Source organism: Symphalangus syndactylus, chromosome 1 (genome assembly GCF_028878055.3).
Source record: "Symphalangus syndactylus isolate Jambi chromosome 1, NHGRI_mSymSyn1-v2.1_pri, whole genome shotgun sequence".
NCBI lineage: Eukaryota > Metazoa > Chordata > Mammalia > Primates > Hylobatidae > Symphalangus > Symphalangus syndactylus.
The window spans coordinates 128,557,704-128,819,199 of NC_072423.2; the positions used below are offsets into that span (position 1 = coordinate 128,557,704).

The following is a 261,496-nucleotide window of genomic DNA, read 5'->3' on the forward strand; positions in this document are numbered from 1 at the left end:
CGCTGACTCTTTTCGGACTCAGCCTGCCTGCACCCAGGTGATTAAAAGCTTTATTGCTCACACAAAGCCTGTTTGGTGGTCTCTTCACCCGGACGCTCATGAAAGTTTCCACTTTTTTTTTTTAGCAGAGAAATCCCCCTTTTCAATCTAAATTATGCATGAAACTCCACTATGTCAAATGGGAAATATGGTATGAATATCAATGACTAATTTATATTGATAACATTTACTTATTATCAGTGCATAGGAACAATGGGATTAATTTGGAAAGCCCACAATTTGGATAAGTAAGGAGATAACTGCAGCTGCAGCTTCACGGTCAGATTCGTTCCACTGCTGCGTCTGGGTTGCGCAGGATGGAGGAGCCCAGGCTTGCCCAGTGAGGTGGTGGCGGGGTTTTTAGCAGCTTGCTTCACGCTCTGAGTGACCTTGCACTGATGGCAGCTGCACGAGGTGAGTTACCCTGGGCAGACGGCATGGAGGCCGAGGGCTCCCAGTGTCCATGTTTGCTATTGAAGGCTGGAGAGTGTTTTAAGTGTTTGCATATATTTTACTCATAAAATCGGGTATCTGTGAGTCTGAAGCACCTCTGAGAGTTCACAGGATGCAGTTCAGAAACTGCCACAAAGGAGGGAAGTGGTGGTTGCTGAGGGGGGCCCTAAAGACCTGCTGTGTTTCCATGGCAACGGAAGTTTGCTTTTCATGCTAGTGAAGAGGCCTGCAGGTGGGTGGCCCAGAGAATGGGCCAGCTCTGGGTCTGTCTTCCCCTACCTGGGGCCTCTTCAGTGGCCTGGCTGGAAGCCAGGCTGAGCTCAGCACAGGGCTGTGGCACAGGGGGCGCCTCAGGCCAGGGTTAAGGGGGTTAAGGGGGCCCCCTTCAGGAACACACTTGTTCCTCCTCTGGGTCTGCCTGCATACATCCAGCTCTGGCCCTGCCCTGTCATCCCAGCAGCCCGCAGTGGGGTGGTCCCAGGCCACGCCCAGAAGACAGCCAGGCCTGGGTTCACACCGGGCTTCATCACTAACCTCCCTTCCACTTGGCTTTCTCCTTGGGTCTCCATGCTACACTGTCCTCAAAGATTGGGGGTTCTATTGCCACAGGCTTCCCTATTACAGAAAACCCCACAGATGCCGTAGTCTTCCAGAGCCTCGCTGAGCAACAGTTTTCTGCCACTCTTGTGGGTAATGAGAAAACTGGCAGAGGTTTGCCCAAGGGATGGCACCCCCCTCAGCCTTCCTCCCTCCCTCCCCAAGAGCAAGGCCAGGGAACTGGCTGCTTGTGGTGGGGGATGTGAGGAGACGGCCGTCAGCCTCATCTCCCAGGCCGATGGCTGTCTGCTCACATCCCCCAGTGCCCCTTGTGGCCACGGGTGCCAACACCCTTTCCTGGGGCCTCAGGTTGCCATGATGGCTCCCCAGGCTCCCTGCCCCTCCCCCATGGGTGCATCCTTCCCTCCTCTCACATCTTTGCTTGGACCCGCCTGGCTGTAACTGCTCTGGGAGCAGGGGTGGTGGGTACACACAGTTTGGGTTCCACAAGGCCCCTGGGTTGAACAGCTCCCAAAGAGCCTGTATTAGAGAAGACAAATGCACCCTACAGCTGTGTTCTCCAGGACCCGTAATGCTTAGCTGTTAGAACATGGGGTGGCCACTGTTGGGCTGTGGGTTGCCATTTTTGGTTGGTGTAATTTTTGCTCTTTCAGCTACTGAGGTGCCTAGACATAGGTCCTGAATTGGCTTTTTCTTTCTTTTTTCTTTTTTTTTTTTAGACAGAATCTTGCCCTGTTGCCCAGGCTGGAGTGTGGTGGTGTGATCTTGTCTTCCTGCAACCTCCACCTCCCAGGGTCAAGGAATTCTCGTGCCTCAGCCTCCTGAGTAGCTGGGACTACAGGCGTGTGCCACCATGCCCAGCCAATTTTTGTGTTTTTAGTACAGATGGGGTTTCACCATGTTGGCCATGCTGGTCTTGAACTCCTGACCTCAGGTGATCTGCCTGCCTCAGCCCCCCAAAGTGCTGAGATTATAGGCGTGAGCTGCTGAACCTGGCCCTGAATTGCTTTTTAAAAAATTATGGTGGCCGGGCGTGGTGGCTCACGTCTGTAATCCCAGCACTTTGGGAGGCCGAGGCGAGTGGATCATGAGGTCAGGAGATCGAGACCATCCTGGCTAACACGGTGAAACCCCATCTCTACTAAAAATACAAAAAAAATTAGTTGGGCGTGGTGGCGGGTGCCTGTAGTCCCAGCTACTCAGGAGGCTGAGGCAGGAGGATGGCTCGAACCTGGGAGGCGGAGGTTGCAGTGAGCCTAGATCGCACCACTGCACTCCAGGCTGGGCAACAGAGCAAGACTCCGTCTCAAGAAAAAACAAATTATGAGGCCGGGCGCGGTGGCTCATGCTTGTAATCCCAGCACTTTGGGAGGCCGAGGCGGGCAGATCACGAGGTCAGGAGATCGAGACCACGGTGAAACCCCGTCTCTACTAAAAATACAAAAAATTAGCTGGGCGTGGTGGCGGGCGCCTATAGTCCTAGCTACTCGGAGAGGCTGAGGCAGGAGATTGGCGTGAACCCGGGAGGCGGAGCTTGCAGTGAGCTGAGATCGCGCCACTGCACTCCAGCCTGGGTGACAGGGTGACAGAGCGAGACTCCGTCTCAAAAAAAAAAAAAAAAAATTATGGTAAAATAAATAAAATTGACCATCTTAATCATTTTTAGATGTACAGTTCAGTAGCATTAAGTGCATTCATTCATACTGTTGTGGAACCACCATGACCATCCATCTCCAGAATTTTTCATCTTCCCAAACTGAAACTGTACCCATTAAATAATAACTCCCATTCCCCCTTCCCCTGGCCCCTGGCAACCACCCTTCTAGATTTTGTCTCCGTGATTTTCACGACCCTAGGTACCTCCTATAAGTGGAATCATGCAGCATCTGTCTGTCCATGTCTGGCTTATTTCACTTGGCATAATGTCCTCGGGTTTCATCTGTATCGTAGCATGTGACAGAACTTCCTTCCTCTTTAAGGCTGTCTGTATTGCTTTTGAGTAGTGCTTTATGTATTGTACAAACAGTACAAAATACGGAAATCTCGAGATCAGTATCTTCTTCAAACTCTACTCTTCTTACCTCCAGCGGGGCACAGAAACTCAGGGGTTCCCCCAGGTAGCATGAAGCAGCCCCTTCATTTCCGCAGCTGCTCCTCCCTGGGGCAGCAGGAGTACAGTCACCCTCCTTCCAGTGAGCTCCCCCTTCCTAGTTCACAAAGCTCTGCGATATCTGGCCTCAGTGGGAGGGGAGTGGAGCACGTTATTTTCTCACCTGTCCCCTGGGGCTAGAGTGTGGCTGTATGTGCCTCACCCCAGGCCCCAGAGCTCTGGCCAGCCTTCCTTGAAAGCTCCCAGGATCCAGGGACTATGCTGCTCCCCACACCCTCTGCTCTGTCTCTGGGTCCCCACAGTGCCCAGAGGGGCAAGGGTCTCTGAGGGCTGAAGCCAGAATATATGAAGGGTCAGGAATTCGAAAATGCCAAGACAGGAGGCAGTGGAGGTGCTTTTTTTATCTTTTTAATCAACTTTTATTTTAAGTTTCAGGGTACATGTGAAGGATGTACATAGGTAAACATGTGTTACCTAGGTAAACGTGTGCCATGGTGGTTTGCTGCACAGATCAACTCATCACCTAGGTATTAAGCCCAGCATCCATTAGCTACTTCTTTTTTTTTTCCTGAGACGGAGTTTTGCTCTTGTTGCCCAGGCTGGAGTGCAATGGCGCCGCAATCTTGGCTCACTGCAACCTTTGCCTCCCAGGTTCAAGTGATTCTTCTGCCTCAGCCTCCCAAGTAGCTGAGATTACAGGCATACGCCACCATGCCCAGCTAATTTTTTGTATTTAGTAGAGACAAGGTTTCACCATGTTGGCCAGGCTGGTCTGGAACTCCTGACCTCAGGTGATCCACCCACGTAGGCCTCGCAAAGTGCTAGGATTACGGGCATGAGCCACCGCGCCCGGCCCATTAACTACCTCTTAAAAGGAATCTTTCTCCCAATGCAGCTGTGGATCCAGTGCGAAGTAGGGTTTACTTCAGACACCCGCCAACCGACACCATTTCTCATCTCCTTCTCCCTTTGGTGAAATCAGCCTCAGAGTTGCACCCACCCTAGAGCATCTTTGATTCCAACAGTGTCTCACAAATATTGCAATGCACACACACCACTGGGACTCGGTTATGATGCAGATGATTCTATTTTAGTTGGTCTTTGTGGGGCCTGGGATCCTGCAATTCTAACCAGCTTCCAGGTGATATCCACTTTGTGGACAAGGCTTAGGAATTCCTGGCTCCCATTTCAGACCTATTGCATCTCAATTTCTTAGAGGAAGGCTGGTCGGCTTCCCCAGGCCACGCTGCACTGTGATGAGTTAATGCCTGGGTTTAGAGGCTGGTCCTCCATGGGACAGCTGAATGGCACTGCCCCCCTGGCTTAGATATTCACTCCCTAGGGTTGAAGCCGTGTCCAGGAGGAGTGAGTCAGCATAGGGAAACCAGAGGGTCTCCTTCTCCTTACTGTCAACAGCATCCTCAACTGCCAATGGACAGCCAGCTGTGTGCAGAGGTTGCCAAGAGGACAGGGGCTCAAAGGTGCTGGCCCTGCTTCTAGAACATCCCTGAGTGGCTAGGGCGTCAACCAGGGCTAAAAGAGCTGGAGGAGCAGAGGATCTGAAGGTCATTGTCATACTTCAAAAGTGAAAAGCCAGTGTCCCCTTCGCCAGGTTAGACGAGGTTAGTGGGCCTCTGGCAGGGAGGACCCCCACGACTCAGCTCAGAGCCGGCTGCCGGGGATGTGTTCACCCACCCAGTTCTCTACAGGTGTCTCATCATGCCCTCTGTCCACCACGGGTCCCAGTGCCCGGCTGAAAACTGCCCTCAGCTTCCAATCTTGACTTTAACAAAATTTAAGGTCCAGGAAACTAAAAGTAAATTATGTTCTCCAGCTCCCTTGCACCCAGGTGAGTCAATCACTTTTGCAACATTAACCTGCTCATTTCCTGTCATTCTGGTACCTCTCTGGGGATTAAGATTAGAAAGATAACGATAAGGTAAGCACGCTGCTATGTTACTGAATTCCAAGAAGGTCACAGACAGGCCAGGATGGGCTTATTCTCTCCGTTATACAAAGGGGGAGCTAAGGTTCAGCAAGATGACCTGTGCCAAGTCGGGGGTTAGTCAATGGCAGAGCTGGGCTCAACCCCACGTCCGCGGCTCTCAGCCTGACTTTCTTTCCACCACCCTTAGCTCTTTGCTTAAACATTTACTCCCTGGTGCTGGAGATGTGGCCATTTAGAAGGGATGGTTTTACCAGACAGTTTTTGGGAGGTCACGGAAACCTCAGTTTCTAAAAAGGCCCTGTGGTCTCAGACAGCCACCCCTCAGCCAAGCCACTGGCTGCATGGTCCGCTGCTCGCTGTCTGTGGGGGCCTCACTTGGCTCTGCGTTTTGCTTTCCTTCCTCACTGAGCAGACTCTGGCTCCTGCTACTATTCCTCCAACTGTCCTCCACCCACCTTTGCCCTCCTAGGGGGAGGCTCAAATGGTCAAACCCGGATCCTCGTTGCTTGGCGAGGCCTGCATTGTCACTACACAGGCGGGGGCTCCCAGACCAACTGCCTCACCTGGACCGCGCCCTCCTCAGCTGAGCCTCCTCCATCCCGTTGCCCTGGAGGAGCCGACTGTGCCAGGGTCAGCTCAGCCGTGTTCCTGCTCCGGCCCAGCTGGTACACAGGATCCCCTCCCATCAGCAGCACTAGGCTCCCGACACATCACGGGTGCTGCTTCCTTAGATCATCCCAGACGGAACCCGTTGCCCTGAGCTGGCCGGCAGCCACAAAAGTAGCCCCAGAGCTCCAGCTCAAAGCCCACAGGGGCTGCTTCCATTTCCGGCAACACTCAGCAGAGGCAAGGATGGGGCTGGGAGTCAGGCAGACCTAGATCCTGAGCCCAGCTCCTCACTGTCTTGCCCTGTGCCTTGGGATGGAGCCCCAATTTCATTTCTAAAAATGTGGTCCTATAACCTGTCTCCTTGCAGTCACTACCATCACTGTTAGGTGTGGTTGTGAATGTAGGTCCTTGCACACAGGGTTGCTCAAACATTGTTCCATCCCTCCTTTTTCTAGCCAAATGAGCAGCTCAAGATCAGGGAAACAGCGCATTTAGGCCAAGATCATTAATCATCATAGTGTAAACACAACCCTTAGCTTGTTCTAAAGCTCTTTCCAAAACGAGAAGATTGGTGTTGCAGGAGGAGGACGTGAATATAAATGAGAACCTGCACATGTTTACCTAAAACTCTGCCCTGCTATACTATCCCCCAAGATGGAGAGAAAACCTGAAGTCCAGCAGTTCAGCAAGGGGCACACACAGAGCACGGGTGGAGGGCCACGGGCCAGACACGAGCTCGAATGGAAACTGTTTCAGGCCAGGTTTTACAGCCTTCATCTGGTTCAATAAGAAATCCTTGTGCAACTGGCCGAGTCAATATTTTATTAAAAAACACACAAACACATGCACAATGGTAACAAAGGCAGAGATGGAGAGGAGATGCAAGATCTCCTTGGGGACAGGCTGACCACATGGTGTTTCTACAGGCACGCCTCACTTCAAGAAAGAGGTTATCTCTAAGACCGGACTGACAAGCTAGATAAATTAGGAGGGGGCTTTGTTTCTTAAGGCGCTTCGCTCCCCTGAGGAGTGAAGTAGAAGGGATTTAGGCAAGAGTATTCACAAACCCCTTCAGCTGTGCTAAGTGGGGTTCATCAGTACCTGAGGTGATTCTAGAAGCAGGAAGGCAGAAAACAGATTTCCCTGGAGGCTGCTTTCCTTTCCCAGAAGGGGAGGAATGTTCTCCCCGGAAGGCTGGAGGAAGAGTTTCCGGCTGGCTCAGGAGCTCGGGGAGCTGGCGTCTTGGGAGAGCAGGAAGAGGGTGCAGGCCTTTCCTGGTGCCCACCAGCCTGACAGGACTTTGGCACAGGAACACAGGTCCAGAGGCCTCGCCTGGAGTACACGTCCTCCTCTCTGCAAATCTCCTGAGGGGCCTAGGGGTTGTGGCCTCATCAGACGGCTGCATCTTGGGAAGGAAATGGCAGTCAGGACAGCTTGCCAGGGATGTGGTCCACCCACAAGCCACACTCCACAGGTTTGACTCCAAGTTCTGCTCGGGGGGGCACCTGTGTCCTCCACCCTCCACCCAGTGCCGATGCCGACTTTCACTGAGATTATTCCATTTTTAAAAAATACATTTCCAAACAAGAAAAAAACTTCGGTAGTGTAGAGGTGACTCCCATATGCACTCCCCCCACCTCAGTCTTACTCCTCAGCAGCAACCTCCCTAAGCCCTTTAGCTGTTTCTTTTGGTGATTCTTCCATAATTTAAACAACCGATTTATACCAATATTTATAGATTTATCCTGTTAGACATCACCTATTAACTTCTCTTTCCCCCTATATTCTCTACTTTTAAAAATCATTCTTTTTTCTCTTAAACAGCTTTACTGGGATATTTTAATAATTCACATACCATACAATTCTCCCATCTAAAGTGTTTTTCAGTATATTCACAGGACTGTGCAACCACAATTTTAGAGCCTTTTCATCACCTCAGAAAGAAGCCTCATCCTTATTAGCAGTCACACCTGAGTCCTCTCCTCCCCCAGCCCCAGGCCGCCATGGGTCTACCTTGTGTCTCTATGAATCTGCCTGTTCTAGACGATTCTTATTAGTGGAATCCTCCACTACATGGGCTCAGTGTAGGATTCCATGAGTCATGCCCTCAAATAGGAGGCAAATTAAATAAACTGCAGAGTCATGCGATGGACTTAATGCTGCAACCCACGGAGTCGCTAAGAATTCCTAATGATGTTGGGAAAATGTTTGATCGGTGGCTAAGTAGGAGAAAAAACAGATTATGAAACAGCACATGAAGTTTGATCCTTTTAATAAAAGCAACAGATATATATATTTGCAGAGAGAAATTATCGCAAGGATAGATATTCAGTGCTACTTCTGGGTAGTGTGATGACAGATGGCTTTTTCTTAATTTTTTTTTGTTTTTAAGAGACGAAGTCTGACTATGTTGCTCAGGTTGGTCTCAAACTCCTGGGCTCAGGTGATCCTCTTGCCTCAGCCACCTGAGTAGCTGGTACTATGGGTACACACCACTGTCCCTGGCTCAGACGGTTTCTATTAAACATATTTTTTTATCTGTATTTTCTAAAAACCTACATTATATTTTTGTCATTAGGAAACTTAAGAAAAAGCTGGCTGGGTGCGGTGGTTCATGTCTATAATCCCAGCACTTTCAGAGGCTGAGGTGGGAGGACTGCTTGAGTCCAGGAGTTTGAGACCAGCCTGGGCAACACGGTGAGACTCCATCTCTAAAAAAAAAAAAAAAAAAAAAAAAAAAAATGAAATTAGGCATGGTGGTGCACACCTGTAGTCCCAGGTACTCAGGAGGCTGAGGTTGGAGGATCACTTGAGCCTGGGAGGTGGAGGCTGCAGTGAGCTCTGATCGTACCACTGCACCAGCCTGGACAACAGGGCAAAACCCAATCTCAAAAAAAAAAAAAAAGAAAAGTAAAGAAAAAGAAAGAAAGAAAGAAAAAAGCTTGGCCACCTGAGGCTGAAATGTTAGGGCATCTGTGGATGTGTGGAGATGGGAATGTGAGGGGAGATTCTGGGGTCACATCTTCCCCTTCGCTGGCCCCTGTACTCTAATACTACTTCTAAAGTCCCCTTGGGACACAGCCTTCTCAACAGCAGGGTTCGTCCCTATGGCTGAAGTCAAGAACAAGCCGTCCCCCTGTTCCGGAGAGATCCTCTGTGCACAGATAACCAGAACTCACCTGTGGACTGGGTTACACACGAGATCTTATAGGACAGCCATATGCTTGCCATGCAGAGGAAGGTAGCCATGAAACCAAAGATCTGCAGTGGAGAGAGGGGAGAGGAAGTTCACGGGCCATAGGGCCAATTACTTGGGCAATCCTGTCTGCTTCTCATCTCTGGGCTTGTTTCCTTCGTGTCTCTGGCCAAAAAGGAGCTTGGAGAGTCATCTAACCCAACCACCTTGTCCTGGATCAGGTGCAGAGAGGAAGCCGTGAGAGGCCCAGCCACTGGCCCCAGTCCCCCAGGTTGGGCCAGGTCAGGGCTGGCAGCCAGGCCTCTCGGTCTTCACTCTTCGCAGCTTCAGTGCCCGGTCTGGGTTTACATTTACAAGCAAGCTGGGGCTAAGCCAGCGGACTTTGATAATCCTGGACCAATGGAGAAGAAAAGGATGAAATTTTAATTTCGGTTAAAAAAATCTGAACGTTCCCATGATTTGTGGTGTAGTGGCGTTGTTTGCATTTCATTTGTAATGACTTTCTGTTCCATTCTGGCTTTTTTTTTTTCGAGACAGAGTCTTTCTCTGTCCCCCAGGCTGGAGTGCAGTGGCGCGATCTCGGCTCACTGCAAGCTCTGCCTCCCGGGTTCACGCCATTCTCCTGCCTCAGCCTCCCGAGTAGCTGGGACTACAGGCGCCCGCCAACGCGCCCGGCTAATTTTTTTGTATTTTTAGTAGAGACGGGGTTTCATCATGTTAGCCAGGATGGTCTCGATCTCCTGACCTCGTGATCCGCCCGCCTCGGCCTCCCAATAGTGCTGGGATTACAGGCTTGAGCCACCGCGCCCGGCCCCATTCTGGATTTATAGCCGTATAAGAGCCAGAAGCCGAGGCCTTTACGTCTAGGTTTACGTTTGTACATATTAAACAATATTAGACTAAACTAAGTCAAGGCAGCACCCTTTCCCTTTCTCAGGGTCAGCCGGCGCTCAAGTGTGAGGAAGGCTGACCTACCCCAGCCCCCTCACTTGTAGATGAGATTCGGGTGCTGGGAGAGGAAGAGCGCCTGTGGGAGGCTCATCAAATGGTCGAGGGAGAGGCAGTAGCTTCTGGAATCTCTGGGCTTTGAAGCCTGCAGCCATTTTCCTTGCTTGTGAACAACACTGGCAGCTGCAGTGGTGAAAACGTAGTGACCACTTTACTACATCCCTACCAGGGTGCAAGGAAGGCCCTTTGGGTGTATTGATTCCTTTAACCCTCACAACTCAGCGCTGGGTGGGCACTAGGATTACCCACTCCTGCTCCTCCATTTCACAGCTAAAGAAACAGAGGTACAGGCGGTCAACTGTTTTGCCAAAGGCCACAGAGCCAGCAAGGGCCAGATATGGGATGGGAGCCCAGGGAGCCTGGCTCCAGAGTCTGCACTCTGCAGTACCGGGTGCCTAGGTGTTCTCAGACCCACACAAAGGCCTCCACTTCACTACACCGCCACTGGTGTCCGGTGAGAATGGCGCAGGGGCAGCTAAAGGGTAGGATTTCCAACAAGGTTTGGTTTTCTTTTCAAGCCCAGATGCTGCTTTACATAAACAGCTGCCCCCACCAGCCCACACCCACTTCTTCCCCGGGTTTCTTTTCCTGGGCTCCTTTTGTACCAATTGTCTGCAGCACATAATTAGCCTATTAGAGCCTGTCCTGGCCTCTTATTGTCTGTTCTGCACAATTAGCACGTTATATACCATCCCGGTCCCCAACTGTCTGCACTGCATAATTGAACAGTTTATTATATCACTACAGAATGCTATTCTAGACTACAATGCCTTGTTTGCTAATTGTTTCATGTGTCTTGTCTCCTAAGCTAGAATGACCACTTTCTTATAAGCAGGGACCATATTTTAAAAATTTCTTCTAACTTCCTCATAGCCCAGGTTTGGTCCTAGGCACACAGACAGCATATGATGAATGTTAGCTATAGAGATTCCAGGGCTAAACAGTTATGTGCAACCTGAATTACCAAACACAGTGGGAATCTCCTCAAGTGGGCCCGGAAACACAGTGGGCACAGGTCTCCTGTGTGCCTCTTCCAGCACCCTGCACTGTAGCTGGGCAGGTGTTAAGCTTCAGGGGGCAACCATCCCTCTCTTCAGAGACAGCAGAGAGAGGGGGCAGAGGGGTGTGATGGTGGGCTGTTGGAGGGCCACGTGGAGCATCAGTGTTGGGAGGTTTGGCCACCCTCTACAGTGACCTTCTGCCCCCACGCTGACCTTCAGAGGAGAGACTCCATCCCTCAGTGGAATTCCAGGAGCCAACCCACTCCCAGGCCAAAGTCTGGAAAATTTTGGTAATATGTGTAAGTGAAAGACAATGAATGTCACATACAGAGAGAGCTTTTTTTTTCTCTTTTTCTTTTTTTTTTTGAGACGGAGTCTCGCTCTGTCACCCAGGCTGGAGTTCAGTGGCGCGATCTCGGCTCACTGCAAGCTCTGCCTCCTGGGTTCACGCCATTCTCCTGCCTCAACCTCCCGAGTAGCTGGGACTACAGGCGCCCGCCACCACGCCCGGCTAATTTTTTGTATTTTTAGTAGAGACGGGGTTTCGCCGTGTTAGCCAGGATGTTCTCGATCTCCTGACCTCGTGATCCGCCCGTCTCGGCCTCCCAAAGTGCTGGGATTACAGGCGTGAGCCACCGCGCCTGGCCCTCTTTTTCTTTTTTTAAGACACAGGGTCTCAGTATGTTGCCCAGGCCAGACCGAACTCCTGGGCACGAGCATTCCTGCCGAGTGCCTGGGACTACAGGTGCGTGCTAGCTACCACATCTGGCTTGAGAGAGCTTTTCTTAAAACTCATTTTTAAAATCTTGTCTGCTCATCACTGAAGCACATCAGTGTTGTCCCAAAGGCCACTGAACTACAAATAGTTAGCTAAATCAGACATCAGATGACAGGAATCTATGAATCTTTAAAAAATAGTATATACATCTGTAAGTATATACATATATATGTATGTATATATCTCACAGGACTGTATTTTTGTATATTTCCATCTACTTCTATTTATGGCTATCAGATGGATCAATTTTTGCCTCTGAAAGATACAGGAGTATTATTTCCTGGCCTGAATACTGTTAAAAATCAGGAATGGCAAAGCTCAGGCTCATGGCATATATCTCTAATTGATCACAGTACATTTCCCACTGGGCCCAAAAGAGGCCCCAGAATCTGTCTCTGCATAGTGCTGAGGCAGCCAACGAGCAAACGATGAGAGTGTGTGTGTGAATTAAAACTCGCCTGGCCCCTTGATTTCAGTAGTGGCTGTAAGAGAGGCCTGGGCTGCTGGGGCTCTGTGAATTTGCTGGCAGCCCTGACAATCCACCTTCTGGGACTGTACGCCTCCGCTTAAGGCTCTTTGGAGAGAGCTGATGGCTGGATCAAGGTAGGTATTGATTTTATGAAAGGAATGCCCCAGAAACCAAACCCTTCTCTTCCCCCATCAGGAAGAAAATGAGCATTTTAAATAAGAATTCATTCCTAAAGGCTCCCCAAAACATCCTCACCGCTCCGGCTACCAGTCCGCTCTGGTTGTAACTCTTGGAAGCTGCCACAATGGAGGCGATGAGGAGGAGCAGGGTACCAATTAAATAGTGCAGAAGTTCCTGGGGGCAGAAACAAAGCAAATAAGTGGGTAGGTCGGTCCATTTCTGGTCCGGGAAGAGCAACTGGGCATCAGAAGAGATGAAAAGAAAGGGAGAGAGTGATGCTTCCTCTTCTCCCTTGCAACACACAGATGGGATGAGCAGTGCCGCTCGCAGGCAGCCAACATGGGGGCTGACCAGGAAGCGGCCACGCAAGACAGAAGTGATGCCGGGCAGGCAGGAAGGGAAGAGGACAGAGAGAAAGGAAGCTTCTGGTGTGAGCAGAGATAGCCACTAAGGACTCCCCTACGCCTGAGAGCAATCTGTGGACAGTGCCTTAACCTCTGGCTAAAGCTACTAAAAAGCAAACGAGCTTCTTGCAACTTCCGGGTTGGAGAGTTTAAACAAAGCTCCAGCTTGGAGAAGCAAAGTGATAGCAAAGTTAAAGAGTTACTTGACTTTCTCTTCTGCTTCAGAGAAAGTTCTGGGCTAACAATGTGCTGGTCTTGTGTGACTGACTGGAGTGTCTGCCCACTCTGTGAATGGCCCCAAATGTGGACTTGAGAGGTATTCATTCCCAGGGGCCCATCAGACTCAGACTCTACAATGAGGTCAGTGGCACTTCTGTGAAGTGCCTGAGGATGTGTGGTGGCAGCTGGCTTTTTCACTCCTGAGCTTCCTGCCTTTTTTTTTTTCCTGTCATTCCCTCTTCTCTTTTCTCCAGAAGAGTGCCCTCCTGGCCAAGCTCTGCCAATGAATCCACTGGCAGGACTGGTTCCACCTTTGCTTCTCACCTTGGCCCATGGGCCGTGCATTTCCACCCCACTCACTCATCATGATTAATCAGCAACCTTGCAGGCCCTGGATGAGACGGGCCTTTCAGTGGCGAGGGAAAGCTTCCATCTCACCCTTTCTCTTCTCCATTAAACATCAGATCAGAGAAGAACTGAGGCTGGGGGCCACTTCCAGTGCTTGCTCTGAATCCAGGGTGCATCCATTTTCAGTTGTCTTCAATGAGAATTTAGAAATCATTCCTTGATGAAGTTCTGTCCCTTAGGGCAGGCAGCTATTAAATTTTGGAAAAGCATTCCAATTTAAAGCTGTAGCTCCTCTCAAAGCTATGTAAAATCAAAGACCCTGGTTTCTCCCTTAGTGGCTAGAAAGGAATATCACAAGATAGATCACAGAGATTTTAACTAAAGAGCAGATGAGTAACTGCAAGTTCCCCACCTCCACCATTCTCAACTATTAAGACAGAGGAGGATGACATGGGGCAGAGAAAAACAACTTGAGAGAATCCTAACCAGAAGTACCTAAATAGTATCTCAGCCGAAAATGTGTGGCTGAGTCTGGCCTTCCAACTTTCACTCCCCATGCAGCCCACTCTTGTGCTTGTCCCTGAGCTTTTGTTCTCTCCTTTGCTTGTTCAGTATCTGCATCAGGTAAGCCCCAGAGGAATTTGTTCTCAAAAGAAGCAGAAAAAATGCCATAACTTTGAAAGGGGCCTTAGAACTTAGAAACACAAAAGAAATTTCTCTCAAAATAACAGTGGGTAATAATGTTAAGTGTGAACAATTAAACAATCTAATCAAGATGCAGAGGTGGTCAGATTGGATTAAAAAACCAAAGCAAAACAAGAAATAGCTACAGTATGTGCTGTCTATGGGAGACAGACTTTATATTCAAAGATAAGGATATGGCATGCAAACAACAACCAAAAGAAAGCCAGGGTGTCTACACTGCATCAGACAAAATAGAATCGAACACAAAAAAAAGTTACTAGAAATAAAGAAGGACATTTTATAACAATGAAAAGCTGAATCCATAAGATATAACAATTATAAACATATATGCACCTAATAAAAGACCCAAAATGCATGCAGTGATGAAATGAAAAAAATGAAGGAGAAAAACAGACAATTCAAAAATAATAGTTGGAGAATTCAATATCCCTATTTTCAGCAATGTATAGAACAACCAGGTAGAAGGTCAACAAGGAAATAGAAGATTCAAACAACACCATAAAATGATTAGACCTAAAAATCCTCTATAAGAACTCCATCCAACAAAAGTATAATATACAAATATACAATGTATAAAAGTACATTCTTCTCAGATGTACACAGAACATTGTCCAGGATAGGCCATATATCAGACCATAAAACAAACTTCAATAAAGGTAGAAGGACTACAAAGTATGTTCTCTGAACACAATGGAATCAAATTAGAAATCAAGCAGAGGGAAATCAGGGAAATATATAGAGATTAAACAACATATTCCTAAATAATGAATGGATCAAAGAAAAAAAATCATAACATAAATTAGAAAATACCTGGAGATGAATGAAAATGAAGACACAATATACCAAAATTATGGAATACATGTAAAACAGTTATTGGGGGAGATTTATAGCTGTAAATGCCAATATTAAAGGAGAAGGAAGGTCTCAAATTAGATGACGGCCTTCCACATCATCTTAGTCTGTTTTGCATTGTTTTAATAAAGGAATACCCAAGGCTGGGCAATAAATAAAGAAAAGAGGTTTATTTGCCTCATAGTTCTGTAGGCTGTACAAGAAACATGGCACCTGTATCTGCTTCTGGTGAGGGCTTCAGGGAGCTTCTACTTCCTAAAGCAAAGGTGAAGGTGAGCAGGCATCATACAGCAGGAGGAAGGAAGCAAGACAGAGCGGGGGAAGGTGCCAGCCTCTCTTTAATAATCAGTTCTCATGGGAACTAACAGAGTAAGAACTCACTTATTACCACTAGAACAGCACCAAGTCATTCATAAGAGATCTGCCCCCATGATCCAAACACCTCTCACTAGGTCCCACCTCCAACACTGGGCATCAAATTTTAACATGAGATTTGGAGAGGACAGATATCCAAACTATATTATACATTAAGACACTAGGAAAAGAAGATCAAACTAAACCTAAGGCAAGCAGAGGAAAGAAAATAATAAAGATTAAAGCAAAATTTATTAAGATAATAGGAAAACAATAAAAAAATCAATGAAACCAAAAACTGGTTCTTGAAAAGATCAACAAGATTGACAAATCTTCAGCTAGATTGATCAAAGAGAGAGAGAGAGAGAGAAGATGCAAATGAAAGAGGAAACATTACTACTGCACTTACAGAAATAAAAAGGATGTAAGAAATACAATAAACAATTGCATGCCAATAAATTCAATGACTTAGATGAAATGGACAAATTCCTAGACATATATACTAATAAAATTGACTCCAGAATAAATGACACAATCTAAAAAGATGGTAAAATTAGAGTTTGAATTAACAATAAAAAAAAATTACCCACAAGAAAAGCCCAGACCCAGATGGCGTCACTGCTAAATTCTACTAAATAGTTAAGGAATAATTAATACCAATTCTGCACAAACTCTGTCAAAAGATAAAAAAGGAGGGAATATTTCCTAAATTATTCTGTGAGGCCAGTATTACCTTGATACCAGAACTAGATGGACATCGGAAAAAAAGAGAACTACAGACCAATATCTCTTTTAAATACAGATGCAAAAAGTCCTCAACAAAATATTAGCAAACTGAATATACCAGCATATAAAATGGGTTATACATTATGGCCAAATCGAATTTACCCCAGGAATGCAAGGTTGGTCCAACATATACAAACAAACCAGGCCAGGTGTGGGGGCTCATGCCTGTAATCGCCACACTTTTGGAGGCCGAGGAAGGAGGATCTCTTGAGCCCAAGAGTTCAAGGCCAGCCTAAGCAATATAGGGAGACCTTATCTCTACCAAAAACAAACAAACAAAAATTAGCCAGGCATGGTGGTGCACACTTGTGGTCCCAGCTACTCAGGAGGCTGAGGTGGGAGGATCGCTTGAGCCTGAGAAATAAAGGCTGCAATGAGCCATAATTATACCACTGCACTCCAGCCTGGATGACAGACCAAGATCCTGTCTAAAAAAACAAAACAAAAAACAATGTAAGACACCATACTAACAATGGGAGAAAAACTCATCACCTTAGTAGATATGGAAAAAGCATTTGACAAAATCTAATACTCTTTTATGATAAAAACACTCAACAAAGTAGTGCTAGAAGGGAACTTCTTCAACTTGATAAAGGGCTTCTACAAAACACTCACACCCAATGTTATATTTAATGATGAAAGAAGGAATGCTTTCCTCCTAACATCAGGAAAAAGATAATGATGGCTGCTCTGCCATTTCTATTCAATATTTGTCTAATTTAGTCAACTAATTTCTTGCAATAAGGCAAGACAATGAAATAAATGGCATCCAGATTATAAAGAAAGAAGTAAAAATATCTCTATTTGCAGATCTTGTTTATAGAATATCCTATGGAATCCACTAAAAATATTATTTAGAAAAATATATTAGAACTACTAAGTAGTTCAGCACAGTTGAGGACACAAATCAATATACAAAAAGTAATTGGATTCCTATGTACTTGCAATGAACAATCTGGAAATAAAATTAAGGAAAAAATCGATTTAAAATAGCATCAAAAAGAATAAAATGCTCAGACACAAATTTAATTTAAAAAGTTCAGGCCAGGCACAGTGGGCTCATGCCAGTAGTCCCAGCATTTTGGGAGGCTGAGGCAAGAGGATTGCTTGAGCCCAGGAGTTTGAGGATGCAGGGAGCTATGATCTTGCCACTGCACTCCAGCCTGGGTAACAGAGCAAGAGCCTGTTTCAAACAAAACAACAAACAAAAAACACTTTTACTCTGAAAACTACAAAACATTGAAAGAAATAAAAGATTATCTAAAAAAATGGAAAAACTTCCCATGTTCATGGAGCATAAGACTTAATATTATTAGGATAGAAATATTCTCCAAATTGATCTATGGATTCAACATAATTCCTATTGTAATCCCAGCTGATTTTTGTAGAAATTGAAAACTCGATTCTAAAATTCATATGGAATTGTAACGATCCAAATCAATCCTAAAAAAGAAGAATAATTGGGAGGCTGCATATTTGCTAGTTTTATAACTTACTACAAGGCTACAGTAATCAAAATAGTGTGATAATGACATAAAGATAGACACATAGATCAATGGAATAGAACTGAGAGTCCAGAACTAAATCCATGCATTTAATGGTCAACTGATTTCAACAAAGGTGCCAATACCATTCAATGGGGGAAAGAATAGTCTTTTCAACATACGATGCTGGGATAATTGGATATCTACATGCAATAGAATGAAATTGAACCCTTACCTCACACCCTATGCAAAAAAGATTAACTCAAAATGGATCACATACCTAAATGTATGAACTAAAACTATAAAACTCTTAGAAGAAAACATAGAAGTAAATTTTCACAATCTGAATTTGGCAATGGCTTCTTATATATAAGAAAAGCATGAGCTAAAAAAGAAAAAAAATAAACTAAATTTATCAAAATTAAAAACTTGTGCTTTAAAGGACACCATCAAAAAAGTGAAAAACAACAGAATGGGAGAAAATATTTTCAAGTCATATAGCTGATAAGGGACTTTTATCTATAGAAAGAATTCTCACAACTCAATAATGAAAAGACAAATAACCTAATTAAAAAATAGGCAAAGGACTCGAATAGACATTTCTTCAAAGAAAATATACAAATGGCCAAAAGCACATGAAAAGATGATTAACATCATTAGTCACTGGAGAAATGAAAATCAAAACCACAGGAAATAACACTTTACACTCACTAGAATGGCTGGAATCAGAAAGTCAGATAGTAAGTGTTGGCAAAGATGTTGTGAAACTGGAACCTTCATACACTCCTGGTGGGAATGTAAAATAGTGAGCCACTTTGGCATACAGTCTGGCAGTTCCTCAAACAATTAAACACAAAGTGACCATATGACTCAGTAATTCCCCTCCTAGATATATACCAGAGAAAAATGAAAATATGTCCACACGAAAAACTTGTATATGAATGCTCATAGCAGCATTATTCATAATAGCCAAAAGGTAAAAACAACCCAAAGGTCCACTGAAGATGAATGAAAAACAAAATGCAGTCTGGTCTATCCATACAATGGAATAATATTTGGTTATAAAAAGGCTGGCATGGTAGGCCGGGCGCGGTGGCTCACGCTTGTAATCCCAGCACTTTGGGAGGCCGAGGCGGGCGGATCACGAGGTCAGGAGACTGAGACCACGGTGAAACCCCGTCTCTACTAAAAATACAAAAAAAAAAAAAAAAAAAAATTAGCCGGGCGTAGTGGTGGGCGCCTGCAGTCCCAGCTACTTGGAGAGGCTGAGGCAGGAGAATGGCGTGAACCCGGGAGGCGGAGCTTGCAGTGAGCCAAGATTGCGCCACTGCACTCCAGCCTGGATGACAGAGCGAGACCCCATCACAAAAAAAAAAAAAAAAATGCTGGCATGTTGGGTAATGCCTGTAATCCCAGCACTTTGGGAGGCCAAGGTGGGAGGATTGCTTAAGGCCAGGAGTTTGAGACCAGCCTGGGCAACACAGTGAAACCTCATCTCTGTAAAAAAACACAAAAATTAACCAGGTGTGGTGGCATGCACCTGTAGTCCCAGCTACTCGGGAGGCTGAGGTGGGAAGATCACCTGAACCTGGGAGGTTGAGGCCATGTGAGTTGCGATCACGTCACTGCACTCTAGCCTGGGTGACAGAGTGAGACCCTGTCTCTAAAAAGAAAAAAAGGAATGAAATACTGATACATGCTACAACATGGATGAACCATGAAAACATTCAGCTAAGTAAAAGATGCCAGTTACAAAAGACCACATATACAATTCCATTTACATGAAATGTTCAGAGTAGAAAAATTTTAGAGACAGAAGATTAGTGATTGCTTAGGACTGGATGGATGAGTGGTAGGGAGGTGACAGCTAAAAGGTATGGAATTTCTTTCTGAAATGATGAAAATGTTCTCAAGTTGACTGTAGTAATGGTTGGACAACTCTAGAAATACACTAAACTCCATTGAATTGTACCCTTGAATTGAGTGAACGATATGGCATATGAACTGCATCTCAATGAAGCTTTAAAAAATAATACAGTGGGAAGAAAAAGTCTGACAACTTCTGACTGTCTCCTCAGCCCCCACTAGTCCCTTTTAGCCAGAAAATCCTATCATTCAATCCTCACAACAGTATCAATACCCATCATCTTCACCTACAATTTTCTTCTGTGTTCCTTTTCCCAACTCATACACACGCAGCCATTCTCTGTTGCTTGAGAAAATAAGCATGGGGCAATAGCCACAGCCTTCTTGTAGCTGGAAAGTGAGTTTTAAAAACCAGCAGGACATCAAGCAGAGATGTCCACCAAATAATAGGAAATTCAGGGCAGAGGCAGCAAAGAATGGTTAAAGAGGTGAGATGGGCAGACGGGAAAAACTCTGTCAGGTCTCAGTACTCCAGCTAACATCCCGACTTGTGCATGCGGAGGACAGGGCCAAGCCACTCTCTTACCGATAGGGGCCAGCTGATACAGGTGAGCACGCGGTAGAAGCGGAAGAGGTGGACCAGGTAAAAGGCGAGGATCATTATCAAGTCGCAAATGGTGACCACTTCAAAGTAGCTGTAGGCGCTGTAGTCGGTCCACAGGGAGCTCCGCACGCAGATGAAGGCAATCAGCAGGGTAACCTGCCACATAAACAGAGACATCAGAGAAATGCTTGCCCAAGACAGGCACCCAGGGAACAAACAACGGAAAACAACCAAGCATCCCCCAGCAGGCCCACATTGAAGAACTGCTATTAATGCAATTCAGGTTATTTCCATACACACTGGCTGGAAGGTTGGAAGACTGCAACTTCATGTGGTACACACTTTGAAACTACTGTCTGTGAACACTGATGACAGCAGAGACTGACTTTGTCCTCTCTGAAGTTTGTTAGATTGTGCCGGCAGGAAGCCCCCTCAGAAGAAGCAGGAAAACAAGAAAATAACAAAGCAGAACCATCCCTTTCATCTGCTGGATATCCACAGAGCAAAGAAGACAGCGTGATGGTGACCTGGGGTTTATATATTAGGCCCAATTGTATGAAGTTGCCAATAAATATTTGATGGTTTTTGACCTACAAGATGGCAATTCATACCTTACAGCTATCAACTGACAGATAACAAGTTACCATTTACTGATGTCTGACATACGTGATCTCGCTAAGGCCAGGCAGAACCCTGCCAAGTAGACAAAATCATCCCCATGTTCATAAGGGGAAACTGAGGCATGCAGGTTCAATCATCAGCCCAAGGCTATCTGGCTTGTAAGTAGGAGAAGTGGGATTTGAATCCAGGTCTGTCTGACTCTAAGGACCATGTTCCTCCATGTCAGATGCAGTTCTACCTCCCAAAAGTGTAAGCTCTGATCATAACAAGCCAAGAAAGGTGGATGGGTTCTCAACTGTGCGGGAATCCTGTTTAAGAGGTGAGGCTGCTCACCATCAGGGCATGTGGTGAGAACTCACTAAGAAATATCACAGCACGGCCGGGTGCGGTGGCTTACGCTTGTAATCCCAGCACTTTGGGAGGACGAGGCGGGTGGATCACGAGGTCAGGAGATCGAGACTACGGTGAAACCCCGTCTCTACTAAAAATACAAAAAAAATTAGCCGGGCGTGGTGGCGGGCGCCTGTAGTCCCAGCTACTCGGAGAGGCTGAGGCAGGAGAATGGCGTGAACCCGGGAGGCGGAGCTTGCAGTGAGCTGAGATCGCGCCACTGCACTCCAGCCTGGGCGACAGAGCGAGACTCCGTCTCAAAAAAAAAAAAAAAAAAGAAATATCACAGCACGAGTGAACATGCTTAACGGCCTGCTACTGAATTAATAACCAGATGAATATTATTAGCAATGCATGAGTACAAGAGAGTAGAATGAGTAACAGTCTGAGCTTCTGTGAAGGCCAAAGAGAAAACCTGTCTACTCCATATAGGGAACAAACCAGTAACACACGGGGTTCAAAGTGTGTAAAATCTTAGAATCTATTTATTTAGTTATTTAGTTTTTGTTTTTTGAGATAGAGTCTGGCTCTGTCCCCCCGGCTGGAGTGCAATGAACCATCTCGGCTCACTGCGACCTCTGCCTCCTGGGCTCAAGCCATCCTCCCACCTTAGCTTCTCAAGTAGCTAGGATTACAGGTGTGTGCCATCATGCCTGGCTAATTTTCGTATTTGTAGTAGAGACGGGGTTCTGCCATGTGGCCCAGGCTGGTCTCAAACTCCTGAGCTCAAGCAATCCCCCCGCCTTGGCCTCCCAAAGTGCTGGGATTATGGACGTAAGCCATTGTTTCCAGCCAGGAATCTATTTAAAATGCACAACCAATTTAGGAAAAAGATTATTTTATACACTGCCTCTTTCCTATGGAGGAGTGATTCCTTTTTTTTTTTTTTTTTGAGATGCAGTCTCGCTCTGTTGCCCAGGCTGGAGTGCAGTAGCATGATCTTGGCTTACTGCAACCTCTGCCTACGAGGTTCAAGGGATTCTCTTGCCTCAGCCTCCAGCTGGGACTACAGGTATGCACCACCATGCCCAGCTAATTTTTGCATTTTTAGTAGAGACGGGGTTCCACCATGTTGGCAAGACTGGTCTTAAACTCCTGAACTCAAGTGATCTGCCTGCCCCAGCTCCCCAAAGTGCTGTGATTACAGGTGTGAGCCACCATGCCTGGCTAGAGCAGTGATTCTTAAAGTGTGTGTGTGTGTGTTTGGGGGCGGGGTGTTAGTGTCTGGATGTGCGATTTTGTGTCCCATGGGACATTTGGCAATGTGTGGATGTATTTTTGGTTTACACAATTTGTGGGGATGGGGGTTGCTACTGGCATTTAGTGGGTAGAGGCCCAGGGTGCTGCTAAACACCCTGCAATAAATAGGAGAGCTCCCATAGTAAAGAATTACCCATCTCCAGCCCCAAATGTGGCCCCTCAACTACAGTACTACTGTTGAAAAATTCTGCTATAGAAAATGTCAGTCTACAATGAGGATTAAATCACAAAATGGGGCCTGGTGCACGCCTGCAATCCCAGCACTTTGGGAGGCCGAGGCAGGTGGATCACCTGAAGCCAGGAGTTTGAGACCAGCCTGGGCAATAAGCAAGACCCTGTCTCTACAAAACATACAAAAACTAGCTGGGCGTGGTGGCATACACCTGTGGTCTCAGCTACTTGGGAGGCTGAGGTGGGAGGATCAATTGAGTCTAGGAGGTCGAGGTGAGCTATTATCACGTCGCTGCACTCCAGCCTGCAAGACAGAGTGAGAGTCTGTCTCTAAAAAAATAAAAATCAAATCAAATCACAAAATGGATCTAACTCCAGTTAAAACAGTTGATGCTGAAATGCTCTTATTTTCTAAAGCCCCTTGTTGCTAGCCCACTATCAAGATCCTCAGCAATAGGTACAACAGCTAAAAGAGAACTCTCAGCTGGAAGCTTGAAGCGGGTATGGAGAGAGCTCTGCTTACCAGATCGAAACAGAAGAGTGTGGCTGTGACACGAAGAGTCCCTCAACATTTGTGTATTTCCCTTTGCTAATGAGCAACGCAAGTGTTTTCATTTTTTTGGTTCCTCTGAAGCTAGCCAGCCATGGTGATATAACGATTCACACCTCTGCCTTACTCAGGAGTGTGCATGGTCGCCAGGGCTTTGCTGCTACATTAGTCTTACTTCCAGGCCACATCTACACGGGGAAGTCTAGGGGTCTTCCCAGCCCCACACTGACCTCCTCATGAACTCAAGTATCATTATTCAAGGCATGACTGAAAATGCAGATAATGTGGGATTATGCAGCGTGATTCCTAGGTAGAGAGGCAATTTTGCATCTAGTTTAATGCAGAGATTAAAATAGTTTTCCAACTCTTCGTTGAAGACAAAGTTAGCTCTTTTTCATGGTGACACAGGCATGTGGAAGTTTCCCAGCCAACAAAAGGGGCCAGTGCAGGTCTTCCTGCTCTGAGCTTCCGGGGCTGAGTACTGTGTAGTAGGAAGTGCATTCCTGCTCTGTCAGAAACATCTCAAACCTTTCTGGGAAACTTGCTCATGAAATAACACTTTCTGAATTCGGTTCACTTGGCCTATGGCCGTCTACCATATGACTTTCTTTAGGAAAGCCCAATTTTAGAAAATCTAATTTAGACAAGTATGGTGTGTGCTTATGCGTGCTCCTAAAAGCTTCCTTTTTGCCCAGGGATTCATTCATTCCAACTTTAAATAGCCAGCATCTTAGCCAGCACATTAAGTTAAAAAAAAAAAAAAAGATTTGACTGACATCAAACTATTCAGAAATTCTTCTAAAGCCAGTAGGTAACTTCTGCAAATGCTGGGGCCCCCTGAATTATTTAGAAGCTTAATTCCTGGGTGACAAAATAATCTGTACAACAACCCCCTCCCATGACACGAGTTTACCATATAAGAAACCTACACACGTACCCCTGAACTTAATATACAAGTTAAAAAAAAAAGCAAAGGTGAAGTAGAAGAAAGAACAAGACAATAGTGGGGAAAAGGCGCTGGGGTGTTTATCCCTGCCCTCCTCCCACCAGCTCCAACCCTCTCAGGTGTCTTCGTGTTCCCAGTTAGAAAAGCAAATGAACAAACACGCCTGAATTCAGAGAGGACTGGAGGTAGGGGTTCTGACTTCAGGACAGTGTGAAGCAGCTGGGAGGTTCCCGGAAGACAGATGTTTCTGTGTAGAGTAACTTCAAAGTGATGCTGTCCAAAGGGTTCACTTGCCTCTGAAGGTGCCTTCTAGCTCCTCTCATAACGGTTTGTTCTTTTATATTGAACTGCCATAAAAATAAAATATCTAACATAAACGTCCAGGGGTTTATTTTATTTATTTTATTTTTTTGAGATGGAGTCTCACTCTGTCGCTAGGCAGGAGTGCAGTGGTAACATCTCGGCTCACTGCAACCTCCAACTCCCTGGTTCAAGGGATTCTCCTACCTCAGCCTCACGAGTAGCTGGGATTACATGCATGCGCCACCATGCCCAGCTAATTTTTGTATTTTTAGTAGAGACAGGGTTTCACCGTGTTGGCCAGGAGGGTCTCGATCTCCTGACCTTGTGATCTGCATGCCTTGGCCTCCCAAAGTGTCGAGAGTACAGGCGTAAGCCACCGCGCCCGGCCTATTTTTTTCTTTTGAGACAGAGTCTCGCTCTATCACCCAGGCTGGAGTGCAGTGGCGCTATCTCCACTTACTGCAACCTCTGCCTCCCGGGTTCAAGCGATTCTCCTGCCTCAGCTTCCTGAGTAGCTGGGACTACAGGTATTCACCACCACGGCCGGCTAATTTTTGTATTTTTAGTAGAGACAGGGTTTCACCATATTGGTCAGGCTGGTCTCGAACTCCTGACCTCAAGTCAGCCTCCCAAAGTGCTGGGATTACAGGTGTGAGCCATGGTGCCCAGCCATGTCCAGGGGTTTAAAAGTAACACTGCAAGAGCCCTCAACTCAAAGCAAGGGTCCCACAGACCAGCCATGATACCACAGAGTCACTGGAATTAGAATTCCAGATAAGAAACATCATTCCCTGGAACGTGTGTCCTTTCTGACTCCATTCTGTCAGAATTCTTACTAGAAAGAAGACATGATTTTTTGGAAGGAGCAGAGGGTTTAAATTTCACAAGAGATGAAGGAAGCTGACATGATCTGAGAAAAGTGATGGTCCCCTGAGGACTCTGGAACCAAACTAGTCTGGTTGCAGCTTGAGTGTACACCCGCAGCCAGCCAGGTGCCAGAAAGTTTGCCCAGGTTCTCAGCCTGGCTGAGCATCCTTCCAGAAAGAAATAAGATTTTGAGGTCTACGATGAAAAATCTCTAGAGAAAACTCGAGGCGGTTTTCAAGAGACACCTGCTTCTGAGTTGGGCTGGGGAGGTGTCTGGTGGTCTCAGGACCCTGTCTCCTGCCACCCATGCTTGGGAACATTTCCTCAGCAGACTTGAGCCCTCGTGCCTCTGCCAGGTCTGGTCCACTGAGTGTGCCTGTGTCTGGCTAAAGATGGCACCAGACACCTTTCATTTTGGAAGCCCTGGGCTGGATGCTGGTAGGTCACCCAACCCCACTGTCCCTGCATCTGACCTTGGAATGATACTTCAGTGAGAGGAGGCAGGAGGAGGAGAAGTAACTGATGAAAGCTAACATCAAAAGTCTCAGACCCAACTCTAAGAGGCTTTCCAGGAAATCCCCAGGAGATGAAAGCCAGGCTTGTTCAGAAAGTCAGAGATGCAGATGAGGATGCAGTGCCTGGAACCCGCATTTGTAAATGCTAGCGGGCCCATAAATGACTGCTTGGCAGTGGCAGACAGGAAGAGGAATGTGGTATGCTCCCAACTTTGGCTGAATTTTGCACTGAGTGTAAGGAGATTCACCCGTGCCTCCCTGTTAAAGTCATCATCATCTAATAGCCTTTGTGCAGTCTCATTGACACCCACTGGCTGAGAAACCTGCCCCTCGGATTCCTCTAGGTTGTGTCTCACTCGCCAACATCAGAATCTTGCTCCAGAGTCTGGTCCGTGCTCCTATTCCCCCCAGCACATAGTTTTGTTTTGTATCTACAAATGAAAATGCCATAGAAACCCAAGGGATGGAGAATAATCTAGGAAATATGTCTGGGGTCCTGAGCTCCAGGCCTTGGGCAGCTCAATGATGCACCACTGGTTTCTGAATGTAACCGCACAGCAGAGTCACCTGTTTGCAGCATACCGAAAACCAGATTCTATGTTTGTCCATGTTGGGGATAATTCTGGAAGGACACATAAGAAGCTGGTAACAGCACTTGCCTCTGGGGAGGGGAAGTGATATTTAGTAGTTTTAAAATCCACTTGTTTTGTTTTCTCACATTGTAAGAATCACATATTAAGTTTCAAAAAAGCAGTTTTAAAATGATACATCTTAGAGATCTTTAATGTCATACAAATACAATTTTACCTTTTTCTTTTCATTGGCTATATAGTATTCCCCAGTATGGCAGTGGCTTTATTTAACCCAGGGTTCCTCAACCTTGGCATTACTGACATTCGGGGCTGGATAATTCTTTGTTGTAGGTGGCTGTCCTATAGTGGTCTTATCACAGCATCCTGGCCTTTACCTACGAGATGCCAGCCTTTACCCACTGCCCACTTGCAACAACCAAAAATGTCTCCAGCCATTGCTGTAGGTCCCCTGGGGGGCAAAATTGCCTCTGGTTGAGAATGACCTACTTAATTTTTTATTGGTGGGCATTTAGCATATCTCCAGTTTTTCATTAATACAAACAACCCTGCAAAGAATTAGACATACTTCTTTGTATCTGTATGAATATTTCTTTTTTTCTTTTTTCTTTTGAGATGGAGTCTCTCTCAGTCGCCCAGGCTGGAGTGCAGTGTCACAAGCTCCGCTCACTGCAAGCTCTGCCTGCCGGGTTCACACCATTCTCCTGCCTCAGCCTCCCATGTAGCTGGGACTACAGGCATGCACCACCACGCCCGGCTAATTTTTTTTGTATTTGTAGTAGAGATGGGGTTTCACCGTGTTGGCCAGGATGGTCTCGATCTCCTGACCTCGTGATCCGCCCGCCTCGGCCACCCAAAGTGTTGGGATTACAGGTGTGAGCCACTGTGTCTGGTCTCTGTACGAATATTTTGGATAGATTCCTAGAAGTGAAATTACTGAGTGAAAGCACATGCACATTTAAGATTTTGTTGTTTGTTACCAAAATGTTATCCAAAAGAGATACCTGTCTCCCTCCACAGGGAATCCTGCCAACACAGATTAACAGTATTTAAAAAGAATGGAAATAATATCTTATTGTTTGAATTTTCATTTCCTTAATTACTAGTGGATTGGATATGTTTTCATGTGTTTATTGGCCACTGCCTTTTCACATTCTTGGCCTAATTTTCTATTGCTTCTATTTTTATTATGGATTCAAAGAACTCTTTATATTCTAAATACTAACTTACTTAGTCTCTTATAGATATTGCAAATATATTCTCTCCATCTCTCATTTGCCTTTATTTTTAGTCTTTTGTTTGACTAAAGTTAAAAGTTTTCATACAGTCAAATCTATGCATCATTTTTTATAGTTTCTGGATTTTGTGTCTTGTTCTCTATCTCAAAATTATTTTTAAAAAAAAGAGGCTTGCTGCAATAGGTGTAATCTCAGTGCTTTGGGAGGCCAAGACAGGCAGGAGGATTACTTGAAGCCAAGAGTTCGAGACCAGCCTGGGCAACACAGTGAGACCCGCATCTCTACAAAAAAATCTTAAGAATTGGCCAGGCGTGGTGGTATGCACCTGTAGTCCCAGCTACTCAGGAGGCCGAGGCAGGAGGATCACTTGAGCCTAGGAGTTAGGGGCTGCAGTAAGCTATGATTGGGCCACTGCACTCCAGCCTGGGTGACAAAGTGAGAACCTAACTCATAAATAAGTAAAATAGTCTCCTACATTAAAAATAAATATTTGCTTCCTTTAAAAATATACATAAAAATTTTAGCTCTTTAGTCATCTGGGATTTTATTATTATTATTATTTTTTTTTTTTTTGAGACGGAGCGTCACTCTTGCTGCCCAGGCTGGAGTTTAAGGGTTCGTGATCTTGGCTCGCTGCAACATCCGCCTCCCGGGTTCAAGCAATTCTCCCACCTCAGCCTCCCAAGTAGGTCGGATTACAGGCACCCACCACCAGGCCCAGCTATTTTTTTTGTATTTTAGTAGAGACAGGATTTCACCATGTTGGCCAGGCTGATCTCAAACTCCTGACCTCAGGTGATTCACCCGCCTCGGCCTCCCAAAGTGCTGGAATTACAGGTGTGAGACTGCGCCCAGCCTGGGATTTATTTTTGTAGATGGCATGAACTAGGGCATACAGTAGGGTTCTGATTGTATCCAATCAGTCAATCGATTGTATTAACCTATCTTCTGGACAGCTCACTCTTTCCCCATTGGTTGAAATGCCACCTTTAATAAAAACTTCTATCAGCTCACTTCCAATCCACTGTCCACACGGCAATCATCATCAACTTTAAAACACCTTGAAGTCTTAACGTAAAACCCTTCGATAGTCCCATGCTCTTGAGTCAGTTCAGCATCCTCTAACGAGGCCCAGTGGAGCTGCAGGTTCTGATCCCAGCTATCTCTGCTTCTCTAAACACAGGGGTTCCTAGAGTTCCTCACGCCCTGCCCCTCAGGAAGGTCCCGAATATTCTCTTAGGGTACCTTTGCAACCTGTACTATATCTATGTTTGTTGGTTAACTTGTTTACTGCTAACCTCCCCACCTAGAATGCAAGCTCCACGAGTGCAGGGACCCTGTTGGTTTCACTTGTATCCTTTATGTGCCCTACACATAGTAGGTGCTCAATTCAACACTAGGTGACTGAATGGTTCCTGGGCTCATCCTGCCATCCTCTGTGACAGCTCCATGACACTCTCTTGCATTTAAAAAACCCATCTCCCTCCTTCACTGGTCTGTAGGCCTTTAGGAGAGAACTGTGCTGTGTTTTTGCCAAACATCAATTAGGGACCCAGCACAAGGTCCCTTGTGACTAGGAGAAGAGGTGACTTTTGGAGGCTGCCCTCAGAACATCTTTACACTTGGTAGAATGTATTCATCAAATGCCCCCGGAGGGTGCCGTTCAGGCTCTCCAGGCAGACTACCAGGCTACGGCTGTGATGTCGGGATTCAGGTTCCAGATTCTTGGCTCCTGACGGGGCCAGAACATTCTCTGCTTGTTATTCAAGCCAGGCCATGTTCTCTTTGTCCCTAACCGATTTCTCACAACAGGTGCAGCCCAGACAGATGGTCTGTACCACAATCACATCACTGAGTCACCACCGTACTTCACTGGCAAAGATCATCAGGATCACATTTAGAAAGATCGGGCTAGAAAGCTCAACTTGTCAAAAACGTCACTGCATCCAAAAGGGCAAGAAGCACCACTGACACTTATTGTGTAGCAAACCTGACTGAAATCACAAATTTTGGTTTGCAACAAGCAACGGTTTTTCTCTAGCTTGTTTCTCTTTCAGTGTCTGACACAATTTCCTAGTTTCTTTTGGGGCTGACTAAATTTCAAGACAGCAAAAAGCATTTTCTGCTGCTCACTCTTGTCATCACTACAGGAGGACATACTTCTTTAGATAGGCATGGGAGTGAAAGGACGAGGCTGTGGACAGTCATCTCCACAAGAAAATCCCTGGAGGAGTAGGTCATCAGAGGGGACCAAGGGCAGCTGACACAATGTGGGGATGGCACAGGGCATTGAGGGTTGAACCCCAAAGAGAAGGGTATCTGCTGTGGCTATCAGCATGAATCCTAGGATGACAAGAAGAGCAAAGTAATCACTAACCCTGATGGTACGCTCACCATGCACCAAGCTCTATGTGCCTTACATCTGTGTGCCCATCTTATCCTCACAAGCCTACCAGGTAGGCACTATTACTATCCTCACTGTACAAAAAGGAAGGTGAGACACAGAGACATTGAGTAATTTGAGCTGATCATACAACTAGTGCATCTGGAGCCAGAGCTGGGACGCAGGCAGCCCAGCTCAGCAGGCACCCTCTTCAGGGCTGCTGCCTCTTGTTGCCATAGCAATGATGTCCCTCGTCATAGAGGCTGTGGCTCCAAAGGGTACCCCAGCCTCACCACTGGTTATTGACATGTGGTCACCAAAAGTGAACAGCATAGAGAGGAATGGGCAGGGAAGATGTCTGGGGGTCAGGGCCATGGGAACCCCCAGGGGCAAAGGAGGCGCTAGCTGAGGCAGGGCAGAAGGTATGGAAGACCAGGGAGTGATTTGGGAAGCCTGTGGTGGGAGGAGGCAAGTGGAGCGGCAACCATCTACTGAATACCTGCTAGGTACCAGGCAGTGCAATGCTGGTACATTTAATCCTCACAACTGTGGCCAGGTGGCACTCTGCCCTATTCACAGATCTAAAGAAAGTGAGGATCAAGGGCAGGTCACTTGCCCAAGGAAGATCACCTAGATGGCAAATGGTGGAACCAAGAAGCAAATCCAGGTCTATCTGAATCCAAGGCTCAGAATAGGGAGCATATCCCAGAGGGAGGCCTCAAGAAGCGAGCATGGGCTAAAACGACTCAGTGGTTTGAGCTTGTACCCACCCCCAGGGTAGGAGGTGACTCCTCTGAAGTCAGCAATGTTGACTGGGCTGGTCTTGAACTCCTGGCCTCAAGTTATCTGCTCACCTCAGCCTCCCAAAGTGTTGGGATTACAAGCATGAGCCACTGTGCCCAGCCTGAAATTTTTAACTAAGTTCATCACAACAGTCCTAGGAGGTAAGTACTACTATCATCTTTTTATGTGGAAAGTGAGGCACAGAAGGTCAAGTAACTTGCTCAAAGTCACACAGCCAGGTTAAGGAGCCAGGCCTGGGACCCTGGCCTGCAGCTGCAGAGTCCTTGTTCCTAACCACTATGCTGCTCCATTGCAGGCTGCACTTGCTTGTACACAGAGCCCCCTGTCCCAGCTTCTGGCCTCTGTTTTCAGTCAAGGGCCTAAATTCTGTCTGGTCCCACCTGGGAGTGAGCACTGAGAGCTGGGTGACAGAAAGCAAGTCCATAGTTTAACACTACCTCAGATTCCCTCACACTGGCCAGCAAGGCTCTGGGACTCCAACTCACAAGACCCAACCCATTAGATATGTTGCTCATGTCAAGTCTCTTGCTTAAAAAAAAAAAAGTGTTACTCTAATTATAGGATCAATACTTGCTCATTATAGAAATTAATTCAGGCAGGTGTCTATTTAAGAAAACAAAAATTACCCATAATGCTACTCCTCAGAGATAACCACCTCCCCTGGCATTTGGAGGCATTTCTTTCCATGTATGTGTGTTTCAAGCACATATATATTATTTCCTCTTTTCAAAAACAGGATCATACTGTACATACAGTTTTATCCTCTGCCTCTTAAAAAGATACTTTCTCATTTGTAGATGCCACTCAATTCAATCATTCTGCTTCAAAGCCCTTATCACTGCCCAGGAAGTTGTATATTTTACCTGTCTGCTTACTGTCTGTCACCCCTGAACGTAAGTCCCATGATGATCTGTTGTGTTCACTGTTGTTTTCCCAGTGCCAGAAACCTTGAATGGTATATTGGTTCTCTATAGATATTTGCTGAGTAAGTGAATGAATGAACAAATACAATTTTATACCCTTTTATGGCCCAGGCATTGTGCTAGGCCATGTTCTTACTCCCTCTCCACGTACTGTCTAGAGGAGAGGTGAGTAAAGAAACACAAAACCATCACCCTGGTGCGAAGTCTTATCTCCAACACGTGGGATGAGAGCAGCACGTTCACTCTCTCCTGTCCATCCTGAAGCAAGTAGGGGCTTTACACTCAGAAGTAAAGGGTCATCAGGAGAGCTGTGTCACACACACACACAAACACACACACACACATTCAGATGTAAATCAGGCCAGAATGATGCTTCAGTTGGAGACAAGCAGCCTACTAAGCACACATCCCATCGAGGCTGCCTCTGACCACTGCATCATCAACTGTGTGTACAGTCTGACCTTACGTGCACACAGCAGAGACTACATGGATTCACTGTTGTGTCCTTAGTGCCCAGCACATAGTAGGCTATCAATAAGTCATGTAGAACTGAATCTGGGGTTGAATCGAATTCTCAACAGTAAAAATGGCCAGGAGGCTCAGTGCAGGCTCTCTGGGGTTTGTAATAGGGAGCAGCCCTGAATACATGTGATTTTATAAAGGCATGAGCAGAATGGGGACTGCCTGAGCAGGCACCGCCATGACAAGCAGACATGCTGGCCAGCAATTTAGACACATACTGTAATGATTGCAGATGAGATGAAACAGCGCAGGATCTGCTTCACAAGAATATGGGAGCAAACGAGTATGAGGGATCTTTTGGGGGGGTGACAGAAATGTCAAAAATTGGATTACAGTGATGGCTGCACAGCTCTGTCAGTTTACTAAAAATCACTGAATTGCACACACTTAAAAAGAATGACTCTTTTGATATTAAGTTGTATCTCAATAAAGCTGTTAAACAATAATATGGCAGTGGAACCACAGCTCCACAAGGACTGACCATGAGTTGGTGATTGTTGCAGTCGGGTGACAGGTACACAGTGTTCACTGTGCTATTCTCTCTACTTTTGTGCATAGCTGAAATTTTCCATAAAACATTTTTTAAAAAATACACTGCTCGGCCGGGCGCAGTGGCTCACGCCTGTAATGCCAGCACTTTGGGAGGCCGAGGCAGGTGGATCACTTGAGGTCAAGAGTTTGAGACCAGCCTAGTCAACATGGTGAAACCCCATCTCTACCAAAACATAAAAATTAGCTAGGTATGGTGACACACGCCTGTAGTCCCAGCTACTCGGGAGGCTGAGGTGGGAGATCACATGAACCCAGGAGGTGGAGGTTTCAGTGAGCCGAGATCGTGCCACTGCACTCCAACCTGGGTGACACAGTGAAACCCTATCTCAAAAAAACAAAAAAAATACACTGCTCAATAAGCTTAGAGAAAGAATTAACAGTCATTAAGACAAAAGAGGGAAGAGGGAAGAAAGGATTCAGATTTGCAGTCATCACTCTTCCCATAAAGGTGTGAGAGGAAGTTGTGAAATTATTCTTTTTATTTTTAAAACTATAAAATAATAATTCTGTTTAATAAGCAATTCGAGCAGTGTGATACACAATGGGGCTTCACCCAAGAGTAGACAACGATTTTTGGTTCCTTTCGATAAACTGAATGAAAGTGCAATAGTTCACATTCTGACCACAGCCAGACCAAACAATGAGGCTCTACATTCACAAAAGTCACCAGTGCAAATACCAGCGCAGAGCCTCGGTGGGAGCAGGTCTGGTGCAGCCAAGCAAACCTTGGCTGGTGTCTGAGTGAGGCCAGGTGGGCCACAGGTGGGCAGCTGTTGTCTGCGGCTTTCCACGACCCTCAGGTGCAAGGTGGGCTGAACACAGCTCATCTAAGTCTCTGTGAAGAATAGAAGAAACCTTCTGGAGCAATGACGACCAGAATTGGCTGGAAAAACAACCAAGTTGCTTGGATCAACTTGGCAGAGAAAAGAGCCTGAGGTGTCTGGAAATATGTCTGGCATGGTATAATTTTACAAGCCAAACAAAGATGTTATGTAAGCAGAAAAAGGAGCAAAAGGGCTCACACTAAGATGAGACTGACTCCTTACAGCCAAAGCCCAGGCCGGCTTAGCCCCCGGCAGGGAAGCCGCCCCACAACACCTCAGCTTCGCTCGTTTCTAAACCTCTCACCTGCCTGAATCTCACAGACACCCTTGACTTCCTGCTCTCTAGAGGCTCAGCAGACACTTAAACCCCTTCCTAGCTGACAGTTCATTGAAACTCCTGTTTATTTTACATTTCTCCTCCGTGAGGTATCCCGATCTGGTTAGTATTGAGATGAGGAAATGAAGGGAAAATTCAAGGTCAGGCAGGTGGCTCCAGGAGTCGGACTCTGAGGCTGCAGGGAGGACTGAGGCTGCACTCTGGCCACCTCTGGCAACGGGGTTTGTTGCAAAGGGCCTGGGGAGCCATCTCAGCACCTCTCAGGCAGGCTTTGGAGAGAGCTGGCGGGCCTTCCTCACTGCTCAGGGTATAGCCACAAGTGGGCATCCTTCTCTCCTGCTCCTGTGTGTCCCTGCCATGTATTCTGGGACCAAGCGCCTCTCACAGCACACTCTCCACAGGAAGGACCGTATTTACCCATCACTTCATGGTCCTCAGGCCTTCCTTGTGTCCAGACTACAGATAATGCAGTCTCTGCCCTAGCCAGTTTGGCCCAGGGTTACATGATGCCACATACTGGCATAGCTTCCTCAGAAGAGGCTATGGGCATGATAGACACTTAAGAGTTTGACCTAATGAGACTTCCTATTCTAAACACTACAGAGGTCTAATACAAAGTCCACACAAAATGAAGCTCACAGATCACGCCAAGGAATAGCCCCAAACTCCCTTTCCAACGTCTGCTTCTACTTTCCCATGCGTGACCACTGTCCAAATTAAAGTAGACTACAGGTCATTCTCCACCCTTTAATCTGCCCCTGCCAAATTCCTGCTTCTAGATCAGATTTCCAATAGAACTTTCTGTGATGATGGAAATGTTCTCTACCTGTGCTGTCCAATATGGCTGCCCATGGCCTCCTGGGACTACGAAGCCTTTATAATGGGGCCAGTGTGACCAAAGAACTGAATTCTTAATTTGATTTTCATTAATCTAAATCGCCCTCCTGTAGCTAGTGGCTATGGTATTATACAGTCCTAGACTGTCTAAGAAGCACTCTCTGCCCTCCTGGTCCCCATACCAAGGGCACCTCTCCCGCCCACCCTTTCTCTAGCATCTGCCACAGCTCCTTCCAGTCTCATTCTCATGCCCTTCATGAGAAGAAACTTCCTTCAGATCCAGGCAGGGTTTGGGTTTCTTTGGATCTCACAAGGCAGCCACTCAATAAAAGAACTCATTACGTGTTTGTCCTACTCAGTGGGACCAGACCTTTGTCCCTCCTTAGATTAAGTATTGGGCTTCTAGGAATGGCTACTCAGCTAGTCTGGAGAAGTCAGTAACCTTTCATAGATAGCAGCCAGCAAGTGGTCCCTCCAGCCATGCCTGAGTTCATTTCTATGTAAACCCAGTTGTATTTCCACTCAGTTCAATGGCTGGTGCCATTTTCTAGTGGTGTGGCCTTAACTTTATCATGTCTCAATTTCTTCACCTATATAATAGAAGTGATCATATACTCTATTTGGAAGTTATGAGGGTAAAATCAGTCAATACATATAAAGCACTGTGCTTGACACAAAGTAAGTATATAATATAGCACATTATAAAGTATATAATAAGTAGTAAAATAACTACTAACGTTTAAGGGTTGATGGTTGAGCTTGGGTCTAAAGGCACCTCTGGACTTAGCATTAAATTATCAAATAATCTAAAAAAAATGCATATCCTTTGACCCAATAACTTCACCTCTAATAATTTTAAAACACTCATGCATACTGGCCAAGATTTATTTACAAGAATAGTCATGACAGTGTTATAAAAGTGGAAAAATTACAAAACCTGTAGATATCAAATGGTACTTGTTAATTAGATAAATTATAGTTTAGCCTTATGACAAAATGCTATGTAGCCATTAACAAAAATGTTCACCTAGCAAAGAAAAAAAAAAAACCAGGCATAGAAGTTGTAACTCCACCCCTTCCACCACCCTAATAAAACCACAGATAATATATCTAAAGAAAAATACTACAGACAAAATGTCAACTGTGACTCTTTGGGGGTCATGGCATTATGGGTGATTATTTCCCCTTCACACTTTTTCTGTTTTTTAAACTTCTGTATTAAAAATATTACTACTTTTGTAATTATGAAAAATGTAGCTTTAAATAATCTTGCTTTCATAACATGGGAAAATATTCATGACATAAATATTAAAAAGGTTAAGAAAGGCTCATGGTGTGAAAATATAACCACTGAGAGAAGAAAATGGCAGGCGAGTGCCTGGTGTGTTAACTGTGGTTAGCTCTAGTTTTAACTCAGGGTTTTAGGTTAGCGGAGCAGATATTCCAGTTTGCTCAGGCAAATCCCAGTTTTTATTTTGTTTTGTTTTGTTTTTTGAGACGGAGTTTCACTCTTGTTGCCCAGGCTGGAGTGCCATGGTGCGATCTTGGCTCACCGCAAACTCTGCCTCCCAGGTTCAAGCGATTCTCCTGCCTCAGCCTCCCGAGTAGCTGGGATTATAGGCGTGCGCCACCATGCCTGGCTAATTTCATATTTTTAGTAGAGACGGGGTTTCTCCATGTTGGTCAGGCTGGTCTCAAACTCCCAACTTCAGGTGATCCGCCCACCTCGGCCTCCCAAACTGCTAGGATTACAGGCATGAGCCACCGCACCCAGCCAAATCCCAGTTTTATGCTAGTGACCAGGTGCTGACCGCTGTCCTTTCCTGCTCAAAAATATCCTGCTAAAATTACACATCCAACCTAATTATAAGGAGTTCTAAGGTGTTTTTCTAGACTTCTAAATTCTAGTGAACTCAATATGTTTCCTTAATTCCAATTTGTACCTTTCTACATTTTAATGTTGAGATTGGAATGTACTATACAACAGATTGGCACTCTTCCCCCACCAACCTAACAAGTTATAAAAATCAATGGTCTTAAGATTGGTGGGAGCTTAGAATTGAGGAAACAGAGCATGTTAATTTACAAATGGGAAAAATTTAGAAAATACATTAGATGCTCTTTTTTTTTTCCTGGAAAGTCAAGATTCTAAGACCTGGGTAACTAGATAAAATCAGACAGATGAAATCCCTATACACAGCTAGGGTCTTACTGGGATGAGGAGCCCATGTTTCCCACAGGCTCCCTGATGAGGTCAATAACAAAATAAAAGGGTGTGACTGCCAAGAAATCTTCTCCAGGACTGGCAGGAGTGGGGCAGGATCTACAGCCCTTGCTGAGACATAAGCTTTTTTTATAAGGAGCCGAAATAATACCAATAATGATAATTATTTTCATAAATGGCTAATACTCATTAGGCACTTATGTGCCAGGCATAGGGCTGTCAAATTATTATGACAACCCTATTATGCCCCTCATTCTACAGATGAGGACACCAAGGCACAGAGAGGCACCTGCTCTAGGCCACAGAGCTGTCTGCACAGAGCTGGGATTCAGTCCTTTCCATCTGGCTCCAAGGTCTGCTTCTCAACCAGTGACACTGCTTCCTGCCTCTTCTATGTTTTTTCTACGTTTTTTTGCCTCTGGCCTCTGTTTTCAGCAAAGCTCTAACCATAAAGGTTTCCCAGGACAGTGGCTCATGCCTATAATCCCCGCACTTTGGGAGGCCAAGTTGGGCAGATCTTTTGAGCTCAGGAGTTCGAGACCAGCCTGGGCAACACGGCAAAACCCTGTCTCTACAAAAAATTGAAAAGTTAGCTGGGTGCAGTGGCACACACCTGTGGTCCAGCTACTTGGAAGGCTGAAGCTGGGAGGATTGCTGGAGGCCTGGGAGGTTGAGACTGCAATGAGCCATGATCATGCCACTGCACTCCAGCCTGGGCGACAGAGTGAGACCATGTATCCCCCCTACCGCAAAAACAAAAACAAAAACAAACAACGTATCTCCAAGGGCTCAGCGGTCTGGGAGAGGGGGCAAGAGGCGTAAACAAGCTCCCTGCAACCAGGTATTCTGAATCCTTCAGCCTTGGTAATGGGGTATGAAAGAACACCCAACACTGCGTTCATGTACTGTGGCTGTGTTTTCCAAAAATGGCCACAGCGATACTTTCAGTCTCATATGCTCTTGCAGAACCTTGCCACTCCCCATCAAGAAGTAGAATCTGTTTCCTCTCCCCTTGAAGCTGGGCAGGGCTTGGTGGCCGCCTGTAATGTGATGGAAGTGACACGATGTGATCTGCAAGGCAAGGTCGCAGCCTACGATACCAGTTCTTCCTGGTCCGCACTCTCAGGCTGCTCGCCCTAGGAGCCCTGGCACCATGTTATGAGAGGCTTAGAGCACTGGAGAGGCCATGTGTAGGTGTTACGGCCCATAAGGCCCCCAGCCAGCATCAACTGCAATGTGAGACAGTAAGCCTTCAGATGACTCTGTCCCCAGCTTTCAAGTCTTCCCAGCCAAGGCCTCAGGCATTGTGGAGTAGAGATAAGCCTTCTCCACTGTGCCCTGTCTGGATTCCCGACCTGCAGAATTTGTAAGAATAAGTGGTTGTTTTACACCATTAAATTTTTGAGTAATCCATTATGGAACAAGCACTTAAAGAGAAAAAGGTCCTATCTGGCCTCTATTGAAAGTAACATATGCACTGTTCTGGGTTTCATGTTTTGATTCTTTGCACAGGGAAGCTGAAATCTATCCAGAGGTCAGTGACGGGCACAGGTGAGAAAGACACCATCTGTGACCTGCACCTGGGGGTCTGGCTTAAAAATGCATCCTCAGCAGATACTCTTAGGATGGCTCAGCTAAAAGGCAGCTGTCACCTCTGAGAAGCTTGTTACTGAATATTATAGAATGAAACCACCCTGGTGGCCAAACCTTGAGAATAACTTGATAAACCCCCACCTCCATACTACATCACTGCAGTTCTGCTCATTCTGAATCCTCTGCAGGCTAGAGGCTCTGACGGGCTAACTGCTGGGCCTGGGGGCTCCACGCTCTGCTTCAGGTCAATGAAGAATGTCAGTGACAGAGACACTTTTGAAAGCTCTTGGTTTTGGCTTCCCAGTAGCCACAGAAACCGAGAAGGAGCAGTAGGAAGACACAGAACTTCTGCCTCCACCCTCCTCTCAGCCCCTACCCCTAAGCAGCTTATAAGAATCATTTACTCATGTTCTCTGTAAGATTCCATTTGAAAGGAGAGTTCTACCAGCAAATACATTCTACATACTGATTTTTCTTAAAATGAAATGTGGCCACTCTTCAGTGTCACAGCAGAGGTAGGTCCTTTTGAGTTTGGTGTGCTCATACCACCCAATGTGTGCTTTGTGACAATGCAATTATCTGACCACTTTTCCCTACTCGACCTACTAGCCTGCTGGCCTCAGAAGGATGAGAGGCACGTGGACAGTGCTGTCACTGCAGTTTCCCCAGCTGAAGCCAGCCCAGATCAGATGACAGCAGCCAACCCCCAGCCACAGAAGCAAGCCTAATTTATAATGAGCAGAGCCAATCCCCAGCTGATCTCAGTCATGTGAGCAATGAACTTTTACTGGTGTACGCCACTGAGTTTTGTGCCTACAGTTATGATGGCTGGACTTACGATAGTTCAACTTATGATTTTTCAACTTTACAATGGTATGGAAGTAATATACATTCAGTAGAACATCAATAAATTACTTGGGTTATTCAACACTTTATTACCAAATAGGCTTTGTATTAAATGATTTTGCCCAACTGTAGGCTACTGTAAGTGTTCTGGGCATATTTCAGGTGGGCCAGGCTAAGCTATAATGTTTGGTAGGTTGAGGGTATTAAATGCATTTTTGACTTAACAGTACTTTCAACTTGCAATGGATTTCTCAGGAGTAACCTCACCATAAGTTGAGAAGTGTCTGTATTTGTTATCCAGCAAAAGCTAACTGATACATCTGTTTTCAGAATTTTTCTGGTTTCCCAGTCAGGCAACCCTAGCTTTTAAAAAGGAAAGGAGAATGAAGTTATTCATTCGAGGATTATTTATTGATGGCCAAACACATGTCCAGCTCTGTGCTTGGCATTAGGGCTACGAGACGACACTGGTTGCCATTTTGCCAAAGATAATCCTAAGGAACCTTGACACCGAAGAAATAGTTCTGCTGCTGAGTACTTTGGCCACTATCCTGGGGAAATAAATATTTGGAGAAGCTGTGGGGCCAGTCCCAGCAGGAGGCCTGGCACCCAGCCCTGGGCCCGTGCCAGAAGTGAGTGCCTGTTGAGTTTCACAATGTGGGTGTAGGCCGCCCTGATTAAAACCCCAGGCAGCACAATGCCAAATAAGTGCCAGCCTGGGGAAGAAGAAATTAGTCTGGGATAAAAAACGACAAAGCAAGAATACAAAAGCCATTAAGGGATTTGTAAGCACGTGTCACGGATGAAAAATCACTATTGTTGAGAACGCGTGATCATCGCGTCGTGCCCTGTGGGGCCTGGGGAAGGAGGTCTGAGTGTTAGCCAAAGGCTGGCCTTCCATCAGAGGAAGGAAGGCCGAACAGGAGCAATAAAGCATGTCTAGGAACCCCCACAGGTCAAACAGTCATTCAACACAGCCAGTAGGGGCTAGCTCACCCCGTTGGGCCTCAGTTTCCTGCAGGGATAATAATCAAATATACTACAAAGAGTTAATGAGTTAATACAAGGATTAAATGAACTAATTCAGGCAAAATATTTAGAACAGCCTGGTACTGCTCCAGTAAATGCTCAACAAATGTTAGGTATTAAAACTCCTTTCAGAAGTTTCTTGGGAGGAACAAATGAGATGTTTGAGGTCTTCGCACAAAGTACCATAAAAATGATGATTCCCCTAAGTGCTGTGTGTTGTCACCAGGAGATGAGCAAGATATGAGGACAGCTTAGACACGGACCCTGTCCTAAAGGATGAGGAGCTTAAGATCCAGACACAAGTAATGGCAACAAAACAGGGTATAAATACCACCAGAGAGCTACAATTTGTGAGGAATAGAGGAAGGAGAAGGTCAGGCATGTTCCCTATGAAGAGCAGACGTGGCCCTGATGTGGACTCCACCAAAGCATTCCAACACACAGAGAAGGGGAATCAGAGGCTTCTGGCAGTGGGAACACAGCCACAGAAGGCATAGGGGTGGGAAAGCATAAGAGTATATTTGGGAACAAGAGGGTTGTTGTCCATGTTAGGCAAACTGCACAGGTATGTGAAGAGGTGTGATGGGAAGCAAAGCCGGCGGGATGGGGTGGGGATCAGATTCCAGGCTGAGGAAGTAGACATGCTAGGTGGGCAATGGGGAGCCAGTGAAGGTTGTTGAGCAGAGAAGAGCCACAGCAGAATTGTTCTTCAGGAAAATGAATTTAGTAGCAGGTGGACTGGAGATGAGAGAGAAAAGACACAGAAGTCAGTTTGTAGGAGGCTGTGTCAGTTCGAGCAAGGTAATGGGGACTGAAATCAGAATAGTGGCCAGAAGAAAAGGAGAGGAGCTGGGTGGGAGAGGAGCTGGGTGGCAGAGGAGGGCAGCAGGTGGCAGGAATGTCCCAGGGAGCCTCCAGGGACCCAGGCTGCATGGTGAGGCGGGGAGCAGGGTCGCCTCCAGTGGGAGGGTCCAGACAGCTGGTGAGACCAACAAAAAAAACTTCCCCGGCTGGCTTGGCTGCCTCAGATTGTTGACAATATGCTCAAGCGATTCCGTCTGTGAAAACTCTTCCACAGACTAAACTGCTGAGTCAAGCAAGCAGGCAGCAGGCCTTGCTACTACTGCAGGCCATTAGCTGGCCCCCTCTCCTGCCCCCAGACCCAGTTCTGAGGAACAACTCCCCAGAGAGGGCCTCTCCCACCTGCTCTCTGGCCGCTGCATTTTTTAGGGAACAAAAAGCCAGCTGTGGTAAACCACCCTTCAGTCAGGCAGCCAGTGGGACTATGGCGTGGACACCTTGCCCCTTTCTTCCTCTTCCAGCCTTTTCAACCGTGTCCCCAGTTCAAAGTCATGACCACTGTGACCTGCAGGCCCAGGTACAGCTGAAGTCATTTCATAAGGCTGGCATAGAGTCAGCCCTCCCCTGCTGCCTGCATTCTCCTTTGCTCTCTCACTTTTGAGTCATCTGAGTGCCAAGTGAAAACAAAGACCTCCCTTCAGAAAGTTCCCCACCTCGTTGGGCTTCACTTTTTAAAAACAACCTGTTAGGCTGGAACCTGGCCACTCCCTACATTTCCCCTCGCCCGGCCTGCAGGGTCATTCTCAGGCCTCCTTGCCACTGCAAAAGCCTCCTGGTGGAGAGACAAAGAAGGCCTTTCAGTCCCCATGAAGCAGGCTTGCCTCTGTCCTGATCTGGATGCCTCTGGAGGAAACCGGGAGGCCACAAAGAGACATGGACAAAAGGTTCATCCTCAACAATACCTCCTCTCACGTGCCTGCTAATGGAGAACTAGACTGCTCAGATAAACACAAATAAACTGTTCTTCTAAGGTGACAACAGGGACCCAGCACTTGGTAGGACCTCAATAATGTGAGGCAAATCAATTTGAATCTAGCTACTGGACTCAAATACTTCTTCCTACATCCTGTTCCTGAATTGAGTTGCATTACTTCATGTTTTTCTAACATGTAGGCAAAAAGGAGAAACAGATAAACCCAAAAGAACACCAACCACACAGAGAGGAAAGAGAGACCAGGATTCAGAATAACCCACACTACACTATGAATACATGAATATCTCAAAAGGAAGGATGCAAAGTGGGTTGAGTCATTAACAAGCTTACAGAGAAACTCCAGGCTATCAAAAACCCTCCATAAAATATTAGCATATCATATCCAACATATATAAGAAATATAAATGTACCACAGCTAAGGTTTATCACAGGAGTGCATGAGTGGTTCAGTACTCCCAAATGTTTCAAATGTATATGCCTTATGAACAGACAAAACAAGAAAAGCCATGTATTCATATCGACTGAGACAGAAAAAGCGGCATTTGACAAAATTCAATATCCAGTCATGATTAAACAAAACAAAACTTTCAGCAAGCAAGGATAGGAGGGAACTTCCTTAACTGAGAAACGGCATCTACGAACCAACCCACAGCTAACACGATACTTCGTGAGATACTGCATGCTCTCCCCCAGCACAGGGAACAAGGAAAAGATGTCTTTTCTCACATTCTTATACTGCTGGAAGTTGCAATAAGGTAAGAAAAAGAAATAGAGGCATATGGATTGAAAAGGAAGAAACAGAACTACTTCATTGGTAGACAACATAATGATCTATGTAGAAAATCCCAAAGAATCTACTAAAAACCTCCTTAGAACTAATAAATAACTTCAGTAATGTCATGAGATACAAAATCAATTTACAAAAATCAACTGCATTTCAATATCTTAGCAATGAACAACTGAAGTTAAAAATTAAAAACAAAGGAGAGGACTATTTACAATAGCAGCAAAAAGGGAAATATTTATTAGGTATAAGTCTAACGTCACAATATGGTGAAAACGATAGAACACTGGTGAAAGATATCAAAGACCTAAATAATTGGAAGGGCTCACCGTGTTCATAGATTGAACAACATGATATTGTTAATGAGCCAATTCTCCCCAAAGGGATATGCAGGTTCAACACAATTTCAATCAAATCCCAGTGATAGGCTTTATTATTGTTATTTTTGTAATATTGGAAAACTGATTCTAAAATTCATATGAAAAGGGCAAGGAATGAGAATAACCAAAAACAATTTTGCAAAAGAGCATTATCCAATTTCAAGATTTACTATTAAGTTACAGTAATCAAGACAGTGTGGCTGGTGAAAGCTTAGACAACTAGATCAATGCAGCAAAACAGAGTCCAGAAATAGACCCATTATATGAATATAATCAGCTGGTCTTTTGAGAGAAGTGTAAAGTAATTCAGTGGAGAAAGGATATCCTTGTCAACAAGTAGTGCTAGAAAAACTCGATATCCATATATAAAACAATGACCCTTGGCCCATACTTAACTCCTTATGCAAAAATTAATTCAAAACGGATCACAGACCTAAAATATAAAACTGTAAAACCCCTGGAAGAAAACAAAGGAGAAAATCTTTGTGACTTGGATTAGGAAAAGAGTTTTTAGATAAGATACTGAAAACACAATCCATAAGGAAAAAAAACTGATAAATTAGACTTTACCAAAGTTTACTTTTGCCCTGCTCTTTCGAGAGACTAAGAGAAAGAAAAGGCAAGATATAGAGCAGTGGAAACATTTTGTAAATCACATTTCTGACAAAGAACTTTATCCAGAATATACAAAGAATACTCAAAACCTAAAAATAAAAAACCAACAAGCCTATTTTTTAAAATGGGCAAAAAATGTGAATAGATACTTCACCAAAGAGGCTATGTGGATGGCAAACAAGCACATGAAATGATGTTCAACATTATAGTCTTTAGGGAAATGGAAATTAAAACCACAATCGGGACAGGTGCGGTGGCTCACAACTGTAATCCCAGCACTTTGGGAGGCTGAGGCAGGTGGATCTCTTAAGCCCAGGAGTTTGAGACCAGCCTTAGCAACATAGGGAAACCTGGTCTCTACAAAAAAATACAAAAATTAGCTAGGTGTGGTGTTACACGCCTATAGTCCCAACTACTCAGGAGGCTGAGATGGGAGGATTGCTTGAACCCAGAAGGTGGAGGTTGCAGTGAGCTGAGATCGTGCCACTGCACTTCAGCCTGGGCAACAGAGTGAGAACCTGTCTAAAATAAATAAACAAATAAAAAGCCAAAAGCAAACCACAGTAAGATATCATTACATACCTATTTGGATAGCTAAAATTAAACAAAACCCAAACTAGAAAATATTGATAATATCAAATGCTGGCAAGTGTGGTAAACAACTAGAACTCTCATACATTGCTGTGGGAATGCAAAATGGTACAGCCACTGTAAAAAACAACTTTGCAGTTTCTCATACATTTGAATATATACTTAACATATGACCCAACAAAACTACAGATAGGTATTTACTTAAGATAAATGGAAACTTACATTTATACATGCAAGAAAAACCTGTAAGTGAATGTTTATAGCAACTTTATTCATAATTGCCAAAATCTGGAAACAGATGTCCTTCAACTGGTGAACAGACACATATCCATATAATGGAACACTACTCAGTAATAGAAAGAATATTTTTATTATCCATGTGATAACATGGATTAATTTAAACCCCTTTTCCTAAGTGAAAGAAGCCAGTCCCAAAGCTACATATTATAGGATTCCATTTATATGACATTCTGGAAACAGCAAAACTATAGGGATGGGAAACGGATCAATGGTTGCCAGGAGTTACAAGGTGGGGAAAGGGTTGACTACGAAGGGGCAGCATGAGGGAACTTTAGGGTGATGGAACTGTTCTGTACACACTGTGGTGATGGATCTATAATTCTATGCATTTGTCAAAACCCACACAACTGTTCTAAGTGTTCTGAAATTGATTGTGGTGATGACGGTACACACTCTGTGAATAGACTAAAAACTTCTGAATTGTCACTTTGAATAGATGATTTCTATAGTATGTGAATTCTATCTCAATAAAGCTCTTATTTAAAAAACTTAAAAGAAAAAGACATCTGCTGAGAAACAGCACAATGACACTGCTGTGGAATGACAGATGGTGAAGAAGAGATGAAATTCAGAGGTCCCGGCCCTTAGTACACTTTGTAAAAAGTTCACTTCATTTCCATAGAGGTTTTTCAGAACTCTGACTTTCTCTGCCCTGGAATTTCTTAATACCAAAAGAAAAACCTTCCAGCAATGCCACAGCCCCCAACACTCACAGTTCATCTACACCAGAGCCCAGGCTTTTTTGAGCTTGCCCAGCAATTCATTCCTAACAAGTACATGTGGTTGGGCGTGGTGGCTCACGCCTGTAATCCCAGCACTTTGGGAGGCCGAGGCAGGCGGATCATGAGGTCAGGAGTTCAAGACCAGCCTGGCCAACATGGTGAAACCCCGTCTCTACTAAAAGTACAAAAAAATTAGCCCGGATGGTGGTGCACGTCTGTAATCCCAGCTACTCGGGAGGCTGAGACAGAATTACTTGAACCTGGGAGGTGGAGGCTGCAGTGAGTCGAGATCGCACCATTGCACTCCACTCTGGGTTACAAGAGCAAGACTCTGTCTCAAAAACAAAACAAAACAAAACATAAAAAAGTACTTATGTGCACATATATATCATAATCAGAACAATGCTAATCTCAAAAACTTTCCCCCTACTTCACAAGAGAAAACTGAGACCAAGAGAAGGGACGTGATTTACCCAGGATTACCTACCCATGTAGTGGGCAGCAGAGCCAAGAGCCAACCCAATACTCTTTCTTCATCAGCTTGATGTCTATGCTAAGTCAAAAACACAAGCCTGGCATGTATGACATGCTCTACAGATGACAGCTAAATGCAAAATGAAACATCTGAAATACCTTGAACAAAGACCGAGTGGGCTCTCTCCTCATGCAGACACAGACCTGTGCTAATCTAATATTCTTATCAAAGGGACTAGCATAGATTTGCAGAGGCGAGTTGGAGATGTGCAAAGGGAAAAAGGAAATGAAGACCTTGTAGAAAATATGAATATGGAATAGCAAGAACAGACCCAGCTAATTTCTGGAGAAAAGATTAAAGATCTCACTAGACTACTGAAAGGAGGTAATAAAAAAAATAACTAACATTCACTCAGAGCTTAAATACTTCAGAGAAGATCTCCACAGTAACCCTGAGCAGGTAATATTATCACCCCCATCTCACGGAAGAGGGAACTGAGGCATAGAGAAGGCAAGTTATGTACCCAAGATTTCACTGAGGAGTAGGAATCCAGCAGTTCCACTGCCTCAGTTTCCCTCCCTTATCAGGAGATGAAGAGTAGCATGAAAGAAAGTACTTAATCCCAACAGGAGGGCCTACTGAAAAGGCAGCATGACACTGGAAGATGACCTGCAGGTGTCACAAAGGTGCTGATGGTCTCAGGTCCTTGCTGGTTTGCTTGACACAAGGCAAGGGAAGTTATGAAGGTGGCCTGTGATCTGTATGGCAGTGAGAAAGTCACTACCTGACATTCTCATCCTTCAGAGAGTGTATCCACAAGGGGATGTGTTAAAATGCAGGTCCCTGGGCCCCTCAGCCAGAGTTTTTATTATTATTATTGTTATTATTTTGAGACAGAGTCTTGCTCTGCCACCCAGGCTGGAGTGCAGTGGCGTGATCTCGTCAGCCAGAGTAGTTTTTAATCCAGTGGGTCTGAGCTGGGGCCCAGGAATCTGCATTTTGAACAGGTTTACTTCCATCCCCAGCGAAAGTACTTTGGCTGGTCCCTGGGCTAGACTGTGGACAACCTTGGCCTCTACAGAAGAGAGGCAAGACAATACAGATTAAGAGCTTGGCTTTGGAGTCAAACAGTTCTGGGGTCAAATTCCCATTACCTCTTAGCTATGTAAACTGGAAAGGCTATGTAACCTCCCAGGGCCCGTTTTCCACCTGGAAAGTTGGGGTGACAAATAGTACCCCAATTAGAGAGTTAGCTCTTCTAATACCTGAAAAGCACTATGCACAGTTCCTGGCATGCATCACATGCTCTGCCCACAAGAGCTAAATGCAAACGTAAAACTCTCACTGGGTCCCTGCAGCACTTCTGTTGTCGTAAACAATTGGCAGGCTCCATATCATAACTTCTTGGGTTATCATTTCCTCTTCCTTAGCTGAACTTTCTGGAAGGAATCTCTTCCTGTGTATGAATCAGAAACTCAAGAGAAGCCACACTTCCCCAGCATCCCTTTTCCTCCCATGAAGCTTCAATGGTAAAGTTTCTTCACCTCTCCCCTTGCCCCAGGGATGGAGATTGACATTGACTTAGACTGGACATCTGTTCAGGGGCAGATGGTCTGTGCAATTTGAATATTTATTATCTTGGTAATTTGCACTTCACCTCTTCCTAAAGTAATGAGGCAATAAAAGGAGCCTTAGTAAGAAATGTCAAAGATGAGGGGAAGAGCAGAGACTTGCACCAAACAGAAGCTGTGAACGCAGTGCTGAAATACAGCGGTAAAGAAGGTGCAAGCTTTCAAAGTCAATGGAAAGTGAAGAATGAAAACTGAACCAAGAAAATGCAGCTTGGTCATTTGGGCATGGCGTGGTGGAATTCCCTGGAAATAGACTCTGAGAAAGAGATTTGCATGCAAAAAGTTAGCTGGGGAGTGCTCTCCAGGAGATAACAGTGGGAGAGTAAGCAAGACAGGACCAGGTGGAGGGAGGATTTGAGCAGTCATAACAAAGGCCTTGGCTGATACTCCAAGGAGCGCTGAAGCTAGGACCGCTCTTCAGAGTTTTCTCTGTTGAAGCAAGGAGACCAGGCCTTCCTGCCTGACTCTCCAATGACCACTGGATACAGGCTGCCCCCAGGGAGAAGTTAGGCATCATCTTGGGTGAGGCGAGTCCCTTTGGTGGACATCAATTTGTGGGGAGGGACTCAGCAGGCCACCTTCTTGGAACTTGCGGGGGATGAATGCCTCAGCAATAAAGGGGATATTTGGGCACACACCAGTATGTCCACTGCAACTGTTTAAGTGGGCTCTTTCCCCAAAAAAGTAGTTTAAAAAGAATAGAAAAATCTTGGCCCAAACTTGAATAGCCATATAGGAAAAAAGCTGCCCACTGACCACGAACCCGCATGCTGGGGTTCCTAAATGGGGGAGGGAGAAAGCTATTGTGTCAAACCAGTAACATTTGAGAGTTATTTGTTACAGCAGCTAGTGTTGCACTAATAAAAAAATTTAAAACTATGAGAAACACTGTGAATGAAAAGAACTGGGTGCTATTAGAGGAGTTATAATGGAGATGAAGATTAGTTACCTCTGAGTACAAATGAAATGGATCAAAGGTGTGTTAATAATATCTTCTAGGCCGGGCGCGGTGGCTCACGCTTGTAATCCCAGCACTTTGGGAGGCCGAGGCGGGCGGATCACGAGGTCAGGAGATCGAGACCACGGTGAAACCCGTCTCTACTAAAAATACAAAAAATTAGCCGGGCATGGTGGCGGGCGCCTGTAGTCCCAGCTACTTGGAGAGGCTGAGGCAGGAGAATGGCGTGAACCCGGGAGGCGGAGCTTGCAGTGAGCCGAGATTGCGCCACTGCACTCCAGCCTGGGCGACAGAGTGAGCCGTCTCAAGAAAAAAAAAAAAAAAAAATCTTCTAATCACTCTAATCTTATAACAGTTAATAAATGAACGTATCAATGAATCAGCTAATTCATTTGTTCTGATATGTCACTGTCTTTAAGGTCATAATCATGTTACAAATAGAGGTTATTTTGAAATCAAAACCTCTAAGTTATATATCCTGTGAATAAATATCCATCTCTCAGAATTTATCTTAAGGAAAATAATCTAAGTCAAAAGAAAACTCTACTGCATACCGTAAAACAGGGATTGGCCATTTCTTTTTGGTAAATGACCAAATAGGACCTGTTTTAGGCTTTGTGGGCCACACAATCTTTATTGCAACTCCACTCTGCAGTGCTAGTGTGAAAGTGACCATATGTAATACATGAATGAATGGGTTCGGCTGTGTTCCAATACAACTTTATTTACAAAAACAGGTGGCAGGTCAGATTTGGTCTGTGGGCTGTAGTTTGCCAACCCCTGAAAATGTTCAATATAATATCATTTATAGTAGCTAAAAGCTCAAAAGCAAACCTACATGTTTAAAAGTGAGTGGTCACATAAATTTAAAAATATCCACTTAGATGATTGTATATATTATGTGCAATTATGAAGCTTTTATAGCAACAGGGACATTACCAAATATTAAATTTTGTAATAGAAAAATAAGTAACAAAACAGAATCTATTATTGTCAGTAGAGTAAGAGCCCTGCAAACTTCACACATATTCTTAAACAAGGGCCAAAATATAACACTGTAGAAACTGTGGAATGGTGGGCCCATGGGTAAATTTAGTTGTTTCAAATAACTTTCAGATTTAATTATATTAATATTTCCCTATTCATATTTGTGTAGTAACATAAACATCTCAAAAACTTAAAAAAAAATGCTAGGTCTATAAAATCCCTTCAACTTAAGACCCAGATGAAAAAAAAAACTGCTGGAGGAATTAATGATGCAGTGTGTGTGTGTGTGTGTGTGTGTGTGTGTGTGTGTGTGTGTCACTCTCAATCTGTTGCCCAGGCTGGAGCGCAGTGGCATGATCTCAGCTCGCTGCAACCTCTGCCTCCTGGGTTCAAGCAATTCTCCTGCCTCAGCCTCCCGAGTAGCTGGGACTAGAGGCGCGTGCCACCATACCTGGCTAATATTTTTGCATTTTTGGTAGAGATGGGGTTTCACCATGTTGGCCGGGATGGTCTCAAACTCCTGACCTCAGGTGATCCGTCTGCCTCGGCCTCCCAAAGTGCTGGGATTATAGGTGTGAGCCACCACACCCAGGCTGCAATGAATATTTTAATTTAGGTATATTAACATTCCCACCACATCATTAATTCCTCCAGCAGCTTCTAGGAGACAGTTAGCTATGGTGGGGATGTTGGCAAAGCCCAATGGAACCACTAACATTTTTGTGGCTAACAGATCTTCCATACTTCACCACTAGCAAAAAGCCTACTTTATGAACTGACCAAGAAGATTGCAAACCCTGTACTTTCTCTCCCAACTCTGGGACTTTGCAGAGACTGTTCTCTTCTCCAGGATGCCCTTCTACCTTTTCCTCCTGCCTTGCCCCTTCCCGTGCATTAGGTCTCAGCCTGGAGCTTCGTTGGAACTCCTGACCTCAAATGATCTGCCTGCCTCGGCCTCCCAAAGTGTTGGGATTACAGGCGTAAGCCACTGCACCTGGCCAAGTTGGGGTGTTTCGATGGCCACTGGAAAAACAGTTGTGTAGTTATCACTGCCTATGCATGTGGCAAGGTCAGACACACCAGCATCAGAACGTGTGGCATAGGTGCCAGCAGGAGGAAGAAAATCTCAGAGACAAGAGTAGAGCACCTTGACCCCTAGGGTGTGGGACTGATGGTGGGGACAATGACTTAGGGGTCACTTAGCATCATTCCCAAAGTGCGAGTCAAAAGCCAGTGCACAAGCCCAGCACTGATGGCTTTTAGTTTTTGTATGGATTCTTCTGAGAAATGCTGCATGGCTCACACTCTTGATAGCACAGAGGACAATAGCTTGTGTAGAAATATTCTAAAAATAAAAAGATTTAGAAGAGGAAGGCTCTGACTGTAAAAAAAGTTTTAGGGATATCTTAACCAATTTATTTTTCTTCACCTGTTTTCCTTTTTATATATTCACAAAAATATATAAAATCTATATTTAATTAAATCTAAAAGAGTTCTTTCAATAAGCATAAGACAAAAATCCTAAATGATAAGAGAGATTTGTGTTACCACATAATTAATATTTTTCTTTGTTTCTTAGGGAGTGCCTGAAACAATGGTGCCTTCGATGTGATGAAATACCATCCTTGTTTAGGGTCTTGATTTTCAGCGACAGGGAAGCCGGCTCTGCCTCATTCGCAGCTGTATCCCCTGCGGCTGACACAGAGCTGGGACAGAGCAGCCATTCAGTAAACATCTGATGAAGTGACTTAAGGTAGTGCCTCTGCCAGGCAAAGGGCCACACCAAATGGCTAACACTCGAGTGAGGAATGGTATCACAAACTGAGCTTGCCACTTCTGGCATTTGATTCTTTTAGCCTTTAATCCAATATAGTAATGCCACTATTCAGTGTTTCCTGGTGTTGCTTTAAATTAGAAACCCTGCCCTGAGAGCTTGATGAGCTGACAGACACTTCTGTCATCCCTCTGCTTGTCTCTGTTTGCTTCTGTTGTTTTGATTGTGAGTCTGCCGAAACATGTCAACTCAACTAAAGAAAAAAGAAAGGTGCTATCACAACAGGCTAACAGCTGCTACGGAAACTGCATCTCTATTGCAAACTGTGGGGGTTTGGGGGTGGGCTGCTCCAGGACAGGCATCCTAGCCTCTCTTTGCTGGGGTACCCACCCGTGCCTTCTCCCAGCTTCTTGGCCCACAGGCTTGAAGATATGTGCCCCAGGCCCCATGGCCTGTTCTAGGCCTGGCAGAAGGGCTCTTTCCACTGCTGGGCCCACACCCCAGCCCCTCCCTCAGCAGGTGTCTGACACAGCATTATTTCCTCTTCTGGAGAAGACCCAAGTCTCTCAAGCACTTCATCCATGCTGACTCTTTGGAAAGGAGTGCCATTACCAAAGGCTCTGTCAAAGAAAATATGCATGTGTTCATTTGAAAAAAGATTGAGTATTTCCTGTGTTCCAGGCACCACCTTAGGAACTGGACACCCCGTGGTGACCAGAACAGAAAGGTGGCTGCCCCTCTGCAGCTCAGGTCTTGGTAGAGAAGATCTACCATAAACAGGTAATTAAGTGAACAAAGGGATTCTGGCTGGCAAAGTGCTGTAATGAAATCAGAACCGGGAAACAGGATAGAGTGATGGTAGCAGGGTGGTGCAGGGGACTACTTTAGCTGAGGGGCTGAAGAAGGCCCTCCTGAGGCAGAAGAGGGGGCAGTCCAGAGGGGAAGCAGAGCACCCTAGACCTGGGTTTGTTTTTGTTTCCTTGCTACAAAATATGCAAAATAAGAGTACCTAAATGATAGGGCTATTGTGAGGATTAAATGAGGTGATTAACATCAAATTCGTACAATAAGACTTGGTAGTTAGCCACTGTCCCAAGGAGGTGACATCTGAGCTAAGGCTTTTTAAAAGAACAGGACATCCAGCAAAGCTCAACTTGAACTATTAACTATTAACTTCAGAAAAGACATTTGGAAAAGGGACTTTTGTGAAAACAAAAGCATACAAATTGAGACAAGCTATGCCAAACATGATTTCTTTTCTTTCTTTGTCTTCTGCCTCCAGTGTAGCTACAAAATGCTGAGAATCAGGGTCCCACCAAACCGACTTTAATATCCAATGAAGGGACTGCTCTGTCCTGGACTCTCCACAAATGTTGAGGTCATGAAGAACAAGAAAGACTGAAATTTCCAGATTGAAGGAAATTAGAGATGTGACAACTGAATACACCTTATGATCTGGGATGGGATCCTAGACCCAAGGACATTAGTGGGTCAATGGCAAAATCTGAGTAAGGCTTGTAGATAAGTTAATAGCATTTGTGTCATTAATTTCTTGACTTAAGTAACTGTACTGCAGTTATGTAAGAAAGGGTCTTTCTTCTTACAAAATGCATGCTGAAGTACTCATGGACAAAACAGCATGATGTCTGCAACTCACTCTCAAATGGTTCTGAGAAAAAAATAATAGCATGCATACAAATGGAAAACGATCAAACAAATGTAAAATGGTAACAAATGGAGAACCTGGGGGAAGGGGATATGGGGAGTTCTTTGTCCTGTTCTTCAAAAGTTTTTGTAAACCTGGGATTATTTATAAATAAAAAGTTACGGCCCGGGCGCAGTGGCTCATGCCTGTAATCCCAGCACTTTGGGAGGCCCAGGCGGGCGTATCATGAGGGCAAGAGATGGAGACCATCCTGGCCAACATGGAGAAACCCTGACTCTACTAAAAATACAAAAAATTAGCTGGGCATGGTGGCGCGTGCCTGTAGTCCCAGCTACTTGGGAGGTGAGGCAAGAGAATTGCTTGAACCCGGGAGGTGGAAGTTGCAGTGAGCCGAGATTGCACCACTGCACTCCAGCCTGGTGATAGAGCGAGACTCTTGTCTCAAAAAAAAGAAAAAAGTTACAAAAATATATAAGAGACTTAAATCATCTGATACTTCTACAAACACTAAAAAGACAGCAACCAATTCACAAGTAGTAGATTAAGCAATGCTAATTTGAACACTTTACTACATATGTTTTTGGGCTGCAGTAGCTCATCTTTAAAGATTCTACTAGGATGCAGTAAGATTTATTTGGCATTCTGATGGTTTGGGGGAATCTGGATACTTTATTCATCATCTGTGGAAGGCTAGAAGCAGTGCTTCTTTGGAACGTCCTTTCCATCTTTTGCCCCCACCCTGCCATCTGAGAACAACTCTCTGATGTTTTCTTCTGTCTTTATTGTTCCGTTTTTCTCAGCAGAAATTCAAGGACTGCTTCTCTCATTAAATAAGCTATCAAGGGAAAAGATGTACTCAAAGTGGATGAGAAGTCATTGCCATTCCGAGAGGCAGACAGTGTGGCCATCGCCTCTCCGAAAGTTAATTCCTAGAAATGAGCAAAGCACCTCTAAAAGGAGAAAATATTAAACGTCTAGAGTCTACAATGTTGAAGATTTTTAGAATCTGATTGTAGTGGAAAATATTTAATTGGTTGTATTCATTTCTTGTGGCTACTGTAGCAAGCTCACAGATTTGGTGGCTTAGAACGACAGAAATCTATTCTCTCACAGTTCTCAAGACCAGAAGTCTGAAATCGCTATCACTGGGCTGAAGTCAACGCATCAGCAGGACAGTGCTCCCTTCGGAGACTCTAGGAGAGACTTCCTTGCCGCGTCGCCACTCTCTGCCTGGCCTTCACATCACCATCACCTTCTCTATGTGTCTCTTACAAGGGCACTTGTCATTGGATTTAGGGTCCACCCATATAATCCAGGGTGATCCCCTTATTTCAAGATCCTTAACTTAATTACATGTAAGAAGACTGTTTTTCCAAGTAAGGGAACATTCTCAGGTTCTGAGGAAGTAAGATACATATTTTGAGGGGCCATCACTCAACCCACTACATCTGGAAAATAATCTTTTATCCTTAAACTACAGTAAGGCAACTATAAGTTACAGTAGTGATCACATCCATCAATTCAGGATATACATCATCACAAACCTAGTAGACTTCCCGTCAGCATGCAGACCCCCATCAGGCCCAGGGGATGCATGTTATGCTACAGAGTTCTTTCCTCTGCTCAACATGGTAGCCAGAAAACAAGACGCACTGCTTGATAACGGGGACACTGAGCAACCCTTGAAAAACCAATGTCACATTATGAACACAAGGGTCTGTGTTGCCTCTTTCACCTTTCCCAGGTGAAAACAGTATGTGTCACAAAGGCCCCCACTCCAGAAATCAAATATCTGATCTGCAGGAAACTTTTTCTGTGGTTGTGGCCTTAGGGCTTTCCAAGGAGTTACAAAAGATGTGGTCGAGTTATTTGTGTTACTGTGATATTTCTTGTAACTCTCTTGTAAAAGGCTGCAGAAATAATTTTGCTTCCTATTAACTTTTATTTTCTGTTCAGTAAACATTTTTTTCCCTTCCCTTGTTTCAAATGAGAGTTGAAAAATACAACACAACTCTTTCAGTGGACAGGAAAAAGTAACATCAAAAATCTTGTGAGATCTGTAAGGCATCTGCCTGGCATGGCAGATCCAGGGGCATGCCTGGGCAAGAAAACAAATAAGCCAGGTTTGCAAGCGGAAGGAAGGTGCAGTCAGATTTGTATGTCCCCAAAGTACATCAGCTTAAAGCCTTGGCAGACACCAGATAGATGGGAGGCAATTCTACAATTCAAATGGCTCCTATGGAAGACCAGCAGGGACTCCCTTGGTGCCCTGTTCAGATTCCCAGGTTCCCTTTCGCCAGGTCTGTGCATCCATCCCCCAGCTACTGCGGGTGCTGCTGCTAACTCGTTATGCCTGCACCCTTCTGCTAGTGATTTCTCTTGGATAACTAGAGCTGTCTGATTCAGAGATCCCTGGGAGTTTATGTACCCTCCTTTCTGGTCTGTAGGCAACGAAAGGTGTACAAAAGCCCAGCTCCCTTGCCTCAAAACAGGGCAATCTTTGTGGTGCAGTTCACTCTCCAGTGTTCCCCATAGAATCAGGCTGAGGCTGGGCTTCTGAAACTCGTCTTTGTCCTGCTCTTTCTACCCTTGCTTACTTTCCTCACTCAATAAACCGGTTGCACAAGAATCCCCATATCTACTAGTTCTGCTTTTAGGGAAGCTGACTTGAACGCACCCTGTAACGAACCTTGGGAAACACTTAAGAAAAACGCTAGTCAAGCAGGTCTTCTTGTTCCCTACTTAGACTCCGCTGGTTCCTAATATGCTAAAGAAATTGGAGTGGGATATGAGAGCAGTGGAACTCTGACCACTGTCTCAACACTAAGTAGAGTCCTTCTCCATGACAGCAGACATGGAAGACTCCAAAAGCCCGCTGGGAGAAGATCACAAGTTGATGTTTGAGAAGCTGAGTTTCAGAACACATGAAAAAATGTTCAAAAGCATGCAACATTTGGTGCAGGCCCTCTACTTCCAGGAGTTGCTCCTTCTCATATGCTTGTACATACACAAGACTATGATCTGTACAAGAGTAACCATTACAGCACAGCTAGATAACAAAAGGGAGAAATACCCTAAATGGCTGTCAGTAGGGGACTAGTTAAATAAATATAGTAAATCCATTCTCTGGAATACAATGCAGCTATAAAAAAGGAGGAGAATGAGGACACTTTCTGAATGGATATGGAATTACCTCCAAGTCAGAAAGTTAGGTAATAAAAGTACAGAGCAGTGGGCGTAGGTATACTCTTATCTGGCACAGGAGGAGAGGTACACACAGAAGTGTGAAATAACTCCTAAAGGTTACACAAGAAACTGGTATCACCAGTAGCCTCCTGTATATTTCCAGAGAGGAAAATTGGGGACTTTTGGTACATTCTGAATCTTGATGGTGTAAACGTTATCTATTCAAAAAAGTAAATACAACTTAACAATGTACAACCATAGTTACTGTTTGCATCAGGATTTTGCTTTGGACTTGCTCCAAGAAAACACCATGGAGAAGAGGCTGACAGCTTGGAGATGGAGTCAGTTTGTATAACTTACAAGATATTTATTTGTTTATTTAATTTTTCGAGAAATGGGTTCTTGCTCTGTCACCCAGGCTGAAGTGCAGTGGCATAGATCATAGGTCACTGCAGCCTTGAACTCCTGGGCTCAAGCAATCTTCATGCCTCAGCCTCTTGAGTAGATAGGCCCACAGGCGCGCCACCATCATACTTGGCTCAGACAAGATATTTAAACTCCCTGCCTCAGTTTCCTCATCTGTAAAGTAGGAATACTAACATCTCATAGGGATATTGTAATGATGAATGAGCTCTTGCATGTAAAACAGGCCACAGGATGCCAAGAGCAATAACTTAACACATGGATTTACTCCACAGGAATCTAATGATATGTGACCACAGCCCAGGGATAAACATGGCCACTGCGCCTGCTGCCCCCTGCACTGCTATTGCTCCATCTTCCCTTGCTGAGGAGCAGCCATCAGAGCTCCAGCTTTGATGCAGGATAAAAAGGCTTTTGTGAGTACATTAGTTATCTACTGCTGCACAACCAATTACCACAAACTTGGCACCTTAACACAACATTCATTTATCATCTCACAGTTTCCACAGAGCAGGAGTCTGGGCAGAAGTCCACTGTTCAGGGTCTCACAAGACTGCAATAAGAGGTTGGTCAGGCTTGGGGTCCTCTTCTGAGCTCACACGGCTGTTAGTGGCTTTCAGTTTCTTGTAACCATAGGTCTGAAGGCCCGTTTTCTTGCTGGCTGTCAGCTGAGGGCTGCTCTGGCTTCTAGGCATGACCCTTGGATGCTTGTGACGTGGCCCCTCACAGGCCCTCTCTCAACAATGCAGTTTACTTCTTCGGAGCCAGCAGGAGACTCTCTCCCTTTGGGAAGGACCCAGTACTTCTTTTAAGGCTTTTACCTGATGAGGGCAGGCCCACCTGGGGAAAATCTTTTAACTCAGAATCAACTCCTTTGGGACTCTAATTGCATCTGCAACATCCTTTCACCTTGGCATATGACATCCTGCCACCTGTGCCATATTCCATTTGTTAGAAGCAAGTCAGAGATTCCACTCACACTCAAGAGGATGGACTTACACAGGATGTGACTGACTGGGAATCACCCTCAGGTGTGCGTACTATGGTGGGCTAGTGTGGGAGACTGCTTTCCATACATGGAGACACAGCACACCACGGTGGAAAAAGAAGACTTGCTGGACCTGGGTTCAAATGCTGGCTCCACAACTTAACAGATGTATTCAACTTTGGACAGCTATGTATTTAACTTTTAACCTCTCAGCTTCTGTTCAATCAAAAGGACGAAAAACTGAATACTCCACAGAGTCATTAGAAGAGTTAAACAGGCTGGGCGCAGTGGCTCACACCTGTAATCCCAGCACTTTGGGAGGCCAAGGAGGGGGGATTACTTGAGGTCAGGAGTTTGAGCCCAGCCTGGCCAACAAGGTGAAACCCTGTATCTACAAAATTACAAAAATTAGCAGGGCATGGTGGCGTGCAACTGTAATCCCAGCTACTCAGGAGGCTGAAGCAAGATAATTGCTTGAACCTGGGAGGTGGAGGTTGCAGTGGGCCGAGATCGAGCCACTGCACTCCAGTCTAGGCAACAGAGTGAGACTCTGTCTCCAAAAAAAAAAAAACAAAAAAAAAAAAAAAAAAGAAAAAGAGAGAAAAAAAGAAAAGGTTAAACAAAGGGAAATTGCATGTAAAATCAGCAGACATAATAGAGCAGGAATTGAAACTTTAGATCCCCTCTCTCTTCCCAGTCCTTCCTAGAGGAACTTAGAACTTAAAAATGAAGATAATAATAATGTTGGGTAATGTGAAAATGCTTCCTAAAATATGGCATATACTTAGTCCGTTCAATACCCCAGTGAGGAGTTTTCCCCACTCCAGCTGAATTTATCTCTGGCAAAGGATGAAGTCATCACTAGCACCTGCTGTTACGTCTCATAGCACCTCCTTCTAGATCTGCCACAGCCTGCCCATCAAGGAAGAGCCAAATGAACAAATTATACAGTATGACCAAATAATGGACTGAATGCAGTGATCACAACACCATTTTCAAACAGTGTTTAATGGCACAGGAAAATATACACAACATAATGATCATGAAAAAAAGACTCCAAATTGTCCTTTTAAGAGCTCAAGTGGCGGACCTGGACCACCTGGCCCCAAATCCACCTTCAGTATTTATGACTCTGTGCCTCAGTTTCCTCAGTGAGTTGGGGATAATGATACGACCCACCTCATAATATTGTTGTGAGGATTAAACAAGGTAACACATATAAAAAACACCTGGCCCGGCCGGCACCATGGCTCATGCCTGTAATCCCAGCACTTTGGGAGGCCGAGGAGAGCTGATTGCTTGAGCCTAGGAGTTCAAGACTAGCCTTAGCAACACGGCAAAACCCTGTCTCTACAAAAAATTAGACAGGCGTGGTGGCCTGCACCTGTAGCCCCAATTGTTAATACTTGGGAGGCTGAGCCGGGAAGATCTCTTGAGCCCAGGAAGTCAAAGCTGCAGTGAGCAGAGATAGCACCACTGCACTCCAGCCTGGGTGGCAAAGTGAGACCTGTCTCAAAAAAAACAAAAAAAAAACAAAAAGAACAACAAAAAGCAAAACAAAACAAAACAAAAACCATCTAGCCCAGTGGCTGTCACCTAAGGCGGTCAAAGTGCTATTATTTAGTTAAGTACCACTCTCATAACTTAAGAGGAAACGTTTAAAGAGTAGATTTTTTCACAAACAATGTTGAGAGCTGACGCTGGCTTCCCAGGGAATAAGGAAATCTGAAGAGGAAGAAGAGACTGAAAGTATTCAGAAGTCACAATACAGCAATTCTCTCTGTTTTCCAGAAGGCTCCACTTCACTCTGTACCCAAAAGCATTTAATTAACTTCTCCTTTTCCCCTTCCCATTTATTTCAGAAGGATCTTCATTTTTCTCTTTAAAAAAATGAGTGGCCGGGCGTAGTGGCTCACGCCTGTAATCCCAACACTTTGGGAGGCCAAAGTGGGCAAAACACAAGGTCAGGAGTTCGATACCAGCCTGGCCACATAGTAAAACCTGTCTCTAGTAAAAATACAAAAGTTAGCCCGGCACAGTGGCGGGAGCCTGTAATCCCAGCTACTTGGGACGCTGAGGCAGGAGAATTAATTGCTTGAACCCAGGAGGCGAAGGTTACAGTGAGCCGAGATCATGCCACTGCACTCCAGCCTGGGCGACAAAGCGAGACTCTGTCTCGAAAAATAAAATAAATAAAATAAATGAGCATGACACGCCTTTTTTCTGAAACTTCAGGGCAACCCTTTGGGAGTAGTAAGTGGAAACTGCAGGTTACCGCCTCTCTGGTTATCAATCGGTCTTTCTAACTACCTAAAGTAAACTGGCCGGGCGCGGTGGCTCGTGCCTGTAATCCCAGCACTTTGGGAGGTCAAGGCGGGTGGATCGCTTGAGGTCAGGAGTTCGAGATCACCTTGGCCAACATGGAGAAACCCCGTCTCTACTAAAAATATAAAAATTAGCTGGGCGTGGTGGCGCGCACCTGTAGGCCCAGCTACGTGGGAGGCTGAGGCAGGAGAATCATTTTAACCCGGGAGGAGGAGGCTGCAGTGAGCTAAGATTGCACCACTGCACTCCAGTCTGGGCCACAGACTGAAGACTTTTTAGACTCCGTCTCAGAAAAACCAAAACCAAACAAACAAATAAACAAACAAAACCGTTGCTTAAAGTAAACTAACGAGAGCAGGCTCAGCAGAGGGAGGAGAGTGACTGCCCCAGGAAAAGGAAGAGCCGCGTCACTGCCCTTGCTGATTTAAACACAAGCCAGGTGAGGCGCGTTTTCTGCAGGAGGCTGAGAAGGGCTCTGCTCGCGATTTCCGCCCAGGAGCGCGGGGTGGCTGGAGCAGTGACCGCGTCCCAGCCCCCTTTCCCCTCTGCAGCCCCCGGGCTGCTGCCAGCGCTGGGCTCGAAGCCAGGCCCCTGCCGATCCCAGGAGTCGCCGCGGACGCCGCGAGCCTTGCCAGGGAATGAGCAGCGAGCCCAGGAAACCACTGAGCCAAAGTAGTAACAAAGAAGGCCAGCGTGCGCGGGCGGCGGCCGAGCCAAGCTTCCAGGGCCGCACGCTGGGCCGGGCGCGAGGCAGATGGCAGAGGGGAGGAAACAGATGGCTGTCCAGTGGCGCTGCACAGGAAGCGCCAGGGCTGGCAGGAAGACAGAAGGGCGGCCTTCGATGCAACGGGAATTTAAATAAATACACCGGCCCACATAGGGAATCCCCTAGGATTCCAGGGTCTTGGCGTGCTGGCGGGGGCGGGGGTCTCTAGGGCCCCTGCAGTGCCAGAAAACCTATGGGGCTCACACCGACCCCGAACCCCTCCTCTATCCGCTTATGCCCTGGCTGCCTGCAGCCTGGAGGACTTTGGGCTGGTGTTTCCATCCCTATCGCCTCACTCCGGCCAGTGATTCCCAGTCGGGCTGTAAGTGGTTATTTGAGGTGTCCTGGATGGGAATTCTTGCCGGTGATTACAAAAGCCTTAAGCTCTGCAGCCTGAATAGATAAGGTCTTCCACAAGAGTGGAACTTCCATTCTTCAAATGTATGCAGATACTGTGGCCAATACTTAAATACAAGAGCATTTAAAAGCATTTTTGAATTTTCTAGTCTGTCACTGTTCCTTTTCTAAATCATCAGACACCAAAAATATCATTACAGCTTAAATACTATTACTATCACACTTGACTCTTTGAAACTCTTGGATGATAAAGGGGCACTCATTAATTTCTAGATGTTAAAAAGTCTAGAGAATTGTTTTATGCCAGCCACCTGAGAAGGGCAAGAGGCACTTCATTTCTCTCTCTGCAAAAGGTCAGTGCCATTTATCCTGAAGAAGTATTTACAGATTTGTACACCAGGATTCTCTACAAGGAGGTTCATCACAGCCTCCTTTGTATGCAGGTAGAACTGGAAGCTCCCTGAGCCACAGTGTACCATGGTACACACAACCACGGTGCCTCCATGACTGGCTACGACAGCACTGTTAGAAACTAAACTGCAGAGGAACAAAATGCACCACATATTAAACAAACAGCAAGAAAAGCATTTACAACCAGGCGTGGTGGGTCACGCCTGAAATCCCAGCACTTTGGGAGGCCGAGGCAGGCGGAACACGAAGTCAGGAGATTGAGACCATCCTGGCTAACACGGTGAAACCCTGTCTCTACTAAAATACAATAATTAGCTGGGCATGGTGGTGCGTTATCTGCAGTCCCAGCTACTCGGGAGGCTGAGGCAGGAAAATCGCTTGAACCCGGGAGGTGGAGGTTGCAGTGAGCCTGCGCCATTGCACTCCAGCCTGGGCAACAGAGCGAGACTCCATCTCAAAAAAAAAAAAAAAGAAAAGAAAAGAAAGAAAAGCATTTACAAAATATGTATAGAATCATCCTAGTTTTGTTTAAAGAAAAACACCACCAGCCGGGCACGGTGGCTCACGCCTGTAATCCTAGCACTTTGGGAGGCCAAGGCGGGTGGATCACCTGAGGTCAGGGGTTCAAAACCAGCCTGGCCAACATGGAGAAACCCCATCTCTACTAAAAATACAAAAATTAGCCAGGTGTGGTGGCACATGCCTGTAATCCCAGCTACTTGGGAGGCTAAGGCAGGAAAATTGCTTGATCCTGGGAGGCGGAGGTTGCAGTGAGCTGAAACCGCACCACTGCACTCCAACCTGGGCAACAGTGAGACTCTGTCTCAATTAAAAAAGAAAAAAAGGCCGGGCGCGGTGGCTCACGCTTGTAATCCCAGCACTTTGGGAGGCCGAGGCGGGCGGATCACGAGGTCAGGAGATCGAGACCACGGTGAAACCCCGTCTCTACTAAAAATACAAAAAATTAGCCGGGCGTGGTGGCGGGCGTCTGTAGTCCCAGCTACTCGGAGAGGCTGAGGCAGGAGAATGGCGTGAACCCGGGAGGCGGAGCTTGCAGTGAGCCGAGATCGCGCCACTGCACTCCAGCCTGGGCGACAGAGCAAGACTCCGTCTCAAAAAAAAAAAAAAAAAAAAAGAAAAAAAAAAACCACCACCAAAATTATGTGTATCTACTATAAAATACTTTAGTTTTACTTTTTAATCTTGGGGAAGAGGGAGTGGGTGAGTCTATTTTCTTCTTGTGCTCCCCAAAGTTTCCACAATGAACAAGTAAAGCCAATAACTTATTTTATTATATTTTATTTTTGCATTTGTTTGGTCACTTGTTAGGAATGGGCTGAGGTCAAATAATCTTGGCATAGAGGTTCTTTGCTGCTTTTTACTCTCCAACTTCCAAGAAGCAGGATATGGGTGTGCAGACTGCACTTGGGAACCAAACTAGACCCCTTCCTCACCCCCCGCCATACAGGTCTAAAGCAGAACATAAAGGGGTGGGCCCTTCTGGATGATGCTGGGCTATTCTGTGCTAACAGGTCTATTCACAGCTAGACCAGAGGCTGACATCCCCCATAGCTGAATTCCACTTGGCACCTAAGCTGTGAATTCCCAAAGTGAAGCCTGGAATTGCCCAGGCCTCTTAGAGGGTCTCTAGGACCCACTCTCCTGCCAAGAAACCTTAGTGTACTCCCCCTAGCACCCAGTCTGAGAAGGCTCCTTCAATCTTATTTCAGACAAAACATCCTTTTAGGATATAAAGTATTTTGCACTGTCAAGATTGCACTGTCAAAATTCCAGTTTGCATTACTATTCTGAAATGAATAAGATGTATATGTAATATAACCCTAATCCCTGTGACAACCAAAAAAAAAAAAGGTTCCATAAAATTCCAAAATAACCCCCTAGGGGGCGGTACAGCCCCTAGTTAAGAGTCACCTCATGAATGGTGAGTTGATATGATGCTTTGCTGATTTTTCTTAGACTGAGGACTATATATATTCACCAAGATTTGGCAGACCCTGGGGTCTGGTCCCTGCATACCTCCAGTCTCATCCCCAATACTCCCACCCTGTTCTCTCCCCTCCAGCCCTAGAGATACTCCTCCCTCCACTAAGAGCCAGGGTCCATGCTCTTTCTTTTCTTTTTTGGGGGGATGGGAGAACAGGGTCTCGTTCTGTCACCTAGGCTGTATGGAGTGCCGTGGCGATCACCACTCACTGCAGCCTAGACCTCCGAAGCGATCCTCCCATCTCAACCTCCCGAGTAGCTGGGACTACAGGCATGTGCTACCACACCCATCTAATTTTTGTATTTTTTTTGTAGAGACCAGGTTTCACCATGTTGCCCAGGATGGTCTCAAACTCCTGGGCTCAAGCCATCCGCCTGCCTCGGCCTCCCAAAGTGCTGGGATTACAGGCATGAGCCACTGCGCCGGCCAATGCTCTTTTTTCTGCTTGTGATGCAATTTCCTCATGCTCACATCAGATGTCCCTTCCTCAGAAACGCCCTTCCTAATCCCCAAAAGGTCACACCCCCTAGTATATGCTCTATACCACTGAGTACTTCTTCATAATTTCGAACCGGTTTGTAATTACATATTCATAATCATTTTGATTAATGCTTATTTTCTTATTTGAGTATAAAGAGGCAGGGGCTCATCTGTCTTCTTTCCACAGTTCCCTAGCACACAGTTGTGATCACCTACTAGTTAGATGATCACAGTAGGTGATCAACAAATATTTGCCAAATAAATAAATGAACCTCCCAGAAGACATTTAGATTTCCATCATTGCCGCTTGGGTAATACATTCTGATTCTCTGTCCATGTTATGGTTATGTAAATGTCACAGTCTGTTTTTCTGCACAGGCAAAAAGAGTCTATCTTGTTAATAGCTGTATTTCACATAGTGTAAGATTAACAGCATAGCAGATGCTCAGTGGATAAGATAGCACCCATTTCTAAATGTCTGGGGTGGGAAGATTAAGATAATTACCCCAATTCTGGCTCATTTCTTGCTACATCTTTTTCCTTCCTAACCCTAACATATCACTTGTCTCTAACTAAAACATATACTGAATAAAGGCACTAAAGGGGTAAATGAGCCACTCCCAATCTGAAAACTTACACTCATCTGTCAAGATGCAATTTAAATATCACCTTTGCCCTCTGATCCTCTTCCATAAGGTGGGCAACTATCAGAACTTTTACCTTCCTGAGCAGCCAATTTTGGTACTTGTTTATCCCCTCAGCTTGTCAGAGGCATCCTAACCAGAGTGACTCCATCTTGAATAAAGGCCGAGAGAAAGCCAAATCTGCTGGGTTACATTCCCAGGGGGCTGGGCACTCTTGGTCACAAGATGTTTGTGGTTGAGGGAATGAGTTAATAATTTTTTTTTTTTTTTTTGAGACAAGTCTCACTTTGTTGCCAGGCTGCAGTGCAATGCCGTGATCTCGGCTCACCGCAACCTCTGCCTCCCTGGTTCAAGTGATTCCCCCGCCCCAGCCTCCCGAGTAGCTGGGACTACAGGCATGTGCCATCACGCCTGGCTAATATTTTGTATTTTTAGTAGAGACGGGGTTTCACCATGTTAGCCAGGATGGTCTCGATCTCCTGACCTCGTGATCCGCCCACCTCGGCCTTCCAAAGTGCTGGGATTACAGGCGTGAGCCACCACACCCGGCCCGAGTTAATAATATTAACTAACTAACTAAAGACCCAGAACTTATGGAAATGTCCCAGTTCTTCAAGAAGAAAAAGTATTCTTGGTTTAAGAATAGGTTCTGCTTTTAAAATAATGGTACACTCATAAGTTCTTGCTAAAATCAATAATCACATAGGAAAGTAACAATATTAATAGCCTGTCACAAGCTGACCACAAGCTTTTGTAATAAAGTACACTATTTTTAATAACCTATATAAGCAAGCATTGTATTTGCAATGGGTGCGTTCCTCCTCTTGCTTTCTGAAGACTCTCTACTCTGTAATTGAGTAGTGTCTAGTAAACTACCTCGACTTCACTGTACTCTACAACTTGCCCTGAAGTTTTTTCTGCACGAGATCCAAGAACTGGCTCTTGGGGTCTGGGACAAGACCCTCTTCCCATGACAAGCTGAACCACAGATTACTTGGGGGCAAGAACTTTGTCACAGTTTGTCACAAATGGAGATGAATGTGGCAGTTATAAATGTCTGCTGAATGAACAAATAGATAGGAAGTGTTGGTAGGGCCACAAGCCCCATCCTGGGGTCTCCTTAATCCCACAGCAAGGATATCTAGACCCCTTCAGACCCCAGGGCATCCCGTTCAGCTCAGACCCTTCAGGCACTCAGGGGATGCCCTTCAGCCCAGCTTTTGTGACTCCTGCAGGGGACATTCCTTCTTCTAGGAGTGGATGTGGTGGGAACACCACAGGGATTTCCTGAAGTGTAGCTGTGGCCTCTCCACACCCAGTGGCTGCATGCAGAGCACCTTGCCCCCTCACACTCATCCACAGGTCTATTTACATAATTACATACCATCCAGTTACTTATTTAAAGTGTAAATCTCAGTGGTTTTTAATATATTCACAGAGTTGTGCAACTATCACCATCACCAATTTTTGTTGTTGTTGTTGTTGTTGTTTTTGAGACGGAGTCTCGCTGTGTCACCCAGGTTAGAGTACAGTCACGCAATCTCAGCTCACTGCAACCTCTGCCTCCCGGATTCAAGCAATTCTCCTGCCTCAGCTTCCCCAGTAGCTGGGATTACAGGCGCCTGCCACCACATCCAGCTAATTTTTGTATTTTTTAGTAGAGACAGGGCTTCACCATATTGGCCAGGCTGGTCTCGAACTCCTGACCTCAGGTGATCCACCCACCTCGGCCTCCCAAAGTGCTGGGATTACAGGCGTGACCCACCGCACCCGGCACCATCACCAATTTTTTGAACATTTTCATCACCCCCAAAAGAAACCCCATACCCATTATAGCAGTCACATCCCATTTCCTTTCGACCCCTGCTCCCTGACCTAGGCAACCACTGATCTATTTTTTGTGTCTACGCATTTGCCTATTCTGGACATTTCATATAAATGGAATCATATAATATGTGGTCTTTTGTGGTTGGCTTTTTTTCACAGCTTAGTGTTTTCATGGTTATCTATATGGTTACATGCATCAGTACTTCATTCTCCCTTTTTATGACTGAATAATATTCAATTGTATGAATGTACTACTTAGTTTTAGTTGCTGTTTATACATTCATCATTTGATGGGCAACTGTGTTGTTTTCATTTTCTGGTTATAATGAATAATGCTATTATGAACACATATGAACGTGTAAGTCTTCATATGGACATCTGTTTTCATTTTTCTTGGGTAGAGCTGGGAGTAGAATTGCTGGGTCACGTGGTAACTTTTGAGAAACTGCACAGTTTCCCAAAGTGGCTGTACCATTTTGCATTCTCATCAGCACTGTGTCAGAGTTTCAATTTCTTCACATCCTCCACATCTTCATCACTTGTTATTTTCTATTGTTGTCATCTCCGTGGGTGTGAAGTGTTATCTCACTGTGGCTTTTATATCCCTAGAACTATTAACAAGCAACAACTCTGCCAGAGTTATGAGTTTTGGAGATCAGGCCATTAGGCCTGGATGGGTTCTACCACTACTGCTAAGAGCTGTGTGACTTTAGCGTCTCTTTAACTCTTTAGCCCGTTTCCTTACCTATCAAACATGTTACTTCACTGGATTCTTAGAAACATTTAATGAGATTATACACACATGGTATATAGTATGTAACTACTAGAACATAATCAAGAACAATAATAGGGCTAAAAAATATAGCTATTTAAAAAAAGAGTCTCATGCAGGCACAGCGGCTCACGCCTGTAATCCCAGCACTTGGGGAGGCCGAGGTGGACAGATCCCTTGAACCCCCAAGTTCAAGACCAGTCTGGAAAACATAGCAAAACCCCGTCTGTATCAAAAAATACAAAATTTAGCTGGGCATCGTGGTGGATGCCTATAGTCCCAGCTACTCGGGAGGCTGAGGTGGTACAATCGCCGAGCCCAGGAAGTCAAGGCTGCAGTGAGCCATGATAACACCACTGCCCTCCAGCCTGGGCGACAGAGCAAGACCCACTCTCTCTCTCAAAAAAAAAAAAAAAAAAGAGAGAGTCATTTAGCCAGGCGCGGCAGCTCACACCTGTAATCCCAGCGCTTTGGGAGGCAGAGGTGGGGGCGGATCATGAGGTCAAGAGATCGAGACCCTCCTGGCCAACATGGTGAAATCCCATCTCTACTAAAAATACAAAAATTAGCTGGCTGTGGTGGCACGCGCCTGTAGTCCCAGCTACTCGTGAGGCTGAGACAGGAGATCTGATTGAACTCGGGAGATGGAGGTTGCAGTGAGCCGAGATCGCGCCACTGCACTCCAGCCTGGTGACAGAGCAAGATTCCCTCTCAAGAAAGAAAGAAAAAAGAAAGTGCTTTAAAGTCAAAAGTCAAAACCTGTGACTGTGTCTTTACTCTAAAAAGGAAGACCAAAGAAACTGAATTATCATGGCCAGAGGATTATAAAAATTACACATGTATAAATGACATGTCAAGTACACACATTCACTTAGAAACTCATTTTCTAGTAATGGTGGACCCAGAAGAAGCCAAGACAAGGGAAGTCATTCTCCAGCGGAACAGCCTTTGCAATGATTTCTTAAGATAACGTGTTGGCAGATCTATTGATCAGATCATAATGAAAACATTTCATGAGAAGCTGAGGACAAAAGGGTCAACCTGTTCAGTATGCAACAGAGAAATCGATGGTCAAAATGAGACCCACAGAAAGAGAGCCCAATGGGTGGCATTAATTTAGCTGCTTCTGCCCTTCCCCCATGTTAAAACTTTGCTAAACAAGCATTTTCCAGCAAAGAAGACAAATGAACCTCAAATGCCCAAGCAGAGTCTTAGAAAAGAGGAGAAGTGGGAAAATAGGGAGGAGTTAGATAAGAGGCCCAAGTAGATAGCCCTAACTAGGACTAATATGGCCATCCTGCAAGGGCAACTTTGCTCCCGGAGGGTCTGATCAAACAAGCCTGCAGCAGTGATGGGGAATCCTCCAGGGCAGGTGTAAGACTCCTCAGCATGGTTTTAAGAGGAGCACATAGAGAATAAGCAGCCAGATAAAGAAATTCTTCAAGTCTTTGTTTTCTTTTTTGGAAAAACAGACCCCACTCTTGCCACTTGCAAATTGGCCCAAGGACCACAGGCTAGAGGCTGGCTGAGGAGCTTAAAATGAGATGGAGATTTCTCATCTCCCAGTATCTTTATTCATCAAAATCATGGACCACATGAAGGCTTCTCATCTCCATTACCTTTTCTTTGTACCTCTTTTTTTTTTTTTTTGAGACAGGCCTCCCTCTGTCATGCAGACTAGTGCAGTGGCACAGTTCACTGACCTTCTGGGATCAATCAATCCTCTCACCTCAGCCTCCCAAGTAACTGGGACTAGAGGCCCATGCCAACCACACCAGGTTTTAACATTTTTTTTGTAGAGATGGGGTCTCGCTATGTTGCCCAGGTTTCATTTCCATTATGTTTGTGTACCAAACTCATAGACCAACAAGGAGACTTTTCATCCCACAATATCTTTGTCCAGCAAACTCATGGGCCAAGGTGGAGGCTTCTGATCCCATTCTCTGTCTACCAAACTCACCCCTTCCAATGCTCAGGTAGGGTATGTCTCACCCCAGCCCATCTTGTAAGTATGGTGAGATGGGCTGGTCTCTTCCATTTGGCTGATCAAATCTCTCAGCCTGGGCCAAAAAACGCCCTGCTCATATCCAACAATGCTCAGCACCAGATTTTTTTGTACGTTGCTGAAATGCCTCTATTCCTAAGTTTTGGTCTATCTAGACACCGTTCTTAGGGAGGCAGGAACTCAGCGCCCCTTCTCTTTAGGTTTGGCCCAAGCAAGACATGAGGGCCACCTTATGCACACTCAGTGTCTGGAATGGCAGTGCTATAGATGCACAGACGTCCTGTGCCCAACCCCCTGGGGCCAGTCCACCTTAGCAGGCCCCAGCTTCTGGGTCTGTGACCTTGTCCCAGCCCCACACTCCTTTCCCCACACCTCTTTTTGAAACTTACCGCTCCCCTCCCCACCATTCCTAGTGCAAACATTACAATGGTGGAGAGTCACCAACAGCCCAACCCAGTTTCAAAACACAGCATACAAACGGAAAAGGTGTTTCAGATTACAAACTTTCAAAGAAGAAAAAAACGGGAGGGGAGAAAAGAGAAGAGTGGGGAACAAGAGAATCAGCCAGGCAACGTCTGCCCTGGTAGAAGGCCCTTGTGCTGAGTTGGTCACAATCCAAGGGAGACACTCATCCTGCCTGGCTCCACGGGTGACTCCCATTCAACAGTCTGGCTCCCCCACATGAGTACCAGCCCCTGAGAACAGGCCTTTCCCAACTGACCATCTGCCCTCCAGAGCCCCCTGAGACCCGGGCCTTCCCTCGGAACTTGAGGGCGCAGGGGACCAGGACGGCCGTCTCAACGGTCCCAGTTCTTTTTCCCCCACTATGGAACGCAAGACCCTCTGACCTCCTCCTTCGAGCGAAACTGCATACAGAGCAGGGAAGCCCTGCCGCGCTGGGTTCGGAGGAAAGAGGAGGCCGTGGACGGGGAGGAGGTCGGGTTTCGCTGCCTCAGCGCCGCCGCCTGGGCGACTCTTCCACCCCCGACTCGGGTTCGAAGCGGCGCGGCCCAGAGAAGAGGAAGAAAGACGAAAAGGAACTTTGCCCGTAGTTTCAGTCAGTAGGCGGGTCAGGCTCCGCAGGGGGGTGGCCGGAGAAACTTGCGACCCTGGCGACCTGGGTCCGCGGGAGCAAGGGCCGGGGCGGCTCTGCGGGGGACTGAGCTCCAGTGCGGGGGCTGCGGCAGCAACTTTCCCGGAGGAAGCCTGCCGCGAACTTTAGCGACGCGGTCCCCCGCCCGCTGCGCGATGCTCCCCGGGCTCCGGCCGGGTCCAGCCACCCGGCGCGTCCGCTCCCGGACCCCTGCTTTCTCGGGACGCCCTGTAGGACCTCGGCCTCGCGCCCCGAGCTCACTTACCATCTGCGCCACTTTCAGCAGGGCCGCGTGGGTGCGGGGGTAGCTAGGGTCCAGCAGCCCCTCCAAGGGGCTCGCGCTGGGCTGGGCCGCGCCGGCCCCGGGTCCGAGCGCGCTGCCGCTGCTGCACGTGGTGCGGACGAGCCCTGCTCCGTGCGACATTGCGCGGCCCCAGCTCGCTGGCCGCCTCCCGGGGCAGCTGCCCAGGGGCCAGATAGGGAGGGCGGGCCGGGGGCGGGCGGGGGCGGGCACTGGCGAGGGCGGGGCGCCCGGGTCCGCTGCTGGAGACGCGGAGCCGCCTCTGGCGGGATCCAGCCGGGGACTGGTCGGCCGGCGCCTTCCAGAAAGGTAGCGGCAGTCCCGGCCCTCGTAGATGCGCGGAAGTTGGACTGGAGCTAGAGGAAACCGGATGCCTTGGGTCATGGCCTCTCCGAAGTGGGCAAGGCCCGGACCACAGCTGGTACTGAGCCTCCTGGGATTTTGTGTGGGTGCGGCTGCGGATGTGTGCTGAGAGCACTTTACTGAAGTTTAACTTACATACAATGTGATACCCAGACCTTACGTGTTCAGCTCCACTAATTTTTATGTATGTGTACACCTGTGTAACCGTCGCCCAGATCAACAAATAGAACGTGCCCATCACCCCAGAAAGTTCCGTGGTGGGCCTTCCTGACCAACCTTCCTTCTCTGTCCCCATCCTTAAGACCCCTCCCTATCCAGCCTCAGGCAACCACTACAGTGTATTCTGCTTTCTGTCACTGCAGGTTCATTTTGCCTGTTCTTGGACTTCATAAACTTGAAGTAATACAGAATATTATCCTTCAACATAACAAATTAGAAGATCCATCCTGTTGGGAATATAAGTAGTTCATATCAGTTCCTTCCTTTTTATTTCTGAGTAGTACTCCACTGTGCAAAGATATTGTATTTTTTAAAAGTTTACCTAGTTGATGGACACCTAGCTTGCTTCCTTCCTACCTGCTTGCCTGCCTCCTTCCCTCCCTCCGTCCTTTCCCCTCGTCCCTCATTTCTTTTCTGGATATAGTGACTATTCTGGTACACGTTTTTTTGGTGGATACAAACTCTCATTTCTCTGGGATAAATATCTGCAAGTGAACGTACCGGTTACAAGGGGAGCATATGTTTGCTTCCGTTAGAAGCTGTCAGCCTGGGCAACATGGCCAGACCCCATTTCTACAAAAAACAAAAAATAAAAATAAATTAGCTGGGCCGGGCGCGGTGGCTCACGCCTGTAATTCCAGCACTTTGGAAGGCCGAGGCTGGCGGATCACGAGGTCAGGAGATCGAGACCATTCTGGCTAACACGGTGAAACCCCATCTCTACTAAAAATACAAAAAATTAGCTAGGCGTGGTGGCGGGCACCTGCAGTCACAGCTACTCGGGATGCTGAGAATGGCGTGAACCCGGGAGGCGGAGCTTGCAGTGAGCAGAGCTTGCTCCACTGCATTCTAGCCTGGGCAACAGAGCAAGACTCTGTCTCAAAAAAATAAAAAAAATAAAAATAAAAATAAAGAAATTAGCTAGGTGCAGTGGCATATGCCTGTTCAGGAGGCTGAGGCAGGAGGAGACTTGGAGCCCGGGAGGTTGAGGCTGCAGTGAGCCATGACAGCGGCATTGCACTCCAGCCTGGGCCACAGAGCAAGACCTTGTCTCAATTAAAAAAAAAAAAAGAAAAGAAAAGAAAAGAAAAAGAAAAAGCTGTCAAACAGCTATCCAAGTGACATTCTATTCTGTATCCCTTTTGGGTTGTTTTACAAATGAAGAGGCCAGGCGTGGTGGCTCACGCCTATAATCCCAGCACTTTGGGAAGTCAAGGCATGAAGATCCCTGGAGGCCAGGAGTTTGAGATTGCAGTGAGCTATGATCTTGCCACCGCACTCTTGTCTGGGTGACAGAGTGAGACCCTGTCTCTTAAAAAAAAAAAAAAGAAAAAGAAAAAGAAAAAAAATAAAAATGAAGACAGGCCCAACGGGACTACCAAAATGGGGTATGTTATCAATGTTCCTTTTGAGCAGTGTCCCTGTGGCCATACTTACATTTATTCATTTGGAGATAACATCAAAAAATCTGGCTGGGTGTGGTGGCTCATGTCTGTAATCCCAAAGTCAAGCTCACAAGCCCAAGTTTGACACCAGCAAGGGCAACATGGCGAAATCCCATCTCTACAAAAAAATACAAAAATTAACTGGGCATGGTGGAACATGCCTGTAGTCCCAGCTACTCAGGAGGCTGAGGTGGGAGGATTGCTTGAGCCCGGGAGGTTGAGGCTGCAGTGAATCATGATTACAACACTGTACTCCAGCCTGGGTGACAGAGCAAGACCCTGTCTCAAGAACAAATCAAAACAAAGCGAAACATAAAACTACCTTTGTGAGTTTATTCCCTACCAGTGCTGTCTTGTCATCAGAAGAGTCTTCGATGTGGCAAAGTCCTAACAATTCTTGTTGGTGGATGATACCCATGCAATCTCTGTTTTGGCAAGTCTTTTAGGTGATTCTGATGCACACTCAAATTTGAGAACCACTATCATTGCCAGAGTCCACTGCAGTTGAAACATTTGGGGATTTATTACACTATTTATTCCACCTTTATGTACATTTGACAATTTTCATGACCAAAAAAAATTGCCTTCCATGTGTGTCTTCTCTGTAGACAACAGTCACAGCTGCCTGGTACCTCCATTTGTTTCTCTGCAATTCAGGAATAATTGCATCTAGGGGCTGCTCTGACAATGTGATAGATATGCAGGCGTGCTGTGACATTTCTGGCTCTATACCCACAGGCATGAAGTTAGTATTGTGTATCGTTTTTTTTGTAGATGTACATTCCACTCCTGTACTTGTCCAAGGCTTCAGGACACACAATGGAGATGACAGGGCATCTTTGTTGAGATGAGGGTTTCAGGGAAGCAGAAAAACCAAGTGCTGGATCATTTCGCCTTTGAGGGGCCTTTATCCAATTCAGCAGTCTTCTAACAGTAATTTTCAATGTATAGCCCCCCGACCAGCAGCACCTGCAAACTTGTGAGAAATGCAGATTCTAGGAGCCCACTCTGACCTGCTGAATCAGAAACTCTAGGAGTAGGGCTCAGCAGTGTGTGTCATGACAAGTCTTCCCAACCCCACACTCACTCCCCACCCGCATCACCATCACCCTGTGATTCTGATGCATACTCAAGTTTGAGAACAACTATCACTTCCTGAGTCTGCTCAGAAACATTGCTGGGCTTTTCTGCCTGGTGTTGACTAATGCACCACCCGCCTTTAATCGGAAATAATCACTGTGCTGGGCACTCTGTGTTAATCACTTTATTATGATCACTTAAGAGCTTGAGCAAGATGCTTGCCAGTGCAAGGGCCATTGCTGGCCTGACTTACAAGAAGAGGCTTCAGAGGCTTGCCAAGTGCACTGAGATGTCTACACTAGCGTGTTGTCTGCTTGGTGTGAATAGCTGCCCCGTGGGAAAGCAAGGTCTTAGGCAAAGGGCTTCATAGCCCACTTTAAAGATGTCACACTCTAAGAGGGAACCAACCAGGTGGGTGACCTCTGAATACCTGGTGAGAAAACGAGATGTCCAAGTTCTCCTTTTCTCTGCACCGAGGGATTGCAGTTGGCTTATTGACAGTTTTTAGCTTCAATTCGAGTGGTACTCTGACTATAACTCTTCTTCACCAGTGTGTTTATGATGTTATAGCTGATCAGATATAATGAAAAAAGTAATAAAATTAGAGTTGACTCTGTATTAGTCACAGTGCTTTTGGTGAGAGAAACTAAAATCAAGCAAAAAGAAGAGTTCATTCAAGCTGGGAGCAGTAGTGCATGCCTGTAGTCCCAGCTACTCAGGAGACTGAGGTAGGAAGATTTCTTGAGCCCTGAAGTTCCAGGCCAGCCTGGGCAACATAGCAAGACCCTGTCTTTAAAAACAAAACACAACAAAAAACAAAATAGGCTTGGCACAGTGGCTAATGCCTATAATCCCAATATTTTGGAAGGCTGAGGCAGGAGGATCATTTGAGGCCAGGATTTTGTGACCAGCCTGGGCAACATAGTGAGACCCCTATCTCTACAAAAAATTAAAAAATTAGCCAGGTGTGTAGTCCAAGCAACTTAAGAAGCTGAGCGGGGGGAAGATCACTTGAGCCCAAGAGTTCAGTGTTACAGTGAGCCATAATCGTGCCACTACACTCCAGCCTGGGCAACAGAGTGAGATCTTGTCTCAAAAACAAACAAACAAACCAATAAAAAGCAAGACAAAATAATTCATTGGCTTGAGTAACTGTCATATGCAGAGGTATACACCCACTTCAGGCATGGCCGGATCCAGGTGCTCCTCAGGCACAGTCAGGACCTCCATCTCCTGGCTTCACTCTGCTCTGTGTTGGCTTTTCAGGCAGGCCCTCTCATGCGCTCTGACAGCTCAGGCTTACACAATAATCCCACCTTCGTTGTGTCAGCCTGTCTCTTCCACTGGCTGTGGTACTGTCTTAGGCTGCCGTAACAAAATATCACATACTGGGTGGCTTCTCAACAAGAATTCACTTCTCACAACTCTGGAGACTAGAAGTTCAAAATCCAGTTGCCATCAGGGTTGGTTTCTGGTGAGGCCTCTCTTCATGACTTTGGATGGCCACCTTCTTGCTGTGTCCACACATGGCCTTTTCTCTGTGTACACGGAGAGAGAGAGAGAGATCTCTGGTGTCTCTTCCTAAAGGGACACCAGTCCTATTGGATTCTGGCCCCACTCTTATGACCTCATTTAACCATATTATCTCCCCAAAGGGTCCATCTCCAAATACAGTCACACTGGGGGGTAGGGCTGCAACATATGTATTTGGGGCAGGGAGGACACACAATTCAGTCCATAATAGACACTATCTCTCATTGGTCCAAATATGGGTCATGGTTCCATCTTTCAACAAATTACTATGGCCAGAGGAGTGGAACATTTTTGGTGGCCAGGTCAAGTTCTACCTACCGATGAAGCTGGGAGTGGGATAGGTTCAGCCCAGTAGAACCATAGGAACTGAGTGAGGAAGGGGTGGTTCCAAAAAGGAAAATCAGGGTGCGAGTATCAGAAAGCGGAGTGAATATTAGGCAGTGTTATGGACTGAGTGTTTGTGTCCCCCCAACATTTAACAGTTGAAGCCTTAACGCCCAATGTGATGACATTTGGAGATGGGGGCTGTGGGCAATAATTAGACTTAGGTGAGATCATGAGGGTGGGGCCCTCAGGGGGGGATTTGTGCCCTTATAAAAAAGACACCAGAGAGCCTGCTGGCATTCTCTCCACCATGTGAGAATACAACAAGAAGGTAGCCTTCTGCAAGCTAGGAAGAGAGCCCTCAACAGGAACCAAATTGATCAGCACCTTGATCTTGTACTCCCCAGACTCTAGAACTATGAGAAAATAAATTTCTGGTGTTTAAGCCACCTGGCTATGGTATCTTGTTAGGAAGTCTGAGCTATGCCAGGCAGACAAAGGCATCAGGTATCCATGAAACTCTTCCAATATCAGCCTTTAAAATCCTTTTCCAGTGAATTTATTTATTTATTTATTTATTTTTGAGATGGAGTCTCGCTCTGTCACCCAGGCTGGAGTGCAGTGGCGCGATCTCAGCTCACTGCAAGCTCCGCCTCCTGGGTTCATGCCATTCTCCTGCCTCAGCCTCCGGAGTAGCTGGGACTACAGGCACCCGCCACCATGCCCGGCTAATTTTTTGAATTTTTAGTAGAGACGGGGTTTCACCATGTTAGCCAGGATGGTCTCAATCTCCTAACCTCGTGATCCACCCGCCTCGGCCTCCCAAAGTGCTGGGATTACAAGTGTGAGCCACTGCGCCTGGCCTCCAGTGGATTTTTAAAAAGTTTATTAGTTTCCGTAAACCAGTCAAACTCTCAGGTCCTTCTGAGAATCACCAGTCAGCTGCCTTATATCCACTGGAAATTTATTGCATCAGGGTGGCTCCTGAGCCAAGGGCAGCCCATCAGTGGGTTGGCCAGTAGTGTTTGGAGTGGCCTTATAAGGGAACTTTGCCTAGTAAGAGTGGGAGCTCCACTGATGATCCTCTCTCCTGCGGAGTTTGAATGTGAGCTATTGAGAGGGGTTTAGCAGTTGGGACATAGAGAGAAGGTGGAAGCCAGGAGGCTGGATGGGCCATGAGAGGAAATAAGGAGGGGCAGAGCAGAGGAGAGTGGCTGAAGCCCAGCAGAGAGAGAGCGGCATGTGCTCACCACCGCGGAGCCAGCCAGGAACTTGGTCTTTAGCGCCAGGTGGGACCCCGAAACCTTTGTCTTTGTGCTGCCTGGCTGTGTGGCTGAGAGGCAGGACTCTGGAACCAATTGCCTGGGTTTGGCCCTTAGTTCCATCACTTGCTAGATGTGCAACCTTGGGCAAGCCTCTCTGAGCCTCCATTTCCTTCTCTGCAAAGAGGAACAACAATAGAAATGACCCCTCAGGGTAACTGCGATATCTAAATGGGGTAAGATACATGGAAACTGCCTAGAGTAGTGTCTAGCTCACAGTAGGAAATGTTACCTATTTTATCATTTTTCCTAAGTCCTTATGTATCGAACAATGAGGCTTCATTATCTGAGGGCTGAGGGACTCCTGTAGATTGCCATTTCCATAACCATAAGCATCAAAGACCATCTTTAAGGGTGAAATAAAAGACTTCTTGGATTTAGGTAATCCAACGAATTTTGAGAGCTGCTGGGGAAAAGTTTTACTGAGAGAGGAAGGGAGGAGAGGAGGATTCACCTTGTTATTTGCTCACAACCCTCACTCAGCAAATGTTAAGGACAGCCCTCCACATGCCTGACTGAACACTTCCCAGAAGAGGAATTCCCTCCCCCGGGGAGTTTGTAACCATAGCAATACAGGGAAATAGAGTCAGATAACCGAGGAAGCTGTGGTCATTATCTCTGTTGGGAGGAGTCGAGGTCTGGGTTAGATGGTTCCCTGTTTGTGTCCAGTATTTAGCAGAGTGCCTGGCTCAAAGTAGTACTCAGTTTATATTTGTGGGATTAATGCAGAGCTGTAGCATCCCTGTAAGGGATGGCCCAAAGCTGGGAGTAACCAGCTTGTCTTGAACGGGGAGGAGAAAGTTTCAAAAAAGAATACGTGCTTGGAACTAGGTCTTGAAGGGCGACTAAAAATTTATGGGGTGGGCAAAAGAGGGAATGACATATGTTGAGAAAGGAGGCATGAAATTGCACCACGGATTCCAGGAATTCCCGGTCCTTTGGCCTGGCTGGAGTGTGGGGACATGGGGAAAAGGTCTGGGGACCTTGGCTGGAGAGATACCGCAGGACTGTGGATGCCCACCTTAGGATTTGTGCTTTAGGTAGACAATGAACACGGTGAGGATCAAAGGGGTTAAGATATGTCAAATGCTGAGAACTGTTGCTGACAGTAAGATGATGAGAATGATGATGATAATGAGATCTCTTTCTTATCTTTCCTTATCCCATGCTGTCATTTGCAATCACCTGTGAAACCTATGAAAACTATACCTAACCACGCTCAGCCTTGGAGATTCTGATTCAGTGTGCTCAGGCGGGGCTGGACATCCATGTTCGGGAAGAGTTGCACAGGTGATTTCGATGCATATGTGACCCTGGTTGAAAACTGCTAACCTGGCAAATGCCCGCCAGTCTCACAAAGTCCAGCCAAAATGTTACGGCCTCTGAGAAGCCTTCTTTGAGCGATGAGCAATCGCCATGGCAATATTTATTGAGCATCGACAAAGTGCCAGGACCTGTGTCAGGCACAGGGGTACATGTTCTTTGCCCAGACTGAGAAAACAGGCAATATGTATGATAAATGCTAATGACAGAATAAAAGTGGGGTACTATGGGAGCCCATGGGGAGATACCTTACCCTGTCAGGGATGTGATGGGGAAGTCAGGGAAGGCTTCCTGGAGGAGGGGCCATCTTAGCTGCATACTGAAGGATAAAGAGGTGTTAACCAGCCTTGGCTGGGTGGAGAAGAGAGTTCCAGGTTAAGTACTCGGGCATGACAGATGAGAGGGGATGAAGTTCATGCAGGCTTAAGCATGAGGTCCAAAGAAGTGGGATGTGCTACATGAGGCTAGATAGGTGGCAAGACAATATGGCAAATGTGGGTGAGTTACCTGACTCCTGTATGTGCACCCAGCCCTTTGCCCACACTGGAAGTGTGTGACATATCTCACTTTAGTTGACTCTTTTGAGACTGGAAGCTCATAGAAAGAAGTCATGTGTGGAAACTCGGCAGTGAGGGTCATGCTGCCTTGGGTTTAAATCCTAAATCTGCCACCTACCAGCTCTGTGAAGTCGGGAAATTTCTAAACCCAGATGGGACAGATGGGTCAAGCTTTCCCATCTGTCCCAATGGGAATGAAAACTCATACCTATGTTTCTTAATCCAATTATTTTCTGCTGCATATCAAAGCAACCCAAAGGTTTGTGGCTTAAAATAATCTATTGTTATCTCTCATGGTTCTGTGATTTGACTGGGCTCAGCTGGGTTGTTCTCATTTGGAGTCTCATGCTGTTGTAGTCAGAATGCAGCTGGGGATAGAGTCATCTGAAGGCTCAGCTGGGTTGGACATCCGAGATGGCTCTCACATGGCTGACAGCTGATGTTGGCAGTTGGCTGGGAGCTCAGTGAGGGCTGTCACTGGAATGCCCACATGCAGCCTCTCCACATGGCTTGGGCTTCTCAGAACATGACAGCTGGGTTCTGGGGGGAAGCATTGTAGAATAGGTATTCCAGGAAGCAAGAAGAAGCTGCCAAGACAGATAAGGACTACGCCTGGAACTGAACATCTTTACTCCCTCTGTATGCTACTAGTCAGGGCCTGCCCACATTGAAGGGATGCTGAAATAAACTCTACCACTGGATTAGGAAGGTGCATGATGATATTGTTGTGATCATCTTTGGGAAACACAATCTGCAAAGCCTTCTGTGAGGATTCAATAAATTAAGGCATGGAAAGTCCTCAGCACAGTGCCTGGCACATACTAAGTCTTCTAAAGTGTGCAGGCTCTTCTTGGCGTTCATCCTGGCATCCTCAGCACCAAACACAATGCCTGGTATGCAGTAGTGGAGCTTTATAATTTTTAAATTAGACAGGGGGAGACCTGTTTACTATTTAGTTATGCTTAATTGCTATGCAGCCCATGAATAATTGTGACTGTCATTAAACAGGGAAGATCAACTTCACTCTTCTATTAAATTAAGTCTTACTCTAAACATGAAAGCTCAGTCTGCATTATTTGTTGAGCAAGCAGAATAATTGTCTACTTAAAAGTGGGGAACAGGCCGGGTGTGGTGGCTCATGCCTGTAGTCCCAGCACTTTGGGAGGTCCAGGCAGGTGAATCACCTGAGGTCAGGAGTCCGAGACCAGCCTGGCCAACATGGTGAAACCCCACCTCTACTAAAAATAAAAAAATTAGCTAGGTGTGGTGGTGTGCACCTGTAATCCCAGGTCCTCGGGAGGCTGAGACAGGAGAATTGCTTGAACCCGGGAGGCGGAGGTTGCAGTGAGCCGAGATCGCACCACTGCACTCCAGCCTAGGTGACAGAGCAAGACTCTGCCTCAAAAAAAAAAAAAAAAAAAAAAAAAAAAAAAGTGGGGAATAAATTAGAGGAAACATCTGGAAATTCAAGAAAAAAAAGTGGAAAGAGCACTGGATTCAGATTTAGAAGACCTGGATTGGAATTTAGGGGCCTCAGAGCCATTCTGCATATCAGTTTCCACATCTGCAAAATGGGGTTCACATAGCTTACCTCATTGGGCTAAGGACTAAGTGAAATTATACTTATTCAGGTATTTGGTGCCCATTGGTGACCTCTGAAATAGGCTGGGATGAAAGTGGTTGGGCCCGGCATGTTGGGAGCATTGGCAGATAAGTGCAAGCAGCTTTGAGCCCAAATCTAGCAAAAACAAAACAAAACACCCCTCTGAGTTGCCCTTGGCTTAGTCCCACCCTCTTTTGCATAGCCCTCGTCCAGCTTACGTGCATTGTCCAATATCCCCGCAGGTTCCCAAAACAGAGCTCTGTGCACAGTCGCGGGTGGACAATAAAATTTGCTAACAATTGTTTCCTGGCTCTGGCCACTTGTACTTAGTTCCAGCCGGCAAGAGATGATTTGGTGCTGAATTGCACAGGTGGTCCCTGCATTACCCCATCTCCCACAATGTATCTCTAGAAAAACCACCATAAAGTTGACTGTCAACCAGCACTGATGTTTGTGTGCTTTGATATGATTGGCAAAAAGAGAAGGTTTGACATTGGCCAGTGAGGGCATGGTGACATTTGATGGGTCAGGCAGTGAAGCTTTAGACAGTTGACTCTCATTTTCTGATAACTTCCTGTGTGATTATTTGCCACGTCTCCCCAGGTAGATAGACTGTGGCCTCCCTGTGGACATTCTGCTGCGTGAGTGCTCTCTATTGGTTGTAACTTGCAGGTGGGTTGCTTCCTCATGCTTTTGGCTGTACCTGTAGAAAGGACGGGACAAGGCGAGGAGCCCCTAATTCCTTAAGCAGTGAGAAGGCCTGCGTTAAGGCCAGTTTTGCTTTGCTCGACCTCTGGAATAAGCAAGTGGGACTCCAGCTGCTGGTCTGCCTACAAGTGACATTGTCCGGACTTCAGTGATTGCATTTGTGAAATGTTCACCCAAAATTGGGTTTGAAATGTTGAGAAAGGCCATTGAACACCACACAAGTGTAGGGCATCATTAGTCTTTGTGCTAATGCTTTCTGCCAGAACTGGTACTTCTTTATGAAGCTACCAGCAGAGAAAGGAGAGAAAAAAGTGGAGACAGAGAGACAGGGAGACAGACAGAGACAAAGGGAAAATACACGTATCTGGGGAGAAAAAAGCATTGCCATTTGTTATGGGCTGAATAATGCCTCCCCTGGCCCTCCACCAAATTCATATGCTAAAGTCCAAACCTTCAGTACCTCAGAATATGACTGTATTTGGGGACAGGGCCTTTAAGTAGGTAATTAAGTTAGAATGGGGTTGGTAAGGTGTGCCCTAATTCATTATGACTGGTGTCTTTGTAAGAAGAGGAGATTAGGAACAGGCGACACAGTGAGAAGGTGACTAAGTGAGGACACAGTGAGACGGTGGCCATCTACAAGCCAAGGAGCGAGGCCTCCGAAGACACTCAATCTGCCGACACCATGAGCTTGGGCTTCTGGTCTCCAGAACTGTGAGAAAATAGATTTCTGTTGATTAAGCTACCCAGTCTGTGGTATTGTGTTACGGCAGCCCCAGCAAACGAATATCCCCTTTATGTTTTGCATTCAGAACCAATAAAGAATTCTTTCAGAAAACAAATCTCTTGATCATTCTCAAAATATCAAAAGCATTTTTTAAAAAATTAAAAACTGTTTTTGTCCTTAAAACTTGGGAATATCTCTTTGCCTTACTTCTGAATGTAAATATATGATAAAACTGTAAACGTTATAGTAACAATAACAAGGAAAACAAGCAAGAGAAATAAAAGCCTTTTAACTAAGGCTTAAACTTGTTTTTCCCTGTCTAGCTGAAACTTTGTGCCCTTTGACCAACATTCCTCTCTCCTCCCCTCAGCCCCTGGCAATCACCATTCTATTCTGCTTCTATGGAGTGTGACTTCTTTAGATTCGGCATATAAGTGAGACGATGCAGTATTTGTCTTTCTGGTGCCTGACATTTCACTTAGCATAATGTCATCCAGGTTCATCCTTGCTGTTGCAAATGACAGGATTTCCTTCTTTTTTAAAGCAGAACAGCATTCCATTGTATGCCCACATTTTCTTTATCCATTTGTCTGTTGATGGACATTTAGGTTGCTTCCACTTCTCAGTTATTGTGAATGATGCTGCAATGAACATGAAAGTGCAATACCTCTTTGACATGCTGAGTTATTTTCCTTTGTGTATATACCTAGAAGTGGGATTGTTGGATCATAGGGTAGTTCTATTTTTAACTTTTTGAGGAACTTCCATACTGTTCTCCATAATGGCTGGACTAATTTACATTTCCACAAGGTTCCCTTGTCTCCTTATCCTTCCCAATGCTTATCTTTTTTGAGAATGGCTGTTCTAGTAGTAAGTGAGAGGTGATACCCCATTGTGGTTTTGATTTGCATTTCCTTGATGATTAGTGATGTTGAGCATTTTTTCATATACCTGTTGGCCATTTGTATATCTTCTTTGAGAAACATCTGTTCAGATGCTTTGCCCATTTTGAAATTGTGTTGTTTTTTTCTTGAGTTCCTTATATATTTTATTATATTTACCCCCTTATTAAATTTGCACTTTGCAAATATTTTCTCTCTAAACTTAAACATTTAGTTAAGACCAAGTTTAAGTGCTCAAGCATTAAGGATAATGCCCTTAACTTGTAGGAGAGGCTGCCTTTCAGCCTGTGCCAGCTCTCATTTTATATACCATTCCAACGAGTCTAGTGAAAATTAAAAACACTTCATTAGAAGGGGTTAGGCTGCTGCAGAGGGGAGATGTACAATCATAAAAGACAGACTGTACTGTCAGTCTGGACAGTGAGGAAAGAGCCTGAAAATCTATGAAAAGTAGACACAGGAATTAAGAATGAGGCCATATGGGGTGGGACTTTGCTGGATTACAGCACTATTCACAATGATCATCATCTCTTATTTTACTTTTTAAATTTTATTTATTTTTTAGAGACAAGGTCTTGCTCTGCTGCCCAGGCTGGAGTGCAGTGGCATGGTCAGACCTCACTGCAGCCTCGAACTCCTGGGCTCAAGCAATCCTCCCATCTCAGCTTCTCAAGCAGTTGAGACTATAGGCGTGTGCTACTGCACTAGGCTCATTTTTCTGTTGTAATTATTTTTTTTTGTAGAGACAGGGTCTTGCTATGCTGCCCAGGCTGGTCTCGAATTCCTGGACTCAAGCAATCCTCTTGCCTCAGCCTCCCAAATTGCTGGGACTACAGGCACATGCCATCATGCTCAGCTATCCCTTATTTTTAAAAAGTTAAAGTCCGGTGCTATTTAAGAAATCACAGAAGACTATTACATGTTATACATTCTCTAAGTATGGTGAACGAATGTTCTGGAATTGTGTAAGACAGCAGAATAGTGTGAATGCAAGAACTTCTCTCCGTGTAAGCTAGGAATACAAATGTAAATTCTCATAGTTTTTTTTTTTCCTACTACACATAAGTATACAGATGTAAATTTTCACAATAATCTTGTTACTCAAAATTTGTAAATCAGTGATTTGCAGGCAGGCAGACTCTCTTTCTCACTCTATCCATGAAATCTTTCATAAATGAGATAAATGATGACCAAAGCTGACTATACTTTCTTCCGAAAAAAAGGCAAAGGCAACAGGTGCAGTCCTCTCAGTGGTCCTCATGCAATTGCCCAGGCTGCTTGTTTGCCTTTGCAAAGAGGCTGGAAGATTTTTAATTTTTCCACAAATAGGATACTGATTGTTTCAACCTACTAAGACTACTGCTTTATCTTGTCTTTTAGTTAAAAATATTTATTTCCAGATCATGAATGTATTTTATGCTTACTGGAGAAAATTGGGAGAAACACAGAAAAAATAAAAAATCACCTTGCGATCCTGTCACTCTTTACTGCTCAAGTTTGCTCTGCCTTTTGTAAATTCAAAGTTACACCATAAACATTTTCTACTAAAAACTCCTCGTAAACAGTTTTTAGTGCCACTGATATTTTTGTGTGCACAACTTTTCTCCATTACGTATTTTTAGAAAGACAACATGTTAACTGATCTTCGATTTAATGACCAATCTAGCAACCGAGGTTCAGCACAGCTTGAGAAATGTATCAGTTAAAAATACAAAGTGGAGTCATTAATAACGGTGTTAGCCGATTCTGATTCTGAATAATCTTGGGAGGGGATATTGTGAGTACATTAATTTCTAAAGGCTCATTGGGTAGATTTAACTACTTTGGCTTTCTCCTACTGTTAGGGTTTTAGGCTGACTCCAGTTGCTTCCCTGGATTAAAGACAGGATTAACATTTTTGTGCATGAATCTTAAACTCCTAAGAGATACATACCCAAATCAAGGGAACAAACATATATACAGCTTTTCATATATAATGCCACATAGATTTCTGGAAATGTACTACCTTATCCCCACACCTTGCAGAGTTTTCACCTGGTTCCTTTCCTCACAGTCCAGATGTTTTCAGTAAACTAGGCTGGAGGAGTTGGGACGGAGTGAGAAAATCTCAGTGCCAGCCCAAGCTATTCTAATTGTGCAAGTCATTCACCACTCAATGGAGCCTCCATTGTCCCCGTGAGATAAATGGAGCGATGGACACCTGCCTAATGTAAGGCAAAGATTTTTTTTTTTTTTGAGATGGAATCTTGCTCTGTTACCCAGGCTGGAGTGCAGTGGCATGATCTTGGCCTACTGCAACCTCCGCCTCCCAGGTTCAAGAGATTCTTCTGCCTCAGCCTCCTGAGTAGCTGGGATTACAGGCGCCCAACACCACGCCCGGCTAATTTTTTGTATTTTTAGTAGAGATGGGGTTCCACGTTGGCCAGGCTGGTCTCGAACTCCAGACCTCAGGTAATCCAATCGCCTCGGCCTCCCAAAGTGCTGGGATTTATGTGAGCCACTGCGCCCGGCCAAGGCAAAGATTTGAGGATCAACTGATATTATGTGTGAAACTCAAGTATAAAGTTGTAGGTCGAATCGTATGAAATTGCCATTTTTGTAGGACAGAGTCTAATAGTGACCATTTCACATGGCTCAACCTAGTACCGTATCATTAAATAGTTGGAGGTTATTAGGCCCCACAGCTCATAAACAGTCATTTCTATGTTCTAGAAACCTATGTACTGGTTGTGTGTTTTCCCAGGTACCCAGTTCATTAGCCACCTGGTAGCTGCTATTTATCAAGCACTGTTCTGACAATCTATTTCTGGGCAACATAGATGCATCCACAGATTCAGCTCTTCACTTCCAGGTCCCTGCTGGCCTCATCACCCAGCTGTAGCCTCCTGCATCTCCTGGCAGTCTCCCATCCCCACAGCTCTCATTTTCCACAGACCTCTCTTAAGCTTGCCCTCTCTATTGGTTGACCTCTATTGTCTTCTAACTCAATAACCCTTCACAGTATTCCAGGACTCTTAACTTCCCAGTCTTTTCACTGCAGTAGACATTTAATTGAACACATACTACATTCCAGGCACTGTGCTGAGCTCCAGAGGGAAGATGGGGACGAAACCTCACTTTCCCAACTCTCCAAAAGATCACAAACCAGACGGGATATAGGAGGTAATAAACAATTCAACAGCATGGCAGATGGGAGAAGGGCTACAGTGGACATTTTTAAATAGTCCACTTTTTTTCTTTTAAAATCAACTTTATCAAGCTATAATTTATATTGAAATACACCCATTTTACATGAATAGTTTGTGAGTTTTGACAAATGTATACACCCATGCAATCCCCACCATAATCAAGATGTAGAATATTTCTGTCACCTCAGAACATCTCCGTGTGCCTCTTTCTAAGCCAACTGCTCCATCCCTATTTCCAGGCAACCAATGATCTGCTTCCTGTCACTATAGCTTTGTTTTGCCTTTTCTAGAATTTCATATAAATAGAATCAAATTTTTTTTGGTCTGGCTTCTTTTATTCAGCATAATGTTTTGGTGATTCATCCACATTGTTGCCTATATCAGTAGTTTGTTCCCTTTTATTGCTGAGCAGTATTCCATTGTAGAGATACACAATGTATTCATTCACCATTTGATAGCCAGTTGGGTTGTTTCCAGTTTAGGGGCAACTATGAATACAGCTGCTATGCATATTCTTGCGCAGTCTTTTTGTGGATATATTTCTCATGGGTGGATATCTAGGACTGGAATTGCTGGGTTATAAGCATTGTTTAACTTTGTAAGTAATTATACCATTTTGCACTCCCACCAGCAATGTATAAAAATTCCAGATGCTGCATAACCTCGCCAACACCTGGTATTTTTTTTTTTAAAATTTACCCCTTCTAGAGGGTGTGAAGTAGTATCTCATTGTGGTTTTAATTGCACCATATGTGATATCTAAGTTCTTTTTCCTAAATGCCAAGAGTTTAGGTCTAGTCCTCATTCTCAACGTTCTTTGGGACTTAATGCTCACTTACTTAGAGAGAGAGGAGCCACCTCTCCAGTGACTATTTGCCTTTAAGACAACACGGTGGAATTCTCCTAAGTTAAAATGGCTGGAGGCCAGATGGTTCATGTTCCTCCTCCACACTCAGCTTTCCTATTGCAGTGGCCAAAGACAGGTCATGCGGTACTCCTTTGAGTACCCATCCTCCCAGCTCTTTCTTTTTCTAGGATTTTCCCACGCTATTGCCACCTTCAGCAATAATTTTAGGAAGGCCTGAGTCACTCTCAAATGGGCTTTCAGAATTCCCTTTTTCTACCCTTCTACTGCTAAATAGCATTAGTGCTAAAGTTGGCTCCTGTCATCATCACTACCATCTATACAGGCCCTTGTGGTGACTTGCTTGAAAGCTGCTTGCCAGGATGTCCTGTGTAATGGTTATGATGCATGTTGTTGCAAGTAATGGAAATTAGTTTAAGTGGGTAGAATTGCTCATGTAATTGCAAAGACAGAGCTTGGTAGCATTCAGGGCTGAATTGATTCAATTGTTCAATGATGTTATCATTGATGAAGTTTCTTTCCACCTCTTAACTCTTCGTTACTGTTATCCTATGACTGGCTCCCCCTTGTGGTCACAAAATTTTTGCAAACGACTTCCTGGCTACATATTTTCTCACCCAAGGAGAGGACTACTGCTTCTAAGAGTTCCATCAAAAGAGCTGCAGGCCAGGCGCAGTGGCTCACATCTGTAATCCTAGCACTTTGGGAGGCAGAGGCAGGTGGATCGCTTGAGCCTGAGAGGTTGAGACCAGCGCCAGCGAAACCCTGTTTCTACAGAAAATACAAAAATTAGCCAGGCGTGGTGACACATGCCTGTAGTCCCAGCTACTCGGGGAGCTGAGGTGGGAGGATCATCTGAGCCCAGGGAGGTCGAGGCTTCAAGGAGCCGTGATTCTGCCACTGCACTCCAGCCTGGGTGACAGAGTGAGACCCTGTCTCAAAGGATGAAAAAAAAAAAAAAGAGTAAGCACGGATTTAATAATTCTACAATGTATACAAAAATCAAAACGTCACATTGTGGCCACGCACAGCTCATGCCTGTAATCCCAGCACTTCGGGAGGCTGAGGCACAAAGATCGTTTAAGCTCAGGAGTTCGAGACCAGCCTGGGCAATGTAGTGACACTTCATGTCTATGAAAAAAACAAAAAATTAACCAGGTGTTGTTGGTAGTAGACGACTGTAGTCTCAGTGGTCCTGGCTAGGCTGAGGTGAGAGGATTGCTTGAGCCCTGGAGGTTGAGGCTGCAGTGAGCCATTATCGTGCCACTGTACTCTGGGTAACAGAGTGAGACCCTGTCTCAAAAAATATAAATAAATAAATAAAAAGTAACAAAACCCCCCAAAGCCACATCACATTATACGCACAAAATACATGCAATTATTTTCAATTACAACAAAACATTAAAAAAAAGGGAAATCATTTATTGAGCACCAACTGTATGCCAGGTGCTTTAAATACATAATACATTAACACCAGCAGTTAATATGCTTGCTCTCCACATTTGCTAGCTAGATGACTTTTATAATCTTATAAAATTGCTTAACCTCTTTGTACCTCAGTTTCCTCATCTGTAAAGTGAGGATAATCTAGTATCTACTGTGCAGGGTTCCCCTTCTGAGAGTTAAATGAGATAATAGATGCAAAGCCCTTTAGTACAGTGCCTGGCATAAAGGGTCAATGTATATTAGGTAACACACATGTACACAGCATGCCTCTTTCCCAGAACTCCCAAGCAAGCCCTGGGTCACATGACCATCTCTGAACCAATCACTGTGGTGGAGGGTGGTCTCATGCTGATGAGCTGAGGCAGAGCCGGAGGCTCCATGCCTAGAGTCCTAATGGAGTCGGCCTCTTATAAAACACTGGGGCTATAAGAGGGTGGTCTGGATACTGAATAAGAACTAGGGCAGTTTGAGAATACGAGGAGGAAGAAAAGATGCTGGGGAGGCAGCCACAAGGTTCCCTATGCCCTGGGTTTATTTAGCTATTCTGAATATTCTAGCAAAAACAATTCTGCCATAGATAGTAAAGTTTTGCAAAACATATCTTCCAAATGGAATATCTTTTTAATCAACACCTTTCTTCCCACTTTCCTTCCTAAGTTTCTAAAAAGTCATCACTCTGTGATGCCAAGCACTTTCTCCCAAACCCTATCTTCTTTTATATATACCAAAAACCCAAGTTTATATACCCCCCCAACTTATAACAACATGCATTATAATCTTCCCCATTATTCTAGGTCATCTTCAACACTGGAAGTTATCTTACCTTCCTTCACAGCTGTCTATTTACAATTCACATTTGGCGGCAGATGTTGCTAGCAGAACATTAATGTGCAGCCAAGTTAACAAATGCTCAGGCTGCCACCTTTCAGAGTGCGTGCGCTTGTGTGTGTGTGCGCATGTGCTTGCATGTATCATATGTCCAGATTTTTTTCTGTGAAAATTTATCTTTTCAATTAAATTTCAATAAAACCAATTTTTTTCTGTGAAAACTCATCTTTTCAATCAAAATAATAATTGTCTAGAGGACAAAAATATGGACTTTAAGTTGATTTTCTACCCAGGGCTGCATCTTCAGTTAGCATTTCTAAATGTCTACCTTCTGGCTGGGCGCGGTGGCTCACGCTTGTAATCCCAGCACTTTGGGAGGCCGAGGCGGGCGGATCACGAGGTCAGGAGATCGAGACCACGGTGAAACCCCGTCTCTACTAAAAATACAAAAAATTAGCCGGGCGCGATGGCGGGCGCCTGTAGTCCCAGCTACTCGGAGAGGCCGAGGCAGGAGAATGGCGTGAACCCGGGAGGCGGAGCTTGCAGTGAGCCGAGATTGCGCCACTGCACTCCAGCCTGGGCGACAGAGCGAGACTCCGTCTCAAAATAAATAAATAAATAAATAAATAAATAAATAAATAAATAAATAAATAAGTGTCTACCTTCTATTACAGAGATATTTTATGTATGTATAATCTTTTGTGTGCTGATGCCCTGAGGGATTTTCCTGTGAAGGGAGCAACTTAAAAATAAAAAATAAATTACTGATATCGAACATCCTCTTCTCTAGATTTTCTTGTAGTTTTCAAAGGTTGGCCAAATATTTATCTTTTGGGAGAAGTAAGTTGGAAATAGCAATAAAGAGAGATTAATTGCCCAAAGCATTTTATTGATTTGCCATGAGTGGGTAAATATATCAAGTTAAAAACTGACTCTGCTCCACCAAAGAGGACATGAAGGTTTTGGAATGGCTGAGAGGTGAATGCAGATGGCAAGCGCAGACGGCAGAGATGAATTTAAGTACCTTGTACACTATCCCCGTAATGATATTTTTCAAGCCCCCAGAAACCTATTTTTATGTTGACTGTATTGTGTGTGGCTTTGTTTTCCCTTGTTTATCAAGAGAAAAAAATTAAAGTAAACCCAATTCACAACTTACAGCTCCAATCTGAACAATGGAGAATAATTTTGTTGTCTAAAAACCTACACTTAAAGCTTATTCATGAACGAAGTCTCAGTATTCAAAAGATGAAATAATAATTTCTTTTCAGTGAAAAATAAATGCTTTTTGCTGTTATTGTCTCAGTGAACTCTCAGGGTAACATAAAGGATCATGCTTCTGAAAAACACCAATAAAGACAAGACAGCAAGTGCCCCTGCATGGACACAAACTCGGCATTGTTCTTTTGAAACAGATGCCTTTGGTGCTACCAGTTCAAGAAAGAACTAAAATTACAGTCTACTTGAAGAACATTTCAAAGTGTGGTTTATGGCACTTTTTACCCCAGAAGTTACGTTCTATAAATGTGGCTGTGATTATAGAAATGACACACACATGCTTGCGTGGAGCAGAAAAGCAGGCTTCTTTCTGTTTCCAGAAGCAGGCCTCTGTAGGTTACTGTTTTTTCTGACTTTTATGGAGTATTGTTTGCAACATAAAGTACTTGAAAAACCCACAGGGTATGTGGAAGGTGCACATGCTTTTGTGAGTGTGAGAGGGAGAGCTGGACGGAAAGGCAGAGCATGCCAGCTGTGACTAGTTATTTCAGCTTTTCTGCAAAATCAGTGATGACTGGGAATCAGCTCCCCAAAGATCACAGCACCAATTGCCTACAGGTCTGTGCTATGGAAGCTCAGCCTTCCATGGCTTGCTACATTTTGGGCACAGAGTGGCCTCGTGTGCCCCCCGACACCATCCGCTCACACATCCATACCCTACACTCACCTCTCATTTTTGGAGCTCCCCTCCCCACTACCTCTTTGGGCGGGCCTAGTCCACAACCCCAGAACATTATTCATTGGTACTTTCAAAGGTCTGGGGTGGGTATGATTAGACACTGAAGAAATCTCAACTCTCCTATGTAGGGGTAATCAGAGCTTGGATATGGAATTAGAATCAGAAAAAGAGAACTAGCACAAACAGAAAAAAACAGCACTGCTAAACAGGTGAGAGATCAAGAGGCAGAGGCCATGGGAGTCATATCAACAGAGTGCACAGCTTCAGCTTTGTTCACTCTCATCAACTACACTAACGTTTCTGTGGTTTTTTGTTTTTCAAAAGCTCATATTGAAAAATCATCCAAGATACACTGCTGTACTAGCAAGAATCGTCCTACCTAAAAACACTTCCTCTAAGTACATACTGTCTTGCTGATGTGAGCTTTTCTCTTTACCTGATACTATCTAATAATGATGTTACAATATTTTTGCACTGGAGATTTGGAATATTGAAACCTTTCGGTCCAGCAGTGTCTTATTATTAGTTTTTTTTTTTTTTGAGACAGGGCCTCACTCTGTTGCTCAGGCTGGAGTGCAGTGGCATGATCGTGGCTCACTGCAACCTCCTCCTCCCAGGTCCAAGGGATCCTCCTATCTCAGCCTTACAAGTAGCTGGGACCACAGGGGTGCACCACCATGCCTGGCTTATTTTTTGTATTTTTGATACAGATGGAGTTTTGCCATATTGTCCAAGCTGGTCTCAAACTCCTGACCTCAAGTGATCCACCCACCTCAGGCTCCCAAAGTGCTGGGATTATAGGCATGAGCCACCATGCCTGGCCTGGCCTGGCCCAGTAGTTTTCACAAAAGATAGCACACATGTTACTGTGGTCAGCAATTTTTTTTTTTGAGACGCAGTCTTGCTCTGTCACCAGGCTGGAGTGCAGTGGCGTGATCTTGGCTCAGTGCAACCTCTGCCTCCTGGGTTCAAGCGATTATCCTGCCTCAGCCTCCCAAGTAGCTGGGATTACAGGCACCTGCCACCACGCCCAGCTAATTTTTGTATTTTTAGTAGAGACGGGGTTTCACTATGTTGGCCAGGCTGGTCTCAATCTTCTGACCTCGTGATCTGCCTGCCTCGGCCTCCCAAAGTGCTGGGATTACAAAGCATGAGCCACAGTGCCCAGCCAGCAAGATAATTTTAAGATATATTCAATATATTCAGATATTTATCCTTTTAATAGTTATTTTTTTTAATAATGCATATTAGAAAAAATATCACAAGCACGTCAGTCACTGCACTTAGTAGCATAACTTCCCATGAGCTTATCACTGATGTCCAAGGCCAGGTCTGAATAGATGCTTTCTGGGGCAACCTGTTAGCATATGAAAATCATGAACACTGATCTATGATCCCCAGAATTGAGGAAATGAATCTCCTGCCTCTTTGCCCTGAGACTATGGATAAGTTCCTCCTGACAATATCATACCATGCAGCCCTGTGAAGAGGGAGACTTCCCAGCCCCCTGCCAGCCTTGAGAGCCTAGCCTCAAGCTTCAACAGTAGGTCTCCTTTCTCCAATCAAACACAACATTAGTTGGGATTTTGCAACATTTAATCAAAAAAGAATCTGGCATCTTAAAAGTTAGGTTTACAAACTTGACACATTCTCAATATTAGCAATTTATCTATTTAAACATTGTCTAAGAAAATATGATCTATGAAGACATTAATACATTAATAAGATACTTAAGAGTTCATTATAAGCTACAACACTTTGCAAATAAGTATCCAGTTTAATTGTAACAAACCACAATTTGTGAGCAAATTTAAGAATATAAAAAACATTAATTAGTTAAATACAATTCTCTGGGAATATACATTATACCTACAGCTGTTTTTACAGTAAGAGTCTTCCTTTTTTTTTCCTTTTAATTATCAAAATGGTAAATCACTGTATGGTCCTGGATCTCCATGCTATAAAACTGAAATATGTGTTTCCAGCGTAGCAGATGGTGACCAGGAAGGCAAAGAACTGGAGAAAACAAAGTATAATAGAAGTGTGGTTTAGGGCACATCCTAATTAGCAAAAGTTATCATTTCACCTCCATGGAATCATGCACTCACTACCTTCTCTTGATACCAGGCCTTGTCGTCTAAAACTACTTTATTGGTTCAATTACTATCCTTCTCAAATGATTTCTGGTTATGCTGTTTTTATTTTGGAGAACATCTGAAAGCCTGTAGTTTTGCTCAAATAACCTCAGGGAGTTCACTTAGGAGTGAATACGGCGGCAGTGCATCTGAGAAAAGTATATCATTTCTAATTTAGCACAGGCAATCTAGGTCTGGGGTACAATCTCGGATTGCTACAGTGTCAGTTCACATAAATGAGTCGAGTGGGCCAGAGTAAGCAATGAGCCCACATGGTATGTGAGGTGTGAACAGGGAGGAGGAAAATGCAGGCCCTTCTTAATTAATGGGGCAGCCTCCACCCAGTTCTAGTTCATTCTTGCTATGTGTTAACTTGAGCCCAGTCTTGACAAAGCTTGTGATTTTTAATGTCACCAGCATCCATGTGCTCTACTTTTATTTTATTTTGTTTTTTTGAGGCGGAGTTTCACTCTTGTTGCCCAAGCTGGAGTGCAATGGCGTGATCTTGGCTCACTGCAACCTCTGCCTCCTGGTTTCAAGTGAGTCTCCTGCCTCAGCATCCCAAGTAGCTGGGATTACAGGTGCCCGCCACCACCCCTGGCTCATTTTTTTGTATTTTTAGTAGAGATGGGGTTTCACCATGTTGGCCACGCTGGCCTTGAACTCCTGACCTCAGGTGATCCACCCGCCTAGGCCTCCCAAAGTGCTGGGATTACAGGCATGTGCCACTGTGCCCGACCAATCTACTTTTAAATAGAGATCTTCAAACAGAAATAAAAGTAAAGAATATGATGAACCCCCATGTACCACCAATCAGCTTTGACATAATCATTTTGGCATTTCTGTCTAACTGCCTCCCTCCTTCCCACGATAGGCTTCTTTTGGAGATGGGCTATTTTAAGGCCAATCTCAGAGAGATTCTTAATACCAGTTTTTTTTAATTAGAAAAATCATACACACTTATAGTTTAAAAATGCAAACAGAAGTATATAAATTAAAAAGTAAGGTCAGGTGCGGTGGCTCAAGCGCCTGTAATTCCAGCACTTTGGGAGGCCAAGGCAGGAAGATCACCTGAGCCCAGGAAATCCAGACCAGCCTGTGCAACATAGCGAGACTTAGTCTCTACAAAAAAAACATTAGCTGGGCATGGTGGTGCAGGATTCTAGTCCCAGCTATTCAGGAGGCTGAGGTAGGAGGATGGCTCAAGCTGAGGAGTTCCAGGTTGCAGTGAGCTATAATTATGCCACTGCACTCCAGCCTGGGTGATGGAGCAAGACCCCTTCTCTAAAAAAAAAAAAAAAAAAAAAAAATAGAAGTTCCTTGTCCCATTCGCCTCATTTCCCGATCCCAGTCTCTAGAAGGAACCTCTACCGGTATATATTTTTCTAGGCATTCTCAATGCATAAACAAATATTTTCACTTAACAAAAAAACTAAATGGAATTACATTCTGTTCATTTTCTGCAACCTTCCCCCACTTAGTAAATTATAGGCAGTAGAATTATTCTTAGCCTGCTTTAAACAGCTTTTCTCCCTTGAATATTTATCTTGTTCCAGTTATTTGGCATTCACTCAAGCAGTCTCCCAGGCTTTTCCCACTTTGGGCCAGGAGGGCCCCCTGCCCCCTGCCAGTTTTAGATATTTTCAAATCAATAAGCCAATTGCTAATTTATCACTACTGCAAGCGCTGCTTTTTCCTGCAGATGACTCTGTCTTCCCCAATCCCAAGCAAGCCTTGGAGAGGGAAGAGGAGGATCATGTGGGGATGGAGGGCTACTCACCGATGAGGCCGCCCAGCTGTTGAAGTTGTGACTGTCCCTCTCAGGGGAGACGGAAGATGCATCTACAACAGCGGCAGAGAGGTACAAGACGAAGGCACTGCCGTTAAAGCACAGGCCCTGGGGGGACACAGGGGCAGAGTGTTTAGGGAGAGGGGAGGGTCTGCACACCTCTGGACTTCAGAAGTGACGAGGGCTGTACCTCTGGTGTGGGAAGGGGCCCCCAGGTGGACACCTGTGGGAGGGTGAGGGACAAGGCTGTGGGAAGGCAGCTCTCAGGGCCTTGGGGAGGCAGCAAGTGCAAGAGGAGAGGGTTTTACGGCAGCTCATACCAGATGCTGCCCCTGCCCCCACAAGACACTGAGACTGCATGCCGCCCCTTCAGTCATTTTGCTTCTTCCGTTTGCTCCTGAGCCTCATCTCATCCAGATGTCAGCCAAGCTGACGCTGTCTGAGGATGGCAGGCAGCAGTGGCAGCCACTCAGTGGGCTCAGCCTCAGCCCCTGGCCCTCAGCCGCAGCTGTAGCCCTTGCATGTGTCCCTGACATAGAGGCGCAATAGAGTGTCCCCCAAAACAGGCCCAGCTGACTCCCTAACCCCCTGTTCCAAACAGGGAGGGATATTTAAATGAGCTCCTCTGTCCTAGCTGCAAGTTCTTAAAAAGGCGGTTATAGCCCTTTGGGAACTAATGTCACCCTTGGCTTCACCTTATTTGTTCCTATTTTTAGAGAAGATATGTAAGTCCCGGTAGGTATTTGGTTTTCAGTTATGTCTAAACTCTAAGAAACCATGTTCTGAAACATGCATAGGAAACCATGCAAAGCTGGCTCCTGCCTGAACACATGGGAGGGGCAGGAGTGAGGTGAAACCAGAGCAGAAACCAACTGGGGAGGAAGGGGGATGCCTCTCAGGAGTGGGCCCTCTGTGGTCTAACATCTTTCCCTCAGTAACTTGGAGACAGAAGAAGGGGTAGGGGAAAGGGAGGAAGCAATCTCTCTCTTCTCAGAGAAAAAAAAGCTACATAGAATTTTCCCACTGCAGGCCCTAGCATTGTGGCAGAGGTTGTATGTCCCTGTTGCCACCTCCACCTGTGCTCACACTGTCCCCAGGTCAGGGCACTTAACCTTTAAGATAAGGGCTTCACCACAGTCAGATCCAGGGTCAGGCTGCCGAAACTGTCCCCTAAGAAGCCCTGGTCTCACTAAATGACTCATTAGGAATGTTGGTTGTGTTTTTTTGTTTACTTTTTGGTCTAGAAACACATCTGTGCATTAACACACACGCCCTTACTGGTATTTTTTCTCCCATATCACCTCTTAGAATATAGAGTCACACACATTTAGTACTTGCCAAACCATTTAGTCTTGTCTTGCCACTAATACTTCATAATTTAACTTTTCCCCTACTGATGGGCGTTTCAATGTTGCTAATTTTTCCAGGATTATAAATGCTGCTGCAATGAACATCTTTGAGGATGTGTTTCAGGGCTCTCATGCGTGTCTAGTTCTTTATACAAGGAAAGAATGCGAATGAATGAAAGAGAATTCAGGGAAAGCTCAGCCTGGCCAGTACTGCCCTGACGTCCTGGGCCTTGTGCATGAGCCCACATGGACGAGGGGGCCAGAGAGGAGATGGGGAAAGAAAGACTCTCTGAGTCTAGGACCTGTGAACATGCAATGACCCCATCTCTCACTAAGTATGGCCCATTTTTCTGAACTCTAAAGAAAAAAGAAATTGCTATTTCCCTTGGAAAGAATTGGGGAAGGGGAAGAGGGTTGGTAGAGACGTGAGTAGAAGGCAGGGGCATTCTCCCGCTGTGCACCCCCCACACTGGGAGCTCTGCCAGGTTATTACAAGCCTCTCTCAGGCACTATCTCACAGTGCCTAACTTTGTGACTTCCCTAGTCTTGTTTAACACTCCCGAAAGTAAACATGTCCAGGGGAATGCCTGGGTTGGAGGAAATGTAGTGAAAATAGGTGGAGAGATGAAAGAAAAGAGAAGAGCAAAGAAACCAGGATCATGATAAAGGTTGAAAAAAGAAATCTGGGCTACAGAAATGAAGGAGGGATATGTGAAGCTTCAGAAGGTTCTAGAATGTTACTTAGCTTCATAGAAACATGAGGTCTTGTTGCTGTAGAGAAATAGGCCCTGGATCAGAGACTCTTCAAGTTGAAAAACCTGATAGCTCCTCCAACTGAAATGCCAGTTCCCTGGGCCACAGTGAAAGAGAGCTACAAGGACAATATAGTAATTTAAAAATTCTGCTGGGTGCAGTGGCTCACACCTGTAATCCCAGCACTCTGGGAGGCCGAGGCAAGTGGATCACCTGAGATGTCAGGAGTTTGAGACCATCCTGGCCAACATGGTGAAATCCCATCTCTACTAAAAATACAAAAATTAGCCGAGCGTGGTGATGGGCCCTGTAATCCCAGCTACTCGGGAGGCTGAGGCTCGAGAATCACTTGAACCTGGGAGGGGGAGGTTGCAGTGAGCCGAGATCACGCCACTGCACTCCAACCTGGGTGACAGAGTGAGACTCCATCTCAAAAACAAAAACAAACAAACAACAACAACAACAACAACACACAAAAAAACAGAAGGTTTCCAACTTCTTTTTTTAGAGGAAGGGAGGAGAGAGAAGTCCACTCTTTTCTGAAAGTCAATCCCTCCTTGGTATAAAAATGTTCTCTTTTTTTTTTCTCTCAAATACCGGCTTATTTTTACCTAGCTATGCATAGTACTTGTGGACATATTAAGATAAATCTCAGATCTCAAGATAATGGAAAGAAGCCCTGAGATAATATACAGTTAGTAAATTTGGCTGTGGGGACATGACCCAAGATGGTGGCTTAGGAAAGAGAGTTTACTCCTATCTAAGGTTTAGGCAGCCAGAGCTGGTCTGGCAGCCTCGGAGTGACAGGGACACAGGCTCCATCCACAATACTTGGCCATCTCCAGGTTCTCACCATTCTCCACATGGCCCAGGAGGTGTCTCACTACCACAGCAGAATCTCAGCTGCTAGGAAGGGGAGGAGGGGGAGGAGAAAAAAAGCAGCCCCACTTTGGGGCCATGAAGCTTCACACATCACTGCTGCAAACATCCCCTCAGCTGGAACTCAGTCCCAGGGCCCACCCAGTGGCAGAGTGGCCAAGGCTCAACTGAAACTTCTATTACTACAGAAGAAAATGGATAGTGGGGGATAATGAGCAGCTCCTGTCCCTGGTGTTACATCTATTCAGATAGCTAAGAAGGCAAGATTTTCAGGCATCTGATACTGGGCCCTCAAGAGTTGAAAGACATAGCTACCTAGGTTCACCATCTGGCATACCCAAACCACCAAAAATTTAAGTGAACAGGTGGGAAGGATGGCTCCCCTGGAACTTCACCTGCCTCTCTTTTTAGCATTTATTTAAATATCCTTCTGCTTAGTATAGTCAGCCTTGTACACATCTTTTCCATCAGAGTCCATTTCTTTTCTGTCTTTTTTTTTTTTCTTTTGAGACAGAATCTTACTCTGTCACCCAGTCTGACTGCAGTAGTGCGATCTTGGCTCACTGCAACCTCTGCCTCTCAGGTTCAAGCGATTCTCCTGCCTCAGCCTCCTGAGTAGCTGGCACTACAGGCGCATGCCACCATGCCCGGCTAATTTTTTGTATTTTTAGTAGAGATGGGGTTTCACCGGGTTAGCCAAAATGGTCTCAATCTCCTGATTTCATGATCCACCCGCCTCAGCCTCCCAAAGTGCTGGGATTACAGGCGTGAGCCACCGCGCCCGGCCTAATTTTTATTTTTAGTAGAGACAGGTCTTGCTATGTTGCCCAGGCTGGTCTTGAACTCCTGGGCTCAAGTGATCCTCCTGCCTTGGACTCCTAAAGTGCTGGGATTACAAGGCATGAGCCACTGCACCTGGCCCAGAGTCCGTTTCTTAAGGGTGGTAGGGATGTCCTCTTCACCTGTGGCTTGCCTTTCTGGCCCTCTAATCCCTATTACCACACATTGGTGGAAGAGACACTCATGCTTGGTGGAAGAGACACTCATGCTTGACAGAAGAGATTGGGTCTGGGCAAAGGCTGAGGAAAAGGTACAGGCTGATGCTGGATAAGAATCCCGTTTTCCCTCCCCACCTTGTCTACGACCAGCTAGTAAAGGAGCTCAGTGCTACTCAAAGTGCAGGAGTGGTATCAGCACTATCTGGAAATCTGTCAGAAAAGCATGTTCCCAGGCGCTACCCCAGACACACTGAATCAGGTCTGTTGGGAATCTCCATGTAGGTTTCATCTAAAAAGCTATATTTTGAATCCACAACCAAAAAAGAAAGAAGGAAGATATGATAAACAACTAGGAGAAGGGCTGCAGGATACAGGAGATGGGCCAATGCAGCGCTCACAGCTATGTGGCTTTGGGGAAATAACCTCTTTAGCTGTTTCATCTGTGGCAGAGCTGCTGGCTGTCCCCTGCTATGTTTCTCTCTTCTTATGTGGTAATGGAGTTTCCAGCTGAGCACATGGCCTCCTAAAGATTCCACCTTCCAGCCTCCTTTGGAAGATGTGGTCAGGTGACCACGTTTAGGCTAAAGAATGTGAGCAGATGTAACATATACAATGTCAACACTGTGCCTTAAAGGTAAGAAGTGTGCCCTCCATTGCCCACTTTTTACCTTCTCTCCCCCTGACTAGGAATGTAGATATGATGGCAGGTGCTGAAGCTGCCACCTTGGACCACAGGCCAACTGTTAAAGATGGCAAAGTCACAAGAAAGGAGGAACCTGGGGTACAGGTGATCTTATAGAACAGGTGACTTACCTCTGGACTATCACAGGAGAGAGAAATAAGTTTTAAACCAATGCTATTTTGGACCTCTCTTATAGGGATTAAACCTACCATCAAACTGATTGTACTCAATTTACAAAATGGGAAAAACTATACAAGTCTCACCCATCTCAAAGGAGACCATATTGTTAAAGAGTTGTGTAAACTATAAAGTATACACAGTAACTTACTTTTCTTATTCCTGTTTAATGATTCTATCAGCTAGAGGCCAGAGGCAGTCATTTAGAACTTGACTGTGCCCGTCAGGCTAAGGCATTTGCATTGACTTGTGAAGAGGAGACAGGAAGACTCAGTGGATCCTGCTTATAACATGATCCCACCAGGTGACAGCAGGGACTTAGGCCTGTAGGTTCAGGCAGGCTGGTTGGAGACAGAGCCAACAGGAAGGTCCCATTTTCTGACTCTCAGCCTCTGCTAATAAGTCATGTGCTCAGTTCCGGCACCATCATTAGAAGAAGGGTCTTTTGGAAGATTTACAATAACAAATGGGACTCTTTAGAGCTGCTATGCTGAAAAGACCGCCAAGACCCAACATCTAGGCTGGCACTTCCTGCTCAGGATGGCACAGTGGAAATGGCTACTTCCAAGGGCAAGAGAAACTGGAATATCTGTGTATACTGGGAGCCAAACAGACTCCAAGGTTCACAACTGTGGTTGGTATTAGAAGACCTGCCTCCCATTCCTGGCTCTCAAGCATCCTCTCAGTGCCCCAGTTTCTTCATCTGCAAAATGGAAATAATGCATTCTATCTTTGCAGAGTTACTGTAAGGATTAAATGAAATGATGTAAAATATAAAGGACCCAGTGTGATATCTGGCACACAGTATGTGCTTAAGAAATAGTAACTGCCGGCCAGGTGCGGTGGCTCTAGCCTGTAATCCCAGCACTTTGGGAGGCCAAGATGGGCAGATTACCTGAGGTCAGGAGTTCAAGACCAGCCTGGCTAACACGGTGAAACCCTGTCTCTACTAAAAAAATACAAAAATTAGCTGGGTGTGGTGGTGGGCGCCTGTAATCCCAGATACTCAGGAGGCTGAAGCAGGAGAATTGTTTGAACCCGAGAGGTGGAGGGTATAGTGAGCCGAGATTGCACCACTGTACTCCAGCCTGGGCAATAAAGTAAGGCTCCATCTCCAAAAAAAAAAAAGAAAAAAAATAGTAGCTGCTTTTACTGGTAAAAGGAGACAAACATCCCTGCTCTCTGGAGCTCACAAGGCTTGCAGTGAGGTCAGCAGGGATGAGCTACAGAGGACGAATCCTCAGGAAACGCATGCATGTAGACCCTAGTGCTTGGTGCTATGAAGAAGGCAAATTTTATTGCTCTGAACTTTTAGCTTAAATCAGATTTGTTGGAAAACCTATCCAAGTCTCCCTGAATAAATGGTATCATAACAGTTGTAGCCCAGGAGCTCAGAGGCGCTAGTAGGAACCAGCTGTGGTTTCTGCTGCGTATTAAAAATGGATATAGGTCACTTTCTACCTCCCCAGACACATTAAGGGAATGAGCTATTGTTAAGATAAGATTCCAATGCAAAGTTCATGCCTTATCAATGGAGGCACTACACGTGAGATTATAAAACTCTGGTTTCTGCAGTGATCTCCCAGGCAAGTTCCCAGGGGACTAAAACCAAGTCTACCAATCCCTTCTCTGCAATCTTAGATTCCCTAAATGCTCTGAAAAGCAAGAGTAAATTCAAAAGTCATTTGGTAGTAAAAGCTGACCTGAGCTGACATGGGAGCAATGTGGTCTTCATTATCCCTCTTAGCAGGAAAATCCACGTGTTCTTGCAGAAACATTAATTTGTCTCATTACAGTGCAGCCCCAGACTCAGGCGTACATATTGTCGTAAATGCACTAAATCACCTTATTACCTTTCCAAAATTTGAAAAAACAAACAAACAAACAAACAAAACAAAACAAAACAAAAACTCTTAGGCCGGGCGCCGTGGCTCACGCCTGTAATCCCAGCACTTTGGGAGACCGAGGCGGGTGGATGACCTGAGTTCGGGAGTGTGAGATCAGCCTGACCAACATGGAAAAACCCTGTCTCTACTAAAAATACAAAATTAGCTGGGCGTGGTGGCATATGCCTGTAATCCCAGCTACACAGGAGGCTGAGGCAGGAGAATCGCTTGAACCCGGGAGGTGGAGGTTGCAGTGAACCGAGATTGCGCCATTGCACTCCAGCCTGGGCAACAAGAGTGAAACTCCGTCTCAAAACAAAACAAAACAAACTGTTAATTCACATCTGACCCAAAGGTTTTGACTCAGGGATTATGGATCTATAACTATTTTTAAACCAGTGTTTCTCACACTTTAGATGCCTAAGAATTATCTGGAAATCTTGTCATAATAGAGATCCTGAAGCCCTCTACAGAATTTCTGATTCAGTCAGTACAAATCAGAATTAGAGTAGGGCCTAACATTCCGTATTCCTAATAATCTCCCAGTGATGCTGCTGGTCCAGGGACCACACTTTGAGTAGCAAGAGTTTAGGCAGTCCAATTCGGCACCAGGAGCCTGTCAGCTGCTTCAGCACAAAGTCCCAGCCTGACACTTGCTATGCTCCTGATTTGTGCTGGGACACGACAGTTGGGCTGGCATCTGAATCCCCCACAGGCTGTTCTGTAAGAGATTCTGCTGGGCACTGGAAAATATGGAAGTTTAGTCAGAGCCTTTAGTTGTTAACAGATGGAAGCTTTTTCCATTCTCCACTCTGGATATTTGGTTAACACCATGTACCCAACTCACAAATGCTTTGAGAAGTTACAAAGGTGTATTTAGTTGTAACAGTAAACATAAACCCCAACCAGAAGTCAGACATGTTTGACCTGTAGCTTCTGCCAGCAGCAAATGAATTCTAAGAATATGGCTGTAAGCATTTTAAAATTGGGAGAGTTCACACCAAAGCTCAGATTTCTAGATTGCCTTAGAAAACAAACAGAAAATTTAGCAATCCTGGGAGCACATTTCCAGCTATTTATTTGTGAAGTGAAGCATATTCTCAAGTTGTTTAAGATGGTAAGAAAGTGTGTCTGGGTGGCAAGGTTCAATACCATGCTGAGTTTACTCACTTGTACGACCTGACTGGTGCCTCACACATGTGAGTGTGCAACCCCTGACCTGGAGGCTGACAGCCTTGCTTAAGGGGGATAAATGATTAAACCCTTCTAAAGGGATTAGGAGTCCTGGTTTCCTGGTGTCTGGCTGCAGTTCCTACCTACTGGAGCAGGATGAGATCAGAAAACAAATGCAGATGGAATTCAAAAGATGTGGACCCCTACTGTATGTAAATCTGTGCAAAGTCACAAGACTCCAAACCTCAGTTTCCTTATCTATAAAATGGGGACACACCTTACAATAATAAATTCTGATAATGAAAATCAAAGCATTTTAAAACTAGGGGTGCCGGAAGTAGGCATTGTTAATATTCTTTTTTAAAAGTCCTATTAAAGGCAATATTTTAAAATTTTTAATGTAATAAATCAGTGAAGGAGTTTTAGGCTTGGAGAAGAGAAAGACTATATATGATCTAGACAAGAGGTCTGTAAACTATGGCCTGTGGGTCAAATCTGGCCCACCACTAGTTTTGTTTTGTTTTTTTGAGACAGAGTCTCACTCTGTCACCCAAGCTGGAGTGCAGTGGCGTGATCTCAGCTCATTACAACCTCCGCCTCCTGGGTTCAAGCGATTCTCCTGCCTCAGCCTCCTGAGTAGCTGGGATTACAGGCATGTGCCACTACGCCAGGCTAATTTTTGTATTTATAGTAGAGACGGGATTTCGCCACGTTGGCCAGGCTGGTCTCAAACCCCTGACCTCAGGTGTCTACCCAAAATGCTAAGATTACAGGCGTGAGCCACCGCCCTCCACCACAACCAGTTTTTGTAAATAAAGTTTTACTGGAACACAGCCATGCTCATTCATTTACAAATTGCCTATGGCTTCTCTCAATGCTGCAGGCAGAGTTGAGTGGCTGGGCCATAGGAGTATAGCCCAAGACGACTACAATACTTACTATCTGGTCCTTTACAGAGACAGAATGCCAATTGCTGATCTAGATAACATAACTAGAAATTGAGACTCAGGCAAAAAGGGAAAGAAGGGTACTGTCCATTCCTCCATCCCAACAATTTGCTCCCCTACTACACTGTCCAAGTTCCTCTTCTTCCAAGTTCACAGGCGCTTTCTTCAAGACCCACCCTAGGACACAACTTTCTCCAAAACGGCGTTCCTTAAATTCCAACCTACTTTGATTATTCCCTCATCCTGTGTTCCTATAGTTATTATTACTTCAAGGTGCTAACTTTTTTTGAATCCAGCATCTAAATGAGTCTTTCCCTCCTGATGCCCACCTGAGGCAGCAAAACACCAATTCTAACAAGGCTGCTTCCACCACCCTAGACAGTGATTAAGCACCTTGTTTGGAATTACTTTTCAAACTTGCAACGCTTTCTTGAAAACCTTAATGAAGAGTCCTTACTTTTGGATTTGGGGAAATGGTCAAGAGTCAGTCAATCTGCTCTGTGAAATAAAATCAGACTTGTTTTCCTGGGGGACTTAGCTTAGCAACACAGAAAGAACAAAGCCAGGTGCGTTTTGAACAATGATAGTGTTGTCTGAAAGTCTGCCAACTTAACTTAATCTATAACCACAAATAGACTATATTTCAAATTTGGTTCATAAGTCAGTTATTTGGAACTAAATATTTTTTCTCACATATTGGTTGAAAACAGACAAAAAAATAGTGTCACTGGAGAGCTCTGTTTTATACATAAACACATGTGGTACCATTGGGATTTTTTTTGGAAATCATTTAGCTACTTTGAATTTCCCAACCAGATTGTCAATGCTCTTAAGGCAAGTGGAACCCACTTTCCATCTCTGTGAATCCACTTAGGATGTGTGTGTTCGATCTCCAGGATGAAGCTAAATGTCACTTCTTCTCTGAAGAGTTCCCAGCCATCCTAAGCTGAGGTGGCAGCCTCCATCACTTTCTACACAGCCCCACTGCGGCGTGTGCCACAGGGTCTCGTATCTACTCATTTTCTTATTTATATCCCCTGGACCACATTCACCATCCTGCATCCAGCATGGTGCCAGAGCCAGGATGAGAATCCAGTCATTCCTGACAATTCTCTTTTTCAAATATATAAGAACACCTATGTGTTCTAATAGCAATTTTCTTTTGCATTCTAACTCTATATCCAATGTGCTCCAACATCAAAGAGCTGTGATGTACAAAGGGTTAAGGCCACAGCCCCAGGAGAGGTTTATAGGAAGCACGATCTGCAGAGGTTGGCGCCCTGACGTATTTATTTCCAGTTGACATTGTTAACAGGGAAATAATAAAATGAGAGTCTAAAGGAGAGAACCTGGCTTTTCTTGATTCAGTCTTCTGAGAACTGGTTTGCAATTCTGCCTGAAAGAAATTTCTGGACCTTCTAATGTGCCCAGTTTCACACCCAGGTGTAAGCCACTTGACAGGCAATTAGATGATGTTGAGATTATCTGCTGTGTTGGGTTCTCCATGGTATGGCCCACCTTTCTGGGCAGAGAGACAGTCTTGGATTGACTAGTAGAGGACTAATGCCATCTACCGAGTGGGCACTGGACAAGACCACCACCCACGGCTTCCTTACCACTGTTGTCCAGGGCACCTGAGGAATCCTGGTGTAGGTCATTGTTATGTAGATAATGAGGAAGAAGACGGTGAGGACCCAGTAAAATACAGCTACAAACATGACCCAGCCAAATGCGGGGACCCGGAAGTACTCAGTTCCGGCGATAAGCGTCCATACCAGCAGCCCCAGAACCTGTAAAGTGGTAGAAGCAGTGGAGAGAGGAGGGGAAAGTAGAAGATAAAGAAGGAAGGAGGGACAAAGACAAAAAATTATACAGAATGTCAATTACAACTTATTTATTTATTTATTTGAGACGGAGTCTCGCTCCCGTCGCCCAGGCTGGAGTGCTGTGGAGCAATCTCGGCTCACTGCAACCTCCACCTCCCGGGTTCAAGGGATTCTCCTTCCTTAGCCTCCCGAGTAGCTAGGATTACAAGCGTGCACCACCATGCCTGGCTAAGTCAATTACAACTTTCATGCATATACCCCCACCTTCCCCTGCCATGACTTAAAAATATTACAGGGTTTGCAAACTCATGTGCCTACAAATGCCAGGAAGGTAACCATGGCAGTCCAGGCAGGGACCAATAATATCTTATTTTAGGGGGTTCTCTTAAAATTCAGCTCTAGCTGATAGTTGTGGGCTGGTTTTGCCAGGTCTTCTCCATCCCAGGAGAACACAGAAACTCAAGCTTGTACATAATAATCTTGATTTTAAATATTAGCACTAATCAGGGGTTCTAAAATACCACTTGGTGAAAAACAACATCCATGGCTGGAATTTGCTCCCAGGCTGATACTTGTCAAGGAAACAAGACTGAAGATGCACTTGGAGGTGGTCCCTGGAGCCGATCTGCTTTCAAGGGATGAACCTCCGGGCATTCCCTGCTGTTCTCACAGATGGCCAGTAACATGTGGTCTGAGACAGCTTTCAGAAGACAGAATGAACAACGGCCCAGTCCAGATGTGGACACTCAGTATTTTACCACATGTTGTGCATTTACCCCAGCAATAGTCATCCAATTGCTGACGAGTAAGACCATACCCAAAGCCAAATTAACACCACTCATTAACTAAAGGAAGACTTCATCAAGGAAAAGGAAACTGACCTAAACTGTAGATGTCTTGAGTCCTGGACAAAGGAAGGCTACAGCAAGGTATGCACTCACATTCTAGCACCTTCCAGGTGGACTTTATTACTAAGTCACAAAAAAGTTGAGATGTGAACCACATGCCCAGGACACAGCAACAGGAGTCCAGGGTGGGCTCTAGCCCTGCAAGTCCTGGCTCGCTGTGTGACAGGACAAATAATTTCATTTCTGGTTTAGCTTTCTTTGTGGTATATGAAACAAAATACTAAAGTAACTCTAATCACCAAGATCGGGAGACAGATTTCCTTTATTTGTTTAACATAGGAGCACCTACAGTATTTGGGTTTCCTGCTATCAGGCCCCAAGGACAGTGGTATACAAATTGTACATATCTTGCTTGTAGAGAACTAAAGTCTAGTGGAGGGAAATACCTGACCAATTACAACTGTGGCAAATGTTATGAAGAAGGTAAAGGATATGATAAGGGTCTATGATGGGGGAAATGACCTTGCTGGCAGGCATAGGAAGCATCGGAGAAGTCCAGGCTGAAGAATAACCTGAAGGCTGAAAGCACTAGCAAGACAGAAGCAGGAAGGCAATATTATAGGCAGAGGACACAGCATGGGCAAAGGTCTGAAGGTGGGAAGGGCTCTGCTACCTTCTAGAACCTGTAAGAATGTATAGTAAGTTAGGATATTGGTGCAAAATGTTAGAGAGCTGGGGAAGGTCAGATGATATGAGCCCAGGAGGCCTGGGGATTTTGTGCTTTATCTGAAGGGCAGTGGGAGAGTTTTAAGAAAGAGAATGTTAAGATTAGGCTAGATTTTTTTATAAAGCCACTCTGGCTGCAGGTCGAGAATGGACTTGTGGAGGGGAAAGGGGGAGCAGTGGTGTGGAGACAAATTCAGAGAGCGTGCAATAATCCAAGTGGAAGAATATGAAGTCTTCAAGACCAATATGGTGGCAGTGAATATTGAGAAGTGAGTGAATTCAAGACAAATTTCAGCAGATGGGACTTCAATGGATTAGATATGGGGTTGGGGGAGGAGAAGGGAGAGGATACAATGGAATGATCCCCAGGTCTCTAGAAAGATTTCTGGAGTAGATCAGAGTTTGACTTGTTCTGTTGGAACAATGGAAGAGGAACGGGTTAAGGGAGTGTTGTTCATGAGTTGAATTTTCAACCTACTCAGTTTAAAGTAGTTGAGGACCTTCAAACAGGGATTAGAAGAAGTGGATGTTGAAGAGAGAAGACTTCAGGCCCTTCTTTAAGAAGACTTCCTGTGAAGATCTTGAAGCCATCAGACAGGTTTCCAAGGGACATGTTAAACTGCTTCCCGAGAGAAGCCACTTTCCTGGTACAGTTTGGGTGCCTGTGCCGGGGAGCAGCTAAGACTCTAAATGTTGCTGTTTCTGCTCTTTAGAGTTGAGCATCAATATTCTTTTATCTGCTTGATATTAGTAGATGAATTCCAGAGACAAGATGCTTAATGGAGATGTGCTTTTGTGTTTACATCTGTGGCAACAACACTTATTGAAAGTGAAGATACACAAAATGGGATATAATTCCAGAAAGTGCTCAGCCTCACACTAATGAGGTTTTTGGCCCGAATTGATTCTGACAGGTAATCTATACACATGTATTTGACATTCTGTTGGATCAGTAAGACTGGTAATAGATGTAAGCCTCTGATGGCAGCATCTGAAACATTTCAGGCTTCTTGATTGAGATAGGGTCAGAACGGCCTTTTGTGGATGATTCACATAGGAAACATAACAGTGAGTGAAGAGGCACTGTAGATGTGTTGATGGTGTCTCTCTGTGTGATCACAAGGGCTTAAGAGTTTCCATCACAAGTCTGTATCCAGCTAAACAGGCTCAACTCACAGTTCTTGGCTCTGAATGCAAAAACGTTTTTCATTATTAACAAAAGTGAAGCCTGCTGTCCAGGACTGCATTGTCTAGTTTGCTGGCTGTGGTCGTCTTTTACACAAAGGCACAATATTGTTAACTGAGCCGTCTTTCAAAGAACGGGAATACTTGACCCATGACCTCACAAGCAAACAAAGTAAAAAGAATGTCTCTGTCAAGAAAAGAATTGTTCTACCCAAGTGAATTTCCTAGGTAACTGAAATATATCAAGAAGCAAACCTTTTATCTCCACTATAACCAATACTGATAAAAACCACTCTTCAAAAATGTTACTTATCTTTTGCTTTGTGTTTAAGATAAACCTGAATCTTTATTTGCTTAGACTACAAAAATACTGTCTGTTTTCCCTGATAAGCATTTCTTTTTTAGGCTAAGACTTTCTTTTTTAATGGCAAAACTAAGACTTTTAAACCATTTCAAAGTGATAAATGCAGGTAAAAAAATTAACATAGTGAGCCGGGCATGGTGGCTTACACCTGTAAATCCCAGCACTTTGGGAGGCTGAGGTGGGTGGATCATGAGGTCAAGAGATCGAGACCATCCTGGCCAACATGATGAAACTCCGTCTCTACTAAAAATACAAAAATTAGCTGGGCATGGTGGTATGTGGCTGTAGTCCCAGCTACTCGGGGGGCTGAGGCAGGAGAATCACTTGAACCCAGGAGGCAGAGGTTGCAGTGAGCCAAGATCGCGCCACTACACTCCAACCTCGGCGACAGAGGGAGACTCCATCTCAAAAAAAAAAAAAAAAAAAGTTAACACAGAAGTATATAAAGAAATGACAACCCCCTTCCCTATCTGCCAGTTATAAAAATTCAAGAAAAACCAACATAAACAATTTTGTATTTACCCTTTCTGGCCTCTTTCCTTGCATTTATAACCACTGCCTGCACATCTTTCTCTTTCTCTCTTATAAATATGGATCACTCTGTTCACAGAGTCTATAACTTGCTTCTTTCAGTTAGTAATACCATGGAGGACAACTTTCCACACTACTACACATGCATCTCTGCCAATTTTAACAGTTGCTCAGTCTTCCATAATTCATGTAACGAATCCCCTATTGATGGAAATTTAGGTTGTCTCCTTTATGTTTGTACAAAAATGCTCAGAAACATTTTTATAACCTATGCCTCTGTATACCTGAATTCCCGGACAGATTTCTAGGAGGAAAATTTCTAGAATTTTAAGCTTTAGAGGTACTACCAAATTGTTCTGCAAAAGCTTGTAGTAATTTACTGACCAGGCATAGTGGCTCACGCCTATAATCCCAGCACTTTGGGCTGCTGAGGTGGGCGGATCACTTGAGGCCAGGAGCTTGAGACCAGCCTGGCTAACATGGCGAAACCCCATCTCTACTAAGAATACAAAAATTAGCTGGGCATGGTGGTGCATGCCTGTAATCCCAGCTACTAGGGAGGCTGAGGCAGGAGAATAGCTTGAACTGGGGAAGTGGAGGTTGCAGTGACCTGAGATTGCACCACTATATCCAGCCTGGGCGCAGAGCGAGACTCTGTCTCAAACAAACAAACAAAAAACAAAAACAAAAAACCTTAGTTTACACTGTTATCAGTATATGCATGGTTTTGCACCTTCACCAGATTAAATTTCTATGTTTTAAATGGCTAAAAACCTGATTTTAAAAAAACAGAACCCATGTTTTAACTTTCACTGCTGTGTTGAAATACAGTATAAAGAAAAGTATACAAATCCTAAGTGAACAGCTTGGGCAAGTTTCACTAACTGAACAAACCTGTGTAACCAGCATCCAAATCAAGAAAAAGAACACTGCTAGCACCTGAAAACCTTACCCCCATTTCTAGTTACTCCTCTCCTCTTAAAGAGACAATTGCCCTGATCGCTATCATCCTAGATTAGTTTCTGCTTTTGATCTTCATATAAATGAATCTTATAGTATTCAGTCTTATGTCTGACATCGCTTGCTCAATACTGTCAGAGAGTCATCTGCAATACCAAAGGTAGTTTCTTCTTTCTCCTGGCTTCTCAAATTTGACCATCAGAATCACCTGGAGGGCTTGTTGAAACAAATGGCTAGGCCTACCGCTTGCCTGTGATTCAGGTGTAGGATGGATCTGACAATCTGCACTTCTAACAAGTTCTCAGGTGATGCTGATGCTGCTGGCTCAGGGACTACACATGAAGAAGCACTGATGAATAGCATCTTGTTTCTACTTTAATTTGCATTTTTCTTCATCAGTGTCGAGGACAGTAGAGCATTTTTTTGAATGCTTATAATACTTATCAACCACTTAGAGTTCTCCTCTTATTTCTTGATAGTTTTTTTCTTTTTACTTTTTTTTTTTTTGTGAATGTGTGTGGTTTTTTTTAGACAGTCGCACTCCAACACCCAGGCTGGAGTGCAGTGGCGTGATCTTGGCTCACTGCAACCTCCGCCTCCCGGGTTCAAGGATTCTCATGCTGCAGCCTCCTGAGTAGCTGTAATTATAGGAATGCACCACCATGCCCGGCTAATTTTTTGTATTTTTAGTAGAGATGGGGGTTTCACCATGTTGGCTGGGCTGGTCTCGAATTCCTGACCTCAAGTGATCTGCTCGCCTCATCCTCCCAAAGCACTAGGATTACAGGTGTGAGCCACTGCACCTGGCCAGCCACTGTGCCTGGCCTGATAGGTTTTTAAAAGTGACTTTCTGATTTGTAGAGATCTTTACATAAGCGAGATGGTAACCAACTATATATGTGGCAAATATTTTTTCTATCCAGTTTTATTTTTCAAAGTCATAGAGTCTTTTGTCTATGGAAGTTTTAAGTTTTTACATAATTTTTTTTTTTTCTGAGACAGGGTCTCACTCTGTTGCCCAGGCTGGAGTGCAATGGTATGATCACTGCAGCCTCTACCTCCTGGGCTCAAGTGATCTTTCTATCTCAGCCTCCTGAGTAGCTGGGATTACAGGAATGCACCACATCTGGCTAACTTTTTGATTTTCATTTCTTTGTAGAGATGAGGTCTCGCTATGTTGCCCAGGCTGGTCTCGAACTTGTGGGCTCAAGTGATCCTCCTGCCGTGGTCTCCCAAAGTGCTGGGATTATAGGTGTGAACCACCATGGCTGGCTGACATAATTGGTTTTCTTTAACTCTTTTATTTTTACCTTCTTAGCAAGGTCATTCTCAACAGAAGATTATAAAAACATTCTCCTATATTTTTATAGTTTTGTATATATGCTTACATCTTTAATCCAACTAGCACTGAGTTCTATATATGGGGTAAAGAAAGGCAAATTTTATTTTTTTCTAGCAGATAGACAATTGACCCAATATCACTTATCAGTGTCTTCCCATATATTGTGGCAGTTTCTGGAATCTTTATTCCATTCCATTCACCCATGTTCATCTGCTGTGTCAGTGCCAATGACTGTAGCTTCAACATGTATTTCATGTACTCTAGCATTACTGGAAAGTATATCAGACTGAACACCTAATTTTGCTCCCTCCAAAAACCCTTCTAAAATTTTCAAGAGGATGGGTTGAATAGGAAAAGAGACAACAGCAACATTTTTAGGAGCTTAGAACAGAGCCAGGTGCGGTGGCTCACGCCTGTAATTCCAGCACTTTGGGAGGCCAAGGCGGGTGGATCACTTGAGGTCAGAAGTTCGAGACCAGCCTGGCCAACATGGTGAAACCCCACCTCTACTAAAAATACAAAAATTAGGCTTGACGTGGTGGCTCACGCCTGTAATCCCAACACTTTGGGAGGCTGAGGCGGGTGGATCACGAGGTCAGGAGTTCGAGACCAGTCTGGCCAATATGGTGAAACCCTGTCTCTACTAAAAATACAAAAATTACCCGGACATGGTGGCACGTGCCTCTATCTAGTCCCAGCTACTCGGGAGGCTGAGGCAGAAGAATCACTTGAACCTGGGAGGCAGAGGTTGTAGTGAGCCGAGATCACACCACTGCACTTCAGCCTGGGTGACAGACTGAGACTCCGTCTCAAAAAAAAAAAATTAGCCGGGCCTGGTGGCATGCACCTGTAATCCCAGCTACTCGGGAGGCTGAGGCAGAAGAATTGCTTGAACCTGGCAGGCAGAGGTTGCAGTGAGCTGAGATCACGCCGTTGCACTCCAGCCTGGGTGACAGAGCAAGACTCTGTCTCAAAAAAAAAAAAAAAAAAAGCTTAGAATACATATGAACAATGGATAACTGACTTAATGACCTTGAGAAAGCTGAGTTCTAAGGTGGTTAACAGGTAAGTCAAGAAACAAACCAACTTCACTGCAAGTCTAAAAAGACTCAGGTAGCTCTAGGACAGGAAGCGAAGGTTGGAGGTGGGAGAGGAGCAGCTAAAATAAGGAGGATTGGTGGGAAGCTGTTTGAAAGTCGCTAAGTCCTTACCCTTTGCTCTACTGCAAGCTGCTGGGTGATTGCTCCACTTTTGTCATTAGTGTGAATGTTTATTCTCTAGATTAGGATTCCTCAACCTCAGGCATATTGACATTTTGTGCCAATAAAATTCTTTTTTTTTTTGAGACAAAGTTTCGCTCTGTCGCTCAGGCTAGAGTACAGTGCCGCGACCTTGGCTCACTGCAACCTCCGCCTCCCAGGTTCAAGTGATTCTCCTGCCTCAGCCTCCTGAGTAGCTGGGATTACAAGCGTGTGCCACCACACCCAGCTAATTTTTGTATTTTTAGTAGAGATGGGGTTTCACCATGTTGGCCAGGCTGGTCTCGAACTCCTGACCTCCAGTGATCTGCCTGCCTTGGCCTCTCAAAGTGCTGGGATTACAGGTGTGAGCCACCGGGCCTGGCCTGGCCAATAAAATTATTGATCTGGAGTGCTGCACTGTACACTGTAGGATGTGTATAGCAGCTTCCCTGTCCTCTACCTATTTGATGCCAGCAGCTGCGCTCCACCTCCCTACTCTTAATGACAATCAAAAATGTCTCCGGATATTGCCAAATGTTCTCTGGGAGGCAAAATTACTTCTGATTGAGAAACACTGTAAAGAAGGTAAAACGAAATAGTCTCTGGATTGAGGGGCACAGTTGAAGGTTTGAACATTATAGTGGAAACAAGGGGCTTAAATGACTAAGTATTCAGTATGAAGACTTCCTCATCTATCCAATCCCTAACCTTTCCCTCTGCTTGGTTCTAAGAATACTGGCAGCCAGGTCTTCATTAGCATAAGAAAAAAGACAAAGATATTGACTTTGGGGATTCCCCAACACGCAGCCCAGCCAGGTCAACCTTCAATGAAGTTCAAGGGTCATAAGCCCCATCCGCATGCTCAGAGCATCCAGAGAGCTTTGCACTCTTAAAACATAGGCAGATAACCAAGATTACTGGATCTATGAAGAAAGCAAAGCCTATATAACAGGGCAGAGAGCAAAAACCAAAAAACAAACTGGAAGAAAGTAACTTTGAAGGGGTAGAAGAAAACATTTCCCACCCCAAAATCATCAGTATCTTAGAGAGAAATGATATTACAAAAGTGAAAAAGAAACAGGAGGTTGCAAGAAGGACACAAAAACAGTCCTTCAAAACAAAAATAGTTTTTTAAATTAAAAATGGAATAGTAGAAATTAAAAACTCAATAGAAATGCTGCATGATAAAATCGAGAAAACCTCCTAGAAAACATAACAACAACGAAAAGAAAAAAAACAAGTGAGGCCGGGCGCAGTGGCTCACGCTTGTAATCCCAGCACTTTGGGAGGCCAAGGCGGGCGGATCACGAGGTCAGGAGATCGAGACCACGGTGAAACCCCGTCTCTACTAAAAATACAAAAAAATTAGCCGGGCGTGGCGGCGGGCGCCTGTAGTCCCAGCTACTCGGAGAGGCTGAGGCAGGAGAATGGCGTGAACCCGGGAGGCGGAGCTTGCAGTGAGCCGAGATCGCGCCACTGCACTCCAGCCTGGGCGACAGAGCGAGACTCCGTCTCAAAAAAAAAAGAAAAAAACAGGTGAGATAAAGTAAAAAAGTTAGAGGATGGGTTCAGAAGGTCAAACATCTGATTAATAAGTTCCAGGGGCCAGGCGAGGTGGCTCATGTCTGTAATCACAGCACTTTGGGAGGCTGAGGTGGACGGACTGCTTGAGCCCAGAGTTCAAAACCAGCCTGGGTAACATGGCAAAACCCCATCTCTACCAAAAAAAATACAAAAATTAGCTGGGTGTGATGGCACGTGCATGTAGTCCTAGCTACTTGGGAGGCTGAGGTAGGAGGATTGCTTGAGCCTAGGAGGTCAAGGCTGTAGTGAGCTAAGATCAGAGTCAGATCTTGTCTCAAAAAAAAAAAAGTTCCAGGAAGAGAGAGTGAAGAAAATGGAGGGAAAGAAATCAACTACTCAAGAAAACTCAAATCAAATAACTCAAGAAAACTCAGAATTTATGGATGTGAATTTCTATATAAAAGGACTCCTCTATGTACCCAGCACAGTGGATGAAACAGACTCAAATCAAGGTACATCATGAAATTTCAGAACATCAGGTACAAAGAGAAGGTTCTCTAAACCACCAGAGAACAAACAGGTTGCCTAATAAAAGAGGCAGAAACAAGAACGGCTTTTAATCTTTTCTAAAAGTAAATAGAATGTTAGAAGACAATGACCAATGATTTCAAATTACTGAAAGAAAATTATTTTTGATCTAGAAATTACCTGGCAAAAATTATCAATGAAGGGCAAGTGGAGAATATATTTTTTTCAGATATGTAATATCTGAAAAATTTACCTTCCATGCACTCTTTCTTAGGAATCTACTGAAGTACATGACTCACCAAAAGGAGAGCATAAACTTTAAAAAAGGCAACATGGAATAAACCAACAAGAGAACTACAAAGAGAGGTGAAGGTCATCCCCAGGATGAAGGGAAATCCAAGCATGACAGATGCCTCAGACATAGAAGGTAACCAGATCGGAACAGAGTGACTCGAAAGACAGCCAAGCCACGTTAAAGTCTCTCATCACCATGCCTGATGTCATTTAACTTTCTTTTTATCGATTGAAGCTATTAGAGAACTTGCTCCATCACAATGTGGGAGGAAAGCAAGAAAGAGGACAATAAGGAAGATAAGAAAACAAGGAATTCAACCCAACAGAAAGGCAAAAGGAATTCCACAGATGACAGTGAAGGGAAGACCCCAGGAGAAATACATCCAAGATAAAAATGGGAACTCTGATTATGTGATGTGATTGGTCTTGTGGGAAACTTCACTGAGAGGCAATTGGAAAAAATGTGAGACAAAATTAGCTACAAAGCCCGGCCCTCAAGAGTACTGAGGCCCCGAGCCCCCCAGCATTTGTGTGTAAAGCCCCTGTCCCTGCCCCCTCCAAGCCCTGCCCGGCCGGACCTGACTTATTTTATTGTCACAGCTGAGTGCTGTGCCGGGAGGTGGCCAAAGTACAGCCCACAATAGGCCTGTAAATAGTCCAGCCCTGTCAGCGTGTGCTGGTCCAGCCAGCCAGCTGCAGGTGAGTTCTTTCTAGAAACAGTCTCTATAAAGACAGAATGCCAAAAAAAAAAAAAAAAAAAAAAACCTAAGCAAAAAAAAACAAAACAAAAGAAAACAAAACAAACCCACTCTATTATTAACCTTAGTAAAAACTAAAAGAAATCATTGTTCACTACAACACTCAGCTCTAAATAATATTTATGTAAGGATAATAAACACAGAATATTGACTTAAATCATAAACAAATAGGCTGAGCACAGTGGCTCATACCTTTGAATCCCAGCACTTTAGATGGCTGAGGTGGGAGGATTGCTTGAGCCCAGGAGTTCAAGACCAGCCTGGGCAACATAGGAAGACTCTGTCTCTACATTAAGTAAATAAGCAAGCAAGCAAGCCAGGCATGGTGGTGCACACCTATAGTCCCAGCTACTCAGGAGCCTGAGGTGGGAGGGTTGCTTGAGCCCGGGAGGTTGAGGCTGCAATGAGCTGTGATTGTGCCACTGCATTCTAGCTTGGATGACAGAGTGAGACCCTGTCTCAAAAAAAGAAAAAAAAAAAAAAAGAATTATAACATGGAGAAAGGAAGCTTCAATCATGTAGATGGTGCCACAGACCAAATGTGTACTCCCCAAATCCATACGTTGAACCCCTAAATCCCAGTGTGATGGTATCAGGAGGTAGGGCCTTTGGTAGGTAATAAGGTTTAGATGCAGTCTAAACCTCTCATGATGAGATTAGTGCCCTTATAAAAAGGGACACCAGAGAGCTTCCTCTCATGCTTTCTCCACTGATATGCACCAGAGAGAGGCCATGTAAAGACACAGCAAAAGGTGGTTGTCTGCAACCAAAGGAGACAGCCCTCACCAGACACCTACCCTGCTGTCACCTTAATCTTGGACTTTGTCTACAGCACTATGAGAAATAAATTCCTGTTGTTTAAGCCAACCAGTCTATGGTATTTTGTTATGGCAGCCCAAGCTAAGAGAGAAGGTAACAAGAAGTGACTAGTTAACATATAGAATTGAATCAGAAGATGGCAGCTCACATATTATTTATAACTATAGATACGACTAAAGCCAGAGTAGCTGTCTCTGAGGAGAAACATGGGGAGTTATGGGAGTGAGAACTTCTGTTTTTCACAAGCCTTTTGGGTCTACAGGTATTTGACCACCCTACTGATGTCAGTTGATTTCTAGAATTTTCTTTTCTTTCTTTTCTTTTTTTGAGACAGAGTTTACTCTTGTTGCCCAGGCTGGAGTGCGATGGCATGATCTTGGTTGACTACAACCTCCACCTCCTGGGTTCAAGCGATTCTCCTGCCTCGGCCTCCCAAGTAGGTGGGACTACAGGCATGACCCACCACGCCCAGCTAATTTTGTATTTTTAGTAGAGACGGTGTTTCACCATGTTAGTCAGGCTGGTTGCGAACTCCTGAACTCAGGTGATCGGCCCACCTTGGCCTCCCAAAGTGCTGGGATTACAGGCATGAGGCACTGTGCCTGGCTGATTTCTAGAATTTTCTGGCTAAGCCATCTGCAATAACAGCAGCTTTGGTCCTTTCCAATATTTATGTCACCTGTTTCTTTTTCCTGAATTATTACGTTGGCTTAAATCTCCAGAACCATCTTCCAGAACACAAGTGTGGTGGCAATCCTTATTTTATTCTGTTTTATTATTTTAATGTTTTACATTTTTATATGTGTTGTTGGTTTTTGATAGATGATGGATACCTTTTATGGAACTAAAAGTTTCTACTTTTTAGTGACCTAGGGTTTCTTTTCCAACCTCTCCTGTGAACAATAAGTTAATGGGCTCAATAAAATATATTTTCTGTATCTCCTTTTCAAAATAAATACAGTATTACTAACACAGCTAAACCTTTTGATGACCCAGCGTCATCACAAACATCAAATATTTCAATTGCTGCCTTGTGTTATAGAAGGAAATTGCTTGCTTCTATTTGGAATGGTACCAGATTATGTGTGTTTTTCTATGAAGAAAAAAAAAAATTGTTTTTTGAGACTGGTCTCATTTGGTCATCCAGGCTGAAGTGCAGTGGCGTGATCACTGCTCACTGCAGCCTCAACCTCCCTGGGCTCAGGTGATCCTCCTACCTTAGCCTTCTGAGTGGCTGGGACTACAAGTGTAAGTAGGTGAGACTATACCACCACACTCAGGTAATTTTTTAATTTGTAGAAATGAGGTCTTGCCTTGTTGCCCAGGCTGGTCACGAACTCTTAGGCTCAAGTGATCTGCCCACCTCGGCCTCCCAAATCCTATTACAGGATTACAGGTGTGAGCCACCATGCCCAGCCTAAAGACATTTTTTTAATTGAAAATCAACTCACCTCTTGCAGCTCTCAGTGAGCTGACTTCAACTGCTCTCTCTGTCCTTTGTGTGTACCCTCCTACCTCCACATCATCTTTATTCGAGTATTCTATGGACTAAGAAAGCAAATGTCAGGTTTTTTGTTTTTGAGACAGGGTGTTGCTCTGTCACTCAGGCTGGAGTGCAGAAGTGCAATCACAGCTCACTGCAGCCTCGACCTCCTGGGCTCAAGCGATTCCCCCACCTCGGCCTCCAAAGTGGCTGCAACTACAGGTGCGTGCCACCATGCCCAGCTAGGTTTTACATTTTTTGTAGAGCCGGGGTCTTGCTATGTTGCCCGGGCTGACTTCGAACTCCTAGACTGCCTCAGCCTTCCAAAGTGCTGGGATTACCAGTATGAGCCACTGATTCTGGCACAATTTTTAAAATCATCCAGAAAGACAATAAGTTTGTCCCTGAGGACTCCCTGTGGTGTCTATGAACTTTGTGACAGCAATTCTGCTGCTCAGAGGAATTATCTGATGGCAGTGTTAAAGAGTCTCATTTATTCAAATACCTACTGAGTATTATTGTGACACATGTTTTCTAGGCACTGTTGGTGGGGCAGGAAATGCTACATTGCTATAGGACATAAGTTGGCTGATTTATTTTTGACTTTAGCCTAGACTGGCAGGAGCACCATTATTGAAAATGTACTCTAGCCTTGAAAACAAGTAACTTTTGACAATTAACTAGGTTAACCTAGAAGCAATGTACCAGCTGTTCCCAGCTGGCTTAGCTCAGGGGATTTGCATTGTTCTGGTGAGATCTCAGCATACCTCTGAAATACCTCATTAGATTTTAAATCATTTATCATACTAATTCCTTGCAATGAAGCGGCACTGGAAATAGTGATTACAGATTTGCTATTATGTGGCCTGCCAGAAGAGAGCCAACCAATATTACCATACCTTGCTGTTCTACTTCTGGTGTACATTTAATATGGCACATATGTGGCAACACTCATTCATTCAAAAACCTGAGGTCTTGGCTGGGCGTGGTGGCTCACACCTGTAATACCAGCAATTTGGGAGGCTGCGACGGGCAGATCACTTGAGGTCAGGAGTTTAAGACCAGCGTGGCCAATGTGGTGAAACCCCATCTCTACTAAAAATACAAAAAATTAGCCGGGCGTGGTGGCACATGCTTGTAATCCCAGCTTCCTGAGAGGCTGAGGCAGGAGAATCACTTGAACCTGGGAGGCGGAGGTTGCAGTGACTTGAGATCACACCATTGCACTCTAGCCTGGGTGACAAGAGTGAGATTCCGTCTCAAAAACAAAAACAAAAACAAACCACTGAGGTCTCAATGGCAGTGCAACGGTGGGGAAAAAAGACATGGTCTCTGCCCCCAATTGATATTTAATTACAAGCTGTAATAAATCCTATGAAAAGAAACTATGGTGATACAAGAATGTAAAGCACAAGGGCCCAACCAAGTCTGGAAGGTCAGAGGAAGTCAGAGACAAATAGGTGAATGAGAGTTAGCCAGGCAAAATTTGGGTGGTGGGAGGAATGCCAAATCTCTGAGATAGACACCCCAGCTGGTGACATGGGTCTTTGCAGGTCTTGACTTGACACATGAAGACTGCAGGTGGAAATCCACTTGCGAAGGAGGCCTGGCATCAGACAGCAGTCTCCAAGGATGGCACCTTTTCTTAAAGCCAAGACTTATCCCATAGTGGTTTGAAGGCCAGAGAATGTTAGTGTTGGATTGATTAACTCATTTCACAGATGAAGAGACGCTTATAAATGAAGAGAAGTCCAGGACACATTCAGAAGCAACCAGCCTAGGGTCATGGAGCTAGTCAGGGGTCAAAGCAGAACTAGCGTTCAGCGGCATCTTCCGATCTGGTGCTACTTTTATTTATCCTACAGTCTTCATTGTTTGATTCCCTGTTCCTTCCTTTTCCTTCCTCTCTGGCTGAGGTGACACTACCACACATGGTAATAGCAGACTGAGAGGCAGAGTTTGCTTAGTGGGGAAAATCCTTAATGTGGAGTCAGTCTACCTGAATTCCATTAGCCCTCGGGCAAGTTACTAACCTGAGCTTCAGCTTCCTCAACTGTAAAATGGGGATACAGAGGCTTCCCTCCTAGGGTGTGGGAGGACAAAATGAGTTAATCAATGTATGCACAACAGTGCTTGCGAGGTGCTGTGTCAATTATTACTACTATGCTAATATTATTGCCAGGGTTTACAATGGCTCTTAGGAGGAACACCTCTCCTCTTTCTCAGGTAAAAAACCTACTTTTCTCTGTAACTGAAGCTTTTTACACTTGTGTGGAGCCAAGAAGTCTATTTCCAGCTCCCTGGATGTATGGACTGAGTTTGAGAGCTCTCTCATGAGTAATAATGCCAACACGATGTCAGGCTAAGTGAACCGTCAATGCTTAACCCTGAAGCTCTGTCTTCCCTGCCCTGTGTGGACACCTGAATGCCACACGGTCCACCTCAATGCCATGGTTAGCACGCCCCTGTTCCTGTTTAGTTACATGGTATAATCAAGGCCATCTGGCCTGGTAGGAAGAGCTGGGCTTTGAATTCTTACCACCTGTGCGACTAGGCAAATAGCTTTCATCTATGCAACCAATATTTATCGAGGACCTATGTGCCCAAGCCCCTGGTAATAGTATAATATCTACTATGGAGTAAGGAAGCGCTTCTTGTACCTTACCTCATTTGACCCACACAGCTAGCCCTCTAAAATAGGTTTTGGTTTTTTTGGTTTGTTTGAGATGGAGTCTCATTCTATTGCCTATGCTGGACTGCAGTGATGCAGTCTCGGCTCACTGCAACCTCCGCCTCCTGGGTTCAAGCGATTCTCCTGCCTCAGCCTCCCGAGTAGCTGGGATTACAGGCGCATGCCACCACGCCCAGCTAATTTTTATGTTTCTAGTAGAGACGGGGTTTCCCCATGTTGGCCAGGCTGGTCTCGAACTCCTGACCTCAGGTGATCCGCCCACCTTGGCCTCCCAAAGTGCTGGGATTACAGGCATGAGCCACCATGCCCAGCCTTAAAATAGGTTTTATCATGATGATTTTATAGACAGGAAAACCAAGGCACAGTGAGTTAAAAAACTTAGTCGAAGTTTATTTTTTTTGAGACAGAGTCTTGCTCTGTCACCCAGGCTAGAGTACAGCAGCAACCTTGGCTCACTGCAACCTCTAACCCCTGCGTTCAAGTGATTCTTCTGCTTCAGCCTCCAGAGTAGCTGGGATCAAAGGTACATGACACCACACCTGGCTGATTTTTAAATTTTTATTAGAGAGGGGGTTTCGCCATGTTGGCCAGGCTGGTCTTGAACTCTTGACCTCAGGTGATCCACCTGCCTCGGCCTCCCAAAGTGCTGGGATTACAGGTGTGAGCCACCATGCCCGGCCTCAAGTTTTTAAACTGTACTACACATCAACATCATGCCGCAAGTAATTTAACTCTTCTGTGCCTCAGTTTCTTCATCAATAAGTAGAGATAATACATATTTTCTAAAATCCACATAAGACAATATGCTCTACAAAGGATAGTTGCTATTGTGATTAATACCTTAAAAAAAAGAGCAGTTTGGCAGACCATAAGCCTGCCTTAGAAGAATAGGCTGCTGTTTGAGACAGAGAAGCGGCTCCTGCCATGTTCTTAGGGATGGGACATTACCTGGAATGCCACCAGCCAGTCCCTTCTCACGTGCAAGGTTCTGGGCATATGCAGATTCTAGTAAAGGCAGCAGAAGCCTCTATGCAAACCCACTCCCATGTCTGCAAAACAAGATGCCCGGCAGCTGCCCACCACTGTTGGGCCACTAGGGAGTGCCATCTTCAGACTGAACAGGGCTGATCATGACAAGGCCTTTTGAAGTGCTGGTCTTTCACATGGCATCTTGGTTAAGGACAAGTACATGGAAAACAGGATGGCAACTAATCCTATTTGCTCTGATGGCTTAAACATCTAAGTTAGAGAGCATGCTGCTCTTAATTCAGTGAATTCCAAGAAATCTTGCAAGAAAGGTGATATATTACAGTTTGACACAGGAGCCATATTGAGTCAGTAAACAGGCTATGGGCACCTGCCACATGCTAGGCACAATACTGAGTGCCCAGGGTATGAAGGTGAATGAGGCTTGGGTCTCTGCACAGGAGGAATTTGCCATCTAGTGCAAGAGACAAACACAATTCAGTTCTTTCTTTTTCACCAGGGGTTGGCAAACTTTGGCCCATGGCCACATGTGGCTCACTGTCTGTTTTGTATAGTCAATGAACACAGCCATGCTTATTCATGAATGTATTATCTATGGCTGTTTTCACACTACAACAACAGAATATGTGGCCTCTTGGCTACATAGCCTGAAATATTTACTATCTGGCCCTTTATAGAAAAAGTTTGCCAATTCCTGTTTACCACCACATACACTCTCTGCACTAGGAAATATACACACATGCACATACATGTGTACTTATGTTTTTGTTACCTGTTTTCCAAACCAGGTTATTAAATATATCAAGCCAGAGAAGATTATACAACGAAAGAGTATACCTCTTTCCTGGACCATCAAGGAGTTACATTATCCTCAAAGTGACCTCTCCCTACGTTTGCTTTCCAGAGTCACAGGGGCTCTTCAAGACAGTCACCTCCACTCTCATCCCAGGTTCAGAGCCCTTCTGTTTAGCAAGCATGGCGACCATCTTTACTTATCCACTAGAGGGTATCCAAACACTGCTTATGAAAGACTAAGGTGATACAACCAGACCTTGTTCAATGGAGAGAGATCAGAGTTTACCATCTGTCTGGATGAGTTCCTACACTTAAAATGCCTTGCACAGAGGCGGCAGGGCATGGAAGAATAAACTGGACTCTCACCCATTAGTACTAGACGTTGCCTGGAAACAGATCTGACAAGAAATGCAATCAGCTGGCTGAGATAAGGATGAATTAATACAAAGACTTGGAAGGGCAAATTTAATCCACAGATTCACAGCCTCCTCCTTCTACCCCTGCAAAGTTCTTTTTATTTATTTATTTATTTATTTGAGATGGAGTCTCACTCTGTAGCCCAGGCTGGAGTGCAGTGGCGTGATCTCGGCTGACTGCAAGCTCTGCCTCCCGGGTTCACGCCATTCTCCTGCCTCAGCCTCCCGAGTAGCTGGGACTACAGGCGCCAGCCACCTCACCTGGCTACTTTTTTGTATTTTTAGTAGAGACGGGGTTTCACTGTGTTAGCCAGGATGGTCTCGATCTCCTGACCTCGTGATCCGCCCGCCTCGGCCTCCCAAAGTGCTGGGATTACAGGCATGAGCCACCGAGCCTGGCCTACCCCTGCAAAGTTCTTACTGAAGTATGTTTAATACTTTATAGGGGAACTGTGTGGAGCATCAACCAGCACAACTGAAGGGCTTCAGGCCTTGCTGCTTTCTCCAACAAGGCACTTGGCCTCTGGGCTAGAAAGGTAGTTTTTAATTGGGAATGGAGAGCTGGCCCTTAGCAGAAGCATGTCTGGATTGCCTGGGAGGATTTCAAACCATGTGGTCGTCTTTCTGTTTTCAAACACAGCATGAAGATGGGCATCTCCTTCTGGTCCTCTCTGACCTTTTCTGAAGTCCAACTGTATAGGATTCCTTTGGGTACTCTACTCCAGAACAGAACAAAACTTGAGGCCTAGATGTTGCTAGTAATTTGTGAATTACCTTATTCTTGCTTAGGACTTTAGTCTCATGTTCTACGATCAACTAAAGACCGGCACTGTGACAACACCACAGGACCCTGATTTTCCCAGCAGGCAATGGAATGGAAAGCGACCTACTGGGCTGGCTTTAAGATATGCCCACAAATTCTTTGATGCTCTTCTTGAAGGTAAGTTGGGCTTACTGACTTGCTTTTGATGAACAGAATGTGGCAGAAATTATGTTATGTGACTTGGGAGGCTGTGTCATAAAAAGGAGATAGCATCCATATTGTGAGGACACTCAAGCAGCCTTGCAGGGAGGTCAACATGGAACAGAAATGAAGTTTCCCACCAATAGCCAGCACCAACTTGCCAGCCACATGAGTGAAGCTGATTCTCCAAGCTGAATCCTTGGAAGTGGATTCTCCAGCCCCAGTTAAAATTTAAATAACTGCAGCTCTGGCAGACATTTGATGGAGCCTCAGGAAAACACCTGAGCCAGAACTGCTCGGCCACGTTGATCCTGAATTCCTTATGTACAGACACTGTGAGTGGTATTAAATGTCTTCTGCTGCTTTAGGTATTACATTTAGGGATAATTTGTTACACAGAATTAAATGACCAATATACCAAGTACCATCCAATTTTGCCTTATATACAATAGGTAGTGCGTTAGGTGCAAAGCCTGGGAGACCTGGGTTTGTCACTAATTTGCTGTGTGACCACAGACATAACTATTTCTCCTGAGCCTTGGTTTGTACCTCCACAAGATGGGTACAGCACCACTTAGGTTGCTGCAGGGTCTTAAGGTGTTTTGTGATCGGCAAAGATAGAGGTAAAAGCAGTGATATCAGTCTCATGTTTTTTCTTCCAGAGAACATGATTTAATGCTTAGCAGAGTTGGTTTCTTAGCAGTAGTGGCCCTAGGGTACTCTGTCAGTGAAAGAAAGGAGTGGGAGGTGTCCCATGCCTGTAATTAGAACCACTGGGCTAAAGGTGCTGAGGAACCTCAAGAACAGAGGTTGGCATGCTTTTACTGTAAAAGGCCAGGCCAGGCACGGTGGCTTACACCTGTAATCCCAGCACTTTAGGAGGCCGAGGTGGGCAGATCACAAGGTCAAGAGATCGAGACCATCCCAACCACATGGTGAAACCCCATCTCTGCTACTAATACAAAAATTAGCTGGGCGTGGTGGTGCACACCTGTAGTCCCAGCTACTCAGGAGGCTGAGGCAGGAGAATTGCTTGAACCTGAGAGGCGGAGGTTGCAGTGAGCCAAGATTGCACTACTGCATTCCAGCCCAAGCAGTTCAAGTTTAAGAAGCCCTATTTTCTTCCCTCTTTCTCATGGGCTGCTCCACACACCAGGGATTTAAGAGGAATACTGGATGCTGATGACCCAATCCAAGATCTTCTCATGACTCACAAAGAACACAAATCTTCCCCCAGAATCAGAGAAAAACACTTCGATCATTGTCCTGGGTCACCAATAAGTAAAGTAGCAGCCAGCCCCAGCCAAACAGCTTAGAGTCTTCAAGAACACTGAACAAACTGTGTGAAAAGAAGACTCTTAGAGTGAGGGGATTGGATTTGGTGATATTCCAGGACCACCTCTGTCCGTGCAGGCCTGGATGGTGTTGTCTGTGGTCAGATGCTAACCTGGCTCCCACATTTACTTACTTCTTTAAATACTTTTCCATTTCACATGTTGGTTTGAATGTGTCCCCCAAACTTTATGTGTTGGAAACTTGGTCCTCAAATGCAGCAGTGTTGAGAGGTGGGATCTTTGGGAGGTGACTGGATCATGAGGGCTCTGCTCTCACAAATGGATTAATCCATTCATGGATTAATGAGTTATTGCAGGAGTAGGTTTGTTATCACAAGAGGGAGACTGTTTTAAAAGTCAGTCTGGCTATCTCTCGTGAGCCTCCTTGCTACGTGATGCCCTGCACCACCTCAAAACTCTGCAGAGAGTCCCCACCAGCAAGAAGGCCTTCACCAGCTGTGACCCCTTGGCCTTGGACTTCCTGCCTCCAAAACTGTAAGACACAACGGTTTTCTTAATAGATTACCCAGTCTCAGGTATTCAATCGTAGCAAGAGAAAACAGACAGTTTCCTTCTGTTTTGGTGAAGCATGGGGGAATAAAAGGCAAAAAGGAGAAGAAAAAAATGAATGCCATCTCCTAAGGAACAGAACTGAGATAAAGGCTTACAGGAAAGAGGATGAGAGAGTAGTGAGGAAGAGGCAAGAGTCCCTATAAAAACAGCTTCTTCCATTTCTGTGTGGGAGAGAGACGTTTACTGAATGACAATAAACGTCTTACCTCCAGCACCATCAGTATTTGTATAGGATATCACCAGTTACATCGCTCACATCTCATTCAGCCACACAACAGTTGTATGATGGAGATATGATTATCTTTATTTTAGAGAGGGAAACCAAGGCTCACAGCAGTGAAAGGCTATGTTGAAAACCATGTTCTGCAAAGCTGCTGGAGCCCTGGCTGAAAGCCAGGTCTAAGGACTCCTTTCTGCTACAGAGCCTCCCGGCACTGCCTCAGGTCCACAGCCCAGTTTGAGGTCAAGATAAAATCTTACATGTACAAGCCTTGATTTGTGCCGACTCCACTTTATCACAGGTCCCCTGAAGGGACTGCACAGAGCCTGAGAACCGGCTCTACTTGGGATAGCTCCACCTCTGTCCTTCTACCTTTAGGCACTAGGGAGGAAGGTGGGAGGAGGGAGGGACATCACACAAAAAGGTTCGGATGCAGTTGTACAACTGTGCATGTATCAAAAGTCACACAGCTACTCTTTAATGTCAATCTCAAAAGAAATGAAATAAAAATCAAACAAGGAGGATTATGAAATGCTTGCCTCCACCAAAGATGCCAAGCATTTGCTTCAGCGCTGGCGGGTGTGAGAATCCATGCCCTCATGCTGAGAGTCGCTGCCCTGGAGGGCCTCTCCCACTTGGTCAGGGCTGCTTTCTGAAGCCGCTCATTCCCTCGGTCCACTTGCCCTGTGGATGTTTAACTGCCTCTGAGTGCAGGAAGTAAGACTGTGCGCTTCATCTTCAAGGGAGAGTTCTGATCTCCCGCCCTGCAAGTCTCCTTGCTTTTATGAAGCTGAAAGGGCCCTGGCAGACATACATGCCCTTTAGGAATCTATATTCCTTTGTCATGTCCATTCGTAATTCGGAAATTCCCAGGTTATCAGACCTTCTTTCAAACAGAAGAAAATTTGGGAAGGCCTTAAATCATAATGATCAGTCCAGGAAACACATGAGAACAGGTGACCTTCGACACATCTGTTCTACCCAATTAACCCAATTAGCCTTTGCCCCCACGGCTGCCAGCTACACCAGGCTCAGTAGGGTCCAATGGCCAAGGTCAGTAAACTCATGGCTGCAGAGATGGAGAGAATTGACCACCTGGCCCCTGAAAACAAGTTTAGGAATGTCAAGCCCTCCGTGGAGGTGAGTCTGCCTGCACATATTTCCATGCTGCCTTTTCCCCAGGCCAGCTGGTCTGCTTCCAACCGGAGATGTACAGCTTACCAGAGAGTTCCACCACCCACCACCTAGTGCACCTGACTCCAACATGCCACAGTGGTCCTTCTTTGTCTACATCCGTCAGGAGATGAGCACAAATATGCTCAAGGTAGGGAGACTGACATGTACAGGAAGGCTTCATACTCTCTCAGCTCTCCCAGGAAAGGAGTGGGATGGAGGGCGCAGCCTGGTGTCAGCTTGGCAGACCCACTGGTGCCCCTGGAGACCAAGCCAGGTCCTTCCTTCCATCTCTGACAGAAGAGCCCCGGCAGGACAGAGTTCTCACCCCTGGCCAGGCCTCCCTACTTGGGCAGAGTATGTCAAAGGTATGCTATTACTCAGGGAACAATAGTAGGCACCGAGGCACTCAGATAGACACTGAGAGACCCAGCCCCAAAATGTGCCAGCAGCTTCTCCCTTTCCTCCCTCCCTCACCAAGACGGCCCAGGGGCTAGGGGAGCAAGAGTGCAGGAGACCCTTGGCCTCACCTTCTGGAAGGTAGGAGTTGGCCTAGGATTGCAGTTTTCAACCGAGGCAGCGGAGGGCAGGCAAGAGTGGGGGATGTCACAGGGTAGCAACAACACATCTTCCTGCAGCTTTCAATTTACACAATTTTTTTTAACTGGGGGAGGGGAGGTGAACTTTAAGTAGAAAGAAATTAAAATTGATTGTCACGTTAAGGCAAAAGAACATGGCAAATACAAATTTGAATGTATTTTTAAGAGAAAACACGAGTTGGCTTCAAAAAGTTCAAATTGTAATGAAAATGTAACAAACTACTGTTACACATAATGACATAGATGAGTGAAAGAAGCCAGACAAAAAGAATGTATACCCTATATTTCTTAATACTAGTTATTGTATTTTCTATTTTCTAAAAATATATTTTTAGTAGAGTCCAGTTATCTAATAAACATCTCCAATCTTTAAAAAAAAAAAAGTTCAAATTGTGCGAGTTGGGGAGCTTCTGGGACATGCTCCTTCACTTTTTTTTTTTTTTTGAGATGGAGTCTTGCTCTGTCGCCCAGGCTGGAGTGCAGTGGTGCGATCTCAGCTCACTGCAAGCTCTGCCTCCTGGGTTCACACCATTCTCCTGCCTCAGCCTGCCGAGTAGCTGGGACTACAGGCGCCCACCACCACACCCGGCTAATTTTTTGTATTTTTAGTAGAGACAGGGTTTCACCGTGTTAGCCAGGATGGTCTTGATCTCCTGACCTCATGATCTGCCTGCGTGGGCCTCCCAAAGTGCTGGGATTACAGGCGTGAGCCACCACGTTCGGCCAATAGACTATTTTTTAGAGCAGTTTTAGGTTTACAGAAAATTGACTGGGCCAGGCGCAGTGGCTCATGCCTGTAATCCCAGCACTTTGGGAGGCAGAGGCAGGTGGATCACGTGAGGCCAGGAGTTTGAGACCACGCTGGCCAAGATGGTGAAACCCCATCTCTACTGAAAATACAAAATTAGCTGGGTGTAGTGGTGCATGCCTGTAATCTCAGCTACTCCGGAGGCTTAGGCAGGAGAATCGCTTAGAACCTGGGAGGTGGAGGTCAGTGAGCTGAGATTGCACCACTGTACTCCAGCCTCGGTGACAGAGGGACACTCTGTCTTGAAGAAAAAAAAGAAAAGAAAAGAAAAATTGATTGGAGCATGCAGAGTTCCCACACATCCCCTTCTGTCCTCCCTGAGCTCCCCTATAATTTATATAATTGATAAGCCAATTAATGACACATTATTATTGACCAAAACCCATAGTTTACATTAGGGTTCACTCATGGTGGTAGGCATTCTACGGGTTTAGACAAAGGTATAATGACATGTATCCATCATCAGAGCCAGCACACACTATTTTCACCACCTGAAACCATCCGTGCTCTGCCTATTCATCTTTCACCTGCATCATTTCTAACCCTTGGCAACCAGTAATCTTTCCAATGTCTCTGTACCTTTTCTTTTCTTTTTTTTTTTTTTGGTGGAAAAGTGAATATGGAAACACTGTGCTGCAGTTACAAGAAATGGATTAGATCTAGCAAAATGGTTCGGTCTTTAGAAGAGTGCTAAATGAGAAAGGATAAAAAAAAATGAAATGCAGCCCAGTGCTTCCCAAACATCAGTGTGTACACAATCACCAGGGGTCTTGTTAAAATGCAGGTGCTGACCCAGCAGGTCTGGAATGAGGCCTAAGATCTGCATTTCTAACAAGTTTTCTGGTGATGCCCGTGCTGTTGGTCCACAGAACATACTGAGCAGCAAGGAGCTAGATGAGGAATCACACAATTACAACCCAGTAGCCAAATCTGGCCACAGTGTTTTTGTATGGTCCACAAGCTACAAGTGGTTTTAAACAGTTGGAAAAAAATCAAAAGAATATTTTGTGACATATAAAAATTATATGACATTCAAATTTCAGTGTCCATAAATAAAGTTTTATTAGAACATAGCCATGCTCACTCATTTGCATATGTCGTTGGCTGCTTTTGTGCTACAATGACACAGTGGAGTAGTTGCAACAGAGTCCATGTGGCCCATGAAGTCTAAAATATTTACTATTCTGGCCCTTTACAGTTTGCCAACTGCTGCTCTAGACTGCTACCATCTATGTACATTAAAAACACACACATTCCAAACCTTCCTGTTTCATAAGAATACACACAAACAGCATATACATCAAACACATATTAATAACGGTAGCCCATGGGAGAAGAGGAGGGGATAACAGTAAGAAATGAGGATAAAAGGCAACAAACCAAACAAGGGGGTCCTTTTGAGGACCAATGAGGGTACAGTGCCATGAACTGGGTAGGGAAGTTAACTCTTTTCCCAAATCCAACGAAGTTTGAGAATCACTGACCAAGGCTGTCTCACTAAGCATCTCTCTCCTCCTACAGGAGGCCCCCAGAGGCCGCATCGAGTGGTCTCTATTTTCAGAGACTGGCTGCTTTATACAGATTCAAGAAGGATCGAGGCCGCTGAGCGTGCTAAGGACGGCACTTCCCTAACCAGCCCAAATTCATGTCTCAGCAACCTTGTTTCTCAGCCCCTCCCCATGAGGCCTTTACCCTACAGGCCAGATCTCCTTTCCCATCGCCTCCTTCTGTGCCCTTCTCCAAGCTCCCCACCCCCCACCTCCTGACTCCTCTCTGCCACTCCTCAGGTATCAAAACCCACTGTGATTTTGCTTGAGATTCCATCCCAGCTAAGAAGTCCCCTCTTTCAGCTGGGTCTCACATGGCAGAGGTCACCTTCCTTATATACGCCTGAGGCTACTGGTGCTCAGAGGTAACTGTCCCCACTGCAGGTGTGCAGCAGGTGGAACTCGCAACCAGCAGCCCAGCTTTACGTCTTGTGCTGCATCCACTGCGACGGGCTGCACCTAACCCAGCCCCATATGGACAATGCCTTGCTTTTCTAATTGTACTGTGCTTCTGTAGGATTTCAACTTTTCCATCCAAAATTTACTTGAATCCTCATTTATTTTACAGTTGCCTCATAATTTAGGTGTTGCTTTTTTTTCCTTTTTATTCATGACTTACTTGTGTGTGTGTGGGGGGGGGGTCAAAAGAACATAACATTTAATACCTTAATCATTTTTAAATACACAGTAATGTTGACTGTCTGCACAGTTGTGCAGAAGATCTCTAGAACTTTTTCATCTTGTAAAAGTGAAACTGTAGATGCACTGAATAGCAACTCCCCCTTGCACCCTCTCTTTATCCCATGGCATTCTACTTTCCACTCTACTTTTTAAGAGTTTGATTACTTTAGATACCTTATATAAGTGAAAGCACGCAGTATTTGACTTTCTGTGACTGGCTTATTTCACTTAGCATGATGTCCTCAAGGATTATCCATGTGTAGCATATGACAGAATTTCCTTTTTTAGGCTGAGTAATTCTCCATTGTATGCATATCCCACATTTTCTTTACCCATTAATCTGTTGATGTGCATTCAGGTTGCTTCTAACTCTTGGTTGTTGTGAATAATGCTGCAATGAACATGAGTGTGCAAATATCTCAAGATCCTTTTTTTAGGTATGGTTTATTTGTTCATTTTTTTTTTAATCAGCTGAATTTAAGATTCAAAGATTCTGTCTTTAATTCTTTTGGATCTATACCCAGAAGTGGGATTGTTGGGTCATATAGCAAATTTTATTTTTAATTTTTTGAGGACTCCCCATACTGTTTTCCAGAGTGGCCTCATTATTTGACATTCCCACGAACAAGGCACAAAGGTCCCAGTTTCACCACATTCTTGTCAATACGTGTTATTTTCTGTTTATTTGATAGTGGCCATCCTAACAGGTGTGAGGTAATATCTCATTATGGTTTTGATTTGCATTTTCCTAACGACTAGTAATATTGCTCATATTACCATATGCTTGCTGGCATTTGCATATCTTTTTCTGAGAAATGTCTACTCAAGTCCTTTCCCCACTTTTACATTTGATTTTTATTGTTGTTGTTGAGTTGTAGGAGTTCTTTATATATTCTGGATATTAATGTCTTATCAGATATATGGCTTGCAGGTATCTTTTTCCCTTTCTGTAATGATTATTTCCTTTGCTGGGCAGATGTTTTAAGTTTGGTATAGTCCTATTTGTCTACTGTTGCTTTTGTCATCTGTGCTTTTGGTGTCATATGCAAGAAATCATTGCCAAATCCAATGTCATGAAGATTTTCTCATTTTCTTCTAGGAGTTTGAGTTTCAGGTCTTACATTTAGGTCTACAATTTATTTTAGTTAATTTTTATGCATGGTGTCAGGTAAGGATTCATCTTCATTCTTTTGCATATGGATATCCAGTTTTCCCAACCATTTGTTGAAGAGACTGTCCTTTCTTTCTCATTGTGTAGTCTTGGTATGTTTGTCCATTTTTCCACAGACCATTTGGAAAATGATCTATTGTCCATAAATGACATATACTGATCATAAATTAGGAATGTCCATAGATCATTTGACTACATACAAGAGCATATATTACTGGGCTCTCTATTCTGTTCCATTGGTCTAAATGTCTATCTTTATGCCAGTACCATACTATTTTGATAACTGTAGCTTTGTTTTATATATATATAAAACAAAAATATACATATTTTTTAAAAGGGCCTTATTATGTTGCCCAGCCTTGAGTGCAGTGGTTATTCATAGGTGAGATTATAATTCACGACAGCCCCAAACTCCTGGGCTCAAGACAGCCTCCTGCCTTAGCCTCCCAAGTAGCAAGCCGTTGTGCCCAGCTTGTATCACCTTTTAAAATCAGGAAGCGTGGGGCCTGTGGCTTTATTCTTCTTTCTTACTACTGTTTTGGCTCTCTGGGGTCCTTTGTGGTTCCATAGGAATTTTAGGATTTTTTTTTTCTATTTTTGCAAAAAAAAAAAAAAAAAAGCCACTGGGATTTTGACTGGGATTGCACTGAATCTGTAAATCATCTTTGGTAATATGAACATTTTAACAATATTACATCTTCCACTCTATGAACATAGAATGTCTTTCTATTTATGTCTCCTTTAATTTCTTTCAGCAGTGTTTTGTAGTTTTCAGTGTAAAAGTCTTTCACCTAAGTGTTTTATTCTTTTTGATTCTATCATAAATAGAATTTTCTTAACTTCCTTTTTTGATTGCTCATTGTTAGTGCAGAGAAATGCCGACTGTTTTTTTGTGTGTTGATTTTGTATCCTGCAACTGTGCTGAACTTATTAGTTGAACAGCTTTTTTTTGTAGAATCTTTAGTGTTTTCTACATACTAGGTCATGTCATTGATTAACATAGATAATCACTCTTTTTCCTTTCCTATTTGGATGTCTTCTATTTCTCTTTCTTGCCTGGATAGGACTTCTGGTCTTATGTTGAATAGAGGTAGTAAGAGTAGGCATCCTTGCCCTGCTCCTAGTCTTAGCCAAAAAGCTTTTTCGTACCACTGAATATGATGTTAGCTGTTGGCTTGTCATATGTGGTCTTTAGTATGTTGAGGTAATTTCCTTCTATTCCAAGTGTTTCTAGTGTTTTTATCATGAAACGGTGTTGAATTTTGCCAAGTACTTTTTCTGCATCAATTGAGATAATCACGTGGTTTTATCCTTCGTTCCGTTAATGTGGTATATTACATTAGTCTTCATGTTGAACCATTTTTGCATTTCAGAAATAAATCCCAGTTGAACACATATTATCCTTTTACTATGTTGAATTTGGTTTGCTAGTATTTTGTTCAGAATTTTTTAACCAGGCCAGGCGTGGTGGCTCACGCCTGTAATCCCAGCCAAGGGATTTGGGAAGCCAAGGTGGGTGGATCACTTGAGGTCAGGAGTTCAAGACCAGCCTGGTCAACATGGTGAAACTCCATCTCTACTAAAAATATAAAAATTAGCCGGGCTTGGTGGCGGGCACCTGTAATCCCAGCTACTCAGGAGGCTGAGGCAGGAGAATCACTTGAACCTGCAAAGTGGAGGTTGCAGTGATTGCGCTACTGCACTCCAGCCTAGGTGACAGAGCTAGACTCTGTTGGAAAAAAAAAAAAGAATTTTTGAATCAATATTGATTTTGGTTTGTAGTACAGTATCTTTGTCTACTTACAGTATCTTTGTCTCATTTTGGTATCAAGGTAATGATGGCCTTGTAGAATAAGTTTGAAAGCATTCTCTCTTCAATTTTTTGTAAGAGTTTTAGAAGGACTGGTGTTAATTCTTCTTTAAACATTAGGTAGAATTTTCTAGTGAAGCCTTCTGGCCTTGGGCTTTTCTTTGTTGGGAGGTTTTTTATTACCGATTCAATCTTTCTACTAGTTATGGGTCTGTTCAGATTTTTCATGATTCAGTCTTGGTAGGTTGCATGTTTCTAGAAGTTTATCTATTCTTCTAGATTATCCAATTTGTTGGCATATAATTGTTCATAGTAGTCTTTTATGATACTTTAACTTTGTTTTAGCAATGTCTTTTCTTTCATTTCTGATTTCTGTTATTTGAGTCTTTTCTCCTTTTTTCATAGTTGAGCTAAGGGTTTGTCAATTCTGTCAATCTTTTCAAAAAACCAACTAAGTGTTGCTTTTTTTTCTTTTCTTTTTTCTTTTTTGGTCCTGCTCTGTTGCCAAGGCTGGAGTGCAGTGGCACAATCAGAGCTCACTGCAGCCTTGACCTCCTGAGCTCAAGTGATTCTCCTACCTCTGCCTCCCAAGTAGCTGGCATTACTTTTTTTTTTTTTTTTTTGAAGACAGGGTCTCACTCCATAACCCAGGCTGGAGTGCAGTGCAGTGGTGTGATCTCAGCTCACTCCACCTCCTGGGTTCAAGCAATTCTCATGCCTCAGCCTCCTGAGTAGCTGGGATTACAGGTGTGCGCCACCATACCTGGCTAATTTTTTGTATTTTTAGTAGAGATGGGGTTTTACCATGTTGGCCAGGCTAGTCTTGGCCAACCTGGCCTCAAAGTGATCCACGTGCCTTGGGCTCCCAAAGTGCTGGGATTACAGGCATGGGCCACTGTGCCGTCACTTAAAAAATTTTTTTGTAGAAATGAGGCTAATTTTTAAATTTTTTGTAGAGATGAGGTTCTACTATGTTTTCTAAGCTTGTCTCGAACCCCTGAGCTCAAGCAGTCCTCCTGCCTCAGCCTCCCAAAATGTTGGGATTACAGGCACGAGCCATTGCACCCAGCCAAGTATTGCTTTCTTGATTGCAAAAATCACATACCCTTATAGCATACAAATGTATCTATGTATTCATGGGTTCTAATATTCACTGATTATAAGTTCACCTATTACTATAATTGAAAAGAATCTGCATGGATAAGGTGGCCAATCTGCCATAATGCTGAAGATGGTGCAGGCAGTTTCTCCTCTCACTATATTCTACACTTCAATCTTTTTGACCTGCCACATAAAAAATGAAATTTCTACCTACATTAAATACCAGGAGAGGCTGCAGCACAGTTTATACAATTTTGCAGATGGGAATGGAACCCTCCAGTTACCCTCTGAAAGCCCTATATGCTGAATCTGGTATTTTGCAACTGAGAAAAATCCAATTTTGCTTGGGAGTCTCAAATTCAAATTCATTCCAAGAGGAGAAGAATCAAAACCTTCAGGCAATCAAAGTAGGGCAATTCCTTAAAAGTAAAATCCTCCTTGGAGGATGATGAATTATTGAGTTGTAGGAATATGTTTTATTTTTAAATTTAACAGCCATCAATATTGCCTTTCTAATATCTTTTAAAAATGCATCAACAACCACATTTTTAAATCTAGGTGAGCCCCAACATTTTAAGGGATTTTTTCTAAAAGATGTTATCAAGTTGCTGTAAATCAAAATTTATTTTAAAAGCCTCAGAGAAGTACTATTCAGAAAAGAATGCATACAATCCTATTTGGAAGGACAATCATTTTCTAATTTAGTTTCCATGTAAACTTGAGTTTTCCTGGATTACACCTGTTTACAGCACCTTTGTGAAAAACTCCATTTTTTTTTTTTAACTCTTCTAGCAGCTGAATGAGGGTCACTAAGGTTACTGGACACCAGGACAACTAAGGAAGCCATGCACAAGGCCAGTGTATACAAGAAAGACGACATAGCCCCTTCCCTCGAAGAATGTTCAGTGTGGCCAGGAAGATAAATAGAAAACTAGCACTGCAAATGCAGCCAATGGCAAAGGTCCAGGAAGTGGAATCCCATCAAGATATGTTGAGAGATTCATTCTTGGGGTATCGGGGAGACCACTAAACGACTCCGGGTGCTCAGAGAGAACTCACTGCCTCAAGAAGGCCAGACTGACTGTGCCTGGTGGTTCATGCCTGAAATCCCAGCACTTTGGGAGGGCAAGGTGGGTGGATCACTTGAGGTCAGGAGTTTGAGAGCAGCCTGGCCAACATGGTGAAACCCTGTCTCCACTAAAAATACAAAAATTAGCCGGGCATGATGGTACGCACGTGTAGTCCCAGCTACTTGGGAGGCTGAGGCAAGAGAATCACTTGAACCTGGAAGGCAGAGGTTGCAGTGAGCCAAGATCACGCCACTGCACCCCAATCTGGGCAACAGAGCGAGACTCTGTCAAAAAAAAAAAAAAAAAAAAAGAAAGAAAAGTCAGGACCTCAGTGTAAGCAGTTGTACTCCAGGCCAGGATGAGGCTGGGATTTGGCACCTACCTGCTTTGAGGACAGGGTAAAAGGCCATAGAGTTGGCAACACTTTGGATGGTAATGTGAGATATAGAGGGAGAGGGTTGTTGGGGCCACACTGGAATGCTCAGAATGGCAGGTTAAGGAGTTCAGATTTTATTCACTGAGCAGGCAGTGATAAAACTAGAGGCATTTTCGAAAACCTATTCTGGCATCAGTGTTTCAGAGTTGGCACATCTTCAAGATCTCCTTTGCCAAAGGCTGTATGGGGAAACCCAGTCATGCGATCGAGTGTGACGAGTCAGCAGGATTTGCTTCGATGCAATGTTGCCTAGAAGCCAGCGGACGAGTGGTATAGTGGGGAGGGCCCTGCCAGTCTGGGTTCTGCACCTTTCCTGGCTGCCTTTGCCCCCTCTTGGGAGCAGACCTGCATTCCTGAGAGAAGGTTTCATGCCAGTCATCCTGAGCTGGCTGCTTCACAAGTCTCATTAATAAATGTCCCCATCCTGGTTGAAGCCACTGACGCCACTGCTCCTGGGAGAGGAATATCCCTCCCCTCGGTGGGTTTGAAAGCTCCACTGGCATTTCACAATTAGCTGCTCACCCCTTTGGGCTTCCTTTGTGACTACTGAGTGATGAGAAGGAAAACTGTGCAGCGCACAACTAATTTTGGAGATCTGCTGGACTATGGGGAATCAGTTTTATTCAAAAATTTGGGAGATAGGTAGGGAAGAAGCACTGTCACAGAGAAATAAATAAATACCTTTTCATTGAAAATCACAACCAGAAATATTGTAGGGGAGAAGACAGCTCACAGAAATTTAAAAAGTAAGACAAAACTTCAAACTAAAATTTAACCTGGGTAGTTTCAGGCCTCACCTTAAGACCCCTGAGAGAGTAAGTCCACTCTCAGAGGCGTGAGATAGTTTGGCTGAAAAGCTTAAAAGTCCAGGCTTACAGAAACAAGACTTGTTAATTTAGATGCCTACTGTGACATTTCTGTTCCATTAAGTCTTAAAAAAAGAGAAGTCCCCTCCCCTACTCTAGGAGCAAGTGATTATTCATGGCTCAGCATGGCCTTTTATCTGAACTGACAATTGTGGAGCCTTTTTAAGCATGCAAATAATAATGCATCTCTATTATTGGAACTTTCTGCCCTGTAACTGAGTTACACAGAAGCACCCCTTGGTCTATTTCACAATTTAAATAGGCATGTAATGACCCACCGGGAATGGTCATAAATCAACGCCCCCACTAAAACTGGAATAAGTGCTGCTGCCAAATGAGCTGAAATTTTAAATAGTTCACTGAAGGATGGCAGAATATGCTACCCTGAAATATGCCAGTTTGGCATAGGATTAATTTGAGCTAAAGACACTTGAAAAACAACAGGTGTAAGAGGGGTGCTCTGACCGCCCGCTTTTCTTCCTGAAAGCAGGAGATAAAAAGATGCCTTCCCTGCACCAGAAGGAAAGGGAACATTCTTATCACCAGAAGTGGGGAGCTGAGGCCAAGAGAATTCTGTGCAAACAGAACTTCTTAACATAACTCTGATCTTCCTTTGGTCTCCCCTTATGTTACTTTTCCACCATTGCCTCTTTTTGTCCAACCTAGTATATAAGCACTTGGGCTTTGCCATTTCCTTGGGTCTTTGTTTTCCTATGGGGGCTCCCACATATGTGTAAAAATCTATACACTTTGCTCCTGTTAACCTGTCTGATGTCAGTTTGATTCTCAGGCCCAGCCAGATGCAGGGGATTGGTAGGTAATCCTGCCTCCTCTACATCACTGAGCTCCTTCCTGGGTAAGATGCTGCCATAAGACCCTGCCATCTTTGTCCTTAGACAAGTTTAACAGTAATAATTCCCTAAATGAGAAAAAAAGGGACCATCTGCTACCTTTTCACCCTCTTAGAGAAGCATGGCATAGTTTTCTGTAAGGGAAGGACATACCCAAAACAAGCCAATAAACCTGAGATAATTACACTAAATCAGCAGCTTGTGCACTGTAGACAAAAAATCTTCCTCTCAAATGTTAACAGACAGGTATTGATAATATTTCTAACAAGTCTGCGTTCTCTTTTGGAAGGAAAGGCCCAGGGAACCCTTTTTCTCTGGGAATAACTTGAAAGCATTTTTGGATGGAAGCAGATTTGCTGAACTCACCAGATTCAGCTACCAGACTGGAAAAAGTTTTTTTTAATGTTATAAGCATATGACTTCACAACCAGACCTCTACTTTGTTGTTCTTAAATAAATGGGGTAATAGGTCATGTTGCAAACCACCGGTGAAATTAAAAGTGTGATAATTGTGAAAGACATGGAAATTAACGAAGGGGTTCAAATAGAAAAACAAAGCTCAGCCGACTTGACTAGCTGTAGAAACAGGAGGGCTGGCATATCAAAGTTTACCATAAATCTCCCAAATTCACTTTAACAGATTCAAAGCCATTTACTCCTTCTTCCACCCAATTTTTTACAGAGCTGTTGGCAACTAGCAGAACTGGTCAGTTTTGGCCCTGGCCTGCATCATTTTGCAGGGGAGAAAAAGAGAAACAGCTAACATTCTTCGAGTCCCTAGCATGGGCTTCCTAAGTATCACCACTAATCTCTGCAACAACTTGATAGTGTTGATTTTATCCACGTTTTCAAAGTGGAGAAACACTTTGGCAACTTGCCCAAAGCAGGCAAGTAGAGGCAGAATCTGTACCTGCTTTTCTGACTTCCAGAGGTTTTACTCATTTATAAGATCTTTGGCCATCTCTAGAGTTATGCTCAAAACGCCAAAGGAGATGCAGCAGTTCAAGGTCACAGACATCTTCTGTGTGAACCTGGGCAGGAAAGGGGCTTTGCTACAAAGCTCTGGGAATCTCATAAGCTCCAAGGAAGCTTGTGATTATTCAGTCTCTGGTCCAAGAACAACAGGTAACTATTTATATGGAAAGACTATTGGGGGTAAAAGTTACAAGGTTACCTTACAGGTAGAAGTTACAAAGTATGAGAGCCAAAATCTGGCCATGCCCACATTAACTTAAAAAAATATTTTTTATACATGGAGTAAAACAAGCTTGTTTTTGTAAACTACATAAGATAGAGATGGTGAGTTGGGGCAGAATGTGAAAACGGTTGTTTCACTGCTGCTGCTTGCTCCCAGAAATCCATGAAGGCATCTCAAGGAAGTGAACTGGGGACAGGAAGCTAGACGGATGCGTGGCTAGTAGAAAGCTGCCCAAACAGGCCCTCAATAGCTGTCCAGCTGTCCCCATCCTTCCTGCCCCCAGCCAGGCTGGCCTCAGGAGCTCAAAAGCTGCCAGATGTGCAACTGGAAGGACTCACTCCCAGTCTTGCCACCAAAGCATCTGAATATCATCTCCCCTTGGCTGCAGCATCCCTGGTCCTCCAACTGCTAGGCTGACCTCACTGCCTTCTTGCTTGTAGGAAAGGCCAGGCCTCAGGGCTAACACCTGGGCCAGGGTCTACGGTGAGAGCCTATACAGCATCCCATGAAGTCTCACCCCACCCAAGCCATAAAATGCCTACTCTGGAGAAGCAGGAACCAAGATCTTCCAAGATGTCATGGGGAATGCAAGATGTCCCCCTCTGCTTTCTCTGTCTCTGGATTACTCTGTATCCCAGCCACATGAAAGAAAAAGGCAATCCAAATTGTAAATGTTAGAGCTCCGGTCACTCAGAGACAGACTTACAGCAACTCGGTCTCAGGTCTAATTTCCCAGGGAACACTATGCCACTATTGGCCCACCTTGGGCCAGGCACCCATTTTTGGACCAACCATCTATGCCACGGCTGGGGTGGGAAGGGGTGGGAGGATATCACAGTAAGTGAACACGCCCTTCCCACTGCCACCATACATATTAGTCTGTTAGAAGGACTAACAATTCCTAGAAACACTGTGAACAAATAACTCAACAAGTATCCATTACCAGGGCAGCATGAGAAGCAGGCCAGCCAGGAAGCTACTTAGGTTATCAGTCCATGAGGAGATTACCCTCACCGGGAAACATTAAACTTGGTGTCATACAACTTCATCCTTTAGAAGCAAAATGTAAATTAGTCTCATGCCTGCTCCTCACTGACTCCAAATGCTCATGTAATTAATAAACACACCACTAAAGAATATTTGAAAGATGACCAAATAATTACCTTCTTGACTACTGCAGGGAGAAAAAAAACAAAAACAAGCCATCTAATGAATACACAGCCAATGTGCCGTGTCAGAGTAATCTGAATTGGACTGCACACTCAGTTGGGTTCTTGAACCCCTAGGCATACAGCTCTGGGACCTGTGGTTTTCCTCACACACACAGTAGACTCAGATTCCAAGTACCACCAATAAAGGCCTCTTCAGGGACTGCCATGGGAAGGGAATTCCATCATTTAGCATTGAAGTCAGCAAACTTCCTCTTAGACAGGGCCAGATAATGAATGGTTTAGGCTTCACAGGACAGACAGTGGAGCTAACCCATCTCTGCTGTTGAGGCCTGAAAGCGGCCAACATATAAACAAATGGGCATGGCTGTGTTTGAACAAAAACTTCCAAAATCAGGGGCCAGATGCCATGACTCACGCCTGTAATCCCAGCACCTTGGGAGGCCAAGGCGGGTGGATTACTTGAACCCAGGATTTTAAGACAAACCTGGGCAACATAGTGAGACTCTGTCTCTACAAAAAATAGAAAAAAATTACCAGGTGTGGTGGCATGCGCCTGTAGTCTCAGCCACTTGGGAGGCTGAGGTGGGAGGATTGCTTGTGCCTGGGAAGTAGGGCTGCAGTGAGCCATGATTGCACCACTGTACTCCAGCCTGGGGGATGGGAGTAAGACTCTGTCTTTAAAAAAAAAAAATCTAAAAACAGGCAGCAGGCATGATCTGGTCCCCAGGCTGTCACTTGCCAACTCCTGATTTAGCAGATTATGGTCGCAATTTCCCTTCACAGCAAATGGAGTTTGGGGGGGTCCTAGGGTGGGGGCTCCCACTTGGGAGGGCACACTCCTCCTCAGCACAACATGGCACTGAAAAGGTCAGGCCTGCCCTCCCTCATCCTCACAAGGCTCCACGGAGGCACCAGGGGTCTACGTGCACACCCATGCCCCCGTCGCATGTGCACACCCAGGTGAATGCGTTCCTGCCCCTCTTCCCACCACGGTTTTCTACATTCAGCAGCTTTTCAAGTGAACAAGCTGACATGTGACCCGAGCCTCATCTAGTTAGTCCCCAGTGTTGTTTAACCAGCGTCGTGTTTCTCTGGGAAACAATGCTGACCCCCTGCCGCTTCACCCTAGGAAAGCACACCGCTGACTTGGAGTTATTTTTAAACCCTGTCTGCTTGACAGGTCCTATAAATAAAAGAGCCTGTCTTTAGCTGATACCAATACTGTTTTTTGAAGACTAAAGCAATTCCTGACCCTGGAAAACTCCAGAAAAAGGAAAGTCATCGACTGTTGCCTATGAAGTACAAAGATGCTTTACATTTAGTTTGAGGGGAGTGGGTAGAGAAGGAAGGAGTTACTTTATTATCTGTTAAAGTAACTCCAAATGAAGAACTGGAAGTAAAATAAGATCGTAGGGGCAAACAAAGTCACCACTGTTTCATGGGTGATTTTTGAGGAGAGAATCTAAGTTTACACAGAGTTTTAAAGATGAAAGGACATCAGTTTTCCTGCACCCTTATGTTACCCAGCATACCCCCCACCTCGGTACTGCACCACACCCCAACTCCAAGAAAAAGATAAAAATAAATGCCATTGAAGACCTCTGGGCATATCTTGAGGCATCAGTGTAAATGAATCCTATTTGTTACATAACAGCTTTATTGAGAGATAATTCATATACCATAAATTCAACCACTTAAAGTATACAATAGATTTTAATATATTCATAGCCATCATCACAATCAACTTTAGAGCATTTTTATCACCCTGAGGAAATCTCTTCTGCATTAGCAGCTGTTCCCCATTCTCCCCCACCGCTACCACCCTCAGGCCAAGGCAACCACTCATCTGTGGTCTCTATGGGTTTGCCTATCCTGGACATTTCACATAAATGGAATCATGCGAGATGTGGCCTTTTGTGTCTGGCTTCTTTCACACAGCTTAAAGTTGTCAAGGTTCCTCCTCGTTGTGGCATGTAACAGTGCTTCGATCTTTTTAATGACTGAACAATATTCCACTGTTTGGTATACCACGTTTTGTTTATAGATTCATCAGTTGACAGGCATTTGGATGGTTTCCACATTTTGGCTATTGTAAATAATGCTGCAAAAGACACTTGTGTGCAGTTTTTGTGTGAGCATATGTTTTCATTTCTCTTAAACCAAATACGCTTTCAAATGCACAAGGGAAGCTTGCTCAGGAGCTGAGGGAGTGGCCCAGCAAGGGGTCAATTTAGATTTTTAGATCATAGAATCATCAGGTCTCTAGTCGGAAGGAACACAAGTTTTTCCCGGTGCTGCCTCTCCTACAAGCTGCATGGAGCAGAGCATACCTACATAAGAAAATACACATGGGCCTCAAATTTCAAGTTCAATTTTTGCACAGTACTGACTGCAACCCCCAAAGACTTTTATGTTAAGCATCCTGACATGAGCTGACAAACCAATACTTTCAAGGGTTGTTTCCTCAAGGGCTGTTTTGACAGTTCTGCCATGCCTGTCTTCACAGCAGCACCAGTTTGCACAAATATCTGAATATTTTGTTGCCTTTTACCTTTATTAGCCTGTTAAAGTGAGTGGAAGATGGAAAAGCGGAACTGCTGATGCTGGTGATAATATTGTTAATTACATGTTCACAGGATGAAAGTCACTAGACTGTTCAATTGAAAAGGACCACTTAACATGTAGGAAATGCTGGAAGTAATTGTCTAGAGAGCATCTAAAAAGCAAGGTGAAGTGACAGAAGTGAAGAAAACTTTAAAAGTATGCACTGAGGATTCATGTTTTAAAAAACAACCTAGCACGGCAAATTTTCAAGTATGAGAGTACTGTGATTTTGTGGGGGCATAGGGAGAGAGAGGGGAGGAGGAGGAGGAGAGAAGTTAAGCTTAAGTCAAAAATTTACATTTTAAGGCTAGATGTGGTACCTCATGCTTGTAATCCCAGCACTTTGGGAGGCCGAGGTGGATGGATCACCTGAGGTCAGGAGTTTGAGACCAGCCTGGCCAATATGGTGGAACTCCATCTTTACTAAAAATACAAAAATTAGCCAGGCATGGTGGTAGGTGCCTGTAAGCCCAGCTACTCGGGAGGCTGAGACAGGAGAGGCAGAGGTTGAACCCGGGAGGCAGAGGTTGCAGTGAGCTCAGTTTGCACCATTGCACTCCAGCCTGTGTGACAAGAGACAGACTCTGTCTCAAAAAAAAAAAATATATATATATAAATTTAATATTTTCAAAAATATTAAGGAAAATTCCTATTGTTTAGGGGTACCTATGAAAATATTTATGGATGAAATGATATGCCATCTAGAATTTCACTTAAAATCCTGCTGGAAGAAGAATAGGTAAGGACATAGATGAAACAATACTGACCATAAATTAATAATGACTAGCCGGGCGTGGTGGCTCATGCCTGTAATCCCAGCACTTTGGGAGGCTGAGGCGGGTGGATCACGAGGTCAGGAGATCAAGACCATCCTGGCTAACATGGTGAAACCCTGTCTCTACTAAAAATACAAAAAAAATTAGCCAGGTGTGGTGGCAGGCGCCTGTAGTCCCAGGTACTCGGGAGGCTGAGGCAGAAGAATGGCCTGAACCTGGGAGGCGGAGCTTGCAGTCAGCCGAGATCGCGCCACTGCGCTCCAGGCTGGGGGACAGAGTGAGACTCTGTCTCAAAAAAAAAAAAAATAATAATAATGACTAAAGCTGAGTGGTGGGCAGATGTGATTTTATTGTGTGCAGTTTCACATTTCTCACAATAAGATAAAAATAAAACCAGCCATTCCTGAGACCTAAACACAGAAGGAAGCTCCCAGGGTCTCAGCACTGCTAAACAGGGCTACAGCTTGCTGCAAACATCTTTATAAGATGAAGAAGGGTGGGTTGAATTCCTTCTAATTATTTTAATTCTTCAAATAGATAACACACTGACCTGGTTAAAAAATGGAAAAGGATAAGAGGTTAGACAGGGAGAAATCTCCTTGTCCCTGGAATCACCCTTTGGGGTCTTCCTTGCCATGGCTTTTCCTGCCTACTCTCTAGAGGTAGACAATGTTCTTAGTTTCTTGTGTATCTTTCCAAAGTTATAATTAATCCCCGCTGACATCCCACAGGTTGCTTTCCTGATTTAACACATTTGCATTTGGGAGATCTTTTCTAAGAACTTAGAATGCATTCTTTTTTTTTTTTTTTTTGAGACAGAGTTTCGCTCTTGTTGCCCAGGCTGGAGTGCAGTGGCGTGACCTGGGCTCACTGCAACCTCTGTCTTCTGGTTTCAAGCGATTCTCCTGACTCAGCCTCCCAAGTAGCTGGAATTACAGGTGCCCACAACCATGCCCGGCTAATTTTTTATATTTTTAATAGAGACGGGGTTTCACCATGTTGGCCAAGCTGGTCTTGAACTCCTGACCTCATGATCTGCCCGCCTCCACTTTCCAAAGTGCTGGGATTACAGGCGTTAGCCAACCACACCTGGCCCTTATTTCTTTTTAAACTGCTACATAGTTGGTATTCCTGAGTATGACAGTGTGTCTACTAGTTTCCTATTGGTGGGCATTTTTGGTTGTTTCCAGTCTCCTCCTATTGCAAACAGTGCTGCATACTATCACCTTTACACATGCAACTTTGTATGTGTTTAGGTTCACCTTAGGGTAAGTTTATACAGAAGTACTAGGTCAAAGGGTACCTGCATTCATTATTGTGATGGCTATTGTTAAACTGACTTTCATAAAGGTTAGGCCAATTTATTTTCCCACCAACAATGTGTGAATTCAAGTATAAAATCCAAAGTTATGACCATTTACCTCCTTCCCTTTAGCAGTAAGTCTTTCTTCCAACATTAACGTTTATTTTCCTACTAAATGTCATTTCAAGTAAGATGGACCAAGGTGAATGTGAGGAATTTACTTTAGAAAAGTAATCACAATTGTCCATACTTACTGTTTAATCTATGTTTTAAGTATTTATATAAAAAATAAACTAACATTTACTGAGAAGTCCCTGTGGTCCAGGCAGCTGTCAGCCCTTTCCATGTATTGACAAACTTAATCCTAGCCTGGCCCTGAGGTCAATCCTATGACCAACTGTGATTTCAGAGGAGGAAAGCAGCACAGATATGAGTCCCTGTCCCAGGTCCCACAGCTTGCAAGTGACAAGCAGATTTCAGATGCGCTTCATCCTTTCCTTGACTGCCTATCTGTGCAGAGCCCTCTGAAGCGTTAGAAATTTAGATCCCAAGACACTCCCAATACTCAGTTCTCTTAGAGTAATATGTAAGTCTAGTGTTCAATTTCCAAACACTGGCTTGTCTTGCATTTTTAAGAATAAATTATATGCAAAAACATCCTCCTAGCATAGGAAGATGTCTACCATATTGGCAAATTGACTTTCAAGTCTGGACTTACAGTCAGGGATTTGGTCCTCCCGTGTAATGACTGGTTTCTAAAAACTTCACTGAAAAATTTAGCTTTCAACTCAAGTCATTCAACTCACCTTCCCATCTCACTCCCAAATATTATTTCCCCTGAATAAATCTGGAGTTTCAATGAAAATTGCTGCTGTTTTAGGGGGAAAAAAAATCCCCAAACAAGCAGGATCTTTTATGTGCAGCCTTCATTTCATATTCAGGTAGCATAGAGCTCAACAATTGATTCAACATCTCCATCAGGCTCTATACATTTAGCCACAAACCTTTCAACAATAAAGGTTGCATTCTTGTCATGCCTTCTGTCAACCTTTCACTAAGCTGCTCTGAAAAAGTTGCCCATCTGTCAAGGCTCAGGATACAATGTGTAAACACCGAGGATCTGGGAAAGTTAGAACTATTCTCAGGGGAATTTCTTTTTTTTTTTTTTAAGACAATGGCCAAAACTTCATCAAATCTGCTTAACTAGTGAATGGACTGAGAAAGTAAAAAGGTGGAATAGGCCGGGTGCGGTGGCTCACGCCTGTAATCCCAGCACTTTGGGAGGCTGAGGCGGGCGGATCACGAGGTCAGGAGATCAAGACCATTCTGGCTAACACGGTGAAACCCTGTCTCTACTAAAAATACAAAAAATTAGCCGGGTGTGGTGGCAGGCGCCTGTAGTCCCAGCTACTCCGGAGGCTGAGGCAGGAGAATGGCATGAACCTGGGAGGCGGAGCTTGCAGTGAGCCGAGATTGTGCCACTGCACTCCAGTCTGGGTGACAGAGCGAGACTCCATCTCAAAAAAAAAAAAAAGGTGGAATCACAGAAAACATCAAGTAAAATTTTAGATCTTGGTAATTTTCTTTTGTAACTTTCCAGAGGATGTCTAGTTATTTCAAGGAGTACTAAGAGTTTCTCAAAATAGATCCAATCATTAAAAAGAGAGGGAATGAGAGGTATCTGGGTTTCTTAAAAGAAATAAAGTATAGGTTGTCAACTCCAGATAGTTTAGGAATTAGTATTTAATACTACACAAGCCACCAAAAAATATGCCATCTGCTCCATAAGTCACCTTTTTCAAAGCATGTTCTCAGAAATATTTTATGAAGCAAAGGTTCATGATCAAATCTGGGAAAAGCTGGACTCAGGCCATCTCTTGGCAACGTGTCATATTAAAGCAAGGAGTCACATACCACAACATTAACTGTGATTAACCTGGCCTTCCAACCTTGCTCAGCCATGGAATCTCTTTTGCTTTAACATTCCAGGGATCCCACTGTGGGTGCCTTCGCTGAGCACCTGGCCAGTGATGCCTCTATTCTAGCAACTGGTTCATCCTGCCTTGTTTTGTGGTTCAGTGTCCACATCTCTTCCTTGAACTGCAAAGTCTTTGAAAACAGGGCTGGGCATGGTAGCTCACACCCGTAATCCCAGCACTTTGGGAGGCCAAGGTGGGTGGATCACTTGAGGTGAGGAGTTCGAGACCAGCCTGGCCAACATGGTAAAACCTCGTCTCTAATAAAAATACAAAAATCAGCCGGGTGTGGTGGTGTGCGCCTGTAATCCCAGCTACTTGGGCGGCTGAGGCAGGAGAATTGCTTGAACCTGGGTGGCAGAGGTTGCAGTGAGCCGAGATCGTGCCACTGCACTCCAGCCTGGGTGACAGAGTGAGACTCCGTCTCAAAAAAAAAAAAAAAGAAGAAAACAGAGGCTGTGGCTTAGTTTACCTTTGTTTCCCCACAGCACTTAGTTCACCACTGAACTAATGACCAAAGGCTCACTGGGGCACTCAAAAGTCAGGAAGTAGGAACAAGGAAACAGGGACAACTGTGATGGGAATTTTTTTGAAACTTATTAAGTTTTCACCTATGTTCACTAGAATGCAAAAAAATAAAGATCTGTGTAAAAGGCTATCAACATCTCCATCAACAAGGCCTCAATTGGACCCCCACTACCCTGAGCCCACCCTGGAAAATTTTCCTTCCTTACCAATAATGGAAAGAAAGAAAGGCATATTAACATTTCTAGCCCTGGCGTGGAGGCCTGCAATCCAAGCACTTTGGGAGGCCAAGACAAGTGGATCCCTTGCGCCCAGGAGTTTGAGACCAGCCTGGCCCACATAGTAAAACCCTGTCTTGCCAAAAACACAAAAATTAGCTGGGTGTGGTGGCGTGTGCCTGTAATCTTAGCTACTTGGGAGGCTGAGGCACAAGAATTGATTGGATCTGGGAAGCGGAGGTCACAGTGAGCTGGGATGGTGTCACAGTGAGCTGGGATGGTGCCACTGTACTTCAGCCTGGGCAACAGAGTGAGACTCTGCTTTAAAAAAAAAACAACATCAAATTTCTGGCTTACTCTGCCTACCCACCGTCTCCCCAGTAGGACCTGCCTTCACACCCCTGGTGTCTAAAGGGCTGCCTCCTCTTGAACTAGGAACTTGCATCAAACCTCCCTCAATTTCTGCAGAGCAGCCACTGGTCAGGAGCTTCCAGCACTTATCAGCAAATTCTCTGGTACCCCAACCAGCCCCCGCAGCCCTGATACACCCAACATTGCTCTCATGTCATATAACCATAGAATAACAAGGTTGCCCTTTTCTTAACTCACACTGCTCCCCTTTCTCCAGAGGGCCCAGTGGTTGATGGAGAACAAAGTAATGATGCGTTACTTTTGTAGGATGTAGCTGCTACTGCAGCTGTACCAGCCTCCAAAATGAGAAATAGATCCTGTAGAACCGTCTCCAGGATCTAGCCTCGGCAGCTTCTCTGAGACTGAGTCATCTTCCTTTATGATGCTTAGACTACTGGCATTCAAATCTTTTTTTCTGAGACAGGGTCTCGCTCTGTCACCCAGGCTTGAGTGCAGTGGTACGATCATGGCTCACTGTAGCCTCAACCCCCCAGGCTCAAGCAATTCTCCCACCTCAGCCTCCTGTGTAGCTGGAACTACAGGCTCATGCCACTATGCCCGGCTAATTTTGGGGCATTTTTAGTAGAGAAGGGGTTATGCCATGTTGTCCAGGCTGGTCTCGAACTCCTGAGCTCAAGCAAGGTGCCCACTTTGGCCTCCCAAAGTGCTGGGATTGCAGGTTTGAGCCACCAGGCCTGGCCCAGCATCCAAATCTCTTGGAGAAATTGTTAAAAGTGCAGACATCTGGGACCCATCCCAGAACTACTGGGTCAGAATCTCTGGGGGTTTAGTGCTCTGGAATCCGTGTTTAACAAGTTACAGGTAAGTGATACACTTTGCAAAGCACTGCTTTAAAAGACCAGGTGAAGAGGGAAGAGTGGGAGGAAGAATGACTCATTGTGCTGTTATAGAAAAAAACCATGTTCTTGTCACACGACCAGGAAAGATTAGGCTCGTGGACACATAGAAGGGTGAGGAGTGGAATTTACTGGGTGAAAAGGAAAAAGGAAAAACAATTCAGCGAAGTCAGATGGAGAGCCTGCTAACAGGCTCTCCACCTCACTGACTGAATCCCAGCTCACTACACAGGAATACAAAATGCCAGGCTCCTCCCTGCTGCAAATAGCATGAACTTTCCAAGGCCTCACTCTGTCCTCCCAGTGCTCAGGAGGGCATTACTCGGAAAGAATCAGTCGGGAAAGAGTGGGCTTCATCCAGGACCAGCAGTCCGGTTTTTCAGCTTTCAGGCTGTTTTAGGCTTAAGGCGGGGTTTCACCGGGGGGCAGGAGTTGGCTGCCTCCTGTCTCCATCAGTGCTAGGCAGAATAATGACCTCCAAGAGATGTTCATGTCCTGATCCTCAGAACCCGTGAATATGTTACCTTACACGGTGTGATACTGCGATATAACAAGATATACATTTTGGTCTTCATCCACGGTTCTTGCCTTATAGCTCCTAAAACCCTTATAATTTCCTAAGTGATTAGAGCAATAGGAGTATCTTTTATAAGATTTGGTCTTTTGTCCTCGGTTCCTGGAACAGCCCTGGACCAATAAAGGTGAAAAAAAGTCTTGTTATTTAATAACAAGCCCCTTTCAACCACACCTGAATTTATGTTAATAAGGTGATTTCTGGAAAGCTACTAGATAACCACCACAGGATCGGGGGCGGTTGCTAGGGGGCCCAAGTCATGTGATTAGAGGGTTAGAACCTTCAGCCTGAGATCCTAACCTCTGGGTAGGGAAGAGGGACTAAAGATTGAATTGATCACCAATGGCCAGTGATTTAATCTAGCGTGCTTCTGTCATGCATCCTCCATAAGAACCTCAAAGGACAGAGTTTGCAGAGCTTCCAGGTTGGTGAGCAAGAACATGTTCACGTGCCAGGAGGGTGGTGACCCCCAACTCCATGGGGACACAGCTCCTGCTCCACGCCCCTGCCCACATGCCTTGCCCTGGGTACCTCTGCTTCTGGCTGTTCATCTGTATCCTTTGTAATATCCTTTACAGTAAATGTGTTTCCTGAGTTCTGTGAGCTGTTCTAGCAAGTGATTGTACCCGAGGTGGGGGTCACAGGAACTTCCAATTTGTAGCTAAGTCAGACAGAAATTGTGGGATTACCTGGGGACTGAGAAAGAAAAGAAACTTTTTATCTGAGGGATGCAGGCCCCCTTTAAATTATCAAGCCTAGGGAGGCATTGAAATGAGACATTTCATTTCAGGGGTCACATCTTACCCCTCTGCCCTTGAACTAAGTAATCATCTCCCAGTTGCTTGCTATGAGGGCTCTAGACTGACGCCACAAATAGCTATAAATTAACGTGACGATGCCATACACTGGATACAATAACCCATACCCTGTAGTTCAACAACGTATAGCCAATCGCTCATCAATGTTACTTCCATAAACCAAGGAGAATTCTTGAAAAACAGTTTTTATAATCGCCCCTCCTCTGAGTCATCCTTTTTTCTTTAAAAGCTGAAGCCTCTCTTTTGTTCTCCAGAGGACTTCCCAGTGTTTCCCGGGCTGCAGTCATCAACTTATCCCAAACCAATTCTCTACCTGTGTTAATTTGCCTCAGTTTTTTCCTTTAGGTCAACAGGACCTACTACTTGCAATTGGCGTTTGAAGTGGGTGGGGGCAGTCTGGTGGGACTGAGACTTCAACTTATGGGATCTGTGCTAACTCCAGTTAGTGTCAGAATTGAATTGATTTATAGGACATCCAGCTGGTGGAGAATTGGTTGGTGGGGGGGGGGGGGGGGGAAAGAATTACACATGTGGCCACAGAAGTGGGCTGATTATGAATACTAGATAGGAAACAGGAGTTTCACATGGCAAAGAGGACATTGCACATGTGATTAAGAATCTTAAAGTGAGGAAGTTCTCCTGGATTACCAGATGAGCCTGATATAGTCACAAGGGTCCATAAAGGTGAAAAACGAGTCGGGAGAGTCAGATTTGAAGATGACTTTGAAGATGGAACAAGGAGCCATGAGCCCAGGAAGGCAGCTGGAGAGACAAGGGAACCAATTCTCTCCGAGAGCCTCCAGAAGGAGCGAAGTCCTGCCAGATGGCAAATATTTTAAGCTTTGCAGCCATACGGTCTCTGTCACAATGACTCAACTCTGTCCTTGGAGCACAAAGGCAGCCATAGACAGTTCACAAGTGAATGGCTGTGTTCCAATAAAACTATTTGTAGACACTGAAATTTGAATTGCATATAATTTTTTACAAACTGCAAAATAGTATTCTTGTTTTAATTTTTTCCGCAACCATTAAAAAACATAAAAGTCATTCTTAGCTTGCGGATCACACAAAAACATGTCATGGGCTGGGTCTGGCCTGTAGGCTGTGGTTTGCTGACCACCCCCGAGACCGTATATACTCTTTTGTGTCTGGCTTCTGATTCAACACAATGTCTAAAATTCATCCAGGTCGTTTACATTAGTAATTTACATTGCTGTGCAGTATTGTGGGCTATGCCACAACTGTTTAATTCACCTGTTGAAAGACAGGTCCAATTGTTTACCTTGTCTTTATCATAATCATCGTTAATTATTGAAATATTAAGCATATGCTCTAAAAATGTCCAGAATGAAAAGCAAAAATTATAGTAGCATAGGTGTTTAACATTTTTTCCAACTTCGTATATTTCCAAATTTCTGTTTTCCTCCAACTTTCTACAATTCACAATTCTTTATACTTGTATAACATGAAAATGCAAACCAATCCCATAAAACAAGTCAGAGTATTTCCTAGTTTATTTAGACATTCAGAGTCGCACCTGGCACCACTCAAAAGCATGAGCCCATAGCTAACCATAAGGATAATCCTGGCAGAGAAATTCTCAGGTTCCTGGGAGGAAATGGCACACACGATGCTGTGTTGAGCCTCACAGTATGATTTCTTCCTCACGCTGCAGGAAAATAACCCTAGGAGAAAGTAGTAAATGGCTATTTTTAAGTCCAGCCTAGTTTACTTGAACTCATTTCTTCCTTTGGTACCCCTCATTGGCAAGGACAAGGCCTCCCATTAAGATGTTATTTACTGGATGGGAGATTTCTAAAGCATCTCCAGACAGTGTATCTACAGCTCAGGTATATTTTTTTCTTGGAGCAAAAACACAGCTGAACTGTAAATTTAAGCTGAAGCCTGACAGTGCCAGCAAAATCCCTTTGCTCTAGAATTCTGCCACGCTAGAATCTGATGGGACCTTCCTTTGGAGAGCCATCTCCCAAATCTGCCCCTACAGCTGAGTACCTAATTTCAAAGCCAGACTTTAGCCTTGATAAATTAGATTTACAGAAAAAAAACCACAAAATTTTAAAAATCATCCACAGCTTCACTACTCCTTTCTACACATGAGAACAGTAAAAATCAGAATGGATGGATCTCCTGTGTTCACTTAATCTCATTTTGAGATGTCCTTAATTTGCTTCCTCTTTTCTAAAAACTGAGCTGTGAAAATAAAGACTGGCTGTGAGAACCTCAAATGGTCCTGCAGAAATCAGGGCTGACCAGGCAAGGTTGAAGGTGACTGAACTCAGTCATCCGATGCCTGGGGGCAGTGAACAGACATTCCCATAGCAAGTTCAGGATGCCCGCAGTATGAGCGGGCCTCCCTGCTTAAAGCTCCCATTCCCTACTGTGACTTGGGAAATCATAAACCCCAAGAGCACAGACAGGGCTAGCACAGGGTATGAACATCTGTTCTGGACTTCTGATGGACCACAGGCTCAATTAGAATAGCCAAGTTACTGAAAGCATGACCGACTTTGAGGAAAAGTGAGACACCTAGGTTCTATAAGTCTGGAACACTACGTGGACACAAGAGTCCAGCATGGGGGCATAAGAAAAAAATTGGTTGGCTGGTTGTGGTGGGTCATGCCTGCAATCGCAGCATTTGGGAAGCCGAGGCAGGCGCATCACCTGAGGTCAGGAGATCGAGACCAGCCTGGCCAAGATGGCAAAACCCTGTCTCTACTAAAAATACAAAAATTAGCCGGGCGTGGTGGTGCACACCTGTAATCCCAGCTACTCAGGAGGCTGAGACATGAGAATCACTTGAACCCGGGAGGTGGAGTTTGCAGTGAGCTGAGATTGTACCACTGCACTCCAGCCTGGGCGACAGGGCAAGATTCTGTCTCAAAAACAAACAAATAAAAAAATTGGTAAGTTGGTTGAGAGCTCAGCCATGCTTGAGCCCTTCCAAGTTTAAACCCAAATCAGCTGGTCTTCCCACAGCACCAAGTCTAGAAAGGCCCAGGCAATGCTCTGCCCCACCCCCCACACCCCATTTCTGTGAACCAGCAGTGAGTGTGTTAAGGATGCTTGTCTGGAGATGAGCAACTTGGTACACACGCGTACATATGACCCAGACTCAGCACTTCCCAGGACACCCAGCTCTCACTAAGAAACATCCAATGACCTTTCAAACCTCCTGATTCTCCCAACCTCATAATGCCATAACCTAAAGGACGATGGGTGTCTGAAGACAGGGGCCAATCCCTTCCAGTCATGGTTGATACAGAGCTGCCACGATGACTTTCCAGCACAGAAAGGAGCATCTCTAACTGGTAGGGCTGCTGTGACCCCAAATTCTGAAAGAGTTTTGAATCTTAGGTTCCTAGAGATGTTACCACCTTATTTTCATGTAACAGTTGCACCATAGGATCTAATGGATAATATATATTAAAATTCACTAAGCGTCATTGTGTCTATCAACGCATATTAAAATATATTAAGAGCAGATTATGTCTATTTTGAGTACCTCATACATACCTTGCAGTGTTCTAAGGGCTTTCCATGTATTCTTATTTAATCCTTATCATGATTCTGAGGTAGGTACCATAATTAGTCCCATTTTACAGATGGAGAAACTGAGACACAGAGAGGTGAAGTCATGCTGAAGTCATGAACAACGACAGAGCTCCGATCTCCTCATGCCAGTGCCCTTTCCAACTCTAGTGCACTCTCCACTGTCCTATCCAAGTAGCTAAGTTCTGGAGAAGAAACTGCGGGCTGGGAATGCTCAGCTGTGTGCTCAAGAGCTCTCCTGCAAATCTGTTTTATTTTAAGCATAACCATGCAGACATGGGGGGGGGGACTTCACATAATTATTTTTCTCTATAAAGACAACTCAATATATTTTTCTGTAGCTTGACTTTTTATTTCTTCACAATATATCACTAGCATCCCTCACACTGTGGACATGAATCTGCTTCTGCGTTTTCTGATGCTGTGGAAAGGAGGACCATTTAGTCTGAATGTCTCCTCCTCCCTGTGCTACGTTAGAGACAAGGAGTCGGTAGAGTGTGAAGGAGGTGTGACTCTTTCATCCTGAAAGGATGCTTAAGTCTCTTATGATAACAATTAAATGGTAAGGAAAAATCCTCAACACCCTGTGGTGTCTTCTATTTTCTGCTCTCTTGTCCTTTTGAATTGAGCCGCTAAAAGGAATGGTCTTAACTGGGTATCTCAGTATTCTCTTGGCTTCTCAGAGCCTAAACTCTCTTAAATGCCTTTGCTGACTTATTTCCCTTTGCCCACTCCTTGAACACGGCCTGCCAGGGCCTTCTCCATTTGTACTTTCGCCCCAGACTGGCTCTCAAAGTGTGGTCCCAGACCAGCAACAGCAACATCAACATCTCCTGGAAGCTTGTTAGAATGCAAATTCTATGGCTCCACTCCAGATCTACTGAATCAGGAGCTCTGGGGGTGGGGCCTGGGGAGCTCTGATTTAACGACCTTCCAGGTGATTCTGATGCAGCTAAAGTTTGAGAACCATTGCCTTAGACAAAACCACCCTTAGCAGTCACCTCCTCCCATTGACTGGAAATTCCCACATCTTCATATTTAACCTCGACTTCTCTTCAAACTACGTACCTATACATGCAAGTATGCTCTCTGGCCATCTCTGCCTTGCCACTCCACAGTCTCCTATACTCAATGCTGCCCAAAAAGGACTTACTCGGCATCTCCCCAAGGATCGGTTCCTTCTCCCTCATTCCCAGCAACTCATGCCAATGCCATCTCCCCACCTACCCAAGACAGAAACCAGGAAGTCATCCTAGACTCCTGCTTTTCCCTCATCCAGTCAGCCACCAGGAGGGGTGGATTCTACCTCCCCTCTCTTTTTTTTTTTTTTAAGATGGGGTTTCACTCTTGTTGGCCAGGCTGGAGTGGAGTGGTAGGATCTAGCTCACTGAAAACCTCTACCTTCTGGTTTCAAGTGATTCTCTTGCCTCAGCCTCCCGAGTAGCTGGGATTACAGGCGTCCACAACCACGCCCAGCTAATTTTTGTATTTTTAGTAGAGACGGGGTTTCACCATGTTGGCCAGGCTGGTCTCGAATTCCTGACCTCGTGATCTGCCTACCTCGGCCTCCCAAAGTGTTGGGATTACAGGCATGAGATACCGTGCCTGGCCTCTTCTCTCCATTTTTATGACCTTAATTCAGGTTCTCAGCTGGCCTAAGTCAGCTTCCAATGAGGCACCCAAGGACCTAATGTAGTACCCGTCTCTTCCAACCCTCACACTATTGCCAAGATAATCCCTCTAAAACATGAGTCTAAATGCATTAACCCTACCTAAAACTCAAGGTTGCTCACTAAACCTCAGCACCAAGTCCCAACTTCTCAACAAGGAAGTCCCCAGTCTCATCTTCTGCTGTTCCTGTAGACATTCCAGATAGATGTAACCATCTGCCTCAGCAATCTTACTACTTAGAATATAGCTTCCAAATTATCAAACAGCTCCACAAGATGACATGTACAAAGATATTTATCACAGCATCCAGAGTTGGAATCAACTTCGGCTTCCATCGCTGGAAGAGTGAATAGGTAAAAGGTGGTGGATGCATACTCTGACTAATCAATGGCTCTAATTAAACTCCCTATAACCATCCCTTTGCAATGTCGCTTTTCAGCTCCTCCCATCAAGTGGTGGAGTCTATTTCCCCACACTTTGAATCTAGACTGGATTCGTGGATTGGACTCGTGTCTTGATTTAGTCAACAGAATATGGCAGAAATGACTGTGTTCAAGTTCCAAGTATAGGCCTTACGCAATTCTCCTCCCTTGGATTCCTGGCCTTACCATCAGGTGACCAAGCTCAGGCCAAACTGATGAAGGATGACAACAATGTGCCATGGCCCTCTTAAATCATGCAGTCTCCAGCAGATCACAGATGAATGAGTGACACCAGCTGAGATCAGGAGACCCAGACACAAATCAGCCAAACCACTCAACCAACCCCATAGACTCATGAAAAAGGAGTGACCATTGTTTTAAGTCACTAAGTTTGGGATGGTTTATCACAAAGCGTACTAACTGCTACACACTCCAAGGAGTACCAGGAAGCAATTCGAAGCAACAGAATAGATGGGTCCTTAGCAACATGAATTGATTTTAATAGCATAGGGTTAACTGGAAAAGAACTGAATGAGATATCTTAACACAATTCCGTTTACATAAGTTATCTATAGTTGATACACATTTTATTTTTTAAAAACATGCAAAATTAAAGATTTCTATTATGTTTAACCCATGAATATGGTTGCCAATGGCATGGAGGAAAGGAGGCACAAATGAGGAAACAATAAGAGGCCTCCATGGACCAATGATGATGCTGTATGAACTGAAGAGTGGGATTTCTCAACCCTCCACACTTACTAACGCCTACTCATCTGGTAAGTCCCAGCCCAAATGGGGCTCCTATTTATAGCCTGCTGTGCCATCTTCTCTCAGATCATTAAGGCTTGTAGACGAGTATATCTCATATACTGCAAACATTTGTCAGTAAAATAACTTTCTATCCTGTAAAGCAGTTTTTCCAACCTTGGCATTAATGACATTTTGTACCTGATGCCAATACCACCCTCCTAGTCGTGACAATCAAAAATGCCTCCAGTCACAGGAGAATGGCATGAACCTGGGAGGCTGAGCTTGCAGTGAGCAGAGATCGCGCCACTGCACTCCAGCCTGGGTGACAGAGCGAGACTCCGCCTCAAAAAAAAAAAAAAAAAAAAAAGCCTCCAGTTATTACCAAATGTTTCCTAGGGAAAAAACCCTGCACCCTGACTGAGAACCACTGCCTTAGCCGCTTGAGTCCATAAAGCCACAACTCGAAGATGGCTTTGTAGAAACATTTAACATGTTTGAAACAAAAATGTTTGAGATTAGGAATTACATCACTCTCTACCTAATACTGCCCAAGGGAGATTTAGATTGCCAAAATATTTCTGTCTTAAAGAGATGGTTCTCAGCCACTAGCTCAAAACTAATGTTTTAGTTCACTACCCTATGGGGAAAGATTAAATACAAAATTCACTTGAGCTTTCTCATCTATGCAGAAATATTCCTCCTCATAAGCTTTAGTCAAACCTTTTATTTACAAAGTTTCAATCTGTCTCCTTAGGTCAATGGTATAGGCTGCTGATTTCTGTTATACTGCAGAAGCTGTTTATCTAGCTGGGGCTGCTAAAGCAGATGTTCCTACTCTGTACTATTAACTGCAACATGAAAAAACAACCTGTAACCAAGCTGAAAGAATTCTGCCTATTTATCTTGCGTGTGCCACCAGGGCAAACAGCAGGCATTTTAATAACCTCATCTGGACCTTCGGTAATCATTGCAGGCTACTAACTCCAGACAAATATTTGCCTTGGAGGTTTCTCTATGGAGAGACAGAAGTAAACTAAGCTTCTTTTGTTCATATAGATTGAGTATCACAATCTAGAAAATACAGAGCACTCACATCATTCATTTCTTGTAACTATACAAATAAAGGAGCAATGGAATTGATTCCACAAAGATCTGCTGGAATACATTTCCTTTATACTCTTCCTTTCCCCCATGCCACCTCCAACAACAAATCAAAGTACAGCTGAGAAGAACATCAGTGGATGTTACAATCAGAGAGGCCAAGGCTGTTGGGGAAAATTTATTCTCCTTGTCTCAGAATAGGACCCCCATTTTCACCCCCCTGCCAACACCCAGACTTTTACATGAGAATAGGGTCGCTTTTATAAGACCTGGCAGATGCTACTGTAACTAAGTGACCAAACTTAGCAACACTGATTTTGGTACAACCAATTATCATGCGATCACAACCAGATACATGCCAGTACCACCTGGGCTGTATTCTTACCCAAATGATCTAACAGGCTGAGGATTTTTCTAGATTAAAGGTGACTAAAGAAACATGGCAACTAAAAGAAATCTGTCAATCCTTGACTGGATCCTCAAACAAAAGGCTGAAGTAAAGGACATTCTTGGGACAATGTAGAAAATTGGAATATGGACTGCATCACATATTAGTGAATCGATGCTAAATTCCTTGAGTGTGGTGAAGGTATTACAATTAATTTAAATAATTTAATAGTTATTTGATGATTTTTGGTAAATACATACTGAAATATCTAGGGAATAAATGTCAGGCCTGCAACTTCCCAGTGGTTTAACAACAACCACAACAAAAATAAGATCACACACATTCACACAGAGAGAGAAACCAGATGTAAAAAAATGTGAACTGGCAAATATAAGTGAGGGAGTCTACAAAATTTACACGAAGGAGTCTATATTGTTCTATTTTCCTACAGATTTGAAATTTGTCAAAATTACAGTTGGGTGGCGGGTGGGGGCGGGGGGAAGCCCGGTTGCCATCAATGTGTAAACAAGCCAGAATGTTTCAGAAATGAAACATACGGGAAAAAAGTATAAGAACCAAACAGTATTTCCTGCCTCAAATCTGAAGATAAGCGACCCAATTTACTTTTAAGTGTTTGGAGGCATAAGATAAAAACAAAAACGAAACACCTGAATCTAATCCAACATGTTTGACCCTGTCACCACATTAAGAATGAGCTGAACAGACATTTTGATGCACCAGAGTTCTCAAAAATACTAGAAATATCTCACTGATATGATAATGGCCTTGAAGATTTATGCAGATATGAAATGAATTCCAAGCACAGCATTAAAGTAATCTTCATAACTTGTTAACACAACTGCTCTCAAGAGAATGTTGAGAAATCTTGCCAGGAAAGGCCTACAGTTCCCACCAAACAGTAACTATCAGCAACTTAAGAAGACAAAGATCTTTTTTAAAAACCTTACTTATTTGCAACCTACATTTGTTGTGGATCCCAGACGCCTGCAATTTGGACATTCAATTTAGAGTTTATGTAATAGTGATCAAAAATGATTTGCTTGAAGGAAGGGAGAAAGCTGTGCAATTGGGCATGTGATTGTAAGAGCTGGGGGTCAAAGAGACAAAATTGGTTTAATAAAACAAAATGGGGCCACCGGGGCACTTAAGTGTGAGACCAGGTCTCTCTCCAAAGATAACAAAGTTCTACATCTAATGTCCCAGGGTTCCTTTGTTCAAATTCAGCCAATCTCTTCATGCCATGGGTCTTAAAAGATCCTGAAGTTACAGACAAAACTTGGTGTGTATGCGCACAGGTTTCCAAGGAGAGGGATCTTAGCTTTCTTCTTTTCTCAACAGATCCCTCACCATCTCAAATAGGTGAAAAACCCATGCCTTGTGAAATTTGTTCCAATCTCTTCTCTGGGCTTGAAAAATCCAGGGAATTCCAAGCACTCACAAGTTTACTTCTAAATTCAAAAGGGCCCATGATTCCTTCTCTTCTACTTCCATCTGTCTCACCACTGTTCCAGCTTTGTCAGGGGGCCAATCACCTTTTGGGAGCCTTGTTTCATCTTATCCTCCCTTAGGCAAGGAAATCTTTGCTCTCAGACTTAAAACTAACTTTCAACTGGAAAGTGACCTAAGATGTCAGGAACAACCATAAACTGAACAGCATACAGAGGCAGACAATTCCATTTTGTACTTTTCTATCCAATGCTGTGCTACTTGTTCCAATAAAGAATTAACTTCAAGGTAGTTATTTTGTGGGGGTATTTTGTTTTGTTTTTGAGACAAGGTCTTTGTCACCCAGGCTAGACTGCAGTGGTGCAATCATAGCTCACTGAATCTCCAATTCCTGGGCTCAAGCAGTCCTCCCACCTTAGCTCCCACCTCCAAGTAGTTATGACACGTGCCACATTCCAGCTAATTAAAAATTTTTTTTTGTAGAGACAGGAGTTGCCCATGTTGGTCTCCTGCCTTGGCCCCCCAAAGTGTTGGGATTACAGGCATGAGCCACCATGTCCAGCCTCCGCTATTCTTTAGAAAAAAAAAAAAAAGTCAGCAATCAGTGATCACTCTTAATTCCACCAAAAAGAATTTGGGTCTATTCTATTTTTGTTGCAAACATTTTAGCACCAGAAAGAATATTAATGACTATGAATTCAAGCTTTTCATTTGACATATGCAAAAACAAAAGTACTGTGATTTACCCAATGTCACATGGCTGGTTAGCCAGACTCAAAACGGAAACCTCTTGACACTCAGTCCAATGTTCTCTGACATCACCTGCCTTTTCACACCAATGCCCTCTGAAAAATACTATTTTTCTTTTTTTTTTGTTTCATATCAATGATAAGAACTGCTGGATGGAAACCAAAATCATTCGTGGAAAACTGTATGAGATTTCAGGAATCCCCAGTGCAATGTCACCGATGCCGGGAGGAGTCACACTGCAGCTTGATCAAGTCCAGGTAGGCAGAGGACCCCTCCCAAGGGCTGTGTCTCCCCATCCCTCTTCATCTACCACTCTCCCTTGACCACTTTCTGCACCACTGGTAGGAGGGAAAGATAAGGTGGAATCCTTTTGCCCATATATTGAATGATTATTTAATTGCCTTGTTTCTAGTTTTAAAAACAAAAGGATAGAAATTTATATATTGTTATTTAAAATGTCTTATGTTGCTTTATATATATATATGGCTGTTAAAGTATAATTTTTTTTTGGAAAGGTCAGCTCTTGACTCATATAGAGTATGCATATGCCAAAGATTCTGTAACTTGATGAGTTTGTCAAACAGAATGACAAAGCTGGCTCAAAGGTGGATGGCACAGAAACCTAAGTAGGGCAAAAAATCTGTGGAAAGATGAATGCTGGGATAAGGCTGGAAACTTAGAAACAAACCTGCTTAATGTCCTACCTGGCATATAGCAGTACCCCTGATGCTCCTTTTCTGCCATGAGAAATCCTTCCCATCTTAACTGGACAAAAATCATTTGCAATTTATTAATCTCAGCCATTTGTTTTTATAAGACCTGCAAGTGAAGGATGATTTTTGTATTTTTTTTTTTTTTTTTTTTTACTATAAAGACACATGCATACATAGGTTTATTGTAGCACTATTTACAATTTTTGCAACTGTTTTACAAATCATATTGAACTACATCCTTTAGTTTCTCTGAGTTGTGATGTTATGCATTCCTGCTGATAAAAACCTTGTGCCAGACTTTAATCCAAGAGCCCAACAAAACAAGTTTCGTTTTTTTTTTTTTTTTTTTTTTTTATTATACTTTAGGGTTTTAGGGTACATGCGCACAATGTGCAGGTTTGTTACATATGTATCCATGTGCCATGTTGATTTCCTGCACCCATTAACTCGTCATTTAGCATTAGGTGTATCTCCTAATGCTGTCCCTCCCCCCTTCCCCCACCCCACAACAGTCCCCGGAGTGTGATGTTCCCCTTCCTGTGTCCATGAGTTCTCATTGTTCAATTCCCACCTATGAGTGAGAACATGCGGTGTTTGGTTTTTTGTCCTTGTGATAGTTTACTGAGAATGATGTTTATTTTTAAATGGTTGAAAAAAATTAAAAGAATTTTTTTTTTGAGATGGAGTTTCACTGTTGTTGCCCAGGCTAGAATGCAATGGCAAAATCTTGGCTCACCACAACCTCCACCTCCCAGGTTCAAGCAATTCTCCTGCCTCAGCCTCCCAAGTAAATGGGATTATAGGCATGTGCCACCACGCCCAGCTAATTTTTTGTATTTTTAGTAGAGATGGGGTTTCTCCATGTTGGTCAGGCTGGTCTTGAACTCCCGACCTCAGGTGATCCACTCCCCTCAGCCTCCCAAAGTGCTGGGATTACAGGCGTGAACCACCACGCCTGGCCTAAAAGAATATTTTATAACGTAAAATGAAATATGAAAATGCTATGAAATCCAAATTTCAGTGTCTCTAAATCAAGTTTTATTGGAACAGTGTTAGGGCTCAGAAGACAATACCCTAAAGTAAGGACTCAGAAGCAGTTTTTCTCCGACCTTCTCCTGCTTGCCTCTCAGCCTCATTCCCCCTTTCCCCCAAAAAGGCAAGCACAGATATTAGAATCCCTCTTTCCCAGTGGAGATCATGGAAACCAAAACCCTTTTGCCCAAAGCCAGCCATAAAATCTAAAAATTTCCCCTACTTTTCTGCATAAGAATTGGCCACAAAGAAGTAATCTGATTGACCTTGTTTGGTTGTAGTTCATAAGACCCCCATTCCAGAAAGGGTCCTGCCCCATACCTGGCAGGAAATTCTGCTGCAGAGAGTCCAAGAAGAATCTGAACAGACAGCCCTTGCTGGGTTCCCCTGCTCAGCCTATTAGCATTAGATCACACCCTTTTGGTCCAACCACAGTTCCACACAGCTATCCATTCACCATCAAACTTAAGCATAAAAATGGATAGCTTCCCCTGTATCTTTGGTTCTTCGATCTGAAGACTCCTGTGTCACATAAAACTATGATCAAAGAAATGTGTTATGCTTTTGTCTGTTAAGCTTTTTGTTATAGAGGTGCTGGCCATGATTTTCATGATGGAGAAGAAAGGCATCATCCCTTTTCAGCACCTACAGTGGCTGTATCCATTCAGTTATGTATTACCCGTGGCTGCTTTCACACTATGATGGCAGAGTTAAGCAGCTACAGACAGTACATATTTTGGTCTACAAACCCAAAATATTTACTATCTGGCCGTCTGCAGAAAAACATTGCTACGTTTTTCCCTAGATTATCAGATGATCTTTGCTGGGTTTGTCAGACAATGCTCTAGTAGGATATTAAGAGGGCACTCAGTCATCTTCTTGAACTTTTTTCTAAGTTTCAAGTACATTTTTCTTGAAGACCATAGTCAATGATAATTTAATTATAAATTTAAAAATAAATAAGACTATAACTGAATCATTTGTAACTCAAAGGATAAATGCATGAGGGAATAGATGCCCCATTTTCCAAGATGTGATTATTACGCACTGCATGCCTGCATCAAAACATCTCGTACCCCATGTACATAAGCACCTACTATGTAGCCACCAAAATTAAAAAACAATTTTTCTTAAAAATGACCTAATACCAGTTTATATTTTCCTCTTGAATCAATGATTCCTATAAAAGGAAAGTTGATCTCTGGTGTAGAGACAGCTGAGCTAAACAGAATCTTGGCATTTCAATGGTTAAACCAAGTACTTCAACAAGTTTATAAAATACAGAGTAACTTAAGCCAGTATTTTCATTGATTCAAACCAATGGTCCCTTTTAAATTCTTCTCCAAAAGGAAGGAGTAGAAGGAAGAAAAATTAACATTTTGAAATCGTGCCTTGAAATTTTCTCACCTTACACTGTATAATAATATAGGCTCTAGGCCCATGGGCTGTTTTCTATGAAAATATGTCAGGACTCTTTGAGGTGTGATCCCAAGAGGGATTTGAAGCAGCAATCTAGGCCGGGCACAGTGGTTCGTGTCTATAATCCCAAGTCTTTGGGAGGCTGAGGTGGGAGGATCATTTGAGCCCAGAAATATGAGAGTGGCTTGGGCAACACAGCCTGGACCCCTGTCTCTAAAAAAAAAAAAATATATATATATATATATATGTGTGTGTGTGTATGTATGTATGTGTGTATATATATGTATGTGTATGTGTATATATATGTGTGTGTATATATATACACATATATACACACACACGTATACATATATATTAGCTGGGTGTGGTGGCGCATGCCCCTAGTCCCAGCTGCTTGGGAAGCTGAGGTGGGAGGATTGCTGGAGCTCAGGAGAAGGCTACAGTGAGCCGAGATTGCACCACTGCACTCCAGCCTGGGTGACAGAGTGAAATCCTGTCTCAAAAAAAATTTTTTTTTTTTTTTGACTTTCTGAAATGAAAGATTTCAGAAAGTCAAAAAAAAAAAGTGATATGTTTATAGTATCTCTGTATTTTAGATCCTCAAATATTTATATAGACTTTTTAATTAGGGGCTGGACGTGATGGCTCACACCTGTAATCCCAGCACTTAGGGAGGCCAATGTGGGTGGATTGCTTGAGATCAGGAGTTTGAGACCAGCCTGGCCAACATGGCAAAACCTGTCTCTACCAAAAATACAAAAATTAGCTGGGCATGGTGGTGGAAGCCTGTAGTCCCCGGTACTGGGGAGGCTGAGATAGGAGAATCGCTTGAACCTGGGAGGCAGAGGTTGCAGTGAGCCCAGATTGCGCCACTGCACTCCAGCCTGGGCGACAGAGCGAGACTCCAGCCACTGCCCCCTACCCCCCACCAAAAAAAAAAAAGGTTTTAGTTAGGAGATTAGAGAGCTTTTGTTGGAGTTCTGAGTAATGGCTGCTGCTAACGACCATGAAACCAGTTGAAGAACACAAGCCAGACCTCTTTACCTTGGTCCTTGAGTTTCTCATCATCTCCAATTTTTAAAATGTTATTCTTATCTAGGGTTCCCTCATAAACACTTCAAGTTCTTAAATTAATACTCAGCCCATTTTCCCAAATCCTTCCCACACACAAACCTTATTTTCCCACTCACAGACCTTTATTTTAAAATGCCAAATCCCCGAGTCCCGAGTTTAAGAACTTTACCTTTCCTTAACTTCCACAAGCTGGTAATTAACTTTCCAAATGAGGCTGGTGAACAATAGAAGAAATTGTTATCTTTCACCATCAATGTTTTGCACAAGATGCTGTGATGACACTGCTGGGATTTCAGACAGACAAAGCAGCCTGGAGTGTCTGCGCCACCCCAAATGGGGCTGCTGCTAGCCACAGCATTCTCTGTGCAAGGCTACCATTGTATTCCCCAAGGTGAGCTTTAGTCACAGATGTTGGTTCATAGGTAAGAATGGCCTCATCAAAAGTTTAGATACAGGCCAGGTGCGGTGGCTCACGCCTGTAATCCCAGCACTTCGGGAGGCAGAGGTGGGTGGATCACCTGAGGTCAGGAGTTGGAGACCAACCTGGCTAACATGGTGAAACCCCACCTCTACTAAAAATGCAAAAATTATCTGGGTGCAGTGGTGGGCGCCTGTAATCCCAGCTACTTGGCAGACTGAGGCAGGAGAATCGCTTCAACTCAGGAAGCGGAGGTTGCAGTGAGCCAAGATTGTACCACTGCACTCCAGCCTGGGCAACAAGAGTGAAACTCCATCTCAAATATAAATAAATTAAAAAAATAAAGTTTAGATATCCCCAGACTGTGTACATTCAAGGTGAGGAAATGATGTAATCTTTCTTCGAACCCAGAGGGCAATTTTTCTAAAATCATCTTTTTGCATCAACACATCCTAAGGGGATGTTTCTCTCTCTGTTCAATGGCTAGACCACAAACCTTCCAGAAAAACAACCGTCCTATGAGAGCAAATACATGGGGAGGGGGTGGAGAAGGCATCGTCAGGATCCCTTATTTACAATAACGAAAATGTGGAGGTCATGGTGGACAACTCTGCTGCCCTCTACTGGCCATGTCAAGCATCATCAGCCACAATAACAGTCTGCCGCCCTGGTTTTTCCCTTTGTGGTTTAATTAGGCACTGCTCTTCCCAAGGAAAACCTGGGTGAGAGAGGCAGGAGGCCCCCACCCATGGAACCTCAGATCTGGATGGAACATCTAATGCAACATGGGCACATTACACAACCCTAAGGGGTGCCATTCCTGTGGAGTACATCAACAGAGCCCTTGCACTTAAGCAATCCTGCAGCCCCAGGATTGCACTTAAGCAATCCTGCAGTCATTTAATAAATGCCCCAGAATGGTAAGTGATCATTCCACGGTCATCAGACCTGTGATGGACCAGAAGCAGGACCTGTTGCTTGCCTCAAGGGAATGGCAAAGGGAAACAAGATTCCTACAAAGGAAAACAGGTTCCGACTGGGCTGGCCCCATTGAGGAGAGTCAAGTCAGAACATGTATCCACTTCCTATTCTATGCTTCAACTATCCATCTGTCTAGCCATAACTCATTGTGCCAGGTACTCATTGCAGATACATACCACCAGATGGGAGAGACATGCCTACTCCAGAGGGGGCTGAACAATTAGGGAGATTCAGACGAGTAAACCAGCAATTACCCTATAACGCTGTAGAAGTCTGGGTCAGGTGTGGTGGCTCATGCCTGTAATCCCAGCACTTTGGGAGGCTGAGGTGGGAGGATCACTTGAGCTCAGGAATTCAAAACCAGCCTGGGCAACACAGTGAGACCTCATCTTTATTTTAAAAAAATAAAAAATAAAAGGCTGAAGCAAAGAAGTCCTGATTGTTACTGAGCACAGAGCTGGAGGGGCACATGACACAGACTGAGAGGTGGGAAAATCAAGGATGGTTTCCTGAAGACGGTGACATCCAAGAGAGAACAAAAGGATTTAAAGGATATATAGATATTAGCCAGGTGAGGTAGGCATGGAAACCATTACAGGCAAGTGGAATAACAGGTAGAATAAAGCAGAGATGTGACAGCATGGAGCATTCTAGGAACCGGAGGTCCAGTGGAGCGGGAATGTAGGGTGGATAGATATCCAGGCAACAAACAAAGCCAGATAGAAAGGCAGGCCCCAGACCACACAGGGCCTTGCAGTCCAGGAAAGGAGTCTGAACCATAGCCCGGAGGCCATGAGGAGCTGCTAGGGGTTTAAGCAGAGGGGAGACATTAATAGATGTGGGGTTGGGTTTCCTCCATCGTACTAGGCTCTGAAGAGGTTCCATGAAGGGCAGTCATCCTTCCTGCCCCCAAGGAACTTACAGTTCCTCAACTTAACAAAATGACATACAATAGTTGGATCTATGCTTACTACTGAATCATTTACTTCTATTCATTGGGTGTCTATCACCCCAATTGAATGCAAGCTCCACAAAGGCAGGGATTTTATCTTTCCGCTGTTTTTTTTTTTTTTTTTTGAGATGGAATCTCGCTTTATTGCCCAGGCTGGAATGCAGTGTCGCAATCTTGGCTTACCGCAACCTCCGCCTCCTGGATTCAAACAATTCTCCTGTTTCAGCCTCCCGTGTAGCTGAGACTTTAGGTGCATGACATTATGCCCAGCTAATTTTTGTATTTTTAATAGAGATGGGGTTTCACCATATTGCTCAGGCTGTTCTCGAACTCCTGACCTCAGGTGATCCACTTGCCTTGGCCTCCCAAAGTGCTGGGATTACAGGCATGAGCTACTGCGCCCAGCCTGAATCCTCAGTTTTGAGATCTATGCCTGGAACAAAATATGTGTTCAAATAATTGCTGAATAAATCACCATTCACTTCCTATAAAGTTTGTTGTTTTGTTTGTTTTGTTTTATTTTTTGAGACAGAGTCTTGCTCTGTCACCCAGGCTGGATTGCAGTGGCATGCTATCAGCTTACTGCAACCTCCGCCTCCCAAGCTCAAGAGATTCTCCTGCCTCAACCGCCCAAGTAGCTGGGATTATAGGTGTGCACCACCACACCCAGCTAATTTTTGTAGTTTTAGTAGAGATGGGGTTTCACCATGTTGGCCTGGCTGGTCTCAAATTCCTGGCCTCAAGTGATCCGCTCGCCTCGGCCTCCCAAAGTGCTGGGATTACAGATGTGACCACCACATCCAGCCACAGTTTTGTGTTTTAAAGAATAGACACAATATCTTTATTCACTGCGTGCAAGGGCACATGGAAGGCAGGGCAGAAAACAAGAAGATGGATCTGCCCTCGAGGAGGTGATGTTTATTAAATGCCTATCTGCTGCTGCATACTTTATGTGGCTTCTCCCAGAGAAGTATTGTTCTCATTTTATAGATAAGAAAACTGAGGCTCCAAGAAGAAATTTGACCAAGGATCCAGAGATAGTAAGTGGTAAGGCTGGAATTCAAAACCAGACCTGTCTGACCACAGACTCCCACCTGGCTCTGGGCAACAGCTATGTGACTGGCAGCCACACAAGGCAGCAGCACTAAGCCAGAGGGAACGTGGAGAAGGACAAAAATGCAGTGTAAAGCACCATTGGAAAACGTTTCTTGGAGAAGAAGGCATCTGGAAGCCTCACAGGATGTGAAAATGTCTAAAGTGAAACGGAAGAGCATTCCTGACAGAGGCACAGCAAGCACAAAGACCTGGACACAGATGTGCACAGGACACTTGCCACTCAGGGAAAAGCAGACTAGGCTGAGTTCACTTAGCTCCTTGTTCATGTTATGTAAGGCTGGATCAATGTTACGCAGGTTAAGAAACATGAGGCACTTCTCACCTACAGGATAGGCAAGAATTCAAACGTTTCACCATCTTGTTGGTGAAGCTGTGGAGAAATTGGCCTCTCAAGTCACTGCTGATAAGAGTACCAAAGGGCACGACTCTCACGGAGGAGAAATCTGGAGGTGGCCACCAAAATGAGATGTATTTACCCTTGATCCTGCAACCCCAGTTCTGGGATCTAACCTACAGATACACCTACACAACCAATACACCTGCACAACAGCTACACCTGCACAAAGAAGAATGACACATGAACAGGCTTACTCACAGAGCACAGTTTGTTTATTTATTGAGGCAGAGTCTCCCTCTGTCACCCAGGCTAGAGTGCAGTGGCGCAATTATCAGCTCACAGCAACCTCTACCTCCTGGTTCAAGTGATTCTTCTGCCTCAGCCTCCCGAGTAGCTGGGACTACAGGCGTGTGCCACCACACCTGGCTAATTTTTGTATTTTAGTAGAGATGGGGTTTTGCCATGTTGCCCAAGCTGGTCTTGAACTCCTGACCTCAGGTGATCCACCCGCCTGGGCCTCCCGAAGTGCTTGGATTACAGATGTGAGTCACCGCACCTGGCCTATTTATTTCTTGAGACAGAATCTCACTCACTCTGTTGCCTAGGCTGGAGTGCAGTGGCACGATCTTGGCTCACTGCAACCTCTGCCTCCCGGATTCAAACAATTCCCCCATCTCAGCCTTCCGAGTAGCTGGGATTACAAGTGGGCACCATGCCTGGCTAATTTTTGTACTTTTAGTAGAGATGGGGTTTTGCCATGTTGGCCAGGTTGGTCTCAAACTCCTGACCTCAAGTGATCTGCCCGCCTCAGCCTCCCCAAGTGTGAGGATCACAGGCATGAGCCACCAAGCCCGGCCTGAGCACAGTTTAATAGCTACAGATTGGAAACAAGTACCTAATTAACCAGAGTGGACAAGTTGGTCAATGATGGCACCTCCACGCCATGGACTGCTACACAGCCGCCAAAGTGAGGGCAGCCTCCACTGATTCAGAGATCTCTAGGATATCTATACATGTAAAAGTTAAATATATATACACACACACACACACATGCACATATATACACACATACATCATATATTATGGGACACATGTATCAGGATATGGATAGATGTCTATCAGGACATGGATATATATCTATCTATTAGGATATGGATATATGTCTATCAGGATATATGCATTCAGGAAGAGAAACTATGTAAATAGATTGCTCAAAGGGTGAAAATCAAAATGCATATTCACATTTGCCTCTATTTGCATAAAGCAGTGGTTTTCAACTACAGGTGATTTTGCCCTTCACAGAGCATTTGGCAACATCTGGAGATGTTTTTGATCGCCATGACTCAGGTCAATGGGTTGCTACTACTGGCATCTAGTATGTAGAGGTCAGGAATGCTGCTAAGCATCCCACAATGCACACAACAGTCCCCTACAGCAGAGAATTATCCAGCCCAAAATGTCAACAGTGCCCAGGTTGAGAAACCCGGGCGTAAAGGATAAACAGTATCCTTTGTTTATCCAAAGAAAGAGAAATAAGATACCTAAAGTTGTCATGTGTAAGAGGTAGGGTTAATGGCAGGAAGGCGGTGGAGAGCAAGATTTCTGTGTGCAGCTTTTCATAATTTTGAGCCATGTAGATGGATTACAGTCTATGCCTATTTGAAAATTGAGTTTAATTGAGAAAAAAACACAAAGTTGCAACATATGGGAAACAGGAGAGGCTTTAGATCAAGACTCAGCTGGGTTTCCAGAAACTTACAAAGTGTCCTTATTTCTTGGCCCCTGTCTTATCTGTGAGGCATCTATACGAGAGGAGCTCAAGGTCCCTTTGAAATCTCCAATTTCGCAATCTCCTCTGATTTCAAGCTGCCCTGCATGATGAAAGTGGGGACAATCCAAGGTGGTGTGGGTTGAATGTGGGAGGCAGACATTTCTACCACACACAAACTCAAGCTCATGAATACCTGGATTCTTCTGAACATTTTCTCCAATAATCTCTCCTTGAAACACAAAACATTCTGTTTCCAGGCCAGGTTGTTAAAACTCAAACCACAAGGTTGATCCGGATAGAAGGTAATGAGAGCTATAGATCTGTAGGAAGAGTTCAAGTAGATATAATCTCACCTAATTTATTTTTTCAACTTCCAAGAAAATATTTACATCCTATATGCAATCACCAAGTAATAAAAAACAACAGTAATACAGGCCATGAAACTAGTCACGACTAGTTATACAGAGTGGCAGGAAAGGACTCCCCTCTAATCATACATTCTAAGAACTAGGTTTAAGGAGGCAGGGCTTGGGACCCAGCCATATAGTACCTAGATCACAGGCTTAACAGACCATACACCAGGCAGGTGCTGGGTATCTCAGGTTTTCTAGTGGGAAAAGGGCAATTCAAAAATAAGGTTTCCAGATTCATTCCTTTTTCTGGATTCCCCTGTGGCCATGCCAGAGTGGCTACTACTCCTCCCTGTATTATAGCTTGGTAGAATGCAGTCTAAACTGGCAACCTACCTGCTTCACTTTCTAGCTATGTAGCTTTGGATAAGTTATTTAACATTTCTAAGGCTCAACTTCCTCATTTATATAAGGGAGAAATTATCTCATGGGGTTGTTTTGAGGGGAGTAAGTGCCTAATGACTTGTCAACAATTGACTTTCAATAAATTTTCTTCTCGGCTGGGCACGGTGGCTCATGCCTGTAATCCCAGCACTTTGGGAGGCCAAGGCGGGAGGCTCACGAGGTCAGGAGATCGAGACCATTCCGGCTAACACAGTGAAACCCCGTCTCTACTAAGAAAATTAAAAAAAAATAAAAAATTAGCCAGGCTTGGTGGCGGGTGCCTATAGTCCCAGCTACTCGGGGGGCTGAGGCAGGAGAATGGAGTGAACCTGGGAGGCTGAGCTTGCAGTGAGCCAAGATCGAGCCACTGCACTCCAGACTGGGAGAGAGAACGAGACTCTGTATCAAAAAAAAAAAAAATTTCTTCTCTACTCAAACTCACCTTTGCCTCTCATCTCCCATTTATCCTACATATTGCTAGTGGTAAAATCTTGAAAATAAAATCGGCCAGGCACAGTGATTCACGCCTGTAATCCCAGCACTGTGGGAGGCTGAGGTGGGTGGATCACTTGATCTCCAGAGTTCAAGACCAGCCTGGGCAACATGGCAAAACCCCGTGTCTAGAAAAAAATACAAGAATGAGCCAGGCTCGTAATTCTTCGACCATTTCACACTAGCTGCTACAAACCTTTGCTGGGCTGTGAGATTAGCTGGCCTACACTTGGTCTAACCAGATGCTTATGTAATGAGTCTGCCTTGTTCCTCTGTCATTAGCCCATGACTAATGATTGTAACTCAGTATAAATGTGACTGCAAACACAAACACAAGTGTCTAGCCTGAAATCACCTAGAAGCCCTTGGGCAAATTTTAAATTCCAGAATTTGCTTGTATTGTTAAAATAACAGAAAAATTTGTTTTTAATACTTGAAAATACAAACACTGGCCCTAGCCTGAGAAACAGCAGCAGGTTGGATCAGGTCTAAACTCCATGTTCTGGCACCAAAGTCCTCCAAAGCTGGCCTTGGACTACCTGTTTCACATATAACACATTTTAGAAGCAGCTTAATATACATGTACATTATCCATACTCATACAAAATTGTGATTTGAATTATAATTACATTGAATGTGTTTATTTAGGAACTGACATCTTACAGTACTGATGCTTCCCATTTATGAACATGGTACAGCTTCCCATTTATTTAGATCTTAATCTTTCGATGAAGTTTCATAGGTTTGCTCCATAAAGGTAATATATAAAGTTTTAGAAATATTTGCAAACTGTTTATTGTTTGTGTACAGAAGTGGAATTAACTTTTGTATTATGATCTTATATTGAGCAATCATGCTGAACACTATTTTGTAAATTCTCTTGGATTTTTGTTGTAGATAATACTGATTATGAATAATGACTGTTTGTTTTTCTTTTCTTTCTTTTTTGAGACAGGGTCTCACTCTGTCATCCAGGCTGCAGTACAATGGCACACTCTCAGCTCACTACAGCCTTGACCAGGCTCATGTGATCCTCCCAAGTAGCTGGGGCTACAGGTGTGCACCACCACACCTGGCTAATTTTTGTATATTTTGTAGAGATGGGGTTTCACCATGTTGCCCAGGATGACCTTGAACTTCTAAGCTCAAGCAATCTACCTGCCTCGGCCTCCTAAAGTGCTGGGATTACAGGTGTGCACCACCATGACTGGCCTCCTTTTTCCCCAATCCTTATATTTCTTATTCTTGTCTTCCTACACTGGTTAGGGCCTCCAGGGCCTACGATGAATATAAATGGTAATAGGATCCTTACGTTCCTGATTTTATAAAAGAAAGCTTCTAATGTTTCATCGCTAAGTATTGTATTTGCTGGAGGTTTTGGTGGCTGGTCCCACATTTTCTATGCATCTATTTCGGTTAGACTGGCTTTCTTGTTAATATACTAGCATAGTGGCATCACTGCTAATATTATTACCTCAGATAATATTTCGGGTGTTGTGCTCAATACTTACTGTATATTCTCTCCCCTCTCCTAGCCTGGAAGGATCTCTCCTTTCTTTTCTACTATCCATCCTTCAAGGCTCCTTTCTGATCCCACCTCTGACACCATGGCTTCTCTGACACCATGGCTCTCTGAAGCTTCCTGACTTCCTACTCATTTGGGGAAAAGCCATCAGAGTTTGTCTTAGAGGCCATAGAGTATACAGCAGAGTTCATTCTCAAACTTGAGGCCCAAAAGACAGTTTTGTTTAGCACACATAGTGTTGGTTAATTCAGTGTTTTGAGGATTTTTAAAGAGAAGGTTAATCAGGAGATTTTAAATTAAAATTCAGATTTAGGGCATCTCTGAAAAATTAGATCTGGTATCATTGGGCCAATGATAACTTTCACTTCTTTATGGGCACAATCAGCTGTAGCCAAGTAGCAGTGACCTCTTCAGATGGAAGTTTCAATCTCTGGTTCATCACAAAGCCACTGCTCCCTGTTGCCTTATAATGTGCTTTGCTCATATATTCTGCCTTCCTGGCCCCTGTATGCAGTTGATTTTGTGACTTCCGGTACAAAAGAAACTGCAAGACACAAAGTACCACATAGTGGCTTTGTCACTTACTGGTATAATCTTAGGCAAGTCACTAACTCTTTGAGCCTTTTCATGGTTTCCTCACCATGAAAATGAGCTAATGGAATGTACCTCAGCTAGTTCATAGTTATAGGAAATTCAACTGAGATAGCTCATTGGAAACCAAAAGGTGCTTTAGAAATGACAGCTGTGGCCAGACATAGTGGCTCATGCCTGTAATCCCAGCACTTTGGGAGGCCAAGCTGGTCATATCACAAGGTCAGGAGATCGAGAACATCCTGGCTAACATGGTGAAATGCCGTCTCTACTAAAAATATAAAAAATTAGCCGGGTGTGGTGGTGGGCGCCTGTAGTCCTAGCTACTTAGGAGGCTGAGGCAGGGGAGTTGCTTGAACCAGGAAGGTGGAGGGTGCAGTGAGCTGAGATTGTGCCACTGCACTCCAGCCTGGGTGATAGAGCAAGATTCCGTCTCAAAAAAAAAAAAAAAAAAAAAATGACAGCTATATAGCCTACTCAACACAGTGAAACCCCCATCTCTACAAAAAAGTTTTTAAAAAATTAGCTGGGTGTGGTGGGTGCCTGTAGTGCCAGCTACTCGGGAGGCTAAGGTGGGAGGATCACTTGAGTTCAGCAGTTCAAGGTTACAGTGGGCAATCATGTCACTGAACTCTAGCCTGAGTGACAGAGTAAGTCCCTGTCTCTAAAAAATAAAGAAACGATAGCTGTATTTTCTTCTACTTACTCTCATATACGAAAGTCAGCTCCTCAATTAAGTTGTAAGCTCCTTGAGAGCAAGGACCCATCATCTAAAATCCTGTGTTAGCAGAGTCCTGAACACACAGAAACAAAGATGTTGTCAAAAGACCATGGATTGCAAGTCAGGCCAACTGTGTTCAGATTCCAGGTCTACCTATGTGATATCTGGCAAATGACTTAATCTTCCAGAACCTTAGTTTTATGATCTGTAATAAAACATGTCAAAAAAATATAATATATCATGTGAATTAAGATTTTGTAAATACTTTTTTTTAAAGCCATAAACGGATCATCTCTCTCACCAAACTTCAAGCACAGAATACTGTCTTGTGAGGGGCAGCTGGCATATGAACATATTTCCAGATTCTTTAATGGTTTTCCTTATAATCCTATCAGTAGCCTCCAGATAATCTTCCCATCTCCTTCACTCACAACAAAAGCCTGAATCAATATCTCTTCTGCCATCTCCATGTGGTTGAGGGAATACATTAAATAATGGGGGACACATAAAATAATGTGCACTTTTATTCAAAGAATAATTTTCTAAAATATTTATTTGGATTCTCACAATCTAATCGACCACAGAAGGCATTTATGTATTCTAATAAAGCCTTATTTCCCTAACTCTCATGTTTTCATTTAACTTTACTCTGAATTGGCACTTCCTTGTAATTCCTATTATACATAAAGACAAAATATACAACTTTTCTAGATTTCACCCAACCTATATTAAAATTTATTTGAACACTACAAAAATAAATCAACTAGTAATAGTTTAATGGTATTAACAGCTGAAGGATTTCAAGATTTTAAGAGTGAGGGCAGTATCACATTGGTCCTTAACCTGTTTAGGAGCAAAATATCTGAGGGTTTTAGGTAAAACTTTGAAAACAAAATGTATGATTCTGTAACATGCTAATTCTTATGAAGACAAAAAATTGAGAAAGACTTCAAATTCAGAGAAGTAAATGGCTGTGTGTCTGAAAGAATGTAGATGATCTTACCTTATGTAGATTCAAACATTAAGAAGGTGCCCAATAAAAATGATGGGTAAGTGCCAGACACCTTAAATTGTTTCATTTTAGTCCTCAAAGCAACTTTGTAATGGATTGGGTCAGTATAACTAGTTTAGACAGAAAAAGGAATTTAACAGGTATTAGCTAACCCCAAATTAAGCAAAGCAGCCACAAATAGGACGCCACTGCACCTCACCATTCCACCTTTAAAGCAGAAGAAACCAAGTTTCAGAGGGCCTGAGAGATCTGCCCATGCTCAGAGCTGAGAGGCTATCAGGCAGGGCTGGAGCCCACATCTATCTGCCTTTGCGGCAGACAAGTGCACCTGGACAACACACTACAGCAAGCTTGTCCAACCTGCGGCCCTCGGGCTGCATACAGGCCAGGATGGCTTCGAATGCAGCCCAACACAGATTTGTAAGCTTTCTTAAAACATGAGATTTTTTTGCATCGTTTTTTTCTGCTCATCAGCTACCGTTAGTGTTAGTGTATTTTATATGTGGCCCAAGACAATTCTTCTTCTTCCAGTGTGGCCCAGGGAAGCCAAAAGATTGGACAGCCCTGCTCTACAGCAAGCTGCCTAGAGCTGAGAACATGTGTGTTACGCCTTCCTATGGGAAATGGTGCCAATCCTAGAAAGCCTCCCATGCAAAATGCAGGCTGGGTTTATTTGGGCCACAGGAGCAGCCTTCCTCCCAGCCCAGAGAGAAACTCATCGCACAGATCTGGTTTTGTGGGGAACATTAACTTTGCCACCAAATTATATAGTTTCCACAGCTTCTTCGTTTACCCCAGTGGCCAGGAGTGTGGAGAAGGAGCTTGCCAAAAGTGACAGTGCCCATCACAGTGCACAAACTGTGGACCTGAGACCACATCTAGCCCACCACCTATAAGCTAAGAGAGATTTTTATATATTGAAATGGTTGGAAAGAATTCAAATTTCAGGTTCATAAAAAATTATTTTTAATTTGCAATTTAAAAGGTTTTAAGTTGCATTTTTAAATGCACCACACTCATTCATGTACCGACTGTCTCTGGCTGCGTTTGTGCTACAGTGGCAGAGGTGGACCACTACAACAGAGACTGCATGCTCTGCAAAGCCCAAGCCACTACTATCTGACCCTTGACAGGAAAAGTCTGCCGCCTCCGGGAGTTGAGTGTTTGCTTGCAGAAGGCCCTGAGCTTTTAGCTACATTATACACATTTAATTCTCCCATTGTCCTGACAGGGAGGTATTGACCTAACTGCAGACCGCCTGAGAGAATTTAAGTCACCTGTGTCCACAATTATTCTTTCATCCAAACATCTGACTTCAAAACACAGGTGCCACACACTGTGCTAGGAGACAGAGAATTTAGCAGTGAACAAAACAGACTCAGCTTCTGCTTTCTCCTGGGGGAGAAAGGCAAAGAGCAAATAGGTAGTTAAGAATTATGTTAAATGCTAGGAGAAAAAAGTCACCTCTCAGCTGGGGTAATGGGGGATTCAACACAACTCTGTTGCCAATGCCCTGCTTTTTAATTTTGAATTATAGACTCATAAACAGTGCAGAGAGGTGTTATACATCCATCACCCAATTTATCTAATTAGTGGCACCTTATGTAACTATAGTACTTTATCACAACCAGGAAACCGAAATGAGCACAATACACTTCACACAGATTTCACCCATTTTTACATTTACTACTACTATTATTATTAATTTTATTTTATTTTTTGAGATAGAATCTCACTGTCACCCAGGCTGGAGAGTAGTGGCGTCATCTTGGCTCACCGCAACCTGCCTTCCAGGTTCAAGCAATTTTCATGTGTCAACCTTCTGAGTAGCTGAAATTACAGGTGTGTGCCAACACGCCCAGTTGATTTTTGTATTTTTAGTAGAGACGGGGTTTCACCATGTTGCCCAGGCTGGTCTCAAACTCCTGGCCTCAAGTGATCCATCCGCCTCAGCCTCCCAAAGTGCTGAGATTACAGGCATGAGCCACTGCACCCAGCTGTACTATTATTTTTTGTGGTACATTTTTGTGTATAATTCTATGCGAGGTCCCTGCTTTTTACTACTGTATTACATAATCCCAGATTGAACCACCTCTAGCATGTACCCAAAGTGGCCCTGAAAGCAGTAGCATTTAGGGACTGTTCTCTACCCTCCCTGAGGAATTTCCATTTGCTCTTGAACCAGGTCATATGACGAAAAGGTGTGTACCTTGATCACCTTCGCTGGGGCCTCTCAGACTCTGCACTAAACTGCTCATCAAAGTCAGGACTTCAATTTTCCCCTTTACAAGGAAAGCCACATGAATTCTGTGTCTGCATTTCTCCCAATTTTCTTGAGAACAAGACCCAGGACACCACTCAAAATTCCTAACATAACCGCCCACATGAGAGAACTCTCAAAATAGAACCAGGAAAAAACAAAAACAAAAACAAAAACCTTTCCCTCAAACAACTGACAGGCTTCTTCCTTTCTTGTAAGAAGAACTGTAAAGCCATTCCTTTATACAGTAAACTATTTATTGAGTTCTTCCTGGCTTCCAGGTACTGGAGTACAAAGATGAATAGACACAGTTCATGCCCTCTGTGAGCTGTGATCACAGGCCGGTGCTGGAGACAGGCACCAATCACCTAGAATGTCTACTCAAAGTCCTATGTCCACTTTTAAATGATACGATATAGTTGGCTACTCGGATTTTTCAATAGATAACCCAATGTGATGACTAAAGGGGAAAAATTATGAGATATAATGCAAAGGCTGGTAGAAGGTGAGGACAAGGTGAGGCAGCCCCACCCCGCTTCCCTGGGCACTGGGCTGGCAGAGGGCATCCAGCTGCATGTGATTCCCCTCGCAGATCCCGACTTAACTCTCAAGACTCCCTCACTGCTTCCTTCTGTTCTTTCAGGCCAGGTTTCTTGTTTTCCACTTTTGTTTTGTTAAATCTAAGTGTATTTTTCTTTTGTTATTGTTGTTTATTTTTGAGACGGAGTCTCGCTCTGTTGCCCAGGCTGGAGTGCAGTGGCACAATCTCTGCTCACTGAAACCTCTGCCTCCTGGGCTCAAGTGATTCTCATGCCTCAGCCTCCCAAGTAGCTGGGACTAGAGGCATGTGCCACCATGCCCAGCCGATTTTTTGTACTTTTAGTAGAGACAGGGTTTCACCATGTTGGCTAGGCTGGTCTCGAACTCCTGACCTCAGGTGCTTCGCCCACCTCGGCTCCCCCAAAGTGCTGGGATTACAGGCGTGAGCCACTGCACCCAGCCCTAAGTGTGTATTTGTGTGTGGGTTTATGTATACTCATAAAGCTACTTCAAATCCTTTTTGGAAAGAAGTGGGCTATAAATATTTACAAATGGAGTTTCAGAAAAGATACCACAGTCATCTGAACACACCTAGAGCACTCTTTTCTGGCCATAAAGTAAAAGCACATCTGAGTGCCTGCCTGGATTGCCTCATTTCTTGCTTATTCCTCCTCGGGGCCTTCCTGACATCTTAGTTCTCCAAGTGTGGAGGGTGGGACGGAGGGGAGGGGATGTGTGCGTGCATGTAAAAAACAAGTTGTTTTTTGTGTCAAGATAAATCCTGAAAGGCAGACACAGTAAACATCCTGCTATGTAGGAGAGACCCATATGATGGTCAACTGCCCGGCCTGAAATGCCTAGTCGTGTCCTGGGATAAATGGCACCTCAGTAAACTGTTCCCACCCTGTTCCGCAGGCTCCAGCTCATGCATGGGGAAGGAAGCTAACTCCCCTGGGACGTGCTGGTCACGTTACATGCGCCTGCAATGTGAGCTCCCCGACTGCAGCACAGAACCGAGACAGCAAGCGCTCAGTCTGAAGAGAAGCAACTCAAATGGCTTATCCCCCAATTACAGCCAACTCACAAAGTTTTGCTGTATGACATGTTATAACATGATAAAACAGACTATCCCAAGGTGGAAAAGACAGAGAAATGTAAATACAGTAACAACAGTAATAGCAGGGACAAGATGACCACATGCTTCCCAAGGCTAAAGCAGGGATTCTCAACTTTTTTCATTATCATGCTCCCCCTAAGCATTTATAAACATTTCCTCCGCCTGTATGAAAAACTATTTTTCTTTCAACATTTATTTAGTACCTGTTATGTGCAATTTAAGTACCAGGGATACAACAATGAAAAATACAGTTTCTACTCTCACATAACTCATGTTCTAGTGGAAGCATCAGACCAAAAAACAGTACATACGTCAGATGGTAACAAATGCTATCGAAAAATATTAGGCAAGCTAAGGAGATAAGGGTTAACTTATCACATAGAATGTTCAGGGAAAGGAGGTGCTGAAATAAGACCTTGAGAAAGTGGGTTCTAGGCAGGGGGAAGAGAAAATACAAACACCTAGAGCTGGAGCATGCTTGCTGTGTCACAAAAGCAGCAAGGGGGCCAGAGCAGCTCACCCAGGAGTGGAGCGTAGGATATAAGGTCAGAGAGGTAAGGGAGGAACACATGGGGTCTCGTAGACTGAAACTGAACAGACTGGCTCTCTCACTCCAAACACAGTGGGAAGTGGAATATCATGACACATCTTACCAGGATATCTCTGGCTGCTGTGCTGAGAGCAGACTGGTGTAGGGGGTCGGTTATAGGCAGGGAAATCAGCTAAGAGGCAATATAAACATAATACAAGAGACGATGTTAGTTTGGCTGAGGGTGATAATACTGCAGGTAGTAAGAACTGATAACATTCTGGGTATATTTTTTTAAATTTTTTTCTAATATCGCCAAATCACCATTCCCATAGCTAAAAATAATTAATGATAATATCCAATATCCAGTCAATATTCAAATAACACTGATCATCTCATAATTATTTTATGGTTGCTTGGATCAATATCCAAATATGGTACATATATTGCAACTGACTGACATTTATCTCTTAATCTCTTTTAATCTATAGGCATCTCCTCTATTCCTTTTTCTTTAAAATTTGTTTTTTGAAAAAACTGGGTCATTTGTCCTATACACACAATCTAGATTTTGCTGACTGTGTCCTCATGGGTTCTTTTAATATGTTTCTCTGTTCTCTGTATTAACCCAAAATTGATACTTAGCCTGAGTTGCCTACGAGACATATCAGAAGAGATGGTGAGTGGGCAGATACAAACCTGGGATCCAGGGGAGAAGTCTAGGCTGGGGCTAGAAATGAGGACCTATAGAGAGAGTTGAAAGCCGTGATTCTGAGGGAATGAGTGTAGACGGAGAAGAGGAATATTCTAAGGCCTGAGCCCTGGCACTCTTGTATTTACAGTTGGGGAGATAAGGAGGCACCAGGAAAGAAGATGAGGTACACATCCAGTGAGATAAGAAAAAAAAATTAGGACAGCGACCTTTGAAGCCAAGAAAATAAGATATTTAAAGGATTGAGGGGAGGGGTCAACTGTGTCAAGGTGGCCTTCAGGCTCACTATGATAAGCACTTAAAGTTGACCATTTGGCTTGGCAAAACAGACATCACTGGTGCCCTTGGTAAGAGCTGTTTGGGTAGACTAGTGACAAGGCTGATTGGAGAGGGTTCAGGACCAGGTGGGATGAGAGGAATTAGGAAATAAAGACAATTCATTCAAGAAGTTTTGCTGCAAGGTGGAACACAGAAAAAAGGTGACAACTGTTGAAGAATGAGACCTGGAGGGAAGATCTGTTACAGTTTTCAAGATGGCATTCATCACAGCATATTATCTCCAGGAAATTTTAACATCAGAGATAAACTGTCTATTTAGATACTACATGTATATATGTACTTTATTCATTTAAAAAAGGTAAGATTTCCCTCCCTACCTCCAAGAACCAGTTTTTGCTCCCTTGCAAGCAACACTGCCCCTTGATGAGAATGCATGTGCTAAATTAACCAAAATGTTCCAAGAGAAGAGACGAATCCAGCTGCCTGACTCTTCCAACTTTTATTAATGTAAAGAGTTCTTTTGATGGTTAAGAGAAATATTTTCAGGTACAGTGTAGCCACTAGAGAAGTGCCAGGTAAAACAGAGCTTACAGCTAAACATGTGCTCTTACACAAAATCCTGCCATGGTGGGCCTACAAGGTATCTTCATATCCTAATAGTCATACACAGGAGCACCAAACCTCAGGATTGTCCCCATGCAGAGAAGGGGGTTGGGGAGTTCCAGGATAACTCCCTTCAGAAATAGTTGGGTGCAATGAATTAACAGTCTACCATTTAGAGTCAGGAATATCTGGTGTGAATTCCACCTCTGCTGCTTCCTGGTTGTGACCTTAGGTCACTATAATCTCTCTCACCCTCAGCTGCTTTATTTATAAAATGAGACAAAGGTAGTTCCAAATATAATTGTCACTTTTTTTTTTTTTTTTTTTTTTGCCTATTTTCTCTCATGTTGGAAACCTACCTTTCCTTCAATGTAATTTGAGTAGGGTCAACTCCACCCCAGGTACCATAAGTAGACAGATGACCCAGGTATGGCCAGAGTACTCATGTTACCAGTGACAGGGCTCGACTGTGAGTCATCCAGGTTCTTGGCACTTTGAGCAAAGAATTGGACAGAACACACAAATGAAGCAATGAAAGCACAGATTTTTGAAATGAATGCACACTCCACAGTGTGGGAGTGGGCTCAGGCAAGTGGCTCAAGAGTGCTGGTTATGGAATTTTCTGGGGTTTAAATACCTTCTAGAGGTTTCTCATTGGTTACTTGGTTACAGCCTATGTAAATAAAGTAGTGGCCCATGACCAGTCTGATTGATTGCGGAAGGCGACCAATCAAAGGCTGAAGTGAAGTTACAAAGTTATACCCCTATGCAAATGAAGACTAGGCCCACGACCAGTCTGATTGGTTGCAGGACGGGACCAAACAGAGTACTTTCCATTTTCCATCTGCCACGAAGAAAAAGTGGGTGGGGGTGCAAAGGAAGTAGCCTCTGATCCTTTCGTTACTTGGGCATGGAAAGTTGGGGTTTTCCTTTTGATTCCATTCTAGGAAATCAGCGTGAATCAGCCTTAGGTTCCCTGCTTCCAGACCCTATTCTCCCCCCTCACTTATGCCTGGCCACATTGACTGGACCGAGAATGGCCATGTGACCTAAGCTAGGTCAATCAGGGACTTCCTCCTGATTGGTGGCCACTACAAAGTGCTTGGTTACCACTATGAAGAAATAGATTAATGGTTTCTTAAAAAATCACTAACTATAAGAAAAATACAGAATCGTGGGTGGCATCTTTGTCATCATGCAGATAAAGTCTTTCTAAGAATGAAGTTTATTCAGAAGAAAGCACAGCCAAGACACTGAAGAGAGAGACTGAGTCCTGCTATCTATTGAACTCCTGGTTCCAGCCATACCTGAGGCTTGACACATAGCTCAGCTTGTCAGATACACGAGCCGGTAAGTGCTCCTCCTTTTTGTTGTCATGGAAGCCAATTTAGCCAAGTTTCCATCATCTACAGCTGTACAGGCTGTGACTAATACACTATTTCACTGTTAGATATTAAAAATGCTTTTAAGTTCCAGGAAGTGTCTTTCTCTGAATGAACACTCAGTAAACGGGACTGACCCTTAGTCTGTTATGTACCCAGTGCTGTTCTGGGCATCAAGTATATAAAGGTAAGTAAACTAAAAGGTATTATGTAAAATTGGCAGCTTATGTATTAGGATATGTTAACAGAGATAACTCAATTTGGGAAGGGAAGCATGGGGCTGCGTTATCCTGAGAAGGAGTTTGCCAGGCCTGAAAGGGAGGCCAGGTAATTCTAAACAGAGGCAGCAACAAATATAAAAGCATGTGTTGAAAGATATGATCAGGGCACAGCTGAGAATGCAAACTCAAATGCCTGCAGGGACCAAGCAGGTAACATAAATGAGTGAAATGCATCAGTTATAAGGCAACAAATGACAATGACTCTTGGCCTCAATTACGGGAAGACTGGAGAGAGCTAAGGATAGTAGCAAATAGGTGACTGCAGGGCCCCTCATAGCACAGAATATAGTTTGTCCATACCATCCGCTCTCACCTTCTGCCTTTAGTAAGAAGTGGGTTTTAACTATTCACATGGCCACATAGATGAGGACCACATTTCCCCAGCTTCATCTGCAGTCAGATGTGGCCATGCTGTAATTCTGACCAACATGATGCCAGAGGAAATGATACATGTAACTTCCAGGTTGGATCTTGAAGAAAGGGATCCTCTACTTCTCCATCCTACTGAAGGCTGGAGCAGACAGGATGGTGGGAAATGAAGCAGTATCTTGGACCAGAAGATGGAACCCACTGCAGAGAACAGGGAAAAACAAGACAGAAGTAGGCGGCGTCTCCGACACCATGGAGCCATCATATCTGCCCTGGGAAATTAGTGCTTTGACTGTCATGAGAGAAAAACAAGTTTCTACTTTGTTTAAGCCACTTGTTTTGGTCTTTGTTACAACAGTCAAACATGCATCTCGACCAACACTCTTACATGCAGAGGGCAGCCACTTCTTGGCTCCAAAGGATTACTGCCATGAGCAACTGTGGGCTCAGTATTGTGCATTTGTCCAGCTTTCCAAGAGATCATAGAAATCTAGATTTTCTTATAATATCTGATACTTACATACTGGCAACTAATTCTGATTTTCAATACTGTATAGGCCAACACCACTGGTCTGGAGCACAGTATCATTTCCGGTCCACAGGCCTCTCCAAAATAAAGACTTCACTGGAACAAGTAACATAACTTAGGGTAATAGAGTCCTTCGAGTTTGGGCAACACAACACAGTTCCTGCAAACTCTCATTACCCTCAAATGCAGTCCCATTCCCTGGAGAATAAGCCAGATGTGGTGGCACACACCTGTGATCCCAGCTACTTGGGAGGTTGAGGCAGGAGGATCACCTGAGCCCAGGAGTTTGAGTCTAGCCTGGGTAACATAGTGAGACTCTGTCTCAACAAAAAAAGAAAAAAAAAAAGGAAAATAAAAAAAGAAAGACAGACAAAGGGAGAATCCTTGGAAAATGGACAGACAAAGCCTCTAAGTCAGCAGCAGCAACCACCGTGGGGCCTTACTTGCCCACAGCCTCACCACGTAGGGCCTCCGTGGACACCAGTGGCCTTTACTAGGATTAAACTCTGTTCCTTCCTCTTCTCCCTTTCTCTCCTTTTCAAGACTAAATAATTTCTCAGGGCTGGGTGTGTTGGAGTAGCTCCGGCTACGTGGGAGGCTGAGGTGGGAGGATTACTTGAGCCCAGGAGCTCAAGACCAGCTTGGGCAACATGGTGAGACCCCAATCTCTACAAAAAATTTAGTAAGTTAGCCAGGGATGGTGGGATGTGCCTGTAGTCCCAGCTTCTCGGGAGGTCGAGGCAAGAGGATTCCTTGAGCCAAGTTCAAGGATGCAGGGCACTATGATTGTGCCACTGCACTCTAGCCTGGGTGACAGAGTGAGATCCCATCTCAAAAAAAAAAAAAAATTCTCAGGAGACAGGGCTAGATATTAGAATCATGAAGCAAAAAAACAGCAGGTGAAAAAGGCATCCCTCAGTTTGATATGGAAGGTCTGGCAGCCTCACCAAACAAGTTCACCCAGACAAACAGCTTCGTGAAGAAGGAGTGGGAGGTGGCATAAAGGAAGACACAGAAGGTGCAACATCCAAAGCTCATTTTGTAGAAACCATTGACGACACGGGTTGCAAGAAAACAACCAAAATGGCATCAGCATTGCCCAGGGCCCCAGCTAATACTCCCCTCCAAAGAACAAAGATCTTCTGTGGTACAATTTCAGCTAGGCCCAGCTTTCTCCTCTGGATTCAGGTAAAGCACCCATGCAGAGGTCCATGGTTAGCCACAGGCAATTGCTCTAATTGCCAGCCAAGCAGTGCCAGCATGAAGGTATTTCTCATACAAGTTCAAACCACTTGCTATGCTCTCAAGTCAAAATAAACATCAAGGAAATATCCACGGCATTGCTGTTGCACAATGAGAATAAAAACAATCATGTTACAGGAAAAGAAGTTCCTGTTTATAAGGCCCACTGCCCTCTAGGGAGCTGCTTCCAGTTTGATGAGAAGTCTTTTTTCTGTAGCACCCTCACCGAATTAAGATACACAGGCTGGAGGTAGCAGCTGGAGAGAGTTTCCCTGCACAACAGAAGGAGAAGGATTTGGAGAGGAGGAGGATGAGTAATCCAGGAGGGAAGGGAGATAAAACAGAAGGGGGTGGAGAATGGAATAGGAGGTAGGTCTGCATTCTCTAAGAGCCTCTGTACCTGTCATTGGTCAACATCTAAAACCAACCCACCACTGGGACCAGTGAGCTTTTTACGGACACCAGAGATGGATGACAGCAAAGGATAAAGGAGGTGCGTGAGAAGGCGGAAAAGGGCAAGAGAATACAGGCTCTTTGGGAATTAACTGAAGTACATAGGAGTAGTAACTCTGCCTGTGATCCCAGACTTTGGGAGGCTGAGGCAGGCAGATCACCTGAGGCCAGGAGTTGAAGACCAGCCTGGCCAACATAGCGAAACCCCATCTCTCCTAAAAATACAAAAATTAGCCAGGTGTGGTGGTGCACACCTGTAATCCCAGTTACTCTGGAGGCTGAGGCACGAGAATTGCTTGAACCTTGGAGGCGGAGGTTGCAGTGAGCTGTGGTTGCACTATTGCACTCCAGCCTGGGTGACAGAGCAAGACTCTGTCTCCAAAAAAAAAAAAAAAAGGAAGTAGATGGGAGGCCTTTGTGCTCCTCACACAGATTTTGAGCGATTTCACCAATACCTTTGAGGGACGGAGAGGCCTCCATGCCATTTGGATACTATCATCTCCCCCAGAACAAGAGTTACGAGTTCTTTTTTTTTTTTTTTTTTTTTTTTTGAGACGGAGTCTCGCTCTGTTGCCCAGGCTAGAGTGCAATGGTGTGATCTCAGCTCACTGCAACCTCCGCTTCCCTGGTTCAAGCAATTCTCCTGCCTCAGCCTCCTGAGTAGCTGGGATTACAGGCGCCAGCCACCACGCCCAGCTAATTTTTTTTTATATTTTTAGTAGAGATGGGGTTTCACCATGTTGGTCAGGCTGGTCTTGAACCCCTGACCTCGTGATCCACCCACCTCAGCCTCCCAAAGTGCTGGGATTACAGGCGTGAGCCACCGCGCCCGGCCCGAGTTACGAGTTCTTACAATGTGCCAGTGCTAAACAATTTACATGAATTTGCATTTGATTCTTTCAATAATCTTAAGAAGTGGGTATTATTAGACATATTTTACAGATGCTTTAACATGTTAAATATTTCGCTTAAGATCACAGAGCTAATAGCAGCAAGGCCAAGACTCAAAGCCAAGTCTGTTTGGCTCCAAATTCTGTGTCATTCTGCTCAGAAAAAGATCACATTTAGCTTGCAGAAAAGCAGCACTTTGGGAGGCCAAGATGGGTAGACTGCTTGAGCTCAGGAGTTCGAGACCAGCCTGAGCAACATGGCAAAACCCTGTCTCCACAAAAAAACACCCAAGTTAGCCAGGTGTGGTGGTGCACACCTGTAGTCCCAGCTACTTGGGAGGCTGAGGTGGGAGGATTGCTTGAGCCTGGGAGGTAAAGGCAGCAGTGAGCCGTGATTGCACCACTGCACTCAAGACTGGGCAACAGAGTGACACTCTGTCTTTTAAAAAAGAAAAGTGATTATGGTTTTATTCACTAATCACAATATACACTGACATCCCAAGCCCCTTGATGTATGGTACTAAGAAGGACAAACATCACTTCAGTGGGGTTTCTGCCAAGAATACATAACCTGAATCTACTCATGAGGAAACACCACACGCACCTAATTTGCAGAGCATTCCCCAAACAGCTCACTTGGATTCTTCAAAACTGTCAAGGTCATGAAAGACAAAGACTGAGTATTCTAGACTAAAGGACACTAAAGAGACATGATGACTAAATATAATGTGTGATCTTGTGCTCTATCTTGGACAGGGAAAAAGAATATAAAGAACATTATTAGGACAATTTGGTAAAATTTGAGAATGATAGTTACACTGTGGTTATGCAGGAGAATATTTTTGTCCTTTAGAGATGCATGCTGGAATAGCTAGGGTATTTAGGGGCATGATGTCTGCAACCTACTCTCAATTGGTTCCATAAACTATGAAGCAGACAGACAGGAAGGAGGAAGGATGAAGCAGGATATTTACATTTGAGAAATTACAGTGACTGTATGAGGAAGTTCATTATACTGTCCTTACAACTTTTCTTAGCACCTTGAACTTTTTTAAAATAAAAAAATTAAAGGAATTCTGACTTCAATTTCTGGCACTGTGACAGACTGGGTATCCTCTCAAATGAAACAAGCACGGGTAAAACATGAAATTTTTTTTTTTGAGACAGGGTCTCACCCTGTCACCTAGGCTGGAGTGCAGTGGCATGATCACTACTCACTGCAGCCTTAACCTCCTGGGCTCAAACAATCCTCCCACTTCAGCTTCCCAAGTAGCTGGGACTGCAGGCATGCACCACCATGCCTGGCTAATTTTTGTAATTTTTGTAGAGACAGGGTCTCGCCATGTTGCCCAGGCTGGTCCCAAACTCCTGGGCTCAAGTGATTCGCCTATCTCAGCCTCCCAAAGTGTTGGGATTACAGATGTGAGCCACCGTGCCCAGCTAAAATATTTTTAAACATGTTGCTGAGCTGGCATGAAAAGAAAATATCCCAAGAAGCCAAAAATTAAATGAAACAAGAATCCTGGGAGTCATCAAATGCCAAAACCAGTTTCCACCCTGAGAGTTTGTTAAATCTTGAGGACTCTTGAGCTTCCATCTTTTTTTAAAACCACTTCAAGATATAATGCATACATCATAAAATTCACCTTTTAAAAGTGTAGAATTCAGTGACTTTTAGACTATTCAAAGACGTGTGTAACTACCACAACTATCTGATTTCAGAACATTTTTATCATCCCCAAAAGAAACTCCATATCTATCAGCAATAGCTCTCCATTCCTCCCTCTCCCAGCACACACTAACGCACTCATCTACTTGCTGTTTCTACGGATGTGCCTATTCTGGACATTTCCCATAAATGGAATTTGACAATACGTGGTCTTTTGTGTCTGACTTCTTTCACTTAGCATAATGTTTTCAAGGGTCATGAATACTATAGCATGTATCAATATTTTATTTCTCTTTATTGCCAAATAAGTTTCCATTGTATGGGTATTCTGTTTATCCATTCATCAGTTAGTGGACAATTGAGTTGTTTCTATTTTTTGGCTATTATGAATAATGCTGTGATGAACATTCATGACCTTGAAAAAGCATGTGTGTGTGTGTATATATATATGTGTGTGTGTGTGTGTGTATACACACACATATCTTGGGATACTTTCTTTTCATGCCAGCTCAGCAACATGTTTAAAAATGTTTCAGCTGGGCACAGTGGCTCACATCTGTAATCCCAGCACTTTGGGAGGCTGAGATGGGTGAATCACTTGAGCCCAGGAGTTTGAGACTAGCCTGGGCATGTATACACACACACACAAACACACACACACACACACACACATATTTGTTCCAATTTCTCCACATCCTTGCCAATACTTGTTACTGTCTTTTTAATTATACCCATCCTTAAAGGTGTGAAGCGGTATCTCATTATGATTTTGGATTGTATTTCTCTAAAGACTAATGATGTTTAGCATCTTTTCATGTGCTTATTGGCTGTTTGTATATCTTTGGAGAAATATCTACTCAACTCCTTTGTCAAGCTTTCATCTAGGTACAGGGTGGTGGGAGACAAAGCAAAGAGCCCATTTAAGGTGAAAGTCTAACAGGAAACCACCCATGTAAAGCTGGGATCTTAAAAGGCCATCCCTTCAATGTGAGGATGGACAAGAAATTAACTCAAGTGTCCAGAGGGAGCAGCAAATTAACTTGAGTATCTCAATCTTGGCAATGAGTGGAGGGTGAAAAGATCTCCCGTTCAACTTATAGCCGCGCTTATTCTCTCATTTGGGTTGGGTCTGAGTCTATGCAGGCCATAAAGAACAGAGTAGATCTGGAAAAGTTCAAGAATTTCTAGAAATGTAAGAGAATTGAAATTCAAAATCCAATGATAGATTAAACAGCTAAAAAAAAGAATTATTAAAATTGAAGTTATATAAATAACTAAAATGCAGCCCAGGAACGCAGAGTTGAAAATTATCAGTTTAAAAGACATGGAAGATAGAGTCTAAGGATCTAATGTATATTTAATTAGAGTTTTAGAAGTAGATGAAATAAAATGGGAAAGACAACATTCCCAATATTTTAAGACATAATGGCTGAGAATTTTCCATTATTGTTGAAAGAGTAGTAATTAGATCTAAGAATCTCAACGAAACCCAAGGATAAATAAAAAGAAAACCTTAGCTAGACATATCATAATGAAGTTGCTGTATACAAAGACAAAAAATTTTTAAAGCTAAAGTAGCTAAATTTAAAAAAAGAATGGCAATCTGCAATTTTGACTGCCAACATCAACAACCATGGTGACCAGTAAGATAGAAGAATGATACTTTCAAATGCACTGAGACAAAAATAACTGCCAACTTAGAATTCTATAACTTGTATAATTCTCTTTCAAGAATGAGGAAGAAAAAGATTTCCAGATAAAAATAGGTGTGAGGTGTAAGAAGGAACAATGAGCAAAGATATCAGGCAACTATGTGGGTTGTGAGTATAGCTAAATTGTTGACTATGTAAAACAAGTAGAATGCCTAATTTGTAGGTGGAAAAGTAGCTAACACTAAACAACAAGAAAATACTATAAATTGTGAAGAATTTTATCTGATTTAGAGTTCTGAGGTCTTTGTATTTGTTTAGGAGCAGGATAAAAATACTGTTTAATTTTAGCCTGTATAATAGACTAAGTATGCATGTTAAGACAGCTAGAGATCTACTAAAAGAATACAGCATAACTTCCAAACAAACAGAAGAAAGAGAATGAGAAACACAAAAAGGAAAATTTAATCAGTTCAAAAGATGGCAATCCAGGCCGGGTGCGGTGGCTCACGCTTGTAATCCCAGCACTGTGGGAGGCCGAGGCGGGTGGATCACGAGGTCAGGAGATCGAGACCACGGTGAAACCCCGTCTCTACTAAAAATACAAAAAATTAGCCAGGCGTGGTGGTGGGCGCCTATAGTCCCAGCTACTTGGGAGGCTGAGGCAGGAGAATGGCGTGAACCCGGGAGGCAGAGCTTGCAGTGAGCCGAGATTGCGCCACCGCACTCCAGCCTGGGTGACAGAGCGCTCAAAAAAAAAAAAAAAAAAAAAAAAAAGATGGCCAGGAGGCCATCAACCTAGAAGGGGCAAATCATGGCACAGTCATAAAATAAAATATGGTAAAACTTTAAAAGTTAAGGAACAACAGCTACCTGTGTCAATATGAAAAACACTCAATGATGAATGGAGGAAGCAAGTCAGAGAAGGAATTCCCATGTGATTCTATATTCTGTAAGGTGCAAAACGAGGCAAGGTAAACAATACTTGGAAAATTTCGAACTTTATAGAATACAGAATGCAGCCGGGCGTGGTGGCTCACGCCTATAATCCCAGCACTTTGGAAGGCCTAGGCAGGCGGATCACCCGAGGTCGATGAGACCAGCCTGACCAACACGGAGAAATCCCATCTCCACTACAAACACAAAATTAGCCAGGCGTGGTGGCGCATGCCTGTAATCCCAGCTACTCAGGAGGCTGAGGCAGGAGAATCGCCTGAACCCAGGAGGCAGAGGTTGTGGTGAGCTGAGATCATGCCATTGCACTCCAGCCTGGGCAACAAGAGCGAAACTCTGTCTCGAACAAACAAACAAACAAAAAAACAGGATAGTGGTTACCTCTGCAGAAGAGGGCAGGGCTACAAGGGGCCTCTAAAATATGGTAATGTTCTATTTCTTTTTTTTTTTCTGTATGATTTTATTTACATAAAAATAAAAATGGGCAAAATCAACCATTTTAGTAGAAGTTAGGATAGTAGTAGTGACCTTTGGGGAATTTGGAAAAATAATGTCTAAGAGAGCACTTAAGGATGGTTTCTGGGGTGTGGGTAATGTTATGTTTTCTTTTTTATTATACTTTAAGTTTTAGGGTACATGTGCACAACGTGCAGGTTTGTTATATATGTATACATGTGCCATGTTGGTGTGCTGCACCCATTAACTCGTCATTTACATTGGGTATATCTCCTAATGCTGTCCTTCCCCCCTCCCCCCACCCCACAACAGGCCCTGGGGTGTGATGTTCCCCTTCCTGTGTCCAAGTGTTCTCATTGTTCAGTTCCCACCTATGAGTGAGAAAATGCGGTGTTTGGTTTTTTGTCCTTGCAATAGTTTGCCGAGACTGATGGTTTCCAGCTTCATCCATGTCCGTACAAAGGACATGAACTCATCACTTTTTATGGCTGCATAGTATTCCATGGTGTATATGTGCCACATTTTCTTAATCCAGTCTATCATTGTTGGACATTGGGTTGGTTCCAAGTCTTTGCTATTGTGAATAGTGCTGCAATAAACATACGTGTGCATGTGTCTTTATAGCAGCATGATTTATACTCCTTTGGGTATATACCCAGTAATGGGATGGCTGGGTCAAATGGTATTTCCAGTTCTAGATCCCTGAGGAATCGCCACACTGACTTCCACAATGGTGATAATGTTATTTCTTAACCTCAGTGGCTGCATATGGTTACTTGTTCGATCATGATTTAAATTCTAGGCCAGGCACAGTGGCTTACATCTATAATCTCAGAGCATTGGGAGGCCAAGGCAGGAGGATCACTTGAGGCCCGGAGTTTGAGACCAGCCTGGGCAACATAGTGAGACCCTATCTCCACAAAAAATTTTTTTTTAATTAGCCAGGTAGCTTGGTACCGTGGCTTATGCCTGTAATCCCAACATTTTGAGAGGTGAAGGCAGGAGGATTACTTGAGTACTGGAGTTTGAGACCAGCCTGGATAACATAGTGAGACCCCCGTCTAAAAAAAAAAAAAAATTAGCCAGGCATGGTAGTGCAAGCCTGTAGTCCTAGCTACTCAGGAGGCTGAGACAAGAGGATTACTTGAGTCCAGGAGTTCAAGTTTAGAGTGAACTATGATCATGCCACTGCACTCCAGCCTGGGCAACAGAGCAAGACTCCATCTCTTAAAACAAATAAATTGCATATGGGTTTTAGTACTGTATGATATTTTACACAAAAAAGTTTTAGTGAAACAAAGAAGGAATCTTAGTTCTGGGGGCATGCAGAAGACATCTGCCCACTTCTCAGTTATGTAAATCTGCAACCTAACTCTCGTGGACTGACCTTTTTCATACCTTGGGAGACTGGAAACACAAGCGTCAGCTCCCACCTGAGCTCTTGTTCCACATGCTAGCCACTAAACCAGCCTAGGAGTAACCAGTGACCTAGTTAACTGAGCTTTGGTCTTCCACCTTTCACAAAAGCAACCTAATCACATAAAGGGAAGTTTAAAAATCCAGCATTAGCTTCCAAGGGGGTATGAACATTAGTTCATAATGTGAAATGTGAATGAAAAGGAAAACTGCTCAATATTCATGTCACAATTAAAAGGAATCTTAGTCATAATTTCCAAAGTATAAGCTAGTAGAATATTAAATATACCTGTTATAGATCTCTTCAAACATCTCTCTCCCTGAGGAAATTCCCTGAGAACAGAAGGTCAGAGCTTCAAAGCACACAGACATTTCTCTCCTCTAAAACTAAAGCTGAAGGGAGATTAGCTGACAAGTCCTCAATATTGTTTACTCCGAGACTGCTGTGAACAGTGTCAGGCAACGTAACTGCTTTCTGTCTCTAACGTGACTTATCTGAGAATATCCCTTCAAGCCTGCTCAGTGTTTAGTGCTTTAACAAAGTGGTATTTGATGCTTTTCAGTTTTTGATTGATATAGATTTCTTGTCGCATCCTTTAAAACCTAAATTTAAAGATTTCTGTCCTACCTGAAGCCCTTTCTGGAAACAACGCAGGTTATAAATACACAATAAAGATCCCTATTTTCCCCCCAGAAAGCGGCACCTGTTATAATTAGATTTTGAATAGATGAAGGAAAGGGCAAGGCAAGATAAGGAATGAGATCAGAGCTTTGCATGTTTTCCAACGCAGGTCATTGAACTCAGACTTCTGGAAAATTGACCACCCCATAGCTTTTTAGGACTTCTTTCAATAAAATCTATAGGAACATAAATCAGTGGAATCTTCCCACTCTACCTACAAAGCTGGCATCACTCATGATGGTGTCTAGATCATTCTACTAATCATTTACATAGTCTAAATGAACTCGTCATGTTCAAAGTTCAAATAAGCAGGTCTCTGGTTTTTTTTTTTTTTATACTTTAAGTTCTAGGGTACATGTGCACAACATGCAGGTTTGTTACATATGTATACATGTGCCATGTTGGTGTGCTGTACCCACTAACTCGTCATTTACATTGGGTATATCTCCTAATGCTATCCCTCCCACCTTCCCCCACCCTACAACAGGCCCCGGGGTGTGATGTTCCCCTTCCTGTGTCCACGTGTTCTCATTGTTCAGTTCCCACCTATGAGTGAGAACATGCGGTGTTTGGTTTTTTGTCCTTGCGATAGTTTGCTGAGAATGATGGTTTCCAGCTTCATCCATGTCTGTACAAAGGACATGAACTCATCATTTTTTATGGCTGCATAGTATTCCATGGTGTATATGTGCCACATTTTCCTAATCCACTCTATCGTTGTTGGACATTTGGATTGGTTCCAAGTCTTTGCTATTGTGAATAGTGCCGCAATAAACATACATGTGCATGTGTCTTTATAGCAGCATGATTTATACTCCTTTGGGTATATACCCAGTAATGGGATGGCTGGGTCAAATGGTATTTCTAGTTCGAGATCCCTGAGCAATCACCACACTGACTTCCACAATGGTTGAACTAGTTTACAGTCCCACCAACAGTGTAAAAGTGCTCCTATCTCTCCACATCCTCTCCAGCACCTGTTGTTTCCTGACTTTTTAATGATGGCCATTCTAACTAGTATGAGATGGTATCTCATTGTGGTTTTGATTTGCATTTCTCTGATGGCCAGTGATGACGAGCATTTTTTCATGTGTCTTTTGGCTGCATAAATGTCTTCTTTTGAGAAGTGTCTATTCATATCCTTCGCCCACTTTTTGATGGGGTTGTTTTTTTCTTGTAAATTTGTTTGAGTTCATTGTAGATTCTGGATATTAGCCCTTTGCCAGATGAGTAGATTGCAAAAATTTTCTCGCATTCTGTAGGTTGCCTGTTCACTCTGATGGTAGTTTCTTTTGCTGTGCAGAAGCTCTTTAGTTTAATTAGATCCCATTTGTCAATTTTGGCTTTTGTTGCCATTGCTTTTGGTGTTTTAGTCATGAAGTCCTTGCCCATGCCTGTGTCCTGAATGGTATTGCCTAGGTTTTCTTCTAGGGCTTTTATGGTTTTAGGCCTAACATTTAAGTCTTTAATCCATCTTGAATTAATTTTTGTATATGGTATAAGGAAGGGGTCCAGTTTCAGCTTTCTACATATGGCTAGCCAGTTTTCCCAGCACAATTTATTAAATAGGGAATCCTTTCCCCATTTCTTGTTTTTGTCAGATTTGTCAAAGATCAGATAGTTGTAGACATGTGGCATTATTTCTGAGGGCTCTGTTCTGTTCCATTGGTCTATATCTCTGTTTTGGTACCAGTACCATGCTGTTTTGGTTACTGTAGCCTTGTAGTATAGCTTGAAGTCAGGTAGCGTGATGCCTCCAGCTTTGTTCTTTTGGCTCAGGATTGACTTGCCAATGCGGGCTCTTTTTTGATTCCATATGAACTTTAAAGTAGTTTTTTCCAATTCTGTGAAGAAAGTCATTGGTAGCTTGATGGGGATGGCACTCAATCTATAAATTACCTTGGGCAGTATGGCCATTTTCACAATATTGATTCTTCCTATCCATGAGCATGGAATGTTCTTCCATTTGTTTGTATCCTCTTTCATTTCATTGAGCAGTGGTTTGCAGTTCTCCTTGAAGAGGTCCTTCACATCCCTAGTAAGTTGGATTCCCTGGTATTTTATTCTCTTTGAAGCAATTGTGAATGGGAGTTCACTCATGATTTGGCTCTCTGTTTGTCTGTGATTGGTGTACAAGAATGCTTGTGATTTTTGCACATTGATTTTGTATCCTGAGACTTTGCTGAAGTTGCTTATCAGCTTAAGGAGATTTTGGGCTGAGACGATGGGGTTTTCTAAATATACAATCACGTCATCTGCAAACAGGGACAATTTGACTTCCTCTTTTCCTAATTGAATACCCTTTATTTCTTTCTCCTGCCTGATTGCCCTGGCCAGAACTTCCAACACTAAGTTGAATAGGAGTAGTGAGAGAGGGCATCCCTGTCTTGTGCCAGTTTTCAAAGGGAATGCTTCCAGTTTTTGCCCATTCAGTATGATATTGGCTGTGGGTTTGTCATAAATAGCTCTTATTATTTTGAGATACGTCCCATCAATACCTAATTTATTGAGAGTTTTTAGCATGAAGGGCAGTTGAATTTTGTCAAAGGCCTTTTCTGCATCTATTGAGATAATCATGTGGTTTTTGTCTTTGGTTCTGTTTATATGCTGGATTATGTTTATTGATTTGCATATGTTGAACCAGCCTTGCATCCCAGGGATGAAGCCCACTTGATCATGGTGGATAAGCTTTTTGATGTGTTGCTGGATTCGGTTTGCCAGTGATTTTACTGAGGATTTTTGCATTGATGTTCATCAGGGATATTGGTCTAAAATTCTCTTTTTTTGTTGTGTCTCTGCTGGGCTTTGGTATCAGGATGATGCTGGCCTCATAAAATGAGTTAGGGAGGATTCCCTCTTTTTCTATTGATTGGAATAGTTTCAGAAGGAATGGTACCAGCTCCTCCTTGTACCTCTGGTAGAATTCAGCTGTGAATGTCTGGTTCTGGACTTTTTTTGGTTGGTAAGCTATTAATTATTGCCTCAATTTCAGAGCCTGTTATTGGTCTATTCAGAGATTCAACTTCTTCCTGGTTTAGTCTTGGAAGGGTGTATGTGTCCAGGAATTTATCCATTTCTTCTATATTTTCTAGTTTATTTGCGTAGAGGTGTTTATAGTATTCTCTGATGGTAGTTTGTATTTCTGTGGGATAGGTGGTGACATCCCCTTTATCATTTTTTATTGCGTCTATTTGATTCTTTTCTCTGTTCTTCTTTATTAGTCTTGCTAGCGGTCTATCAATTTTGTTGATCTTTTCAAAAAACCAGCTCCTGGTTTCATTGATTTTTTGAAGGGTTTTTTGTGTCTCTATCTCCTTCAGTTCTGCTCTGATCTTAGTTATTTCCTGCCTTCGGCTAGCTTTTGAATGTGTTTGCTCTTGCTCCTCTAGTTCTTTTAATTGTGATGTTTAGGGTGTCAATTTTAGATCTTTCCTGCTTTCTCTTGTGGGCAATTAGTGCTATAAATGTCCCTCTACACACTGCTTTAAATGTGTCCCAGAGATTCTGGTATGTTGTATCTTTGTTCTCGTTGGTTTCAAAGAACATCTTTACTTCTGCCTTCATTTCGTTATGTACCCAGTAGTCATTCAGGAGCAGGTTGTTCAGTTTCCATGTAGTTGAGTGGTTTTGAGTGAGTTTCTTAATCCTGAGTTCTAGTTTGATTGCACTGTGGTCTGAGAGACAGTTTGTTATAATTTCTATTCTTTTACATTTGCTGAGGAGTGCTTTACTTCCAACTATGTGGTCAATTTTGGAATAAGTGCAGTGTGGTGCTGAGAAGAAAGTATATTCTGTTGATTTGGGGTGGACAGTTTTGTAGACGTCTATTAGGTCCACTTGGTGCAGAGCTGAATTCAATTCCTGGATATTCTTGTTAACTTTCTGTCTCGTTGATCTGTCTAATGTTGACAGTGGGGTGTTAAAGTCTCCCATTATTATTGTGTGGGAGTCTAAGTCTCTTTGTAGGTCTCTAAGGACTGGCTTTATGAATCTGGGTGCTCCTGTATTGGGTGCATATATATTTAGGATAGTTAGCTCTTCTTGTTGAATTGATCCCTTTACCATTATGTAATGGCCTCTTTGTCTCTTTTGATCTTTGTTGGTTTAAAGTCTGTTTTATCAGAGACTAGGATTGCAACCCCTGCCTTTTTTTGTTTTCCATTTGCTTGGCAGATCTTCCTCCAACCCTTTATTCTGAGCCTATGTGTGTCACTGCACGTGAGAGGGGTTTCCTGAATACAGCACACTGATGGGTCTTGAATCTTTATCCAATTTGCCAGTCTGGGTCTTTTAATTCGAGCATTTAGCCCATTTACATTTAAGGTTAATATTGTTATGTGTGAACTTGATCCTGTCATTATGATGTTAGCTGGTTATTTTATTCATTACTTGATGCAGTTTCTTCCTAGCCTCGATGGTTGTTACAATTTGGCATGTTTTTGCAGTGGCTGTACTGGTTGTTCCTTTCCATGTTTAGTGCTTCCTTGAGGAGCTCTTGTAGGGCAGGCCTGGTGGTGACAAAATCTCTCAGCATTTGCTTGTCTGTAAAGGATTTTATTTCTCTTTCACTTATGAAGCTTAGTTTGGCGGGATATGAAATTCTGGGTTGAAAATTCTTTTCTTTAAGAATGTTGAATATGGACCCCCACTCTCTTCTGGCTTGTAGAGTTTCTGCTGAGAGATCAGCTGTTAGTCTGACGGGCTTCCCTTTGTGGGTAACCCGACCTTTCTCTCTGGCTGCACTTAGTATTTTTTCCTTCAACTTTGGTGAATCTGACAATTATGTGTCTTGGAGTTGCTCTTCTCGAGGAGTATCTTTGTGGTGTTCTCTGTATTTCCTGAATTTGGATGTTGGCCTGCCTTGCTAGATTGGGGAAGTTCTCCTGGATAATATCCTGCAGTGTTTTCCAACTTGGCTGCATTCTCCCTGTCACTTTCAGGTACACCAATCAGACATAGATTTGGTCTTTTCACTAGTCCCATATTTCTTGGACGCTTTGTTCGTTTCTTTTTATTCTTTTTTCTCTAAACTTCTCTTCTCACTTCATTTCATTCATTTGATCTTCCATCACTGATACTCTTTCTTCCAGTTGATCGAACTGGCTACTGAGGCTTGTGCATTCATCATGTAGTTCTCATGCCGTGGTTTTCAGCTCCATCAGGTCCTTTAAGGACTTCTCTGCATTGGTTATTCTAGTTAGCCATTTGTCTAATCTTTTTTCAAGGTTTTTAACTTCTTTGCCATGGATTCAAACTTCCTGCTTTAGCTTGGAGAAGTCTGATCGTCTGAAGCCTTCTTCTTTCAACTTGTCAAAGTCATTCTTCGTCCAGCTTTGTTCCACTGCTGGTGAGGAGCTGCGTTCTTTTGGAGGAGGAGAGGTGCTCTGATTTTTAGAATTTTCAGTTTTTCTGCTCTGTTTTTTCCCCATCTTTGTGGTTTTATCTACCTTTGGTTTTTGATGATGGTGACGTACAGATGGGGTTTTGGTGTGGATGTCCTTTCTGTTTGTTAGTTTTCCTTCTAACAGTCAGGACCCTCAGCTGCAGGTCTATTGGAGTTTGCCGGAGGTCTATTCCAGACCCTGTTTTCCAGGGTATCAGCAGCAGAGGCTGAAAAACAGCGAATATTGGTGAACAGCAAATGTTGCTGCCTGATCGTTCCTCTGGAAGTTTTGTCTCAGAGAGGTACCCGGCCGTCTGAGGTGTCAGTCTGCCCCTACTGGGGGGTGCCTCCCAGTTAGGCTACTCGGGGGTCAGGGACCCACTTGAGGAGACAGTCTGTCAGTTCTCAGATCTCAAGCTGCATGCTAGGAGAACCACTACTGTCTTCCAATCTCAGTTGGAAGTGCAGAAATCATCCGTCTTTTGCATCGCTCATGCTGGGAGCTGTAGACTGGAGCTGTTCCTATTCGGCCATCTTGGAACTGCCCTGCTCTGTGGTTTTTAATATAGCTTTTAAGCTTTGTTTAGTTACAGGTATGATCCTAATCCTAACCTTAGTATATACCAGAGAGGCTAAATTCTATGTTCCTGCTCATTGCTGAGAGTGTGAAAACTCACTAGAAGCTGATATGACCACTTATTCCAAATACAGCCCAGTCTAGGCAGAGTTAATCTACATTATCTAGACTGGCTGATTAAAAAAGGGAAGAAACAAGCCTAAAGTAACCCAAGAAATAAGCTAATATTTACCTCTGAGACAGAGCTTCGATGTATTTTTGCTCACTTTATCTTCTACTAACATGTGACATCGTCATTATTTTTCTCATTATTACAGATGGAAGTTCAGGAAGTATCAGGTCAGTTGTAAAGGTTACATAGCTAGAAATCAAATGTGTGTCTTAACTGAAATAGGGCAAATCCTTAGAATGTTTCAGAAGCACCACAAATCACAGGTGGCCTTCCACCTTCAATACAGTGACCCAGGTAGAATCCAATGAAGTGGATGTAGTAAATACTCCATGTGGATCCACTCCTCTGCCACATTCCCCTTGCAGTGTGCCTTACTGCTCACTAGAGGCTGGAAAGCTGGACCACAGCTCACATTCCACACAATGATGTAGCTTCAGCAGACACACCCATCCTAGACTTAGAAGGAAAAAGACAACGCCATGGCCCAAAGGACATGCTTTGGATGCCTCTTTGTTCCTGCTGGCAGACATAGCCAAGGAGGTACTTGTTTTTCTGTGGCAGTCCACAGAAAACTGAAATCCCAGAGTCCCATTCCTTGCTTCGTGGTGTTGAGAGGCAAGTCAGGGGGCAGCCATGTGATAGATATCATGACTCGCAATGGGGACAGTGGACATCCAGGACCCAGCAGACATGAGAGTAGATCCTGCTTCCTCGCCTTCCTTCTGATGGCAGGCCAGTTCCATGGTATGATTCTAGTAGGTGCTCCTGGAAGCTCAGCCTAGAGCCTGCTCCTCCAACCCTACCAAAAATTTTGGAAGCCAACTAATGATGCATAATAAATCCCTGTGGCTTCAGCCAGCTACAGTAGATTGTCATCTTCAGTTGAACTCTAAGACAATGAATACTCTACTTTCCCATGAAAGGGACATATTACTAGGCTGGTACCATGAATCTCATGGGTGTGTACAGAGGATGGACAAGCAATCAGATGGCATTTGTTTCATGCTGAACTCCACAAGGGTGTGGTTGACTCATTCATGTGTTATTTAAGAACTGTTTCCTCAAATCATGGCTCAACTAGAAATGGAAATGAAAGAAAGGAGGGATTCCCCACAACCTGGGACTGGTTTATTATCAAGTGAGATAATGAATGTGAAAACCCTTTAAATGGTAGAGTGCTCATCTAAGGAAAAGTATGGGCACCTTCCTAGAAACAGCGCAACTGATAGATCTTAGCAAAAACAAACAAACAAATGCTATTTTCCTGCCAAATTTTAGATTTAACTCTCTCTATGGGGTGAATAAAGGACCAAATGCCTACAAGGAATAAATGCCTCTTGAATTTCACCTCAGATTTGAAAACTTGAGTTTTTCCTACTATAATTTAATATCTTTTTAAGCATATTTTTCTTTACATGTCTTAATTCCTATAATTGATCATTTGTTTAAATAAACATAGAAAGGTGCTATTTACCACTATATTCTAACTAGACACAGATTCTGGCACATAGTAAATATTTCACACATTTTTATGACAATAAACAAGATACATATTATTAACTTGCATTGTAAAACTCATAGCATTTTGTTTTCTTAGTTTTCATTTATTTTTATTTTTTATTTTTTTTGAGATGGACACAGTCTCACTCTGTTGCCCAGGCAATCCTGCTGCCTCAGCCTCCCAAGTATCTGGGACTACAGCCATGCACCACCACACCTGGCTCATTTTAAAATTTTTTGTAGAGACATGATCTCGCTATGTTGCTCAGTGTGGTCTCAAACTCCTGGCCTCGAGCAATCCTCTAGCTTTGGCCTCCCAAAGTGCTGGGATTACAGGCATGAGCCACTGTATCCAACCTTCATAGCATTTTAGACTGGGAAAGACCTTGAGGAGCTTAAGAATCAATACTAAGACATAACCTGAGACAAAGAAATAGCTGAAAAGTTTCCCTCTTAGGAACTAGAGTAGTATAAAATGATTTTCCCAAAATTAATCTATGTGTTATATAAAAATCCAATATAATCTAACAAAGGAAAGGAGGCACCAGCAGTGACTGAAAAAAATTATAAAGGTCAACTTGAAGAAGAAACATATAAACGTGAAAATAGGGGGAAAAAAAAACTTTAAAAAAATCATAGCTGGGATAGATTATCCTATCAGACGTTAACATGTAATCTAGAACTACAGGTATTCAAACATGGAAACAAAGAGTAGAACAGACTAGAAAGCATACAGTTGAACCCAAGCACGTACAAGTAGTAAATGAAAAACAGAAAGCAATCCAGGTAAGGGAATGTACAATGAATTTACCAATATGAAATGTTGCGACAACTGAGTAGACATTTGAAAACAAAATTAGAGCCCAACTTTATATTTCTGCTGAAATGCATTTCAATATTAAATATTTTAAAGCACAAGAAAAATATAGGTAAAATATTAACATATAGTTCATTACATTTAGCTTTGTTAGTGAGATAATACTTTTTTTTTCCAATGACCTCTGAACTTTTTATTGGCCTCCTGATCCCCAAAGGGTACCCTGCTTCTGCTGGCTTAATGTCTCAGAACTTTGGTGTCGCTGGTCTCAGACACCACTTTGCCATCCACTATCCGGCAGGTGGTGGTCTTTTGGATGGTTTGCGTGGAGTTGCTGCTGTCCAGGGCATCACCAAGATTGAAGTCCTCGCCACCTTCCAACAGGCGGTGGTAGGTGGCAATCTCAGCCTCCAGCTTAACCTTGATGTTCAGCAGGGCCTCGTACTCCTGGGCCTGGTGCTGTCCCTCTGCCTGGATCAGTGCTAGCTCTGACTCCAGGTGCAGCAGGATCCCGTTGAGCTGCTCCATCTGCAGGGTGTAGCGGGCCTCCACCTCCCTCAGGCTGTTCTCCAGGCTGGCCTTCACATTTCTCATGGAGTCCAGGTCAATCTCCAAGGACTGGACTGTACGTCTCAGCTCCGTGAGCGGCATCTCAGCAGCTCCAACCTCGGCGGACTGTGTGGTGACCACTGTGGTGCTCTCCTCAATCTGCTGAGACCAGTACTTGTCCAGCTCCTCTCAGTTCTTCCGAGGCAGCTCATCATATTGGGCCCGGATGTCTGCCATGATCTTGGTGAGGTCCTGAGATTTGGGGGCATCTACCTCCATGGTCAACCCAGAGCTGGCAATCTGGGCTTGTAGGCCTTTTACTTCCTCTTCGTGGTTCTTCCTGAAGAGCAGCTCCTCCTTGAGAGCCTCTATCTCTGTCTCCAGCTGCAGCCGAGTGACATTGGTGTCATCAATGACCTTGCAGAGCCCATGAATGTCATTCTCCACAGACTGGCACATGGCCAGTTCTGTCTCATACTTGATTCTAAAGTCATCAGCAGCAAGATGGGCATTGTCAATCTGCAGAACAATGTGGGCACTGTCCACAGTATTTGAGAAGATCTGAGCCCTCAGGTCTTTGATGGTCTTGAAGTAACGGCTCCAGTCTCTGACCTGGGGCCCCTTTAGGGGATTTTGCTCTCCAGCCGCCGGTTCACCGTCTCCAGTCTCCTCACTCTGTCCAGGTAGGAGGCCAGGTAGTTGTTCAGGCTTTGCATGGTCTCCTTCCTGTTCTGGATGCCTCCCATTCCTGCCAGACCCCTGGCTGTCCCTGCGGCCAGGTCCCCGGACCCCATGCCACCCTGGAAGCTGGTGGAGCAGGACACGGCGATGGGGGAACCAGAGCCCCCCCAACCCCCACCCGGTGCCTGCATAGATGCCGGCTGCACTGCTGACTGGCCGGATGCCAGTAGCTGGGCCCCTGGACAGAGCACAGGGACCAGCAGTTGGAGAGAAGGTGGAGCGAGTGGTGAAGCTCACGCTGTCCAGGGGCGGTGGGGTGGGGAAGCAAGGGGACAGAACTCAGGCTTTGCCGACATGTTAGTGAGATAGTACTTTCTAAGGATGACACCCAGTGTGGGGAAAATAGTAAGACTGAGAGATTTGAAGATAAACTTTAGATTTTGTAAATAAAATCACTATGGCACTTTGTGAGGCCAAAGCAGGAGGACTGCTTGAGCCCAGGAGTTTGAGAACAGCCTGGGAAACAAACTGAGACCCCATCTCCACAAAAAATTAAAAAAATCAGCCAGGCATGGTGGCACGTACCTGTAGTCCCAGCTACTCAGGAGGCTAAAGTGAGAGGCTCACTTGAGCCTGGGAGGTCGAGGCTGCAGTGAGCTGTGATCATGCCACTGCACTCCAGCCTGGGTGACAGAGCAACACTATTGCAAAAAAAAAAAAAAAAAAAAAAAAAAAAAAGCACTGTCAATAAAACTAAGGGATAAGCTAGAAAAAATATTCACAACACAGAAAGAGGGTCAATATTCCTTATATACGTTAAAAATATCAATAAGTGAATAACAGAACTACTGAACTTCTCTGTAGCTAGGACCTCTTTATCCTTCCCAAATTCCACTGAAACGTCTCCCACTCCCAAATTAAAGAAATACATAGTAGTGCTGAAAAGCTAGAAAGCAGCCACAGCAGTCTGGAGCAGTGAGAACTTCCTGGAAGGCACCTGAGAACAAACTAATGATAAGCACGGGAGTTTCTTGTCTGCAGCTCTGGAGCGGAAAATAGAGCACCTACTGAAAAAAGTAAGCCCCCAAACAGACCCCCAGATAAACCAAAGATTAGAAGCAATAACAAAAGTTGGAGAGGGAATGAGTTAAGGGTAATCTGTGAACAAGTATATTTAAAGGCTTAGAAACTACCGAGTTAATTATCTTCCCCCTCCCTCCAGCAGCGACTTCTGGAAATAGCCCCCAGGATAAAGATTTGAGATTTCCAGATGCTTCAATAAGCTATTTGCACACATCTTAAGAAAGCCCATGCAGCTCCACTACCCCTAGTTTCCGCCCCCCAGCCCTGTCAATATTTCCCTTCCTCTGAAAAACCACCAGATGCAGAACACACGATGAAAACCCATATTCACTGCCGAGGTACAGGGATTCTCACTTAAGCTGAGCAAACAGGCTCCAGTCGTCTCATCTACTATTACAAACATGGACAACCATTAATCACCAAATGACTGAAGAAAACAACACAGGAGAAGCAACAGATTCAACAAGCAGAAGTGGTCTCTTTGTAAACAAAGAAAATACACTCAAGATCTTTAAAGTGATTCAATAAAAAAGAGATCAGACTAAAAGCAAACATTTTAGAATGACTAATTGTTGGGAATTAAAACTATCAAAGCCATAATAAAGCAATAGATGGGGTTGAAAGGCAGAGCACACTTAACTGGAAATTTGAATTTGGGCTTAAAGTGTAATTTTTCTAGAAAATTACACTCTTTGCAAAGTACAAAGAGAAATATGAAAGAAAAATTAGGAGATATTGAAGACAGTTTAATCTCTCCTGGATTGAATAAAGATTCCTTTAAAGGAGAAAACAAAGAACCAATGCAGAAAATAAGAGAAATCTCCCTATGCTGAAGCTAGATTTGAATAGTACTTACAGAGCCCAAAAAGTGGCAAGGGGGACAAATAAAGAATGCCTTTCCAGGCCAGGTGTGGTGGCTCACTCCTGTAATCCCAGCACTTTGGGAGGCTGAGGTGGGTGGATCACTTGAGGTCAAGAGTTTGAGACCAGCTGGGCCAACATGGCAAAAACCCATCTCTAATAACAATACACAAATTAGCCAGGCATAGTGGCCATGCCTGTAATCCCAGCTACTGGGACATAGAATTGCTTGAACCCAGGAAGCAGAGGTTGCAGTGATCCGAGATCATGCTTCTTCCAGACACATAGTGGTATCTAGGGAGATATCGCCATAGATCCCTAAAGATAGGGAAACAATTTCAAAAGCTTCTAGGGAGGGAAAAAGACCATTTAGTTACTTAAAAGGAAAAGAGAACCTGATTCCCACAGAGGAGTGGATTTGAAGCCCAGTGAAAGCTAGCCCTCTGACAAACATTATAGAAGGTACAGTTTACTGCAATAGATGCAAGGAATATGTTCTCAGCAGGGAACACCAGGAAATATCAGGCTAGAGCTGTCCTGAGAGAAGGACCTTTGTCTCCCTAAGTCCTCCCAGATTAGAGTGAGGGCAGGGAAAGATCCCACCAGGACTTGGGAAACTCCAAGGAAGGCCTTAACAATCTTTTATTCCAAACCACATCAACCTGAAGAAACTTCCCTATAATTATCTTACATGGTTACAAAACTGCCTTTCATAAGCCATTTCTCCTGTATATAACACTCCCATTTCACCTACAATTTATTGCTACACCACCAGTGCTACATTTGCATGGGTAGTAGTGCAAGACATCATTCACGCAAGACTCTGCTGCAACGAAGTCTGTGGGAATGCACATTCATGAATGGACAAGGTCTGGGAGGTACTGAGCCTAACAGGCCTGTTTAGATACTACCAGACCATCAAGTCTCTTATAAACAACACTGAATGCAGCCAGGTACAGTGACTCACACCTGTAATCCCAGCACTCTGGGAAGCCGAGGCAGAAGGCTTGCTTGAGCCCAGGAATTGGAGACCCACCTGGGCAACAAAGTGAGACTCCTGTCTCTACAAAAAATAAAAAAAAATTATCCAGGCGTGGTGGTACACACCTGTGGTCCCACCTACACAGGAGGCTGAGGCTGCAGTCAGCCATGTCTGAGCCACAGCATTCCAGCCTAGGCGACAGAGTGACACCCTAATAACAACAAAACAAACCAAAAAACAAAAAACACTGGCTGTTAGAAGACAATGGAACAATATCCTCAAAGAATTAATTTAAAAAAATTTTCTTGGCTGGGCATGGTGACTCATACCTGTAATCCCAGCACTTCAGGAGGCCAACACAGGCGTATCACTTGAGCCCAGGAGTTTGTGACAAGACTGAGCAACGTGGCGAAATCCTGTCTCTACAAAAAATACAAAAAATTAGCTGGGAATGGTGGCAAGTGCCTGTAGTCCCAGCTACTCGGGAGGCTGAAGTGGGAGGATCACCTGAGCCTGGGGATGTTGAGGCTGCAGTAAGCCAAGATCATGTCACTGCATTCCATCCTGGGTGGCAGGGTGAGATCCTGTCCTCACCCCTCCAAAAAGTAACTGAGTAAAAATTAATGAAAAGAAATTTTGAGATCCATAGTTTTATACTAACCAAATTATTATTCAAGTATGAAGGTAAAAGAAAGATGTTATGGATGTGCAATGATTCAAAAAGTTTACCACTTTCAAACCCTTTCTAAAAGAATTAATCAAAAAGGTACCTCCAGCAAAACGAAAAATCAAGAAAGTACGTGACACAAAAAATAACATGAAAAGTAATAGTGTGAACAAATTTAAATTTGTGGTTAAGTCTAAATAGTTGTTCAGTAATATGGGTGGGAATCTTAAGATGACTGCCACGCAATGATTCCTAAGAAATCATTTTTTAAAAAGTCGTACATGGATTGTAAAATGGCACACACACTTTGAAAAATAGTCTGGCGGTTCCTCAAAAAGTTAAATGGAGAGTTACCATATGATGATAGCAATTCCACTCTTAACAGCATGAAATATATTCAAGAGAAATAAAAATATATATCCACACAAAACCTTCTACATAAATATTCTTAACAGCATTATTAATAATAGTTAAAAGGCAGAAACAACCAGATGTTCATGAACAGATGAATAAAACGTGGTACTTCTACACAATGGACTATTAGCTGGTTAAAAAAAAAAGAAATGAAATACTGATACATGCCACAACATGGATAAATCTTGAAAATACTATGCTAAGTGAAAGAAGCCACAAAAATATGTCAAAGAAGACCACATATTATAGGACTCCCTTTATAGGAAATGTCCAAAATAGGCAACTTTATAGAGACAGACAGTAGATTAGTAACTGACTACAGCTGGTGGAGGGAGGATTTGGGAAGAAATGGAGAATATATGTTAGTGGCTATGGGGTTTCTTTTTAGGGTAATGAAAATGTTCTAAAAGTAGTTGTAGTGATGATTTTACAATGCTATGAATATTCTAAAAGCCACTTAGTTGTATACTTTGAATGGGTGAACTTTACAGTATGTAAATTATATCTCAATAAAGCTGTCTTTTTTTTTTTTAATCCAGAGAAAGTTGGCTGACACAAAGTACGTGGCCAGGAATAGGTAAGGAGGAAAGTGTTGTCCTTTGAATGGAATCATATAATTATATATCTTGATTAATTATCTGGATATTTAGAAAAATATTAGCTTAAAATCTGGGGTAAAAATTTTAAAGTAACTCCAAACTAAATAGAATTTATAACTTTCAATCACTAGAGGAAAAAATAAGGAAAACTAAGAATTCTAAATAATCACAATAAATATAAATGTGTTAAATTCCCATATTGGAAGACAAGTTCTCAGACTGGGTATACAAATAAAATCTAACTATATGATACATATAAAAGATGTACAGCCGGGCGCGGTGGCTCACGCCTGTAATCCCAGCACTTTGGGAGGCCGAGGCGGGCGGATCACGAGGTCAGGAGATCGAGACCATCCTGGCTAACACGGTGAAACCCCGTCTCTACTAAAAATACAGAAAATTAGCTGGGCGAGGTGGCAGGCGCCTGTAGTCCCAGCTACGCGGGAGGCTGAGGCAGGAGAATGGCGGAACCCCGGGGGGCGGAGCCTGCAGTGAGCCGAGATCGCGCCACTGCACTCCAGCCTGGGTGAAAGAGCGAGACTCCGTCTCTCAAAAAAAAAAAAAAAAAAAAAAAAAAGATGTACTTATAACAAGATGACAAGGAAAGGTATAAAATAAAAGGGGTGTCTCCTTTTGGAGAACATGAAGTGTTTTGGAGTTAGATAGAAGTGGAAATTGTAAAACATTGTAAATGTAGTAAATGCCACTCAATTGTTCATTTTAAACTGGTTAATTTTATGTTATACAAATCCCACTCAATTAAAAAATAAAGGGACAAGGCTGGGTGCAGTGGCTCACGCCTGTAATCCCAGCATTTTGGGAGACCGAGGCGGGTGGATTACCTGAGGTCAGGAGTTCGAGACCAGCCTGGCCAACATGGTAAAACACCATTTCTACTAAAAATACAAAAATTAGCTGGGCGTGATGGTGTGTGCCTGTGATCCCAGCTACTTGGGAGGCTGAGGCAGGAGAATCATTTGAACCTGGGAGGCAGAGGTTGCAGTGAGCTGAGATCATGCCATTGCACTCTAGCCTGGGCAACAAGCATGAAACTCCATCCTCCCCCCTGAAAAAAATAAAAACATAAAGGGACAAGCTGGGCACATTAGTGCTCACCTGCAGTCCCAGCTACTTGGAAGGCTGAGGTGGGAGGATTGTCTGAGGTCATTAGTTCAAAGCTGAAGTGTACTATGATCTCACCTGTGAACAGTCACTGCACTCCAGCTTGGGCAATATAGCAAAACCTGGTCTCTTGAAAAAGAAATTGGAGAAATGCATGGTGAAAATAAACTACCACGATTAGTTTAAAAAGATGAAGAGGCCGGGCATGGTACTTCACACCTGTAATCCCAGCACTTTGGGAGGCTGAGGCAGGTGGATGACCTGAGCTCAGGAGTTTGAGACCAGCCTGGCTAGCATAGTGAAACCCTGTCTCTACTAAAATAAAAATACAAAAATAATTAGCCGGGCGTGATGGCGGACGACTGTAATCCCAGCTACTAGGGAGGCTGAGGCAGGAGAATCACTTGAACCTTACAGGCAAAGGTTGCAGTGGGCCAAGATCGCTCCAATGGCACTCCAGCCTGGGCGATAGAGTGAGACTTTGTCCCCAGCAAAAAAAAAAAAAGATAAACGGACAAGAAAATAAATAAATGCTACAAAAAGAGCTGGTCTGACAGGATTAGAATCAGACAAAACGGAATATAGCAAAGGAAACTAAGGCTGATTTTACATATGCACATAGCCACGATATCCCTAGATGTGATATTAATAAATCAAATCCAAGAGTAAAAAACATTTAAATTCAATAGTTTATTAAAATAATGCAACTAAGTAGAGGTTATCCCAAGAGTACAAGAATAATTCAACATTAGGTTTCCTAATACAATTCACTACATTAGCCAATTGAAGTAAACAAACCTCAAATGATCACCTCAATAAAAAGCACTTCCCCACCAAATCAATCCTATCTCCCAGGTCCATTCCCATTCATACTGCTCAAATCATTCCTAATTAAAAAGGGCACACAGTTAACTTCCCTTCCTTAACTCAATAAAGAATAACAGACCCTACAGTTAATTGTACTATCATAATACTGGAAATATCCAATTAAAGTTATGAGCAAGCCAAGGATATCTACATCATCCCAATTATTTGACATTATACTGGCAATCTTAGCCTATGCAATAATGGAAAAAAGTATAAAAAGAAAATGAAAACCACCCATATTCAAAAAGCATGAGAATAACTCGAGATAGCTATACACAAGACCAAAATTTAAAAATTAACAGCTTTCTTATAAATCACAAATAATCAGAAATGAGTGAAATCCAATTCATTTTTGACAAATCCCATTTATCAAAAATTGAAAATACTTAAAACTGAGTAAGAAATGCCTAAGATTCATCTGGAAAAAACTCAGCACTTTAAGAACATAAAATAACCTGAATAAATGAAGAGATACAACATTCCCAGATGGTAAGATTTGGTATCAGAAAGTCAACTCCTCAAATTAGTTTATAAATATAATGAAATCACAATCCAAGTTGAAATGGAATTTAAGAAACATTGATTCTAAAAATCACCTTGAATGTTAGTATAAGTATACAGTGATAGCAAAGAAATTGAAAATTTTGTATGGCTTACCTTGTTGAATATTAACATACATGATAACACTATAATAATTAAAAGGGCCTGGGAATTCACACAGGAATAGAACAAAATAGAGTTAAGAAATAGTTCTGCATATAAGGAAATAAAATATGATTAATAGTGATGCAACTGGATATCCACTTGGGTAAAGAAGTAAAATTCTTATATACACAAAAAGACTTCTTAAAATTTAAGATGGTAAATTTTCTTTATCTTTTCTGAGACAGGGTCTGGCTCTCTGTTGCCCAGGCTGGAGTGCAGTGGCAGCATGATCATGGCTCACTGCAACCTCCACCTCCTAGGCTCAAGCCATCCTCCCACTTCAGCCTCCAAAGTAGCTGGGACTACAGGCACATGCCACCATGCCCAGCTAATTTTTGTGTTTTTTGTAGAGACGGGGTTTCATCATGTTGCCCAGACTAGCCTTGAACTCCTGAGCTCAAGCCATCCGCCTGCCTCAGCCTCCCAAAATGCAAGGATTACAGGTGTGAGCCACCACACCCAACCAAAAAAGTAAATATTAAAAAAAAAAATTCCCCTATATTTTCTTCAAATATTTGTGTAACCTTGGGGCTGGGGAAGCCCTGTTTAGCTAAGTAATGCCCAGAAGGCTAAAGGAAGATAACAGCTTAGATTTCATACAAATTAGAATTTCTGACAAAAAAAGTGGCATGAATAATAACAAAAAGTAACAGATGTGGCTGGGCATGGTGGCTTAGGCATGTAATCCTAGCATTTTGGGAGGCTGAGGCAGGTGGACTGCTTGAGCCCAGGAGTTCAAGACCAATCTGGGCAACATGGCGAAACCCTGTCTCCACCAAAAATACAAAAAATTAGCGGAGTGTGGTGGCATGTGCCTGTAGTCCCAGTTGCTTGGGAGGCTGAGGTGGGAGGATCACCTGAGCCCAGGAGGTTGAGGCTGCAGTACGCAATGATCACACCACTGCACTCTAGCCTGGGCAACAGAGTGAGACCCTGTCTCAAAAAAAAGAATTAATTATTAAAAATAGATGTCTAATAAGCATATTTAAAATGTTCAACTTTAATGATCACAGAAATGCAAATAAAAACAATTTGCTCTTTTTCACATGTTCAGCCTCCCCTGAATATTATTTATAGCTAGTGTTCTCTCTGACCAGTTGATGCCCATGCCAAATTGGTTTTTATTATTCCAAATATCTCCTACCCCAAACAAGTTGGCAAATATCAAAAGAAAACTTGGGTATTTGCAGAAACAAATCTTGTTATATGCTGAAACAACATTAGGATGCAAACTGGTATGAACTTTTTTGTATAACTTGGCAGCAACACCAAAAGCCTTAAAAACATATGTTGAACCACAAAATAATTATTAGAACTAGTAAGTTGGATCAACAAAGTTATAGAATACAAGAGAAAGGATACAGAACTCATTTGGAGGCTGGGCATGGTGGCTGATGGCTGTAATCCCAACAATTTGGGAGGCTGAGACAGGTGGATCATTTGAGCTCAGGGGTTCGAGACCAGCCTGGGCAACATGGTGAAACCATATAATTTTTTTTTGTATAAACTTTTTATATAAAATAAAAGAAACAAATAAAAAATAACTCGATTGGAGTTCTATAATCTGGCACTGAACAATCCAAACATGAACTTAAGAAAATATTGCCAATTGTAATAGCATCAAAAAGAATAAAATACTTAGAAATAAATTTAACAAAAGAAGGGCAAGACATGTATACTGAAAACTACAAAACATTGTTGAAAGAAATTAGAGAAGACCTAAATAGATATAAATACATCCCAAATTCATAAATTATAAGATTTGATTTTGTTATGATGGCAGTACTCACCAAATTGATCTACAGATTCAACAGAATCCAGACTGAAATCCCAGCTGCCAGGTTTCTGGTAGTTTGTTTTGGTACTATATGACAAGCTGATCCTAAAATTCATTTGGAAATGCAAGGGGCCCAGAATAGCCAAAACAACTTTGAAAAAGAACCAAGTTGGAGGACTCGCATTTTGAATTTCAAAACTTACTACAAAGTTATAGTAGTCAATACAGCATGGTACTGGCATAAGAGTAGAGATGTGCATCAATCAAATATAACTGAGGATCTAGAAATAAACCATTATATTTATGATTATTTGATCTTCAACAAGAGTACCAAGATAATTCAATGGGAGAAAAACAGTCTTTTAATAAATGGTGCTGGGACAATTGATACCCATATGTGAAAGATTGAGGTTAAACCTTTCCCTCACATCATATACAAAAATGAACTCAAAATGAATCGTAGACCTAAATATAAGACCTACAACTTTTAGAAGAAAATAGAGAGTATATCTTTGTGACCTTGGATTAGTCAAAGCCTTCTCAGAAATGACATCAAAAGCACAAATGACAAAAGAAAAACTATAAAAATTGGACTTTTTCAAAATTGTGAACCTTTGTACTTCTAAGGACATCGTCAAGAAAAGTGAAAAGATAACAGACAGAATGGGAGAAAAATACTTTCAAATCATATATCTGATAAGGGATTTATCCCAGAATGTGTAAAGAACTTGTACAACTCAACAATAAAAGACAAATTAACCCATTTTTTAAATGGGCAAAGGATTTGAATAGTCAGCTCGCTGAAGAAAATATACAAATGACCATTAAGCCCATGAAGATTGCTCAGTGTCATTAGTCATGATGAAAATGCAAACCAAAACCACAATGAGATATGATCTTACATTCACTAGGATGGCCAGAAAATAAGTCTTGACGAGGATGTGAAGAATTAGAACTCTCATGTGGCAGCAGGGATTGTAAAGCAGTACAGTACCTTTGGAAACAGTCTAGCAGTGCTTCAATTTTTTTTTTTTTTTTTTCATTTTTTGAGGTAGGATCTTACTCTGTCATCCAGGCTGGAGTGCAGTGGCACAATCTCAGGTCCCTGCAGCTTCAATTTCCCTGGCTCAAGTGATCCTCCCACTTCAGCCTCCTGAGTAGCTGGGACTACAGGCACACACCACCATGCCCAGCTAATTTTTTCTATTTTTTGTAGAAATGGGGTTTCGCCATGTTGCCTAGGCTGGTCTTGAACTCCTGGGCTCAAGCGATCTGCCTGCCTTGACCTCCCAAAGTGGTGGGATTACAAGCGTGAGCCACCACACTGAGCCACTTCAATATTAAACATAAAGATTCCACATTACCTTTGGGAGGCCAGGCCTGCAGTGCAGCCTGGGCGAAAGAGTGAGACTCCGTCTCAAAAAAAAAAAAAAAAAAAGATTCCTCATTACCCAGTAACTCCATTCCTTGCTAAATGCTCAAGAGGACTGAAAACACATGTACACATAAAAGCTCGTACAAGGGCTGGGCAGAGTGGGCCATGACTGTAATCCAGTACTGTGAGAGGCCAAGGTGGGAGGATCAGTTTAGGCCAGGAGTTCAAGACCCTGTCTCTACAAAAAATTAAACAATTAGCCAGGCATAGTGGCCCACACCTGTAGTCCTAGCTACTTGGAGGCTGAGCAGGAAGAACTGCTCACGCCCAGGAGTTTGCGGTTACAATGAGTTATGATGATGCCACTGCACTACAGGCTGGCAACAGAGTGAGATCATGTCTCCAAAAAAAAAACTTTTAATTAAAAAAAAAACAACTTTGGCCAGGTGTGGTGGCTCATGCCTGTAATCCCAGCACTTTGGGAGGCCGAGGCAGGTGGATCACCTGAAGTCAGGAGTTCAAGATCAGCCTGGCCAACGTGGTGAAACCCAGTCTCTACTAAAAAAACACAAAAATTAGCCAGGAGTGGTGGCGGGCGCCTGTAATCCCAGCTACTCAGGAGGCTGAGGCAGAAGAATCACTTAAACTGGGGAGGCAGAGGTTGCAGTGAGCCGAGATCACGCTACTGCACCCCAGCTTGGGCAACAAAGTGAGACTGTGTGTCAAAAAAAAAAAAAGAAAGCTTGTACATGAAAGTTCACAGCAGCATTATTCGTAATAGGCAATGTGAACATCCCATGTTCATAGGTTTTAAGACTTCATTTTGTTATGATGGCAGTACTCACCAAATTGATCTATAGATTCAACAGAATCCAGACTGAAATCCCAGCTGCCAGGTTTTTGTTTGGTTTAGCAGTATATGAATTTGGCATCCATTATAAGCTGCACCCTGATTCAGATATTAAAATATGAACACGAAGTACCTATTATAACTCCATCAACTGGTGAGTAAACAAAATAATGTATACATCAGTGAAATATTTGACAATTTAAAAATAATGAAGTACTGATACATACTACAACAGGGATGACCCTTAAAAATATGATGCTAAGTGAATGAAGTCAGACCAAAAGGGCCACATAGGATTCCATTTATGTGAAATGTCCAGAATAGGCAAATTCATAAAGATAGAAAGTAACCTGGTTGTTACCAAAGGTTGAGGGAAGGGAGGAATGGGGAGTGACTGCTAATAGGGATGATGTTGTTTCTGAGGGATGAAAACGTTCTTTGAATAAGGGTAGTGACAGTAGGAAGACATTTAAAAAAATTTTTAAAAGAGAAAACACTCAGCTGGGTCTGGTGGCTCACGCCTATAATCTCATCTCGGGGAGGCCTAGATGGGTGGATCACTTGAGGCCAGGAGTTCGAAACCAGTCTGGCCAACATGGTGAAACCTCATCTCTACTAAAAATACAAAAATTAGCTGGGCATGGTGATGCGCGCCTGTAATCTCAGCACTTTGGGAGGTCGAGGTGGGTGGATCACTTGAGGTCAGGAGTTTGAGACCAGCCTGGCTAACATGGTGAAACTCCATCTCTACTAAAAATTCAGAAAAAAGAAAAAATTAGCCAGGTGTGGTGGCGCACGCCTGTAATCCCAGCTATTCAGGACACTGATGCAGGTGAACTGCTTGAACCTGGGAGGCGGAAGTTGCAGTGAGCTGAGATTGTGCCACCACCCTCCAGCCTGGGCGAAAGTGTGAGACTCCATCTCAGGGGAAAAAAATTCTAAAATAAGACAGTGGTGATAATTATACAACTCTGTGAATATCCTAAAAACCCCTGAGTTGTAGACTTTAAAAAGGTCAATTTTATATGTAATTATATCTCAATAAAGCTATTTTTCAAAAACACAAATGCCAAAACTCATAGAACTCTACACTAAACAATATGGATTTACTGTATATCTTAACAAACTTATCTTTTTTTATTTTTATTTTTTGGGATGTAGTCTTACTCTGTCACGCAGGCTGGAGTGCAGTGGTGCGATCTCGGCTCACTACAACCTCTGCCTCCCAGGTTCAAGCAATTCTCCTGCCTCAGTCTCTAGAGTAGCTGGGATTACAGGTGCCTGCCACTACCCCCGGCTGATTTTTGTATTTTTAGTAGAGATGAGGTTTCGCTATGTTGGCCAGGCTGGTCTTGAACTCCTGACCTCAGGTGATCCTCCCGCCTCAGCCTCCCAAAGTGCTGGGATTACAGGCGTGAGCCACCATGCCCAGCCAATAAGCTTATCTTTAAAGAAGATTCATATACTCTCTTATCAATTCTAAGTAATCATTCAGAAAACAGTAAAGAACATCCAGAAAGATTTAGCTTAAAAGATGTTATGGAACTGGTAAAAGGAGGAAATAAACATACGTTGAACAGTAGGAGTCTGGATATTTATGGAATATTATGTGGCCATTATGAATGCCATGAGAAATTAATCATTGATGAAAACAGGTAATATATCAGGTCTCAGTAGGAAAGCAGGCACATTCAGATTGGGTAATCTGAGTAGGGTTTAATAAGGGTGTTGTTTATATAGCACGGTACAGGAAAACCACAAGCTATAGGGCAGTACTTGGCAATCAGAAGCAGGGGTGAGCGAATAGTTATCAAAGTCAGGGAAAAGAGCAGTGTGCCGAGAGCTGCTAGGTAGCCTGTCTTCTGTGGAGGGACGCAGACAACCAGCAGAGACCCAGCAGGGAGGAACCCTGGGGAATGAATGTCCAGAACCTGCTCTCCTCTCACCCGACAGCCTCATGCTGATGACACCAGTAGATGCGGCCAGTGGGACATCAGAGGGCAGGGGCGCCCTTAATAAGTCCATGTAGGAGCAGGGTGGAGAGGGAATGTGAAGGACAAATGGAAGGTATCCAGCACAGATGGTCACAGCAGGAAACAAAAAGAGTAGTTGACAGGAGACTGCTTTAAAAAACAATTACAGATAATATATAACTTAAATTCTGGAACAACTGTGAGGCCAAGGTGGGTGGATCACTTGAGGCCAGGAGTTCGAGGCCAGCCTAGCTAACTTGGTGAAACCCTGTCTCTACTACAAATACAAAAATTGGCCGGGCATGGTGGCCTGCGTACCTGTAAACCCAGTTACTCAGGAGGCTGAGGCAAGAGCATTGCTTGAACCTGAGAGTCAGAGGTTGCAGTGAGCTAAGGTTGCAGTGAGCTAAAATCATGCCACTGCACTCCAGCCTGGGGGACAGAACAAGACTCTATCTCAAAATAATAATAATAATAAATACAAGTTTTTTCTACAAATGTCGGGTATTGCTTTTATGAAATGGAAACTATGTTCACTATTTTTTAAAGGAACTCAACAGGGCAATAGAATAATTAAAATTCCAACTCTCGGTAAACCCTATTTATCCTTCCCCAACTAAGTTTGCTCAAGACAGTAAATAAATAAAAGGTGACCTAACATTATTACATGGATACTATAATTCATTTTGAAGTCATCAATAACAGGAAGGGCACAATTTACTCAGATTCTTACAAATCACTTTCATTCTTCAAGTACTTGTAGTAGTTATGAGATCACAGCATCCTACAATTCACAGGTCAAGTACTGGATTGCTTCTAGCTTGTTATAAAACTTTAAAAGGAAGGAAACTACCATGATTTGGTTTCCACATGATGTTACATTGGCACGGCCTTGAGTGTTTTAATAGGTACAGCTACTACCACTCACCCCCAAAGCCAGAGCAAGCGATTTTGACAAGTGATTTGGAAAAACACTGTTTTGTTCTCTGCATAATTTCATTTCCCCAGGTTCAGGCAGGAAATCAGGTTCTTAGTAATTCTTTGTCTCAGTATTTTGTTTTCACAAGGCAGAAAGTAGCATTTTTCTGGGGGTAGGTATATCTTAGTCTCAGGAATGGGACTGCAAAGGTTTGAAACAGACACACTCCTGTATCCCCAGATAAAGAATCAATGGGTACATATTTCATGACATCCAAGAAACCACCAATTATAAGCAGTATCCTGATTCAGATATTAAAACATTAACAAAAAGTACCCATTATAATCAATAAAACACAGTACGTTATTTAAGGTGATCCTTAACATTTGGAATTTTTTTAAAGTATTTTTAGTTTAAAAGACTCATATTACTGATGACAGCTTCAACCAGTAGAACTTTGGGGAAGATAACTTCAGACTATGTCACAAAACCCTTAGATTTATATACCCTTTAGCCCAAGAATTCTACCTCAAGGAACTTTTCCTCAAGAAAAGCACTGGACAAATGAGGAAAGACAGACAAAGAAAAAAGATATGCTACGGCACTGGTTATGCTAGTAAACCCTAGAAACACACTGGTTTTAAAATAGAAAACTGGGGAAACCAGGTATGGTACTTCTTTAAGACAGAAAACGGTAATAATTCAAAAGATCCAAGACCCTAAAAAATGTTCACGGCATAGTAAAAGCAAACAGCAGATCACAGATCAGTTAGAAAAAAATCATGAGAAAATATATGCAAAGAAAAAAGTATAAAAGGAGTTTTAGAAAGAACTGAGAAAATGGAAAGAGAAAATTCGAATTAAACAAAAATCTTCTGGCCGCAACGGCTCATGCCTGCAATCCCAGTGTTTTTGGAGGCCTAAGGAGGAGAACTGCTTGAGGCCAGGAGTTCGAGGCTAGCTTAGGCAACATAGTGAGACACCCCGTCTCTAAAAAAAAAATTAGCTGGGAATTGGCAGTGCATGTCTGTAGTCCCAGTTCCTCAGGAGACTGTGGCAGGAGGATTGTTCAAACCCAGGAGTTCCAGGTTGCAGTGAGCTATGATTGTGCCACTGCACTCTCCAGCCTGGGTGACACAGTGAGACTCTGTCTCAAAAAAACTCCTTAGGTAAGGTCTTGGTTTGTGTGCAGGGCAAGTGCAGGTGGTTCTGCAGCCAGAAACTATCAAACCTTCTAGCTCCCTGGACCTGAACTTCCACAGCTCCCTCTCCTCATGTACTTGTCTGGGGTGGGGCGGGGGGCGGCTATGTTGATCAGGAGTGAATTCAAAGTTGGTCTACCATGAACTGGAAGATGCTTGAATACTCATCCCTGCTGCTATAATATCTTGGCAGAGAAACCATTAATTCTCTGTCTGGCATTTGCTGGAGTTAAAATATACCAAAGGAAAAGGCTGGAAGCAAAACAGCAAAACTGGAAGCTGAAGAGAGGCATCAATGAGAGAAGAAGATAACTGAAGAGTAATCCAGGGTATTTTGCTAAGCATTTCACGCACAGCTGTGTTGTTTGGGGCCTGAAAACTCTATGAAATACTTTCGAATTGAAAGAGTGGCTCACACTGTACGTGGTGAAGAGCAGAACCAGAAACTGAACACAGGTCAAATGCATTCAACCATAGTGAGCTGTACTGCCTTCCTGAATTCGTAATGTAAAAGTCAGTCTGAGTGGACTGCAGCTGAGAAGAGAAGAAAATTATCCAAAAATGTGTCCGAGAATACACTCCCAACCTATACTTTTAATTTAAAAGAATGTGATTTTTTTTTTTTTTTTTGAGACAGGGTCTCACAATGTTACCCAGGTTGGAATGCAGTGGCGCAATCCCAGCTCACTGCAACCTCGACCTCCTGGGCTCAAGTGATCCTTCCGCCTCAGCCTCCTGAGTAGCTGAGACTACAGATGCCCACCACCATGCTGGGCTAATTTTTGTATTTTCAGTAGAGATGGGGTTCCACCATGTTGGCTGGGCTGGTCTGAAACTCCTGGGCTCAGGCAATCTGCCGGCCTCAGCCTCCAAAAGTGCTGGGACTACAGGTGTGAACCACCACGCCCAACCAACAATGTATAAATGTTTATTTTATAAACTTTTAAAAGAGCCATCATTTTATTTTGGTTGGGTGAGGTGGCTCACACCTGTAATCCCAGCACTTTGGGAGGCTGAGGCGGGTGGATCACTTGAGGTCAGGAATTCGAGACCAGCCCAGCCAACATGGCGAAACCCTGTCTCTATGAAAAATACAAAAATTAGGTAGGCGTGGTGGTGCACGCCTATAATCCCAGCTACTTGGGAGGCTGAGGCACCAGAATTGCTTGAACCCAGGTGGCAGAGGTTGCAGTGAGCTGGGATTGCACCATTGCAATTCCAGCCTGAGTGACATTATGAGACCCACTGCACTCCAGCCTGTGCAACTGAACCAGACTCTGTCTCAAAAAAAAAAAAAAAAATTGTATTTTGTTTACTAAAATACCTTTGTAAAAATGGGGAGGAGTCTCCTGAAACTTACCTGAATTTTCCTTATTTGAGAGAACACACCAGGTGCCCAGTACGCTGGGAGAAAACACACTCATATGAAGGCACATCATTGTGATATTTTAGATCTCTGGGAAAAAGAAGGTTCAACACATTTCCAGAAGTCGGGGGGTAGAGGGAGATAAATAATTGAAATAAAAATTTTTACAGCTGAGTGCAGTGGCCCACGCCTATAATCCCAGCACTTTGGGAGGCCGAGGTGGGCAGATCACTTGAGTTCAGGAGTTCGAGACCAGCCTGAGCAACATGGCGAAACCCTGTCTCTACGAAAAATACAAAAAAATCAGCCGCCAGGCATGGTGGCCCATGCCTGTGGTCACAGCTGCTTGGGAGGCTGAGGTGGGAGGATCACTTGAGCCCAGGAGGGGTAGGTTGCAGTGAGCTGTGATCACACCACTGCACTCCAGCCTGGTGACAGAGTAAGACACCGTCTCAAATAAAACAAAACAAAACAAAATTAAATCAGAATAGCTAAAGGACAATAAAAGAATACATTTTAAATTCTGAAGAAAAACATTTTCAATCTAACACTCTTTACCTAGTTGAACTAGGAATTGTGTATAGAATCAAGATATTCTGAAAGGTGCAAATTTCCATTTCCACATGCATGCTTTCTTAGAAAACTACAAGAGGCTGTGTGTCCCCCCAGTGGGAGCAAAGCAAGACAGAGGACACTGGACATGGGAAGCAGAGGATCCAACCCAGGAGAGAAAGGAAGAGAATCTTCAGAGTGATGGTCAGGAGAGCCCAGTCGGCCAGCTGTGTGCAGGCCACCAGGCCAGAAGCTCCCAGAGAGGCCAGTCATGAGGACGATTCTGACAGAATACCCGATATCTCTCAGCTTCTTGATAGGAGACTTAAACAACTAGGGTTAAATTAGTGACTAAATATCTGGAGAAATACGAAACAAGAAAAGGGAATTACTAACACCAGGGCAAACAAGAAATTGGGCAGGAAAGGAAAAGCATTCATAGTCTACTCAGTGGGTCAGTTGTAAGTGGTATTTACAGTGTCATAGGTCAACACTGGCTGCTGAGCTAACCCAAATCACCTGAAGACTATACAGATGCCCCTTGACTTAACAATGAGGTTACATCCTGATAAACCCATCCTAAGTGGAAAGTATCCAAAGTCAAAAATGCATTTAATACCTCTAGCCTACCAAACATCATAGCTGAGCCTAGCCTATCTTAAACGTGCTCAGAACACTTAGGTTAGCCTACAGCTGGCAGAATCACCTGGCAGCACAGCATGCTGGAGAGGATGGGTGGTTTGCGCTGGTGATGGCGTGGGTGACTGAGAGCTGACCAGCATCATGAAAAAATATCTACCGAATATCACTAGCCCGGGAAAAGACCAAAATTCAAAATTTGAAGTGTGATTTCTACTGAATGCATACTGCTTTTACAACATCTGTAAAGCTGAAAATTCCTAAGTTGAACCATCATAAGTGTTTGGACCTATACTGGGAGACAGGAAGAGGGTATGAATAATTGGAGGCAGGGAAGAGGGCATCCCAGCTAAAGCCTCATCTTTCAGAGTAGAAAGGCAATGGATAATGTCTACGACTGGGTGGATGAGGCAACACCAAAAAACAGCATTATAAACACGTTGTTTAGAGCTCAAAGAGATGAAGACAGTGGGAGAAACTTACATTTCTCCCTGTAGGACCGAATCTTTAAAATATGTGCATAAGGTGGGGCAGTGGTTCATGCCTATAATCCCAGCACCTTAGGAGGCCAAGGCAGGAGGATTGCTTGAGCCTAGGAGTTTCAGACCAGCCTGGGCAACACAGAGAGACCCTGTCCCTAGAAAAAAATTAAAAATTATCCAAGTGTGGTGGTGCATGCCTGTGGTCTCAGCTACTTGGGAGGCTGAGATGGGAAGATCGCTTGAGCCCGAGAGGTCAAGGCGGCAGTGAGCCATGATGGTGCCACTGCACCCCAGCCTGAGAGACAAAGCAAAACCCTGTCTCAAAACAAAACAAAGCAAACAAACAAAAAAGGTGCATAATTAGCTCTGTCAAAAATAAAAACTATAGTAGTAATAAGGGTCATTTTGCTTACATGTTTTCCCATCTTTTTCAAAAAACTTAATGAAATCTAAAAGGATACATGCTAACATGTCAACAGTGATTATTTCTAGTAATGGGATTGCGGGCCATTTACATTTCTTTCACTTTTGTATTTCCTGAAAAAGTGCAATACACAGAGCATATTGATCATAAATCAGAAAAAAAAACAAAGGCGTTATATTTCATGCCTGGCCCAAATCCACCCCAAGGTAGAAGGCCCGTCTCCGTCATTTTAGCTTTTGTTTGCGCTGCTGAAGCAGAGGAGCCTGCCAACTCCTTCATTTGCACAGCAAATATTTGTTGACCTCCTAAAAGCCAGGCCCTGCAAGGCGATTCCAATACCTTTGGCTTTTGAGTCTCCTGAAGTCCTCAATACCCGCTGAGGGAACCAGCTGGGAGAGGAGCTAAGCCAACACTTCTCATACCGTATGTGCACTATGACCACCAGGGGCTTCATAGAGCAGGTCCGGGTGGTATCTGAGACCGGGGGAGCAAGCAAGCTACTTGAGGTACACAGGATTTACTTCAGGTTTCTTAAAGGAGCTGCCCAGGTCTTCAGTCACTTCTGCACCATGATGGCGTGCCCATTCTCTAACTCCCACATAGGCTCGATTTCAATTCCCAAATATTTAACAAAAGTCTGTGGGAGATGACAGAAGGGCACTGCTGGGGCAGCTGGAAGCTGTCTCAACTGTTCACAGTTATGAGCAGGGCCCTGCAGAAAGGCAGGCCTGGGTTTGAATCCATGCTTCACCATCCACGGTGTGATTTACGTCCCCTCTCTAGGCCTTCACAGGGGAGGGTGGTCGTGTGGATTACACGAGGGTATGAGGACATCTAAAGGGCTTGACAAGACCCTGGTACACGAAGAAGACTCAAACAGTGACCACCTGTAGCTGCTGACAGGGCTCCAGTCCTTTCTCAGCCATGAAGGACTGGCTGGGACTTCTGGGGAGATCACGTGAGTTTTCAGCCTCTATGCCCTCCAATGGAGAGAAGAACGCCCATGCCCTGCCTCCTTCCCACGAATGTTCTGAGCCTAAACCAGGATGTGCACAGCGCCATGCAAAAGACCTCTTTGGTCCTAAAATAGGTTGTGGCACTCAGATTTTATTCAGTAAAATTTTCCTGACTCACCTCAATGTTACTACCAGGGAGATAATTAGGAAAAGAAAGAAGCCCTTTCCTCTTCCCCTGATCTTAGGAAGCTTTCTTTTCAGGGAGGAGGTCATCCACGTGGAGATCAGGTGAGAAAGGCACCAGGTGTCCCTGACACTCAACACAAACTCAATAGCCACTAAGCCAAGCATCCTGCTCCCAGGATCTGCCGCCGCCACCGAGAGGACCCAACAAGCTGAATTTCTCCCACAGCAAGACATCCTGAGGATCACAACCCTTTCTTCCCAGGAGAGCCCGAGTTTCTTGGACCTTGTTGAGAGTCTTACACTTTGGGAAGAAGGCGAGGCTGAGTAAAAACGGTTCCCTAAAGCCCGCGGGAAGATCTGAGCAGGCTCCATCCCGAGAAGCACGGCGGAAGCACGCGCTGGGGTCCAGCTGAGCCCCCCGCCACCCCCGGCCCGTCGGCACTCACGATCTCGGCCACGATGAGGAGGCCGGGCAGGGTGCGTAGGAACTCCCGGTCGTAGGCGAAGCTGCTGCTGCTGGTGGAGAAGTTCTCTGCGAAGGAGCTGGCGGTGGTGGTGACGGTGTGCGAGCGGGCGCGCTGCGACTCCTCCATAGTCGAGCCCCTGCCGGGCTGGCGCGTCCCCAGGGACCCCCGGCGGGTCTGGGGCTGGACGCGCGGCCCTGCGCCCTGGGGACACAGGCGCGGGGGAGGGGAACGCGGCCGGCGCGGGGCAGGGGGCGCGAGGGGGGCGCCCGCCGGGGGCTGTACAGGCGCGGCGCGTGCCCTCGAGTGCGCGGCGCCCCTAGCGCCTCGGTGCGCGGGCTCCTTAGCTGCGCTGGGGCCCTAGAGGAAGAGAGCGAGCGAGGGGAGGCTGCCGGGCAGCTGGGGAAGGCGGTAGAGGCCCGGAGGAGGGGAGGGGGCGTGGAGAGGGGCGGGCGGGAGGCGGGCAGGAGAGGGACCGCCCCGCGGACGCCCGCCCTCTTCACCTGTTGCCCGACTCCCAGCGGCCAAGAAGGCGCCGCGTAGCACCCAGGGTGGCTGGGTTGGCAACCTGGCGGGCGGCCCGGAGGAGAGGGCACAGGGGTCCTCCTGGCCGTCTTCCGCTCCCCCTCCCGTCCTTTGCCTCTGTCAGGCCCCGCCTGGCCCAGGTCCGCAGCCGCCACTGACCTGTTTCCTTCCACCTGGGCGGGTCGGGGGCTGCGGGCACTGTGGCCGCTTAAGGAAACCCAGGCCTCCAGGGACTCTGCCACTTCAGGACTGGCGCGGAGGGAATGACTGAGCGACGACTGAGGCAGGGGGTGATGTGGTACCTCGAATGTTGGGAAACGGCAGGAATGATGACCCGGCCGGACCTTAGACCCGAGATCGATGAGAGGCCGTCAGCACTGCCCGGGAGACGGCCCGCGCTTCTCTCCCTCCTGCTGCGGCCGCCGCCAGAGCCCGGTGTTATTTCCTGCCCCTCCTGTCGGGAACAATTTGAGGAACCAACTTAATCGCTTGGCTTTGAGGGCGCGACGCTTCCAGGCGCTCTCCGCGGCTCTGTCCCGCGGACCCGTGGAGCCTGGGTGACGGCGCCTGGGCCGGAGGAGGGGAGATGTTTGCGGTCCCTGGCCAAGATGAATCAGCGTGACCGTCCCGTCACCCTTGGGGGGAAAAAAAATGTTTCAAGCAGGCTTGAAAGGTGTGATTTGTGTAATGTTAACTTTAGGACAAATGAGCTGTGCTTTCCTGGCATGGGAAGGGGATGGGGGTCCTCATTTAGTGAGGCAGTTTGTAACAGGGTCAGGGAAGAACTGAGCTCGGGTGCTTGCGTTTATCGGCTGTATGACCCAGAGCGCGTGGCTCTACTTTTTGGACCTCAGTAATGCCGTCTCTAAAATGCAGGCTTTGACAGATGGGCCTCTGAACAAAAAGATTATCTTCCGCTTGGTCCCTCCTTCTATTTTGTGAAAGGGTAGCAAGAAACATTTTATCTGGAAGCCACCAACAGAAAAGGAAATAATCTTTGACTATAAATCGAGGGTATCTTTGATTCACAGTGAAGGCATTTCTGCTGATCTGTTCCAAGACAGGTTAAAAACGAGATCAGAAGGGACATTTTCTTCACAGTGTCTTATCAAGTGTGCTGAGAAGAAAGCAAAAACGACAATCTAATAAAATAAAACAAGGAATTAGTGTCTTTTAAGTCTAGGGCCTACCCAGGAAGACCTCTGGGAGTAAAAGTTAAGGCTTCAAAAGCATGGCAAAGATGCAGATTTGGAGAAATTCCATCCATGTGCATTTGGTAAGCACCTCGGGCTGGTGGATAAATTCTTAAAATTTAAAATATAGCACTTTTCCCTGGAGCAGTAGTTCTCAAAGTGGTCCTTGGACTAACAGCAGGTACGTTCCCTGGGAACTTATAAAAAATGCAAGTTCTCAAGCCCCACCCCCAGACCCACTGAATCAGAAACTCTGAGGGTGGAGCCAGGAAGCTGTGTTTGAACAAGCCCTCCAAAAGACACAGATGCATGCTGAAGTTAGCTGCTGCTTTAGAGAAACTGTTAATGAGTTTGGGGACATAAGAGATACATACATGAAATGGCTGGAGGAGACTCAAGCATCATGCATGACATTTAGTGAACGTAAAAGATGGAGTTTAGACAACTCTATTTCCATAATACAAAGGACAATCCTCTCTTAAAATTCTTGGAGTCAGATGAATTTCTAAATTCAGATTTTGTTTTTCAATTTAGAAAGGTAAAATGTGCATGTGCCATATATTACATAATACCTTTGGTAACATCTGGGGTGACACTCTAATATACTAATTTTCTGCAAGGAAAATCATGAATGACATAAGTGTATGTTTGGATTATCTACTGCAATGTAACTAATGTTCACAAAACATTAGTGGCTTAAAATCACCATTTTATTTGCTCAGAAATCTGTTGTGTCAGGAATTTGGGAAGGGCTTGGCTGGCAGGTTCTTCTGCTTTGCATGGTGTGATTGGAGTCATTTACTCAGCTGCTTTCAGTTGGTGACTTGGCAGGGCTAGAAAGTCCAAAAAGTCCTCATTCCCATTTGAGCATTTCAGTGTTCTTTCAACTTGCCTCTCTCTCTGTGCAACTTGGGCTTTCTGACAGTATGATAAGCTCATGGTGGTTGGACTTCTACCTGGCAGCTGGTTACTGGAAGAGACTTTCTGAGAGGGGCAAATGCAGAAGCAAATCTCTTAAGACCCAGCCCTGAAAACTACACAGACTCGTTTCCACCACATTCTATTGGTCTAAGCCAATGAATGACAAGGCCAGCCAGAGTCACGCAGAGGGGAAACAGATACCACCTGTGGATGGGAGAAGCAGTAAAGAATTGTGGTTGTCTTTTAATCTAGGTGAGATAAAGACAAAGACAATAAATAGCTTCACATCAGTTTAGATTATGTTTTTCTACCAAATATGTTTTCTGCAAACTCAGGAAAAAAATTTTGGTTTTCAGCTTTTGGGAGTTCAGAATTGCAGAGAAAAAATTATACACTGGTTGCTTGAAAACTAGCTGCCCCTTTCCAACTGCTGCCTACATTTGGGTGATTATCTTCCACCTGAAACTCTACTGATTGGTGCCCATTCTTCTAATAACACCCTTATCCAGTCCACCTTCCGTCTTCCTGCAAGAATTATTGTCCTGAAACCCCAGACTAAAGTACCACTGTGCACAGCATAAGGGCCTACATAAGATAGTTCAGCCTATCTCTTCTGATCCCTTTTCTTAACCACTCTAGAATGCATACTGTTTCAGCCCCAGATACACTTTGCATATATCTCTGTTAAGTGTGACCACTTTATGCCTATAGCCAGCTTTTCTCTTAGCCTATAAAGCCTCCTACCTTCACACAGAGCTCACAATCTGCAGTCTTCATAGCCCATTTTAAATGCCACCTTTTCTGTGATTTCTTTGGATTTCCATGAGCTTTGTTATTTTCTTTTTTGTTTTGGAATTCATTGACTTTATACACTTCTTTTTACAACTTCTCAAGAGATATGAATTACCCTTCCTTGTCTGCCCCCTGCTATAGGAAGTATTGAACAAATGCTGAGGCCTGGACTTTTTTATTTTTATTTTTTGGAGACACGGTCTTGTTCTGTCACCCAGGCTGGAGTGCAGTGGCATAATCACAGCTCACTGCAGCCTTGACCTCCTAGGCTTAAGCAATCCTCCCCACTTAGCCACCTGAGTAGCTGGGACTACAGGCAGGCGCAACTACATCCAGCTAATTCGTTTATTTTTTTGTAGAGATGAGGTCTCACTTTGTTGCCCAGGCTGGTCTCAAATTCCTAAACTCAAGTGATCTTCTCACCTCAGCCTCCCAAAGTGCTGGGATTACAGGTGTGAGCCACCATGCTGGCTCCAAGCTTCATTCTTAAGTGCAGAAAAATGTCTAAAGAAAAGCTAAGCCCTGTGCCCCCATAATGACTTAATGCAGAAGAGAGCTTCAAGCTGAGACTTGTGGGAAGTACTTGATTTGTAAAAATGGAGAAGAAAATGGAAACAGGTACAGCCCAAGTGATACCACATGTGCCAGGATGAGCAGGTCCTGTGCAAATAGGAACAGAAAAATCTAAGATCTGTTAGCATGGAGTGTAGGGTTAAGGGTTTATGCAGAGTCTAAAACATGGATGCCACAAGGCCATATTACCCAACCAGCCAAAGTTATGAGACACAGCACTCTCAAAGGTCTGTAGGGCCCAGGCCATTCAGTGGAAGCCCAGGACTCATTAATAATTGAAAGAAATAAATGGACAGCTTATGATTTCCACCTGCTCTCTGAGAAAGAGAGGACCAAGGGACATTCCCATTTTTTAGGTAATTTTCATAGGTTTATGTTTCTCTTCACTGTAATTCTAGTTTTAAATTATGGTAGTTTCATGCAAGAATCATCAACGGATGTTGAAATCAGTGGGTGAAAGTGTGATGAGAAAAAGGATATTTACATCATCTCTTAAAGAAGTAAAAAAGAAAATAACAAAAAGATATATCATTTCAAAATCTTCAGAAGATACTATACTCCCTTTGAAATTCATAACTGTACAGTGGAGAAACCTTTGGGATATCACATTGTGTACCTCCTAATATGATGTAGTGAGACGGATACAACATCACTTCTGTGATATTCTTACCAAATGCATAACCTGAATTTAATCATGAGGAGGGAGCAGACAGACTGAAATTGAGGGACAGTTTATTAAGTGTCAAGTTCATGAAAGACAAACACTGAGGAACCGTTCCATACTAAAAGAGACTAAGGAGACCTGACAGTGAAATACAATGTGAAATCCTGGATTAGAGCCTGGGCTGGAAAAAGAACAATAGTGGGACAATTGGTGAAATTAGAATAAATTGTGTAGATCAGGTAAACATTGTATCAGTGTTACATTGATACAATGACATTGTATTAATGTTAATTTCGTGATTTTGATTCTTATACTCAAGTAAGTGTTAACATTTTGAGTATCGGTTAAAGTTTATATAAAATCTTTTTACTATTTTTGCAACTTTTTTTTTTTCTTTTTTTTGAGATGGAGTCTCGCTCTGTTGTCCAGGCTGCAAACTCCACCTCCTGGGTCCAAGTAACTCTCCTGCCTCAGCCTCCCAAGTAGCTGGGACTACAGGTGCCTGCCACCACGTCTGGCTAATTTTTTGTATTTTCAGTAGAGATGGAATTTCACCGAGTTGCCCAGGCTGGTCTTGAACTCCTGAGCTCAGGCAATCTGCCCACCTTAGCCTCCCAAAGTGCTAGGATTACAGGTATGAGCCACCATGCCCAGCCTATTTTTGCAACTTTTTAAAGACTGAAATTGTTTCAAAAAGAAAAGTTAAGAAAATAAAAGTAATAACTTATGATTGATTAAAAATAGAGCTCTCTAATCCGAACAGTAGTTCACACTCTCTAGGCACATTGGATTCTGTGGTTTATCCATCTTAGAACTGCCTGCCTCCCTTCATCTTGCTGTTAATACTTGTCTTGTAGGGAAAGAAAACAGGAGCTTGGCTGAGAAGTAAGTGTTCTTCCCACTCCAGTCCCTAAAGCCACCAGTCAGCCTAGTCCATCTTCAATCTGAAAATAGGAAGAGATGGAACCTAAATCCATTCACTAATGAGCTTTTGGATCTCGGGTGGGTTTGAGTTCCAAGAGGTTCTGTCAATTTGACCAGAGGTTTTTTTTGTTTTGTTTTTGAGACAGAGTCTCGCTCTGTCGCCCAGGCTGGAGTGCAGTGGCGCGATCTCGGCTCACTGAAAGCTCCGCCTCCTGGGTTCACGCCATTCTCCTGCCTCAGTCTCCCAAGTAGCTGGGACTACAGGCGCCCGCCACCGCGCCCGGCTAATTTTTTTGTATTTTTAGTAGAGGCGGGGTTTCACCGTGCTCTCAATCTCCTGACCTCGTGATCCGCCTGCCTCAGCCTCCCAGAGTGCTGGGATTACAGGCGTGAGACACCGTGCCCGGCCTGACCAGAGGTTTTAAGCCCAAATGACAACAGGGTTAGGCATATAAAGTAAGAAAATAAGTGAATTGGGCCAGATTGTTTTCAGAATGGCCTTTTGAATTGTATTCTGAACCAGATACATTTGGGCTTACATATTAACTTTGTATCAAATTCTTCACTTACACAAAGGGTACATTCACTTTCCTCCTGGGTCTCACTCTCATTTTTCTCTTTAGTTTGAGACACAGGAACAAGAAATATTTCACTTTCCTCTTCCTATGAGGAAAATAACACTTGGAGAAACTGTGAATGTCATGAAATCAGCCCCAACATTTGAACTCAGTTGGGGCAGAATAGGGAGTTGGGGCGGGCGCAGGGGGGTCTGTGGCGAACAGGAGCATGAATGCTCGAAAGGGGCCATCTCGGTTTCTGCCCCACCTGATTATTGTCTTGTAAGAATTTGGGCTTAGTGTTGACAGAAATCCCAATTTTTATTAATAAATATTGGCAGCTAGTATCCTTTATTTTAAAACACAGTATGTCGCCTTTGTGGGCCAAACATATCTGAGAACCATCAGCTGATGCCTTCTGATTCAGGCAAAGCAAGAAGACTTTCTTTTCTCTCTCCAGCTGCCTCAGACCCCCACCTCCCTGCAAGGCCCTCCAGAGGCCTCAGAGGACACAAAATTTGGGTCAAGAGGGTGACAGTTAAGACCAGAGTAGCTGGAGGAAATATTTAGGAGAGTGGTGAATAAAACATGAAACAAATGGGATGCTGCTAATGGCAGAAGAGGGCTTTCTAAGCCAGGGAAGTTTCAGACTGGGAGACTGTGGAGGGATGTTAAGAATTAACTTATTTAGAAGTAGGCATTCTTAGAAGTGGTAATAATAATTAATTTATTGTTGGCCTATTTTGTGCCAAGCACTATCTTAACTCTTTGAATAATTTTATTAGGTCACTGATTTAAAAAAAAAAAATTCTGCGTTGGGGCAGTGGCTCATGCCTGTAATGCCAGCACTTTGGGAAGCCGAGGTGGGCGGATTGCTTGAACCCAGGAGTTCAAGACCAGCCTAGGCAACATGGTGAAACCCTGTCTCTACAGAAAATACAAAAATTAGCTGGATGTGGTGGTGCATACCTGTAGTCCCAGCTACTCACTTGGGAGGCTGAGGTGGGAGGATCGCTTGAGGCCAGGAGGTTAAGGCTGCAGTGAGCCATGATTGTGGCATTGCACTCCAGCCTGGGAAACAGAGCAAGACCCTGTCTCTTTAAAAAAAAATTCTTAGGAGTCTCAACCTTAATGAGAAAGATGGATTTCTCAAAGTTCTTAGCTGCATCCATTGGCTCAACATTTATTTATCTAATATGCCACTCACTATTAAAATACACAACTCAATTAGACACTATCCCTTCCCTTAATGAATAGGTCATCAAGTGAATGAGAGGGACCAGTACATCAGTGATGGGTGGGACCCCTGCCAGGCCACAGGTGGGCCCAGGGCCACCCTCATGTAAGGGGAGGATGGTGAGGTCAGCCTGGGGCTCAGGCAGTTTCCTCAAGGAGCAGCCATTTAGACTATTTTCAAGGGCCATTCAAAGTTAGCTAAGGAAAGAACAAGGGGACAGAGGAGGAAATTCTAGAAGGAGGGACACAACCTGTCCCAACAAGATGCATTATGACCAGTGTGTTTGCTGAGAAATGCAGCTAGAGGGAGTTTCAACCCTCTACCCCCGCAGCATAGGAGACAATGGGCCATCCCTGTTCCCTCTCCATTCCTTCAATAAATGTTCACTAAATTGTATTTGGCAAAGGGCAAGATGTGGAGAAATTCCATCAATGAGCACTTATGAAGCTTGAGGTCAAACCATACATCCTGTTCCAGATAGGGAAAGGGCACAGGGTATGTGTGTATATATATAAATATATATATGTGTGTGTGTGTGTGTGTGTGTATAATCTTATAATCTTAGAAGAGTGAAACACTTGAGTCTTTTCCCGGTCTTCAGACTTTTTACTTTTTTTAGCAATTACTTTGACAAATCAGTAGAAAATTTAAATTTATATATATATTTAAATGCATACGCAGATATATTTTTCCACAAAAATCAATAAGAGAACTGGAGGATGGGGTGGGGGTGGGTGGATACACACAGTTAACTTTGTCCTTTGTAGGGTAGCTTAGTTAACCCCAATCAGGTTGCAGAGCAGAAAATAACTGAGGTTTATTGAAGAAAGGGCAAGTTTACCTGAAACATGTCTTGAAGGGGCCCATTCAAAGAAGGAAACAGCATAAATGACAAGCAGATGGAAACCCATGAATGACTGTGTTTGAGGATGAAGCCCAAGTGAGATGGACATTGGTTTTAGAGAAAAGATCATCTGAGTTTGGAGGAGCTGCTCTAGGAGTTCCGTGGAATGATGGGAAATCACAAGGCAGTGGCTGCTAAAAATACCTTGTGCATGTTAATAGCACCTTGTCGAAAATCCATGGGCCAAAACCTACAGGCTTTATTTGTATTTTACTCACAAAAATTCTAGGCCCCCTTGAAAGTTCTTGGAAAAGGTCAATATGAAGGTCCTAATGCCAATGCCTTTTTCTGCCCAAGGAGGAACAGGAACCTGTCCATCCAAAGCTGACAGCCTCTAAAGAAGTGCCACGATAGTTGCAAAGTGAAATCAGAAGCACATCAAAAAACTGGACAGCAGACCAGGCATGGCAGCTCATGCCTATACTCTCAGCACTTTAGGAGGCTGAGGTGGGCTGATTGCTTCAGCTCAGGAGTTTGAGACCAGCTTGGACAACATGGTAAAACCCCCCATCTTTACAAAAACAAACAAACAAACAAAAACAAAAATTAGCCAGACATGGTGGTGCATACCTGTAGTTCCAGCTACTCAGGAGGCTGAGGCAGGAGAATCGCTTGAGCCTGGGAGGTTGAGGCTGCCGTGAGCCACAGTTTCACTACTGCACTCCCTGGTGACAGAGGGAGACCCTGTCTCAAAAAAACAAACAAACAAACAAACAAAAAAAACAGAGTAGTTACACCCATAACATGCCTCACCAGAAGACTCTCTGAAAGGAACACATTAGGCAAGCAATTTATGGAGTGGTTATTTGCTTACCAGGTTCTTTTGCTTTAGAAAGAATTAATTGGAGGGCTCTTCTGAGCCAAAGGAGCCAACAAACATTTAAGTGTTTGTTTATGGACAATAAACTATTTGAAGAGACAAGATGGAGCTGAGAAATTTAAAGGTGGCTAGGGTCTTTATCTAAAGAGTCACCACCAAGCAACATCAATAAAACATCAACTTTGTACAAAAGATATATTTAAGTATGCATTCTTGAAGAGTTACTGGCAAATAAAAGGTAAAATGTATTACAGGGTTTTTCTGGAAATTCTATTGCCTATCTTTTATAATGCCAAGAATCACGCCTTTGTTTTTTAATTTCCATGTTCAAATCCACCTTGCTGGAAGGTAAGTAACTGGTCCTTCGGGCCCAGCCTGTGGTTGCTTTGGGAGTTGGGGGAGAGGCTTTAGGCCGAGGTAGCAAGGCCTCTATTACACAAGCTGAAGTAATGTTAGCATTAGGCGTATGACTGCATGACAAACTGTTCCTCCCTTCCCTTGACCTGGTGAATCTGTAACCAGAAGAGCCAGTTAGATTTCCTGACGCATTTGGAGGGTGGAGGCTGGTGGGGAAGGAGCAGGGGATGCCTTCATGGGAGCTGCGCTATCACAGTGGTGAGTCCTGATGCCTTGCCTGTGAGGGCCTTCACAAACTTCAGAGCATGATGGCACTGACAGAGAGAAGAGAATTCACCATGGACACCTAGCCTAGTATCTGGCAGATGGTAAGCATTCAACAAGATCTGGAGAGAGAATGGGGTTAAAAAACGTGGTACTTTTCTTAAAGTCAGAATATTATGAGGCCTCCAAACATGGCTTTGTGGACAGATGAGATCCAGCTGGGCACTGAGCCTCACATATTGTTATTATTTTTGTTCTCTCAGTCTCTAGGAATGGTGCACATTCGCTTTATCACACAAGGAGGAGTTTTATGTAGGGTTTTTTTGTTTGTTTTGTTTTTTTTGAGACAGAGTTTCACTCTTGTTGCCCAGGCTGGGGGGCAATGGCGGAATCTCGGCTCACTGCAACCTCTGCTTCCCGGGTTCAAGTGATTCTCCTGCCTCAGCCTCCCAAGTAGCTGGGATTACAGGCATGCACCACCAAGCCTGGCTAATTTTTGTATATTTAGTGGAGACAGGGTTTCACCACATTGGTCAGGCTGTTTTCAGACTCCTGACCTCAGGTGATCCACCCTCCTCAGCCTCCGAAAGTGCTGGGATTACAAGTGTGAGCCACTGCGCCTGGCTGTGTTTTGTTTTTGTTTGAGACAGAGTCTCACTTTGTTGCTCAGGCCAGAGTGCAGTGGTGCAATCATAGCTCACTGTAGCCTCGACCTACTGGGCTTAAGCAATCCTTCCACATCAGCCTCTCAAGTAGCTAGGACCACAGGCATACACCACCATGCCCAGCTAATTAAAATTCTTTTTTGTTTGTTTTTTGTAGAGACAGGGTCTTACTATGTCACCAGGCTGGTCTCAAATTACTGGCCTCAAGTGCTCCTCCTGCCTCAGCCTCCCAAAGCACTGGGATTACTGGCATGAGCCACCATGCCTGGCCTTATGTAGGCTTTTTGTTTTTGTTTGTTTGTTTTGAGATGGACTTTCGCTCTTGTCACCCAGGCTGGAGTGGAATGGTGCAAGCTTAGCTCGCTGCAACTTCCGCCTCCCAGGTTCAAGTGATTCTTATGCCTCAGCCTTCCGAGTAGCTGGGATTACAGGCACCTGCCGCCACCACGCCCGGCTAATTTTTTGTATTTTTAGTAGAGATGGGGTTTCGCCATGTTGGCCAGGCTGGTCTTGAACTCCTGACCTCAGGTGATCCACCTGCCTCAGCCTCCCAAAGTGCTGGGATAACAGGCGTGAGCCACCACGCCTAGCCTATGTAGGCTTTTTAAGACCCAAATTAGAGATTACAATCACGTCCCTTCTGTAGTCTTTTCACTTGTTTTAACTACCGAGATATGGCAGAAACTCTGGTTGTTTGCTAGTGTCCACTATTCCCTCCTTCAAATATAGAATTCTAAAATTTTAGCTGGACAGACAGCCACCTGATTAAAGATATTTCCCAGTGTCCCTCACAATTAGGTGTGGCCAAGTAGCTACACAAATAAAAATAATAATAGTTTATACTCTTATATGTGCTGAGTAATTATCCTAAATGCTTTAGATATACTAACCCATGTGCTTTTCACAATAGCTTCATGAAATGTTTAAAAACAGGAGCACAAATGTGTTAAGTGACTTGGCCAAGGCCACACAGATAGTAAATGGTAGAACTGGGATTTCATCTCAAAAATGGAGCTGCTGCATTTGCAATTCGCTTACATTTAGCCCAATGGATGAGAGCAGAACTTCTAGGCCATGCCCTCAAAGAGGAGAGCATTGCTGTCCATTGCCCCTTCTCTCTTTCCTCCTAGCTAAAAATCACCATCTTAAACTACAAGACGGATGTTCCATACTGAAGTTGACAGGACTGCACGATGGAAAGTGCCTGGGTGCAGCGGGGTGTGGTGGTCTGTAATCCCAGTGCTTTGGGAAGCTGAGGCAGGAGGATCACTTGAGGCCAAGACCAGCCTGGGCAATATGGGGAGACCCCATCTCTACAAAAAACAAACAAAAAATTAGTCAGGTGTGATGGCGTGACCATGTAGTCCTAGCTACTTGGAAGGCTGATGCAGGAGGATTGCTTGAGCCTCAGAATTCAAGGCTGCTGTGAGCCATGATCATGTGATTGCACTGCAGCCTGAGTGACGGCATGAGACCCTGTCTCTTAAAGAAAAAAAAAAGCCTAGGGTTCCCAAAGCCACAGAACTATCCATCAACCTGGATTCCCAATGTTCAGATTGTTATATGAGACAGAAATAAATGTTTAGCTGATTTTAGCCATTGTTATTTGGAGAGGAAAGGTAGTCTTTTATCATAGCCATACTGTAACAAGGGGTATATCCTAACTGATCTAGGTCACAGAGAGAAGAGAAACATATCTTTGAACACCTACTGTATATCTGGTGTCTTCATACATTATCTCATTCAATTCCTACAAAAGTTCTGCAAAATAGGCATTGTTATTCAGTATCTGCAGTGAGAAATCTGAGGCCCAGGGTGGTAATTCGTCTAAGATCACATAATTGGATAGTTGAATAGGCTGGGATTTCAATAAATCTTCACCAAAGGCCTCTTTTTCACTGTTCTACAGCAATGCCTCCTGGAGATGGTGACTCATTCATAAGAGACATTTCCATGTCTGTATCATGATTCATAACCCTTTTATTATTCTTCAAAGCAATTTGATCAGATTGGTACTCTTAGTTCCAGTTCATAGATGAGAAAACAGGCAAGACATGCAATTATACCCCCAAAGTCAACAGAGAGCCTAGATTTAGAAGTTGCAGCTGCAGAAATTAAAGACTGATGATTCCTTTACAAATAGAACCAGTTTGAGACCCCAAAAGCCCTTATTCTTGAAGCTTGCAAAATATCCGCTCATTTTTTTATAAATTTTAAAGGAGGTGGATGTTGCTATGACACAGAAATGCTGTGTGTAAGCTGACTTTTAGGGATCTTTCCTAAAAGGTTTGACTATTCCAGGTTTGTGGGTCACATTAGACCTTCTAAGCTGCAGGGACAGTTGCATGAAGCCCCTCAGCCTGGAAACTGGCCCTCTTCCAGAGACAAAGGTGGTAGTTACTGAGATTCTCTCATACTCTGCCATGTATAACCACAAGGTGGGAGACCTGGAAACCTCCCCACCACCCAGCTCCGAGTCCCAAGTCCCACTGTTTTTTTTCTTTGGATTCCTGTGGGAGAGCAGCTTTCTCTGTTACCAGTCTACTTGGGGGAAATGGTGACCAACTGCTCCCCACTACATATTTCCTGGGTTAACAGGATGATATGGTTTGGCTGTGTCCCCACTCACATCTCATCTTGAATTGTAACTCCTACAATTACCACGTGTCATAGGAGGAACCCAGTGGGAGCTGATTGAATTATGGGGGTGGGTCTTTCCTGCACTATTCTTGTGATAGTGAATGAGTCTCATGAGATCCGATGGTTTTAAAAATGGGAGGTTCCCTGCAAAAGCTCTCTTGACCTGCTGCCATCCATGTAAGATGTGACTTGCTCCTCCTTGCCTTCCACCATGATTGTGAGGCCTCCCCAGCCATGTGGAAGTGTAAGTCCCATTAAATCTCTTTCTTTTGTAAATTTACAGTCTCGGGTATGTCTTTATCAGCAGTGTGAAAACAGACTAATACACAGGAATAGCCAGATCAAGCTGGGTCTCACACCTAATTTCCCAGGGAAGGGGCACAATGTTGTAGCTTAAGCCCACTGCCTGCCCTTCATCCAATCAACAATGCCCAGTGAGAATATAGGCATGGGGATTTGGGAAAAGGGCTGTTCTGATAGAAACTGCAGGAGCCAGTGACTTAGGACATTGTCACAGGGACTTAGGACAGGGTTCTCAACCCTGGCTGCACATCAGCATCACCTGGGGAATCTTAAAACTCCACCAAGTCCAAGCCCTACCCCAGAGACTATGATTTTTTGGTGCTTTGTCAAAAGTTGCCCAGGTGATGATTTGTAGGCCATAGTAAGATGTTTGCAATGTATCTTAGCAGTACAGAGAAATCCTCTCAGAAATGTTTTAAGTGGGGAGCTGTGTGTTCTGAAAAGTGGTTTGCTTTGTTCTGTGACTTGTTAGTGGCTCCATTCCTTTCAGGTGTTAAAGAAACATCCGAAGATCAGCTAATTGAAGGTGGTCCACAGACCAGTGACATCATCATCACCCAGGAGCCTATTAGAAATGCAGAATCTCAGGCCCCACCCCTGACCCGCTGAACTAGAATATGCATTTTAACAAAATCCCCAGGTGCTTTGTGTGCATGTTAGATTTGAGAAATGCTACCTTGAGACCCTCATTCTCAAACTTGGTTGCACATTGGAGTCATTTGGGGAGTTTTTTAAAACACTGAAGCCAGATCCCACCTCCAGGGATTCCAATTCAATTGATCTGAAGTGTAGTCTGGGAATTGAGATTTTTTTTTTCTTTTTCTCTTTTTTTGAGATGGAGTCTCACTCTGTCACCCAGGTTGGAGTGCAGTGGCATGATCTTGGCTCACTGCAACCTCCGCCTGCAGGGTTCAAGTGGTTCAAGCAATTCTCCTGCCTCAGCCTCCCAAGTAGCTGGGATTACAGGCACCCACCACCATGCCTGGCTAATTTTTTTGTATTTTTAGTAGAGATGGAGTTTCACCATGTTGGCCAGGCTGGTTTCGAAGTCCTGACCTCAAGTGATCTGCCCACCTCGGCATTCCAAAGTGCTAGGATTACAAGCATGAGCCACTGCGCCTGGCTGGAATTGAGCATTTTAAGAGCTTCCTGGGTGACTGTAAAGGCAGCAAAATTTGAGAACCATGGCCTTAAGGGTCTTCCCTTCCCACACTCTCCACTCCACTTCTCTCCCTGCCCCCAAATTAACTAAAGAGTCAGTCCTCAGAATCTCCTTTCTGTTAGGACAGTGAATTCCAAGAAAGCAGTTATCCTAGTTATCTATCCTATTGCGCTATTTGATTTAGGTTTAAGGTAAATAGCTCCAGGCAAAAATACAGCCCTAAAGATTCTATTTGAATCTTTTCAAGAATTGATTGAAAAATTTTATGCCTGTCTATTTCTGAACCCCTTCTGTCTCCAGAACCACACCCCTAGGCGTCAGCCTGGACTTTTCTCTCTCTTCCAAGCCACTTTTTGAAGGCAGGGAAAGGAAAAAATAAATATTAGGCTTCCTGATGCTCACCTTGGTGTCCACAGCACAGAATGCTATTTGTTATTGATTCGATGTCTCAACCTGGGGAAGTTTTCCATTTTGCTTAAGGTCTCAGCCTTCTGGGCTGCTCAATTTATGCTTTGCCCCTGCTGTGAGCAGCTAAACTAAAAAGCTCTCCAGAATCCGTCAAAGCCAGTTCAGGTTTTCTTTAGCTAGATAGCATCAGAGGGAAATAATTGAAAGCTACTGCAGAACAATTGTCCTTTTATGTCAAGGCAGCTTTCACGGAGGGAGGGGACCCCTTTGCTTTATTATTCTCAAAATTAGCCTCACAGGAAAGGGTCTGTGCTCTCTCCCCGAATGTCAATCATCACCCCAGCCCAGGGCTTTTCAGTGTCACCTCTCAATCTCCCCCACTCCTTTCTTTTTCTTTTCTTGAGTAATAAGAATCACGTTTCCTAAAATTGATCGAGGGAGATGTTGAAACTCAAAACCAGAGAACTTAAAATCTGTGGGAGGTAGGAAGCTTTTCAGCAAGCAGTGACTGGTGAAATATGGCAGAGTCAGATATAGAAGACTGAACCAACCAGGACCTTGGTCATCTCCCCAAATCTAGGGAGCCACCAAATCAAACAAGCAGCCACCTGGAACTATGAACACACGCCACAGTTCCTCAGAGCCTCCTAAACCGCATCTTGAAGTTGAAAGATGAGTTCATGTAGGAAAAGAGGGATTTGATAGCCATTGAGATTTCTTTCCCAACATCTATCAACCCCTCCACCATGGGGGCCATCATGGAAGAAAGAGTTTGATCCCACCCCCAGCTCCATGGCTGGACCATGATTGGTTCAGGGCAATTGGGGGTTATTCCACTTCCCTTTGCCATCGTGATGGTATGGAGAAAGCTGGTCTGAGGATCAAGCCAATATGTTGGAGAAAGATAGAAAAATGGAGATGGCAGCCCTCAACAATAACTCTCAGTGCTCAGGAGTCAGTGTCTACATACCCTAGCTTCATTATCTTAGAGTAAGATAATTCTGAGCCACGTGTTGTACATCATTTCCCAGAGCTTCCCTGGGGGTTAACCTCCAGGTGCCCAGTGTCTGTAAGTAATTTAGCAATGCCCCCTCTATTGGCTGCCTTCTCTACTCCTCATTACTTCACAGTTCTCTTCCCATATTCCCTTCAGATCCCCAAATAAATGACTTATGCTCAAATCCTTGATGTAGGTCTGCTTCTAGGGGAAGTCTAAACTAAGACAGTTTTGTTGAAGTTGAATTTTTAGACTAAATGTGTGGCTTTCTCTTTGTGGATTCCAGGATGTTTGCTGGCCCTTTGCCTGTCTCACCTTTTCTCCCTGGTGTCTGCTAGACAAACTCCTACTCATGCTTCAAGACCCAATTCAAGCCTGTCCTTCTCTGTGGGTTCCTCCTAGGTCACCTAAGAAAAGTTAGTCATGGCATCCCTTAGGTCTTCATTGAATGATGCACAACACTCCAGTTTTGAGGTGATCTTCTTAGAGTTAGGTGTTTACCTGGTGATGTTTCTTCTGATCTAAGGGACTTAAGAACAGATACCTCTGTTCCCCTAGCACATGGACTTAGCACAGAGCTTACCACACAATTGACACTGAACAAATGTTGGTTGAGTGGATAAAAGAATAATCTAAATAACTAGAGACCTGACTCAAGTCTAATTAGAGATTGACATCCAACTCTCTAGAATTCAGAGGTTAGAATTTCTGCGTTTTGAAACTGGCACTCTAAAGCAGAGGCTCTTAACTTGCATGGATATAGGAAATCTGGGGACTCCCAGAAATTGTCTGCAAAACAAGGCCTGTCCAAGTATTGATCTGAGCAGAAGGTCTCTGCTGTCATCAGATTTTTAAGGAAGTCTGTGATTCAATTCATTCAATGACATTTGATAACTATTATAGGCCTATTACACACTAAATATTGTGCTAGGTGCTGAGGATAAAGCAGTGGGAAAAAAAACAAACAAAATCCCTTCCATACAAAGGGGGAGACAGAAAATAAATCATAAATGAAGATAAGTGCCACGTAGAAAGACACAACTCAATAAGGAGGAAAGGTTAAAGGAGGCCTGTGCTGTTTATCTGGGATGGCCAGGAAAGGCCTCTCGGCAGTGGCAGCAGGCAAGGGGGCAGGAAGCAGGGAGACCAGTGAGGAGGTGACTGCAGTAATTTAGACAATCAGTGATGGTAGCTTGATCCTGGTGGTCACAGAGGAGGAAATAAGAAGTGGTTACACTCTGGATATATTTTCAAGATAGAGTCAACAGGATTTGCTGATGGATTGGATGGGGATATGAAAGAAAGGATTGGCAATGGCTCCAAAGTATTTGGTCTGAACATCAGGATGAATGGAATTACCATTAACTGAGATGGGAAGTCAGTCTGTAGGCAGGCAGTAAAGAGCACTTTAATCACTGTCCCAGAGAGACTTCACAACTGGTGACAAACATCTCTCTTTCCCCAGCTGCTTCCTGTCTTTTGTGAACCCCAGAGAGATACAACCAACAAATAGTTTTTTCCAAGACCTTTCTGATGCTGAGGCTTCAGAAGGTAGGCCACATGTAGGTACCCCACTCAACTGTCCCAGTAGAGCCCAGGCTTCCAGCCATTTCCACCAAGGTGCCAGGCATGCGTGACACCATCTTGGATTCTCGCAGCCAATCCATCCGCCAGCTGTGCAACCTCAACTGACACCACAAGGATCACATAAATGATCCAGCCAGGTCCTGCTCAAGTCCAGCTTCTGGTGGTGGCTGTTGGAGTCTAGCTCTATAGCCTGTGGGAGAGGTATTTGTTTTCATAATTAATTATCTTGGGACCAGCCTGACCCAGACAAAAGCATGAGAGAGACATTGCTTCTCCTGAGCATTCTGCAGACTTTTCATCCAGGTTCTCTCTCGCCCGTCAAAAGGAACCTGTGTCAGTCAAAGCAGCAGAGATTGCCTGCTCAAAAAGATCCAGGCTATAGCCCTAACGATCAGCTGGCCAGTGCTAAGCAAGTTATTTAATTTCTTTTCCCCTGGTTTCCTAATCTGGAAATAATAACGATTGTCATAAAGATTACAGGAAATGAAGGCGTGTGTTCCATTACACTTGCTGCATGACAAACTACCCCAACAGGTAATGACTTAAGACAACCACCATTTTATTATATCTCACAGAGCCTGTGGGTCAGGAATTTGAGCAGGACTTGGCTGGATAATTTATGTGATATTTGTGGTGTCAGTTGAGGTTGCACAGCCGGTGGATGGATTGGCTGCGAGAATCCAAGATGGTGTCACACATGCCTGACACCTTCGTGGAGATGGCTGGAAGCCTGGGCTCTACTGGGACAGTTGAGTGGGGTACCTACATGTGGCCTATCTGGAATGACAATCTTAGTTGACTTTTTTTTTTTGAGATGGAGTTTCACTCTTGTTGCCCAGGCTGGAGTGCAATGGCGCAATCTCGGCTCACTGCAACCTCCGCCTCCTGGGTTCAAGCGATTCTCCTGCCTCAGCCTCCCAAGTAGCTAGGATTACAGGCATGCACCACCACGCCCAGCTAATTTTGCATTTTTAGTAGTGACAGTGTTTCTCCATGTTGGTCAGGCTGGTCTCGAACTCCCAACCTCAGGTGATCCACCCACCTCTGGCTCCCAAAGTGCTGGGATTATAGGCGTGAGCCACTGCACCCAGCCCTTAGTTGACTTCTTATGTGGCAGCTGGGTTATCCCAGAGCAAGCATCCCAAGAGAACCAGGTAGAAGTTGTACGGCCTTTTCTGACCTACCGTGGGGAGTCAGATGGCATCATTTTCTTCACATCCTTTTAGTTGCAAGTGAGTTGTAAAGCCAGCCCAGACTACAGAGTATGGGAATTAGACCCCAGGTCTCATTGGAAGAGTGACAATATCACATTGTATAAGAGCATATGGGATGGGAGATAATGTTGTCGTACCTTTAGAAGTGTTAAATGAAATGAGGGAAATAAAGCACCTGGCATAGCCGCAGGCTCATAGTATGTCTTTCAGTGGTGGCATTTCCTCTCCCTTGACCTTTTTGTCCTTGCCACTTAAGCCCCTTCTGCTTCCCAGCAGGGTTTTGCCTTACGTCATGCCCTATGGAGGAGAGACAAGTAATTGTTCATACTCACCTTATGCTATTTGCACACTGCCAAAAGCAGTGATTCCTTCCAAACCCACAGGAATCAAACTTTGTTAGAAGAGATGTTTTTAAAAAGTGGTTTAACTGGAGCCTCTGAATCACAGCCCAAGCTACTTGCTATAGTCAAGACCAGTGTTTACAGGACAGAGCCCTAGACTTGGGGTCAGGAGGTCAGAATTACCAGCTACTTGGCTTTAGGCAAGTTACTTAAGTCTCAGAGCTGCTTTAGTTTCCTTAACTGTACAACAGGGATAGAAATACCAGCATAAGTTTCACAGATCAAGCAACTGATTTGTAAAGTGTAAAAGACTCTACAAATCTCAGGTGCTGGATTATATTTTTTAGGTCATTCCCAATGAAATGGTGGCTAAACTGAGGCATTGACTAGGGTCAAATTTGTGTTTCACTCTGATGGTTTTTAAACACGGCTGCAAATTATTTGACCCTCCCCCCATCAAGATGTGAAGTCTATGTCCTGTCATGTATATCGTACCCTTGAATGTGGGCGGAAGTGATACTCTGTGACTTCAGCTAGATCATAAACGGAGATGCGGTTTTTACCTTATTTACTGGAATAGTTACTCCTGAAGCCCTGCGCTACCACATGGGAAGTCTAACTACTCTGAGGGCCTCCATGCTGTGAGGAAGCCCAAGCTACATGAAGAGGTCATATGCAGACACTCTGGTTGGCTCTCCTAGTGAAGCCCAGATGGTCAAGTCATCTCAGCCCAGTGCCAAACATATGAATAAGAATGCCTTCAGATATTATTCTAGCCACCAGCTACCCAAGTCTTCCCCCAGCTGATAGCCAGACGTTATAGAGCAAACTAGCCAGTTCTGTGGAGCCCTGGTCTGAATTCCTGACCATTAAAATTCCTGAGCACAATAAATAGTGGTTGTTTTACACGAGCAAGTTTTGGAGTTGTTTACTACACAGCAGCAGATAACCAGAACAGCCACTATTAGCATTTTTTACCTTGTGCATGCTACTTACACACTCAAATCCCTTGTCTGAAAAATGGGGATGTAATAATAGTACTCACTGTCTAACTGGGTTTTTGTGAGCATTGGATAAGTTAAGAGACTTGTGTCTGGCACAGTAAATGCCCAAGGAATACTTTTACTGTTATTCTTACTGACATTCAGACACTTAAGGCTGTGATCTTGCAGAGCTGTTTGAGAATGAACACTGTCGGTTTTCAGGTGGGATCATTTTAAGCAGCTTCATACTAACATTAATGCTTCTCCTGGAGGCCCTGCTCCTCACCTGTCACAGGTGTGTTACATCTGCTGGCTTGAGGACTCAGTGATGGTCCCCTTGGGAAGTTTAGGCTTTGCGGGGAGGGGCTTGTGGCAGATGTGCAACCCACTCCTTTTCCCTCTCCCTACTGAAAGCCCAGCTGGCTCACTTTAACTATCAGTAGAGAAAACAATTTTCCAAATTTCTTTCTCCTTAATTCCCACAACATCCTAGTTATTAAGATATCTGTATCAGTCAGGGACCCTTCCAGAAACTGATGGTACCCTCATATTGGGTGATTTGAGAAGGGTTTAATAAAAGAACTACTTGGGAAGTTATGGAAAGGGTGGAAAACCACAAGGGGCGGGGGGCGTGCAGTGGCCCAGGGTTTTTGCTCCTAGGTCTGGAGGGGAGAGGACACAGAGAGGCTGTGTGGTGGCAACGCTAAGAGATACTGTCTTACAAAAGCTGAAGCAGCCATGCTTATAAGAAGGAAGTTGGAAGAATAAACTCCCTGACCTCCAATTTCCTGCTGAGGCCCCCACTGGCCAAAGAGGGCTGTCTGGTACCCAGAGCAGGATGGGAAAGCACAGAGAGGAGATCTGCAGGAGCAAAGAGAGCTCAGCCAGCCCAAAGTCATCATCCTGGTTTAATTTACAGAGGAAAACCCATGAAGGTTCAAATAGGTTAAGTACCTTTCCCAAGGATATAAGGAAATGGATGCCACTTCTTGGAGGGATGGCCCAGTCATTTTCCTTATGAGTAGGTATTTGAACCCAAGTTCCCTGATATTATTGCAAGATGTGGGTGGTGATGGTGGTGGTGGTGGTGGTGGTGGTGGTGGTGGTGGTGGTGGTGGTGGTGGTGGTGGAGGAAGTGGAATATGACCAAAATACATTTGAATTTGAATCTTTTAAAATTATTTATGTCAAGTGGCTTCACTGAGAGAAAGATTCTCTCACTAGGCTGGGCTAATGGCCGCAGGCTGTGAGGACAGCGAGTGATAAAGGTAACTCCTTCTGAACCCTAGGAATCATCATCTTGAATGGAAAGACATCTAATGTTTTTTTCCTTTTTTCCACTGGGTTTTCAATGTGGCCTAAACTCAGTTCTTCCTTTTTTCTTATGTTTCAGCGAAGTCTGGGTTCTAATGAAGACTGAGCTGAGAAGTATTTGCTTCCCATGCTAGTAAGCAGGCAATATTTGTGTTATCTAAGAAGTGCATACCAGCCGAGCGCGGTGGCTCATGCCTGTAATCCCAGAGGAGGGTGGATCACTTGGGGCCAGGAGTTCAAGACCAGCCAGGGCAACACGGCAAAACCCCGTTTCTTCTAAAAACATATTTAGCTGGGTGTGGTGGCGTGTGCCTGTAATCCCAGCTACTTGGGTGGCTGAGGCATGAGAATCAGTTGAACCCTGGAGGCGGAGGTTGGTGAGCTGAGATTGTACCACTGCACTCCACCCTGGGTGACAGAGCAAGACTCTGCCTAAAAAAAAAACCAGAAAACAAACAAACAAAAAAACTGTGTAACATAGGCTAATGCAAAAGAGATTTGGGCTGATTTCAGGCTTGAACAAAGACGACTTTTCACTGAATCTCTCTGAGCCTTATCTAGGAGGCTGGAGTGTGGCCAGAAGCACAGATTCTGAAGCCAGACTATCTGGCTTTGAATACCAGCTCTGCCATTTCTAGCTATGTGACCATCAGCAATGGACTTAACCTCTCTGTGCCTTGGATTCCTTATCAGGAAACCAGAAATTGTAATAAGAGCGCCTGCCTTCTAGTGCTCTTGTCAGAATTATACTGCTAAATATTGTAAAACACCAAGAGCAGCCACTGCTTGCCACCAAGTAGCAATAACTATTAGCAATTTTGATCTCATGGCATAGTTGTGAGTATCCAATGAGTTTATAACATGTGAAGTACTCAGCATAGTTCATGAGACATAGAAATGTTAGGGTTTGTTTTTACTTTTCATTCATTTATGCAACGAGTATTTATTGAACACATAGTAAGAAGCAGACTTACTCTGAAACTAATGATGCTTAATCTATAAGCCCCTCAATAGCACAGGCCCTTCCAAAGGCCCTAGGAGGACCCGTAAGAATGTCTTTATATTTTTTTGCCTAATTGTGTATTCTCTTTCAAAACTGCAAAACTTTCTGACCCCATAAAACCTGGGTCTGCCTTCTTAAAGTTTATTATTAGGAGTAGTAATTATTATTTGGATGAAAATCATAATTATTTGTTGGAAAATTAGGTGTTGTTATAGGTGACTTACGAGGTCTTATTTTATTACCCTGAATCTTTATGCATTTAAATATCCCAAAGAAAGCCAGCCGTGGTAGACTCACAGGCCAGCAGCAGAGCCCTGTGTATTCAAATAGGGATGACAGCATTTCCTCCTTTGTCACCTCCTGCTTCCCTTTTGGCACATTGTCATCATGGTTGTCCCATCTTGTTAAGCCTGAAAGCTTATATGAAACAAAAATGGTTTGCATCAGCTGCTCCCTATGATGCATTATCTCAAGGCTATGGACTGGGCTAGGATTCTTTTGGTAGGGAGGAGGCTTAGAGAGCGTGGAAACCCAGACCTTCAATTCACAGATACAAGAACAACCTGGATAGATGAATGCTCAAAGTTAGGACCTAAGCCCAGCACTCCTTTCCCTACAGACAAGCAACGATCCATATTTGTCCAAATACCACGTAATGGGTGTCCAGATGTTTTTGCACAATGTACCGACTGTTCAGGTATCTGCTGCACACATGCAAATGTCATTTCCAGCCTGCCCTGGTGGAATGGCCTGTTTGGATGGCAAACAAGACTTTGCTCCCTCTGAAAGCCTCTGTACACAGAATGTGTGCAGCCCACCTGACCCTAGGCAGCTGACTTGGGAAAACAAACAAATTTGTCAACAGGGACAGACATTAAAGACACACATAGAAGATTTATTTTACATGGTTATAAGTCCCTCTAGAAAAACCTGTGCTTTTGTGGACTAGAAATACTTACGTGAGTAAGCTAAAAATAATTAGACATTTTAAACCATAGCAAGGTATCATTTCATATATATCTAGCGCTATTTATTGCCATTCTGGGGGAAAAAAGTATAAAATAGAATTGCCCATCATATAGGTCATTGTGGGGAATTACATGCAAAATTAATTTATTCCTTATGCCAGACAAGCACATATAATTATCTGCAGTGGCTCAGATTGAAGTTTTAAACAGTGCTAGAAATGGCAATGGGTAAAAAAAGGAAAGCTTTGGATGGGAGCTTTCAAATAAATACTCCATTAGTACCGGTTTATTAACTTTTGATATTAAATGAATATATCTATGACAGACTTGTTCTGGGAATAAATTATCTTTAACCTTCTCCGTGTACCCAAATGTCCATACAACTTCCAAAAATTACACTGGGCAACCTTGCTTTTAATAGTGCCTTTTATACACGGCCATTTGAATAAAGGTTCTCCACAAGTTAAAGAATTTAATTGTACATTATTTTTAAAAGCCTAGCTTTAAAAGTACTAGGGGATTGAAATGCATGGTGATTTTTATTTCAGTTGTTTTTTCATCCAGCTCCTTCCTTTTTGTTCCTATATTATATAAACTTTCATTAGAGCCAGTGACAACCTGAGTGTACATGTTTTTTCCAGCTGTCGTATCCATAGTTTCTCCTCTGACTCTTAAAACTGTCCCACCTTGGGGACAGTTGCTAGGTTGTTCTAATTATAGCACAGGTCACACTGAGTTGTGGCATCTCCCTACTGAGATTGTGGGTTCCCTGAGGAAGGGAGCCCTTTATTTTCTTTTTATCTTTGTTTCCTCGGTGCCAAGAACAGAATCCGAGACATGGTAGATACCCTGGAAATGTTTACTGAGGGACTAACAGCCAGTCACCAAAGGATTGATATTTCCCACTGAGATTTTTTGATTAAGCCCAGTCTTAATTATTTCATTCTAGTTACTGTATTGTGCTTGAGCCTACTCGCTAATCACAACTGGCCACTAGTAATGACTGAAAAAGAAAAAATGAACTGACTTGAAATCCCTTTGATTGAGTGATGGAGTTATAAGAAGACACGAGGCAGAGGAAAACAAAGGAGGAGGCAAATACCACCCAAGGCCTGGGAGTGTTCCACAAATAGCAATGATTTCAAAATTTTCTTACGGAACAGGATCTGCTACTCAAAAACCAAAGTTTGAAAATGAAATCTCCCTTGCAGTCAACAAGTATTAAGATCTTTCAATATTTATAGTGATATCACATGCTAAAAAGAAAATTATTTATAGTGCCTGACTTGCGTGTGGCTGTAGAATAATATGTTTTAATCTTGAAAACATAAAAATGATAGTTTATAGAATTATAATAACTAATCCTTTCTGAAAAGGTCTAGAATCCTTAGGGAAATGCATGTTAAGATTCAGTTTTAATATCACGTAGTTCACTTTTATTTAGTAGAGTAGAAGAAATAGTAGTTTTGATTCATTAATTTATTCCTCTGCTGAAGTTATTCCCAAAACATAAATATCAGAACCAATGAAAAGGGAATAAGATTTCCCTCTGATAACAAAGGATGTTTAGGAAAACTGTCACTGGATAATTTGAGTCTTACAGCTGTTTAAGGGAATGTCTACCGTGAGCACTTTTTACCACCGAATTTTGAAAGCAGTAAGAACTCATTGTCTAACAATAAAGAAATCCAAGAAATGAAAATTGCTTCTTTTCTATTCTTCTCTCCAGAAGTAACAATAATTTTGTTTATTTATTTATTTATTTATTTATTTATTTTTTGAGACGGAGTCTTGCTGACTCTCCAAGCTGGAGTGCAGTGATATGATCTCGGCTTACCGCAACCTCCACCTCCCAGGTTCAAGCGATTATCCTGTCTCAGCCTCCCAAGTAGGTGGGATTGCAGGCACCTGCCACCATGCCCAGATAATTTTTGTATTTTTGGTAGAGACGGGGTTTCACCATGTTGGCCAGGCTGGTCTTGAACTCCTGACCTCAGGTGATCCACCTGCCTCAGCCTCCCAAAGTGCTGGGATTACAGGCATGAGCCACTGCTCCTGGGCAATAATTTTACTTTTTAATTTAAGCAAGATTAAAAAAGGTTTTTGGCCAGGCGTAGTGGCTCATGCCTTTATTCCCACCACTTTGGGACGCCAAGGAGGCTTGAGGTCAGGAGTTTGAGACCAGCCTGGGCAACATAGTGAGACCCATTTCTACAAAAAATAAAAAATTAGCTGGGCATGGTAATGTGTTCCTGTAATCCTAGATACTTGGAAGGCTGAGGTAGGAGCATCACCTGAGCCCAGGAGACTACAGTCAGCCATGATTGAACCACTGCACTCCAGCTTGGGTGACGAAGTGAGACACTGTCTAAAAAACAACAAAACAAAACAAAAGAAAAAAAAAAACCCAAAACGATCCAGGCATGGTGGCTTATGCCTGTAATCCCAGCACTTTGGGAGGCCAAGATAGGTGGATGGCTTGAGCCTAGGAGTTTGAGGGCAGCCCTGGGCAATATGGCAAAACTGTATCTCTATCAAAAATAAAAATAAAATTAGCTGGATGTGGTGGCACGTACCTGTAATCCCAACTACTTGGAAAGCTGAGGTAGGAGGATCGCTTGAGCCTGGAAGGTCGAGGCTGCAGTGACTCTAGCTGGGGTGATAGAGAGAGACCCTGTCTCAAAAAATTTTTTTAAAAAATATTTAAGTAAGTATGCTTTGTACACACACACACACACACACACATACACACAAACACATGCATACATCAATGCAAAGATACTTTTTCTAAAGGTCAATGTCACTCTACTTGTTAATGGAGTATAAATCAGTTACCAGTTATAATCCTAAAATCCAATGATCAAAAAGAGCCTTTCTTTATTTTTAATTTTAAAGAAAAGAAGTTGCAAACACAGTACAAAGAGGTCCTTGGAACCCTGAAGCCAGCTTCCCCCGATGGTTACATCTGGTATAACCATAGTATACTATCCAAGCCAGGAAAGGGTATTTTTTTTCTCACTTCTTTTTGAAATATCAAGTCATCATTTTGGGAAAATCCTGCTGTAAATATGACAAGAGGCCCTTTGAATTCTTTATACCCACATAAAATTTTTCTACAAGGTTTCTATATAGTAGAAAGACCTATTAACAACTTTAATTAGTGAAATAACAAGATACCAGGTCACAGGCCTGGGTAGATGTCAACAACATAACATGTAATGGGCTTTGATGGACAATATTGTTTTAAATTCCACACCCTCCTAGTTTGAATAAACTGAATTGAGAGTAACAAATGGTATTGATGGCCCAAACACATTTATACTTAGTGGTAATGAGGTTGAAAATAAATTTTTCTTAAAGTACTAGGTACTTCATAGTACATCATATATACTTTGGAGCATTGCTCCAAACAGCAATCAGCAGCATCTGTAACAATCATCAGAACGACGGCACCAGTATATTTTAGTTGAAACTTAAAAACTTGCCTTCAAGGCCACACCCACATTAGTTCCTCAAAAGCTGTGTGTTTTATTTTGGCACCTTCATTTGGTACCTCATTCCCTTCACTCTTGAGGTTGCATTTAGCAAAATCAAAGAATGCAAATAACACAGTAATAAGAGTATTCCCAAAATGCAGTTTCATCATTATTAAGCAGGTGGTTTGGGGCTTGGCAAACATAATGACAGTGTATTTCATAAGCTAGAACTACGAAGCAGAGCACAATAGCAAGTCAAAAGAATCTGTAAGATAAAAAATTAATTTATTTAATTAAGAAATACTTACTGAAGGTCACCTGGTGGGCAGGCACAGTCCTGGGCACTGGGTATACAATGCTAGATTAGACATTTTCCCCTGACAGTTTGACATCTCAAAAGTAGAGAGGTAGCTAATGGTGTTTTAAAAGCACTATTGGGCCAGGTGGCTTACACCTGTAATCCCAGCACTTTGGGGGGCCGAGGTGGGTGGATCCCAAGGTCAGGAGTTTGAGACCAGCCTGGCCAAAATGGTGAAATCCCGTCTCTACTAAAAATACAAAAATTTAACTGGGCGTGGTGGCACATGCCTATAATCACAACTACTCGGGAGGCTGAGGCAGGAGAATCACTTGAACCTGGGAGGCAGAGGTCGCAATGAGCTGAGACCACACCACTGCACTCTACCCTGGGGCACAGAGTGAGACTCCATCTCAAAAAAAAAAAAAAAATTTAAAGCACTATTGTCCAGATAGTAGTTGTCACTGCCTACATGTTTGTGAATTTAGTTATAATTCCTTTAATGTTTTGGTCAGTCTTAGTCCATTTTGTACACTATAACAGAATACATAAGACTGGGTAATTTATAATGAACAGACGTTTAGGCCCAGCACGGTGGCTCATCCCTATAATCCCAGCACTTTGGGAGGCCGAGGCAGGTGGATCACTTGAGGTTAGGAAATTGAGACCAGCCTGGACAACATGGCAAAACCCCGTCTCTACTAAAAATATAAAAATTAGCTCAGCATGGTGGCGGGTACCTGTAATCCCAGCTACTCAGGAAGCTGAGGCAGGAGAATCACTTCAACCTGGGAGGCGGAGGCTGCAGTGAGCTAAGATCATGCCACTACACTCCAGCCTGGGCAATAGAGGGAGACTCCATTTCAAAAACTAAATAAAATGAAAAATAAAAAGTTTATCATTTCTTGGTTCTGGAGGCTGGGAAGTTCAAAATCAAGGGGCCAGCATCTAGTGAGGGCCTTCTTGCTGCATCATCTCATGGTGGAAAGGCTGGAGGGAGAGCAGCTGGTATAGTATGAGAAGAAATCTAAAAGCATAGAAAAAAAAGTCACCCATGGAGGCATCATTTGAGTCTTGGATCACATTGATTCTGAAGCCAGCACTGCCTTTGGATATTGTGGTTATGTAAGCCAATGTAGTCCATTTCTTGTTCAAGCAATTTGAGGTTTTTTAGGGAGCCTGGTTTTGTTTTGATTTTGGCCACATTAAACACACACACATCCTTAACTAATCCGTTCTATTTCTTATGTGATTTGGATTTATCCATTTTCAGACTAATGACTTAAAGGATGACTACAGGCTACAGCAGATCATTTTAAAAGTAACTATTTGTTGTTAAAAGCACTTAAGGTCAGGCGCGGTGGCTGATGCCTGTAATCCCAGCACTTTGGGAGGCCAAGGTGGGAGGATTGCTTGAGCCCAGGAATTCGAGAGCAGCCTGGGCAACATAGGCAGACCTCATCTCTCCAAAAAATTAAAAAATTAGCTGGGCGTGTTGGCACATACCTGTAGTTCCAGCTACTCAGGAGGCTGAGGTGGGGGAGGTCAAGGTTGCAGTGAGCCATGATTGTGCCACTGCGCTCTAGCCTGGGTAACAAATGAGATCCTGTGTCAAAAAAACAAAAAACAAACAAAAAGCAGGGGGTGTGGGGGAGGCACTTCAGCACTTAACACAAATTGCTGATGTGAGTGCCTCATATTATTTGAAATTTACAATTACTTTTTTTTTTTTTTGCTCTTAAGCAGAAATGATTACCCTGACTACTCATTCTTGATGTTTTGCTTTGGATAAATGAACTGTAGTATCATGCGTTTCACAGTATGGGTCCATTCAGGAGAAAGAACCACACCATAGGTGAAGTAGAGGAGGCTGTATATAAAGAAGTATTAACTATGCTAAAAGAGTAACAATAAGATACAAGAAAATGCTATATGGTACCCTAGGCTGAGGGAAAGTACTAAAGGAAGCACAAATTTGGAAGAGGTTCACATCTCACTGGAGAAGGTGTGGTTCAGCCCACCAGGCAGCAGAGTGGTTTCCAATTCTGCTGGGCCAAAGCTGGCCTGCAGCTGCTGGAAAGCAAAAGGCCACCTTCCAGAGTGCAGCCTGGGAGCTGGGCTTGGGTGAGCATGGGAGTCTGCATGGGGACAGGAACCCCTCAGGGCACATGGGCTGCACTGGAGCTTTGGTTTCCATGACAAGAGGGCCATGGAAAGGCTGTCGCCAGGCCGAGGCTGTAATGTCACAGAGGGACTGTGTCCTGGGCTGGGGCAGGCTCTACTGGATGTCCCGGGACCCATTTCCACTCGGGAAATGACAGGAGAGTCTCTTCCTCCTGCAGTTTCCTCCAGCGCTCTGTACAGAGAAGTTTAATTAACATCATGCCCTACTTCAAGAAGAAATGCTTAAAAGAATTCTAGGCTGATCCCAGAGCATATACTGAAGATTGCGTTTGGAGCTGAGAAGCAATAAATTGTGTTTTTCCAAGAATACAGCTCTGTCCAATTCATTAGGGATTGTTTGGGGGGAAAGAATGACAGAAGTTGCCTAATCTTACATACTCAAATTCCAAGTTGGGTTAATGGTTTCCTTAAAGGGTGAACTTAGTCTAGGCACGTGTCCACTAGAGTGTTCTATGTACTAGTATGAAGCAGAAAAAAAATGGAGATATGCTGCACTGAACAAAGTGATAAGACTGACTTACTGTTGGACACTCCAGAGCTTTAATATGCTAATGTATAATAACTTCTCTCCAAATTATTCGAACTGATAACCCTTTTCCCTTCAGGGTTATGTACAAGTTGCCTATAGCAGATTGTTTTTTTTTTTTTCTCAAAATTCCCATGTCTTCCCACATTCTCTTCTTACAATGTGATATTAAAACTCTTCCCACTGAGAATTTTGATCTGTTTTTCTTCCTCTGAAATTTGCGTGAGCATATGACTATGTTGGAAGTGATACTACATGGCTTCCAAGGTTAGATTATAAAAGACAAAACAGCTTCTGCTTGGTTCTCTTGGGACAATTGTTCTTGGAACCTAGCCACCATGCTTTCAGGAAGCCTAAGCAGCCACGTGCAGGTTTTATGTCCAAAAGGCCCAGCTGTAGTCCCAACCAACAGCCAGAATCAGTCACCATACATGTGAGTGCGAGACTGTTCAGTTGATTCCAGCTCCCAGCCATTGAGTCACTCCCAACTTCAGGTCTTCCCAGTCAAGGCCTCCGACATTGTGCAGCCGAGGCCAGCCAGCCATAGGAAGTCCTTCCCAATTCCTGGACCTGTAGGATCCATGAGCGTAATACAATTGTTGTCGTTTGAAGCTACGAAGTTTAGCCTGGTTTGTTACACAGTAATAATTACTGGAGCACACCCTGTAGGAAAGACTTTCTTGCAAATCCCAGCTGTGCTGCAGTTTTGTCCCATTATTCAATCCTTCTTTTCACTAATATCAGGCTGTCTACTGGCTAGACCAGATATCCACTGCTCTACCAAAATGATTGCCAGTGTGCTGCGACTCTGTGAGCAAATTCTTCTTCTCTGTATGACCCATACTGACCTGGGCACTTTCCAGATTCTTTCTCCATAGTGCAAGATATGTTCTCCTTAGGTCTGGAGAGGAGAGGATGCTTGACTTAGCCCAGGTTGTTTAACCTTAGGCTTGTGTGTTGGTCACAAAGTGTAAAGAAGCGAGTCTGAGCATAGCCAGTTCTGTTTCTTCCCTTTCAGAGTGACTGCCCACTGGAGTATTAGCCCTCCCCAGGAGAACTCCTCCTCCTTCTTCCCCCTCCTCCTCTGCCCTTTCCCCCTTTGTTTTCCTCTCTCCTTCCCCTTCCTCTTCTCCTCCTCCTATTCCTCTTCCTCATTCCCTCCTGCTTCTTAAGCAGTTACCAGAAGCCAGGCACAGCAACATAACGAGCTGTGAGCAGTGCTGTCATCCTCTGGTTGGTGCTGTTCATGTTCCTAATCCCTGTGGATCCCTTTACCATTTCCCTGCACACAGGCTTCCCAGCCAGCACCTGAGTCTCTGGTTTCTTTGTCCTAGAATGGTTCTTGGGCTGCCTAGTTGCAAATGCCTGGCAGTTTACACACCTCCTTCCCCCAGTAGCCCTTAACCCTTGTGGAACTAAACCAAAACGTTCCTCTATGGGATCTGACTTGATACAGCACTTTAGCTTGGCCCTCTTCCCTTCCCTGTCTCCTGGGAATATTTCCTGAGTGTCCCTTTTGCATGAATCCTAGTCTCAGGGTCTCTTTCTGAGAAATTCGGCTTAAGACATTTCTATTTAATAATCAGGGAAACTGAGAAGTAAATTGCACAATCTCTGTAAAAAAATAAGTGATTGACATTGAGATTTTAACCTGGCTTTCTTTGGATCTCAAATCTACATACCTGCTCATTACTCAATACTGCTTCCAAAATAAGGCAGCCAGTTAACACCTAGGTCTCTCCTCAGGACAGCTCTAGGCAAAGCACTGCTAGGCGGAGCCACCCATGCCAAGTCAGCTGCCTGTTTATCTACCATCCCACAGTTCTTTAAAAGTAATCCTTTGAGAGCAGATCATGCTATATTGAAGTTTGCAGCCCCACAACATTATTATGCTCATGAATCTGCAATTTGGACAGGGTTTGGTGGGGAAAGGCTCGTCTCCGTTCCATGTGGTGTCAGCTGCAGGCCTCAACGGGGGACAATCTGCTTCTAAGATGGCTCAGTCAGGCTTTCAATTTGGTGCTGTCAACTAGACGATCAGCCAGGGCTGAGGCTGGAGGGGTCTCTCTAGGTGGGTCTCTCCATGTGGCTTCTCATAGCAACAGAGTTAGGCTCCAAGGGCAAGCCATCCCCAAAGAGAGCCAGGAGGAAGCTGGGTTGCTTCTGTGGGCTGGGCTCAGAAATCAGATAGTATCACTTCTGCCCTTCTCTACTGATGGAGGCAGTCACAAAGGCCCACCCAGTTTTTTCAAGGGATGGGGACAGCCATAGACTCCACCTCTTGTTCGGGAGTGGCCAGGTTCTGGAAAACATGTGTGATGGGAAATATTACTGTGGCCATTTTTTGGAAGCACAATCTGCCACACAGGTATTATGTTCATTCTCTTGAGTTAGCTTCTGCCAGGCATGGAAGACACTGGCATCAATAACTCTCAGGTTCCCGGCTTCTGCTCCGTCATCTGAGAGGGATGCCCTTCTTGCCTTTGGCCCAGTTTGGGTTGCATCTTTGTTCCAATTGCTGTGGTACGAGATTGGATAGTGTTATTGGTTTATTTGGGGTTGGGGCCCTACCTCTGCCAATCCCTGTGGCTTAGGGTATGAGATCTGAAAGCAGATGGCTCTAAACAAGAGGATAAGGATGAGGGTAAGGAGTAGAGCCAGAAGAGGGGAGGGGTGCTATCCTGAGCAGACATATTAATAGCTGTTCACCACAGGCAAGAGACCCTGACCTTAAGACATGCTGTCTTGGAGGCATTGCTCATAAAGACTGTCTTCCCTCCCCTCCACTGGGCGACAAAGAATGTGGCTGCTTGGATAAATGGGCTCCTGGCCTGCCATCCCAAGGGAGGACTTGCATTACTTTACAGACCCAATTCTGCCAACATAGCTAGAGGTTTAGGTGGAAGTTGTGGAGATTTATGATTGAAGAAACAAACCCAGCAGGTTTAGCAATAAATGGGATCCATTTCTTCTTGGAAGTTTCTGCTCTGAGAGGTGTAGAGTTGTAAGTTTTATGATCCTTGATGGTGGCAGTCAACTCACATATGTTTCTCAGAACAATTTCTTTGAACACTTCAGATTTTTGTTTTATTTTGTTTGAAATTATTGTTTATTTAAATGGACAGGTATCATTGTATGTTTTTTTATCATGTACAACATGATGTTTTGAAGTGCGTATCTATTGCAGAATGGTGAATCTAGCTAATTAACAAAGGAGCCCTTCAGATTTTGAATGCCAGCATTGGCCCTAAAAAATAAGAACTGCTTGAGACCACCTGAATAAAACTTAGATTTTGGGAGGCCAAATGTTCAAGACCTTTTGTAATCTGGATCCAGCTAAAAAATGATAGCCTTTATTTTCACTACTGATTTAAGCTTCAACAAGTAAAATTTAACATAAGGTTTTAAAAGCCAGGCACAGTGGCACATGCTACTCAGGAGGCTGAAGTGTGGGGAATCCCTTGAGCCTAGGAGTTCAAGGCCAGACAAGGCAACAAGTGACATCCCATCTCCAAAAAACAAATAAATAAAAATAGTATAATGTCTTAAATATCCCTTTTCTTTTCTTTTCTTCTTTTCTTTCTTTTCTTTTTTTTTTTTTTTGAGACAGAGTCTCACTCTATCACCCAGGCTGGAGTGCAGTGGCACGATCTCGGCTCCACCTCCTGTGTTCAAGCAATTATCCTGCCTCAGCCTCCTGAGTAGCTGGGATTACAGACATGCGCCACCACGCCTGGCTAATTTTTGTATTTGTAGTAGAGATGGGGTTTCACCATGTTGGCTAGGCTGGTCTCGAACTCCTGACCTCAAGTGATCTGCTTGCCTCAGTCTCCCAAAGTGCTGGGATTATAGGCATGAGCCACTGCCCCCAGCCTAAATATTTCTTAATACTTTTATTTTCACCTTTGGTGGTTTCCTCGGAAATGGATTGTAGATCATTTTTTTTGCTTTCTTCCTATTTTTTAATATAATTGAGGAAACCCAAGAAACATAATTCTGGGGGACATAAAATTCCTCACTCAACAGGATCCCCTCAAAGTCATCAGGTGCTGCTGGAACATGTCTGTGGGAGAGAAGACACTGCTGTAAGAGGCTGTCCATCTTCCACCGCCAGACAGTGCTCATTGTGAGAAGGGTATTACATTAAAGCCAATCCTGCCTGTCTCTCATCCAGCAGTGCATTTCTGGGCTCTGGACCAAGAAGCACAATTCTACTTCTTCCCATGACTGCCCTCTGGATATTTTAAGATGTTATCAGGTTCATTACACATGTTCAGCCCAAACTTTCTGTTGCCTAAGTTAGTTGTACCCAGAATCTAAACCCCACACCATTCTGACTGTCCTCCTCAAGATGGATCTTCATTTTAAATGCTCCCTCTGAAAGGGGAGTGCTGTACTGAATATGGTATTTCTTCATTCTTTCATCAACTAGGCATTGAGCACCTATGTGGGGGGCAGGCACTGCTTGTCATCCAGGGATCTAGAAGGGCACAGGACAGATGCACTCCCTGCCTCACGAAGTGTGTCATATCCCGAAGGAGCTGGGCATGCAGAGTGTCAGGTGTTGGGGAGCTGGGCATGCAGAGTGCCAGGTGCTGCTTTGATTTTTCCTGACCACCACTCTTTTGTCCTATTCATGCTGCCTAAAACTGTATTATCTTATTTGATTTCCACAACAAACCATGTGTCATACAAACTGGGACAACGCCAGGCACCTGTCATCCCGTACCTGTGCAGCTGTATTTATTTTATGCATAAATACAGCTGTCATTTCTCTTTTATCTTGTGGCTACATCTCAGGATTCTGATCTATTGAAATCATTTAAATATTGATTATGCAATCTCTTTTATTTGCCATTTCTCCTAGTTTGGGATCATCTGCAAAGTTGATAAGCATGAATTTTAAGGTTTTTGCTTTTAAATTAATAGTTGATTTTTTTCAAAATGTGAAGGACAGAGCAATAAACAGTACCCTATAGAATATCATTCTAGTTCAAAAAGTCTCAATAAAATACTTGAATGAACAGCTAGATATGAAGAATAAGTTCTAATGTTCTATACCAGTATAGGATGACTACAGTTAAAAATAATATATTATACAGGCCAGGCGAGGTGGCGCATGCCTAAAATCCCAGCACTTTGGGAGGCCAAGGCAGGCGGATCACTTGAGGTCAAGACCAGCCTGGCCAACATGGTGAAACCACGTCTCTACTAAAAATAGAAAAATTAGCCAGGTGTGGTGGTGCGTGACCGTAATCCCAGCTACTCAGGAGGCTGAGACACGAGAATCTCTTGAACCTGGGAGATGGAGGCTGCAGTGACCCAACATCATGCCATCGCACTTCAGCCTGGGCAACAGAGTGAGACTCTGTCTCAGAAGAAAAAAAAGAAATAAAGAAAGAAAGAAAGAAAAGAAAACAAACAAAAACCCCCCACAAAACCCAATAATATTTTATACAAACAAAAACCCCCCACAAAACCCAATAATATTTTATACTGTTTCAAATGGCTAGATAGCTAGAAGGAGGATATCGAATGATCCCAACACAAAGGAATAATAACTCTTTGAGCTGATAGATATGCTAATTACCCTGATCTGACAATTGCACATTGAATGTATTGAAACATCTCTATGTACCCCATGAATATGTACAGTTTTTGTCAATTAAAAAAATAAAATAAATACTTGAATGAATGAATATGTACTTTTCTCTGAAATTTTTAAAATCTGCTTTTCTAAAGTCACATTTACTATTCTCCAAATCAATTGATCACTTTTTTCCAAAGGGTTCCTGGCATTTCAATGTAACCATGCTGGTTGTAGTTACCTGTTGTTTGGAGGATTGTACAAATTACCATATGCCCACTAATCCTCCCCTTATCCCTCTAGAAAGGAAAACTGGGTTATTTGAATGCAATGTTCAATTTACCTTTGGTTGTGCCAAAAAGGATAGCCCTTAAAAAATGATCTGAGATCAAAAAAGACATCTGCTGCACCCTTTTGTTGGTAATTTTAAAACCCTGGGCTAGTCAGGAAGATTCTATTTTTATGCTCATTGTTGAGAGAATCAGGTAACAACAGGAAAACAACCCTATGGAGTGAAATCAGATAATCCCAGACAATGGGTTGTCTGGCCACTGCCACAAAGCTTCTGGTCCAGCCTGCAGGGAGTTAACGGTCTTCTAGCAACCCCGGAGCAAGTTCCGCTTCCAGAGGCTTCACAGAGCAGAAGTTGGAGCCATATCAAGTAGGCCTCTGATTTATGAGGGTAAATAAGACAGGAAAATAAACATGGCTCCTGACTGTGCTGAGCCAGGCTGTGTCATGGGGCTGAGTGTGTGTGCCTCTGTGTGTGTGGGCATTCCTCATAAGCACAGACCTGGCTGCCCAGGATTTTTGCAGCATGTAGTGTTGGTGAGGTAAAATTCTGAAACCAAATATTGTTTATAATCTTGGTGTTACAGGGACTGACAGATTTATTTTATTATCAAAATTAAAACTCCTTTATGTCTCCCAGGAAGTTTATGGACCCCTCATGCACCATGGTGTGTGGGAGTGGGTTTGGTTTTGTTGGCCTGGAGAACAAGCAGTCTGGAAATACTTAGAGAAATTAGATGTGCAAATATGTACCTGACAGCCCAGTATTCTCCTCTCCTGGATATATGTCCCAGAAAATCTCATTCCTAGGTACATGAGGACACATGAAAAACAACATTCATTGCAGCGTCCTACGTGATAGTGGAGTTGGAAGCAACCTAGGGTGTCCTCACTAGGGGAGTAGAAAAGTACACTGTTGAAGAGAGGCAGACACTTGGACCAGAAGGAAGCAATGAACCAAGGTACATAAATAATATAGACAGACTTTGAAAACATGATGTTGAATGATAATAATTTTTTTTTTTTTTTTGAGACGGAGTCTTGCTCTGTCGCCCAGGCTGGAGTGCAGTGGCGCGATCTTGGCTCACTGCAAGCTCCGCCTCCCGGGTTCACGCCATTCTCCTGCCTCAGCCTCTCCGAGTAGCTGGGACTACAGGCGCCCGCCACCATGCCTGGCTAATTTTTTTTTGTATTTTTAGTAGAGACGGGGTTTCACCGTGGTCTCGATCTCCTGACCTCGTGATCCGCCCGCCTCGGCCTCCCAAAGTGCTGGGATTACAAGCGTGAGCCACCGCGCCCGGCCTGATAATAATTTTTATCATTATCATGTTTATTTTATTTTTTATTTATTTTATAATCAAGGGAGATCTAGAATTGTGCAGCTTGATGTGTGGTCCACTGTCCACAGCCTCAGAATCCCCAGGCAACCTGTTACAAATGTTAACTCTCAAGCCCCATGCAGACCTGCTGAATCAGTCTCTGGTCCAGGAATCTGTGTTTTCTCCAGATCATCCTGATGCAGCTAAAGTTGGATTACCATTTATATGCACTTAAAATGCATACATATACTAAGTTGTGCTCTGTATTTTTCAAAGGTAGGGTCATAGCTAAGGAAATACTACACATTATAATGAGTGCTGATGGGGAGAAGGGTGGAACAGAAATGCAGAACACAGACCGGGCGTGGTGGCTCACACCTGTAATCCCAGCACTTTGGGAGGCTGAGGTGGGCTGATCACCTGAGGCCAGGAGTTCAAGACCAGTGTGACCAACATGGTGAAAATTTGCCTCTACTAAAAGTACAAAAATTAGCCAGGCATGGTGGTGTGCACCTGTAATCCCAGGTACTTGGGAAGCCGGGAGGCAGAGGTTGCAGTGAGCCAAGATCGCATCACTGCACTCCAGCCTGAGCGACAGAGTGA

The 261,496-nt window shown here is 44.0% G+C and overlaps 2 protein-coding genes and 1 pseudogene across 6 annotated transcripts; all 3 read right to left on the reverse strand.

Moving 5' to 3' along the window:
• Positions 1–6,519: 6,519 nt before the first annotated feature.
• Positions 6,520–70,930, reverse strand: CMTM7 (CKLF like MARVEL transmembrane domain containing 7). Of its 4 annotated transcripts, XM_055284723.2 has the most exons (5): positions 70,522–70,910; positions 19,954–20,127; positions 12,425–12,523; positions 8,897–8,978; positions 6,520–7,122 (listed from the first exon to the last, which is right to left on the reverse strand). In XM_055284723.2, exons 1-5 carry the CDS (start codon positions 70,678–70,680, stop codon positions 7,109–7,111), a joined length of 528 nt encoding a protein of 175 aa, XP_055140698.1. In that variant the 5' UTR covers positions 70,681–70,910; the 3' UTR covers positions 6,520–7,108. The 4 variants fall into 4 exon arrangements, with proteins under 4 accessions (XP_055140698.1, XP_055140701.1, XP_055140700.1 ...); XM_055284726.2 differs by lacking the exon at positions 12,425–12,523 and having other exon boundaries at positions 70,522–70,929; XM_055284725.2 differs by lacking the exons at positions 6,520–7,122; positions 8,897–8,978 and adding an exon at positions 8,990–9,304 and having other exon boundaries at positions 70,522–70,925.
• Positions 70,931–92,521: 21,591 nt separating this feature from the next.
• On the reverse strand, positions 92,522–224,514 carry CMTM8 (CKLF like MARVEL transmembrane domain containing 8). Of its 2 annotated transcripts, XM_055284727.2 has the most exons (4): positions 223,879–224,510; positions 105,332–105,505; positions 94,863–94,979; positions 92,522–92,963 (listed from the first exon to the last, which is right to left on the reverse strand). In XM_055284727.2, exons 1-4 carry the CDS (start codon positions 224,023–224,025, stop codon positions 92,880–92,882), a joined length of 522 nt encoding a protein of 173 aa, XP_055140702.1. In that variant the 5' UTR covers positions 224,026–224,510; the 3' UTR covers positions 92,522–92,879. The 2 variants fall into 2 exon arrangements, with proteins under 2 accessions (XP_055140702.1, XP_055140703.1); XM_055284728.2 differs by lacking the exon at positions 105,332–105,505 and having other exon boundaries at positions 223,879–224,514.
• Positions 202,382–216,758, reverse strand: LOC129491297 (keratin, type I cytoskeletal 18-like; annotated as a pseudogene).
• Positions 224,515–261,496: the final 36,982 nt, after the last annotated feature.

What these genes read in the sequence shown, in the direction of transcription:
- CMTM7 (XM_055284723.2), bottom strand. Translation starts at nt 70,680, where the DNA reads ATGTCGCACGGAGCAGGGCTCGTCCGCACCACGTGCAGCAGCGGCAGC. An exon ending in GTATCAGCTGGCCCCTATCG is followed by an intron (nt 12,524 to 19,953) that starts GTAAGAGAGTGG and finishes TTCTGCCCCCAG; the next exon opens with GAACTTCTGCACTATTTAAT. An exon ending in GCGGACTGGTAGCCGGAGCG is followed by an intron (nt 8,979 to 12,424) that starts GTGAGGATGTTT and finishes TCTCCACTGCAG; the next exon opens with ATCTTTGGTTTCATGGCTAC.
- CMTM8 (XM_055284727.2), bottom strand. Translation starts at nt 224,025, where the DNA reads ATGGAGGAGTCGCAGCGCGCCCGCTCGCACACCGTCACCACCACCGCC. An exon ending in AGGTGCCCTGGACAACAGTG is followed by an intron (nt 94,980 to 105,331) that starts GTAAGGAAGCCG and finishes GTGTCCCCCCAG; the next exon opens with GGCCTGTGCTTTAACGGCAG. An exon ending in ACAGCTGGGCGGCCTCATCG is followed by an intron (nt 92,964 to 94,862) that starts GTGAGTAGCCCT and finishes TGTTTTCTCCAG; the next exon opens with TTCTTTGCCTTCCTGGTCAC.